The sequence below is a fragment of the Caretta caretta genome, chromosome 1, assembly GCF_965140235.1.
Source record: "Caretta caretta isolate rCarCar2 chromosome 1, rCarCar1.hap1, whole genome shotgun sequence".
Taxonomy (NCBI): Eukaryota; Metazoa; Chordata; order Testudines; family Cheloniidae; genus Caretta; species Caretta caretta.
Window position 1 is genome coordinate 233,415,078 of NC_134206.1, and position 286,583 is coordinate 233,701,660.

The 286,583-nt window shown below is 41.3% G+C and overlaps 6 protein-coding genes across 23 annotated transcripts; 3 read left to right on the top strand and 3 right to left on the bottom strand.

The window, feature by feature from the left end:
• Positions 1 to 432: 432 nt before the first annotated feature.
• On the top strand, positions 433 to 42,422 carry KRAS (KRAS proto-oncogene, GTPase). 4 transcript variants are annotated; one of them, XM_075121666.1, is made up of 7 exons: positions 457 to 570; positions 5,312 to 5,433; positions 14,927 to 15,105; positions 21,818 to 21,977; positions 30,776 to 30,891; position 32,574; positions 38,670 to 42,422. In XM_075121666.1, exons 2-7 carry the CDS (start codon positions 5,323 to 5,325, stop codon positions 38,784 to 38,786), a joined length of 684 nt encoding a protein of 227 aa, XP_074977767.1. In that variant the 5' UTR covers positions 457 to 570; positions 5,312 to 5,322; the 3' UTR covers positions 38,787 to 42,422. The 4 variants fall into 4 exon arrangements, with proteins under 4 accessions (XP_048682375.1, XP_048682367.1, XP_074977767.1 ...); XM_048826418.2 differs by lacking the exon at position 32,574 and having other exon boundaries at positions 433 to 570; positions 30,776 to 30,899; positions 38,670 to 38,763; XM_048826410.2 differs by lacking the exon at position 32,574 and having other exon boundaries at positions 434 to 574; positions 30,776 to 30,899; positions 38,670 to 38,763.
• Positions 42,423 to 47,837: 5,415 nt separating this feature from the next.
• On the bottom strand, positions 47,838 to 59,583 carry ETFRF1 (electron transfer flavoprotein regulatory factor 1). Of its 4 annotated transcripts, none has more exons than XM_048826471.2 (4): positions 59,470 to 59,550; positions 57,540 to 57,598; positions 48,242 to 48,336; positions 47,838 to 48,142 (listed from the first exon to the last, which is right to left on the bottom strand). In XM_048826471.2, the coding sequence occupies exons 3-4, from the start codon at positions 48,284 to 48,286 to the stop codon at positions 47,921 to 47,923; spliced, it is 267 nt and encodes an 88-aa protein (XP_048682428.1). In that variant the 5' UTR covers positions 48,287 to 48,336; positions 57,540 to 57,598; positions 59,470 to 59,550; the 3' UTR covers positions 47,838 to 47,920. The 4 variants fall into 4 exon arrangements, with proteins under 4 accessions (XP_048682428.1, XP_048682400.1, XP_048682411.1 ...); XM_048826443.2 differs by having other exon boundaries at positions 57,461 to 57,598; XM_048826454.2 differs by lacking the exon at positions 57,540 to 57,598 and having other exon boundaries at positions 59,470 to 59,583.
• Positions 59,520 to 101,866, top strand: DNAI7 (dynein axonemal intermediate chain 7). 10 transcript variants are annotated; one of them, XM_048826199.2, is made up of 17 exons: positions 60,190 to 60,316; positions 63,905 to 63,925; positions 69,178 to 69,268; positions 70,575 to 70,682; positions 72,391 to 72,492; positions 74,086 to 74,138; positions 74,608 to 74,745; positions 78,155 to 78,301; positions 87,391 to 87,494; positions 88,711 to 88,981; positions 92,015 to 92,120; positions 94,565 to 94,731; positions 95,693 to 95,843; positions 97,969 to 98,183; positions 98,980 to 99,147; positions 99,413 to 99,526; positions 101,436 to 101,866. In XM_048826199.2, exons 6-17 carry the CDS (start codon positions 74,106 to 74,108, stop codon positions 101,709 to 101,711), a joined length of 1,890 nt encoding a protein of 629 aa, XP_048682156.1. In that variant the 5' UTR covers positions 60,190 to 60,316; positions 63,905 to 63,925; positions 69,178 to 69,268; positions 70,575 to 70,682; positions 72,391 to 72,492; positions 74,086 to 74,105; the 3' UTR covers positions 101,712 to 101,866. The 10 variants fall into 10 exon arrangements, with proteins under 10 accessions (XP_048682164.1, XP_048682173.1, XP_048682122.1 ...); XM_048826207.2 differs by lacking the exons at positions 60,190 to 60,316; positions 63,905 to 63,925 and adding an exon at positions 59,520 to 59,602; XM_048826216.2 differs by lacking the exons at positions 60,190 to 60,316; positions 63,905 to 63,925 and adding an exon at positions 59,705 to 59,729.
• On the bottom strand, positions 101,717 to 163,117 carry IRAG2 (inositol 1,4,5-triphosphate receptor associated 2). Its single transcript, XM_048826023.2, has 38 exons — positions 162,511 to 163,117; positions 161,905 to 162,015; positions 160,782 to 160,962; positions 160,340 to 160,410; positions 160,183 to 160,261; positions 158,281 to 158,439; positions 156,116 to 156,233; positions 154,933 to 154,983; positions 151,426 to 151,503; positions 149,016 to 149,072; positions 145,549 to 145,608; positions 145,374 to 145,438; positions 145,169 to 145,271; positions 142,869 to 142,982; positions 142,017 to 142,118; positions 130,662 to 130,825; positions 128,749 to 128,863; positions 128,213 to 128,375; positions 125,914 to 125,975; positions 123,102 to 123,210; positions 121,726 to 121,873; positions 120,786 to 120,867; positions 116,076 to 116,122; positions 115,927 to 115,991; positions 115,692 to 115,808; positions 113,115 to 113,200; positions 112,209 to 112,281; positions 110,842 to 110,899; positions 110,729 to 110,756; positions 109,819 to 109,959; positions 107,859 to 107,993; positions 105,959 to 106,106; positions 104,887 to 104,930; positions 104,149 to 104,223; positions 104,010 to 104,074; positions 103,451 to 103,552; positions 103,165 to 103,272; positions 101,717 to 102,464 (listed from the first exon to the last, which is right to left on the bottom strand). Exons 1-38 carry the CDS (start codon positions 163,100 to 163,102, stop codon positions 102,221 to 102,223), a joined length of 4,320 nt encoding a protein of 1,439 aa, XP_048681980.2. The 5' UTR covers positions 163,103 to 163,117; the 3' UTR covers positions 101,717 to 102,220.
• A 15,068-nt stretch (positions 163,118 to 178,185) lies between these two features.
• On the top strand, positions 178,186 to 186,857 carry SPX (spexin hormone). Of its 3 annotated transcripts, XM_048836264.2 has the most exons (7): positions 178,186 to 178,357; positions 179,284 to 179,364; positions 179,478 to 179,535; positions 180,968 to 181,030; positions 181,917 to 182,039; positions 182,348 to 182,425; positions 185,169 to 185,253. In XM_048836264.2, exons 1-6 carry the CDS (start codon positions 178,352 to 178,354, stop codon positions 182,377 to 182,379), a joined length of 363 nt encoding a protein of 120 aa, XP_048692221.2. In that variant the 5' UTR covers positions 178,186 to 178,351; the 3' UTR covers positions 182,380 to 182,425; positions 185,169 to 185,253. The 3 variants fall into 3 exon arrangements, with proteins under 3 accessions (XP_048692221.2, XP_048692211.2, XP_048692228.2); XM_048836254.2 differs by lacking the exon at positions 182,348 to 182,425 and having other exon boundaries at positions 185,169 to 186,857; XM_048836271.2 differs by lacking the exon at positions 182,348 to 182,425 and having other exon boundaries at positions 178,193 to 178,357; positions 181,956 to 182,039; positions 185,169 to 186,857.
• Positions 186,858 to 188,241: 1,384 nt separating this feature from the next.
• Positions 188,242 to 260,022, bottom strand: GYS2 (glycogen synthase 2). The gene is made up of 16 exons (XM_048836285.2): positions 259,555 to 260,022; positions 248,133 to 248,314; positions 244,361 to 244,552; positions 243,465 to 243,650; positions 230,632 to 230,776; positions 218,124 to 218,241; positions 217,605 to 217,725; positions 213,509 to 213,615; positions 205,829 to 205,888; positions 204,677 to 204,755; positions 203,599 to 203,712; positions 199,893 to 200,019; positions 197,718 to 197,813; positions 196,177 to 196,340; positions 194,743 to 194,823; positions 188,242 to 190,546 (listed from the first exon to the last, which is right to left on the bottom strand). Exons 1-16 carry the CDS (start codon positions 259,673 to 259,675, stop codon positions 190,331 to 190,333), a joined length of 2,109 nt encoding a protein of 702 aa, XP_048692242.1. The 5' UTR covers positions 259,676 to 260,022; the 3' UTR covers positions 188,242 to 190,330.
• Positions 260,023 to 286,583: the final 26,561 nt, after the last annotated feature.

Below are 286,583 nucleotides of genomic sequence, written 5' to 3' on the forward strand. Positions count from 1 at the left end.
GTATAGGTGTCTGGCTCTGTGTGGTTTCCTATTTCAAGTATCTTTGACAGAGGGGTTTGGAAATTTTGATGAACTTTTTTTTGCTTTTCGTTCTCTTTCCGTTCTGGCTGGCCACGCTTGAGTGGAGTAGCCAAAACTTTTGAAAATTTTAAATATTGACAGAAAGTGTTCATAGAAAGCCCCCCCGCAGTGGAGCCTTCCTGGCTTGGGGTGGGGCTGCTGTGGAGCTACAGGGCTGGGCATCTGTGTGTGTGTGTGTGTGTGTGTCCCTGTAGGGCTGGGGCTGTAGCTCTGTCTGTGCTGCTTGCTGCCTCAGGAGCTGGGGGCAGTTTCCGTGGGACACTGCGGGCCTGTCAGTCTGTGGGTGGGTCGCTCCCCCCTCCTCCTCCTCCCGCTCCCTGCGGCGGAGCGCGGAGCGCATCGAGCGCATCCACTCGCTCGGCGCTCGGCTCGGCAGCCCCGGCAGCCCCAGCCCCGTCCCCCGCCATTTCAGCCCGGCACGGAGAGGCAGAGGGACGCGAGCGGCCGCGGCGGGGACGAGCAGCCGCCCCGCAGCCCGGACAGCGCCAGGCAGGTGCGGGGACCTGGCGGGGGGGTGGCGGGAACGGGCGGGCGGAGGCCGTGTGGAGCCGGGACCCCGGACCCTCCAGCGGGACCTGGGGCGGAGAGACTCGCCAGCGCCGCCGCCCTGCCCGGCCAGCGCCCCCGCCCTGCCCGGCCAGCGCCCCCGCCGCCTGGGGGAAGCGGGGACTGGGGAGTCCAGACCTGAGGGGCCGGGCTGGAGCCTCCGCCCGCATCGAGGCGCCCCAGCCGCCTGCCCCCCCCCATGTGCCCCTAGCGCCCTGCTCACCTGTGTCCCGGCCCCCGTCCGCCCCCCTGTCCCCCCTGCGCCCCCACCTGCCCCCATGCGCCGCCAGCTTACCTGTGCCCCCGACAGCCCCCCATGTCCCCACCTGCCCCCCATGTGCCCCAACTTACCTGTGTCCCCACCTGCCCCCCATGTGCCGCCAGCTTACCCGTGCCTCCGACAGCCCCCGCCCCCCTGTGCCCCCGACAGCCCCCCATGTGCCGCCAGCTTACCTGTGCCCCCGTCCCCTCACCTGCCCCCCATGCGCCGCCAGCTTACCTGTGTCCCCCCCTGCCCCCCATGTGCCGCCAGCTTACCTGTGCCTCCGACAGCCCCCGCCCCCCTGTGCCCCCGACAGCCCCCCATGTGCCGCCAGCTTACCTGTGTCCCCCCCTGCCCCCATGTGCCGCCAGCTTACCTGTGCCCCCGACAGCCCCCTGTGTCCCCACCTGCCCCCCATGGGCCCCCAGCTTACCTGGCCCCCGACAGCCCCTGTGTGTCCCCACCTGCCCCCCATGTGCCGCCAGCTTAACTATGCCCTCCTTGTGCCCTCCTGCCCACCTGTATCCCCACCTGCCTCCCATGTGCTGCCAGTTTACCTGTGCCCCCGACACCCCCTGTCCCCCCCATATGTCCCCTGCACACCTGTATCCCCGCCTGCCCCCAGCATCCTGCTTACCTGTGCTCCTGACAGGTCCTGGCCCCTGTGTGCTCCCTGCCCACTTGTATCCCCTGCTGCCCCCTGTGTGTCCTGCCTACCTATATCTTCACCAACCTCCCGTGTGCCCCAATGCCCTGCTTACCTGTGCCCCTGACAGCCCCCTGCCCACCTGTATTCCCACCTTCCCCCAGTGCCCTGCTTACCTGTGCCCGTGACAGGCCCTGCCCCCCTGTGTGCTCCCTGTCCACTTCTATTCCCTGCTGCCCCCATGTGTTGTCCTGCCCATCTGCCTCCCGTGTGCCCCTAAAGCTCTGATTACCTGCGTCCCTGACAGCTGCTGCCCACCTGCCCCCCCTTGTGTGTCCTCTGCTCTCTGTATGCCCCTAGTGTCTGGCTTACCTGCCTCCCATGTGCTCCCTGCCCACCCTTGTGCCCCCAACACCCTGCTTACCTATGCCAATGACAGTCCCTGCCCCCTTCATCCCCTTCCCCCCCAATTGCCACCAGCTTACTTGTGCCCCTGACAGCCCCCCATGAACCCCCTGCACACTTGTACCTCCTGCACCCTGTGAAGTCCCAACAGCCCCTGCCCCTGCATGCCACCAGCCCCCTGCACACCTATACCCCCTGTGCCTCCTGCCCCCTGGTTGTGCCTAGCTGCCTGTGTACCTGTGCCCCTAACAGCCCCTACCCCTGTGTACTTCCAGCCCTCATGCACACCTGTGCCCCCCATATACCCACTGTACACCTATACTCCCAACAGCTTCCATGTGCCCCCGGCCCACCTATATCCACCACAGCTAGGGTTGCCAACCCTCCAGGATTGCCCTGGAGTCTCCAGGAATTCTTTAAGTGATGAAACCTCCAGGAATACAGCCAACCAGAATTGGCAACCCTATCTACAATCCTTGCTTCCTCCACCTTTGTACACCCCGCTGTGACCCCAGCTGCCTCTGCCCGCTACACCCCCAACAGTCCCTGCTCCACATGTGCCCCCAAGAGCCATTATCCCATATCCCCCCACCTTCCCCTGCCCCCAAAGCACTATAACTTCCAAGAGTCTCTACTCTGTATGCCCCATGCCTCACCTGCCCCTACGCCTCCCTACCCTTCCCAAGAGCCCCTATCACTCTCTTATATCCCAGCCTCCTCTGCATCCTCTAGACCACAATGCTCTCTATACCCCCTGAGTACTCCAGCCTCCTCTGCACCCTATACTGCATGGGAACCTGTACCTTCTGTATATCCCAACTTCTGATCCCTACACCTGATGGCCTCTGAGGGCCTCTACTCCATCTATACCCTTATCCTCGTCTGACTTTACATCCCTGTGTCCTCCTGAGAGCCCCCAGCCAGTGGCGACAAGTTATATAGGACTGTGGTGCCCGAGCTCCAGGAATATTCAGGGCCTGGGGGCCTGTCTCCACCAATGTTTGGGGCTGGGTCTCTTCCCCCAGCGCCGCGTGCCTCCCCCGGAGCATCTCCCGGCCCTGCTTGTCACCCTATGGCGATTTAAAAGGGCCAGGGGCCCCCCAGCTGCTGCCGCCACCACCAGCACGGCTAAGGTGACTTCCTGCCCGCCCTTGCTCCACGCCACTCCTGCAAGCAGCCGGCACGTCCCTGTGGCCCCATGGGGATGTGTGTCCGTGTGCTGCCCTCGCCCTGAGCGCTGACTCTGCATCTCCCATTGACCGGGAACTGTGGCCAATGGGAGCTGCAGGGGCGGTCCCTGTGCGCAGCGGCACATGGAGCCCCCCATACCATCCTGCCTAGGATCCACTGCCAGAGGGTGTGCCGGTCGCTTTTGAGAGCTGCCTGAGGGTAAGCGTCGCACCCCTCACCCTCTCCTGCACCCCTGCCCCAGCCCAGAGCCTGCCCACAAACTCCCTCTGAGCCCGCACCTCAACCCCTTGCCCCAGCCCAGAGCCTGCACCCCAAACCTCCTCCCGCACCCAAACTCCCTCCCAGAGCCTGCACCCCACACCCCCTGCCACAGCCCAGAGCGAGCACCCCTCCCGCACCCAAACTCCCTCCCAGAGCCTTAGGTGGTGGTGTGGGGGGCAGAGGGATTTTGACCAGTTCTGGGCACCAGAAAAAATTATACAAACCTGCTGCTCCTGGCCCCAGCATCTCTGTATATCCCCTGAGAGCTCCTACACCCATCCATATCTTTAGCTTCCTGCTCCCCTACAGCCCTCTATACTCGAGACCGGGGTGGGCAAACTTGGCCACATCTGGGTATGGAAATTGTATGGCAGGCCATGAATGCTCACGGTTCCTGGCCAATGGGAGCTGCGGGGGCGGGGTAGGGGCAGTATGCGGAGCCCCTTGGCTGCTCCTACGTGTAGGAGCCAGAGGGGGGACATGCCGCTGCTTCTGGGAGCCGCAGGGAGCCCCGGCATGTGCGGAGCAGGGCAAGCCCCCAACCCTGCTCCCCGGCTGGAGCACAAGGGCCGGATTAAAACGTCTGAAGGGCCAGATGCAGTCCCCTTCCTTTCTCTGCCACTCTCTCTGTCCCATAGTTATGTCTTTTGGCTGTCCTCTCTGCCCCACCTCCCTCTTCAGGCAGATAGTGATTTTGCTGCCTCTGAGAGGAGGAGGAGGTGGTGCTGCAGGAAGGACAGGTGGCCAACGCCCTCCGCCTCTTGAGCGTGAGCCAGACACCAGCCCACACGACTGGATCCCAACAATATTATGCTGTCAAATTCCACCCCTCCCCCACAAAATAATCACCGTATGCACAAATAAATAGTGGGATTCCCAGCTCTAAGTATAAGGAATATAAAGAGCCGGAGGAGCAAAGATGTTACAGAAAATTTTGGCTGCCATGCTTTTCTGTCCTAGCCTGTCACTTTCCTCCTGACAGGCTTTGCATCTCACTCAAGAATTTACTTGCTACTATATCATTATTTGTATAACAGAATTGGCTATAATGGGCAAAGACTATTCTGGTAATTTATGACAACCATACAACAGTATATTATTGGATGTCCCTTATATAATAATAGTATACTACTCTTGCCCAGAAAAAAAATCTGTGAAGGTGAATCTGACAGGTGAGCCCTGGTGTTCAGTTTTTTTGATAATAAAATGTTTTAAAGGGTTGTGTTCATATTTTAATATTAAAACTTTATATAGTTTGCTGCTCTCTTGGTAGTATTTAGCCACTTTGTAACTTCCCAGTGAATCAGTAGTGACCCTCCATTTTTAATAATCAATTTCATTCTGAGGCTTTGCCCTTTTGTGTGCTTCATGGGTTATTTTATATTATTATAGTCATAACTCCTGATATCCAACAACTTGCTATGTCACTGCTCAAAATGGAGAGGTCTTGATGGTAGTGGCTTTGCTCTGCAGCATTTTGTTTTTTTCTAATGTGTGTTTCTGATCTGACAATGTTTACACCAATTTATCTTTAAGATTTGAGGGAACAGCATCCTAAATCTCTTACATTTTGTGAAAAGAACTGATCAGAATATCAAATAAAATATTGCATATTATAACCTATAAAAACAGATTTTTTTTGACTTTCCTGAGTTCTATGTAATGGTTTTCACAATTAAAGTTAGTTTCAGTTTGCGTTCAATAACTTGTGGCACAATACCTGCACCAAAACTTTTACAACTTTTGACACTCAGAAATAGCATCCCCTTTTCAAAAGATTTTTTGTGTGTGCGCTAGCAAGAGAATGGTTTTCCCTTTCTTTAAACACCTCAGTAAAGGAACTGGGGGATGACTTAACATGTAATTGAAACCTGACTCTCTCTCTCTCTCATGCTTAATCTTGACTTCTTTGTTACTAGGTCTGCTGAAAATGACGGAATATAAACTTGTCGTTGTTGGAGCTGGTGGTGTAGGCAAGAGTGCCTTGACAATACAGCTAATTCAGAATCATTTTGTGGATGAATATGATCCTACAATAGAGGTAAACAATTTAATTTTAATAACGTATACAAGTTCTTTTGACGAGAGAGGCAGATGTTGATTTTGTGGCTTGTATTGCTGTATTTTTCTATGAAATGTCTTTTCTATAACCTTTTGATTTGTATTTTGTTTAAATGATGCTATAATAGTGACCAATATTTATAGCTTGTTTTAAAGACATTTTAGATATCCGGCAGATATTCAAAGTGCTATTCTAAGCTCAATGGACTGTCATTCCATAGTGGTGTTACAAAATCAAAAGGTAATATCCTGAAAATATACGTTGATCACCTGAAGATTGGTTCTGGGTACTAGATCTAATTTAAAAAACCCCAGTAAACTAGGGGTGTGTGTGTGTGTGCGCGCACCCCTGCGTGTCTTAAATTGAGAGAGAAGTGTACAAAATTAGCATAGCATTTGAGACTTTTCTCATAATTCTTATAAAAGAAACTTACCTCTGAAGTTGCAAGTCTCATAACTTGAATTGATAATTAAACCGTCACATCAGAGGATTGTTTAGATGCCCAGGACTTAAAATAACAGGGCAGTTCTACATTAAAAGTTATGGTGTGTAACCAGAACTAAATGGAGAAGTTTACGGTGCCTATTGCTACTATCCATCAATAATAGTGTTAGTACTTCTAGGAACACCAATCATTCAGAATGTTAACATGTAATGTTCCCCAGAAAAGTGTAAACTTCCTAGAAGATTTGACTAATGAAATTTCTTTGTATTATAGGAAGTTTGCAAACTAGTTGCACAGGATTACCTCAACATTATGTTGTAGTCCACAGTTGTGGAAATCATTGGTGTAATGTTTTGAAGGAAACAACTGCAGTTTTTACCTACATAAACATCTTTTCACTTATCACAATAGCATTCCTCTAAAGGTTACTTTGATAAATACTTGTCTGAATGGATGTCCTAGGTACTGTTTTTGCCTGTTAGTTTGTAAGACCGTTAGGGCAGGGACCTGACAAATGGATTACATGGTCACAGCACCATAAAATAAAAATAAATCATGTAGCTGAGGTTGTAGGCAGGGAATCATTTAGAATGGCAAGTGGCACCCCAAGGAAAGCTCTTACAATTGGATGTTACATGTCTGCTTTCCTGCAACTGGATCTGCAAGGGCAGAGCCCCATTCTAATGAACAGGGTTGCTTAAATGTGCTGTTTGCACAGATCCATTTGTGGGCTCACGGCCTAAGTCAAAGAGCTCTAGCCATAAAGATATTAAGTGTTTTTGTAAACACACAGTGAGGAAGAATATAGGTTATAAATTTGCCTTGCTTTAGTAGATGATACTTGCACAATGCCAATAGCATTATTTTCACTGTTATGGTATCGTTGTCTCATTGCCACTTTGTGTTAATGTTGTTATGTTGTTGTTGCTGTAACATTCATTGATTGCTTCTCCTTGGAAGAATAAATATTACACTTGTAAAAGAGTGAAATGTTTGTTTCCATAATTACTCAGACATTTGAAATCATTAGTGTGGCTAAAGGGGGTATCTACAACACCTGTAACATTTATGTATTGTGAAAGAAGATAGTGGGGAAGGGGAAAATATTTATTGCCTGTCAGCAGATGCATTATGAATAAGTATCTCTGTAAAATTACTTTTCAATAGCATATGTAAGTATTTTTGTTCTTAGAATGTATGATCTGTGGAAGGCCTCAGACCCACATAAAATCCACTTCAGGCTGGTCTACTTTCACACTTGTACCTAAACAACTAAAACTCTTTTAGGGAACAGATTTAGTTAGATCAGTGTAAGTGTGTATGTAGACCATATAAACCTATAAATATGGGCTAATATATTGAAGCAGTTTGTTTAGTGCCATCTACTGGTCAAATATTTTATCTTCTATCCAGAATGTATTGTGGCTCATTCATTTTCTGATATTTTAATAAAATATTTATGTATTTTTCAAATGTTCTTTAGAAAAAGACCGGCCATCCAAGTGGGCTATCCCTGGAATACCCAACTAAAGCTTGAAAGTTGTTCAGGGTGGGATTTCCAAAATCTCCTATGTGATTTATGAACTCAAGAAGTCTGAACTGCTTTCAAAAAAATTTACCCTGTGGTACTAAATCACTTAGGCATTCTTGAAAATTCCATCCTAATTAAATAACGTTTTAGAACGGCTCATATTAACTTGTGTATAGAGTCCTTTCATAAAGGTATAAATAGAGAATTTTTTATCAAGTGTCTGACACAGACAAGGATCAGTTAATAGTGATTTTTTTCCCTTAAATTACATACAGTACACAAATGTGGAAAATCTCATCATTGTCGCTGACAACAGTGGAGGTGTTTGCCATTAGCACAAATCACATTGAGTTTAGGGCTTCTGAAAGACCAGTGATAACAAATTAAGTAATTAGTGTAATGGAAATAAAGGCTTTTGATGTAAATTACAGAATCTAGTTTTTAGGAAAAAATTACAACTGACTTCTGGAGTGGTTTTTGTTTTTTATTTTTTATTTATTTATTTTAAAGTTATGACTGCTACTCTGGGTTTCCGTTTCTTACTTGAGTGATGTATTTTTGTGCTGGGTCCTGGGGCATCACTGCTGTCTATTTCCCCTTCACTTGTGTGTTTACTCTAATCCACAGTGGCACTATTTGGCCTTCTCTAAATTCCAATCTGTCTCTCCCTCAGAGAGCGAGCATGTAACTCCGCTTTCGTTGCTGGTTGGAGCGTGCACAGTAAAAGGGCACTTTCTGGTTTTGCTATGGTGTTTTGGGGCAATGGTACAAGTCCGACGGACTAGGTGTGGAATTTTCTTTTAGAACACATAGAGGCAGTCATTTGAAGTTCTACATACAAGAGAATATCTTAACTTACATATGAATCTGTTGTGCCTTTTCTATGATGCATTTTAAATTCTTTTTTAAGAACTTCGTAATTTTTTCAGAAATGGTAATACAATACAATACTTATCTACTGGGTACATATAGACAGCTAGTCCACGTTACGTCTAGGCACTCACAAAACTTAACGATCTGAGATTTTTTCATAAAATGGCAAATTATAAATATGAAAACTTATTTATATCAACTTATTAATTTTACTTTTATCTAGGGGCATTTCTTCTTCCCTTCCTCGAATATTTACAGATGGGGGAGAGAGATTTCAAACTTTAAATTATTCTCTAGAATCATCTCTGTTCTTATTCCCTCTACCACCTCAAATCCTGTTTCTGGTCATGGTAGATGAGGTTTCCTTTCATTTTTGGGAGCAAGGACTTTTGCATTTGGTTGTCTTGTCTGTTGCTGGAGGGCTTAGCTCCTTCAAGCACTTCTTGTTTCTATGGTAAAGATGCAGTGCTACACTATAGTGTAGTATCCCGCTGGGGAGGGAGAGAGTTAATTTCTCATAAGGTCCAAGTCTGTAGTAGACTGCTCAATGGGAGGAGTGGAGAGTGTGCCTTTTAGATGCGAGAGTGGTCTTCAGAGTTGTCCCTGAAGAGTTGATCTGGCCAGGAGCTTAGGGTACCCATTCACCAGACTGGACTCCTTTCCGCATGCCTCCTTCACATGGAGTACATATGCAGGTGTGCTGTACATTGGGGATAGAAGGCAGTCTGACGCTACTCACTTGCCACCGATCTCCAAGTGGCTAGGCATGGACTGAAAAGCTAAAAGTCCCCTTTGGGCTCCGAGTGAAGAAGTCGTTTGGCCCTACGTGTGTCTTCTGTTTTGGAGGATGATAAGGGTTTGATCCTAAGCCTATTGAAGTTGGTTGGTCGGGGAGAGAACTCCCATTGACTTTAATGGGCTGTGGATGGGGCCCTGAGAGTGGTGGCTTTCCTACACTTGTACATGAAATTGGAAACTGATCTGATTTGAATAAACACTTTTTTTCCCAAACTTTCTACAGAAATCTAGTCAATATTAAAAGAGTTCTTATAGAAAGAGTACTGTTGGTGTAAAAGTTTTATGATGCAGGTGTATGGAATTCAGAAATCTTCATGAACAGATGAAGTAGAAAACTGTAGCTGAACCATTTGTGAGTATAACTTGTGTTTCTAACTGTCCGTGCCTTCGTTAGAAACCCCCTATTTCAGGGACTATAACGTTTACATTAAAATAATAGGTTTGTTTTTTTTAACTGGAAAAAAAATGGCCGAGCTATTTTCCTTGACATTCATTATTTAAAGTAAGAGTGCTGGTGTAGCTATGTTGGTCACATGGAAAGTGCAAACAATGCTTTTCTCAGAAATCTAAATGTGTCATGGGTACAATGCTTCAGGAAGAAATGCTAGCATTACCTTTCAGATCCTTTTATTTTCCAGTTAATATCATATCACTCTGTTCTTGTTAATACTAACCAAAACTGAAAGCTTAAGCTATTGTGCTCTATTGAGTTCTTGTTGTGAATGGGGGGGGGGGGGGGGAAAGTAGCAGAGAGCACCAGTTCTGGTTACAAGTGAAACAGACAGCTTGAAATGTAGCCAACTTTTAACAAATTATTTAATTTGAATATAAGAAACACCAGCTTTGCAAGGCAGTATCTTTTTCTTATTGGACCAACTTCTGTTGGTGGAAGGAACAAGCTTTTGAACTGCAGAGTTGTTCAGGTCTGGAAAGTTTCTTTCCCTTGACCTGAAAAAGAATTCTCTCTAGTTCAAAATCTTGTACCTTCCACCAGAAGTTGGTCCAAAGAAAGATGTTACCTTATCTACCTTCTCTTTTAAATAAGAGTGTTTTTTCTTTTTGTATAGCTCAGCTTTGCAGTTTTGCCTCCTTTGGAGAAGTAGGGAGATTTGAAGGCCCGACAGTGCACATTTGGTCATCATGAATGATGTTTTCTCATGGAGAAATAACAGAATAGAGAAAGAACTAAGGATTTTTTTTTCTTTTGATATGATCAGTAAAGTGCCAAAGGTGGGGCTTGTGCTTTATCATTAGCTTGGTGATGAAACTAATGGCAGAACGTGGCAACTCTGCCTTTCAATTTAATGGGAACTGAGCACTGGACTCTGGATGTCCTTTTAACATTCCACAACAGGAAAAAAGTGTTAAGGTTAACTTTACATTTCCTGGGGCTTGTAGGTTTGTTGCAACCTTATCAATATTTAAACAGTGTTTATGTATTTTTTTAAAGTAGATGTACTACTACTTACTTTGGCACTTAACTTTGCACTTAAGCAAAATATTTCCAAAGTGATGTGAGAGGTGAACTTTATCTTAAAGGGACACAGTCAACTTAAAGTCACATTTGTACCTGAATTATTTTATGTGGTATTGTTACAAATATCTTCTAGGATCAAGATAAGTAAGAGATGAGACTTTTTTTTCCCCAGTTCATTCACTTTGAGTATTTGGGATTTTGTGATTGTGTAGAATACTTACCTTACCTTATACAAACAGTCATTTCCCTCTCATTTGTGTTGGTTTTTCATACATCAATAGGGAAGAGAAAAAAACACTTTAAAGTGGGAAAACATATGTAAAACTGTAAAAGTTGGTAGGGGGCACCAGGAGCAGGTGTAATACCTAAAACTAGTTTAAATTATTAGAACTTAAATAATTTGTTAAAAGTTGGCTAGAATTCAAGCTGTCTGTTTCACTTGTAACCAGAACTGATGCTCTCTGTTACTTTTCCCCCCTCATTCACAAGAAGAACTCAATAGAGCACAATAGCTTAAGCTTTCAATTTTGGTTAGTATTAACAAGAACAGAGTGATATGATATTAACTGGAAAATAAAAGGATCTGAAAGGTAATGCTGGGATTTCTTCCTGAAGCATTGTACCCATGACACATTTAGATTTCTGAGAAAAGCATTGTTTGCACTTTCCATGGATATATCATGCCTCTGTTTTAGTATTCTGTAGTGATAGATATTGCTGTAAAATGCTCTATGCATATAATATTTACCGAAACATAGCAGTTTGTATACAAAAGTAATGTGCTCACTTATACTATCACTGAACCTTTAATAAACTCAGAGCTGGTAGGTAAGGTCCCCTGGAAAGGAAATCTTTCAGGGGACAGTTCAGGGGAGCTGGCAGTTTCTCAAGGAGACAATAGTAAAGGCACAGCAGCAAACTATCCCATTGCAATGGAAAGATAGGAAGAGTAGTAAGAAACCAATATGGCTCCATCAGGAGCTCTTTAATCTGAAAATCAAAAAGAAATCCTACAAAAAGTGGAAACATGGACAAATTGCTAAGAGAGTACAAAAGTATAGCACAAGTATGTAGGGACAAAATCAAAAAGGTTAAGAACGAAATGAATGACACCTAGCAAGTGACATAAAAGGTAATAGGAGGCTCTATATTTACATTTAAGAGAAAGACAAAGTAAAGTGTAAGTCCTCTACTTAGTGGGGAAGGAGAGCTAATAATTGATGTCAAGAACGCTGAGGTGTTTAATGCCTATTTTGCTTCAGTCTTCACTAAAAAGGTTAATGGTGACCAGATACTCAAGACAATATTAACAACAAGGGGGAAGGAACACAGGCCAAAATAGGGAAAGAAGATGTTAAAGAATATTTACATAAATTAGATGTATTCAGGTTAGCAGGGTCTGATTAAATTCATGGTAGGGTATTTCAGGAACTAGTTGAAGTAATCTCAGAACCATTAGCAATTATCTTCAAGAATTCATAGAGGTGGGTGAGGGCCAGGAGAATTGGAGAAGGGCAAACATGGCACCTATCTTTTAAAGGGGGACCAAAGAGGACCTGAGGAATTCTAGACCGGCCAGTTTAACTTGAATAACTAGAAAGATACTTTTCAGAGTAACAGCTGTGTTAGTCTGTATTCGCAAAAAGAAAAAGAGTACTTGTGGCACCTTAGAGACTAACCAATTTATTTGAGCATAAGCTTTCGTGAGCTACAGCTCACTCTAAGGTGACACAAGTACTTCTTTTCTTTTTAGAAAGATACTAAAACAAATTATTAAACACTCAATTTGTAAGCACTTACAGGATAATAGAGATATAAGGAATAGCCAGCATGGATTTGTCAGAACAAATTATGTCAAACCAATCTCATTTCACAGGGTTATTGGCCTAGACTGAGGATGAGGGGAAAACAGTAGACATGATATATCTTGATTTTTTTTGTAAGGCTTTTGACAGTCACACAATCCAGTTTCACATGCAAACTAGAGAAATGTGATCTAGGTGAAATTACCCTAAGATGGGAGCCCAATTGGTTGAGACAGTATTCAGAGTAATCAGTGGTTCTCTGTTAAACTGAAAGGGAGTATCTATTTGGGTCAGCCCTGGGTCCAGTACTAGTCAATGACTTGAATAATGCAATGGGAAGTATGCTTATAAAATTTGCATATGATTCTAAACTGGTAGAGGTTGCAAGCACTTTGGAAGATAAGATTAAATTCAAAATCGGAGATTTGGTCTGAAATCAACGAAGTGAAATTCAAGATAAAGAGGTGTAAAGTACTACACGTAGGAAGGAAAAATCAAATATGTAACTACAAAATGGGAATAACTAGCTAGGTGATGGCACCACTGATAAGAATCTAGGGATTATAGTGAATAACAAATTGAATATGAATTAATGTGATGCAGGTGTGAACAAGGCTAATATTCTGGGGTGTATTAACTGGAGTATCGTATGCAAGATGGAGGAGTATCATATGTCCCACTCTACTTGGCACTGGTGAGGTCTCAGCTGGAGTACTGTGTCCAGTTCTGGGCGCCACACTTTAGGAAAGATATGTATAAATTGAGAGTTCAGAGGAGAGCTACAAAAATGATGAAATGTTTAGAAAACATGACTTATGTGGAAGGGTTTAAAAAAACCTGAGCATCTTTAGCCTTGAGAAGAGAAAACTGATGGAGGACCTGATGATAATCTTCAGGTATGTTAAGGTCTGTTATAAAAAGGATGGTGCTCAGGTGTTCTTCATGTCCACTGAAGATAAGACGACAAGTGATGGATATAATATGTAGCAGTGGATAGTATCTCTGCTATAAAGGTAGTTAAATTCTGGAATAGGTTTCCAAGGAAGGCTGTGGAACCCCTGTCACTGAAGGCTTTTAAGAACAAGTTGGATAAACACCTGTAATGGATGGCCTAGGTTTACTTTTTCCTGACTTAGCACAGGGGTCTGGACTTGATGAACTCTCAAAGTACCTTCCAGACCTACTTTACTATGATTCTATGAAACTGTTTGAGACCTAGCATCAAAAACAAAGAATTGTTAGTGTATTCCAGCAGTTAGCTGTTACTTTCCAATGCCTGAATTCTGCTTGAGTCTTGTGTGCAGACATCAGGTACTGTAAATCCAGATTCTGGAAACTTTGAGTCAGCCATGCTGAAGTAGTCCTTTCTTACGTGTCATGGTAATTGTCAGAGTTCATATCTGAGTCACATTTTGTAACTTGTTTCTTTGTATTGTGAAAATGTGAAACTATGCACTGACACTAAGGCTATGGCTACACTATAGTTTAAGTCAACAAGTTATGTCACTCATGGGTGTGAATTAGCCACCCCCCAAGCGATATAACTTATGCCAATCTAAGTGCTGTTGTGGAGAGCACCACGTCAGTGGGAGAGCTTCTCCTGCTGACAGAGCTACTGCTACTTGCGGGGGCTGGAGTAATTAAGTCAACTGGAGAGCTCGCTCCTGTCGGCTTAGAGCAGTTACACTAGAGAGCTTACAGCTGCACTGATGCATCTGCGCTGCTGTAAGCTCTCTCGTGTAGCCATAGCTTACGTGTTTCAAAGTTTAGTATCAAAATGTCTTCAAAATTACTGGTTATTCTAATTTTCATGTTTCAGGCTGCTTAGTGGTAGAAAACAGACTTATTACCCCCAACACTAAGTGTTAGGCTCTTGCATCATTCTTAAATCTATTCTTCCTCCTCCATTGGTGTAAATTTAGGAATTGCAAATGTGTTTGCAAACTGTTTACATCTAGCTAGTTTGTGTGCTGCTGTCACAGTATTGGACATGGTTCATGGATGTTTCCTAAAAATATCCAGGGTGTGAAGATGAAATGCCTGATTTGATTGTTCACAAAGTGGCTAGACTTAAGGTAAATTAGATCCAGAAAAACCATGGGTTGTATATTTCTGCAACCCTGGTATTGATGAAAATGCAACCACTGAACTTCTGATCTGGGACTGTATCCAAATTGCAGTTATCTATAGGGCAAAAAAAAGAGGACTGCCACTTGCATCTGATGTTCTTTAGAAAACATTATACTTTATATGTTTAAGATTATGGAGGCAGAGTCTAGCAGCTGGAGCAGGGGAATGAAAATCTATATTCCTGGGTCTATTCTCCACTTTGCTGCTGGCTTGCTGTATAACCGTGATCATGTAACTTATCTTCTCTGTGCCTCAGTTTGCCCATCTGTAGAAAGGGGTGGGTAATACCTGACTCAGGGATATAGAGTCTTGCTTAATTTTGTAAAGCATTTTGAGATCATTTGTAAAGTGGAGTTATAGAAGGTCAAAGTCTGCCATGTTTAATTTAAAGACTTTTTTTCCTCTCTTCTCAGGATTCCTACAGGAAACAAGTAGTAATTGATGGAGAAACCTGTCTCTTGGATATTCTTGATACAGCAGGTCAAGAAGAGTACAGTGCAATGAGGGACCAATACATGAGAACAGGGGAGGGTTTCCTATGTGTATTTGCCATAAATAATACAAAATCATTTGAAGATATTCACCATTATAGGTAAGCTTTTTTTTTTTTTAAGTTAAACTATCATCCTGGTGACTCTCAAAAGAGAGAAATCAGCTTGCTCGTGCTCTTTCGTACCAAAAGATGGGTTTGTTTCCTACAGTTTAGTTAGTTGTGGAATAATAATATATTATTACTCCTGGGGAATTCTGCACCAAAAAAATTTAAAAATTCTGCATATTTTGTTTGTCAAAATGACAATAATCATTCCAGTTTCAGTAATTTTGGTAATTTACTTCAAAATACCTGTCAGCAAGTATGTCTGTAACAATACAGACAAAAAAAAGATTCTGGTACTTTTTTTTTTTTTTGACAAATAAATCCCTGACTAGGCATATTAAAACAGAACTTTGAGTAATTCATTTAAACTACAATACATAAATTTCCCACACCCCTCAGAAGCAGTGCAAAGTCTTGAGGGAGTCAAGGATAATGGAGTAGCTGAGAGGGAGGGAAGGAGCCTGAAGTGAACATGGAGGGTTGTTGGGTATGGGTGGGAGAAGTATGAAACCTTTTTTTTTTTTTTTTTTTAAGGGGAGAGGGTAGGGATTTGTAGGGAGTTGGGGATCCTCTCCCATGCAGACCCTGGCTGATCCCAAGTCTTTCCCATTCGGTCAGGCACATCTGTCCCTGCACGCCCCCCCCCCCCCCCCCCATGTCTCTGCAGCCCCATCCGCATCCCCGTGTGGCCTTTCACCCCCACTCCCATTCAGCCCCTGGCTCAATGCTGTCAATCCACTAGCTCCTGAGCCTGTCCTCCAGTCTGTTCCCCTCCCCCCCCCGCCCCTCGCCATTCTGAATCCCAGTCTGTGACTCCACAGCAGCCCCATGTGTCCCACTCTGTCTGTCCTAACCTGACTCTGTGGGCAGGATGCTGTGATGACCTTCTAGTCCTGGCGGAATTCTGTGCCACTAAATCCCCCCCCCCCCCCCCCAAAATATTTTCTGCCTGAAAAGAAAATACATTCTGCACCACTGTACGTGTGCAGAATTCATGTCTGGCACAGAATTTTTTTTTACCACACAGAAAATACATTCTGCCTGAGAAATGCTGCAGTTCTGCCTTTTGCCCACCAGAGGCCTCTGTGGTGCCAGAACAGCCAATTGTGTTCATGTTGCTGGCTATTCTGGCTCCACAGTGGCCTCTGGTTGGCAAAAGGCAGAACTGCATCACTGAGCAGACGGGGGTTCAGAATGGCGACGGGGGAGGTGGGAAAGAAACACAATTTATTTTTTCCCTGCGAAAATACATTCTATCAGACATTAGTTCTGCACGTGTGCAGTGGTGCAAAATTTCATCAGGAGTAAATATTATAAGCAGGGCTTCAAAGCTGCTATTGCAGTTTATAAGCAATTAAATATATGCTAATCAATCCTTTAGTCATTTAGCCAGAGTATTTCCAATTTTCCACTTATGCTTGGAGCATGACACAGGGTTTTGAGTAGGTAGAAGGGAGATGGCTGAAGCCTCCTGGAAGTTCAAGAAGTAGGGCAATTTTGAAAGGTAAATAAAATGTAAAACAAATACGGAAATGAGGAGATTTCAACATTAATATCCTATTGAGATGAATGGAGGTGATCTGTATCCCTTGGGCAAATCCTGCCCACTGTGAGGCCATAGCAGGCACTCTTGGAGTTAAAGTGGAGTAGTTGTGCTCTGTATGAAAAGATATGGTGATCTACATGGGCAATGCATGACCATGGCATGAACCAAAAAACCCATCTCTGTGGGGCCTTTGTCTGTCACTGTATAGCAGGACATATGGATGAAGCCTGGGGATCTGCAACTTAGGTTTTTAAAATTTGATAACCAAATTAAAGTTATGCTTTGAAAATCTTGGCCCTAGTTATCTATTATGACTTAATAGGATATGTAATATGACTTTCCTGATTATAGTGTCTATTTATGTATTAAAAACCTTTAAAAAGTTGCCTATCCCATAAATATATTACAAAAAACAACTTTTCCCATATTGATGTAAACAAAAATACATACTGCTAATATAAGGATAATTAAAATAAACACACATTAGGGTAACTATTGGTCTGTACCCTGAAGAAAAAATTAACAAATTTGGACTTTGGACCAAGAGAAGGGGAGCGGAGCACACTTCCAAAGTCAGAACCACTTCCAGAGAACACCCTGTGAGGTGCTCCCTCCCATTTATAGTGAGGATCTTCAGCTCTCATGCCTCCATCTTCCATTGATCTTAACTGTGGGAATTTGGCAGTCTCAACCAGGGTTCCCTCTAATTTTTCTCATGCATGTGCGGAATGAATTTTATGTGCACCAATATAGAGGTGATGTCTGACACATCACCTCCATATTGGTGCACATAACAAAATTCATGTGGTGGGGGTGGGGCTGAGGGGTTTGGCATGTGGGAGGGGGGCTCAGGGCTGGGGCAGAGGGTTGAGGTGAGAATGTGAGGGCTCCAGCTGGGAGTGCAGGCTCTGGGGTGGGGCCGGAGATGAGGGTTTGGGGTGCAGGCTGCCCAGTGGTTATGGTGGGGAGAGAGGACTCCCCCCAACTCTCTCTCCCCGCAGCAGCACCTGGGCTGGAGGGAGGGGTGCCTCTCCCCTGGGCTGAGTTGGAGGCAGCGGAGGGATGCCTCTCCCCTGGGCACGGCAAGTCCGAGGCAGGTCTGTGTTGGGGCTGGGGGAGGGGTGCCTCTCCCCACCACAGCCCTGAGCCCCTGTGTGGGGCTTACTAGGCATCTGTGTGGCCACACAGCTTAGAGGGAACTTAAATCTCAACCCTTTCATGACTTAATACATTATCATCACCTTGAATTCAACCTAGGAACATATTGGAAGCCGATGCAGATCACAGAGCGCTAGAGTAGTGTGCTCCCAATGTGAAAAACGGCCATGACATTCTAAGTTCACCTCTTGTACTAGATTCATTTTAAGAATTGTCTCTATTTAGTCCCATGTACAGTGCATTAAGCAACCTAATCTTGTGACTTGTATAACTAGCAAGCCCACATCAGGCGAGAGAAAAAAAATAGGGCTGTCAAGCGATTTAAAAAAATTAATAGCGCTGTTAAACAACAATAGAATACCATTTATTTTAAATATTTTTGGATGTTTACTGCATTTTCATATATATTAATTTCAGTTATAACACAGAATACAAAGTGTACAGTGCTTACTTTATATTTATTTTTCATTCCAAATATTTTCACTGTAAAAAACAAAAAAAAAATGTATTTTTCAATTCGCCTCATCCAGGTACTGTAGTGCAATCTCTTTCTTGTGAAAGTTGAACTTACAAATGTTGAATTATGTGTAATAAAAAAACAAAATCTGCATTCAAAAACAAAACCATGTAAAACTTTAGAGCCCACAAGTCCACTCAGTCCTACTTCTTGTTCAGCCAATCACTCAGACAAATAAGGTTGGTTACAATTTGCAGGAGATAATGCTGCCTGCTTCTTGTTCACAATGTCACCTGAAAGTGAGAACAGGCATTTGCATGGCACTGTTGTGGCTGGCGTTGCAAGATATTTATGTGCCAGATGCACTAAAGATTTGTATGTCCCTTCATGCTTTAACCACCAGCCCAGAGCGCTTCCTGTGTGGTTATAGCAGACTTATTTTTATTCTTGCTTTAACAGTGAAAAGAACATAGTGTTATTTTTGTCCAGGTTTCCGTATTTTGAGTTATACAGTATGGCTTTCAAACCCTTCGTACAGAGATAATGCAGGGAGCACAACTGTAATTATGTAAGAAGGCTTCTTGTTATACAACCTCTCCCCAAAGAACATTAAGGGTTGAATTCTGGCATGAGTACTGTTATGTTCACACATCAGTGAATGAGCTTGTGAACTGAGATTGACGGTTCACAGAACTAAATATCTAGTAAGATAAGAAACCATAGCTTTGTTAATTAAGGAGTAAACTTCCAGACTGTCTGGGTGGGAAACGGAAATTAAATTAGTGATTGGCATTATCTGTTGAGAGTCCTTCAGCAACATCATTGTTTTGCCAAATAGTTTTAATCCAGTATTTTAAAGATGCATTCTAACTAGTATTTGAAAGAGGGAGCCACTTACTAAAGAAAGTCTCAGAGAAAAAAGTAAACTAGTGATTTAAAGAGACAAATCTTAAAATCTCCCCCTCTAGCACAGATGTCAGCAGTACTGATTTTAATACAGGCCAGCTATTGTGGGTTTTTAATAGTATTTTATTTGTTAAAAAAGCTAAGATAGTATGTGCAAAAGGATGTCAGGCAGTATAATCAGTCAGCAAAAAAAGCTGTACAATAAAACATTGATCATAAACAATTCTTGAGAAATGTTTTCTAAATGTGGGAAGACAATAAATTAAGAGCAAGGTGGATTTGATTTAAATCACTAGTCAGGAAGACTTGATTTAATCATGGATTTCTACATAAAAGTGCATTCTTGTTGGTTGTTATAACCTTAATACATATTCTTCACAACTCAGAGATAGATGAGACCCAAACTGGGTCTCTTTTATGGCCTGCTGCCATTATAGGTTTTCCCTTCTAGTGAGAGAACGGTATGATAGCTTTCAAATCAGTGAACGCTACACTCAGAAAGACTCAAGACTTCTGGAATATGCTGCTCAAACAGTTTCACTTTTGTTTCTACTGCCTGTCCCTCCCTTCTCACATTTATCTCCAGACTTCTTCTCCTTGTCCAGATCTATACCGCCCCCAACACTCTTCTATTCATTGAACTTTTTGAAACTTTGCACGTTTAGAGAGAGGTATGGGACTGAGACTGTGCACACAAATTTGCAGAGGGACAATAGGGTTGAGGTCTGTTATTTCTCATCTCTATATATTTATTTATTTTAAAACATTTTTGCTGTTAACAAGCATTATATCTCTGAAGACGCACATCCATTTTGAGGACTGCAAAACTAAGCATCTCTGATGGTATCTTCTAGACTTAGCACAGAGTCCCATTGGGTAGATAGAAAGATTAACCTAAATAATCTATACAGAAGCCCCTGGAACCCGATAAGATTGGGTCCCTAATCCAGGAACTATTGGAACTCGTTTACAAAACTTTTCTTAAACATTACATGAATATATTGTCTCATACTATAGAATTAGAATTTATAATCCCTATTCCATGATGAGATATCCTTGAGCTATAATGTATCTTAATTAAAACTATCTTTAGATAGGTTTTTTTCTCAAAAAGCATTTTATCAAAAAAATCCAATTTAAGTTAAAAATCCAAATTAAATAAAAACATATTTTTTTTAAATCATTGATTTTTATCCACCTTGATTGAGACCCTAACGTTGTGTCTACACTTACGGCGGTATGCAGAGTACAGACTGCATGCACAGCTAGTACAGGTATAAATAGCAGTATAGACCATGGGGCATTGCTTAGGCGAGTGGAGTACAGACACCCAGAACTTTAGGATCCGTACCCTATACGGCTCTCTACGTGCCCGAGTAATGCTTCCCACGTCTACACTGCTATTGTTAGTGTAGTTTCCCACTGCTGGAGCCTTTTCCTGCCACAATGAAAGGCTTGGGCAGTGGGGAAAGATTCTGGTGGGTGGTGAGCGCTGCGTTGCACACAGGGCGGCAGGAAAGTCTTGGTGCAGGGGTGGTGCTGCAGAGAGAGGCTCTGGCAGGTGTGTTGTGGTGCAGGGCAGCGGGGAAAGTCTTGGCAGGGGAGCGGGTGGGTGCCGCTTGCAGGGTGGAGGGAAAAAACTCTGCCAGGGCAGTGGGGAAAGGCTCTGGCAGGGAGGGTCGGGTGGACGCTTTGCCTAGAGCTGCAGGGAAGGGCTCCCCGTGCCTCTCCCCGCCAGACCCTTTAACTGCCACATGTATCTACATGTCAGCATGAACGCAGCCTGCTTTTCATGGCAGCAAGTAGTTAGGTGTACCCTACGTTTCACCGCAAGTGTAGGCAAGGCCATAGAAGAGGAGCAAATCAACTATGCCTTTGATGTCAGCCTTGGAAACAAATTGCTTGCTCACATTGCCTGGCTAAGAAGAGGGGTGGGAAGGAGGGGACAGTTTCCTCATAAACCCTGCCACTGCTTACAAAAGCCATCACACCTCATTTACAGTTAAGAACCCTAGTAAACAGGATCTTGCAGCATATTTGAAGATCTTTTCCTACCAAATAATCGAGTTTTGATTCTCCTGTTTTGTTAATGTCTTCAGGTAGAGAGCTCAACTATTGTAAATTTAAGATAGACTTTTATGGCTTCACTATTGCACTATTCAACCAGACATGAGCAGGAGTTTTGGCTAAAAGGGACAAAGTCCCTATGGAATAAATCAAGAACACTATGTGAGCCTGTGTCTCATCCACACAAAGGCCCTTTATGCTGCTCTGGCAGTGTGAAAGGACACTAAAGTGGGGATAAAAGTAAAGCAGGTGTAGTATAAATGGAATCAGGACTCATGTAACTTTGGCTCTTGGAGTCCCACCACTATCAATGATAACTACGTGACCAATATTTATCTCTGTTTTTAAGTTGAAATGCTAAATCCGGGGGAAAAGGCAGTAGTATCTCCTAGTTTAACTGTTATTGAAAAGTTTCAAATAATGTACACACCAAATAAAAGGACACTATGATGTAGTGTTGATCCATTTGGAAATAATAGAAATGTCTAATTGCATTTTGTTTCCTCCCCTAAAATTCTACTGTATTAACACTACTAAAAGTATTGAAATAAAATCTCTCCGTTTTATTTTAGGGAACAAATAAAAAGAGTTAAAGATTCTGAAGATGTCCCCATGGTGCTAGTAGGAAACAAATGTGACTTACCTTCCAGAACAGTAGATACAAAACAAGCTCAGGACTTAGCACGAAGTTATGGAATTCCTTTCATTGAAACATCAGCAAAAACAAGACAGGTAAAGTTCAAAACAAAGACACACAAGCAGAATTTCTAGAATTGAATCTTGAAAGTACCAGAGCATTCAAAACTCCAGTAACTGCCAAATTTTGGTGTTAATGCGTATTTCTCTAGAGGAAAATTTGTGGTGTTTTTGCCATTCTGTGGACTCCCAGACAACTAGTACTCATTCACTGATCAATGATGCATTTCAATAGTTCAGACTTAAGGAATGAGACCCGGGCCTCTATTGCATTCAGCTACTAAGCAATAGCATATTTCTTCAAGTTTTACTTGATTTTTAATAGTTTGAGAGTGTGATTCACTAAAAAAAAAGATGTGAAGGACATGAATCACTTTCTTAGTGAAGGTATTCAGCAGTCAGACAATTAACCAAAGTTCTGGAGTTCTGAGTTCTCGTTCTTGGCTAGCAAAAAAGTGTAATTTATGCTTAGAATCAGAATAGGGCAATTGAAGGAAGGAAGCTGTCTCAAAGGGGAATGTTGTTGCACACTGCCCAGGTGGTGGATTCATTCCTACACCATGGGTAAAACTCCTTTGGAAATCCATGTATAAATTATGCATTTTACACGTCCACAGAACGTCCGGATTAATGCAAATCATGCTATTTTGCCACTACTACCCAGTTTTCTGACCATCTTTAACCTAATGGACTAACTCACACAACCTCTAAATAGTAAAATTCACTGAGAAAAAAATTCAAGAATTCTAAATTGGATGTGCAGTAATATTTGGAGCATAAACCTATGTCAGGGTAGATTCCAAAGTCATAAAACTTTAGGACTAGAGGGTAAACTAGAAGAAGTGTCTTAAGTAAGCCAAGTGGCATACAAACTGGCTGAATAAATATAGATGTTATAATGTTCCTATCTGGGAGATCCTGCATGTGTCTCATTAACAAGACACTAGGTAGGATAAAAATGGAAAAATTAGAAAATAAACAGCAAACAAATACTGCTTTGGACTATTAATTCTGTACTATCATTTAGTGTTGTAATTTTTTGTTTTACTTTCTTAAACAATTATCTTTGTTATAGAAATCTACCTCCCCTTTCCCTTTCCAAGATAGCTTTTATAGAACCCGTTGCTAACATGTTTGAAATTACTTCTTAGGAATACATTTCAAAACAGACACATAATTGCCTTTGATTTCTTTTCGTGCTTACCCGATTTTCTTTTCATGCTTGCCTGATACAAAATTGCTTGCTCAATCACCATTCAAAAGTCTGTGCAATTTTATCTTTGCTTAAAATTCAGTTTAAGAATTGTCACAAATCTATTTGGTATTTGATTTTTTTACCTCTTAATAGGAGACTTTTAAAGAGCTTATGCCCAACATTCATGTAGATTTTAAAAGGCATATACCAGCCTGATTAAACACAGATGAAGTTGCTTTTCCATTGTCACATTTGAAAATCTTGGTCAGATACTACTGATTTTTGGGTGCTTAAATTTTGAGTATCCATGTGAGATGTTTTAAAGAGGGCCTGAGCATACATCCTTGGGATAATAAGGCCTCTTTAAGGTGTCTTGAATTTGAAACACAGAAATTTAGTATCCAAAATAACTAGTCACTCAAGAAAATCTTGCCTTCTAGGAATTGAATCATTATATTTCTATTTTTGGTAAATTAAGTACCACCTTATGGAACCACAATGATGTGGTCTCAAACACACAAAATATTGTCAAAAGGGAATTGTATGAAGAACATTGTCTTCAGTTTTACCAAGATTCTACTTTTAATGATAGTGTGTGTGTGAGAGAGAGGGACATTCTCTCTCTCACAATAACTCTCTTAAAATGAGGGGTGTCAAACATATAGCCTTTGGGCCACATCTAGCCCACATGAAATATTCAGACTGTGTAGAAGTTAAGCTTTCATTTAAGAGAAATTTTTAGTCCTCGTGGTTCCAAAGACTACCTTTCAAACATGAACAGACAGTAAGTGATGCAGTGATGTCTTTTGAAGGCTGCAGAAAGCCTGAAACAATGAGGTAGAAATTTCCCACCCCCCTCTTAATCTAATCGGTGCATTTGCTCTAAAGGTCCATGATGATGCTTCAACATTAACTATTTAATTGCTAACTATTTTAGCAGATAGAATGAAGGAAGAGGCTAACTGTGAAGACCCAGGGGAGCTGGGAGTTTCTGAAGGGAAAAAATGTAGAGTGGAGAAGAGAGGGGAGAGACAAAGGGCTTGTCCATACACAGTTTTAGTTGCAGCTGCAGGTCTAAACCTTTATGGTGATATAACATTGTCCATACTAGGGGCTTGCATTAATTCTCCACTTCAGTTTTTGTTGCCAGTTTAGTTTAAGTCAGTACAAATACTATATAGAGAAGGCCAGAGAGAGAGGAGAGAGATTTTGAAAGGAGGGTGGGGAAGAGCAGGAATAAAAATGGTCATAAAGGTGTGGATATTTTTTCAAAGTGATATTGAATGTGACAATAAGGTACTTAACAAAAAATTGAAGATTTAGTTACTGCATAAAGGTCACATTCTCCATTTTTGTGCCAACTTCGCATTAAAATCAGCAGGAGTTCTGCAGTGGGATTGACTCCATAAATTATATCCCTGTTCACAGACCATAATTAAAAAAAAATTGGCCTTCTGCATCAAATAAGTCTGACTTCCATAAATAACATCACATCTTGCCCTCTGTATTTAGTTTTCTGTGTGTTTGACTTAACTCGTAGAATCAATTCAGCCTTGGCATGTGAGGAAGCAACTCCCAGTGAACTCAAAAGGAGTTGCACCTCTTTAAACTAGGGATGATTTTTGTTTTTTAAGGCTAGATTTTGCAACCGTTGCAAGTACTTTTTTACCTTTTATAGGAGATGCACAAAGAGTAACTTCAGGACTGAGCCCAAAATGTGTTTGAACCTAGGGTTGTACGTTTTCCTTCTGTGTTACTTAATTTCTCTTCCAACTCCCATAATAGTATTCGATTAAAAGGAGAAAGTGGGTGAGGGTGTATGTGTGGGTGAGAATTCCTTGAATTGTAAAACTTGCCACAAAAAGCTTGATTTATTGTGGCGAATGCACATTTTGAAAATGTTTTAATGAAGAGTTGCTATAAATGACTACTCATTTTTTTTATTTTAACTGTCTGTTGTATGAACACATAAGTCCCACATTGGTGAACTCCTCCTCATACGAGGAGTTCTATTGAAGTAAGCAGTGCTCCATTTACAGCACTCCATTTGTGCAGTTCTTACTGTCAGGTTAGGACTGTAGAAATAAAAAAAAGTAAATATAAAAAATTGTTACTTGAACCAGCCCACCATTTGCAGGTATCATGCCAAAGATCTATGTAAAATAATGGTACCTTATCTATGTATAGTATGCAGCCATTATGTGTTATTATGTGGGACTGGTAGCATGACCTATTAAGTTTGCCCCACACTTCCCTTAAGGCCCTGTTTTCAGTTGCTTGTAATTTTTCCCAACTTCAGCTATTTAGCTAAAATTTTCCATGCCTGGTGTCTGTCTCAGGCTGGTGTTTTTTTGGGGGGAAATTTCAGCCAAAGCAGTTCAGACATTTCTGAGAATAACGCTAGGGCAAAATACATTGTTTTGCTCATGTTAAAAAAAAAAAAAATCTAGTGAGCATATATTTGTAAAGCACAAAACACTCCCCTGCTTTGGAGCGGGGACTTGAAATTTGGGTGATGGTGGCCTTTGTGTCAGTGATATTTGTGGAATGGCACCTAAGACCACCTGAGTCTTGCCATTCCTTTGCTGTCAGCACATATCTGTGAAATCCACTGGCAAAAGGGGTATCTCATTCCTCTCCAGTGCTGGTCTACAAAGAAGATGACATTGTACTACTGCTAAGTGGCAGAGGTCTGTGTGGTGGATCTAAAGGTTCCAACTTTGCCTATGACCCATATAGGTGCCAGTGTATATATGCCGTATTTTTTTTTCAATTTGCTTTTTTTTTTAAAAAACCTTGGAAATAACATACAACAAAACATCCATACACTATTAAAACAATATGATTAAGGCTGCAAAGTCAAACACTCATATGTTAGGAGATTACAGAATTAAGGTTGCCTATGGAACCTTAATTTGTCCCCCTTGTGTGTATGCATTTTGAGACAGTCTTTAATTACATGATCACATATTATTTTTTTCTCAAAGGCCCCATGCCTTAGTGCACAGGATGGATGGTGGTCACTTAATGAGTAGCCGTTTAATGTTTTTTTTTTCTTCATTGTTAAATTTGTGGCCCCGGGCATTATTTGCTGTGCACGCCTGAAGACAGAATTATTCATTTTCTCATGGGCTTCTTATGGCAGTCATCACTATACCACCTGAGTGCTTCACAAATATTTATGAATTCTACAATATACCTGTAAGATGAGGGTGCATTATTTATCACCATATTACAGATGAGCAGCTGTGGCCTAGAGAGATTAAGGTCAAAAGTTCTCACTAATTCTGGGTGTTCAGTTTGCAGGGTGGGTGATTTAAATTAGTGATTCAAATCACCAATTTTAACCATGATTTAAATCTGAAAACAGGAAATCAATTAAGTAGTTGATTTTAATCTTGTTTTGCATTTGTACTTTCTGGTTATTTTTCTAAAGAAAGGTTGATGGTCATCTGTTGGTGACCATTAAAACATGTTGATTTACAACTATGTAGAGCCTTTACACCAAATTTTTTCTTTTTGTTAACCAGGAGGGATACACTGTATCTATATGTATTTATTTAAGCAGTTGTATAGCTTAACCTACACTTCCTCAAATTCTCAATTTTTACATTTTTTATTATGTTGGAAAATGGTGAATGGTTAATTTTTACTTGTGTTTTCTGTCAAGATCTACTTGGATGGACATTAAATTTTTTTAATTAAATAAAACTACCTTAAATGTGCTGAATACATAAACCTTAAAGTATTTTGCATTTAACATTGATTTATTAAACAAAGGAGGTATTATCTGTAGTTAATGAATTGAACTGATTGTTTTCAGTCATGTCCTTCAAGATTTTAAAATTAGTAGTGCTCACACCCTATCATACATTGTTTTTATTCATACATTGGGAGAGGGAAAACAAGCTTTGTTGCTTTTTCAACTCCCAGGTGATTTTTTTTAACTTTGAATGAACTAGTAATTGAACTGAATAACTGGCCTGATGAAAATAGTCTCTCTTCACCTGCAGAAGAGGCTACTGTTGTCAGAAGCTTACTTAGCACTTCAGCAAACTCTGATTCCAAGTGCTTAGTCCGTGACTTCCATCAATTCTGTGGTTCTACTTTCTTCAAAACTTTGCAGCAAACGTGTGGTTTTAATATTTTCTGTTTAGTTAAATGATTTTAATAAGTGAAGGTCTTAACCTAGGTTGTCAATTTCAAATTTAATTTTAAATAGGTTTATTTTAAATAAAAAATATCCAGTTTAAATAAAAATCCAATTTTTAGGTTTTTTTTAAATTTATTTTTAATCACCCTGAACTAGATGTTCTTTTTAAGCATTATTTACAAAAGGACAATATATGAATATACTGTAGGCATTCTGGCTTATGTTCAAATAGCCTTTTATTTTTGTAAATAGTCACATTTTAAACTAGCCATCTGACTGTGTATGAGGAGTCTTCAACAGCATTTCGAATACACTGTGCTGCAAGGTCTTGTGTGTCATGGGCCTGTCACATGTTTAAAGTAGACTACTACTATACAGACATATGTACTTCTCCATTAAAGAGTATGTAATATATTTAATTTTGTAATTGCTTAAAGAAAAGTGCTGACATACAGAAAAGGGCTGTTTTTTTTGTTTGTTTGTTTTTACTTTCTGGTGGTGCCACTTTGACCTTGAATTACCATCAATTTATTAACTTTATGAAGTGAGCCTAAAAGAGAAACAGTAATGCAAAGGTTTTTTTAAAAAAGTATTACAGTTGCTTTTTTTAAACATATCACTGTGGTGACTGACTCTTCAAATATTGTCCCTTGTGTAGATTGTCACATTAGTTAAACTAGCAACTATCTCTTGTTAAAATATGTTCTTTCTAGTATGACTCCTCTTAACTATAGTCCAAATGTTACATTCTTGGTGGCGGTAGTAGCAACTTCTTTTCTCTCTCTGTGTGTGTTTCTCGGCATCGCTAATGCAAAATCACACCTCCTGTTATTGGTGATGGGACCGTTGGAATTATGAAGTCAAATGAAGGCGCACTGTCTTATTTCTGATATCACAGCTACAGAATCAAATTTCATATTTGTTCTGCAAAACAGTAAACCCTAAGTATCTTGATTTCTACACAGCATGTGCTCTGGCACACTGCAGCTGATCACTATTTATTCTCTCTCTGTGAATAAGATGCCCCCAACCTCCCAGAAAAACATGAAAATATGAGCTTTACTTGGCTTACATTTTTTGTAAATGTTCTTCTACAAACTACTAGATTTTAAATATAAAGAATGCTCAGAGGGCCATCAGTATTTTGTGGATATGAAGTTAAGCTCCCCCTCTTCTGAAGAGGGTAGATTTTAATTTGTGAGCTTAATTTTATTTTATTTATCCATAAACAAACAAAAGTACAGTGTGTTTCATCTTCAGGATCAGATGGCTGTTGTTCAGAGAAACCTTCAGATAGCAAACTCTGACTTTTGAATGATCAATTTTAAATATGATCTCCTGTGGCATCGTATGTAGCAAATTAGAGTTAATAGCAATATCAGTAAAGATTAGATGATTTTTTTTTTGTTTGTTTCCTGGGATTTTCTGCTGATCTCAGTTGCACAGTGCATAGATATGCTTTTAGACAATTTAATAATTCTTACATAAAGGTTTTAAAATTGTAATTATAAAAATTATAGGGGCAGACTGTGTGCATTAGCCAAAGTAGATTGAGGTTGAGGTAAACTAGTGTAATGTGTTCTTCTCAACTCAAGTTCAATCTGTTTATGGAAAGCAGAGCCTACAGTCCTTGTAGCTGGATGAGCTGTGCTCAGCACAGGACCTGAGGTAGATAGGTAGAACTGCAGCTTATTGGCTCTGCCAAATTTAAAGGCTCACCCAACGTGGTTGGCTCCAAGAGAGGGTAAACAAAAAGGTTGCATATGTTTACCCAATCCTAGGGCCAGCCATTTTGGGTTCCAATGCAACTTAAAACAGTCCTATAGATTTCAGTAGATCTTTGTGTGGGCCTTTAAATTTGGCAGAGCCAGTCAACTGCAGTTCTCTGAAGTAGCCATTTAGTAACTTTTGGTTGCTGATACACCTTTCTGTCTTTCAACTGGTTAATTATCTCAAGTTTTCTCCCAGTTTTGCTTTTATTGCTGAAGAGATGGCATATTCTCCCAATGCCCTAAACACAGAGCTGTGAGAGAGAGTGAGTGGGTGCTAGAGAGTTATCTATAATGGCTGTGCTACTCAGATTGCCCTCATGATAGGGGATTCCTTTTTTGGCTGGTGTGGCCAGCTTTACAGCCTCTGTACTACCACGTTGCAAAGGTACCATAGCAATTGCCTGATCTGGCTCAGACAGTGTAGACTAGAACCACTTTTTGTGGTAACTTATGAACTTTTCATCCTACAATCTGTAACTGAACTTGCTATTTCTCTACTTTGGAGAAATAACCTATGAGCAATAATATGCATGTCATTTCTGGTGTGGTGTAAATTGTTGACTCATTATTTTAGAAACAGAACATTTAATTCAAGGCACATTATTTTAAAGGGAGACTCTATGTATTTCATCCAAATATATTTTTCTGATAAAATTAGGGCTATCAGTACTGGTACCTTGGCTGGCAAATGAGTTCCAATTTAAAAACAAAACAAAACCAATAAAACCCCAAAATAATCAACCTGTGGTCACTTTAAAAATTGAACAATACAGCATTGAGTTAAGTATTGCCCATATGAGCAAACGTTTCTTTGTATCTGTTCTTGAAATATGTAGCATAACCTTCCCTGATGTAAAGCTCTCATGTCGAGCTCTACATGAGGGCAAATCTTGCTACTTTAAAGGAGAGTAGACAGTAGCTTACGCACCCACTTGACCAAAGACTGCAAAGACCCCAAATTAGAGGTGTAGATCTGCCTGCCTAAATAACTCCAAAAGATTGGAATAGGTGACGGAGGAACCTTAAATAAAAACATGCTCCCCTCTTAGTTACCAAGCTACTGTACTTACATTGTGCATTGAAACATTCACAATCCTAATATGTTATACAACTTTATCTGAGCAATACATAATGTTGATAACTCTCTCATCCCCCACAAATTGGTGCATATCCTGTTTTGGCAAATTTCTGTCTTCCCACAAAAATGTTGAAGGGCTTTAAGCACAATGCAGCATAGTGGCTTTTCATCACCCAGATCTTACTCCTTGATTTTAAGTCTGTCTCTGACTTGTTCATGTTTTAGTTTATAATAACATTTATCAAGTCAAACTTAACTCTCTCTAAAGATGTTTTTTAAAATGCATAAATGCCAAATGTTTTCCTTACCAAAACTGGGTACAGAAATAAGTCTTAAAACTAACCTTTAAAACAAGACAGGGATAACTCCAGTGGAGAGCATCAGTTAAAGAACACTGAGCCATGGAATCTATCTGTGACAGTATAGACATGGCGCTCCTCCTTTCCTCTGATAGGCAGGCTCTCGCTTTCTGTCTGCAGACTGAATATGAACACAGCCCTTAGAATTACTTGTGCTCCATATACCTACATTTCTCAAGTAAAGCTCATACTTTCAGTGTTTTTTCTGTGATGGGTGTCCCAGTACATCATCTTTGTCAATAAAGCAGATTTTAAGGAGTTGTGTTTTACAATGCAGAGAGTGGAGGATGCTTTTTATACATTGGTGCGAGAGATTCGACAGTACAGAGTGAAAAAAATCAGCAAAGAAGAAAAGACTCCAGGGTGCGTGAAAATTAAAAAATGTCTTGTAATGTAACAGGGTAAGTTTTGTCATAGGGTAAGTTTTGCAAATTAATTTTGGGCAGAAAAGCTGATAATCAGTTTCATGTAAATTAGATATCTTATGGCTTCTCAGTCGTAATTATAGAATTTCAAAATATAATAAGTACAAAATTAATCTAACTTCTATTTTCCTTTTAACAACATTTAGTTTTGAGCTTTGGTTTTCTAGCAATAGAGTATTTTTTAAACAATACCTTAGCAGTTATTGGTCTGTTCTGTTTTGTGATTTTTGACAAATGGGTAGGAGGAGATCCATACTCTGACGTTGGGCAAACTACTTAATCTCCGTGCTTCCGTTGTCTATAAAATGGGTATCATGATATGTGCCAACTTAATGGGGAGAGTTGTGAGGAAAAATGTGTAGATTCCACAGTAGTGAAGGCCAGGGATAGATCTTCAAGTTGCTTTACAAATAGCTGATTCTCTCTCCCCAACTATCTACATTTTCAGATATAGAAACTGAAGTTAAATGCTTTGCTCAGTGTGACAGACAGATAGTATATACATAGGAATTAGAACACAGGAGTTCTTGGGTCCCAAGCCTGTCCTCAGAGCACCTGTCCTGCCTCACTTTCTGAGGTGAAATAATTCACTTTATCACTTCAGGAAATGCATCTGAATTTTTTCCTCCCCTATGTCATCAGATTTCATCAGACAAGTGATTTGGATGGGATGGGGGATGGGAGAGCGGGAAATGTCTTTGTTGTAAAAAAGAAGAGAAAAAGTTTTGTAATGAAATAAGAAAAAATACAAATGTAAGTACAATATATAGCTATATTAATCATATCATCGAACAGTGTTTAATATTTGCTGGTCTATGTTGTAAGAACTAAGAACCAAAGCAAAATGGGAAGAGAGAAAGATAACATTCAAGGCATAGCATATCATCAAGAAGTAATGGATTCAGTCTGTTTCTAGAACTGTTTCACCAGACCCTCAAAAAAGCTGTCTGTACACATTGCCATTGTATTAGTTCTGTTGCTCTGGGTGCAGATCTTGGGTTATTCCTCCTCACTCACTTGGCAGGCCGGATGATGACCACTTTCTGTCCACTCTCTAGAACCCAACCTTTGTCTTCACCAGTTTGATTCTTGTCTCACTCAGAGCAGCATGCATGAAGGCAGTGGAGTCTGACTGTTATTTGTGTCCTAAGCAGTGAAAGCTAAGGAAAAAGAAACTCCACCTCAACTGTGGCTCTTGGCAGTTGTGCTTTGCCATTGGGATCATGAGCATTTTATCTGTCTTTTCCGAGGGAGGGGCGGGGGGAACTCCACAATCTCATTGGAGTGAGTTTGTGGCTGAAGTGATGGCTATGAAAGACAAAACCAAGCTCCATAGAGGTTCTCTCCAAAATATTGGCATAATGAGACAGTGGCTGAGGGCAGTTCCTCTGGCTGTGACTGACAAAGCCAGCCCATCCAGTTCATGTACAGGGGAAAGAAGCCTTCCCTCAGATAGCCACGGACTTAGATGGAAGTAATACTTGAAGACTTCCTGAGGAAAGGGATATCAGGAAGTTCCCCATTTCCTTTTCCTCTGGCCTGTAAAGTGTTTGAATGGGTCAATGAGCCATTTCTGGCTACTAAATCTTACTGGGGGGCTTTGAACTCCTCTCGGAGTTCCTATAAAGGCTTTGAGGAAGGTTCCCTAAGGGTCAGTACTGGTCTCTTAGTAAAAGTCTCTTCATTGCTTGGCACTGTCCTTTCTCAAACACCTATAAAGGCTTTGATGGGTCACTGTTCAGAGAAGACAGTGGGGTGGGAGGAGGTATTGTTTCATATTCTCTGTGTGTATATAAAGTCTGCTGCAGTTTCCACGGTAAACATCTGATGAAGTGAGCTGTAGCTCACGAAAGCTCATGCTCAAATAAATTGGTTAGTCTCTAAGGTGCCACAAGTACTCCTTTTCTTTTTGCGAATACAGACTAACACGGCTGTTCCTCTGAAACCTGTTCAGAGAAGGGAGAAGTATCTTATGACTTAGTGTCTGAGTTGACCCCCAGCCCCTGCTAAGGAGTTACGTCTTTAAAGAGGATTGAAAATAACATGTTTGTGTGGGTTTTATTCACTTTGTTCAGGATTCCCTTCTAGTCCATCCATCAGTCTAGCAGATCATGCAGACTGATCATGCATCGCTCCTCACACCTGAATTTTTGCTAAATCTGCACAAGCCATATATGCTCCCAGAAGATTTGAGGGATAAATGGCTCTCCTCACCTAGACTGGATTCTGCAATTATGTCTTGCTCAAAAACGATGTCATTCTTTGCATTAAATTTGGAGTTTACTGCTAGAAAGTTCCATACAGATTTGTTTCCAGATGAGTTATTTGCTGGCTGTTGGAGTTACAATATGAGATTTTCTATTCTTCCCTTCTCAGGAAGATTTTAAAAATATCGATAAGGTTGGGCTGCTGCAGCATGTCTGGTGAAGAGCGCTCTCCCGTCAGCATAAAAAACTCATGTCCACGAGTGGGAGAAGTTCTTCTGTTGGTGTAACTTACGTCGTTTGGGAGGGGGTGGAATATTCACACCTCTGAGCGACATAAATTTTGCTGACATAGGCTTAGTGCCTTTAGCTGAGAATAGCCTGAATGCTGTTCCTCAGGACTCCCTTAGATATTCCACTAATGTGGTCTGCTCCTCCCCAGTGGCTCACTGGGCATTATGGATTTAGCCATGATGTGGGACAATAGCTTATCCAAGCTCTATATGGTAGCTGTTCACTTCAAACTGGTTAGACTTCCCCCCTCCCCCCTTTTTAAAAGAAACATATTCAGTTGTATTTTCCTAAGCCTTTTCTTCAGAGAGCAGTAGTCATGCCTTTGCACTTAGGATACAGGAGAGAGAGAGACTGGAGATTATTTCCTAAATATAAGCTTAGTTCTGGTATTTTGGAAAGGGGCAGCTTTCTTTTGTGCATGTACCTGGAAGTAGACCCACGCCTTCCTTCTCCACCCTAAGCAAAGATTTTGGGCTGTGTTGATCTTTTCTGTCTGTGGACTTGCTTGGGAAAGAGGCTAGAATCTCATTTTCTTTGCTTCCCACTGAGAATCTCCTCGGACTCTTGGATTTCCATTTCCATTTGTCTTGAGGGTATCATTTCTCTCTTCACTTGCTTCCCAGAATAGTAGTCTTCCCCCAGATCAGGAGAAACCTTTTGACAAATTTCTGGATGCCTAGTTCTATCCTCCCTAATGCTTAGAGTATAAATTGCCTGAGAGGCAAGCCTGTTTGGTTTGAGGAGCTCCTAGGATGCCAGCTCAGTTCAGGGAAACATGATCATTAAGTGAAAATAACTTCCACGTATATGCCCTTGAGGTGTGATCAGTCATGTTAACAATCTTAGCATTTAGAAGGCTAAGCTGGAGAAAACGTGCTCATAAATCTGATGGCACATCAGTAGCTGAATACCTGAATCATCATGGTGGCACAAATAACCCACCTGGCTAAGAGGGTGCCCTTTCTTAGAGTATGTCTACATGGCAAAATCAACATCCCCCTCCAAACCCCCCCCCCCCCCGCCCCGGAAGAGAGTCTCAGAGCCTGGCTCTACAGACTCTTACTATGGCACTAAAGTAGCTATATTGACATTTGGGCTCAGGCTTTCAAGCCCAGGTAGGGGTGGTGGGTTTCAGTCTGCACAGCTATTTTTAGTGCTGTAGCCAAAGCCCTGAGAGCCCAAATCTGTAGACCCAGGCTGAGACTTGCTGCTGTGTGGGTTATGTTTTGTTATTTTTGCTGGACAGACATACCCATATTCTCTTCTCAGTAAGACTCCACTTATTCTGGGACAGCTTAACTGTACAGCAGACCGGCTAAGCAGATCCAAGGAGAATGATCCGCAAAGACTGAAGCCTTTCAGCAGATATCCAGAACCTTGGGAAAACTCACAATAGAACTGTTTGCAACTAAATGCAACGTCAAGTGCTTTCTTTCTTGTCAACCAACCAAGCCCAGCAATGTTGGTCCAGAATACATTTGTTATTTCATGAAACTTGTCCTGGTTTATGTATTTTTCCCCTCTTGGTCATCATGGGACACTTTTAAAAAAAAATTAGGATTTTAAAAAATCATGATAGCTTGTGGAGGTTTGGTATGCCTACCTGCTGATGCTGTCCTGAAGGATAAAATTCCTTTGGTGTTATGCCATAAAGCAGGAGACGCCTACGTGCATCTGGCTGACTTTGTCTGTGACAAATGAACAAAACGTTTTAACTAATGTAAAACCTACAAAGGATACCTTACTTGAAAATGTTAGTCAGTAGCATTCTTTTACAGTTGATTGCCTATCTGAGCATAAAGTTAACTGTAAATTAGGCAGTGAGATGACACAGTGATGGTCTTATTAAAAATGCAAATATAGAAGCTTTGTTTGAACTTAATCTTTTAAGGGGTTCATTAATTATTTTCAGGATGTAAACAAAATTGTTTTATGGCCTTCCCACCCAACTCCAAAGATGTGCAAATTTGCAAGCCAATAATGATGATTGCATGGTAATTGTAGTGTATACTTCAAACATGGAAGGGGGACACAATTAGACCCTTCTTTTTGTATTATAAGTTGATTTAGGGCCTCTTTAAAAAAACAAACAAACCAAAACCAAAGTTTAGTGGTAGAATCCAGTTGATAGGAAAAGGAGCGTTTTGATATTGAGCTACTTAACAGTTAAACTACTTTGTCATTTTCTTAGTATGAATGCAGGATAGAAGCTGATATATGATCCTACACTGGGCTCTCTGATTGTGAATTAAGTTGTCTCCCTTCTGGAGTATGGCCAGTAGGAAGCCTTCCAAACACTGACTGTTTTTAATTTTAAAATAGGACTTAAGCTGAATAGAGCACTAAATGAATTTTCTCACGGTTGAACTGAATAAGGTAACTGCTGCTTAGTTGTATATCTATCAAAAACACTTCAAGACTATCATCCTTCTTGTTTTAATCATACACGGTTGTATTTTGCACATATATTTTTTAGACCAGGGTCCTGGATGATGCTGTGTGGCAGAATTCTAACAGATTTGTACATAAATCCAGCAATCCTTCCCAGTGTTGAAATCTTTAGAGATGAATATTTTGTAATACTTCTTTAAAAATCCAATGTTTCATTAAAACAGTAAGCTAAATAAAGTAAAACTATATACTGAAGGTGACTGAAGAAAAGGCAGCAATATCTAATGCCACCTTTTAAGACACAGGTTAGAGCGAGAATTCCAAAACCCAGTACACAGATTTCAGTAGGAAGCCAGAGAGGCTGTGTGATTTGTGGAAATAGTTGCATGCTCCCATATGCAATATTCTGTTAGCCAGACTTATGGGGCTCCTCCTTAGCTGTTCTTGTAATATCGTCAAGTGTATCCGTGTTGCATATGTATAACCTGAAATTTCTCAGACATTAAAGGATAGATATATGTGCAAATGCCTGATTTTAATTCATAAATTTTGCCAGCACATTTGAGGAGATCTGCTGAGAAAGTGGCTTAGTGTCACTTACTCTTTATTCGAGGAGTCTTGTGTAAAGCAGGACTTTGGATAACTTTCCCCTTCAACTCTAGGACAGTGTGCTGCAACCCAAATTTTGAAATAATGTTCCTTATCTACAGGTAACTAAAGTAAGTGTCTGGGGTTAAATGAAAGGTAAAATAAGGCTTCAAGTTAATTTTTAATTTATGGTTCTTTATTTTATTTTCACCTTTAAAAGATTCTTGAACTGAGTCTTGATACAGTGTGCCCAATTATCAGCCAGTAGGTGCTTTAAAGAGAATTTACAGCAGAACCAAAATCAGTTTAATGCAAATATTCTCTTAACTGTTTAAGATTTGATCTGCAAAACAAAGGATTCAATACTGTAAGCTGAAGTGCCATACTTAAGTCTCCCCCTAGTGTATAGGTTTTGTAATACACACTATGTAAAATTATCCTGTTTTGCAATATCTGCAGGAGGCACAGTATGAATTTCAGCCTTAACTATGAATCTCCTTACTTTCTTTGAGGTTAAGGTCCTTAATATTGTTTGAATATCACTTTTTTATGGGTTAATTTCTGTGTATTTATTTTAACAATAGTTTAAAAGAAAGTGGGTGGAATATTTTTGTGGAAGTTTCAGTGTTTTGTTACACTTTGCATTTAGCACTTTTCATCTGTGAGGATCTTAGACCCTCTACAAATATTAATGACTTCCTCTGTGAGGAAGATGGTATTCTTTACATTTTACTGATGTGGAAACTGAGGCACTGAGTGGTCATCTTGCTCCGGCTCAAGGGTGTAGTTTGTGGGAAAATGGCATGTAGAGCTCTTGATGCCAATCCAGCACTCTAACCATGAGATTATCCTTTGGCCCTTTGCAGCGAACTGTAATACATATTTTGCTTTGTTGGTTAATGGAGACTTAATACTGTAGTATGTACGTTTTAAAATTGCATATCCTGCTACAGCACCATTGTATCTTGTCTAGATACAGATTATTTCCCTAGATATAGGTTATTATGGATTCATATTGTGCCATTATTCTGACTGTCTTTCATACTTGTAAGTCAGATATTAACATTTGTCCGAGTTTTACAACAGAACAGTACTAATTCTCACTAATTAATGAGATCGTTTGATTTCTGATTTTTTAAAAAGTGAACAAACATTTAAAAAACTAGGGTACTGCACAACATAATATACTATTTTCACTTTATTTTGACCATTACAGTTTATTTTGTATTTGGAATAGTTCATAGTGTACTAGTAAATGTACTTAAGTAGGCTGAAACATCATTAGAGCACTCTGCTGTGAAAACCCTGAGAAGTAGGGAAAAATAGCCAATGTTTGTGTGAATTGGTGAAGTACAGACTGGCTAGGATTCTATTCTAGTTAACGATCCTCTCATAGAAGTATGCAGGTACTGAAGCTGTTACAATGTAGTGTAAATGCACATTTGTTTGAAGGAACTATTTGCTTTTTGAGATAGATCTCTTTAAATGGCATATCCTTCAAACTTTCCCTATAGTTAAATCAACTCAAACATATACACTTCTATATTTGAATAAAACTGTAATTAAGCACGGGTACTATTTTTAAGGGGCCCAGTCTACTCCTATTGGTATCAATGGGAGGGCTTTTTAGCTGTTGCCTTCAGTGGGAGGAGGAACTTGCAGTGTGCATGTTTGTTGCCCTTTATTTGCGGCTTGCAATTTAGGATGTAAGGGTCTACAGCTGATGATAAAGAACTTCTTTCAGCTCCAGTGGTGGTAGTCTTTGTTTTAGCTGTACGGCTTGATTTTTGGACCCACTTCTGCAGATGTGCAGGCTTATTACTCCTGGTATAGCAGTATTTTACACCCACATTGTACATGTGTAAATTCATAAAAAACAATGCAGTGGAGAATTGGGCTTCACTTTCTTGTGTAGCAAATGAAAATGTGTATATTACAAAAACAAACAAAAAAACCCCACACTAACCTGGTAACTTCCAAAAATGAAAAGGTTTCCAAAAACCAGTGAGGGTTGCTGAGTGACAACATATGTGCCTGTTGTTGTATTTATAGAACCCAAACACCTAAAAGTACAGAAATTATTAATTAAATAAATCTACAGTTTGATTATAAAAAATATGCATACTTCATCACAACACCCAATATACATATTCTTACTAAACTGCAACATTAATATGAACCTGCAATGTTCAGATGAAAACAAACACTACCCAAATGAGTACATAAATCATGTTAATTTGGTCTTATAGCCACATATGTTTCTTTTCAGGGTGTCGATGATGCCTTCTATACATTAGTTCGAGAAATCCGAAAACATAAAGAGAAGATGAGCAAAGATGGTAAAAAGAAGAAAAAGAAGACAAAGACAAAGTGTATAATTATGTAAATACAATTTATCCTTTATTCTTAAGGCATACTTAAGAAAGTGATTTTTTGTACATTACACTAAATTATTAGCATCTGATTTAGCATTACTTAATTTTCTTTCTGCTTCATGAACCTGAATGCTTGTTTTACATGACAGTGGAAGCTTTATTCCTCTTAAGTGCCAGTATTCCCTGAGTGTTGGTTCTTGAACTAGCAATGCCCGTGGAAGAAAAACAAATAAACCCTGAGAATTTTCTTAGGATTTTTTGGTGCATGCAAAGCTGCTAACTTCCTATTTTTCTTACCAATTGTGAACTTTAGTTCTGTGTGCAAACAAAATAATGAAAATGCTCCACAGGCTCTTATATCGTTACTGTGGTTTTTTATCTGGTTGGATAAAAGGACTAGTTAGCGTAAGAAATTTTTATTTCCGACTTGTTTTCTTTTATTCTAGACTGACTGCAATATTGAGAGACCAGAAGCCTTTATAGTCTTCCTATAGATTCTGCTTCTAGGCATCTAGTCTTGTAGCATTTCAGATCAACTTCAATGAATGTAAAGATATAACTTTCACAAAGTTTTTCACTGCAATTTGTCATGGTCACTCCTTAAATACTATATTTTTTCTATAAAAAAAGAAAAATTAAAAAAAGACAATAATGCACATCTGGCAATGGAAAAAGTAAAAGTTCTAATTAAATTGATTTGCTATTGTAATGCTTTTCTTAAGACTTTCACTAACTTTTTGTGTCAGGAGACCCAAGGTTAAATCCTGGCTCCACTGAAGTAACTGGCAAACTTCTTGGTTTGAACACTGGCCTGCTAAACCCAAGGTTGTGAGTTCAGTCCTTGAGGGGACCATTTAGGGATCTGGGGAAAAAATTGAGGGTTGGTCCTGCTTTGAGCAGGGGGTTGGACTAGATGACCTCCTAAGGTCCCTTCCAACTCTGATATTCTGTGATCTGTGAAAGTAGTTTCAGTAGAGTCAGGATTTCACCGTCAGTGTCACTACTAAGAAATACTGGAAAGCCTTAACAAATGAGTAATTCAGACACTTACAAAAGTTAATTCATACGTTGATTCAGAGTTTAATCCTAAGAATGAGGTCAGGACCTCTAGCTTTATAGATGTCAGAACCATTTTTTCAAGAGTGGCATTAAATATTTCCAAATGCCCATTTTGTGTATAATAGGGGAGGCATTTTAAAGTCCAGTAACCTCTTTAGATTCAGTAATGGCACTTGAATTCAGCTGCTTCATACAGATTAGTTGGAAATCCACTATGCCATAAATATGGGGATGATGGAGAATTTTCACAAACATTCAGTAGGCATAGCTGATATTATGGTTTCCAGAGCCAATGTTGTTTTGTGTTCTGCTGTGATTTTTGTGAATTACTAATTTTGTTTCACAGATTAAATGGTTGTTTAGTGGCACAAAATGTCAAGATTGTCACACATCGAAACCAGGTTTTCAGTGTTGTTGTTCCCAGAGTAATTAAGTTTTCTTGTGATTTTTCTGATTGGAGTTAATCCATTATTTTGAAGAAGCTTTTATTTGCAGTATAGCAATAGTTTGGTTAGTCTGCACCAAAGTGAGAGCCAGTTATCTAGTGTTGCCAACTCTTGTGATTTTTATCGTGAATTTAGTAAATGTGATGTCTGGAGTTGAGTTGAGTTTTTACATGAGAATCTTAGCTTGCTTTTTTCATGTGTCTAGCCCTCATAGTTGCAGGGAAGAGCTTGAAAATGTGACTCAACTGTATGCTAAATGATTGAACAGCAGAAGGCAAATAATACACAATATTGGTCTTTAAAACCTTGTGATTTGTTGGGGCCTGATTCATGAGTTTTCAATGGTCATGATAGGTAAAACTGTTATTCCCAAGTTAGCCTGAAACTTTTAAACAGAGTTTTTCACAGAGTAGGATTTTCATGTAGCAGCATACACATGTACAATATCAAAGGTACAACTACATGTGCAAGATGACCTCTTATTTCTACACAGGAAGCAGTAGTGGCCATATTTGAAGGAGAGCTGCAATGGTGGCTAGGGGTGTAATAAACATACTACCTGTATTGCTGCATGACCCTTAAATTTTGTGTGGCTGGGAAAGCATTTTTGAATTTTTTAAAAATTCTTTCCCGAGCTGCAGGATATACTTCATACATATGGCCAAAAAGCAAAAAAAAAAATACTGAAAGGTGGTGGTGGGAGAACATAATGTTACATCCTAATTTAGGACCAATAGGAAGTGGGAACAAATCCCTGTAGATGTTGTAAACAGCAAGTGTTTTATTTGCTACTTCTAAGTTTAAAACATCTTGAGGTTGAGATTTTGTTGGTTAATTGCATATTTTTAGACACTACTATCAACGTATTGGAAGAATGTAGCAGAAGTGGATAGTGTAACTTGAACAAACAGAAGAAATAAAATCTTAAGACTCATGGCTTTTTGTAACTGAGTCACACTGCATGCAAATTTAGGGCTCATCTAGACAGTTTTTATCCATTTAACTAAATTGGTAGAAAAACTGATTTTGCTAAAATTGGTGCAGCTTGCAAATGTGGATGCAATTATCAGTATAAAAGTATTTATACCAAGATAGCTTATTTTAATAAATTTAATCTTTAAACAACCAATTCATTTGAATAGATATTAAAACTGTTTAGACCAGTCTTTGTGATCTAACTTTCACAAAATACGCTCATCCTTGCCACTGTTGTGCAGTTTTGTCTTAATATTTGTAGAGACTTGGTGAGGCATGTTGAATTGCAGCTTGCACAAGTTGATCTAATAATTATTCTGTCTTTCCCTATTTGAAATGCTTTCCAAGAACATATCCAGATGCTATCTTTTTCTGATAGTGACTATTAAATGAACATGTGAATTCACTTACTACATTAATACATTAGATTTCCAATGCCTGATAGTAGCTTTATGTAAATTTTGGTAAACACCTTTTTTTTTTTTAAAAAAAAGGTCATCCGTTAACTGAAAGCTGAAATTTTACTGTTTTGATTTTTTTTTTTAACCTATACAGTGTCCTACAATCTTGGTTGGCTGAGATTATGTAAAAAAAAAAATTCACCATATAAAATGCTCTTACTGTAATAGTATTTCTCTAATAGGTAAGCTGCTACATAAACTTCCATTCTTTTGTCAGTACTATCAAGCAATACAACTGTTTCCTTCTAAGGCCATCAAGCTGTGGCTCTTTTTGTAAAGTCTACATAAAGCTACATAGGCAGTAATATTTCCTAATAATTCCACTGTCTTGTGTTTTCATGTTGAAAATACTTCTGCTTTTTCCTCTTGAGTGCCAACTTCTTACTAGAACAATTTCTTAATGTAATATGTTTACCTGGAATGTATTTTAACTATTTTTGTATAGTGTAAACTGAAACATGCACATTTTGTACATTGTGCTTATTTTGATGTGGAACATATGCAGTGTGATCCAGTTTTCCCATCATTTGGTTGCGTGACCTATGAATATTGGTCAAACCAGACTTTAAATTAAAAGAATGACCACTGTTTAAACTTTTTAATGTTTTATAGGAGTATGTGCTGTGAGGTGATCTGAAATTTGTCATTTTTTGTCAAATTGTACTGCTCCTATTTATTGTAATGTAATAAAAATAGTTATTGTGAACTTTTGTTGGTATTTAATTTATTGCTCCTTCCAATAAATGTAATGCTAATCTCTATAATTAGTTAAGTACCCCATGAACTTCATTTATTTGGCAGCCCCTCTCAATTTCTCTTGCTGTTTTGATTGCCCATCAACTTTTGTGAAAACCTCCCACCCCCCATGACTCTTTCCTTTGTGAAAGCTAGTGGCACCTTAGAGACTAACCAACTAACACGGCTGCTACTCTGAAACCTGTCATTATGCAAGGCACTGCATTTAGCCGTATGGAGTGGAAATCTATCAACTATGCTCAAATAAACTGGTCAGTCTCTAAGGTGCCACTAGTACTCCTTTTCTTTTTGCGAATACAGACTAACACGGCTGCTACTCTGAAATTTGTGAAAGCTGTAATGAATAAATTTGGGCAATACATTCTAGGACACTGGTCCAGGTCTTTGTTGCTCATGTATTACTATAAGACCCTATTTTCAGTTGTTTGTAACTTTGCCAAATAATTTGGGCTGAAATTTTCCATGCTGGGTGTCTGCTGCTGCTTATTATTTATTTAGTAACTCTAGCCAAAATGGTTCAGCTGTTTGAGAATGAAGCTAGGGAAAAGTACATTGTTTTGCCCAAGTTTAAACATTTCTAGCAACCTTTTCTCTGAACTGTATTAGTGACCCTGTGCTTTGGAGCAGGGACTAGAAATTTGGCAGAGGTGGTCTCTGCCAGAGGTGCTTGTTTTGCTACTATCCCAGTGAAAATCTGCCCAAATGTGGCCAGATTCTAAGCCTTTGGGGAAAAAAAATCACAATTCACACATGCACAGACTTGCTAGAGCTTTGTGGCTATATTCCCTGAAGATTCTGACCACACTTGGTGTGCTCCAACCAGTGGCTGGGCAGGACTTTCCCTGCAATTGGATTTCTGGGCTGTTGCTAGCTTGGCACCAGAACTGAGAGCATGAAGCCCCTTTTCTGTGCTCTCGATGTTGCCTGATTCAAATGCAGAGGGACAGAGTAGTTTTGGATTGGGATTGGGGGAGGGAAGACGGGACAGGGAATTGGAGGGGATGTGGAGGGGGAAAGACTGGGCCTGGTTGGACAAGGAGAATGGCGCTGGGGAGTGAATTGAGGGGAAGGAGGCCTGGAAGCCAGCGGACAGAAGGTAGAGTTAGCTCAGATGAAGAGCTGAGGAGTGGAGGGAGAGACTGGAACTGAACAACTCTGATGGCGATGGCGGCGGGGGTGGGGTGTGTGATGAAGATCTGGGGTGTGTGATGAAGATCCAGGGTGTGTGAGGAGAATTGGGACTTACTGAACAAAGAAAGTAGCGAAAAGGAGCCCCGGGGGAGAGGGGCAGGACACTAAGATTGGACAAGGAGTTTGGGAACCAGTTGGGACTAGCTGGGCAAGGAAACTGGGACTGAGATAAGAAGCTTGAGGAGGGGAGATTGGGAGGAGGAGTCAGAGGTGGTAAGAGACAGGGCTAGGGCAGGTTGGAGGGGACTGAACAGGAGTCAAACTTGGGGAGAATGTGCAGAAGTCTGTACCCAGTCCCCTTCACATCATGGAATGGAACTGAAGATTCCTGTCTCACCATTCGTCTATTTTCAGCAGATATCTATGAAAGCCACTCAGTCTCTCACCCCTCTGGTCTCCAGAGAGGGTGATAAGGGATCTAAATGGATCTGACCCTGCTGATGATGCATGTTTGTGTCAGTGATGCCAAGTGGTATACTTTTTTTTTTTTCAGTTTTCTAAAAAAAACCAACCCCTAGGAAATTACACACACACACCTTTATATTAAAAACATTATCAATGTAAAGTCAAACACTCAGAAATGAGGAAGTGATGGTAGAGTTCAGGTTGTATATGTATTATGATAGTCCTTAATTACATGATCACATACCACTATTTTTCCACCGGACTCGTACGCAGGATGTATCTGCTCTGGGGATGAATTAGGGTTGTGTAGTAAAAGACTAGGACCTCTGATTCTTTTGTTACAGAAGTCAGAAGGTGTGTAGTGAATGAGACAGGGGATTATAAGAAAAGAGAGGATGGCCTCATAGATGACACAGTTGAATGGTGCCCTTAATAACTGGATTCTATTTCTGTTTCTGCCACACTTACCATGTGATGCTAGTCAAGTGACTTAAAACACATTTTTCACAGGTGGTCCCTAATACTGTGTTCCTCATTTCCTGGGTGCCTGACTTGAGACCCTGGGGTCTGATCTGTAGAAGTGCTAACTCCTGCCAGCTGTAACTAAGTCAATGGGAGCTGTGCTTCAAATACATAATGTGGTACTTAATGCTAAGTAGTCCAATAATGAGTTTTAAATCCCACCCTACAAGTCTCCAACTGAGCACCTGAAATTAGTAGATACTAACAATAAGATGCAGGGCCCTTTCTTCCTGTAAGAAGATCACATGCAATGATTTCTTCACTTTCATTTTTCCTTTGTGTATTTTAATCTTGTGACTTTACTGCTTGCTTTTGAAGTTTCTGCAAAGACCTTTCTAAATGATGGGTTGAGAACTAGTAATGTTGAGGAACAGAGGAATCTGGAGTAACTGATGTGGATATTGTTCCATGAGTGTGTCTGCTTATTGAGGTGCCCTTTTTTTAGAGGTGGAATGTTTCATGGCATCACTTTCAAACATGTCCTTTCCATGTTAGCTCAACTGAATTGGCTTAACTCCCTTCTACCAAGTGTAACCTGCAAGAAAGTCTGGAATAATTCTGAGATGCAAACTGCCCCATTCAACTTGGTGAGGTATTAACTCAGATGCTCAGTGGTAATGAATTAAATATCAACGTTAATGTCATTCTTAATGTAAGAAAGAAGAGAACAGAATCACAGATCTGTGCAGCTTACTATGAGCAATGTCTCATTTTGCTGCCACAAGGGGTGGCCTGAGAGAGAGGCTGCTCCTTTCCCCTGCTAACTCAGGCTCTTCAGCCTTAACAGCTCTTATTCAAGTCCCCATGAGACCTTGTCTTCACTAAAGGGGAAAAAAATAGATGTTCATAACTCATGTTAGCTAACATGGTAAAATCTTAAAGACGATGAGGCAGGGACAAAATGGTATATTACACAATTTGTTTCAGTAACCCCAAAGTCAATCATGTAAATATTGTGGCTATACCAGCAAAGCTACTGAAGTAGTGCACTTAAATCTAATTTAAAAAGCTAGTTTCACTTTAACTCCTCTTCCTGTGATGTTAAATGGAACCGAAGAACATACCACTATTCTATGCAAAGCCAGTTAGGGCACAGGTTTGTATCAGCGATGCCGGCACAGTTTCAGGAATAGGTGACATGATTTAAGTGCTATACCAGGAGCACAGAACATGATTTCTCAGCATTGGAACAGCAAAACTTTACAAAAAATAGAATAGTATTTTTCACAGCAGACTAGAACTAGAGGGGATCACACTCTGAGTGTGAATACTTAGCCAACGTTTCTCTAAATCATCTTCCATACAGTGATATTTTTCTTAGAACTGAGAGAGGTTAAAGCCTCAGCTAACTTACCAAAAGGACTACTACACAGCCAATCTCCACTAAATTTTTTTTAAAAGTAATTGGACTTTTGAAATGGTTTTCATTTGTGGTGAATAGGAAACAATATGTAAGATTTTAATCTCAAAGGACAGAAGAAAATGATATTTAGAAATTTGGGTCAATGTTAAACACTTAACTTTTTTCATATGACATATTAGGGCTGTCAAACAATTAATCACGATTAATCACACTTAAAACAATAGAATACCATTTATTTAAATATTTTTGGGTGTTTTCTACATTTTCAAATATTGATTTCAATTACAACAATACAAACTGTACAGTGCTCACTTGTTTTTTTTACAGTGCAAGTACTTGTAATTAAAAATAGTATTTTTCAATTCACCTAATACAAGTACTGTAGTGCAAACTCTTTATCATGAAAGTTGAACTTACAAATGTAGATGTACAAAAATAAGGCATTCAAAAATAAAACAATGTAAAATTTTAGAGCCTGCAAATCCACTCAGTCCTACTTCTTGTTCAGCCAGTCGCTCAGACAAACCAGTTTATATTTATGGGAGATGCTGCTGCCTGCTTCTTGTTTACAATGTCAGCTGAAAGTGAGACCAGGCATTTTCATGGCACTATTGTAGCCAGTGTCGCAAGACATTTACATGCCAGATGCGCTAAAGATTCATATGTTCCTTCATGCTTCAACCACCATTCCCGGGTGTGACTAGTTCGGTCACAGAGACTCCCTTGTGACTGTCACCTGATGTGCTGAGACTACCTCTGAGCTTGTTTTCTGTCAGCTTGGGACCCCAGAACCCTGTCTTGTTGAACCAGACATACTGGCCAGCTGCAACACAGACCCAGGGTCTGAACCACATCCCCAAAGCTGCAGGCTTTAACTGAAAACCACTCAGCGGGTACTCCTGTCTCCAATACCCAGCTCCCAATGGGATCCAAACCCCAAATAAATCCATTTTACTCTGTTCAGTCACAAATTTAATTCATGCATTTTTTTTTTTTAAACGAGCATCATCAGCATGGAAGCATGTCTTCTGGAATGGTGGCTAAAGCATGAAGGGGCATACAAATGTTTAGCATATCTGGCACATAAATACCTTGCAATGTCTGATACAAAAGTGCCATGCAAATACCTGTTCTAACTTTCTGGTGACACTGTAAATAAGACTGCAGTATTATCTCCTGTATATGTAAACAAACTTGTTTGCTTAGCAATTGGCTGAATAAGAAGTAGGACTGAGTGGACTTGTAGACTCTGAAGTTTTACACGGTTGTGGTTTTGAGTGCAGTTATGTAAGAAAAAAATCTACATTTGTAAGTTGCACTTTCACGACAGATTGCACTACAGTAACTTGTATGAGGTGAATTGAAAAATACTATTATCATTTTTACAGTGCAAATATTTGTAATAAAAATATACATTGATTTCAATTACAACACAGAATACTATATATATATGAAAATGTAGAAAAACATCCAAAATAATAAATTTCAATTGCTATTCTATTTAACAGTGCAATTAAAAATGTGATTATCGCGATTAATTTTTGAGTTAATCGCCTGAGTTAACTGTGATTAATCGACAGCTTTTTTCATAGCCCTTATCTGATCTGCATTCAGTTTTAAATTAGTCTGTTCAGTGAAGAAAATTAAGTGAGGAACCAAATTAGGTTAAACTTTCTGTCAGAGCATTTTTGTGCATCAAGCTTCAGTTCAGGATAGATCAGAATGGTGGACAAAGCCTCTAAGCTATCAGTTTAAGATCATATCTGCATGCCACAGAACTTTATATTCAAATAATTAAAATAGCCACTTGAAATGTAGTAATGTAGCCACTGACATGGTGATCAAATATGTCCTTTGGTTTGGAAATATTTAAGTCTCATTGCCTTTAACATAACCATTCTTTTTTATTCATTCATCCCAGCCACTAATCTGTATTGTTACAAGCACAGGGTCAATAATATTACACATCACTTATTCTTATTGTCATCCTCATAGTATCGCTGTTTCATAGCCCTGTATTTTCTGAGATAATACAAGGCCTCTAGCTCTTTTATAACAAATTCTCCACGACTAATTAGTTGCTTAATTTTTTCTGGATCTTTCACATCCTTATTTTTTAGGAAAGCTGCCTTCAAACGGCTTCTAAAGTAGTCTGCTCCTTTGGGATATTCCCTTCCAAGGTACAGCAGCTTTAAAAACAAAAACAAATATTTTAGAACTTGGCACTATGTGGCAAAAATGTTTTTATCTAGTTAAGCAAAAGTACTAATGGCATTCAAGACACTTACATTTTTGTAAAGATTCAGCACTTCACCTCTTAAAGGATTGGCCATTTTTCATATTTCACTGAACATAGCCACTTAATTCTTGTGTGATTATTTACCTGAAGAATAATCAGTTTGATATTAGCCACACACTGAACTAACAAGTGACTGCACTTTAACCATTTATGGTATGATATTACTTACACTAATGCCCAAAATACCTCTTGAATTGAGTTTTCCTTAACTTTTGCTTTCCTGAATTAGCATAAGTGCACTTATAATTTAATGAAGACAGATCTTATTTTAAGCAAAGTTGCAATCAATTCTGAAAATAAATAATAATTCAATGTATAGTCCCTAGTTCTAGCTTGCTAGCTTCCAACATTAGCATTTTTTATAATTCCCTGTGTTAATATCTAATTTATATTGCAAGTAAGTGGTGTATCCTCCACCTCAATTAGACTGTTGGTCTTTCAAGTACCGTAGCCCTGTCAATTCTGAGATGAAGCAAAAAGTGGCTTGTTTTGCGTCTGGAAGTAAGATATTGTTACTATAGAAACCAAGCAATTGAGATTCAAAAGTGGAAACAACTGAGATAGAAGAACTTTTCTGCAGTGACTTCTAAGTTCTTTTATACTCTGCTTTTCCTTAGTTTCTAGTCACAGCTGATCTGGTATTTGTAATTAGAAAGTAGCTGAACATGAGGTCAGCAAGCTGTATGTTCTGAGTTTAACTCTTGTAGCAAGACTGCACTTGAATCCTGGAAAGATTTCTATGAAGAGTAGAGACCCAAGGAAAGGACAGTGTGACAGGGTCGGGCCAGATGGCTATAGGAGAGTAATAGAAGGCAGATATATTAGCCCCAGGCTAAGTAGGTCCCTTTTCCCTGGGTAAGGTAACAGGGAAGGTTCCAGAACAATCAAGAACCTTCTGGAGACAATTAAGACAGCCTGATTAGAACACCTACAGCTAAACAAGAAGCTGCTAGAATCAATTAAGGCAGGATAATCAGGGCACCTGGGTTTTAAAAAGGAGCTCACTTCAGTTTGTGGTGTGCGTGTGAGGAGCTGGGAGCAAGAACGCGGACTGTTGGAGGACTGAGGTGTACAAGCGTTATCAGACACCAGGAGGAAGGTCCTATGGTGAGGACAAAGAAGGTGTTGGGAGGAGGCCATGGGGAAGTAGCCCAGGGAGTTGTAGCTGTCGCACAGCTGTTCCAGGAGGTGCTCTAGACAGCTGCAGTCCCCAGGGCCCTGGGCTGGAACCCGGAGTAGAGGGCGGGCCCGGGTTCCCCCAAATCCTCCCAACTCCTGGTCAGACACAGGAGGAGTCGACCTGGACTGTGAATTCAGAAAAACGGCCAAGCTGAGGGCTGCTGCGAAGCTCCAAGGCAAGCAAATCCACCAATAAGCGAAAGACCCACCAAGGTACAGCAGGAACTTTGTCACAACTGGTGTCAGAAGTGGTATCTGGTGTCCACAGTGCGGCGGAAGAAGGAGGGTGTTTGGAAGGGGAAAAAAAGGAAAGAGGATCTATTTTTTTCACCACAATGGAGGAGGTAGTGTGGGCACTGATAGAAGCCACGGCTGCCCAGCAGGAGGCTACTCGTGTCCAGGCAGCCTCCCAACAGCAGGCAGTGCGCTGCAGCAAGAGACTAATCGCCTGCTGATGGATCAGGCTGCTCAAGACCGGGCTATGTGCGGGAACTGGTAAACGAGGTAAAGGCCCTTACAGAGCTGAACCGCGGCCATGATGGGACACAGATCATGCGGGCCAGCAATTGGCTGCAGAAAATGACGCAGGAAGATAATGTAGCGGCATACCTCCTGGCCTTTGAGAGGACAGCACTGCGGGAGGCTTGGCCCCGAGAACAGTGGTCTGGCATCCTTCTCCATTCCTGTGTGGGGAGGCCCAGAAGGCCTACTATGATTTGCCTGAAGAGGCTGTGGCAGACTACCCCCAGCTGAAAGCAGAGATCCTGGCCAGATCTGGGGTAACTACCACAGTGCGGGCTCAGCGATATCATGAGTGGAGGTACCAGGAAAACAAAACCTCGCAGTCCCAATAATATGACCTCATCCATCTCGCACGAAAGTGGTTACGAACTGAGACCCAGAGTCCAGAGGAGATACTAGAGGTTCTGGTCATCGACCGGTACATGAGAGGACTACCGCCAGACCTTCGCGCCTGGGTAAGCCAGAACAAACCCTCCACCTACGACGAGGTTGTCATGCTGGTAGAAAGGCGAAGGACGGCGAGGGAGCTGACCTGACCAGATAAGGAAGAAACACCCCGGGTTAAACTAGCAGCACCAAGACCTACAGCTCGGGTGACTGGGCCACCAGGAGAACCAGGTGGAAAAAGAGAGGGGCTGAAGGCCCACCTGAAGCCACAAAGAGTCGGAGCACTGAGGGGGAAAAGAATCGTGATCTTAGACTACCCAAACCAAGAGACCGGGGAATGCCTAGGGCTCCATACAGATGTTACGCCTGTGGGGAGTGGGGACACATAGCTGCACAGTGTCCCAATGCCGAGGAGCTTATGCAGTGTAACCTAGGGAACTGGGCAGACCCATGCTCCCTAATCCACCTTGTGGGGGGTCTCACTAACCCCACATATGTACACTAGACCAGTGAAGCTAAATGGGGTAGAGACCACAACACTGGTTGATTCGGGGAGTGCTATCATGCTTGTCTCGGGGAAGCTCGTGAAGCGTAGTCAGCTGCTGTGGGCTAAGCGTAAGGGGATAACATGCGTTCATGGGACAGTTGGTTATTACCCCACCATCCCAGTAAAAATCGAGATTCAGGAGAACACTACTGAGATAGCAGCAGGTGTAGTCCCTAAACTCCCATACCCAGTGCACATAGGGAGGGGCTTCCCAGGGTTTGGAGACTTACTCCCAGGAGGGGAATTAGAAAAAGGGGGAAGCCCTGAAAGTAGTGAGGCATCCACAGTAGACTGTCAACCCCCAACCTTCTCTCCACTCAGATTTGTTCTCCACTCCCAGACAGCGTAAAAGACGAAAAGGGAAAGAAGGGCAGCTAAGGCCTTGGGAACCCAAATACTGGCCCAAAGCCAGAGGGTCGCTCTCGTAGGTAGGCAGACCTGAGCAGCTGAAAAGGAGGCCACCCAGAAGGGAGAAGCACCCGAGTCTGACCCACACCCTAACGCCTCTGAACCAGTAAAGGCAACAGAGACTGGCCCCCTAGATCTCAGGCAGATTAGCCCCAGGAGAGGAAATTCTGGACAGGACCAGGCTGAAGACCCAAGGTACCACAACATTAGGAAGGAGGTGACCGAAATAGATGGGGTCCCCGTGGAAGGGAAAACCCAGCGACCAGGACCCTACTTCATAATGAAGAAGAATCTCCTATACCAGGTTGCACCAGTACAGGGGCAGACGGTACAGCAGATCCTAGTACCTCAAAAACACCAGAATGCTGTATTAAGTCTGGCCCATAGTCATCTTTTTGGGGGGCATTTGGGGGTAAAGACGACCCTGGCACAGGTCCTGCGACGATTCTTCTGGCCTGGAGTACATGAAGAAGTGCAGAGGTACTGTGCGTCCTGCCCGGAGTGTCAGCTGCACAGTCCCCGTCCTCACTTGAGGGCACCTTTAGTACCCCTTCTCATCATGGAGGTCCCCTTTGAGCGAATAGCTATGGATCTTGTGGGACCCCTGGAGAAGACAGCCCAGGGCCACCAATATATACTTGTCGTTCTGGATTATGCTACTCGCTACCCAGAAGCCGTCCCCCTGCGGAACACGGTGTCTAAAACGATAGCTAAAGAGTTGGTAGGGATCTCTGCCCGAGTGTGGCTACCAAAGGAGATACTAACAGACCAAGGTACCCCATTTATGTTGAAGCTAATGAAGGACCTCTGTACGCTGCTCCATATACATACCCTGAGAACTTCAGTCTATCATCCGCAGACCGATGGGCTGGTAGAAAGGTTTAACCGAACCCTCAAGACAATGATAAGGAAAGTGGTAAGTCGAGACGGGAAGGATTGGGACACCCTACTACTCTACCTTATGTTTGCAATCTGGGAGGTACCTCAGGCCTCAACTGGGTTTTCCCCCTTTGACTTATTATACGGACACCACCCCCGTGGCATAATAGATATTGCAAAAGAAATCTGGGAAGAGGAACCCAATGAGGGGAGAAATATAATTGACCATGTGTTGCAGATGAGAGAACGGATAGCCCGGGTCACCCCTATTGTACGGGAACATTTGGAAAAGGCGCAGGAGGCCCAGCGAACCCATTACAATCGCCAGGCAAAAGTCCGACAGTTCCAACCAGGGGATCGGGTGATGGTGTTGGTACCCATGGCAGAAAGCAAGCTTTTGGCACAATGGCATGGGCCCTATGAGGTGATTGAAACCGTGGGGAAGTAACCTACAAGGTGTGGCAGCCAGGATGCCGGAAACAAGAATAAATTTATCACATTAACTTCTTAAAGCCTTGGCACCAAGGAGAGGCGTGTGTAGTGGCCCAAGAGACCCCGATCCAGGGAAATAATATGCAGGAGCAGATCAGGATATCCACTGATCTGACACCAAACCAGAAGAAGGAGGTAACTGAGATGATCAACCGATACCAGGACTTGTTTTCAACCAAACCAGGCCAGACCACTGAAGCATATCACCACATTATCACAGACCCTGGGGCAAAGGTAACTTTAAGGCCCTATCGGGTCCCAGCAGCAAAAAGGGAGAAGATCAAGGCAGAGGTAAAAAGGATGTTGGAGCTGGGAGTCATCGAAGAGTCCCACAGTCAGTGGTCAAGCCCGATTGTGTTGGTGCCCAAACCCGATGGCACCACTAGGTTTTGTAATGATTTTCGCTGGGTGAATGAGAGATCCAAATTCGATGCATACCTCATACCCCGTATCGATGAGTTAGTTGACTGCCTGGGCAATGCCCGATTTTTGACCACCCTTGATTTAACAAAGGGATTCTGGCAGATTCCCCTTGCCAAAAATGCGAAAGAAAAGACGGCATTCTCTACACCAGAGGGTCTGTTTCAATATACTGTTCTTCCTTTTGGACTGCATGGGACACCTGCCACCTTCCAGCGTCTTATGGACAAGCTCCTACGGCCCCATACCAGTTATGCAGCGGCATACTTGGATGATTATTCACACCCCAGACTGGGAAACCCACTTAGGAAAGGTGGAAGCGTTTCTGAACATGCTAAGACAGGCTGACCTCACAGCCAACCCAGTCAAGTGTGCTATAGGGCTAGCCGAGGCTAAATACCTTGGCTACACTGTAGGAAGGGACATGGTCAAGCCCCAAATAAACAAACTAGAGGCTATCCAAAATTGGCCCCGGCCAAATCGGAAAAAGCAAGTCCGGGCATTCCTGGGTGTGGTGGGGTACTACCGATGATTTAGTCCCCATTTTGCTACCAGAGCGAGTCCCCTGACAGACCTGATAAAAGCCCGGGGTCCAGACATGGTGAAATGGACAGATGCCACAGAGAAAGCATTCATGGATCTACAGACAGCCCTCTGCAGTAACCCCGTGCTTATAGCCCCAGACTTCAACAAATAATTCATTTTACAAACAGATGCATCTGAAGTAGGATTGGGAGCTGTCCAATTGCAGATGGTCAGAGATGAAGAACACCCAAACCCAATCCAATACCTCAGCAGGAAACTCCTCCCGAGAGAGCAGAAGTATGCTGTGGTTGAAAGAGAGTGCCTAGCTGTGAAATGGGCCATGGAAACACTATGTTATTACCTTCTGGGATGACGGTTTACCCTTGTGACCGACCATGCACCCCTCCAGTGGATGCAGCGAAATAAAGAGAAGAACGCAAGGGTGACCAGATGGTTCCTGTCCCTACAACCTTTCCAATTCACCATACAACACCGGGCTGGAAGCCAAACTGGCAATGCAGATGGCTTGTCACGAGTACATTGCCTGACGTCCCAAGTTGCCCAACCCCGTAGTGTTGAGCGGGTGGGGGGGGGGGGGAGGGGAAGGGATATATGTGACAGGGTCGGGCCAGATGGCTATAGGAGAGTAACAGAAGGCAGATATATTAGCCCCAGGCTAAGTAGGTCCCTTTTACCTGGGTAAGGTAACAGGGAAGGTTCCAGAACAATCAGGAACCTTCTGGAGACTATTAAGACAGGCTGATTAGAACACCTGAAGCCAATCAAGAAGCTGCTAGAATCAATTAAGGCAGGCTAATCAGGGCACCTGGGTTTTAAAAAGGAGCTCACTTCAGTTTGTGGTGTGCGTGTGAGGAGCTGGGAGCAAGAGGCACTAGGAGCTGAGAGTGAGAACGCGGACTGTGGGAGGACTGAGGAGTACAAGCATTATCAGACACCAGGAGGAAGGTCCTATGGTGAGGATAAAGAAGGTGTTGGGAGGAGGCCATGGGGAAGTAGCCCAGGGAGTTGTTGCTGTCGCACAGCTGTTCCAGGAGGCACTCTAGACAGCTGCATTCCACAGGGCCCTGGGCTGGAACCTGGAGTAGAGGGCGGGCCTGGGTTCCCCCCAAATCTTCCCAATTCCTGGTCAGACACAGGAGGAGTCGACCTGGACTGTGAATTCAGAAAAACGGCCAAGCTGAGGGCTACTGCGAAGCTCCAAGGGGAGCAAATCCGCCAATAAGCGCAAGACCCACCAAGGTAGAGCAGGAACTTTGTCACAACAGATTTCAAGCAGTCATTTAGCAGCACTGTCATTACTAAACTTTTTCAGCAACTAGTGAGCTGTATGGGGGCAGAGCCAACACAGCCACCTTATGTGTATTCAAGAAATAAATGATTGCAGGATTCATTTTCCTATGCTTGACTTTATCCTCACACACAGACTCCATGTATTAGTTATAATATTTTATTATTAAGTAGAGGCTGGAGAATTTACCTTGTCAGGCTCAAAGTCTGTACAATTACTTTCAACCCAAAGATTTTGGAAAGTTCAGTAAAATGCCTGGGGCTCCTAGGTGTCACACTACTACTACTACTACTACTACTAATGAAGAGAGTGATTTTCACAGATAAATTTCAGAAGTTTCAAGTAATGCTTCTTTTAAAAAGTTAGTCCTCTGAGCATAAGTGCCTTTCACATGTTTAAGAATAAAAAATATTTCAAAAATATCATACTGCGTACAGTACATTTTCTCATTCTGTTTTTTGCACTATGCTCTGAGCTGTGGATGTTGAGTTACATGCTGAAGCCCAAGCCCCACATTTGGCTTGAAAGAATGTTCAGACTCAGCATCCCTTCCCACCAAGCAGGGCTTGAGAGAACTGTAGTGCGTGGTTCAGACTTAATTCAGATCCCGTAACAATATTGCTAAAGCATTTAAAAAAAAAGTCAGAATATTGCTAATGTAATAAACAGGAAAAAAAAAATATGAGAATTGAATCAGTGTACATCCTAAAAGCACTAAGTTGCCTAAACTACTTTTTTATATAATCTTTAAATTCCAAATCCTAGCACTATAAAGTTATTTATTAAATCTTGCTTCTAAACCTCTGGCTGTAACCTGACTTACAAGGCCATCTCAACTAAAGAGAAGCATCAGTGTTGACTCACTCAGGTGTTATCAGTGTTAAAACATGTGACAGCAGAATGACATTGCTATAAAGGAAGTGTTTTCACTCCTTAGCACAGGGGTGGACAAGCTTTTTGGCCCCAGGGCCACATCTAGGTGGGGAAATTGTATGCAGGGCCATGAATGTAGGGCTGGGGGTTGAGGTGCGGGAGGGGGTTGAGGTGCGGCTTGTGCAGGAAGGGGCTCAGGAGGGGTGCGGCAGGGGGCTCAACACAGGGGGCTAGGGGGCTCAGGGCAGGGAGGAGGGGTTCAGGGTGCAGGCTCTGGCCTGGCGCCATTTCCCTTGAGCGGCTCTAAAGCGGCAGCAGCACACAGCAGTGCTAAGGCAGGCCCTCTGCCTGCCCTGGCCCTGTGCTGCTCCTGGAAGTGGCCAGTATGTCTGGCAGTGGCTCCTGGGGATGGGATGGAGCAGGCAGCTCCACCATGCGCTGCTATCACCTGCGGGTACCACCCCCGAAGCTCTCATTGGCCGAGGTTCCGGCCAATGGGAGCTGTGAGGGGAGGGGGGCGGTGCCTGCAGCTGATGGCAGCACACAGAGCCCTCTGTGCCCCCCTCCCCGCTCCCCGGGGCTGCAGGGATGTGGTGCCGGCCACTTCCAGAAGCGGCGCACGGACAGGGCAGGCACGGAGCCTGCCTTAGCCCTGCTGCGCCATGGGGCTGGCAATCCCGTGGATTGGATTGAAAGCCTTGATGGGCTGGATCTGGCCAGTGGCCTGTAGTTTGCCCTCCCCTGACTTAGCACGAGACATCTAGGCTTTATTAAGCACATGCTATCCATACAAGTGCTGGGTATCTGTGCCATTAGCATAGCACTCAGTTAGCAGGTGAAGTGCCTTTAGTAGAGTAGAACCTCAGAGTTACAAACTGACCAGTTAACCACACACCTCATTTGGAACTGGAAGTACACAATAAGGCAGCAGCGGAGACCAAAGAACAAAAAAGCAAACAGTAGAGTACTGTGATAAATGCAAACTACTAAAAAAAATAAAGGGAAAACAGCATATTTCTTCTGCATAGTAATGTTTCAAAGTTCTATTAACTCAATGTTCCATTGTAAACTTTTGAAAGAACTATGAAGTATTGTTCAGAAATTATGAACATTTCAGAGTTACAAACAACCTCCACTCCCAAGGTGCTCATAACCCTGAGGTTCTACTGTACCTTTAGTAACTTGGCACTATGTGAATGTAGACAGTGTTGTGACCATGAGTAGGCCTCACTGATGTGAAGGACTGAACTGATTAGATGGGGCAATTAATATAGTAGGTCTTCCTTGAACTCCTGAACTTCTTTAAAAAGGGAATGAGTAGGAGGAGGTACTGTTTTAATAGCATCACTGCTTTAGTGTGGAAAGTCAAGGTGGGAGGCCTTCCCCTAGATCAGGGGTTCTCAAACTGGGGGTTGCAAGGTTATTACATGCGGGGTCATGAGCTGTCAATCTCCACCCTAAACCCTGCTTTGCCTTATAAAATTTATAAGATCGGGGTCCCACTCAGAGGCTTGCTATGTGGAAGGGGTCACCGGTACAAAAGTTTGAGAACCACTGCCCTAGATAAACTATTTCACAAGACATAGAAAAAAATCTTAACTAGCACAATTTGGTCTCTGTGATGGCAGTCTCTGCAGGGGGGCTAACTGACAGGGAAAATGAATTACCCTTTTCTCAACTGAGCTAGTGCCTCCATGATGAAGTTGAAGCCCATTGGTGGGGTGTTTGCACTGCTGCTGCCTCTACCTTTTCTGTGGAGAGAGGACTTCAGTCTCCTCAGCTGTCAGACACCTTTCAAAAGCAATCTAAACACCATAAAAAAACCCCAAATATTAACACTGGAGAGTGGGGAGGGGATAATATGTTGACAATTTTTATAATTAAATTATGATATAACAAGTGGGGCATGTATAAACCCACATACTTCAAGGAAGCAGTTCCACCAATACAAGGGATGACAATACCCCAGTGAGCCCATTCTGAGAGTCTCAGCTCTACCCTTTGTTTTTACTGAGGAGGTAGATAAGCGGAGTTTATGTGACTTACTCTGAAGGCCACTTTTGTATGAAAAGGGAGTCTCTGTCTAGTCCATTGCCCTGCTGGCTCATAAGAAAAGCATGGCTAGGTAGAACTGATAAACACACATAGTAAAAAAAAAAAAATTTGAGCCTCTAGCAGATCACATTTTCCAGCTTTTCTTCACAGACAAGGGCTAGAAACTCCCTTCCCCCCAAACAAAGCTGAGATTCTTACATAAACACATGCTTTCAGGAGCTGGAGCTTTAAGAAATACCTAAAAGTGTCTGCAAAAAAAAAAAAAGGAGTACTTGTGGCACCTTAGAGACTAACCAATTTATCTGAGCATGAGCTTTTGTGAGCTACAGCTCACTTCATCGGATGCATACCGCGGAAACTGCAGCAGACTTTATATACACACAGAGATCATGAAACAATACCTCCTCCCACCCGTTTCACGATCTCTGTGTGTATATAAAGTCTGCTGCAGTTTCCACGGTATGCATCCGATGAAGTGAGCTGTAGCTCACAAAAGCTCATGCTCAGATAAATTGGTTAGTCTCTAAGGTGCCACAAGTACTCCTTTTCTTTTTGCGAATACAGACTAACACGGCTGTTACTCTGAAACCTAAAAGTGTCTGAGACCGAAGATAAAAATCGCAGGAGTTGGCAACACCATGCATATCTGTCATGAGAACCTTAGGGTTGGCTATAAACTCTTGACTTGGATTATCAGCCTGGTGGTGGGAGCAGCACAGGGCTGCATGTGGGTTTGCACAGAACCCAGCACAATGGTGTTGGATATCCCCATTATCAGCAGCAATACAGTCATTTAAAGGTATGTCTACACTGCACATTAAGCCCAGGATCTCACTCAAGTTTGAGCCCACACCCCACTTCTTTCAATGCACACATCAGTCTGATTTGGGTCAGCAAATACTCAGGACCCAAACCTAAGATCCTATTCACGGGGGAAAAAGAAAAGGAGGACTTGTGGCACCTTAGAGACTAACAAATGTATTTGAGCATAAGCTTTCGTGAGCTACAGTTCAAACAAATTTGTTAGTCTCTAAGGTGCCACAAGTCCTCCTTTTCTTTTTGCGGATACAGACTAACACGGCTGCTACTCTGAAACCTATTCACAGGGGGGTGGACTCAAAGCCGAAGTCCTACTAAGCCTCCAGTCCAAGCCCTGTAAGTTTGCAGTGTGGACGCAGGTCAAGCTGCAGATCCAAGTGGGAAGGTCTGTGCAGGGCAGTATGGACGGGTTAGCTGGGGTGGAGGGACCCAGGCTGAGCAACTGAAAAGCCAGGTCCCGCCCCAGCGCGGGCTCGGGAACAGCCCAGACCCCACAGAAAGAGCCAGGTTTTCACTGCAGCCCAGACCTGCCCCGCGGGCTCACCAGCCCCACCCACTCCCTTGCCTGGCCTAGGGGGCCCCTGGCGATGATGGTGGGGGAGTTGCTCTCAGTGCAGCACCCACATGCCCCCTCCCAAGCGTGGGGCAAGCCGCTGCTCCCCTGGCCGCCCTCCCCGGGGTTAAGGCACCTGGGCGCCGGGACACAGCCATGACGTCAGGGGAGCGCCCCGCCGCACGGGCTCCACCCGGGTCTCAGAGAGCGGGGGGGCGGGGTATGGGGCGGAAAGGGGGGGATCTGTACCTCTCCACCGGCCCTGACGCAAAGCCAGCTGCGCACGCTTTACGGCACCTCCTGCCGGCCGTAAAGCGGCACCGACCCCCGCCCCGGCAGAGTGAGAAAGTCACGAGCGAGTCCCCTCCCCCGGGGTGGCCGCGTGAGTTAAGCGTGTGGACGTCTACTGCGGCTGCGCGAGGATGTAGGGGGTGGGGTGGGGTGGGGGGTTGTCAGGGAGTCGGGAGCGGCTGCGCGAGAGCTCCGCGTGGGCGGGACTAGTCGTCTAGGTAACGAAGGGGCGGGAGGGTAAACAGTGTCTCACGCCGGGCTGGGGGACGCGTCGAGATGGTGAGAGCGGGGCGGGGGGAGGGGCCGCCCCAGGAAGGGCCCGGCCATGGGGTTGTTGGGGGTGGGGGGTAAGTCGCTCCCCTCCCCCAGCCCGGGTAGGCAGCCCCCCCCCCCGGCTCCAAGTTCCTGTCCGCTCAGAGCCCCGGGGTGCGCGGGGGGCTGGGGCTCGGCCTGTCCCCTCAAGCGCTGCTGAGCGGCCTGGCGCCGCCGTAGGGTCCCTGGGCGGACGGGGTTCAGCCCCCCCTCCCCCCACGCCAGCCTCTGAGCCTTTAGCATCGCGGCTTCCGCCTCTCACCCAGCCTGGCGGGGACCCCGGCGCCTGCCCCTAGCACACCGGAGATGAACGGGACAGGGGAGGCGAGCTGGTTGCTTTCGTCTCTTGCAGGGGCGCTGGGACAATTTGCAGAGTGGGGATGCTGAGAGTCATTGAACCAAGCTGTAACCCCTGTATGCAAGGGAAGCCGCTTCAAGCCACCCAAAGCACCCCTAGCTCCAGCACCTACTATCCCTTTCCTTTACGTTGAGGGTAAGGGTTACTGGGCCAGTCGTAGGGTTAAACAGAATCAATCTGGTAAACAGGAGGGAGGTGAGTGCCCCTAATCACGGAACAGGTAGAAGGCACTAGGCAGAGAGGGCATTCAAATGTCTCCCACAAGAGGAGATTTCAGCCTTCTGCAGCCCCATCAGTTCTGCTGGGACTACCAGCAAAAGTGCCCATCAAGTACTGATCATGGTGGTGGTTTTTTGCAATGTGGACCTTTATCCTCTGAGTCTAGGAACTGGTCTGAGACCATCAAAGCATTTCACGCAGGCCAGTAAACTGGAAATCCTATTCAGTCACTGCCAATCTGGGCTTGACTTCAAAAGGTAATCTGGAGGAGACAGGCACTTTGAGCCAGATCCTCAAAAGTATTGAGGCTCCCCAAATCAATAGAAGTTAGGAGCTTATTTATCATTGAGGATCTGAGCCTTTATTCCACCCTGATTAATCCAGTTTTTTATGTTGTAGGAAATCCCTGGGATATTTTAGCATGAAACTCAGTTTGCATTCCTGTAAACTTCACCTTCACACCTTACCAAAACCGTTCCACCACAATAGACAGTTTCTTCTACTCCCCTAGAGGAGCCCTTTATTCCTTCCCTAGGTATCCATTTCTGACCATGTTTACTGCCTTGTTCTCTGGCTTTTCCACTCAACTGGCCGCTTCTACATTCCACCTCTATTTCCTGTGTAAATTTTCAAAATAATGCATTAAAAATTTAGCCAATCAATGTCCATACACGTTAATATTAACTAGCTATGTCCTACACATTGCACTGAAAATGTAACCATTTGATACATGATGCAGTGTCATGTAGGGATTGAGTGCTGAGATACTTTAGTTTCTATTCTTTGCTCTGACTTCTTCTTAGCATATGTGCAATGTGTTTCAGGTGGCATGTGACCAGGATTCATCACCAAATTTGATCTGGTTGGATCATTAGTTTTCCAGGGCTGGGCTGAGTACTGATGGGGAGTGCAACGTGAACGCTGATCCATGTAACTCCTTGTGTTACTTTTGGAAAAGTCCCTAAGTGTCTTTATACTTCAGGTTTCAGAGTAGCAGCCATGTTAGCCTGTATCCTCAAAAAGGTCGTGAATACTTGTGGCACCTTAGAGACTAACAAATTTATTTGAGCATAAGCTTTCATGGGCTACAGCCCACTTCATCAGATGCACAGAATGGAACATAAAGTAAGAAGATATATATACATACAGAGAACATGAAAAGGTGGAAATTGCCATACCAACTCTAAGAGGCTAATTAATTAAGATGAGCTATTATCAGCAGGAGAAATAAAAAAAACTTTTGTAGTGATAATCAAGATGGCCCATTTCAGACAGTTGACAAGAAGGTGTGAGGATACTGAATGTGGGGAAATAGATTCAATTTGTGTAATGACCCAGCCACTCCCAGTCTCTATTCAAGCTCAAGTTAATGGTATCTAGTTTGCAATTAATTCTAGTTCAGCAGTTTCTTGTTGGAGTCTGTTCTTGAAGCTTTTCTGTTGCAAAATTGCCACCTTTAAGTCTGTTACTGAGTGACCAGAGAGGTTGAAGCGTTCTCCTGCTGGTTTTTGAATGTTATGATGCCTGATGTCAGATTTGTGTCGATTTATTCTTTTGCGTAGAGACTGTCCGGTTTGGCCAATGTACATGGCAGAGGGGCATTGCTGGCACATGATGGCATATATCACATTGGTAGATGTGCAGGTGAATGAGCCCCTGATGGCGTGGCTGATGTGATTAGGTCTATGATGGTGTCACTTGGATAGATATGTGGACAGAGTTGGCATTGGGCTTTGTTGCAAGGATAGGTTCCTGGGTTAGTGTTTTTGTTGTGTGGTGTGTGGTTGCTGGTGAGTATTTGCTTCAGGTTGGGGGGCTGTCTGTAAGTGAGGACTGGCCTGTCTCCCAAGATCCGTGAGAGTGAGGGATCGTCTTTCAGGATAGCTTGTAGATCTTTGATGATGTTTTGGAGAGGTTTTAGTTGGGGGCTGAAGGTGATGGCTAGTGGCGTTCCGTTATTTTCTTTGTTGGGCCTGTCCTGTAGTAGGTGACTTCTGGGTACTCTTCTGGCTCTGTCAATTTGTTTTTAACTACAGGACAGGCCCAACAAAGAAAATAACAGAACTCCACTAGCTGTCACCTTCAGCCCCCAACTAAAACCTCTCCAAAGCATCATCAAGGATCTACAACCTATCCTGAAGGATGACCCATCACTCTCACAGATCTTGGGAGACAGGCCAGTCCTCGCTTACAGACAGCCCCCCAACCTGAAGCAAATACTCACCAGCAACCACACACCACACAACAAAAACACTAACCCAGGAACCTATCCTTGCAACAAAGCCCAATGCCAACTCTGTCCACATATCTATCCAAGTGACACCATCATAGACCTAATCACATCAGCCACGCCATCAGGGGCTCATTCACCTGCACATCTACCAATGTGATATATACCATCATGTGCCAGCAATGCCCCTCTGCCATGTACATTGGCCAAACCGGACAGTCTCTACGCAAAAGAATAAATCGACACAAATCTGACATCAGGCATCATAACATTCAAAAACCAGTAGGAGAACGCTTCAACCTCTCTGGTCACTCAGTAACAGACTTAAAGGTGGCAATTTTGCAACAGAAAAGCTTCAAGAACAGACTCCAACAAGAAACTGCTGAACTAGAATTAATTGCAAACTAGATACCATTAACTTGAGCTTGAATAGAGACTGGGAGTGGCTGGGTCATTACACAGATTGAATCTATTTCCCCATGTTCAGTATCCTCACACCTTCTTGTCAACTGTCTGAAATGGGCCATCTTGATTATCACTACAAAAGTTTTTTTTTTTCTCCTGCTGATAATAGCTCATCTTAATTAATTAGCCTCTTAGAGTTGGTATGGCAACTTCCACCTTTTCATGTTCTCTGTATGTATATATATCTTCTTACTTACTATATGTTCCATTCTATGTATCTAATGAAGTGGGCTATAGCTCACGAAAGCTTATGCTCAAATAAATTTGTTAGTCTCTAAGTTGCCACAAGTACTTCTGTTCTTTTTATACTTCAGTTTCTCCATGTATAAAAAAGGATCAATGATACCCACTTCTGTATAGTAATTGATAATAATTGTAAGATTATATGTACTACAAACCAGCGAAACCAGGAAGCAAGGAGTTCAGACATTTTTATCTAAAACATACAAGTCTCTGACATGCATTGACTTTTAATGGAGAAATTAGAATGGATGTGCTGCCACAACCTTAACTGTGGGATATTGCTATGAAATGTGGCGATGGTCTGTTAATACCACTAAAAACAATGAAATTGTGTAATACTGGTGGTTCTCCCTTTCCCCGTTATTAAAGCTCATTGGTTATTCCCCTCCCCCCATATTACAGTTTGTTCATATTATCTGTTATCAATGGCTAAACTTTGAAATGAAATATACTTACCTATCTGATTTTAAGAAGTGCAACTACTAAGTAAATTAATTATTCCTTATAGTTTGTTTAGGTACTGTAATCTCTGACTCTTTCTCTCTTCTTTTTCTCTGAACTTTTAGGGTCCAAAAAAGAAAACAAAGGTAGGTAGGTAGATTTGTAGATATAACAGCAAAGATACAATCTAGCTCAGACACAGTTGGTTGTACTCAGTGGTGTTCATTTACATAGCTGGAAATAACATTCTCCTCACTTAGGAAATTACAGGGTGAAATTCTATGGCTTGTGTTATAGAATCATAGAAATGTAGATCTTGAGAGGCCATCAAGTCTAGGCCCCTGCACTGAGGCAAGACCAGTTAAATCTAAACAAGTGTTTCTCCAACTTGTTCTTAACCTCCAGTGCTGGGGATTCCAGAGCCTCCCTGAGAAGCCTATTTGAGAGCTTAACTACCCTTATAATTAAAAAGTTTTTCCTAATATCTAACTTAAATCTCCTTCACTGCAGTTTAAGGCCATTACTACTTGTCCTACGTACATTGGACATGGAGAACAATTGAGCACCATCCTCTTTATCACCCCACAGCATGTTTGAAGACTGTTATCAGTCGTCGTCGTCGTCCCCCCCCCCGCCCCGTCTTTCTTTTCTCAAGACTAAACATGCACAGGTTTTTTAACCTTTCCTTTGAAGTCAGGATTTTTAAACCTTTTATCATTTTTGTAGCTCTCCTCTGGACTCTCTCCAGTTTTTCTCATCTTTCTTACAGTGTAGTGCCCAAAACTGGACACAGTACTCCAGCTAAGGTCTCACCAGAGCTGAGTAGAGAGGAACAGTTACCTCCCTTGTCTGACATATAACAACACTTCTGTTAATACACCTCAAAATATTAGCATTTTTTTTTTTTGCACCTGCACCACATTGTTGACTCATATTCAGTTTGTGATCCTCTATAACCCCCAGATCCTTTTCAGCAGTACTAGCCAACAACTCTCTTTTGTAGTTATGCATTTGATTTTTCCTTCCTCAAAGAAGGACTTTGCACTTGTCTTTATTGAATTTCACCTTGTCGCTTTTAATCTCTAATTTTATCAAGGTCATTTTTGTTTTCTAATCCTGTCTTCTGAAGTGCTTGCAATGACTCCAAACTTGGTGTCATCTGCAGATTTCATATGCATACTCTCTCCACTCCATTATCCAAATCATTAATGAAAATATTGTCTAGTACCAGACCCAGTACTGGGCTCCTATGCAGAAGGTCAGACTAGATGACTCACAGTCCCTTCTGGAGTTAGTCTGCAAAATAGTATAATGGTTTTGCAGGTTTTGGCAGGGGGCGGGGGCGAGTGGGTGGAGGGAGGAGGAGGTTAAAACATACTGTCTGGTCAAATTTGGTGCAAAAGTTAGATTTTGTAAAAACAAGCCTTTACAAAACCTGAGACAAAAATTTCCATTTTTAAAAATTCCTGTATATTTTTTAAAATTTACAAAATACAAACATGTTCTCCTGTAGCATTTGGTAGGTCACACATTGCAACACTGGACTAAAGCATGAGAATCTGAAAAGAAAATTGATTAGAATATGATTGTAAACAAGTGAAACTGACTAGTCTGTTTTCATCTTCCATGCTGAGAGATAGAGAGAAAAGTCAACAAATGACATACGGTAAAAAGTAAGTTAGATATATAAAATTATTTCAGCTTTAATATCCTAAGGCCCTCATCCTGCAGTCAAACTCATGAGCATACCTTTCATATCTGTATCTAAAGATCTCATTGTGGCAGAACTTTGCAGATGAATGCTTGAGTAACACCTGATGGGATGCACTCTTGCCTTAGTAGGTCGTAACTAAGGCTACAGTTTAGTCATGGGTATTTTTGGTAAAAGTCATGGACAGGTCACGGGCAATAAACAAAAATGCACAGCCTGTGACCTGTCCATGACTTATACTAAAAATACCTGTGATTAAATCTTAGGGGGAGGGCTGTGGCGTGTTGGGGGGCACACTGCTGGGAAGGGGACATCTGTGGGGGCCCACTGCTGGGGTGGGTGCGCTCAGGGCCAGCGGCACCACTGCCCAGAGGGCCGCAGACTACGGCTGCTCCGGCCGGCTGGTTAATGCTGCCGGGGGGCCACAGACCGAGGATGCTCCAGCTGGCCGCCCAGGGACTGCTACTGGGGGCCGCCAGAGCAGCAGCTGGTGTGACTGTCCCCGGGGCCGCTCCAGCAGTGGCTGGTGTGGCTGTTCCCCGGGTAACTGGAGCCCTGGCTCTGAAGCCAGCTGCTTGGGCAGTCCTGGGGTCAGCCACACTGGCTGCTGCAGAAGTCACAGAGGTTGCGGAAAGTCACGGAATCCATGACTTCCGCAACCTCCGTGGCAGACATGGAGCCCTAGTCATAACTACATTGTTATCAGTAGAGTTACTGTCTCTTTTTGCAGCAGTAAATTTGGCCTAATGTTTTGTTCAAGTTTCATAACAAGTCTTGTAACTAAGTTTCAGTTTATACATTTGATTTAAGTTTTCATTTGTTTTTTTGCCATACAAGGTTCAAAACATTTTGTCATTTTGGCTGGCAATACAGAACAGAATAGCTTCCCTGATATTTCTGTTAGCTGACAATACACTAATTACCTTGGAAATAACACAATTCAAAACACATCTTTTACTATTGAATGAAAAGGGTCCGCCTGGATAATCTGGAAACTCTTCATAAAAATGGTTTGTCTAAGATAATATTTACCAGAAATATCACTACTACCAAAATGGGACAAAAGTATGTAATGAGAAGCCTTGCATTATATCACACTATTTATTTACAAGAGTTTGGCCTTCTGCCTCTCTCTCCCCACCTTCCTTTTGGTTCTCGTGCACCTGATTCTTTATTGCCTTGCATTTCGTGGAGTCATTTACATCTTTCAAAATAGCTTTAAAATTTGACTGTTCTGGACTGATAGTGTTCTGGACTGATGTTACATGCACTTCCCACTCAGTCTGTATAGGTGCAAGTGGCAAGATAGTGGAGAACAGGTTCTCTGTCTCTGCCTTTACATCCTAGCTCTCACTTTTATGGTGGTGATATTCAACTCTGCATGTCAACATGTCTCCTCTGTTTCAAACAAATGAACATATGGTTTCATCTCATCTGGCTTTAGCTAAGTGTCTCAAAGACAAAGATGCATCTTTTGGTCAATCAGGAAGTACATCTTCAAATGCAGCTCAGACACCTTCCTTGACTTGGATGTTTCTTTTTGTCTGTTGTCCGTAACTTTGGATTCAAGCTTAATTCTGAACTCTTCTCCCATATCTTCTGCATCTGCAAATCCATCACTGTCGGCACAATACTGCCTTATTCTACCTCTGCTAAAATCCTTGTCCATAATAATATCATCTTTTTCTTTGACTACTGTAACTCTCTTCTCTTTGGTTTCTCCAAGTCCCAGTACTGCTGATTACAGCATTTGTGGAATACCACTGCTTATCTTCTAACACACACAAAGAAGAATGTACATGTCACAACAAACAACTCTGCTGGCTCTGTGCTGATTGTGCAATTCAGTACAATATTATCATCCTTGGATATTTTTTTTAATCTCATGGCTCATTCTCATTCTCTTCATCTCTTCTCTTGGTCTAATACTAGCCCTCTCTATTCTATCATGTTCTGGCCATTACTACATCAAGAACCACCTTCTTCTTTTCAACTTTTGCCATCTAAATCAGCCTCCCTTTATACTGCTAACTCATCAGCTCTATCTATGTTCATATATCACACATCTTCATGTATGTGTGTTCAGCACCTAGCACAGCATGGCCTTGATCCTGAGTGAGGACTCTGTTTGTAGCTTGTTTATACAATATAAATAATAAATTATAATCTTTTATGAACATCTCTCTTCTCCCTTGTAATCTCTCCCTCCTCTACTATTATTTATCTGTTAACTTTCTAATTATTATTTGGATTCTGTAAAACATTTTTGGATACATGTATGAAAAATTTATACAGAACCAAGTTGTGCATAGGGCTGTCATATGATTGCAGTCAATGAGAACCTTGTCTGAATAAACATTGAGTAAAAACTGATGTATTAACTAAATTATTAATTAACTAATACATTAACTAATGTATTGACTCATTTATTTATTATTTAATTAACTAATACATTAACTAATGGATTAACCAAAATAGCCTGTGCTCTTGATCCTCCTCATATGTATAGTTACTAGATCAAATGCTATCTAGAATTCTATTCTACATATTCTACTCTAAAGGATAGAATTTGATCTAGTAACTATACATATGAGGAGGATCAAGAGCACAGGCTATTTTAGTTAATACATTAATAGTTTAATATTTTTCCTTTTAAATCTATTTATTTGAGATGGTATTGTGTGGTGATTTTTGCTTATTCCTCACAGTATGGGTTAAATGATCCCCTTTGTGGACTCTGGCAGAAAAAAAAAAAAAGGAAAACAGGGCTCTGGGGAACCTATTTTTTGGAGGGCAGGAGAATACCAGTGGATTCTCAATTAAGTCTTCAGGCTGCTCTCAAGCTCTTAACACAAATATATGTTGCAGAGATCTTATAAGTTGAGTCACCAGTAGCAGCTGGTCCTTAATATGTAGTTAACTTCCCAATTAATTATTATGATACATAGATTTTTTTTCTAATATAGTGTATATAATGGGTCAAATTTTCCCATGTTATGTTGGTTCAAGTTGATTAAGGAGAATTTGGCCCAATATGTGTAGCTTTACTTTTCTTACTTATATGAATATTCTTATGTCAGTGGGGAAACTGGTGAAAGTTACAACAAATATATAGGTTTCAAAGTAGTAGCCATGTTAGTCTGTATCAGCAAAAAAAACCCAGGAGTACTTGTGGCACCTTAGAGACTAACAAATGTATTTGGTCATAAGCTTTCATGGGCTAACCCCTTGTTCTTTTAACAAATATATAAATTCCCTGCTTTAATCATCTCTAAATAGTGCTGTTATGTTAAAGGGCTGTTCCTGTGACTTTGTCTTGTCTGTGTATTCTTTAAATCAACATTCTTTCTGCTTGCTTTCAAAAGTGAAAAAATCTTTTGTTCTGTCATATGAGTGATATTTTAGTTTAAAACAAAAATCCAACTTTTAAATGCACTCACTTCATTAGTCTTGCTAACCACATTGCCCTGAGGATAGGGCTGGTTTAAACATTCAGCTATTTTTGTGGGTTACAAGAAAAATTTGTTTCCTTTACTGACATAATATCCTGTTCTTTTGTTATCTTTTGAACACAGATGTTGCTACGTAAAAGACTGACAATATACTTTGAAATGCTACATTAGAGAAATAAAATGTGTAAAATAAATGTTGACATTTAGTCTCCTTTAATTTATTGCCCATGTTAAGTCTGGTGGAAGTGGAGGTCAAAAGAAACTTAGCAAAGCTGAACGACTGAGATTACAGAAAGAAGAAGAAGATAGAAGATTAATAGAGGAAGGTACAGTGCATTTCACTTATAGGAAATGTGATTACACCAAATCACTAATTAAATAGGCAGAGTGCAAATTATAATCATTAATGTTATCTAAATTCTGTTTAATCTCAGTAGGATGATTTACTTGTATTTCTCTGGTCTTAAGGCTGGCTTTGATGTTTTGGAAGGCCATAAACAAGGATATTTTTTGAGACCCCACATATCCCCCTCACAATGTTCAACCTCCTTTTCTACATACTCTTTCCACTAGTTATTCCTCTCCCTGGTCCCCCACAAATGTTTGGAAAGTGTATGAGGGTGGGGGAGAGAATTACAATTTTTCTTTATCTCCCCTTCTGGTACTCCCAGCCAAATCAAGAACAAGTGGGTAGAGAGGTATGGGAACAGATATTTCCTCTTCTCCACATTTAGTAATCAGAAGGAATGAGAAGTTCAATGACTAAAACTTTGCTCAAAGTAGATCAATAGAGTACGCTGACTTTGAGCTTAACAGAGTACTGATCAGTGCATTTGGACAGCAACAGACACTCCATATTAATGTTAGGACAGTCTTTCAAAGAGGGATGAATTAAAGCATAGGCGGTATAGGCCTGTGCCTAGGGCTGCATCTCCTGTAGTCATGTAATCAGAATCTCAGCTATCATTAAAAAAAACTATTTTTTGCCCTTATGGCTGAGAAGAAAATATTGAAATGTGATTCTAGTTTAGCTTATGTAATGACACCTGTCTGAACCTACAGAGCCCTTGATACAATAACTTTGAGGCATGCGAAGTATCCCATGCATTTCATTGGGTTACTAACTCCAAGAGCTTGGGGAATCTGTCAACATTGCCTTAGCAGAGAATGATGTATATGGCAAGAGGAGATGAGCAAAGCAGGACCAGACCACCAAATCAGATATATTATAGCTACTGTAATGAGTATTGGGGGGCCTCTGGCTGCCACCTCTGCCTCTTAATGTGTAGGTGGGGAAAGGGAGGACTCCTGCTACTTCCTCTGCTGTTCCTGAGGGGGAAAAGGACTCTGTCTCTGCTTCTCTGGAATTGTAGGAGTGGCACATCTGCCCCCACAACTCCAAGGGTGGGTAAGACCATGGGGAGATCTGTGTGCGTAGGGCTGTGGATTTAGTTTATCTGGCACTACTTCCAAATGTTATGGATCGAACCCATAATGGACAATGTAGATTGAACTCTTACTATCACAAGTTATTATAGTTATTTTGAAATAAAAATTTTGATCTGCTAGCTAGTTTTTAAAATAATGTATCTGTTTTTATTAATCAGGATGTATTTGTATTGCTGATAATAGATTTCTCATTCTTCAGAGGAAGCCCGTTTACGAGCTGAACAAGAAGAAGCAGAAAGACTCGAAAAGGAGAGAATTGTGCAAGAGGAGAGGGAAAGGCTTGAAGCAAAAGTTAGTTCGCAGCCATCATAATAAACAGCTGTAGCAAACTGCAATAGTCAGTTTCTAAACTTTATGCTAAAACATTGTTGATTTGTTATGAAAATGTGGGAATTTCTCTCCATTTCCTCAGAGTAGAGGAGGGAGTAGGGGGGGCCTTCCAGTATTCTTGGATCAAAACTAATAATGAAAACTCTAGCCATACCACTGCAAAATGTAAGAGCCACAAGTTTAGTACAGTAGGGCAATGAACTGGATCAGTAGCTAAATGAGTGACTTCCAAGGAAAGCCAAAGGTGCTTAAGAAAACGATGCTAAAGACTTGGTATGTGCCACAGTGTCCTCTAAGCTAGTAGTCACACAGTGTGGTACAAAGAAGTGCTTATGTGGTAAAAGAAGATGTAAAAGCTTGGTCTTGCTTACTTCTGATAATTAAAATCCTCATGGTACTCTTTGCATGAGTAGAGATGTAACCTCTGCTCCTGTCCAAATTCCAATCTGAGTAAACAGTTCTTGTTTTTCTACAATTCCACATGTGTATTCTACTAGACATATTCATTTTCATACAGTTTAGGAGCGTAGTATTGTTTTGGGCTGTTACGAATTGTGGTATTTCATTCTAGAAATGGCTGCATTTTAGTGCAGGTGTAAAATTGTTGTATTGATATATATGCATGTATGTGATATTGTAGTGTAAAGTTTTACTGGCAGGAATTTGGGATGACTTGCTCTGAATTGTGAAACTGTAGGTGAATTATGTAAGCCAACCCAAACTGGTGCCAATAAAAACACACTACTATGTATTCTGTGTATAGCACATTTATCAGAATTTTTTTTAGAAATGTTTTAGCAAGTTTAACATTTTTTAATTGGTCTTTTTTTTTCATACCCCATCATCTGTAAAGCTGGATTGCCTTCATTGTTGTGAACCCAGTTAGCTAGAGCTCTGAGGAAAAAAAAAGCCATGAACCAATACATTTTAAAAACTTCTAAAAATTGCCCCCAACAGATTTCCATACACTAAAATGTCACAGTTTTAAGGTTTGATATCTTGGAACCTACCAAAGGCAACTGAAGTGTGTTCCATTGGAAAGCAGGAGTGGAGGGGTGCTCTTGGATCCAGTGATAATCACAGATCTCTTTAAAGCTGTTGGATGCGCCACACACTCTTCTACTAGGGTTGCCAACATTGTATTTAAAAAATAAGGGTCTGTTTTCTTAGCACCCCGCTCCACCCTTCCTCCTGATATTATTATTAATAATAATAATCAGTACTCACCTACATTCACCAGGGGTATTTCTTGCAACTGGGAATGTTGGCAGAGACTCTGTGAGTGGGGAGGCTACACCCCAGGAGTACGGACCCCTTGCCAGACAGAGCCCCTTCAGCGGAGCCTGTGCCGACAGACAGAGCCTGTGCAGGGAAAGCAGACGGGGCGGTGCTCAAGGACTGGAGTCATTTATTATGTGGCTCAGCAATTTATCACATCACCAGCACACAGAGATTCTCTATGATAAAACATTGCTAATTAACTGCAATCTCCTGGATGTAATGTGCCATAAAAATTCAAGATATTATCAATATTTGGATTATTTTTAATATTAATACTCTGTCCATCAAAATACCTAAATAAAATTGAGTTTTCTTTACTATAAAATAATTTATAAAAACTAAAATTAAACTGAATAGTAAATTCATGTACCTGATCATATACTAACAGGATCAAGAGCGGAGAGGGACTGAACTTGCAGAACTCCATTCATTAGAAGAGAACTTTTTAAGTGCAAGGCAATGGAAAGCAGATTATAGAGCACATGCTAAGGTAAACTTGCTTTCCAAAATATCCACATAGTATTCTAGAGGTTTGACAAAGAAGAGACTTTTAAATAATCTTGTGCTTCTCTCTTCTATTACAAGATCATTCCTGTATTTTCTAGTGCTTTGTTCATTCTAGTTTTAAATGAAAAACACTACATTAATCAAAAAACTTCTAAGGAGTTTGGACAGTGGGTAATATCTGCTCAGGTGAGACAGGGATGACGGAAGTCAGGATTTTGAGGTATATTGGCATAATTATAGGCAGGAAACAGCATAACACCTGAGTTATGTACTACTGCCAGATAAAAACTACATTAAAATGCAGTTTAGGCTGAGAGTATATATCAGTAATTTAGGGTAAATTACATTACAAAGATGTTACAAATATCCCTCAGATAAGCATTCTATAACCTGGAAATTCAGAGTTAATGTTTCAGTTTAAGTCTAATGTGTTAAGGGGTGGAAATACAAAGTTAAAGAATCCAAACAGTTCCATCATATAGGACATCATGCAATGCCCAGATGATTATTGTCACGTTGTTTGCATATTTATGTTTCCAGATTAGGTTAAACTGAATTTTAAAGATGCATTAGATTTTTTCCTTCCCCTTCCCATCCCTTTCTGCCGGAACTATAGGATAGAGTTAAGGTTGTTGTGTGCGCTAACTGTGCAATTTTGGGTCTTGCCATCTTTGGGGTGGTTGTTTTTTCTTTAACAAAATGGCTTTTTTACTGAAGGCAACCTGTTGCTTTAGTACCTCTAAGAACAATAGATGTTACCAATCATTATGAAGGAGGGCAATTCTTTGTGGAATTCTCCTAAGATTATTCTTCAGCCTGTGCTGAAGGAGTAACTTTCAGTTATGAAAAATGGTGATAAAATGTGACCATTAATCTTTAAAAAATCATTCAAATGTCACGTATGCCCACAGTTTCAGTTAGTTTTTAACTTTATAGGAAGTGTGAAGAATTTGCTTTATTCTGTTATGAAGAATATTCAGACCAAAGAAAAATCAAATGCTAAATGCTAAATTTCTGAAAGATCCCATTTTTAATTAATTTTAACTTGTAAACAAATTAATGGATTTACTTGTAAATTTTCAGAAAATTCATTCAATACTCAAAGAAAAAGTGTTTTAATTTTGGAGAGGATATGCTCTCTTTGTTATACATAATAAAAAGTTTGAATCCCTGCTTTAAGAGCAAAATTTAGCTCAAGCATTCTACGGAGCCAGAGCTGGCTCCTCTATAATACCTGGCTCCATTTAGTGTTCTCAATCCTCATACTTTATGATCGATCACATTTATTCAAAATTTTAAAAATAATGGAATTATTTTGTGATTCGATGCTGTTGTTAATATTTAACACTTACTAAATTTACAGATGGGATTTTCAAAAGTGCTCAGGATTGGCTCATATTTGTTCCCTCTAAAGTCAGCGGGAATTTGACCATTGACTTTTGTGGGAGTACAGCTGTGCCAATGCTTAGTGCTTTTAAAAACTCCATTTTAAGTCCTTAAGGTACTTAACAAATATTGTGTGTTGTGATGATTAATTGGATAATGAGACAGGTTTATTATGGTCCTTATTTTACAGATGCGGAAACTGAGATAGAGATGTTGAGGTCACAGAGTGAACCAAGACTGAAGGTCACACAACGAGTGACGGATGAAACCGGGTTTAGGACTCAGGCTCTATCTACACTTGGGATTGGAGATGTCATTGCTAGCTCAAGGAGACATACTTGCACTACCTGCTGTTGAGCTAGTGTGCTGAAAATAGTAGTGTAGCTGCAGTATCATGGCCAGAATATTGGGCTAGCTGCCCAAGTATGTAACCATGTGGTCAGAATGGGTTTGTATTCAGGATGACTAGCTTCTCCTGCTGCTACTGCAACTATGGTACAACTTTTGTGCACTAGCTCTATGAGAACGAGCACAAGTATCCCTCTTTCAGCTACAAGTATAGACATCTCCTTAGTTGTGTGTTTATCACTAGACCACACACGTCTCTCTCAAAATCCTCTTACTCTTGTATTGTAATTATGAAGTTTTGAGGTGTTTGTACCTAAAACTTTTGGATTTACTTTTCTTTTTTCTTTTAAAAAAATCTCTTTAGTGGGAGCATTACATGCAATGTGATGGGAGTCCTGACCCAACTGTGCCCCAAGAAATTAATACTTTCATGAGCTTGTGGCAAGAAAATAAAAATGAGGATATTGAGTTTGTGATCGAGAAAGGAAACCAAGTGCTAAATGTAAGTGTTATAATGATATTCTTAAGGTTTCTGGTTTCATAGTGGGAGCCGTGTTAGTCTGTATCAGGAAAAAGAACGAGGAGTACTTGTGGCACCTTAGAGACTAACAAATTTATTTGTTATTTATTTATTTATGCCCAAATAAATTTGTTAGTCTCTAAGGTGCCACAAGTACTCCTCGTTCTTTTTAAGGTTCTTGGTTACCAATAGCTTACAAACCGCAAAATGATAGTGTATGCCCCTTTGTTTGGTTGTTTGACTGTAATTGGTCATCACCCAAATCATCAGCAATTTTTGTGTGTTGGTCTTCCTCTGATATGCTGTCTTTACTTTCCTTCATTATACATTTTTATTAGGAAACAAGGAACATAAGACCATTGGTTCAAAAACTCTAGCATCCTGCCTTTCAGGAGTTCATATATATAATGCTTGTAGAGATGGATGCAATAAAAATTCTGGATCCATACACCCTGCCAAATTGACGAAAGTTTCATCAAGCTCCACATCTGAACGTTGCTGCTCATGCCGTATGTAGAAGCTTCAATGGAAAGGAGCCTCCGTTCTTACCATTCATCTAGTCAATCTACTATTGTTTTACATGGTATTAGCAATTCAAATTCCTTCTTAACCTTTGGAACAAACTGCTTACACTCAGAAGCATGTGATCATCTAGACCTTCATTATATCCACTCACAGTATTTGACTTTAGTCTAGATGCAATAAATCAACTGCCAAGCGCTCTCCCGTCGACTCCGGCACTCCACTGGAGTGAGAGGCGCCGGCGGAGCTGACGGGGGAGTGTCAGCAGTTGACTCACCACAGTGAAGACACCGCGGTGAGTAGATCTAAGTACGTCAACTTCAGTTACGTTATTCATGTAGCTGAAGTTGCGTAACTTAGAGATCAATTTCCCCCCCTTCCTGCCCCCCCGGGTATACCAGACCTTAGTGTGGTCAGATTGAGCTAGTATAGGACTATATGCCATACCAGAAGTTCTCTGATGGCCCCTTCATTTTCTAGAGAGTTTAAGCTTTCATTTAAAAAATTACAAATTTTCTAGCCCTGTGGTAGCAAAGAAAACTGTCCAGAAAGTGGAGCCGATATGGTGTTATCATACTGCATATACAGATTGACTTCCTGAAATGATTGTTCTAAAAGAAGCAAGAACTTCTGTATTTATGTCAATGACCAGTTCATGCTGAAGACATGATGACACTCTGAATGCTAACATTTCACCATTTACTGCTGATCATTTTAGCAGGATCATTCAGCTACTTTGGTATTATGAATGTAGTTTGAAATGGGTGGACTTGAGCTCACCACTTTTTTACTTTTGTTTTGATTCCTGGACTCCCAACTTCCTTCAGCAATGCATCTTTTAGCTAGCCTGTTGCATTTCAGGATTGGTTTCTGAAGCACTGATACTAGAAGTTTGAATATACAGCAATAGAAAGTGTGGTCTGCAGGCTCTACTGCAGTTACTGACATCTTCTGGTAATCTTAAATTACTGTGGTTATGTGTTAAATAGATTTGTTAATATTTCCCCAAAGTAGTGACAATTCTGTAGAAAGAATGAATAACTGATTGACGCAGATGATCATAATAGTACAGACAATGGGATCTAGATGCTTCTCCCCCTGTGTGCATGTAATTTCCGTTGACATTAATGGGTGTAATTTACAGATAGGGAGAGAAGAATATGAAAGATCATATAAAATAGATTTAAATTAGTTTACTGTAAACATCACACTAACAAATAGAATGTTAATGGATGACTTTGCTAATACAGCAATATCTAATAAACATTTGACATTTAATCTCAGGCAAGCATTGTAGACATCAGGATGGATGAGTGTTAGTTTGTTAGATGTGCCAAATATCATCATCTTATTGCAAGCAACTTTGTGATTGGAGCATTTATACAAATCTCGAATTTTGGTTTATCTTGTAGATTAAAAATTTTGTTGACATATTTGTTCCTATTAGGAACAAATTTTTGAAATTCAAATTTGAGATTGTTATTAGCGGAAGAGAACTTTCTCCAGAATTAAGGCTACAAAAATAGCTTTCCATTAAATTCCTGATTTTGACCAACCTCCTCCCCACACCACAGACTTTGTCAAAACACGGTATGCTTGAAATTTCTCATGTGTGTTCTTCTGTGAGAGGAGAATTTTCATTTGAATAGTCTAGAGGGGAAATGGATAAATCATTCTTGAGATATGACAGTTTAAATTAGGGGAGAATTCAGATTATAATGGACATCAGTAGGTGCTCATTATAGTTAAGGTGACAAAATAGATTTGATTATCAGCAAATGGCAATCAATAAAGCACATTCAGTCCACAAGAACAAGGAAAATTCATCTGAAGAAGCCTTAAAACTGTCAATGTTCTTCTGATGGCTGGAGTTGCATGGCATCATACTCTCACACATTCAAAACTTTCACTTACAAAAATAGCATAATTTACAAAATCAGCACCAACATCACTAATATAAAAATCTGTTTTTGGCATGATGAGATCTCTGATGTGAAAACAGGGAACTTGGAGTATATCCCAGTATTCTATTTCCAGGACACTAAGCAAATACATTTTACTTTGAGTCTCCTCTGGCCTGAGGTGTAAGAGTTTTGGTTCAGGTTCAAAACATAGATCTCCAAAATAGAATTAGAGAACTTCCAGAGAAAGATATTGCTTAAATTCATGGCTAGTCACTCCAGTAGACTTAATCAATTAGTGGAGTTGTCCTGCCAGCATCCACACATATAAAATTAAGTCTGGAATTGCTGAGACTCAGACCAGGAACTTTGTTGTCTGTAGACAGCACTGCTTTATGAGCCAACAGGAAGCCTCTTATTAGCTGTGTAGCACTTGTTTTCGATCCTACTGGTTGTCCCTGTCATAGCTGTGACACGTTTAGAAAATAATAAATATTTTTTTACGAAAACCTGGAACAAACAGACCAAATAAACAGAAATATAACTCTGTCCTAAGCAGAGTTTCTGTGCCCTGAAATTTTTCTTGCTCAAGTCAGTCCTGCACTGAATGTGGGAGGGATCCTGTGAAAAAAATAGTGTGTGATGACATAATTAAAGACTGTATCATCATATGTATGTACAAAGGGGCTAAATTAAGGTTGCACAAGCATTTCCTAATTTTGAAACCTTAATAATGTTCTTTTCACATAGTTTTTAGTTGTATAATAGAGAATTCCTGTAACCAATATTTGTATATATGCAAAAGAAGCAAGTTCAGCTCATATTTTAACAGAGAACAGGATACCTTATATATGATATCTGAAATCAGAAGAAAAGAAATCATTCTCCCATCCTACACCCCCAAAAAAGGAAATTAAACTGCTATGATTTGATCGTAAAACTAATGTGAAAAGTTTAATGTCTTTTAGTTAATTGAGAAGTTGTATTTTCTGTTATTGGACACACCGCCAAATGAGCTAAAGGAAAAGGTCATCATTCAATACCAGGAATCAATTCTGGAATTGCAGAGTCTTCTTCATCAGAAATACAATGAAGCAACAGAACGCCTACTTAAAGTAAGTAAACTTTGTATTTTAGTTGTTAGTCTTCAAATGTTATTCATGAACTATCAAGGGCAATGGGAAAGTAACAGTTTTGTACATTAGGTTAATTTGCAAAAGTGACTTTTTTTACACTGTGATACAGACTACTGTATAAACTTCTACAGCTCAAACATAATCATGTACTGGACTGATGTTTCTGAGGACCTCTCCTTCACAGTATTTGAGGTTAGAATTTTTAAATTAACCTAAGGAAGTTCAATTCAGTGGGAACTGGGTATTTCAGTGTGATTTGACACTAAGGGAATTAAGAGGTCTTTGAAAATCCTGGCCTTAACTGTCACCATGATTTAAATTAACAGTAACCATTGATTACACAAATATTTAGTGATTAAATGCAAAATATTAAGTTTTTAAAATAATCTTTGGCAGATAAACTTTTACACAAGTTTGTGTGACAGACTTTTTAAATTGAGATTTTTATCTGAATTGAAGAATATACATAAGATTAATATACATATAGGAAAAACACTGTATATATGAAATGGTGATCTACTTTGCATGCTAATTTAAACAGTTGATTCTGTAGTGGATTATGTATGTTTAGCAAGAGGATGGTGGTAGGAAAACAAATGTAGAGAGGAGAAAGAATAAGAAAAAGTGGAAGGAAGTGGTTGTATGTTTGCAACAAATTGTTAGGTAAATAGGAAATTGACTATTTAATAGGCTATGAGCTGGAATCAAGCCTCATGAATTCAGTCTTAGACATCAAATATGTTGATATTGAACCAATTTTATTTAATTCTCTTGCTCTGGCTTTGACTCAAAGTTCTTTTAACCATTCTGAGTAACTTAGACATATGCAACCTGATCCAAAACCCTATGTAAAGTAAGCAAATGTAAATCTTTTTGGCCCTTCAGGTAGACAATGTCAACAAGTTTTGTTTTCTTTTTAATATTATATATTGGTAAAATGTGCCCAGGACTGTGAAATGGGCGCATATCCAACAATACTCTCATTCTGCTCACATTGAATAGTGTTTTACTTCATGAGTAGTTCCGCGGAGGTTACTGCGCAAGGGACTATTCAGCTTAAGTAAGGGTGGGACTATCAGGCCCTACATTTGGTAATGCCTTGTTGGGTGAATTTATGCTGATGTGGGAACTTAGTTAGAATTGAAAACTTACAGGAGTACAAAATGCAAAGCAACCTTGGCCCTTTTGCAAATATATAATATTTTGTGTTACTGAATCTATGATGTTAACTTATGTCTTAACAAATAAATGCAATGTGACCCAGCTGTAATTGCTATAGTGTATTCTTTTTTCTGTGTTATGTGTTTTTTGCTTTATTAAATTTTATGGAGTTAAAAGTAACTTTAAAGTTTTTATTAAACTTTTAAAAGTTTTTTCAGAAGGCCAATTCTCCTAAAGTAAAGATAATTTAAGACACAGGACTTTGGACTCTGTTATATGGCAAACTAGATTCTACTTTTATTTCTTTCAGTCAGATAGCAAGAAATCAAATGAGTAAATCAGTAATTTAGCACAGTATGTAAAATCCAATTTAATACATTGCATTGGAGAAAATCAACCCGACTACATTTACCGAGGACATCATGCATTACATTCATGAAGCAACATTAACAAGTTAGCTGTGACTCAGTGATAGTCTGGTTTAACTATTCAAGTACTGAAATAAACAGATTTAACCTAGTAAAGGTTTTATTTTGAGCAAGGAAAACACGCTACTTAAAATTACTGATATTAGAACTAGTGAATAATTCACAATGAATACTTTTATTTGACTAATTTTACCTTTTTTATTTTTTTGTTTTGTGCATTGTCAACAAACATAATTAATCAACACAGGGTGAACTGTAATTTTTATAATCAGCTATGCAATTAGAAATTCCCTTTGAGTTAATATGAAGTATTCAATCTAAAATTTCATTTTCAAAAGTATCGTCGCTAGTCACATTCATTTCACCGCTGAAATGTTTCAGGAAAGAGACCACAAAAATGTTGCAGGCTTGCTCAAATCAAAATTCACTTTCAGATTCAAAGAAATATTTTTTCCATTATTGCTCAGCTCTGCTAACAAATTAGATTAATGATAAGCAATCATTTATTTACCATTGGTAGTTTTACATTAAATATGAAACATCTACCAATCTGGCATAGGAACTGCAGATTATTTAGAGTCAGCTATTAGTTTCAGTGTCAGGATTCAAAAGTTCAAGCTCAGCTATGGAACCTAAGTATTCTTCTTCAAGTGATTGCTTAGATCGATTCCAATTAGGTGTGCACAGTCGTCTGAAAGTTTTTCCCCTAGCAGCACCCATTGGGTCAGCTGTGGACCCCCCCGGAGTGGCACCTCCATGGCATTCAATATATGACCCTGCCGACCCAGCGCCTCCTCAGTTCCTTCTTACCACCAGTGACAGTCATTAGAACTGTGGTGACTTGCTTAGCAAGCTCTCCTCGTTTTCCCTAGCCTTTCAGTTTAGTGTAGTTCAGAGTTATTACAAGTCTAGTTAAGTTTAGTTTAAGTGGTTTTCTGTTGTTACAGCAGATAGCTATTGGGAGTGGAGGGTTTCCCATTCACCCTGACGGCATTCCACCTTGGGGACTTGAGGTATGCCTAAATCCCAAGGGTTCAAACCCTGCAAGTCTTGCAACAAAGTGTGTGGGGGAAGCATAGCAAGCAGACAAGTGCAGGATTTGTAAAGGGTTTCACCCCAGAACGAAAAAGGAGCGGGACTTTCACCTCAAGCAGCTTCTTCTGGAGGTGGCACTTAGACTGCAACCCACATCAGTGCAGCAAGACGTGGCACCAAGCTCATCGATGTACAGTGCCCCGGCAGCAGTGGTAGAAGCGGCACCACAGAAGGACTCTGGAAGAGACTCATGGCACCACCACTCCCTGGCACCGAAACTGACGAGATCAACCCGGCACCGGTCCCATTCCCTGGCGCCGAAGCAGCACCGGAAGCAGGGGAGGAGTGGATCTCTGACTCCGAGACCCACCCCTTCGGAGCCGGCCAATAGGGCACATCCCATGGAAGAGCACCCAGTGCCAAAAACTTTGGAGATGGCACCGTCGACTTCAGCCCCGCAAGGGGGACCATCGAATCCAGTGCCGTTGGACTCCCTGAGCCAGGTCACTGAGGAGATGGAACTACCATCCACCCCAGACAACATGTGGCACAGTCTCGAGGCAAACCGGCAATGCTTTGTCCCTCAAGGTCTGCAGGAATGGGGCAGAGATAATTCTGGTGGCACCAGAGTGGCCTCGACAACACTGGTATACCACGCTGCTGGAACTATGGGTGGACACCCCGATCATGTTGCCTCTCCTTCCCGACCTGGTCACTCAGGACCATGGTCATCTTCATCACCCCAACCTATAGTTCCTCCACCTCATGGCCTGGAAGCTTCATGGCTAAACTCCATGGAGCTTCTGTGCTCGGAACAGGTAAGGGAGGTCCTACTCAGCAGCAGGAAGCCCTCCACTAGAGCCACATATCTGGCAAAGTGGAAAAGATTTACTTGTTGGTGTGACCAGCATCATACACCCCCTCTTCAGGCACCTATGCCTCTCATCTTAGAGTACCTTCTGCACCTGAAACAGTAAGGCCTGGCAGCGTCATCCATGAAGGTACCTCGCTGCTATCTCGGCTTTCCACCTGGGAGTGTCTGGATGCTACATCTTTGCCAACCCTACGGTTGGTCAGTTCCTCAAGGGTCTGGAATGGCTTCATCCCCTGATTAGACAGGCTGTTCCCGCGTGAGACCTTAACCTGGTCTTCTCCAGGCTAATGGGGCCCCCATCTGAACCACTGGTGACTTGCTCCCTTCTCTATCTGTCGTGGAAGGTAGCCTTTCTGGTCACCATTACATCAGCAAGGAGGGTGTCTGAGTTAAAGGCCCTTACCCCTGACCCACCCTATACGGTTTTCCACAGGGATATGGTGCAACTCTGTCGTCACCCAGCCTGTCTTCCTATAGTTGTGTCACACTTCCACACTAGTCAAGACATTTTCCTGCCTGTTTTTTTATCCTAAGCCTCATGCCAGTAGCTGTGAGCAGAGGCTCCGCTCCCTGGATGTTCAGTGGGCACTAGCCTTCCACATCGAGCACACTAAGCTGTTCAGGCAGTTGAACCAGTTTTTTGTAGCAGTGGCAGACTGGATGAAAGGACTCCGGGTCTCATCTCAAAGGATGTCTTTCTGGATCAGGTCATGCATCTGCATGTGCTATGAGTTGGCCGAAATACCAGCCCCGGCTCTTGCAGCACACTCCACAAGGGCTCAGGCCTCATCAGCGGTGTTCCTGGCCCAGGTCCTGATACAAGCAATCTGCAGGGCAGCAACTTGGTCCTCGGTGCACACGTTCAACTCTCATTACACCATTGTCCAGCATGCCACAGATGATGCAGCTTTTGGCAGAGCGGCGCTCTAATCAGCAATTCCATAACTCCGACCCCACCGCCTAGTAAGGCTTTGGAGTCGCCTAATTGGAATCGATATGAGCAATCACTCGAAGAAGAAAAATGGTTACTCACCTTCTTGTAACTATTCTTTGAGATGTGTTGCTCTTGTTCATTCCAAACCCACCAGCCTTTCCCTCTATTGGAGTAACTGGCAAGAAGGAACTGAGGAGGCTCCGGGTCAGCAGGGTCATATATTGAGTGCCATGGAGGCGCCACTTCAGGGGGTTCCACGGTCGACTCGACAGTTGCTGCTAGGAGAAAAACTTTCTGACAACTGTGCACGTGGCATGCACATACCTCCCACAAAATAAACTCCTGTTTGCCTTGCTGATCTAAGTAGTTCCATTGACTTCAATGACACTACTCATCTGAGAAAAAGATTTCACTTTCAAGATTTTGTTACTTGGTATCATAAAGATCCAGTTCTGTTTTCCCTCTGGTCTGGTCACTGGTACTGGCAGGGATTGGTAGGCGTCACCCAAAGGTGTCTGGATTCTCTAGTTCAAATAGCTTTTTCTGATGCTGCAGGGTATTTCTGTCTCATACTGAATTATTGAGAAAGGAATTTTTAGTGAACACAGTTGAAGTTATATTAAGCCTTGCCTTTTTAAGTTTGCCTAACACATATGCCAAACTATTTTCCACATTCAGCTATCATTTGTGTAAGGTGAACTCTCACCACAATTCTCTAACATCAATTAAACACATTAAAATCTATCAAATACATTATGAGGCTAATATTAATAATTATTTATTACATTAATAAGTAGGGATTAAACTCAATGTTGAATTCATTTTCCACATCTTCTCTGGGACTCATCTTTATAGCCCTCTGGTAGTTCCTTTAATGATGTCAGTTGAAAAAATTATATTCTTCATAGCTATTTTTCTGCTTACATTTCTGTCCCTGTCCATTGCGCTGGAATAAGGGTGAAGACTAAGAATAAGGTGTTCTCCCCACTCCATTTTCAGTTTGACATGGACATCAATGGTCTCTGCAGCAGAAGTATAGTATGCAAGTGCCCGGACTTCATTACTTTTTGAGTACGGCTTTGTAGACCAGAATCCATTTGCTGTGTGTGTTAGCCTAAAGCCTGGTATCTCGATGAACAAATAATACTTCGTATCATCCCTTAAATTGTCAAGTAAACTCAAAAAGCTCCTCTTATAATCTTTCATCATCAGGATTATGTCTGTTCTGAGCAAGACGCATTTGTCTCAGCTGCTCATAGAAGGTTTTGCTTCTGATACGCTCTCATTTTTTCCCCTATAATATTTGTTGCCCTGCTAAGCTCCTCTTCCAGCCCCATTACCTTTCACTTACATATTTTGCTAATGGTTAACTGGAGATGAAGCTGTTTCTGAACTGATATTAATTAATAACCTGAAGAAGAGCTCTGTGTAAGCTCGAAAGCTTGTCTTTGTTGTCAACAGAAGTTGGTCTTTGTCTCTCTACTATCCTGGGACCAACACGGCTACAACACTGCAAACAACAATGGAAGATTTTAATTTTTGCACAACGTTATATATATTTTGAGCTTGGTTTCCTTTCACAGTGGTTCTGAGCATCTGTAGTGGTTTTATTTACTCATTGACCAAGTCTGTCTGGGTAATGAGTTGTGTATTCTTAATCTGCAACACCTCTAGCTGCTTGACTTAACTTTCTACAGTTTCTGTTTGCTTATTTCAGTCAGTAATCTGCTTCTTCTGCCATTTTAATACCTGATTTTCAAACCTGACTATTTGTTTACTTTGAACTGGCTATAATGCTTGTCCTTATCTCTGGAAATTCTGTTCTTTCATACCTTACAAATTCCTCTCACTGCTCTTTCTTCCTGGACACACACAGGGAACTTCTAAATACGGATGATCTAGTTTCAGAAAGCACTCTCCAAACTTAACCAATTATTACTACGCCCTTGGCACAGTCTTCCTACAAATGAACAAGCTGTTCATACAAACAGGGACATTTGTGTCTAACAATAAGTCACACCTAGATTTAGTGTTTTATAGAATCTTGTAGCTTATCTTGAATTATAAAAGGTCACCACTTTATACTATGCCACAATGAGATTCAGACTCTTGTGGAAGCTAGAGGTTACTTGAAAGTTGAGTTATGCAAAGTCTTAAACTTTTAGTAATTTATTATAAGGCTGATTCTCCTCCAGTAAACCCCACCTCCCCCATTAATTAGTACTGTTTAGCCAAAATAATTCAAGGCCAAGGAGTAAGAGCACTGTATATGGTAAACTAGACTCTGGTCATCATTACTGCCATCGAAACAGCAAGAAATCAGAGGAGCAAATGTAAAATACAGTTTAGTGTATAAAAACAGTTCCGTACATTTCATTGAGAAAATCAGCCAGATATCATTTACTGGAGTTGTCACACTGTACATTCAATTAAAAAGTCAGTTGTGATTATTGGTAATTTGGTTTAATAATTTGAAGTTAACAGACTTAAAAGTTAAAAGTTTCTGTTAACCAACTAAAACAAATGGTAAAAAAAAATACTTAAAATGAATCAAATTTGTTAACCAGTATTTTCTTTATAGTTATTATATGAAATTTAATGAATGTCTGTCACTTTGCAATAAGAACAACAGAGGGTGTAGTGTCAGGCTTCATCGCCAGTGACAGCGGTCAGAAGTTGTCTAAATTTCTCATTTGGAGATCAGATGTGGAAGCTATGTATTTTAATACAGGCAAGTATACTACTTAAAATGAGCATGAGGATGCAAATACTTAGTCTGTCTTAAGATTCAGCATTTGATGGATGTTGGTTGTCAGGATTCTGTGGTAAAAGATGTAGATGATTTGTATATATACAGGGAGCTGTTAACTTGTTTACTCCTTTGAACCTCAGTTTGGTTCTCTGCCAGGGTCTGGTCCCTGGTGCCATTTGGTCCAATGGTACCAACAGGAATAACTGAATTTCCAAAACTGTCTGTATAATCTTCTCTAAATTCAGATATGGCTTTCTCTAACACTGTAGTAGGGTATTTCTGCCTGGCACTGGTCTACTGAACTAGAATTCCCAGCCTGATGGGAGTTGCTCTTATGAAAGAACTTCTCAGTTCCCATCTTGGTATCCCTCATGTTACTTTCTCTCTACATGTTGCTCCTTTTGTATCTGAACACAGAATGAATGAAGACAGAACACTTCCTTGATAGTATAGTGGTCATCTTTCAGGTTACAGTTAGCTCTTCCTTTGATCTTCAACCTACAATCTTAATGGCCACAGGTCAGCTTTCACTTTATCCTTGCACTGTCTGAATATACTTATCAAAATGTGCTGCTTCTTTCTATTTCGCGCTGATATTTTAATATTTGTATATTCTGTGATGAACCGTATTTTTAAAAATTGTAGATTTTTATTATGTGTTTGTTTCTGTGAGCGACTGGATGCACAGTAGCTCTTAACAAACAGCCTTGTTATCCTGTTACTGGTTGTAAGGGTGTAATAGAATTTTGTCTTGCTCTGATATAACTTTATGAAAAGGGGTTTTCAAAAAAATAGCTGCCTCTGACATTCTTGTGAGTACGTCTGCCTTACTCCCACTTCTTGTCCTTGGTGGAGAAAGCAGATTTGTAAGCTAACACAGCTGAAGTCAAATTAACCTATCGCTTACCAGTTTGTCCCAGTGTCTCTTTACATTTTATAACTTTGGAGAATCTTCAATAAGTATAAAATGCTAGCTCTAAGGTTACTTAAATAGATTTGAAGGAAGGGGATCATTACACATAGGATGTTTTATGCATAAGCAGCAGTATAGAAAAATATGTGACGATATCTATGCGAGAAGCTGCCAAAAAGGAGGACATATTGGCGTCAAAATATACACTCCTCAGTTTTGAGAAGTTGTTAGTAGTGATGTGAAGTGCAGCCAAATACCACAATAATGGGTGCCTTATAGATACTGGATTACTATTATTTGATTTATGTAATTCTGATAGGTGTGCACAAGACTTTATCACAGCTCAAGTGTACCAGATAAAAGAGCAAAAAACAACGAGGAGTCCTTGTGGCACCTTAGAAACTAACAAATTTATTTGGGCATAAGCTTTCGTGGGCTAGAACCCACTGACTACCTGGAATTTACAGGCTAAAGGCATTGAGTGGCTGTAATACAATGCCATGCACCTAAACTAAGGATAATGTGTGGCCATTATAACTAGAGTGTATCACAGAACAAGTGGGTTTTCTGGGCCTTTTTACAGGAATGCAAGAACTGACCATTATAGTGGCAAGTCCCCACTTAGCAAGAACAAGGGGAAGACTCCGTCTTTCTAGGGCAGATAAGAAATATGTCATAAATGTGATCAGTTAATTCACTGAAGTAAGTTATACAGTAATCAATAACTTTTTAACATTTAAGCTAGTGATCACACTGAAGAAAGTTTTATAGTTTTAAATTTTGTATAGGCCGTTACAAATTATCACATGTAGATTTTACTTAATTCAGATGTTATCCTAAGAATTTATAATATTTGCTCAACTTTTTAATCGTTCTGAGTGCAAAGACAATAGCAGTTCTGTCATCAGGTTCAAGTACATCAACTCCATCCTAGTTTAATTTAGAGTAATATGCTGATTTGTTTTTTGTAGAAGGCTAATACTTACGCAGATTCTGACAGTGGAAATATGGAGGTGGCTATAAAAGATAAAAATATCACTTTCTGTATCTGGGGAAACCTCAAGAAGAATCCAAGGTACAGTACAAAAGTGACCTTATTTCAAATTAGCTCTATCTTTGTACGTCTCTATGGAATAAAGACTCAGGGCCAGTTTCTGACAACCCTTATTCATGTTGAGTAGCACTTTATTCCACAAGTGGCCCTTATCTGCCTGGAAGGAGTAGGGAGTGTGCCAGACACTGGAACTGTGGAAGACAGCTGTAAGACTGCCTTCTGAGGACTCCCTTGCAAGCCCTAGCGTAGGGGGTCTGCTGGGGGTAGGATGGCTATGTTGGGGCAGGGCTGCAGCACTCTGGAGTGTTAGGACAGCACTGCAGCCTATAGGGCAGCCTAGGGAGGCTTCTGTAACTTATGCCCCCTAGGGCTGTTGACATTATTCTGTGTGCAGCAAAGGAGTCTTGAATCAGGAGAGCATAAAAGTGGCTTGATGTTACATTAGCATCCTTCGATTGGGCACAGAATGTGCTGCACCTTTTAAAGCACAGCTCAGAATCTCACCCAGTGTTCCTAAGCAAAACATCGAGGCTTATGGGTGGAAGATTTTATAATTCTAGCCAATATCTTCTTGTATTAAAATGGGCAGAAGGAGAGTTCTCATTTGAACAGGTCTCTGTCTGCTTGGTCAGAAATGGGACCTCCAGTCATACTATGGCAGGCCAAAGATCCATGGGGAAAAAAGGCCCAAGTTCTTGGGTACCTGATTTGACACAGAATTGATCTCCTTCTGTATGCCTTCTAGCCCATTTCCTACAGTGGCACAGAGGTGATGTGCTTGTTCTCCTAGCTTGGCTCCCTTTACCTTAAGTGCCACCTCAGCTTGTTTGTGCTAACTGTGGAGAGGGACTTAATACAGACAGCAGCTGCAGTAATCTATGCAGAAATGTGCCTAATAAATTAGTCCAATTTACCTATGCGGATGCTATATAGAACTGACTCCCCTCCCTCCCCGCTCTGCCTGGCCATAATCCTTAACTGCATGCAGAGCTTAATTCCTTTAATTCTGTTATAGCTATCTTGGAGGGGCTTGTGGCAGCTCTCAGTGCTGGGTGAGCATTTGATGACCATCTAACTCATTTCTCCAGTTTTGTTCCCCAGACTGTGGCATATGGTAAAAGGTAACATAGGTGCCTGTATTACTGTGATTAATGTACTGGAATATTGAAGTGTGATGTAAAAATAAATTATACTGACTTTACTAGAGAATTCTTTTGTTTTAATTCTCTGTTTACAGATTCAAAAATCATATGTTTAGTGATGCAGAAAATGGATTTGACCTTCCAAAGACAGTGGCCACAAGTGATGTTGCTGTCCGCATCTTGCACACTCATTATGATCATATTTCCCCACTACAATGCATTCCTAAATTGCATTTAAAAGTGCAAGCCCCAGAAAGCAAACAAGAATTAACTGTGCTTTATGATATGAAAGAAGAAAAAGAAGGGGAACAAAAGAGTGGAGAAGATAGCGACTTGGTAATTGAAAAGGAATCTGATGGAAGAAAGGTAAGAAAGATGTAAAAAGTACAGCATGGACAGTGCTGTCAGTTAATGCCCAGCTGCATAGTATTACATCTTAACAGATCTTTACATGTCTCCCTTGTGCCTTAGAAAACAAAAAAAGTCCTTAAAATGTTCATTCTCCTTATAAAAGAATTCCTCCTTTTTGGAGAAGGTCTTGCAGTTGAGTTCCTTATAATTAGTAATGGGCCTACCTCAAAAGTACTAGAGATTCAGTATGGATAAACCCTGAAAAGGTAAGGGAGCAAATCCTGAGATCTTAACTCAAGTTTTATCCAGGTGAAGTTCTTCTTGAAGTTAACGGGAGTTTTCTTTGAGGAGGACAAAGTAAGAACTAAATATCTCAAGATTTGTCCTATAGTGAATTTTTAAAACACTTTTAAACTGTAGTATCTAAGCACTTAGATACAAAAACTAAAACCAGATAGAACCAAATTCTGTTATTTGCACCATATAGAATTTAGCTCCATAGGTGACAAAGCTATCCATAAGCACTGTTGCCACCACCAACTAAACAAAAAACAAGACGAAACTAAATCAGCTACATGCCATATCACATAAAATGTACGTCATGCCCTGAAGGTTACCAAACCCAAGCTCAGGCAGGCCACCAAAACTAGAACATGCCAAAGCTAGTGATTCTCAACTGGAGAATGCTCTGGGGCAGTCCTGCAGAATTCAAATCAAGGACCTGACAGCAAGAGCATCTCAGTCAATCTTAACTGCTGTAGCAGGATGTAGGGTGAGATACAAAAACACGGAACCTTTTGAGCCAATTCCACAAAGACTTTTGGGTAACCAGTCGTCTTCTACCCACTCCAGTGGCATGGGTTGTTCCTTGCAACTACCCAAAGTATCCTAAACCTTCTCCCTTCCTTGCAGTCACACCCTTCCCTGTAGTCCTTCTCATTTCTGGTTATCTTCTCAACCACCTACCTTTTGAGATTGGTTGGGTTTACCAAGACTGGCAAGCTCTGAAGCTGCACAAGGTGTGAGATGAACAAATTGCAATCTTACAAATTTGGGGGCTATGTAGCTGCACCATCCATTGTAGACCACAAGCGAGGGAAAGGCCAAATTCTTAGGAATTTGAAGTGACCATCCTCAGCTTAGGGCACAGCACACAGATTGCCACACTGGCTGGACTGCCATGAATCTTGAGAGATAGGGGAAGGAGAAAAGAAAGAACAGCAATTGGAGAGTAGAAATGACTGTTTTGATGGAACGTTGTAGTAGGAATCAAGATCTGTGACTGGTGTGGATCAGGGCATGGATAATACCAGATAAAATTGTAAGACATCACTGTAAGAGGGTCATTCAAAAATGTTAATAAGTATTAGAATGAACTGATTCTGTTTACAGAAAATTCAGTGTCCCACAAACCACACACAAGAGTCCAACAGTGTCAGGACAGTCTGAAGGGGTGCAAAGTAGGTTTTAGAATGGAATGGGTCTTTACTCTGGTGTTGTGGCTGTTTAGTCCCTGTATATTGATGGTTTTGCCACTAGAGGGCTGTCAAAATACCATCTCTATTAATCTGAATCTCTTCCAAGTAATATCCCAAAGGAATACAATGGCTTTTTTACTCTTAGTAGCTTCTATGGCCTGTAGGTTAACAGGCAGTTCTAAATTACTCTTATTCTGCTGCCCAACTTTTTAGATAAATAATTGTAAACTACCATTTTGACATCTTATTGTCATATATTTACAGCAGTGGTTCCTGGCCTTGTTGTGTCTCCCTCCACCACATTTGCTGCAAAGCAGTGCCTGAGGCAGGTCATCCCCACTCCCTGCTTCCTTTACATAGGATTGCCAATTTTGGTTGGACGTATTCCTGGAGGTTTCATCACATGATATAATCTTTAATTAAAGATTAATATTTAATTCCTGGAGAGTCCAGGACAATCCTGGAGGGTTGGCAACCCTGCTTTTACACCATGACACATCTCACCTGTCTTATTGCCTTTCTCATATATTTTTCTGGCTTTTGCTTTTCATTCCTCATTAAGCTCCCTATCTTGTTCTTTCTCCCACTCTTCTCCTCTCTCTTCCAAGTCTTGTTCCCTCTCTAGCAGTCCTCACTCTTTTCCTGTTCCCACCTCAGGGATCCGCTTCTCTCAACCCAGGTCGCTCACCTAGGATATCTCTTATAGTTCTGTTTACCCTGAGATTTTCCCTTCCCCCAATTTTTTTCTCTAGTTCTGTCCTTCTTTCTGTTGCTGCATGGTCTCTCTCTGTTCCCCTGCAGGGCAGGCATTTCATACAAGTCTGCAGGCTGCCTCTTGCCACAATTCCATCACACAGTGTGTACGGAGAAGCACTTTAATCCACCTAGCGGAGGGGAAACAAATATGCAATGAGTGCCTGGCTACTTTCCCCATTGCTATGCTTCCCAGAAGTCTGCCACAACAGGGGTGAGGGTACATCTAGGATGGAAATCCAAAACTTAAATAACTTTGTTAAAAGGGGAAACAATGAAAGGAATGAAAAGTCTCATAGCATAGTACAAACAAAAGTCATAATATCTGAGTTCTATGTTTGTTTCTATTACAGTTCCTATCTCTGGCCCTGCATTAGCTTTCTCATCAGAAAAATGAGGCTAGTAATACGTACTTCACATAGTGCTGTGAGGCTGAATTCATTAATATTTGAAAAGTGCTTTGGGATTTTTGGAGGGAAGTTGCTATAGAAATACAATTAATTATTACATGTGTTCTCTCTATTTATATATTAATATGTAAAGCTGATTACCTGACTTAGACAAAATCCAGACTGCCTGATTTTTGTACCAAAATCTGGTTTTGTCAGCTAGCAAATTAAAAAGTGTCATAATGATGCATTCTGGATATTCCTACCCTACAGCCCCATTCCTCCAGTGAGCTTCATGCACATCTCATTGCATGATGAGGACCTTACTCCTTCTCCCGAGGTTCTCATTTTCAAAGAGAAGCTACACTATTTTTAATTGTGCCTGTCTCACTGTAATCTAAAAACACGATATTTTACTTTTTAAATAGAGTGCCATCTCTTTCAAAGACAGCATTAAAATTGATCCTGATGAAAATGAGAAGCTAGAAGAGGAATCTGATAAGAAATCAGAAAATGTTAGCACCATTTCAGGAGGTACTCAGATTTTACATGGAGTATTGCAGAATTATATAAACGTCTGATTTTACTCTAGGCAAACACTGGAGCATACAAAGCTAGTGTATATAATGTAGCCCCAACACCTACATGGACAGAACAAAGATGACGTAGATATTGCTCTCATTTTATATATTTATAAAATATAATACATTACAGGTGTCTTGAGGTTCCAGCGAGGTATCTGTCTTGGCTGAATAAGGTTCTTCCCTTGTTTTTGAGTTAGGCTAAGATTGTCAGTTAATGAAGCTTATGGATAACTGGGAGCCCAGGAATAGTTCCTTACTTAGTCCCTGTATATTGATGGTTTTGCCACTAGAGGGCTGTCAAAATACCATCTCTGTTAATCTGAATCTCTTCCAAGTAATATCCCAAAGGAATACAATGGCTTTTTTACTCTTAGTAGCTTCTATGGCCTGTAGGTTAACAGGCAGTTCTAAATTACTCTTATTCTGCTGCCCAACTTTTTACATGCTTAAGTAAGGTGCTTAAATGCTTAGCTGAATCAGGGCCATAATCCCAGGAAAGAGACCAGTGCTAGTTGTAATCTTCTTTCTCATATAAATCAGCCATCAGTTTCTCCAACACTTCTAGATCCTTTAGTTTAGTAAAATCATTGATTTATTTTTTACACTTTCTTCTAAAACAAGATGACTCTGTGTTGTGCAGCATTGATTATCTGAGCTATAGAGCCTTTTAAAAGAACTTTCCTGTGGGTGCTGCCCCAGCAACCAAACTGTCAGGTTCACATCTATGGACCACACAGGTAGGTATTTCCCTTGGGATTTTTCCAAGGCGTGGATTTTAGACATTAAGCACCTTTAAAAATCCCAGCCTTAATATTAACTAAGACCTGTGCCCAGAAATGGCATAATTATTTTTATGTGTTTAAGGTCTTTTTTCTTCATTTTTTTTAGTGTGAAAATGTATGTAAAGAGCAAAGTGTCTTCTCTATCTTGAATATATTTTTACAAGTGTTAAAAAAGATCTCAATGGTTTAGCTTGGGAGAACAAGTATTTAGTTTTGTTTAGAAGAGGTTTAAATATTTTTTTTATTTAAAAAAAAAGGAAAGCCAAAGTTGTAGTTAATAGTACAGTGGATTTACTACATAGATTAGTATACTATACTATTAATAAGTATACAGAGAGCTTAAATTGTAGTATGCACACAGTATACTACAAAAACTATATATAAAATATGTGAGCATATATAGTATTCAGATAAAACTAGCAACCCTTTCCCATCCCACTCTAAAAAGACCTGGAAACACATTACACTGGATATTTTTAGTTTGTTGAGATTACCTCATTTTTAAAAAAATACAGTCTTTTATTTAGCAAGTTTTATAATACAGTTATTTTATCTTGTGTTATTGAACAGAGTTTAAGTGGATCCTCATAATAAATTGTCTTCCTTATACTATGATATCTAACATATTTTTCATGCATTTTTGAACATTGCTAGTGACCATCCAGCCACCTACATGATATTATTACAGGGTGAAAATCCTGTATTATTTTCTTTAAGTGCTTAGAACTTTTAAAAAACATTCACCATTGGAAAGTCTCTTACGAATTTTGGTAAGGAATTTCCTCTAATCCACCATTGCGGATTCTCTAAGGAATTTTGTTTCACAGATTGATCACCCTCCATCCCTTACTAGGTTAAGTATCTTCCTTTTCTAACTTCAGTTTGTGACCCCATGTCTGCCTTACATGCACTTTCCAAAACCCCTGTAGGATCTTATATAACATGGGGGCCAAGTTCTTCCTGTTAGTTATAACCAGTGCAACCTCACTGACTCCAGACCAGATTCTTCTGTCATTTACTGTTGTGAAACTCCATTGCATTTATTGAGGTTGCACAAATTATAACTAAGACCCTGATTCTGTAGGTGAATCTGCTTGAGCAGACCCATGAAGTCACTTACAGAATCAGGCCCTAGTAGTAGGAGAAATGCACCCTTCTCTTTAAAATCTCAGTCCTAAAAACATGAGAAGACGGTGCAATCATTAGGTATAGATTAGTAAATCCCGTGGTGGTCATAGGTCTATGCAGCTACAGAGTGCCTTGGTTACAAAGAACAGGAGTACTTGTGCCACCAAGTGCCCATAGCTAGCACATCAGCCACATGCCTAATTATAATTGGGGGCCCTACAGTTCTTAATTTAAGGCCCCACAAAACCTAGGTCCAGCCCTGAATAAGCCTTCTATTCATTTTTGTTGTCCGTCTAGTTTTATCCATTCCAATGAATCCTTTAAAAAATCCGTAGACCACCAGTAGGTGGCGCTGAGATGTTGCAGAGTAGAAAGCCATTTTAAGTACATTTAGACGCTGTATGCGCAAAAAGCATTTGGGATTTGAAATCTTGGTACTTTATTCAGACATTGAATTAATACATGATATTTGGTTGTTATTTAGTGCAGGTTGCACCACTGCAGGTGGCCACTGATGAAAAAGAAGAAGAGATAATTGGCGAAAATATAGTTGATTTGCACCAGTTCACACCAGTGGGTGGAGTGTACCTTATTGATGCACTGAAGCTCCCACCTCAAGCCAAACAAATCAAAGGCTGGATCATGGTGGAAGTAGGTCAAGCTCTGAAGCAAAATTGCACCCAATGAATCTCTTTTTTTAGTTCTGATCACCCTGGAAAGAGTTGCCACAATTCTGGAGATTGTCAATATAGAGTTCACACTGTATAAACAAACAGTTCTATCTTTTGAGTTTCTGTGCACTGAGATTAAAAGCCGAGTTTTCAAATCATGCTCCTCAGCTGCACCTGCAAACTTTCTTATATACCTGTGGCATCCATATAATGGGTGTGTGTGCATTCAGACAGGTATTCACACAGTCAGTTCTATTAAATGGAGGTAGCACAAACATCTGAAATCACTGCCTTTGAAAATTCTCCTAAAGATGTTGGTTAAAAGAAAAGGAAGTCCTTGCTTCATTTTATAAACAGAAGGATGGGTTAAAGCCTATGACTGTGATAATGGAGCTTTGAGTTTCGTTCCAGGCTCCGCTGCAGACTTTATGGTCCTTAGGCAGTATGCCTCAGTTTCCCCAATTGTAAAATTTGAGATCACATTTACCTGCATCACAGGATTTTTGCAATGCTGATCTCATTAATAGACATAATTTACATAAACTGCATTTAGCTCAAGTAAATATGTTCATTGGCGGACTGAGAGACATAACTCCCCATCCCTAACCCAGCACCTTCATGTAGAGCTGCAACACAGCCCCAGTGCAGGCAGTACTTGAATATCAGACATATGGGCTGGAGTAATAGCTGCCGCCCCTCTCTGTGGCTGTACAGTCTTTGTAGAAAGCCCTTTGAGAGCCTCAGATGGAAGATGCAGAAGAAGCAAAGTGTAATTTTCAAAGTTTCACAGATGTGTAGAATTATCAAATGATATATAAAGTTTTTAGCTCTTTAGACTGTATTTTAGTGAACTCTGCAGAGGACCAAAGTGGATTACAAAATTTAGTAGTCTATTGCTTTTTCTCATGACATTTTATCTTTTCTTCACCTTTCCATCAAAGTTACTTGATGTAGGATTGGAGACATATCCCTATCCTCCAGAATCAGAAGAAACTGAAGATGCCACATATCCACGTATAGGGGTGACTCTTAGGCTTCTTGACAGTGTGATATTTTTTGAGGAGCCTGTGGTTGCCAGATGGGATTCTGCAGGTACAGTCAGTCTTCAGCCAGCTGTTACACACACATGCTAAATCCAAAAACCTCTCAAGTTCAAGTCCCAGAATTCAGATCTGGATTTTAATTTTTCCAAAGTTCCTGGAGTATTTGGAACTCAGACTTTGGCAAGTCCCATTATAGAGATGAGATCCAGTTCAGATCCAGAGTTTGGATGGGCCCTTCGCTGTTCATTATCATTGATTTTTGAAAGCTTAACATTCAATTGGTGCATAATTTCGGTTAGACACAAGATCTTGTTCCTCCCTTATTCAAACAGTCTTCTGTAAATTATTTAGAAGTAAGGAAAATGTTGTATAGTGTTTCAGTCCTCATTCAAGTGATATGTCTTGGCAATTGGCTCCATTAAAAAAATCTTTCTAAAAGAGCGATAGGCTATTATCTCTGCTTTACTGTTTGGATTTACATGTTTTAGCTCCCATATAGTGTAAATATTAGAGCAAGGCAGAGAAAGTTATTTCATTTTGTGAAAGATTTCAATATTTCAGTATTTAATTTCATTCTGATTAGGAACAAAAGCCCAAAATTTCAAAATTCTCTGTGAAAGGGCATTGAATCCTAGCTCTGAGACAGTCTCCTTGGAATGCTGTCCTAGCACTGCAGATCCTGGCGTCCCTGGGTGCCAGACCCTGGAAGTCCTGGTTTCAGAATTTACCTTGTTTCTGGAGAAACTTAATCAAAATTGAACTGCGTCTGAAGAATGTTTTGATTTCAATAAATCAGTAAATTCCCATGAAAAAATGTTTTGACCAAAGTTTCCTGGTCAGTTTTAGTAAATATGTTCTTCTTCCAGTTCTTGCTAATGTCCATTCCATGTTAGGTGTGTGTGCTGGCAGCCCTCCCCCCACCTTCAGTTCCTTCTTACTGCCAGTGATGGTGGCGGAAGATCCTCTTGCTTCGACAAGCAGTTGTACCAGTGGTGCTTTTCTACTCTGCCGCTGATAGTAACAGCTCATTCAACAAGAGCACAGACATCGTCAGCAGCATTCCTGGCTCACATTCTGATCCAGGACATCTGCAGGATCGCAAACGTAGTCATCTGTCCATGCCTTCATCACCCAGCAGGCCTGAGATGACGCTGGCTTTGGGAGAGAGTTTTTGTAATCCGTGCATCCAAGAATCCTGGTCTACCTCCAGAGGCACTGTTTGTGAGTCACCTAATATGGAATGGACATGAGCAATCACTCGAAGAAAAAAAAATGGTTACTTACCTCTCATAACTGTTGTTCTTTGAGATGTGTGGCTCTTGTCCATTCCATGACTCACCCTCCTGACCCTCTGTCGGAGTTCCAGCAAGGAGAAACTGAAGGAGGGGGGAGGGACAATGGCACCTCTTAAACCGGCATATACCCACTCCACTCCAGAGGGTGCCAGAGCTGGCCCTATGGATACCACTGGGGAAAATCTTCTGGCACCAGTGCATGGGGCAAATACAAACCTAACGTGGAATGGACATGAGCAACACATCTCGAAGAACAACAGTTACGAGAGATAACTAACCGTTTTTTTCCTCAATGTGCAAACAACCAAATTACAATAGCCGGCTTGAATAGAACTAACTTACCATCAATAGTGCTGCAGTTCCTCTGTGCCATTTATTTTAGTCTCAACAGTGTAACAGTACACCATTGATGGTTATGAGAAAAATTATAGCTAGAAAATTTAATTACAGTACATAAATAGATCTTGAGCCAAATTCTACTTTCAAATCATATATATTTAAAAGGCCAAATACTGTTCTCACACCAGTGTTAATCCAAAGTAACCCAACTGGATGTCAGTAAAGTTATTCCAGATCTACATTAAAGTGGAATTTGACTCTTTATGTATTAAAGTTTGAGAATAGTGTTTATTATAAATGAGCTCCCAGACTGTTAGGTGCACCATCATCCGTGTTTTCATTTATCATTTTTAGGCTAGGGAGAAATTTTGATACCAATTGTAAGACGATCTTTCTCTTAACATCTATTGTCTGTATTACATGCCTAAGATTCTCCAGAGCTCAGCATACCACTTGACCCAAGTTCAGAATTGTGCTAACACCATCAAAAGCAGCAGCTCTAACAATTTTTTCCTTTTTTTTTATATGTATATAATGTAGGCAAACAATGGAGAACTGATGGTATCAGTGACATAAAGTACAAAATGAAAGAGAAACAAATCTCTTTTGAGATGGATGCTTTTTATACAATCACACTGCTTCAGGATGCTCACCTCAATATGCCATATCAGTCATGGGAACTGAGACCTAATGGCACAGATGAATTACTTTTCACTGTTGTTACAGCTTTTGCAGAAGTTCAAATGCAGATTAAGGTACAGTAAATCTCTTGATACATGCAACTCAACTACAGACCCTTATGGTTATTTATCAGAGCTAATTTTTGAGTCAGGCTGCCCTAGTAAGGATGAAAGCGTGAGGATAATTGTGTGTTGACCCCACCCCTCTCATCATGGAATTGGGAAGGTGCAGGGTAGGGAATAGAACTGGTGCTTTAGCCTAGGTTTTTGCCCAGAAGGGCCAGCAGGCAGCATACTGCTAACAGAGTTCTAATTAATGTATTTTGAAAGCTGCAGCTCCCCCCCATCCCATGTTAAATTCAGGACCATCGTACAAAGCACAGCTCGCCACAAATTACCCCTCTTTCCCCCTCTAGTTTATGAGTCTTAAAAGGTAGCTCTTCAATTTTAATGCTACTTGCTTGGTGTAAAATCTCCTCCTCTGATTTACATACACAAATCTACCGTCTAGTTACCCTCAAAATCTGACAGGTAACTGCCAGCTGAATTAAGAGCCACTATGGTGGCAATGTGCCGACACACTACTTATCCTAAACTCTCTAGGCTGAGAACACTCTAGAGGCAGGGGTGAACAGAGCAGATGAGGTGCTGGGCTATAGCAGACATGCATCCTTCCCAGTGCAGACAGACACCCATTTGAAGTTTTGGTCCTGGCAGCTATTGGTTGGTAGTGCTGGGGATATGGGGTGCAGGTGAATGTGTATGCATCAGAGGTATTTATAAAGTAGACATGAGAAAAAAGTAAATTATTTTTAAAAGGCCTGAAGTACAGAATATCAGTAAAAATGGTTTTTATTGCTTCATGCAACAGGGTAATCAGTGTATGCTGTCTTCAATAACTGTGGATGGGAGTGAAAAACTTTCCCACTTGACAGGAAAATGGACATCTCCAATTGACCTGACCATTGCTTTGAAAAAGGCTGGAGTGAACATTTTCCCATCAGACTACTCTTACAAGTACGTCTGCGTGAACAAGAAGGTGAGACAGCTATGACCTACTTTTTTTTTTTTTAAAGATCCAATTTTCTACCTCTAGACAACATTTTTTGGCACAAAGGTGGATCTACGCCATACAGAACCCTCAGGTACCTGGGTGAGACAGCTGCAGAGCCACCCAAAGGAGCAGGAACCAGAATCTGGCCCACTATCTTTTGCCCAGAGCTTGCCTTCAATGTGGTAGTCTAGCATAAAGTGGTGTGATTTGTTGGATCCGTGGTTTCTGATTTGTACCCTTTATGTTACAGACTCTACTAGCAGAAGTCACAACTTATCAACAGATGGCGCTGGTTGCATCTTCTTTTGCTTTCAGTTGGAGCAAGTGGAATCTGGCATCTGGTCAAGATCAAGTAGTATTTAAGGTTGCTTTTTTAGACTTAGTCCAAAATAATGTAATATATGACTAGATAAGCAACACTGAACTACAGCTAGGTCATGTTTCTGAAATGAAGAGCTTTCTCTAAGGCCTGGCCCCTGGTGAACTCACCTATACCTTTGCTAAGTAACAGTCCTTTGGCTATTGAGATTGCATCTTTTGGGGTCTTCAGTTACTCTGCTTAACAGTTCTATATGCCAGGTGACCTATAAGCTTGGTTATGAAAGTTTAGCACAGTCCAGGGCTACCTGGTCTCTCCAGCTCTATCGCTGGGTACAAAAAGGATTTTCATTCAAAGGTAGGCTGAGTCAGAGTCCTCCATTACCCATTAGATATGTGATGATTTTATTAGTTGGCCAGCTGTAACCTGAGCTTGCCTTCCCTTCAGAGCAGCCCACAGTGCTCCTCTTTTGCAGGCAGACCTCAGGTGTCAGAGTTTTAACATCCACTTCTTTCAAGGCATAGAGAAGGGAGATTCTTCCTCACTTATTTTCTGTTCCCTGCTAGGACAGAGAGGAGCTCTTTTGGCAGGTAGAGTAGATTCAGTTGCAGCCTCTGACTGCAGGTAAGATAATTAACCCCTTGCTATTATAGGTCATACATTTGCTCCCACCCCCATTTGAGAGCGGAAACTAGTAGTCATAGTCACACACACACACTTACTTCTACAGGTTAATATACAAAATGTCAAGGTTGAGTAATTTTCTTCTGTAAGACTTATGCAGTGCAAGACAACAGCTGTTAACTCCCACTTGCTAGATACTAAATGCCATTAGTAAATTTGGAGCTCTAAGGCAAATAATTTTAACAGTATTATTGAATAAATGAGTCTACAATATTCCCACCCTTTCCTTGCATTTGATGAAAGATAAATGTCACCATGGACAACTTTAATCACCACCACTTTTCAAAGAATCCTCAAGAGGAATTAGTGAATTGCTATGATTAAGGTATCTTCTGGCCAATCACCAGGAAGCTACAATGTTAATCTGTTTGAGTAACTGAGATGTTAATCCTGGAATCGGAGTTACTTGGCTCAGTGTGTTTAGAGATACTAGATGTGTAGGGACAAATAGTTACATATGCAAGATTCCTGTTGGCCTTCCTGAGGGAGCCTGGCTACCTTGAACAGGACCCTCAAAAGCCAGCAAGCTGGGTGGGGAGCCACCTAAATTAGACAATACAAAATGCAGAGGACAGGGGTATGTGCCTCAGGTAGGGTGGAAGGGACAGTCCAGTTACCACTTATAATTTACAGGCTCTCTTCTGGATTTAGGTGCCTAAACCTAGTTAGCCAGCTCTGACAAAGAATCATGGTGGCCCAATATCTAAAACCACAGTGGTTAGAGCACTCACCCAGGAGGCAGAAGACCCAGGTTTCACATCCATGCTCCTCTTTCTGGGGGTGAGGGGACAGGGGGAGAAGGGGACTTGAATCCAGGTTTCCCACCTCCTGCTGGAAGTGCTGTAACCCATGCAGTGTTGGATAAAACACCACCTTCTGCTGTTGCGTGCAGGGCCTGATCCCATAAGCACTGTAGGCATCTGAGGACATCTACCATATTAGCCCTCCTCTGACAGAACAAATGCAGGAGCTCAGACTAGACATTTCCCTAAGTCACATACTCAGCATCAGGACTTAAGTGGTGGTGCACGTGCCCACTGACATTTGGCACTATGGGGATTTTGAGGACCTACATTTTGGATTCAGGCACCTTCCTCTTTTGATCAAGACACCTAGGGCGAGATCCAAAGTTACACAAGTCTCTGCTGGAGCAGGGAATTAAGCCTGGGTCTCAGCATCCCAAGCTATCAGCTTTCCTCCCTACATTAACCGTATGTCTATCTAGAAAATGTAGTAATGTTACAGCATTTACTCTTCCATTCTGCTGTAGGTGAGTGAACACCTTAAAACCAATGCTGTTAAAGATGAAGACTGGTCCCTTTATATGTTTAATGGTCAGCGAGCACAAAGGCTCATAATCAGTGAAACTAGCGAAGCCTTCTCAGAAGATCTAGCGAACAATACTGAATTTCATTCTACGCTGTACCATCTGATCAAAGATTTTGCCAGTGAAGAAGCAATTGAAAAAGTAAAGAAAGCCAGCTGCCTATTTATTGATGCTGTATACCAACTGCTCATTGCTACTAGAGTGTTAACATACTCTTAAGCCAATATTTTAAATTAACTTTATTGAGCATCAAGAACTCAGTCAATAACATTACATTTGATGTCTCATTTCACATGCAAATCAAAACAGCTTTTTAAATGCCTAAAAATGCATTAAGAAAAAGTTTGTGAATAAAATTCGTTACTTTCTAGTAACTACACATGTAGACCCATTTATTACAAGCTTCAAAAGGAGAGACAGCTATTTTTTAAGTTGTTCTAATCTTGAACAAGATTAAGACATTTGGGAAGATAGTCTTCTGTGGTCAGAGGGGGAAGTTGTATTTCCAAATCATGCTTTAAAATGTTTTACCATTGAAAGTTAAGTATAGTCTAAAAAGCTTCAAAATAAGGGATTTAAATATACTACCTCAACTCATATTAGAAAGTTAAAGTAATTCTAGACTTGAGAGCTATGTTTACACTAGTTTATATAACACAAATTGAGTCAAAACAGGATGTCTAGGGGAGGAAAAAAAAGATTTTACAAATTAAAATACAGATTGTGTGTTATACTGGTGGTGGTCCATTGTGTTGAAGTTTAGTATGTGGCCACAGCAGTTGTTGTAGTGATGTCCAGGAACTTCCAGTTCCCACAGGGGCAGCATCTGCAGGTCTTTGGAGAGAGAGACCTGTGAGGAAGCTTGTGAGTGCAGCAAGGAGTACAATGATGGTAAGAGAAATCCAGAGAGTTTTGTTAGCCTTGGAGAAGGAAGTCTTCAGATGAGATGCCCACGATGACATGATGTTGCAACTGTGGAGAAGCCATAAACATAGGACAGACATGCTTTTCTTCAAGGTTTAAATATCATATTGTCTGACTACTAATCCAGAATATAAATTGTATGTAATGAAGACAAGTTTGCCGCTGTACTAATAGCCAGCTACACTGGCATGTTATATTCTGGGTTTACAATGCAGGCTCCAGTCAGCACTAGATGCTAAAGATGTTTTATATAAAACTCTGAAGAGGCACAAAAACTGTTTTCAAAGGCAAATATGGGATTTCTTCACACATTCCATTCGCGTTAATGGAAAGTGTGTGGCTAAATCTCTTAGTGGGCATTGCAAATATCAGCCATTTTTTCTGCAACAGAAGGGTTTAATGTATACTCCAGTGCCTTCCTCTGTAAATTTAGAATGACAGGGCTATCTGGACTAGTTAAGAACTTAGGCTTTGATCTCCGAGGGGCAGTGTTCAGGCAGAGCACCACACTGCAAGGGGTCACATCTCAAGATGAATTTGTGAGCTTGTAATACCAGAAGTTGTTCTGTTCTTGACTAGCACCAAAAGTAGAGCTTTAACCTGATAATTCGATTACTTAATGCTGCCTACTTTGAAAGGCTGACATCAATAAAAAGTCAAGATTACCACTCTGCTTCCTCTTCCCATGTCCTCCACCGGACCACTACTTCCCCTTACAGAAATTCATGTTTGCAATTGAGAAACTTACGCTGATCCTAGACTCCATTTTGATGGATTTTTCCCCCTTTCAGTAACACTTAACTTCCTTGCTTTGTCTTCTTGTATTTCTTCAACTGGTGGTTCTGCCTGTTTGGTTCTGCAAGTAAGTTTTAGAACTTAAGTTTCCTAGTAAACACTCATCAATACACAAACAGGCACATTTTTATAAATAGAGTAAGTATTCCAGTTTACAACAGCTTTGACATGCAACATGGTGTCAAGCGCAAGAAGCAAGCCCACCTTGAAGTCTTGCAGATTAAGTAATCAAGACCTACTTTGTTTCAGACTTTTCTTCCTCAGACTCTGTCCAGGAATATGTGCTAATGAATCGTCGCAGTGAAGGACGCTTCTCATTTTGTTTTGATCCCAGTCGGCCCCTGCCAAATGTACATACTTGAAAATAAGTACTTCAGCTAAAGCTTTCAGATCACAGTAAAGAAAATAACTTCAGTGCAAGATAGAGATAAACGAGCATGCTTATTTAATGTTGGGGTAGGCTATGAAGATTTTGGAAAATATTTTTCAAGTTTGACTCCCAGTTTAATATTTAAGCAGAAACTATAAGGTGCCAGATTTTCAAATTTTCGCATGTCCTTGCAGTCGAAGTCCATGGGAACGCCGAACCTCTTAAATTTGAACTTCAGGCCTCTTGATGTGGACACTTGGGTGAGAGTGTAAAAGCTGAACTTTAGGGTTTACATAGCATAGACATTTACAGCATTACTTCCAAAAGATCCTCAGTAAGCTACTCCAGTGGAACGGTTTACTACAGCCATAATGAAGTTGAAAAATTAAGGCCCATTTAAAAACAAACAAAAAATCAAGTAGCCTTACCAACTGCTTGATCGTCTGTTGAATTTGTCACTTTTTTCATTTCCATCAGTTCCATATAATTGGGCCTGTAAAAGAAGGTAAAATGCAAACTGACCAGTTTGAGAATGAAAACAGTCACCCTTTGACAACCCTTACTTACCAGCGGCAAACCACTACCAGTGTTTCCAATATTCCTGGGCAATGCTGCAATACTGACTCTTCGCAGGGATGATGGCTACACAAAGAAGAGCTATTAACAACTATTATGCATTGGTTAGATTAACCACTAGTTTTAAGCATGTTAATTGGAGGCGTAGATTTATAAAAGTTGATGTTTAGTTAGTATAAACACTAAAAAGATACATCTGGGGTTATTACTGGGTAGTACTTGAAGTATGCCTTCTTAAAAAAATAATTTTACATATTAATATGCGGGTTATTTTCCAGATTAGAAACCACATGCATGTGTATCTGCTACTGCAAATTCTGAAATTTAAAGAGGTCTTAAGTTAACCTACTGGAGCGCAAAATATAGATCCTATTGCCAAACTTGCTTTTAGATATCTCTTGGCTCAGTATGTTAAAGACCACTCTTTTGAGGGCTTCATTGTTGAGGACCCCATGAGAGCAATAGTTCTTGAACTCAAGAGGGACGGGCCTCAAAAAGAGAGATTATGGACCCACTTACAGCAGCACATTGAAATTTTAAAGTTTTTCCATTGAAATGTTAGCATATCTAATGAAGTTAGTTTGCTTTTGTGAGTTTAGGGAGTTACAGAGAGCCTAATAGATACAGCTTTCATGTGGATGTCAAGCCCCAGTGGAGTACATGTACAAGGCAGCTCTGAAGAGCACAGAGCATTCCATTTACTTTTATAAATTTCAGTGGTACTGGTACCTTGAAGTTGAGAGAACTTGGAAGCTTTTTATTTGTAGATTCATCTGTAAAGAGGAAATGGTATTGTAAGCAGATTTTTAAAGATTGCCATTGTGGAAGAGAGCCAGATGGTCTGACCATCTGCAGGTCCTATTTAAGTTTACAGCAGCTAAGCATCTCTGGGGGGGAAAAACCCAAGCAGCAAGTGTCAAAAACAAATCAGTGTTGTTGTGTCTCTAATATCCTGGGCCAAACATGGCTACAAGGTGGGTGAGTGGATCTCTCACCCACTGGTCTCTCTAAAAAGGGATTTAAAAATGGCCAACGAACAAATAAATACTGGATACAGCTAGAGACTTGTAACCATTAGCTCAAACTACCTAAGCTAGTTAACATTGCACATTACTGCATGCCCTGTGCAGGAGGGGTCACTTCTTAACTAGACCTTGTTAATGAGCCCAGAAGATCTACTTTATCTTTAGCAAGTTAAATCTGTTTTTACAGGATGGAGTACTTCTCCGTGCCAATTTTTACTCCTTCCTTCTTGGCTAAAGAGCTTCTGCAAGGATTTGTGTGCTGTGCACGTAAGACTAGGATCTTTTAAATTTAAAGAAATGTGCTCTGATTTTCAGAGCGCTGAACGCCTCCAACTTCCATTGGAGTCTCAGAAGCTTGGAGCTTCTGAACTCAGGCCACTGAAGATTGATCAGAAGTACATTAAAATGAACATCCAATTTGTAATGTACTGCATATAAGAGTCGAATTCACCAGCCTGTGTTGCACCTTCCAAAGAGGCCTGCTACTCCATGAGTGAAATGAGAGATGTTTTCAGAGATTCAGGAGGGTCTGCTTAAAAGTCTGAAGTTATAGTTGCCCTTAAATGTTTCCAATAAGCATCTAAGTGAGGACTATCAATAAGTTTTTCTGCTGCTACACATTACAGTTCGGTATCATAACTGTACAGGAGATAAAGTATTTCTATAGCACCTCCCATCCAAGGAAATCAAGCAGCTTTATAAATACAAGCTAAAGGGCTCAACTGATGGCAGTTACTTAGAAGAGAAATGAAAATATGCTTAGGTTTAACAATTACCTTGATCCCCAAAGGAATTAAAGCATCTTTCATTTTGTAGCAAGACCTGTTTCAACTCCTCAAGTTCTGCATGCTCTTTTGTATACATGCGTTTCAAGTTTTCCACATGTTGAATCATCACTTCTACTGCCTTACTGACACGGCTCTCCTAGCAAAATAAATGCAATACTCGGTGAAAAACGTTAGCTCTTCAGGACATTGAATTATGCTTGGAGTAAAACCACCCACATAATCATTCTAACTTATGGCCTTTCATATCCATCCACACAACAAATACACACTCTTGTCCGGGGTCTCAACTCACCTCACATCTTGATCACAGCAGCTTCCTTTTCTCAATCTTGCCCCACTCATTCGTTCAAAGATGAATGCAAAGATGCTGCAAAGATCATTTTCCTAGCAGACCACATCACCCCTCTGAATCCCTCCACTTGCTCCCCCTTTCTCTATCATACACAAGCTGCTGGTCTTCAGTTTCGAGGCCCTTCATGACCTATCATCTCTCATTCACTATTGAGATGTTGACTTCTGCCTCTGATTGCCCATGATGCCAGTCTCATGTTGGCCAAGACATAAGTAACATCTGTCAGGGATGATTTAGAGCAGGGGTTCTCAAACTGGGGGTCAGGGGTCACGAGGTTATTACATGAGGGGTTGCGAGCTGTCAGCCTCTACCCCAGACCCTACTTTGCCTCCAGCATTTATAATGGTGTTAAATATATTTTTAAAAGTGTTTTTAATTTACTGGGGGGGGGGGTGTCGCATCACACTCAGAGGCTAGCTGTGTGAACAGTACAATAGTTTGAGAACCTCTGGTTTCGATAATTATTCCTGCCTTGGTGCAGAGGACTAGACTAGATGACCTGTCGAGCTCCCTTCCAGTCCTACATTTCTATGATAAGTAACTTGCCTCATTTCTTAGTGGGTATGATTGGGAAGTTAAATGGATCAGTAGACTAGAGATGGAATATCTGTACTAGCTGAGATAATGGGAAAACACCCTGATACCATTTACAATGGACAAGATAAGCCTGGAATGGAAGATGAGGTAAAAAGTAGCTCAGGCATGCACACAGTATGGATAGGTACAGGAATTGGTTCCTGAAGCATAACCAAGCCAATCCCAAAGCATATGATACAATGTATAGTTAGGAATGCGTGTGTTATAATGTTGGTGGAAATGTATACCAGGAGAAGGTGTGTGTAACTTTGGGTGTGCGTACCCTATACCTAAACCCATCCCTGATGCTTTAGCTTGATCAACTCCACATAGGTTCCTTTTATTTGGCATACAGCAAAGCTAAGTGATGAATACTGGAGTTTTGGAAGCGGTCTTGAGGGGGAACCCCAATATCTCCATCCCCCACTTGTTAAGTTTTCAAGCACCTTCATGCTTTCCCCCATACTGCCCCTCATGCTTGGGAGATGCTTCGAGTAAATATCTGCAAAACACATTTTTGTCCTTCTTAAAACCTCCCCTTTTCCATGATGCCTATAAAAACTTGACAATGGATAGGCCACTGGTGTGCTGAGACCATTGCCTATCTGACTGCTATTATCTCACCTTTTCCTTGTACTTCCATCTATCTATCCAGCTGTTGTATCTTGTCTTATATTTAAATTGTAGGCTTTTGGGGATAGGGACTGCTTTTGTTTTACTTGCACAGCACCTACCACACTAGGATCTTGGTCCGTGAATAGGACTCCTAGATGTGACAGTGATACAAATGAGCATGCAGATCACCAACATAACATGCTTTTTAATAATATTGTTCCAGTAAATTGTGTACTGTATAAACTACAAGTTCAATTACAAATACTGAGTGGAATCTGTTAGAGAGATCTTTAGACTAAAGAAAGCTTCCTTACTTTACATAAAGTAGTAATTGAATCAGATTACCTGATTAATGGCTCCCAACATCTCTGCTCTACTAGCAAGTCTGGCAGCATACTGGCTAAGGAACTGCAAGCTTTCCTGCAGCTTCTTAACGATCTCCTGTGCTTGGTTATCTTCATCACACAAAGGTGCTAGAGACTGAGAAGTTCACGGGCGGAGGGGGAGAAGTGGGGAGGAAAGAAGAGGGAAATGTAACAGTGCTAATAAGTGAGATGCCAGTCTAGCGGCTTGTGGAGTGAATGTTACTCTGCAAAGGAAGCGATCACACCTAAATGGGATTCTGCTTGGGCGTACCTGTTTGCATGATCAAATAGGTTAGGGCCAGATAATCAGTTGGTGTAACTAAATTCCGCACCGCTGGAAAAAACAAAGGAGTTACGCTGATTTACACCAGCTAAGAACTGTAAGTTTGACATTCACTTTATGGTTTTATTAGCTCACTACAAGAGCACTCGGAACAGAAGAATGTCCCATTTGTTGCTTTCTAAAAAACTCTTCAGTGTCTGTAATATACACATTTAAAAATAAAAAAAGACCAAAAAAACCTCAGTGCTAAACAAAGCCATATTTGACTCTATTTATATGATCAAATCCAAAAATAAAATCCAGCAAAAACTTTACATTAAGTAAGGCTGTGTACACACTACCACTTATATCACTATAACTTGGGTCGCGCAGCAGTGAGAATAAGCCACCCCCAAATGACATAAGTTACACTGACCTAAGTGCCAGCATGGACAGCGCTACATCGGCAGGAGAGCTGCTACCATCACTCGTTGGGGGTGGATCAATTAAGCTGACGGGAGAGCTCTCTCAGCATCAGTACCGAGGAAAGCTCTCTAGTGTAGCCATAGCCTAAATGAAGTTACTATAAGCTGGGTGTGCAAGTGGTTGAAAGACTGAACTCAAAGAGTAGTTATCAGTGGTTTGCAGTCACGCTAGGAGGATGTAAAATATTTTCATTAGTTACTTGGATAACGGAGACGAGAACGTGCTTATAAAAAGTTTGTGGCTGACACCAAGCTGGGAGGGGTTGCAAGTACTTTGGAGAACAGGATTAGAATTCAGAATTACCTTGTCAAATAGGAGAATTGGTCCTGAATTTCATATTGATTTCATAGAGAAAAAGTGTAAAGTAGTACCCTTGGGAAGGAAAAGGCAAATGCACAAAGCCAAAATGGAGAATAACTGGCTAAGCAGTAATAACGCTGAAAAGGAGCTGGGTGTTATAGTGAATTAGAAATTGAATAGGAGTCAGTGTGACGCAGTTGTAAAAAAGGCAAATATTCTGGGCTGTTAACTGGGGTGTTTACGTAAGACAAGGGAGGTAATTGCCCCACTCTACTTGGCACTGGTTAGGCCTCAACAGGTGTATTGTGTTCAGTTCCAGGCACCACAATTTAGGAAAGATGGGGACAGACGGAAGAGTCCAGAGGAGAGCAACAAAAATGATTATAAAGTTTAAGAAAAACCTGACTTATTAGGAAACATTCAAAGACTGGACATATTTAGTCTTGGGGGGTCGGGGGAGCCTGGGGGGAGGGGGAGAGGAAGGGGTAAGAGAAAGAACCTGATAATATATTTGAAGGCTTAAGGGCTGTTATGAAGACAACTGATCAATTATTCGCCATGTCCTCTCAGGGAATGAGAAGTAGTAATGGGCTTAATCTGCAGCTAGGAATATTTAGGTTAGCTATTAGGAAAAAACTTTGTAACTACAAGGATAGGTAAGCACGGAACATGCTTCCAAGAGAGGTGGTGGAATCCCCATCACTGGAGGTTTTTAAGAACAGGTTAGACAGACACCTGTCGGATCAGTCTAGGTATACCTGGTTCTACCTCTGCACAGCCAACTGGACTTGAAGACCTATTTAGGTTCCTTCCAGCCCCATATTTCTATGCATTAAAATGTACTGTCAGGCCGCTCGCTCGCTCCCTCCCTCCAATCTCATCCATTGCTAACCTCCAGCAGCTTCAGCCCATTCATGATCTCCCTTTTCAAGTTTTCTTCAGCCAAATCTCGGGACCTTTCTTCAAGCCTCACTCGCTTATCCAAGGTGAACAAGTCACATTTAAAGCCCAGAGACAATCTGAGAAACTCTGCCTGTCATAGGGGAGAAAAAAAAATCATGACATAGTACTGAATAGATCAGGCATCACAGAAGTAAGAGTTACCTCAGAGAATCAATAGCTACTGCTAATGATTCCATGAATGGCAGAAGGAGGAGTTGTAGGAGAACACCCCAGTTCTGAACCTTCCCCAACAGGCTTTGAATCCAAAAAACTCAACATTTTCAACTCTACCCATATCTAGTGATAGGTAATTAGTTTACCAACAGAATAGCTACTCTCTCTCTCTCCACATCCCCATCAGTTCATCCTGTTGGGAAAGGCAACATTAAACAATTCTGCCTGGCAACATGAACAGTACTGTTAGCACATTCTGTTGGGCTGAAGCTTGTGTCTAGGCCAGAACTCTCCTTCCCCCACAAAACGACACCAGTGGAGAAAATTCAAACCCAAAAGTTTATATAATGACAAGAGTCATTTTTATAGCCTTCCTCCTCTTCCCCCTTTTCCTGCACGGCTTGAGAGTATCTTTTGATAAACAGATTTCAGCTTCATCCTCTGAAAGGATCTCCCTTCACTGCCGGCACACAGCGGGCTTCAATTGGACATGGAAGTCCAGTAACACCCCTGGCATGGATATTTACCTAAGTCAAGGATTTCATTACTTGAAGGGGAGGCAGAAAGTCAATTTTAAAACCTCTCAGAACACTGAAAAATGATTTACCTGAATTTCAGAAAGAAAGGACCATTAGAAAGAGTTCTACTAGCTGAAATATTTCAGGATACAAGTAGTCAAGACTCACCTCCATCTCCTTCTCATTAGGAGAAACACTGTGGGAGGAAAACGAATAACCACATAAGAAGAGCATAGGGCGAAGTAAACGCAAATGGGCATCAGATTACATGAGATACATACTTGTCATTTTGTTTGGTGTTGGTCATGTTAAGGCCAGTCATAGTGGGAGAAGAATTCCCTGATAATTAAAGAGACAATACACAAAATTTTAGTTGTTAGGTTGAGGAATAAACTCCCCTTAAAAAGAGGAATTTACGAAAGACTTAAAAAGTTCAGTCACAAGAGGGAAAAACTTGATTAAGACTCCTTGGGTTGAACTATTGTCTGGTAGTAGCAGCAGCAGCATGCATTAGAACTAGGTTAAAAGTCAGCAAGGCAGCTCATTAGTGTTACCTTTCAATGGCCAAGACCCCAAAAAGAGTCAGTCCTTGTTTGATTAGTTTGTGGCTTTAACCACAGAAGTCCAGATCCAGATCTGAATTTGCAGTAGTTGGATCTTCGGTTTTGGTCCCCACTACAACCTCCTCCCCACAACTTCAAGATAAGCATTAGAGAAGCCACCCCAAACTCACTATTAACAGTTCAACAAGGATCAGCACATGGGCAGGGACAGCCAAGGCTAAAGGTGAGGCACTTCTAAAAAGGGAAAGCCAGCTTGGATTCAGTAGAAACTGACACCCAGCTTTCAGATTCTTACACTGCCCAAACCTTTGATGGGGTTGAAAGAAGTTGCTTTATATCCCTGTTGGAGTAGGGGATGCAAGTATCATAGTTTGCATTAGGATATCATTGGGTGTAATAAAAGCTTGGCCTGTTTGGACACCCCTAAAGAGTGTCCAAGGGAAAATACAGCTGAATTAGACTAGTGCTGGTAGGAGGTGGATGAAGAGCATGTCTTTGTAGGATAGCATTTTGTTCCTCTCCATTTTAATACCTAATGACAAACACTTTAAAGTTTACACAACATAAAATTGACAAAGCTGCTTCCCTCTCCAAAGCCAGACTAGAATAAACACATCATACAAGGTAAAAGATTCTTCTGTAGCGGTCAGCTCTTTATATGAACAATAATCCTAGGTCTGTGTTGGCAACTGCTTGTACCCTGTGGTAGGATCCTGGAACATTTCTGTCACCATGGTATCAGAATTGACCATCATTCCCGTGATCTGCTCAGTGGTTCATCAGCTCTTCAGACCCCATTGAAAACTACAGACAACGTTTGCTTTCAGTATGAGAAAGTGTGTCCTTGTCAGAGAGGGTTTTATTTTGCATTATATGCACATTTAAGAGTTTTCCCATCATAGTTAAGCATTAAGATAGTCTGTTCCAAGTACAAGCAATAGTTCGGTTGTACAGCAAACACAAAGAAATTAGGGATAAGAATATTCAAGTATTCTGAGGTTTAAGACCAATGTGTTTTACTAGACACTAATCAAGCATGTGCTGTAATGTGTTAAGTGATGTGAATTTCAACGAGGACCATTTACCTTTTCTACCAGAAACTGTAGCAGACACTTGTTCACTCTGCTCTTTAATAGCTTCCAATTCCCCATCTGTATCCTAAAAATGGTTTGAGAGAGTAATTATACAAACTTGCCACAAATACTTGACAATAAGATCAGCTATGATGGAGGTACTCTAGTCCTACAGTGGGTTTGTGTGAACTAATCAGGTACTTTATACTGCTTTATACATCTGATGAAGTGAGCTGTAGCTCACGAAAGCTCATGCTCAAATAAATTGGTTAGTCTCTAAGGTGCCACAAGTACTCCTTTTCTTTTTGCGAATACAGACTAACACGGCTGTTCCTCTGAAACCTGTCTTTATACTGCTGCTACCACTATGTATGGAAACTAGATCTTGAATGGGTTGGAAGGCTTCCACTCCCTAAATCAGTTGGGACTTCCTCGGAGAAGGCTCAAGTTACCTTGCAAACAACTCATGAAGTGACACTATCTAGAACTTAAGCAGTCAGATTACTATGCTGAAATATGAGATAGAGAGAATTTAAAGTAGCCCAAGATGGGCAGGGAAAAAAATAAAACACAACCCACCACCAAGCCTATCCCATTTGGCCTGAACCCATGAGGGGAATCACTGGACCAGATCCTCAGCTCGTGTAAATCAGCATAACTCCTTTGGCATCCAATTGACACTAGCCAAGGAACTGGTAGTACAGTCTCTGGGAGGGGAGTCCAATCCACGGCGGTGTTTACCCCTTTCATCCTTAGTAGGTTTTCCTAGTGTGGGACTTTTCAGACATACCAAGCAATCTGTTTCTCAAGCCACCCCATCTGTCACTGCAGCATTCCCTGGCCTTCTCTTACAGCTAAAGCCAATGGGTTGCACATGTCAGCATTCCTAAAACTTTAGCAGTCTAGTCGAGCTCTTACCAGATCTAGCTTTAGTTCTTTTTCAGGTGTCGTTTTGTGATTTTCCATGCTGGGGCAAAATTCACTTTTAGTCGTTAGATCAGTACCTGAAGAGAGAGATTCCAGAAAGTGGATGTAAAGATTTCAAAGATGAACAAATGTTACCTATTAACTAGATTTCTAAAGCAGAAACCACCAGTGCTCTCTCATAAAACCCTCCATAGTAATTACCAGAAGAAAATGCAAAAAAGAAAGAGGCCTTTGAAAGCCAGCAGCTCAGAGTGCTGTAGAAAGCAGAGACAGTGATGCTATGGCACATTTATTGACTCAAAGCATCACAAGACAAAGGAGTACAGCTTTATATTGATCAGTCATGCTGGTTGCAGCTGCTCCAAGTTTGCAAGACAGTTTCTATATATTCAATTTTCCAAAACAATTGCTTTGGGCTGAATTTTTCTATGCTTTGACTATTTGAATTTCCAGGGGACGGGAGGGAAGTTAAATTAAAAAAATAAAATAAAAAAGTCAGCTTAGAGTTATAAAAAATATTTCTGCTCTCACATGAAGAGGCTAAAGGAGGTTTGGAAGTGGTGCTCTGCTTAGCATTATGGAGTGTGTGGGAGCGAGTACAACAGATGTAATTCAGTTACCACCACTTAGATGCTTGAATGTACCTTCATGTTCCGCTCCATGCGCTAGGTCTTTATTTGAAAAGCTAGAATAATGTGCAGTAGACGCTTTGGTGTCTAAAGTGAGCTGTGGTACACGGTACAGGTAGTTATTCAGCTGCAAGAAGGCAGAAGTTCAACAACTAGAGCAGATTATTAAACTCCAAAGGGTTGTGAGCTCCAGATCAAAGAGTAACAAACTGCTCAACTCCAGTCTAAGAAGCACACATCAAGTGCCACAACCGATCACCTCTGGTTTTTAGGAGGTTATATGCTCCATTGGAGAGGCTGCTGAATTTTTAAACATTCAAAAGTAGCAGCATACAGGAAGCTAGACCTAATGCAATATTAAGTTTGCACAGCCAAGCACTCAGAAGGTTAGGTAATTCCAAGAGTTCACTTCTCCTGCAATGGTAACTCTGGCTGCAAAGAATCTTTTTAAAAAAATTAACAAAACACGAGTCTATATTAGTACAAACCAAAGAAACCGGATGTGCAACACGGTCAATAGTGTGATCAAGAACTTAGCTTCTAGAATTTTCTCTTTTACAGACTTTACACTGAATTAACGCCAGTAAACAAACAAAAAAAAAGTCAGCCCTACAAAGCCTACCTTATTCTTTCAAAAAGCAATAGACGTTATGGTTGGCACTACTGAAAGCAACAGCAGAGATCCACCAATAACCTCCTGCCTCTATTTGTATTAGAAAGACATTCTGTACAAGTATAGTGATGCCTTAGATAGAAGTGGAGTGCTGACAGTTTAGCACAACATGGAAGATACAGGACAACTGGATATTGAGATTTCAAACTAGCACTTGTAGGATCTAAGCCATGGGCAGAGCTCTGCCATCCTACCCCACGCTGGCTCTGTGCCTAAGACTGTGTGCTTCCACCCAGCACACAGTCTTGATAAGCCAAGTGAAATATCTCCAGCAACGCTGTTTTCTGAAGCCAGGCTGGTCTGGTTTTCCAAGAAAGGGTTTATGAAAGGAAATTAGAAAGGAAGATTACTGGTGAAGAAACAAATACCTTAAATCTGGCATCTAAAGTTAGACACTTCAGAACCCAGCCCAAAGGAAGATGAATGTTCAGAAAAAGAAGGACATCTCTGGGGTTTATTACTAAATTAGCATATTCTAGAAGTGCGTTCTAAATCGATATTTAAAACAAGTGTTCTCTGCTATTCTGTGCAGTGCACTCTAAGTCAGCTTTTATACTCTGTATATGTATGATTTTCTTTAATTTAGGCTTGTGTGCACTCAAGGAGAAAAGTAGGGCCATTTGTTTTACTAAGGGAAGGAAATACATTCAGAAACAGAGATGAGACTAGTGTTGCTTGACATCTTAATGTGAGCTCACACTTTTCTACTTCCATACGTTTTGACAGAGCTGGTCAGATGATTAAAGATTTTGAAAAAAGTGCATTGGGGGGAAGTGTCTGAACTCTTCCCTCACACTCTCTCCACCCCCACCTCCCCACAATGTTTTGGGCCGCTCAGGTTTGACATAGCTCGACTGAGGTTTCCCCATTTCCCTTCAACGGATCAACTGGCACAGTACTTTAGAATTTTCCTCATTTGTTTATATTTTCAGAAGAGCTGAATTAAATGTAATGCTTATGAGAGGTGCCTGATTGCCAGCCCTGGAAAGAGAGGAATCACCTTTACCAACTCATTCTGCGTGCCCCTTTTTGCAGGGTCTTAAACCCTAATCCTGCAATGGCTCCTGCCCAAGCAAAGCCCTATACTTGTGCAGAGTCCCAGTGAAATCTGGAAGAAGTTGCAGACCAAAAAGTTATTATTCTGAACATAATGTAGACTTAAAATTTGTGCAAAGCTCTCTTACTCAACTTCCTCACTTCAAAAAGATATGTTGGAAGCAAGCAGTTTCCCTATCACATGATAAATCTTCAGAGCAGCTACAATACCTGATACATTATCATTCAGATCCTTCTCTTTATTTTTCTTCATTGCTATACAGGTTGATGTGTCTTCATCTTTTGCCCATGAAGCCTCAGACAATTGTGTCTCCATAGTGAGCAATTCTAGAATAGGAAGCAATAAAAGGCAGAGCCATTACTGGTAAGAAGCTGCATATACTCAAGGGCATGTTATTCAGACCTCTCAGACAAAATTCACTGTGCTTCCACTTTAAGAACTTACCAGTTGCTTTTGCGCTCTCCAAAGAAGATGCGATAGCTCTTTCTCGGGATGGTGCTGAATGGTCACTGCCAAGACAGGAAAACACTCAGACATTCATGATCTGATCGGTCTGGTTAATTTAAGAATTAAATGTACCCAGAGAGACTGACCTGGGCAAGACTGGAGTATCCGATGTTAAAGGCAAAGCATCACTCTCCTTAACAAAAGGAATGTTAGGGTTTTAGTGTGGATACTTGTAATAGGACATCACTTCTTGTGTAAAGCAAATGTATAATATTTGTCAGGTCCCAGTCTTAAACAATTCCTTTAGATGTAGCTAGATCTGGTTGAAATATGTTCGTTTCAGTAGAGAGTGGGTTATTTAAAAAAGCTGACCCGTATCCCCTGCCCACTTTTTTCCGCCATCTCTAGAGGTATAGGGTATGGTTTAATACCCGGGGGGTGGGGGGGTGTAATTATGGGTTTTGTAGTAGTAGTAATTGGGGGGGGGGGGAAAGAGATAAATCTGTTCACATCTATATTTTTGTTCCAAAAAGCTGTACTCCTGACCTTTATGCCAAAGAGCATCACACTTTAAAACCAAAAAGTGTGTCGTTTCAAAGAAATGTCACTCTGCTAGATTTCCTCCCCCACTTTAAACTGGGCCGAGACTGTGATGCAAGTCTTAAAGAGAGAAGTGACAATTTAACAAAGCCACTTGGCTTTTCCTGACATTTGTTCCCCCCACCACTTTCAAAGCTGTGCTACATGGCTCACCAAGATAATATTGGGACAGACTCCCTTCCAGAGATACAGAAAACAACACTAGAAAAAGCTCTGAAGCTGCATCAGTGTTCCTTCTAAAAGACAATGAGCATAAAGCATTTTGCTTGGGTTAAATTCTGTGCTGTTTAAGAGATTAACATTTACATTCACGTCTCCATGTTTGATTCCTACTGATAGCAACATTGTACCACACCCACCAGATCTTATGGCAGAAAGGCACTGTTTTTTTCATACTAGCTTAATGGTCATAATTTTGATTCACCATTAAGGGCCAAATTCTTTTCTCCATTCAATTTGTTGCACCTGAGTAACTGAAATCTGGCCCCAAATCTGTAGCACTTTGCTGATACACAAACTGCCTTTTAAAAAGCTTTAACTTTGAATCCAGTGTGTATTTTACATTTTATTGTAAATTTCTTGGACCACCAACACAAAGCAAACACACTTGGAGTTACTTTAGTTTAGTTCTAAGATTTTGGTTTTGAATCCCAGTTGTCAGTAGTTAATTTGGAATTTTAGGAGGTTTGCATGGCTTTTGTGGCCACTCCTCTCAGTGTGTCTAGGGAGAGGATTTGCTTTAATGTGCATGTGACAAAGACTAGTGATGCTATTGTATTGTTAACCAGAGTGACATGGAAATACATTATGCTTTCCACCAGACTCATTTTATAATAGTACATATACAACAGGCTGTCTTGTACAGAGTGGTTAGCACGGTGCGTGTGGGGGGGACAGAAGCTCTTAAAATTAAAATTGTAAGTATCTTGGAGAATAGCTAAATAGCAGTAGGTAAATAGCTTTTGTGTTCCTTTACCATCCTGTACCAGCAAAGAGCTAGATATTAAGAGGATCTATAGTGTACAAAAGATATTTGGAACGTAGGTTCCTGAGGGAAAAATTTAACTCCCCTTGAAGTGAATGAGAGACCAGCCCACTTATTCAAGGGGAGAATTCCACCCCTGTACAATATAGAAAAATCCTGTTACTATAGCATAGAAACAATGAACATTAAATGAAGGTCAAGGAGAAGTTTAATGAGCTCGCCCATGGAGGACATGCTGACTAAGAACCTGAGCAGATATTAAAAAACACAAATGGGGGGGGAAGGGTAGGGAAGGAAAGTAATCAAAGCACAGAGATAGGAGTTAGCTGGAGTTTCTCAGAGAGAGATGTGCAATATTGGTAACCTTCTCAAATTTACAAGAAAGATCTAGATGTAGGGATCTAGAAGGGAAGTGAGAAAAATATCTTTATTTATGAACTTTCTTTTTACAGAAAAAGCCTCCATAAGAATTTACCATAGAAACTTGCCATACAACCAATGTTCTGAAGGGGCAAGTGATTATGGACCTCTTGATGCTTAGGTCCCCAACCTTGTCCCTGCACTGGGCCTGTTTTTTAGAGGATGCAAGCTCAGCTGTTTCCGAAAAAAGTGAGACCCCTTTCAAAATGTGTTTAGTTGGGCAACCAAAAACTGAGTAATTTTTTTTTTAAAAGCCCCACCAGACAGCAGTAGTGTGTATGTTATTCAGTTTCCTTTCTTCCCCCCAGCCCCAACATTAGTGTAAGGATCAGTGAATAGAGTTCAGCTTGGTCAGCTGGATGTTTCCTCATGCAAATCTCTGCTATTTATATTCTTATTTGAATTGTCCCTTGGGCTTAAGGAAGCTACAATGTTTTATTTTGCTCTAGGGGCAGGAGCAGTATACTGGAATGGAAACAAAAAGATTCAAGGGGGTTTATAATGTAAATCAAGAGGGACTGACCAAAGCAAGAGACACCCCCAGGTATAATGCAGGAATAAATTCAAGCTTTCAGTGACTTTGTTACAAACCAAAGGAAAACTGAAAGCCGTTCTATACTTTTCATCCACACCTAGTTCTTTTCCTAGACTTTAAAGTGTTAAGAATGGTTGAAACTTTTGGCTCACAAAGGAAGGATTTTAAAAAAAGCCCACAATGTGGCTTTACTAACACACCTATCAGTGTATGCCAGAGATACCTGCCTTTAATAGGTTTAACAAAATCCTGAATTTCTGTAAAATCATGACACAGTTACTACCTGCTATATGTAATATATCAGTCATTCTAGCGAATCAAGGAAAGGATTTGCAATAGAGCCCAAACCAGCTCTGTTTACAAGTGTGAAAAATGCATGATCTCCTTATAATATAGATATCCCTCTATCCTCTAGGCCTACTTCTTGTAAGGAAATATTTGAGAGGGTTTGCTGTTTCACTGTCCTCCAGTCTGTGTTGTAGCAGTCTTCTGGGGTGAAGTACTCCTTGCATAAAAGTTTACAAAATCCCAAATGAACCAATATACATTTCTTTGGTATGCGTTGGAAAGCTAGTGTTCAGTTCTAAGCCCCCAGCATAGAAAGATTAGTTTGACTCACACAAGAGCTAGAGATTTAAAGCAGCCTCAAATCCCTACTCTGTCTATGCTTTGACAACACACACACACAGTAGTATAAGCATGGAGTTACTTACATTCTGAAGGGCTCACTGTAATCAACACACCTGCAGGTAACCCCAGTCTGATAAAATGCTACAGATACACTCTTCCTATTAAACATGGGCATTCAAATTTTGTCCTGCGTCATAATTTTTAGACCAGATATGGGATACCGCCCATTTGCCTTTCCTTCGGTTCAGACCTGGAATCTTGTCCCAGGGAAGAAAGAAGGATTATGACTACTGCACAAAGGGATTCCAACAGAAATGCAGAGGAACCGTACCCAGAGCTAAAAAGTGTAATTTTGGGTATAAACTGCAATTACAGAACTATACAAATATGGAGTGTGTTATGTTGCTTTAAATGTACACAACTGTGCTGGTCACAAGTGCTGTGTTGACAGCTGTGTGGAACAAAGCCCTCCAGCCAGCCAAAGCAGCAGCACAATATGGGCAGTAGCAGTGCAAGCAAGGGCTTCCTCACCTAGCCCCCACACCACCCAACCAACATAGCTCAACCCCAAGATCACACTAACAGGGTAGGAGTCACTGAGTAGCTGTGTCATTTTCTCCTTTGCTTCTCCACCAAGAGTGGGTAAGGACTATTGCAGATGTCTGGGCCACCCCACAGTGGGCAGGTCTGAAGTTACTATTTCACTATTAGTCTAGATTAGGTTGCACTTTTTTTTTCCCTACTGCTGCATCAAATGAAAGTGGCATTGTATTAGTCGGACAGGCCAGATGCATATCTCGCTCAAGTCCGGAGTTTGAAATCCTGATCCCATTGACACAGCACATTTCCAATTAACATCACAATTAGAAAGTGTGTGGTGCTGACTAGAACAGAAAGTAACATTGGCAACCAGCAATCAAGGGGAAAACCAAGGGTTTATCAAGTGTTCATCTGTCTGTTGTAACCTGTCACTTTCTGTGGGACCGAGGACCATTTATTTGGCCTTTTTCCTCAGCCTTCAGTGCTGAGTAGGCAGACACACTATCCCATTGAAATCTAGATGCAAAGCTGAACTACACTATATTGGGTAAAGTATCAATCACCTTGTTTTTCTTAAGCAAAGATGAATTTTTGGACGATCATAGTCATAACTTAACACTTTTCGCAGAAGGAAGTATACAAAAAGACAATCAAATGGGATTATTAAAATGTAAAGATGCCTGCTGGGTTTTTGTGTGTGTTTTTTTTGGTCTCCCTCCACCCGCCATATTGTTGGGAACGGATATCATTCATGCTTTACCAAGAGAGGAGTCCCTTGTTACTGAAAAATGAACATGCGTTTTAAGATTTGTACATGGAACAAAGAGGACTCTGAGCTAGAGTATGGGATTTAAATACTCCTAAACTTTGATCTGGATTCAAACATCACAGGTCAAGTACATTTCTGGAATGTTTTATTCCAATCGCAGTTGTTAAAAGAGATATACCAACTGAGACGGTCTCCCAATAGCCTGCAGAAAGAAAGGGAATTCAGCAGAAGTCCACTGACTTACCAACGGAGCAATGCTGATTTACCCAAATTGAAAAATCTGGCCCCTCATTTCTATTTTAAAGTCAGTGCATTATTGTTAGTAAATGGCTACCAAATTCAAAGGCAAGATTGCTGAAATTAAAGACAGCACTAACCTCAGCAAATAGGGAGTCCATTGTAGTAGGGGAGGCAACAAAATCTGCGTCAGTCTGGTTACCAACAGAGCGTATCTCCCACCTGGCAGCACAAATTTTATTTGCATATTGCAACAAGATCACATTTGGATGTTTTCTTTACATTAATATTACACAGAAACAAGAGTTGAAGTTCACCACGGTGTCTTTGTGGAGATTGCGGCCAATCCCCAACCACGGCAGACACATCATTAAACAAAACAAATCTAATGAAAAGGACACTGACAGATAGAGAGTAACAGAGGAGTCACAGGAGTTGCTGAGACTTGCAGTCACCTGTTTGCAATGCAAAGTTCTGCTTCCTCAGCAAGAGCCCAACCACTTCTTTTAAAAATCAGCGTCCAAAAAGGGAGAAATCAGAGATAGCCTTCAGAGGAGGAAAAATGTTATACCGCAACGGCTACAAACACTCTGGTGCTTTGATGAACCTGAATGTCATCACTTTCTAGTCACAGTTCGGAAGGGTGGTCTCGTGGATACACATTAGCCTGGGAGCTCCAGACCCTGATTTTCAGTTCAAGCTCAGCCATTAGTCTATCCTGCGTCTCAGTTTCCCCCATCTGTAGAATGGGAATACCACCTCCATGGCTCACAGGGGCATTGTAAGAATAACCTTTTTTAATGAATGTGAGGCACTCTGGTTCTACAGTGATAAGGGACATACAGATACCATGAAAGCCAGTGATAGCATTATTTGCTCACTAATTCAGAATATAGCATCTCATTCTCTTGCAGTGATGCTGTAGTATTAAGCAAGACCAGATTCTCAACGATAGCAGAAACTATACTAAAACAGCTAGAGAGTGGCTGTCTTCAGTTCCCTTCAAGAGTCTGTGGTAACACTACTTGTCCAGTCCCCCTATCCCCCGACCCCAGCCCAAACATGGTTTTGCCCTCTTACCTGTGTGTCTCTAGTGTCACGTCCAAAGTAGACCCATTTTTCAGATCCTCTCTTTCAAATATAGAGCGAGCTCTGGTTTCTGCACATGTGAGATCACAGCTTGTGCACACTCTTGGATTCAGCTGTAGGATTTCCAAGGCCAGAGCATCTGTTAAAGATACAGACATGAAATAATGAGAAGGGTGTCAACATAAAAAGTTACTAGTCAGTCAGCTGGGTAGATTTGGTCCTTTTCTATCAACAGATATATCCACACCCTCAGACACAATAAACCTGACTATAAATTTACCCCGTTTCATTCGTTTGCTACTTTCATAGGTTATTAGTAAAGGTTCAGGGAGCAGTAGAGAAGTATAAGCAGACTACAGGTGGATGGACATAAATAAGCGAGTCCATTTTTAAGGGGAGCATGACCAACAGTCCAGGGTTGGCCAGTGATCACTGACACACTCGCATTTGAGCAGTGGTGACCATTTGCCACACTGCAACACTAGCAGATAGTCTCTACCTCACACAAAACTTTCAGATTTGACAACTGTATATGGCACTTTGAACTGAAGCCGTGGTGTCATGGGGAGGTGGGAGGATGGTAATGTGTGGGAGGCAAAGCAACAGCACTTACTGTAGAAAGTAACATTATACGTTGCAGTGGAAATAAAACCTTGGTTAGAGCAACCCTGGGCTCCCATACAACAGGGACTAGTAGGGAAAGGGAGGAATTGCAGACACTGCATAAAATGACATCTCTGCAGAGTCAGCATACAGTGGCATTATGGGAAGGTGGTGACCGATTGGCTAGCTGGAAGCTTACTGACCCACATCTATGCCATGACATGGCCTGGACTCTCTGATACAAGCTAAAGCTTGGGATAAATGAAGCAGGCAAAATTGGGATGTTAAAAGCTCAGTTTTTGATGCCTGTCATAAACAACATAAACTAAACCGCCTCATCATTAGTGCTGGAGATTGATGGTACAGCCGTTTGTTTTGCGCAAGAAAAAAAAACTCTTCAGTTGCCATTTCCAATTGTTTGTGAGATGGCTCATGAACTCAGCTAGTCTTTAGATACAGCCAGGCAAATGCATCTCAGATAATTCATGGGCATCGTTTATACCAATTAAAGCCAATAGCAAATTTTCACCATAGTGATTCAGGACAGATTTATACTGAGGTGCAGGCAACAGAGACTTATAGCAAAGAATATCTGTGCTTGATAAAAGATGAACAATGGAAATTGTTCTAATCCTTTGCTATTTTAGATTTAGCACCATGTTACATTAGACAGTTTTAGGTCATCCCCCAACTACTTCTGCGCTTCAAAAGATCAGGGTACAAAAGAAGGCAAAAACCATAAAAGAGTAGCCAGCAGATCTTACCTAGCAGAGGTGTAGAATACCAGCATGAGTATCTCAAAGAGGGTGTCTGGGGAAGTCCAGTGCTCCAACCTGCTTCTTGGCCCCCAAATCTTTTGAAGGAGCAAAGGTGCTAATTGGAGAAGGGAAAGTTTATGGCAGGTTATTATTCATCAGGTTACTTACAGTAGCATCTAAGACCAGCCAAGAATGTTCCCATTGTGCTAGGCACTGTAGAGACAGAATGCTAAGCAATCCCCACCCTGAAGAGCTAACTGACAAGCCCCACATGGGGTGGGAGAAGGGGTACAATACACAAGCAGCATGGACAATGCGACAGTGGCAGACATATTAGTGCCATTTTTTTCCCAGTAGTGGGTTTAGCTCAGCAGGGATAAGCTAATTAGAAAGTGAAGTAAAAGGAAGGGGACACTGAAGGAGGAGGTGAGCGGGGCAGAATAGGGCAGAAAGAGGGTGAGAGGGGCAGGCATGGAATGAAGCTGAGCTGAAAAGAGGGTGAGAGCAAAAAACAACCTGTCAAAGGACAGAGAAAGTCCAGTGAAGACTGAATGTGTCTGGTTTGGCAGCGTCTCCAATGGCTCCTACAGGCTCTCCTCTGCAGTTCCCCTTCCCCTCCCACCAACAGACCCAGTCCCCATGGGGTGGGGGCGGGAGGAGGAGTACCACCTGCGTCCTAGGTCCCCCTCAATTGTATACGCTAACCGTTGTTCAAATGAGGCCTTTTACTGCCAAAAACAAATCAAATAATGAGTATTGGAAAGGATTTACCCAGCAGTAGCCATTCATCCACATGTGGGGGAAAGGTGTTATTTCTACATGGTTCTGAAACAAATGAAGTGTCTGTATTTTAATGATGAATGTATGTCTTCGGGCTTCAAAAACTCTAGTCTGAGTTTCCACTGAGTCTTCAGCTTCTAGTCCTTCTGAGAAGGGTCACCTATGTCTTAGAACAGTAACTTTTCAAAAAAAGCAACAAAAAAAACTATCTTCTGCCACATGTGTTTTACAGAAGCTGAAGGCAGGGACAGTCAATGGAAGATACACACCAAAAAAGTTTAACTTTGCAAAAATAACCAAACCAACCCCCTCAAAAAAACAAACAACTTTGCAGAGAGACGTCGATCAAGAAATCTGGATTTCAAAATTTCCCAGGCACAAAATGTTTACAGAGTGACAATATAAAGCAAGGCATAAAAAGAAAAAAGATGAGCCAAGAATAGGATAGCATTTATTCATTGTAAATTCTTGAAGGCTACTCTTAAAGCTGTTTAAAAAAAAGTTACCAATTTTTGGCGCAGTTCTGGTAGAATCAATGTTTTCCTCTCCCCCGTGTGAAAGGGAAAAAAAGTATAGGACCAACAAGAGCGGTCAGAATTTCTCACTATCTTCTCTTTTACTGTTTCTTGGTTTAAACTAGACAGTGGACTGTAGTCACTAGGCTCCCGATCTATGCAACTCTATTGCAATAGGAAGATCATTAGGGCAACTGGATAGGGAGAGAAAAGTATATGCTATTACTGCTTGTAGAAGCCATACTGTCGGTTGGATTAATATCCTTCTATTGGAGGGATTCTTACAGTTAAGCAATCAGAATACTACCCAATTTAACCAATTCTGCTTCTGTTTAATCTTTGCAGAAGCTTAAATTTTACTCATGCAAATTATCTGTAACTTGTCTCAGTTACCTATGTGAGTAAGCTTATGCACATGTGGATGCGTTTGCAGGATTGGGGCCTCAAGTAAAGCATTTATCTTGTTTAAAGCCTTTGGAGGGAGCACAACTTTGTCAAAATAAAGCCTGATCTATTAATACCTGAGTAAATAAGGTTATAGTAATAGGGCTGGTTGGGAATTTTCCAGTGGAAAATGTTTTGGCATTGGAAATTCCCTATTTGTTGAAAGTGTCTCCTCGATGTATTGATTTTGACCAATAGCCGTTTACAAAAAAGTGAACACGAAGCATTTTGATAACGTTAAAGAAAATTCCATTGCCACATTTTCATAATGAAATATTTTGATTTTTTATTAAAATGTTAAGTGAAAGTCAGAATGGTACATGAAATTTAGAAATGTTTTTTTCAGATCCAGAACAGATGGAAGGGATTTTGAACTCAGGATTTCCCCACAAAACAGAAAATGTTGTCCTTGCCCGACTGTTTATATAAAGTAGTGCATTTACCTTCCCTATTGCCACTGCTGGAACACTGGTGTTCTTTACTACCAAGCTGGCACAGAGTTGTCACAAACGAAGGGACATTATTAAATTTCCCTCAGACTAAGTTGGATGGAAATTGTAAAGATGAAGTGTTGCTGCTGCAATATAAACCCTTTTCTATTATCCTCTTCCTTTTACCTGCCACACATTCAGTGCTCCCATTTGCCTGCATTCCCTCCTGTTTTATAAACTGGCCTTCAGAACAGCAAAGATGCACATTGTTCAGTGTGTGGCAGTCAAACACACACAGATTTTAAACAGGGAAGATATGAAGGTAACATCCTTTTAAGCACATGACCACCACCAGTTGTTGACCATGAGTGCCGAACAACATGCTCTGTGTGGAACCATGCAGGGACAGTATCTGGCCCAGGGCGTGTGAGGAGGGGAATCTGAGGGCTACGTGCGGATCTGCCTGCACAGTTCCCTTCAGCCAGTACGTTTACACAAATTAAACACTAGGGAAAAAAGTAGCATAGTTGTTAGAAAAATGCCCCTCAGATTGGACTTCAGACAAACTGTAGATGGACATTCACCCTGGTGTCCTCTGTGCCATGAAATGCTCTCCTCCACCACCAGGTGAGATAATAGATTTCATACCTGACACAGCAATCCACAAAGTTGCCCCTTAAACAGTTTCTCTCTCAGTGTGTTAACAGTGGCTATGAAGAGACATTTACATAATCACTGAATGTTAAATTATAAAGAACCATTTTAGGTGCTCTTAGGGTTCCTTTTAACCTTGTTTTTGCCCATCATGGATGGAGTTAAATTTTAACCATCAGCTATTTGTACCTGCAATTTACATGTATTCCTGCGATTTTAAAACAGATGCATATGAGAGACCATATTCTACTGTGGGGGAGATACTGAAAACATCCGAGGCATTGCTCTAATTTTCTTTTCCTTATTTAAATACAGAAAGGGATGTGTTTTGTATCAGAGTGTTGCTGTTTTTAGAATACAACAGCACTCTGAATAACAGCTCTAAACACGGTGTCATAGGCCACCAGGTTTGGGCCTGTGATTCCAGATCATATTTGAGATTATTTTCCCCCCATGACATAGCATTTTGTTGGTTTTATTTTAGTTTCCAGTATTGCACACAGAGGCCAGAAAGTGCTCTTAAGAGCACGGAGAGTCCTTTGGTTCACTGCCTACAGCGCCTAGTGCAATAACCCCACTCCCTGCACCCCCAAACACTAGCGCAATACAAATAGAAATGAAGTGTATTTTGCTTCGTGCATCATTGCAATAATACTTCGGCAGTGGAAACTTGGTTAATTGCCTCTCGTTCCTCTTCCACGGGTTAGGATCCAGCTCTCAGTAGCAGTGTTAGCGCTCTCAGCACTAACTGCTCTAGCAATTAAACGTTATGTTATGGTACCAGAGACTCTAAACATAGGGTCAGTTCTGCCACCCTTACTCAGACCAAGTAGTACCTTCCTCAGCAAATTCCACTGATTTTTAGTACTGTAGTGGTAGCATTACTAGCAGCAGAACTACCGGTGGAGTAGTTTACTCCACGCGAGCAGAGGGGTCAAACTGGCCTTAGGGAAGAAAGCAGAAGTGATTGACCACACAAAGGGAGTATGTGTGAAGTCGTACCACTTTTAGCATCAATTCTATGTCCATACCATTGTTAAGAATGGTCTTTAGAGAGTTCCGTGTTCAACAAGAGACTCCCAAATTTTAAGACAGACTCTTCAAATGGGAAGTCAGTGTAGATCCACTGGCTTCATCTACATTGGCTGGGGAGATACCCCTCTGTTTTTAAAATGGGATTTTTTTGGCATTTGTTTTGTTCTTAGGAGTTACACTCCTGCCAGAGCCTACCAAGGAAAAGACCACACCAATTTCCATTTTTACGCCTCTTCCTTGCAGCTATCGTCATAACTAAAGGGCGAATGTGCAAATGCAGTGTGTGTGCACAAATGATAGGTCAGGTAAAATGCTCACTTAAATACGAAGGAATATACCTGCAATCTGTAAAACCATCTTGGGGAAGTTTCTGCAATAGCAAGGCGTAATATTCTTAAGGGACCAGTTTCAGCCAAGTGCTTAGGAGCATGCCTCTGCCTCAGCTCAGCATAATCTTCCCAGAGTGTGTTCTGGTTTCAAAACTAGTAAATCATTTACAATGTATTCCTGCCGCAAGCTTTTTCTTTAGAGTACATTTCCCCCATGGCAGCATGGCTCATATGTACCTGGAGCCAGACCCTCAGCTGGGGCAAACCAACAGAGCTCCACTGATTCTACAGGAACAGAGACTTTACATATCAAAGCTTTCTGGGTTATCGCTCTTAAGAAGGGGCGAATACCAGGTAAATGTATGAAGTCTCAGAAGTTTAGGAAAGAGCTTCATTTATATTTTAAAAGGAAGACACAAAGTGACATCTGCCAAAATGCGGCAGCCTCTAGGTGAAACGGTTTAAGACTGCAGCGCAATCCCATACAGAAAGGATGGGCAACGTTGGATAGAGTATCTACAGCATAGGAAGTTGAGGTAGCAGGGCAAGAGGATTAACTCCCAACACTAAGGTGGTTGCTTAGGCACAAGAACAGCATCTGCAGCTACACTGCTCCTTAACACTTAGTCCTGACTCAGAGGGAAAAGCGCCACCTACTGAGTCACCAACCCCAGGTCTTGGGGACCCTGGAATTTTGGTTGGAAGTTTCTCTTTGAAAGGCCAACGGCTCTGGACCTTGCTGAGCTCAAGTCCTGTTTGGATCATCGCACAAGGAGGAACGACTGAAGCATTCTTGAAGGAAACCGAACTTCCACAGAGTGAAGTAACACAAAGGTCACCATCTAGCGTGACTACATTTGATTCTTCCACTATCTGACTGCAGCTTAACACTTGCCAGTGCTATAAGTGAATACTATAAAAGTACTTACTTTTCTGCTCTTTATCTTTTTCCTGAAGTGTCTGGCAAGAGCTCATTAAAGCTGTATTCATAGCCTGAAGGGCTCTCTGCTCAGAAATGGCTTCCTCTAACACACTTCGCAAATATGTGGCTTCTTCCCAGGCAGAATGAAGCACCCCATCTCGATCCGTAACCTGAGCACAGAATAGAAAGAGCACAGCCCTGGCTGGCACAAAAAAGGTCTCTGCTGTTCATGCAAATGAAACTGAAATACATCTGTTCTCTCAGGAAGTGATAAGCCCCGACTGAACTTCTGCATTTTTACATTTGGGTGGACTGCGTATGGGAGCTATTTCTGAGTTTTGTTTTTTTAAGCCACCACAAATATGCAAAGTTGTCTCTTTCATCAGCAGGCTGTTGACACCACCTCCTCTGCTTTTACTTCCTCTGCAAGTCACAGTTTTGTGGTGTGGCTGTTCATTCCAACAAAGCATAGTTTCCTATTTGCTAGCAGAGGCGTATAAAGCATCGCTTTCTGGTGTGTGGAACAGCAAGTCACTCCCCTACCTGTTTGCTGGCGTCCTCCAACTGTTTGGTAGCTTCTTGGAGCTGCAAGCCAAGAACATCTGCCTGACTGACAGCTTCTTCTTTCAACTGTTTGACAGCTTCTAGCTCGTGTTGTCTGCAGGGAGCAAGAGTGCAGGACACAAGCTGTCCCTGACCATTCAGAAAAATATTCCTAGAAAGTGTGATACCCAGTCACTAAGAGAGAGACCACATGCTATTAGAAAGCTTTACAATAGTTTAACTTCCCAAACAGAAACAAGGGGTTTAGAGATTAACCCACCAAGTAAACAAGGCTGTTTGTACTCATCTGGCAGATCAGAAGAAGTGTAGGTTTTCAGCAGGTTCCTAGCCACCCAAAGCTGTGCAACTGCTATGCAAGTCCTGTCTAGATGAATTCCAATGTGGAAAAGGAGTACGTGTTTCCTGCACCAGTACCAAATACTTTAAAAAGGTATTTTAAAAAACCTATCATAGACCGTCTATTTGGCTGTTTTAGGGAAAAGTGGTAAGAGGATCCAAAGTCAAGAGCATTTGTAAAAATAGCAGAAGTTGACCCTGCAGGCAGAGTTAATGATCACTACAGTTATGCAGCTTTGATTTGTCACTTGGTGCTGTAAAGGGTGCATCAGTGAGACTTCAGCGACAACTACCAATGGAAAGTCAGCACCACACGAGTCCCTGTGACAGAAAGTGGCCGTTCAGGGACCCTTAGGCTTATTTTGCATTGCAGAACGGAGGGGCTGTATCTAAACTGACCTTGTTCCGAACGTCTTCCCTCTGTTACAGAGCCCCTGGTGGCATTACCAGCCACCCTTTTCAGCAGAGAGTGCGCCCTGAGCTGGGCACTCCACCAGCAGCTGGCCTATATTAGCACTACACCAATGGGGGGAGATTCAGAAAGACACAGGAATAGATCAGGCCAGGAGAACACTATGCTTGCTCAGCACCAGCAAACGTACGAACTCCAGGCCCTGAGAGATTAAGTGGTGTACCCAAATAGGAGCGCGTAGGAGGGGGCACATTGTACATGCCAATTCTCCCTGTATGTATGTATGTTACATTACACTAGACATTTTACACCCACCCCTGAATAGACAGGCCAGGCATATTCTTTTCCAGAGGATTTGTGCATGTGTAGGGAACAGGTTAGAAAAACTCATCTGGGTGGGAAACTTAAACAGCTGCTTTCCTGAAAGCCTGATGTGAGTTCACAGTTGTGTGCCCTTTGCTGCTGTATTTATACATCACTGTTTAAACCCACGTAGCTATTACAAATATAATGAGGATAGGAGTGTTCTTTCCTAGCCTACGTTTACCCATTTCTCCTAGAAGAAAATAATCCATTTGGAGTCCAAATTTTCCCCGACTACTAGTAAATCAAGGCAGTGTGCCACCCTGAGCTAGAAATGGGTCAGTCTGGTATAGCAGACCATTTCCAATAAGTAAGGATGTTGACAAGCCCATGTTTGATAGACCATCAACTTCATACACAGCCAACAGTTCTGCTTATTTAGTGGTTGCACCTGCAGAACATGCAGCTTTTCAACTGTTTAGTCTGTGGTCTGCCTGGTGTTTTAGAAGAGTCTCTACAAAGACAGGTTTCAGAGGAACAGCCGTGTTAGTCTGTATTCGCAAAAAGAAAAGGAGTACTTGTGGCACCTTAGAGACTAACCAATTTATCTGAGCTCATGCTCAAATAAATTGGTTAGTCTCTAAGGTGCCACAAGTACTCCTTTTCTCTACAATGATGCATTCTTACTTGGTACACAAAGGATAACTCCATGTAGGATAAAACACCTTTAAACAGATCTGCTCACAAAAGGAGCATGCAATGGGTTTTCAATTTTAAGCAGTCTCGTTCAGGAGTTTCATGTCTCATTTACACGGGGGGAGGAGGAGAGAATTAGATGTACCTGGAAGAGAGCTCTTTCCTGAAGCGAAGCTGCTCTGTTTTTATTCTCCTCAGATTTCCTGCCATTCTAACATACTCTTTATCCAAGGATTCTCTGTGTTCTTCTAAGAGATGGAGCTTTTTAATCCAGTGATTTATCTTCTCTTCTAGCACTTGCTTGAGGTCCTATTAGTTTTTAAAAGTTAAAAATGCCACATGGTTATAACAGCGTAGCATAAGGTTTACTTAACATGCCACTTAGAACTGTACAGGGTCTCTGGTCAGCAGAGACAGCCTCTCCCTATCTGCCATCCCTTAGTAGCATAATAAATGTCCAGATACTAGACTGCCAGCAGTAAGTAAACAAGGAGGATGGGTTCACACAACATTGAGTTTAACCCCACTCAGTTTTCTGAAGGGGAAAGATGGATAAGGACATGGTATAGAATAGCATAATCAGTACAGCTGCTTGAAAAGCAGCTTTTCATCTATTTTTCGAAGGAAGTAAATATTTTTGCAGAAAAACCATTTCCTTCAAAATCCTCCATTGAAATTAAAGACACTTGAAATAAATAACTGGGTCCAGACTTCAAAGAACCCAACAAGCTCTCCCCCCCGCCAACATACATAGTTCTCCCCCTGGAAAGGGGGAGGGAGACAGGAAGAACTACCAACAATTTCTTTTTGAAAAGAAAAACAAGAGTTTCTTCTATTCACAATGAAAAATTCCCATTGCAATGAAAAATGTTTTTGTAAATGGGGAGGGGGGGGGGGGGAGAGAATGGTAACAAGTGTTTTTGTTTTCTTTAAAAACTGTGGAAGATACTTACTCTTGTTAGACCAGCCCTAATAATCACCAACACAGATGCTTTCCAGAAGGTTCAGAGCATGGCATTATACACTATTTTACAATTCTTTATTTGTGGCTTCACATTAGGTGAAGAGACAGGCAGAGAGTGTGAAAGACAATGCCTTTTAGTAGCATGGGAGAAAGTAACTTCAGTGACAGCAATTGGAGTGTTTCAGGGTACAGTTTATATGAATTTCTACCAGATTTAACCATGCTAATGTGCAAGTTAATGTTGTTTACTTTGTCTGAGGCCTATCTGGTCAGCTAGCAACAACACCTTCCAAGAATGAACTCCAGATGGCAGTGAGCATGCACTGTAGATGGACAGGTACAGTGTCTGTCATGTGATTAGTAAGACTGCAGTAGAGCACTACCTGGACACTTTTTTGGAACGGTTTCTTGGCTTACAATTCCACCTTAGCTAAGCTGGGGATGAAGCTTCCTAGGTTAATGTAACTTTTACAGAGTAGAGTCAATTCTACACAATGACTAGCCTAACTGCTGGAATTTCTCATGGTACTTGAAAATTATACAACTCAGGAAGTTATTGCCCATGCTATTTACTCTCAAAGAAATGTCTGATCTTTCAGAAAGAAAGCAAGATCTTGACGAGAATTCCTTAAACAGTTTAGACACCAGCCCTGGCAATAGACTGTTATAGTCAGAGAGGTGGTACCATTAAAACCAAACAAATATTTACCTTTCCGTTCTTGGTTCAAGGACACAGCCTGGCTAATGGAGGCAGAAGAGCATATAAAGAAGAAAAAGAGGGGCATACTTCTTATATGGTAGTAAGCATTGTCTGGTTTCTCTAGTAGATTATGAGACTACTTGGGTCCCATTGCAAGGTCTTAAAACCACTATGAATAGCAACTCTTGGCTCTATTACCAGATCCATTTTGGAAGAAATATGGTCTTCCTTCTGCAACAGTAAGCACTTGTTTGCAGCAATACCTTGTAGGAGCAACCGTTGCTTATGAGCAACTTTTCCCCTGGGAACATTTTCCCTACTATGAATTGTCCACTCGGTAACAGCAGCGTAGCAGCCACATAAGAGCAACATTTGACACATCACATCCCCCACTTACTTGCATCATTTTTTGGTGTCAAAAAACACCAGACAAATCCCAAGAAGTCTCACTGAAAGAAAAAAAAAAGTACAGATTATCCAAGACAGTCAAACTCTGGGGGCTACTCAAAACCAAGTTGCAGTCAAATGGGAGCTACACAGATCGACTGTACGCAGAATGTGGAAGCAGAAGGATAAGCTTTTGGCTAAATACGAAGACGGACAGTCGAATAGCTGTTGTAAGCATGGGCATGAAGGAAAAGCCCCTGATGTCAACCAGGCTCTCTTTATATGGTTCAAGGAGAAGAGGGTACAGGGAGCGCTGCTTGCTGGACTTGCAATCAAGTGAAAAGCCCTTAAGCTCGTCTCTTCACTTGGATTGAATGATTTTAAGGCAAGTGACAATTGGTTTACCAGATGGAAGAAATACTTCAATGTTGCTTCCAAAACAAGGATCATGGCGAAAAACAGTCAGCGGACAAACCAGCAGCTGAACAATGGTAGCATGAAAAAATTCCTCACATTCTTGAAAAAGTTTTCCCCAGCTGGCATCTACAATACTTACTAAACAGGACTTTATCTGAAAGGGCTCTGTGACAGAGGACATGTAGAAAAAAATGGAAAGCTAGAAAGAGGTAAAGCTTCAAAGGACTGTGCTTGTCTGTGACAACCTGGATCAGAGTGACAAATGACCAGTGTTCATGATTGGGAAGTCAAAACTACCCAGATGCTTTCCGCATAATTTCAGTTAACTTCTCAATTACGTCAGTTCAGTGAATGCCTGGGTGACAGGGGAGTTTTCACCAACTAGCTAAAAATGGGTGATTGCCAGCTTTGCTTGTAAAGCCTTAAGATAGGCCTCGTCTTGGATGTGTGTGGAGCAGTTATCCAGTGAGTGGTTCTCACTAACGTTCAGCTTGAATTCTTACCCCCAATGCTACATCTTTGATGCAACATGTGGATCAAGGTGCGATTAAGAACACAAAGGGATATTACCAATCAAAAATTGCAAACCAGATTATTGTTGCTCTTGATGCAGATCCCACAGATGTTCAGACAGTCCTGAAAACCGTAAGTTTGCTAGACTGCATTCATCTTTCTTGTTGCCAAGGCATGGCAAGATGTAAAGCCGACGATTTCCAATGGTTTCAGGAAAGGCAAATTCGTTGTGCCAGTGCAAGACAAGGATATTGAACAGTTTGATGACCCCCTGAATGATGCTCCACTTCAAGCAAGCATAGAAAAGGAGGACATTGTAGCAGCTGTGGATTTGCTCATATTCAGAGAGATAACCGATGAAGAATTACTGAGCGCTGCAGCAAGGCCAGAGAAGAGACCTTGTGTTGATGAAACATTTCATAATCAAGAGGAAAATCGAGAGAGAAGGAGGCTGATTTTGATGAAGAAGCTCCTCTGACAAACTCTGAGGTGTTGAAGGCTTTGAACACACTCAGCACTTTCCACAGCTAGAGGGACTTGGTGACAGGGTCTACAGGTCTCTTTGGGACATTGTGACTGAGAAGATGCAGAGCAAACTAACAGTTTTTCATCCAAAATGAGTGAGATTATCCATTTCTAATTAATTTGCAAGTTGATACTCTATAAATAGAATACACGGAGGTGGAATACTACTTTAATTTGGGTAATTACATTTCAGAGTAACAGCTGTGTTAGTCTGTATTCACAAAAAGAAAAGGAGTACTTGTGGCACCTTAGAGACTAACCAATTTATTTGAGCACAAGCTTTCGTGAGCTACAGCTCACTTCATCGGATGCATACTGTGGAAAGTACAGAAGATCTTTTTATACAAACAAACCATGAAAAAATACCTCCCCCCACCCCACTCTCCTGCTGGTAATAGCTTATCTAAAGTGACCACTCTCCTTACAATGTGTATGATAATCAAGGTGGGCCATTTCCAGCACAAATCCAGGGTTTAACAAGAACGTCGGGGTGGGGGGGGGGGGAAGGAAAAAAACAAGGGGAAATAGGTGCTGTTGTCATCATGAATAGGTCGGAATATGAATAAGAGGCTGCTCGGCGGCTCTCCAACACCACTTTCTACAAGCCATTACCCTATGATCCCACTGAGGGTTACCAAAAGAAACTACAGCATTTGCTCAAGAAACTCCCTGAAAAAGCACAAGATCAAATCCGCACAGACACACCCCTGGAACCCCAACCTGGGATATTCTATCTACTACCCAAGATCCATAAACCTGGAAATCCCGGGCGCCCTATCATCTCAGGCATTGGCACCCTGACAGCAGGATTGTCTGGCTATGTAGACTCCCTCCTCAGGCCCTACACTACCAGCACTCCCAGCTACCTTCGAGACACCACTGACTTCCTGAGGAAACTACAATCCATCAGCGATCTTCCTGATAACACCATCCTGGCCACTATGGATGTAGAAGCCCTCTACACCAACATTCCACACAAAGATGGACTACAAGCCATCAAGAACACGATCCCCGATAATGTCACGTCAAACCTGGTGGCTGAACTTTGTGACTTTGTCCTTACCCATAACTATTTTACATTTGGGGACAATGTATACCTTCAAATCAGCGGCACTGCTATGGGTACCCGCATGGCCCCACAGTATGCCAACATTTTTATGGCGGACTTAGAACAACGCTTCCTCAGCTCTCGTCCCCTAACGCCCCTACTCTACTTGCGCTATTGATGACATCATCATCTGGACCCATGGAAAAGAAGCCCTTGAGGAATTCCACCATGATTTCAACAATTTCCATCCCACCATCAACTTCAGCCTGGTCCAGTCCGCACAAGAGATCCACTTCCTGGACACTACAGTGCTAATAAACGATGGTCACATAAACACCACCCTATACCGGAAACCTACTGACTGCTATTCCTACCTACATGCCTCCAGCTTTCACCCTGACCACACCACATGATCCATCGTCTACAGCCAAGCTCTGCGATACAACTGCATTTGCTCCAACCCCTCAGACAGAGACAAACACCTACAAGATCTCTATCATGCATTCTTACAACTACAATACCCACCTGCGGAAGTGAAGAAACAGATTGATAGAGCCAGAAGAGTTCCCAGAAGTCACCTACTACAGGACAGGCCTAACAAAAAAAATAACAGAACGCCACTAGCCGTCACCTTCAGCCCCCAACTAAAACCCCTCCAATGCATTATTAAGGGTCTACAACCTATCCTGAAGGATGACCCAACACTCTCACAAATCTTGGGAGACAGGCCAGTCCTCGCCTACAGACAGCCCCCCAACCTGAAGCAAATACTCACCAGCAACCACATACCACACAACAGAACCACTAACCCAGGAACCTATCCTTGCAACAAAGCCCGTTGCCAACTGTGCCCACATATCTATTCAGGGGACACCGTCACAGGGCCTAACAACATCAGCCACACTATCAGAGGGCTCGTTCACCTGCACATCCACCAATGTGATATATGCCATCATGTGCCAGCAATGCCCCTCTGCCATGTACATTGGTCAAACTGGACAGTCTCTACGTAAAAGAATAAATGGACACAAATCAGATGTCAAGAATTATAACATTCATAAACCAGTCGGAGAACACTTCAATCTCTCTGGTCACACGATTACAGACATGAAAGTTGCGATATTACAATAAAAAAAACTTCAAATCCAGACTCCAGCGAGAGACTGCCGAATTGGAATTCATTTGCAAATTGAATACAATTAACTTAGGCTTGAATAGAGACTGGGAGTGGCTAAGTCATTATGCAAGGTAACCTATTTCCCCTTGTTTATTCCTTCCCCCCCCCCCCCCAGACGTTCTTGTTAAACCCTGGATTTGTGCTGGAAATCGCCCACTTTGATTATCATACACATTGTAAGGAGAGTGATAACTTTAGATAAGCTATTACCAGCAGGAGAGTGGGGTGAGGGGAGGTATTTTTTCATGTTTTGTGTGTATAAAAAGATCTTCTACACTTTCCGCAGTATGCATCCGATGAAGTGAGCTGTAGCTCACGAAAGCTTATGCTCAAATAAATTGGTTAGTCTCTAAGGTGCCACAAATACTCCTTTTCCTTTTTGGTAATTACATTATTATTTGCTCAGCAGATGCCCTTATCCAGGGCAACTTACAGTGCATACAAAGTATTACAGTTAAGTGGGAGTACAAAAGCGTTTACTAATAAGAGCAAGAGGTTGTGTACGTTGTTGTGGTTGATGTTTATTTTTCTTAACATAAAAATAAAACTAGATACTTTTATAATCACTCAGTACCACTTTCTTGATACAGTGTAGTGGTAGGCTATGAATGCAGAATAGAACACAGGTGTAAAATATGCAGTACCTATACTAATGTAATACTGTAGCAATAATAATAAACATACCTCACATTGTTACAATTCTAGATTGTTAACATGTACTGTAGCGGTTTGAGGTATCAGAAGAAGCAGGCTGCCTTTGGTCAGATGACACTCAAAACAGCAGTAGCTGCTTAGGAGCAACATAGCGAAAAAGAGCATTGATATGTTGCTACAAATGAGCGTCTACGGTCATTCCTTTTAGGCTATCTTCCTTTTTCACCAATTGTTCATTGATAACAATGGATATAGTGGAAATGCTTTAAGAGAGGATGTAACATGTGCTCCGAGATCTGTACTGGCGGCCTGTTAGTTTCTGGGATGGAATTTATTGTGTAGAGTCTAACCTAGACAGTTTGAGATGATTGCTTGAAACCACTGCTCTTCTAAGATGTCATATCAGTGAAGCAGACAAGGTGCACCCTCTTAGCTCCCATTTGAACTGGGCTGAGGGGATAGATGGGTGTCTATCTTCCAAGAAGTTTGAACTAAACTCCCCAGCTTGGTCTGCCAAAGTCCAATATGTTAACCTCATCTCCCCCACGCGGCCCCGCTTCTTGGGTAGTTTGGGTGAGTGCAGATGGATGCACATGATAGATATCTATAGTTTTTTTTGCGTGTTACTACTATAGGTTATAATTTGAGACTATCAGGGCTGTCTCATGTTGGCATTCTTGCAACAGTTTTAAAACATACAATACTTAAATAAAGCTAGGAGCAGTGATGGACACTGACAAGTTGAAAACAAACCATCGTCTATTACTACATAGACAAGGGACAGATCTGCTAGACTAGAACCCCTTAATATCAAAGGCGACTCAGAACCAATGGCAGAAGCTGAAGTTATTTTAAAAATTGCATCTTACTTCAAATTTTAATATATTTTTAAGCAGCAATGATAAAAGGTCACTAAACAGCTTACTAAGAGATGTAGTAAATTCTCTATCATTTGGGTCTTTAAGTAAACCAGATGCCTTACTACTTGATATGATCTAGTTCAACCACAAAGTATTGGACTCTATATTGGTCCCTTTCTGTACAGAGAAAAATGCTGCAGGAATTATTGAATTAAAATTCTATGGCTTTTGCTATGCAGAAAGCTAGACTAGATGTCCACAAGTTACTCCTGTCCTTCAAGATCTAGGACATTTTACTTTGAAGTAAACATGGCAATTGTCACCTTTAGAGTACAAACTTCTCCGATCAGTTGAGTACTTAGGGGGCAAAAGAGAAGTTTTAGTAGCCTGTATCTGGTATCCTAAATAGAAGTAGAAACCTATTCCTAATTCACCACTCTGTTCCTTCTTTGATAGAGGAGTTTAGAAGAGAAAGTTTACAGAAGTTCTTCAGAGGTAAGAGAAAAGATTCCAGAACAGAACCTAGGAAGAGAAAAATACAGTGGTAACCCTGCTTTCTCCTGCTGAAGAGACAGGCTGATACAGAACATCTTCAATAATGAGGTGCTAAAGCAAGGTAATGAATTAGCTGGACCATGGTGGAGGCTACAGAAGAATGACAGCAGCATACCTAGTGCCATTTTAAAATCTTCCACAACAAGCCCTCCATCACAAATATCCAGGAAACAGCAGTAGTTTCATTTCAAAGAAACTCAGGCCAGGAAACTACTACTGTAAATTAATAAAGGGGAAACTGTATTGGGAGGAGAGTTGTGCATAGTTATCTAGCTCTGGACAGCCCTAAAAGGAGTTTAGACAAATACTAGGTTTTTCATGAGTGATCTTCTCTTCAGTATACTTCTGTAACTCCATTTGTGTTAATGGGAGTTGCAGTTATGAACATGTACTCTAACAAAATGATAACAAGTTAATGCATCAGGCAGAAACATGCAACTAGCAAATAAAGCCTGCCTGAAGAGTGACCCGATTTTTTCAGATTTCAGGAGGAAGGGGCACAGGATTAAAGTGGTTAGTAATATAGCTAACTTAATCTTTGTTCTCTGAATAAAGACTTGCAACAATTATTGTGAAAGAGCTAACCACAATTCAGTACGTTTGTTCCTGTCAGAGGTGGCTCTTGAGTAAGTCTTTGTTTCTATATTGCAATAGCTTCAATTTAAGGACCAAACAAAAGAATTAAAATCATTGTGTCATATTTCTAGGATGTCGTCTATTCAGAAGAAATAGTATAATCTATAAATATGCAGTCCACATGCGGTCTACTTTAGAAGTTTGACATGAGTCTAAAAATGTATGTAGTCCCTTGCTTGGAAAGCATCATTTCACACTCTCTTTGTTAAGTGCTGGATCATAGCAGAGGTCTGACCAGTTCTTAGTTTGGGTAAATCTCCTATGCAAGTCACAGGAAGTGACCAGCTCTGAACACCCATATCCTTAAAGAAATAGATGCCACAGAACAGATGGGCAGTGGCAGTTAGAACAAGAAGGTTTTGAGACTGATGTGGAACGTGCTTAGCTTTCTGAAAGAGAAGGATGGCAAAGTCATTACTAGAGTTGGTCAAACAACCACCAAGTTTTGTTGGAAATTGAAAAAAAAGGTAGTCTCATTTTCATTTAAATTTCCCCCCAAAATTGATAAACAAATCCTTTAAAAAATTGGGTTTTAGTAAGAACAAGGGTTTTTCTTTTTTGTTGAAAAGCCCAGAAAATTTCATAAAAGTGAAATTTTTCCATGATAATTTGTTTAATGAAAAGCTAATTTTGGATGAAAAACAAAAATACAACTCCACCCCCCCCCCCACACACACACACACAACCGCCAGTTCTAGTCATAGTCAGCCACTCATAGGTCTCAAGGGTACAGTTTCCAAAGTCTATGTTATTCTGTCTAGAGACTGTATGGCCAATATGGCGGAAGGGGGAGAGAAACAAACTGGTTTCCTCTCTAGAGTACACATGACTGAAGTTCAGTCATCCTCAGATATTTTTTCCTTTGAACCTTCCATTAACAAGCGAAGAAGTAGGTAGGTAGCCTGGATAACCCAATGCACCTGTCTCCATAAGTAGTGCTGTAAAATTTAGGGCTTGCCTACACTTAAAATGCAGGTTCTGTCAGCATAGGTACTCCACCTCCCTGGTAGGTGGCAGTTGGGTCAACGGGAAAATTCTCCCATCAACCCGAGTGCTGTCTACACCAGGGGTTAGGTCAGTTTAACTTTATTGCTCAGGGGGCCTCAGCAGTCCTTTCGAAGGAGTTTTCACTGTAAATCTTTTTAATCTTAAACTATACTGAGCTGATAACTCCCCAGATGATGTGAACAGGCACACTCTGGGTGCATTAGCTTTGGAGAGGACCCCTTTCACATGAATGCTAGAGGGACTAGGAGCACAGAAGTGTTGTTCAAGGTCTGGCGTGAGGATGTCTACTGCAGAACTGGCATGCTTTTGTGAGCAAGCAGTAGTGATACAGAAGGGAAGAGACAGTCAACTATTAAGCCTGGCCTAGACTAGAAAAATTACCTACTGCTGCAGGTTTTAACCTTAGTGTGTCATGGTCTATGTTTGCTGTTAAAATGCTATGTTTATCCCTGCTGTAACTCCATGGATTTTAGGGATCAGTTTGGCCAGCATCAGTTCACCCCTTTGACACCTATTGTGAGGAGCAAGTAATTTTTCTCCTGTAAGCAAGGCCTGGTCCGTACTAGGAAATTAGGTCAGTAGAACTACATTACTCAGAGGTGTGAAAAATCCACAGCCCAGAATAATGCAGTTAAACCGACCTAACCTTCAGTATAAACTATGCTGGGTTGATGGGAGAATTATCCTGTCAACCTAGCGACCACCTCTTGGAGGTGAAGTACTGATGCCGACAGGAGAACCTTTTCCGCAGGCGTAGGTAGAGGCTTCGCTGTGCAGCTGCAGTGTTTTTAAAACTTAGACAAGCGCTAAGTTTCCAACCGCTACAATATGGATGTCTCTTCAGGGGGAGCAGCTGCTAATAGCATCTTTGAATGAAGGAGTGAACTAACAGACAAGAATTCAAGCCCCATTGGGATGAAGATTTGAGACATTGTTTGTGGGAAATATGTGAGAGAAAGGAAGTGAAAGTGAGGCCTGTACATACTAATGGGAAAGTCAGGCATGGTAAGGAGAGTCTCATCCTCAGGCTGCCACGACCACAAAAACAAAAGCAGAAGACTATATGTAGAAGTTTGTCTTCCCAGGTGATGACACAGATTCAGAGGCAACTCAATATCTCTCCCAGGAATAGAGATCAGGTCTGATCTAAAGTTTTCCATCCAAAACTTTTGATGCAAAAAAGTTAGGTTTTCAACAACAACATGTACACCCCTCCACCTCCCAAAAAGTTCCTCATTTCTACAGAAAATTGCCTTTAAAAAAGGGGGGGGGCGCATTGGAAATCCAAAAATACCCAAAAAATTTATTTGGAAATGCTGCTGTAGTGCCTCATTTCTCTCTATAGGTTGGTTCCAAGACCAACTACCTCTCATGATACACCACCGTCAGGTACTTTCCATATTTACTACGGCAACATAGCAAGAGGGGAGAATAGTGCATCATAGGATATGGAACGTGGCCAAGGAGAACCTAGTCCATAGACAATGGTTGCATGAGATATGTAATCTGTAGTTTGGGTGAGGCACTGTGGTGACATTTCCAAATCAAAAATTTGGTTTTAAGTCAAAAGGTTTTTGGCTAATGAGTCATTTTTCTGCCACAGAAGAACACTTTCCCCATTTTCCAACCAGCTGTAATTGAGAGGTTTAAATTTCACCTGAACACACCTGAATTTTCAGTATGTTATGTGGAGTATAAACCTGAACTCCTTGTACATTACACAGCAAGTATAGAGGAAAACAGTGTTTTCCTCATGAAACCACTTAATCTACCCCTTCATTCAGGCAAGTAAATGCATAACCACAAAGAAATGAGTCTTTATAGCAATATACACCAAAGAAGAAAGGACAAATTGAGAAGAAGTAGGTATAAAATGGAGGGGTTCCATTTTTTTTTAAAACAATCTGCCCATCCTTTAATTAGAAAGCCCTTCATTGTTATCAGTTCTGTCCTCAAGCATCATTTGAAGGCTACACCAAACACCCTCCCTTAGCTTTTTTGTTTTTCAACACCACCACTTCAGAAATAATGTGGCTTGAAGAGCAGGGCTCCTTACCACAAGCTGTCTTTCACAAGTCTCCCTCAAATTCACCTCAGGATCTGCTACCCATTGCAAAGCGGTCACAACAAGTTCCTCCACTTCAGAGACTTCCTCTTGCTGGAAAAAAAAAAAAGATACATATTAGCACTTCAAATACTTAATGCTACACAGCATCACTTAAGCATGATATCAGACTAGTAACAGTACTAGAGAGAAGTTTCTCCAATAAGTGATGCATCACAAAAGTAACTGGCTGGAAGCACTGCCTCCAGATAATTGGATTCAAATAGTCGCCCAAAACTACCTCACTTCAGGTCTCAATTATGAGCCACTTTATGCACTTCAGCATGGGCTATTTAGATCTCCAGTTTACTCTTTTCCCTTCACACAGATTCTGCAGAAGGATTACACCCCTTCCCATACAGGAGGGTAGGCCAGGACAGAGCCTCATCTGTGCATGGCACAACTGAGCCAGTGCAGCAGCAGGAGGAATAATCACCAGGGAAAGGCCAGAACAGATTACTGTAGTAATGGGGAAGCAGGGGACAAATCACAATTTGGTCCAATTCAGTCCCTGAACTTCTCCTGAGACAGCACAAGTATGCGCTTCCCTTTACTCAGGTCTTATGGTAACTCCAAGGTTCAGTTCTCAAGTCAGAAAGTAAGTGTGATATGGGGAATCTGTTTGATGCATTTGTTTTAAACTAGAGAAGCCTTCCACTACAGGAAAGCAGAAGGATGCTCCTAAGAGACCAGTTCTCTATCCATTTATTAATGTGGAAACATTGACTGTGGGATGGTTTGAAAATGCTAAAAATCTGAAAGAGCCCAACATTCCTATAAATAGTTACTTATGCAATATCATACCAGTTTTTGGATGGTAACCTTAAAGTTTTCTCCTGTTTGTTCAGGCCCTTGCAGTAACAACAGCACCTCTCGGTCCAATGTTTCGTCCAAAGCCGCCCATTCAATTCCAGTGATCTATATATTTTTAAAAAGCCAAAACAGGTGTCCCTTGATATCTTTGTATTATAAAGACCAGCACCAGTGACATTTAGAACTGTCAGGAGGACTACCGCGTTGTGTTTACCAGAAGGTCAGAGTTACTGGGAATTTTAAGCTTATCAAGGCTGCAAAAATGCATCATGTCATGGAGATTTAAGAACTAGAAATGTTTTTGGAATGGCCTGAGCAAGGTAGATTCTCCTTGCCTCCACACACACACACACAGCAATGGATAGAGTATTAGGACTCCTGGAGTGACAAAAAAAATAGAAGGAGTCTAGACCCGTTTTGCACTTATTTTAATAGGACCTCACCTCTTGCTATTATCTTTTGACACAAGATGAAAATCTGAGACATAATATGGTGGCTCACTACAATGAAGGATACTGTTCAAAACTTCTCACAGGGAAATATTTCGCTTTCCCATTAGATTACTGCCTATCCAATTATTCCTCATACTTTCAAGTCCACAGAAGGGACAGTGCATTTTAACATTACTTCATAGTTCCCTGCAGTCTCTCTCTGCAAATGTCACTCTCACCCCTCAACTGGTTGGTGCACTCAGAAAATGGTAAAGTGAGCAACAGACTCACCTCACTGACTAAGCTAGAGGCAGCCAGTGCTGCGAGGAAGGCTTTTAAAAGTGTAGCTGGACAAAGACTTCATTGCACAAGCTAGTGGGATTATAGGTTTTATATGCCATGGCAATGATTCCCTTTAACACGGTTATGTACCCGTAACAGAAGTATGAGCTGTTCTTGTCTGTAACAAGACAGTGCTGTAGAATAGTAATGGTGTAAGCAAAAGGAGGACAGTACTCTAAAAAGTCAGTTCTTCTAATGCGCCTGGAGCACCAAGTCATACAGGAATGGAATTAGGACTGCACTATGCAGCACAGAAGCTATTTTTCAATAGTTCTTTCAGAGCACCAGAAAGGTAAGGGTGTTGGTAGTCAGGTATCAAACTTTTGCCACTAGGTTGGTTTGACTCCAACCCAGGTTGGCAGGAACCAGAAGTGGCTCCCTTCAGAGAGCTGTTCAGTCTGGTGCGTTGGTGTGCTTAACTGTCATGCGTCCAGCAGAGTTGGGGGACCAGCTGATTTTCCACTTCTCTGGCAACTGAAAAAACTGGGTCAAATGAAATTAGAAAACTGCAGAAAAACTTGGTGAATCAAAAAAATATCCATTTGGGGTCAAATGAAACATGTTCATCCAGAAATATTTTGTTTGGTGCATTTTTATAGGATTAGATTTACAAAACAGCTGGAGGAGGAGGAGCTGCCGCCCTCCTTACAGAAACTTCTATCCCAGTGATTAGGGTGCTCCCCTGGGATGTGGGTTCTTTTGCCTAACGTAGAAAAGGGATTTCAAGTTGGGCCTCCCATACTGCAGGACAGCGCCCTAGCCACTGGGCTATGGGGTGTTCTGGTACGAGTTTCCCTCAATCTCGCCTATTGAAGGTTTTCCACTTTTAATAATCAAATAATCATTGAAACAGGGACTTTGATCTCCCTGCTCCTAGGGGATTGCCTCAGTTACCAGGCTATGGAGTCATTTACTTTCCCTGGCCCAATGACTATTCACTGTCATTTACAAAGACAATTCATAGTCATTCAAGATAAAAAGGAATAGCCACTGGGCCTCCTTCCCTTCCTCCTGTTTTATGAATGGAATCTAAGTCCTAGGAAGAAATTCCTGGCAAAGCTATTTATTGAATTTGCGTCAAGTTTGCAAAACAGTTTTGGGTTGACAAAACTGCATTTTTGGGTAAACAAACTATTTGTGCACATTTGTTTGCCCAGCTCAAGTGTCCACATTATAAAAACCACCACAACTGACACCCACTGACAAGCTTAGCAGAGGCACCAAGATTTAAGTGAACTTAGATGCTGGACAGACTAACCGACCCCTCCCCTTCCTTCCCATTCATTCTCTGCCCATGGATATGATCCTGCTGCGTGTGATAAGCTTGTACTGCCAGTGCATTACTTGTCTGGCGATTTATGGACTTCAGACTCCAGGTCTCTCTGTCCAGATCCAAGAGTCCCACTGTGCATAACGCACAGTAGTTTTGAGTCACGAGGGTACTTCCTATACAGGTAATTATTAGTGGTGCATGCCATGTACATAATTTGAAGTGTTCGAACTTAAAAAGTTTCATACCTCTATAGATTGTTGAGCAAGTGCCAATTCACTGTGCAATGAATTTGTCCCTTCAAGGATGTTGCTGTTAAATTTGTATATCAGTGGGAAGTCTATACCATTTCTAGAAGGAAAAAAGAACAGCAAAAATTTTACATAAAAATCCACCAAGTTTTTTCACCTGAGAAAAAAGAAAGTTACTGGAACTCCCAATTCAGATACTCACGAAATCAGCTCTTGCTGCATTTGTTGCATATCATTCACCAGTTTATTTTTTTCCACCCGTAACGTCTAGAATCACACCCAAAGAGAGTTCATAAGTTTACTTGTTATACAGAATAAGAATTTATAAAAATCTGCATTTTCTCTAATGCTCCCACAAGGAAAACCCAGTGCTCTACCTCGATTACAGAGGAGTATTCCACAATGGTAGACTTCAGTTCTTGGATGTCCAAGTCTCTCTGCAAAGGTTGGGGAGAAAGAAAGAGTTAGTGGCACAGAACCTAGTGGCTAGCATGCTGAAATGAAGTAACTGGCATTACTTCAGTTACACACTGTACATGATACTCCCTTGCTTGACAAGTTAGCAAGGTATGCTGTTAGAATTTGAATTGCAACTCATGATCTTTCAGTGCTTTACAAAGGGGTCAGAGCACTGTTAGAATGGAGATACGGGTAAACCGAGGAAGGGTTTAATCACATAATTTTATACTTTGTATATTTAGTTGATTTTTCAAATATAGACAGTTGCATTTGTGAGGCAATCCTGAATAGAAAGCAAAGTTTGGAGGCCTTCCCCACCCCTTTTAGATTGCACCCTCTCTTCCCATTACTGAGATTCTTCACCGCTTGTGTATTTTGTCTGTTATTGATTTTTTTACTGCATTTTGCAGATGCAAGTAGTAGGAGGTTAAATAAAAAACACATACAAGTGATTAGAACTTTCAGGTGGTTTGGTTCTAAAACTTCTGTGCTTACAGCTGGGGGTTTTTTTCGTCTAGACTTTTTAACAAAAGATGTCAAGTAGCAGCAAACACCCCTCCCCCACAGTTACCCTATTCATATACTTTAAGAGCACTGTATAGGAACTCAGAGATGGGTCCAAAACTGAAGCTAATTACTAGCGGTAATGGTTTCAGAGTAGCAGCCGTGTTAGTCTGTATCCGTAAAAAGAAAAGGAGTACTTGTGGCACCTTTAGAAACTAACAAATTTATTTGAGCATAAGCTTTCCAGGAAAGTTTATGCTCAGATAAATTTGTTAGTTGCTAAGGTGCCACAAGTACTCCTTTTCTTTCAGCTGTAATGGAATGCTAAAATGTATTATAGTGTTTAGCCACTAGGTAGCGCTGTGTGCAAGATACCTTATTTTAAACGAACCTCAGCCATACCTGCCAAAGCATTAAAGCATCTTACAATGAACACATCTGGTGTGTATAATACGCTTGCTACGTAGCCAGTGTGCATCTGGTACATAAGTGCACGACAGCAGTCACCACTACATTAACTACCCTCCTGAAACTTTGGTGGCTTGGGTAAACTGAAACCCCAAATTTATACAGTGGCTGTTTCAGTCTTAAGGCTCTGTATGGAAGAGACAGGTTGCGTAAGGTTTGTTTTACTCTGTTCAGATCTCTACAGGTGTAGGCACAGAAAAGGCGGCTGCACAAATGCAAAATACAAATAAAATCAATAAAGGGAAGCACTCATGCGAGTGTTTCACATTTCAGGTTTAAAATGTGGAATTAGTTAAAGTGGCAACTTACTGCCAGTTTATATGGCCAAGCATGTTTCAAAGATGTATTACAGTTACATTAACAGTTCATATTCTCAGAAGGTCCGCTATAGAGCATTCCTTAAAGCAGCAGCATGAAATATTTTGGTACACTGTCCCTTTACTAAAAAGAAAAGGAGTACTTGTGGCACCTTAGAGACTAACCAATTTATTTGATGCATCCGATGAAGTGAGCTGTAGCTCACGAAAGCTTATGCTCAAATAAATTGGTTAGTCTCTAAGGTGCCACAAGTACTCCTTTTCTTTTTGCGAATACAGACTAACATGGCTGTTACTCTGAAACCTGTCCCTTTACTATTATTTTAAAACCGCAAGAGTACTTGTTAAAAAAGGTGAAATAACATGCATTGAGAACCTATGCACCAATGAGCAAAGAAAGAGAAGTTGCTGTAAAAACAAAACAAAAACAAAAAAAACCCACCTCATCTATTCTAAGTCTAAGATCACCAAAATAAAACAGAAGATGGAGATCAGCTAAACTTTCATCCTCACGTGTTTCCTGTGGCTACAGCCTGGGAGAATGGCAATGCTTAGATGTTGCTGTAGTACATTTAACTGAGAATTGGTCTTACTCCAATACCTTTTAATTTATGTTAGTGGCAATATAAAAGTGGTTTATTTTGTGAATAGTAGCTCATTCTGCAAGTGTCAATGTCTCCAAGCAAATCATAATTTTCTCTTATGTATTCTTTATCCAAAATTTACAGAATCAGTTTATGCAAGTTCCTCTGCGATCAATCACTGCAGGAGTACTCAACCCACTAGACTGCATTCAAAATCCAGTTTCTATTTGGTCAATTGACTGGGTGAACTTAACTCAGAAGAAGGACAGATTAAAGGCGGCACAGAGGCTTTGAATCTCTCGAGCTGTAAATCAGCCATTGAGAATATTTTAGAATTCTAAGTCTTTTCCATTCTAGGCAACATAAGCTTTGCCTGTGGCACCTTTCCTAAGAATTGTCTACTGCAATATTTATTGGGTAAGTTATGTTTAAGTTGGAATCTCTTGTCACATTCAGAATGTATGTGCAGTCCTTGTCATAGAAACTTTGGTGGTCAGAATGTTTTCTCAAAAAGAACAGGAGTACTTGGGGCACTTTAGAGACTAACAAATTTATTTGAGCATAAGCTTTTGTGGGCTAAAACCCACTTCATCGGATGCATGCAGTGGAAAATACAATAGGAAGGGGTGGGTGTGTGTGTGCGTGCGTACATACATCTTCCTCCTGTATTTTCCACTGCATGCATCCGATGAAGTGGGTTTTAGCCCACAAAAGCTTATGCTCAAACAAGGCTGCTGCTCTGAAACCTGTCAGAATGTTTTCTGACTCAGTGATGAAATACATGCTGACCAAGATTTTTGAAAGGCACATCGGCTTGATTTGAGAGTCCAAAAGGAGGCCCAGGCCTTAAAACTACTTTTGCATCCCCTATAACTCAAGCTGAGTTTTAAAAAGACATACCTAAGAGAAAATGTATGCTCATAGACAGAGATGCAAGTTACCACGTTTTACCCAGTGAGGAATAGCACATGGAAGATGGTTTAAATTGCAAAGTCATCTCAGCATTTTAGGATTTTTTTTAAAGTCTTTACATTTGAAGCTGAAGCGTTGGGCATGCATGTTCTTCCCACCTACTTCAAAGAATAGCCTGTCAAGTTTTTCTACCTCTTCTGGAGTCTACTGTTTTTGCTGGATATAAACAGGCCCCTATGTCTTTAGGGCCAGATTCCAATGCCCTTATTTATGTTAAAAGAAAAGGAGTACTTGTGGCACCTTAGAGACTAACCAATTTATTTGAGCATAAGCTTTCGTGAGCTACAGCTCACTTCTAAGGTGCCACAAGTACTCCTTTTCTTTTTGCGAATTCAGACTAACACGGCTGCTACTCTGAAACCCTTATTTATGTTGAGTAATATCTATTCATAGGTCCAGAGTAGTCATGGAGTAAGGTACCATCACACAGAAGGGTATTAAAATATTACAGTAAAATGGTTTCAATAGCTTTTCCCATTAGTTAAAGTGCCCATGTTCAGAAATTTAAATCAATACAGTCATGAAACAAAAGCTACTAACCTTCAATAGACTTGCATCCTTATTCACCACAGTGTTCTCATAAATGTGCACTCGCATCTGAAGGAAAGATTAGAGAAAGGCCTTTTATTGGCATGCAGATTCAAGTGCCCTGTATTACAATTTTAGCCCCACCAGCTAGTGGCAAGGGGAAAATGGCATCAAAAGCTTATATTGTGACCCAAAAATGTCTTAATGCCAACTAGCAAGGGTGTGTGTGTGTGTGTAGAGGAGTTATAAGAGTCTCATGTAAGGCAGGATCAAGTAAACCTAGACCACTCCTGACAGGTGTTCATACAACTTGTTCTTATAAACCTCCAATGATAGAGGTTCCACAACCCTCCCTTGGAAGCCTATTCCAGAGTTAAGCTATCCATAGAGTTAGAAAGTCCCCTCCTCCCTCAATATTGAACCTAGATCTCCCTTGCTACAGATTAAGCCCATTTCTTCTTGTCCTACCTTCAGTGGACTCTGAGAACAATTGATCACTGTGTCCTCTTTATAAACAGCTCTAAAACTATTTCAACACTGTTACCAGGTTCCCCCTCAGTCTTTCACAAGACAAAGATGCCCAGCTTTTTTTTTAAAGCTTTCCTCATAGGTCAGGTTTTCTAAACCTCTCATAATCTGTGTTGCTCTGGAGTCCTCTAGGAAAGATGTGGACAAATTGGAGGGAGTCCAAAGTGTGGTGCCCAGAACTGGACACAGTACTCCAGCTGAAGCCTCACCATTACTGAGTAGCATGGGACAGTTATCTGCTTCTCTTACATACAACACTCCTGTTAATATACCCCAGAATGATATTAGCCTTTCACAACTGCATCACATTGTTGACTCATATTCAATCTGTGATCCCCTATAACCTCCCAGATCCTTTTCAGTAGAACTCCCATCTAAACAGTTATACCCCATTATATAGTTGCACATTTGACCTTTTCTTCCTAAGTGAAGTACTTTGCACATGTCTTTATTGAATTTCATCATGTTGATTTCAGACCAAGTTCTCCCATTTGTCAAGGTAGTTTTGAATTATAATCCTGTCCTCCAAAGCACTAGCAACCCCTCCCAGTTTGGTGTCATATACAAATTTGTAGAATACCAGTCTCCACTCCATTATCTAAGTCATTAATGAAAATATTGAGTAGAAGCAGACGCATGACTGACCCTTGGGGGATCCCACTAGGTACTCCCCTCCAGTTTGACAATGAGCCATTGATAACTACTCTGAGTACAGTCTTTCATCCAGTTTTGCACCTACTTTATAGTAATTTAATCTAGACCACATTTCCCTAGTTTGGTTATAAGAATGTCATACGGGACTGTCAAAAGCCTTTCTAAAAATCAAGTTTTTGTGTGTGCAGCTTACCCCCATCCACTAGCTCAGTAGCCCTGTCAAAGAAGAAAATTAGATTGTTTGGCATGATTTGTTCTTGACAGACCCTGGCTGGCTATTACTTATAACCATATCATCATCTAGGTCAGCAGCTCTCAGCCTTTCCAGACCACCATACTCCCTTCAGGAGTCTGATTTGTCTTGTGTACACCCAAGTTCCACCTCACTTTAAAACGATTCGCTTACAAAATCAGACAAAAACAGACATGCCACAGCACACGGTTATTCAAAAATTGCTTACTTTCTCATTTTTACCATATAATTATCAAATATTTATATTCCAATTGATTTATTGTACTTAAGTTTCAATGTATATAATATAGAGCAGTATAAACAAGTCATTGTCTGTATGAAATTTTAGTTTGTACCAACTTCACTAGTGCTTTTTATGTAGCCTGTTGTAAAACTAGGTCGCTCTCTAGAGGAGTTGATGTACCCCCTGGAAGACCTCTGCATACCTCCCTGGGGGTATGCATACTTCTGGTTGACAGCCACTGCTCTAGGTGCTGATCTTGTAGCCAACCTGGAGCATTAAAAGTCTAAGTCATAATCTATCTAACTATTTGGCATGAACCAAGAGTCTGCAGTATTCATGTCTCAACTAAAGTTACACAAGTGCTCAGGATAAGAGGTTCATACTCTTTCCACAATATTTGTTGTGACATTTGCTTAAGCTTTAAGAGAGCTTTGAAACTCCCACAGACACATTAATTTCCCTTAGCCCATCTACACTGTGCTTTACTTTTTTTATTTCATTTCTAGCACTATGACCTTAACTAGTCTAGTACAGACAAGAATTCTTCTCAATGAAGTTGCAGTTGGAGAAAGAAGAAATAAAACGGTTAGTCAGGAAGACTTTTAGAACCCAGATAGCACCATCCATAATCCAGGCTGTTACCAGCACATTACAGCTTGTGATGGCAGACCGCGTCAGAGAGCTGTGGAACTCAGAGTAAACAGGGCTAATTTGGTGAACAGTCTCTTATCAGTGGTGATGAAGTTTAAATTTAAAGTGCTTACTTGGAGCTCAGCTGCATTTTTGGATAACTCCACAATCTTCTTCTGAAGGCCATCTGTATCCAAGGCATTCCTAATATTCTGATCAAAAGGCAAACTATTATACATAGCTAATTAGAGTTACCAAACACTATTTTGGATGAGCTAGTTAGAGATGGGTAATAAGATTTCCTCCTCAAATCACTCCTTACTGACTGGCCTCTCCAAAATACTCCAACAGGGGAGGGGAAAGAGAGAGATGGTCAATATCCCCACACCATGCAAACCCTGCCTCCCCCTTTCCCCGACCCCCGTGGCCTTAAAATGTGAACACCTACAGTTTCAACTGCATATAAACCAAACCGGCTAGCTCTGGCTGACTGCTGCCCAGCAACAGTGATCTTTCCAATGTGAGGCGCTGATGTACTCTCTCTGCTAACACAATCCGGAGTTTTGCCTTATTCAGGAAATATACTATAAACTCACCCCATTCAAGGCACTTGGATCAGGTTCCCCACAGTACCACCCCAATCACTCCTCAGAAGCTGTAGGCAGCTCTTGAAACTTGGGAAAACAGTACAGTTTGGAGCAATTCCTAGACTGCAGCCTGTGTAGCCACACCCAAGCTAGCTTTAATTTACCAACCTACAAATAGCAGCGACACCATGGCAGCATATGCCCACCTGACACTCTGAGCACATACTCAGGTGACTAACCCATGCTGAAGCTTGTGCTGCCATGGTTTCGCTATTGTTAGTACTTGCAGTAGCTACACTGAAGCTACTGTGGGTGTGTCTACACATGCTGCAATCACACATCCCCCTGCATGCCATCTTCCCCCACAGTGTTAGCCAACGCACATTAACATGCATTATGCATATAATATAATAATATTAGTTCTGGGAAATTGTATTAATATATTATGCTCTTCCCACAATTCCCATCAGCCATGCCAAGTATCCCACAACACTTTACAAAGTTGACTTTAGCATTAGGCAATAGGAAGCCTGTAAAAGCCAAGGTACATGAACAGCATGTCCTAGCACAGCTTGGGATGTACCTCTACACTCAATGGGTTTGGGATGTGGTATCTAAAATAGAGATAAGGAAAGGTACAGAGCAACCAAATAAGGAACTGGTCAGTTGGCTCTTCAGTGACAGAGTGCTTTTTAAACTTGAAATAACTGTAATGTAAATGGTTTCGGGCTGTATCTTTGAAGCACACCTTCTGCATAAGGTGAACGTACTGCAAGAGAAGAATAGCTTCCCAGAAGGATGGTAGTACGTCTTCTTTTTGTATCATTCTGTTTTGGTTTTAAGACAATAAATTTGGTTGAGTTTGCTTATTTGGTCTCTTGAACATTTCTCATAGTGAGCCACAAGTAGAGTCAATCAATTGGCTATACTATCAATCAACAGCATGGACATACTCTTGGAGGTTTGCAATTGAACTAGTGGACATTTTTAGAAGTTCTATTAATGGGCCTGGAGAAATAGCACAGAACAGAGTTCGCTGGCTCTGTGAGATATTTCGTCTTGTGGGTCATTATTCCCTATGGCATGTTCCTCTATCCCTTGGTTCTGGTGTGTATTGCTGTTGTTGTCTCACCCCCCCCCCCCATACTTTTCAGGAAATGGGATATTTTATAACAATATACTTTAATTATAATGAAATATTAACTACCTTGGTCTTGATCTTCATATTTCCCTCCAATCAGATACAACAGCAACCATTTTAAAATGAGAGTGTCACAAACAGTCACTCTACTATCCCCTGAAAACACTATTAAGCCATGATCAATCCTGGACACTACAGTGCAAATAAGTGATGGTCACATAAACACTACCCTATACCGGAAACCTACTGACCGCTATACTTACCTACATGCCTCCAGCTTCCATCCAGGGCACACCACATGATCCATTGTCTACAGCCAAGCCCTAAGATACAACTGCATTTGCTCCAATCCCTCAGACAGAGGCAAACACAAGATCTTTATCAAACATTCTTAAAACTACAATACTCACCTGGGGAAGCGAGGAAACAGATTGACAGAGAGAGACAGGTACCCAGAAGTCACCTACTACAGGACAGGTCCAACAAGAAAAACAACAGAATACCACTGGCCATCACATACAGCCCCCAGCTAAAACCTCTCCAGCACATCAATGATCTACAACCTATCCCTCACTCTCACAGACCATGAGAGACAGGCCAGTCCCCCCTTACAAACAGCCTCTGCCCCCCCCCAACCTGAAGCAAATACTCACCAGCAACTACACACCACACCCCAGAAACACTAACCCAGGAACGTATCCCTGTAACAAACCCCGTGGCCTACTCTGTCCCCATATCTACTCTAGCGACACCATCAGAGGACCAAACTACATCAGCCACACCATCAGGGCTCATTCACTTGCACATCTACTAACGTGATATATGCCATCATGTGCCAACAAAGCCCCTCTGCCATGTGCATTGGCCAAACTGGACAGTCTCTACGAAACAGAATAAATGGACACAAATCAGACATCAGGAATGGGAACATATAAAAGCCAGTAGAAGAACACTTCAATCTCCCTGGACATTCAGTAACAGATTTAAAAGTAGCCATCCTTCAACAAACGAAAAAAAAAACCCTTCAAAAACAGACTTCAAAGAGAAATTGCAGAGCTACAATTCACTTGTAAACTTAACACCATTAATTTGGGCTTTAATAGGGACTGGGAGTGGTTGGCTCACAACAAAAGCAATTTTCCCTCTCTTGGAATTGAGACCTCCTCATCAATTATTGGGGGTGGACTACATCCACCCTGACTGAATTGGCCTTGTCAGCACTGGTTCTCCACTTATAAACTCCTTTCTCTTCATGTGCCAATATATTTATGCCTATATCTGTAATTTTCACTCCATGCATCTGAAGTGGGGTTTTTTTAACCTATAAAAGCTTATGCCCAAATAAAGCTGTTAGTCTTTGAGGTGCCACCGGACTCCTCATTGTTTTTGTGGATACAGACTAACACGGCTATCCCTCTGATATCTGGATCAATTATGCAGACTTTTGGGGGTCTCTCAACACAAATAGGTCAGAGCCAGTGACAGACGTATTGATGGACAGAAGTCAGTTACTGCCTTTTAGCTGGGGTGAACGCTTCCACATAAAGCTCTTAATCCAGATCTTAGTTGAGTGATGAAATAGAAGCGCATGTTATTGGCAAGAGAGTTTAGATGGACACTATTTCAGTGTTTGGGCTATCTGGGTTGACATCCTTTGATCCTCCATAGTAGGGCACCACCACCACTCCCTCTCTCCACCAACAAACCAACCCTTGCTCTCCCTCATCTGCCGGATGAATCTGAAATGTAATGCATCTTGGAGACTCATGATTCACTATGAAGTTTCTGTTGTAGAACGTAGCCAGTGTTGCTATGTAATAGCTCAGGCTTGAAAGAATAGAAAATTTCAAGTCCTCAAATCCTCAATTTAACTAGATGAATACATGTACCTGTGAAGTTTATAAATACTGTACCTCTTCCTGAAGAGAAGAAATCTTGATGATGAGAGACTGATTCTCTTTTTCCTGGTTAAGGAGAATACAGGAAGAGTCAGCTTCGCATGTTTTAAAGGTAGTATTGTTTATAATAGTCATAGGACATCATCAAATTACTTGAGTGACCTTAGTTTCAAAGCTACTCTGCCTTGATCTGGTGAACCACTAAGTTAAGGAGCCACAAAAAAAAGTCAGATGGCTAGAATGACACTAGATGATGTTTGCATTGTTGGAATAGTGCAACATAATAATGAACGCTGTGACTAATATCAGTCTACTAAAGGATGTGGCATATGCAACATTTGCTGTATTTTCCTGTAATAAGTGTAGCAGGCATCTTCATATTGTTTTTCCCCCATATCCCCCCCACAATTCAGGGAGTGGAGTCCTTTTTTGGTTGCACAATGAAACTTTCGTAGTTCTAGTCTATATCTACGGCATCATACAGCATGGGGAGAACTTCACTGATCAGTGCTCTGCACTCAGCATTATGGGGGAATTCATACCTATGTGGAGGTCCAGAACAAGACCTGAGCACTGCTGAAGAAGGACTTAGATCTCAGGCTGGCTATCTACAGAACTCTCTCTCTCGGGGAACCAGAGAATGCCAGTCTAAATTGCAGATTCCACAAGAGCTGCATAGAACACTAGAATTACTAGAGGAACAACGACCGATTTAAAGACCTGTGTGGGTACAGATTACAGCACCCAACCTTCTGTAAATTTAGTTGTATTCAAGACCAGAGGATTTTTTAAGTGCAAACAGGGATACTTGTTAAGTATTTCTTAATTATTTACTTCACTATAAGACTTGAAATTATAAAACCTTCCATTGGAGGATCTCAAAGTGCTTTATAAACACAAACGAATTACACCTCAATGTTTTAGAAAGGTATTATTCAGATGGGATAGTGAAGTTTCTTCTCACACCAGTTTTATACTGGTATAATTCTATTGACTTCAGTGTAAGTTAGAGGAGAATCAGGCCCCACGTGTTTTGCCCAAGGTCCATACAAAAAAAAGTGTCAATAGAGCCAGGAACATGAACACAGGCATTCCTAATAGCCACTGCTGTGCCTTAAAAGGTTCCTGATTTTATAATGGTAGGCAGTTCACCCCCTCAGTACAGCTTCTTACTTTTATATATAATCAGAAGACCTACTAGCTGTTTATGCTGGGTCACAATATTGTGTCTCTTCTCTTCTGAGATGTTCAGGCTCATTTTCATTTCTTCCAGTTCCTCCTTTAATGATTTTGCTCTCATAACAGACTGCTGGACACTGCAGAAAGAAGAATCCAGCAAAGCCACAGGCATTAGATTTTTTAAAGCTTATTATGTACACAGTATTTTTGGACACAGTAAGAGCCCCCAGGGACTCATCCTCGCTGGCATGCTTTAAGGCAGACAGCAAGAATCTGCCAGTTGAGTTGGTTTAAGCTTGCACTTTGGGCTAAGGAAGGACCTTTTATGGAATTTTTCATTCCCGTCTATTTCAGCATCCCCCCTGCCATACCACCAGGGCCTCTGCTGCATCTATACCTTCATTCAGCCAAGGAATAGTCAATGGACTGCCTCTGAGCACTTACAGGCTTGCTCTTGGATCACATCTAAACTTACAACTTATAATCAAGTGTGTAACTAGTTACGAGCAGAGTCTGTTGTGTTTGTTAGTTTCCACGGTCACTAACAATGTTTTGTTCCTGCCAGAGGCCTACACTGAGAGTCATTTCCCTGTAACATTATTTTGCTATATTGATGGGATCACCTAGCTGTGCATGTGTAAGTGGTATGACCACAACCCCTTCCTGCTATCTCTATGCAAACAGGACATCCCCAAGCACATTACCAATATATGGCAGTTACCACTTTGAAGGTCTTTCAGGCTCTGTCCTCTTTGTGGAAGTACCAAAGAGAGGACCCAGACCTACAAAAATCCCAGAATTAGGCAAAGTCCCAGTCTCCAGAACTAATAAAAGCTACAAAACCTGCTCTTGACTGACAACGAACCCTAGAAAAAATTCCCTGAGCTGCCCAAACGGTTACCTCTGGGCACACATACTGCTGCCTTACTCTAGGTGTCCGGATGCCTAATCCCCGGCCCAGTATGATCCGCAAACTGAAAAAAAGACAGACAGAGGGTATCTTGTGCGCCGGTGGGGTCAGATACATTTGGCATGCGTGGAGCGTGCTTCATGGCACCCAGAATGGCCGAGAGGGGTGGTACCTTTAGCCCAACAGTTAGGATTCCCACATCTTGGGTGGGAAACCCCGGTTCAGATTCTCCACACTGCCTGATAATCAGAATCTATAGGGATATAGGGATTTGAACTGGGGTTCCCCACCTCTCAGGCCATTAGACTATGGCATATTCTGATGTTAGTCACACTATTTTTAAAGTGGAATAACTACAATTTAAAATATTAATTGGGCCAGAGAGAGCAAGAATTGCTCTCGAGTCCAGTGGTTAGGCACTCACTAAAGAGGTGAGATGACCCCTGTTCAAATCCCTTCTTCAGGCAGAGTGGGGAACTGAACCCAGGATCTTCCACATCTCAGCTAAGTATATGAACCACTGAGCTAAAGTGAAGTCCTCTTTTTCCTCCTCCTCTGCCCACGCCCATCTGGTCCGTTTTGTGTTGAGTTAGGAAGGCACCTAATTTTCTTTTGGGGGTGGGGGGGGGCCTTAGGCATCTAAGCTGCCCGACTCCAGGAAAGGGGTTCTGGATTGCAAACAGAGGAGATCAGTTCCTAACCCCATGAGAAGGGCAGGGCTTAGAACACGCCACCTTTTGCCAGCTTTTCCCATGAGCTAGCTTAGGCAGCTATCTGCCTCACGGGCTGGCATTTGGGAATTTCATTCTTTAGGTGCTTATCTCTCCCTCTTCATTGTACAGGGAGCCAATGCAGGCTTTGTGGCTCTCACGGTTCCAGTGGTTTCCCAGGCACCTAAAAGTCAGGCGTGGTGATGCTTAGCCTCACAAGGCCCACCTCCCTTTGCTGATCTGGGCCAAGCTACCTACATTCCCCCCAGAGGCATGGATAGACAGTGAGGCATCATGGGAGGGTGGGCATAAACTTCTAGGACTAACATTTAATCACAGAGCCTTTAACTACAAAGGGTCAAACCAAGAAAAACTGGAAGGGATCCCCTTTTCTTCCTCCTCCTCGACTTATCAGATCAATTAATGGGAACCACTTTTTCCAGCTATTTTCAATTTCATACACTAAACACGAGAGGTCTAGCATGGGGAGTTTTTGCACAGTTGGTCATCACTTCCAGACAGCAGGAGTTAAAAATTACTGAACTTGTGATGAAAGTGTTCCACCTTTTTGCTTGATTATTTAGATCCTCATTGTCCTCCATTAGCCTATTATTGGTTTCCTCCAATGCTTCAACTGCCATCTTTAGTTTGCTGTTCTCCTCTTGAAGTTTCTGATTCTTGAACTGAAGGTCTGCTACACAGATAATCAAGTCAGATGTCTCCCTGTATTCAAGAAAGAATGACAGGTTTCAGAGTAACAGCCGTGTTAGTCTGTACTCATAAAAAGAAAAGGAGTACTTGTGGCACCTTAGAGACTAACCAATTTGAGCATAAGCTTTCGTGAGCTACAGCTCACTTCATCAGATGCATACTGTGGAAAATACAGAAGATGTTTTTATACACACACACACACACACACACACACACACACCATGAAAACCTTTTGTAGTTATAAACACCCATTTTTTCATGATGTGTGTATAAAAACATCTTCTGTATTTTCCACAGTATGCATCCGATGAAGTGAGCTGTAGCTCACGAAAGCTTATGCTCAAATAAATTGGTTAGTCTTTAAGGTGCCACAAGTACTCCTTTTCTTTTTTCAAGAAAGAATGAATCCTAATTCCTTGTTCTTCTCAGTATGCGTCTTCCAACACAGTAAAATGTGAATAGAAGAATTGCGTTCAGGCAAGTTTTAAGTTGGTAGGCAATTGCTCTATTCTGATACTATCACAACATCACCAAATCAAGACCTTGAACCTACAAGCACACTTATGAATAACTTTACAGACATAATAATCCCATTAACGGGGCGATATTCATTGTGTAAGTGTTCACAGGATAAAAAGGTGAGAGTGTTTGATCATCACTTTTTCTCATAAGAAGTCATTGGCAACTAGTATATAATTTTAAAAATACCCCCCACCCCATTGAAAGCCTGTGGTTACCACAAGCAATATTTCAAAAAATTGATAGAAGTGAAAATTTCAAAGCTAGATACATGCCTAAACTGGAAGCTCAGAGGAGTACACAATTTTTAATGTTTTTTGTATGGCAAATTGAACACAAAATCATGAGTGATCGAGCACTATAAGTATCAAGGTGCTGTTCATCAGTGAAACCCAAAAATTAGTAAAAAACCCAACAGAACTAAGGGCTGGGCATCCTTTGAGATCAGACCCTAAACACACTACTTTTTAATATCAGACTTTGAAGGAACGAGAACAATATTCCCACCATTAGTTCTCATCAGTGAACACTAGCAAACCAAAGCTGAATTAGCAAAATTTCAGTATAGCAAATGGTAGAAGAGGAATCAGCATAAATTACAAGCAGGCACATGACCATCAGTTGATAAATTAAGCCAAGTTCTGTATAGAACTTTAACGCTGGTTTTATTCTTAACAAGGACTGTGTAACTGGGTGTTTGCAAGTCCAAAGAGGCTCTACCAACCAGAGGTTCTCAAAGTGGCGGGCACAGAATGTATCCAGGGGGGCATGTGAGAAGTTGTGTTTTTTTTTGGGGGGGGGGGAGGGGGGGGAACCAAATGCTAACTGTGCATTCAGAGCTGGGTGGCCAGAGAGTAGTGGCTATTGGATAGGTGCTCAGCTCTGAAGGGAGCACTGCTGCCAGCAGCAGCTGAGAGGTAATGGTAGCATGGTATGGTATTGCCACCCTTATTTCCCCATGGCTGCTGGCAGCAGCTCTGCCTTCAGAGCTGGGCACCCAGCCAGCAGCCACCACTCTCCTTGCAGAGCTGGGTGGCTGGAGAGTGGTAGCTGCTGGCTGGGCAGCCAGTGGGGCAGGCATAAACTACTACAGACATAAAGAAGGGGGCCTGATCAAATACGTTTAAGAACAACTGCCAGCAACAGTGCAAAGGAATGCACTTTGATCCCATCATCCATTTTTTTCAGATTAGAGAAAACACCTGTATTAGGTTTAATTGCATGACTAAAACTTACAGGTCTCCTTTGGACACATCTCCACCCAAGGCCTCTAAACTTCCTGATGTAATGTTTATCCTAGCAGGAGTCTTTTTTGCTGAAAGAGATTTTTCCAGTTTTAGTTTAAGAAAAAAAAAAGTTGAGTATTCTGGCATAAGAATGAAATATTCCACACCTGTTAGAATGCTCTCGTGCAATTTAAACACAGAATCTTCTGTATTTGTCGTCTCCTTAGTGGTATCTTCCCTGAAGCAAGTAAACCATGAGGTTACTCAAAATAGATTCACTCTAGCCTACCTACACAGTCTGTAGTTAACACTCATTCTATTAAAATACATTTAAGTCCCATACTGTACACACCCCTGATAATATATTCTTACTCCTTAAAATATAGCATGACCTTTAATTTCTTAAGCACTTTTTTTTTTTTAAATAAACTATGTAGGAAGTTGCGCGGTGAAAAGCCATCCTGTGGTCATTATCAGTTGTATGATTCCCGGATGCTAACATACACCCATCATATTAACACTGCAAACCAGACAAGTTATTCTTACTGTCTTGTTTTTATAGAAGAGATAGATTAGAAGTGAGATCAGAAGACAAAAAGATAGACTTACCATTTTCTTTTACAGTCTTCAATCCACTCTTTCATGATAGCATGGTATGTTTCCAGGTCCATTGAGATGTCCCTTTTATCAGGATCAAGCATGTTACACAGCTCTTCAAGACCACTATCTTCTGACCCCCGGCTAGTTGTATGTTTCAGATAATCAACTATCTTGGAAACGGCTACTTTTCCTTAAAAATATAATCAGTCTTTGTACCAGATTTCAAAAGTCAAGACTATTTTATATAGGCAATAAATTGTAACAATGTGATTGGAATGCATTCATAGCATGCCTGAATCTGTGCTGTAGCATGTCTAAGTGACTTGTGGTGCTCTAGACCAGCTATTGACTAGAAAAATTCTAGTGTGACCTGGAGAGGTAGAAGCCAGGAGAAAATTTAGGATTAAGAGTTCAGAGCTTTAACCCCCCCCCCCCAAAAAAAATAATTCTGAGGTGAAACCCTGATCCCACAGCAATAATTCTCTAGACAATAATGAGTTGGGATTTTAATGCACTAACACCAACGCTGCCTCCTTAAAAAAGGAAAGCACTTGATGAAAGTTAGTCTTTTATTCTGTTAGGCAATTATATCAAGAGCTAGCAGGAAAATGGCAAGTTACACCTCCCCCCCCCCCACCCCCACTACTACAACAACAACAAATAATCCATCAAAATTTCAACCAACATGAAGATTTTCCCACAAACATTGTACAAAAAAAGTATAAGTAGCTCTAGGTACAATGACAAGGCGGCAAGGGGAGACTTCTAAGAAAAGAATCCTATTACTTCACTGACACCATTAGAATTTGCATTTCCAGGACACCTTTCAGAGGATCTCAAAGTGTTTTGCAAACATTTTTTGCCTCAGATAGACAATTTCCCTTGTTTTACAGATGGAAAACACAGAGAGAGAGACTGACTAGATGACTAAATGTGCTATCCTAGGTGTTTGTGGGAAGGCCAGGACAGTACCAGAACCCCAAATGACCAGCCCTTTGATTTAGCCAGGAGACCATCCTCTCTCTATATACATATCACACACGTATTTTCTTAAGAAGAGATTTTAGTAAGACTTAACGCTTGAAATTAACAGAGCAAAAAATAGAGTAAGTGGGGGGGAAAGTTAAGACACCTCTGCGTTCTGTGTCACATGCACAGAAGATAGTGGTCAACAAGTCTTCTTCGCAGATCAAGCTTACATCATAGGTGTTGTCAGCATTATTCGCCCATGATAGTCTCCAGCCTATGGGAGATAAATACGTTATACTCCATCTAATTCTCATAGTTACCGTGACCTACTTCCAACTACATTTTTGTTTTTAACTACAGCATAATTTACATGACATTCCCAGGGGTGTTGTAACCTAAACAGCAAGCCTTTGATCATGCAGCTAACATGAGGCAGATCCCTGCATTTGCGCAGAGACCCACTGAAGTCAACAGGGTCTTCCCACGCATTATAATTTGCAGTCTTGGGAACTAAATATGGCTATGCTGTCAACTTTATACACATGGACAGAGTGTATGGAAGTAGAAGATTCTAGACTAGGTCTTTATAAAAAGAAAAAAAAAAAGGATCAGTACGCTTACTTAGACCAAATGCCCCCTCAGTGCGGTGTTTCAGGTCTTTTTAAAGAATTAAGTTCAACCCTTTGAGACAGCCATCATTATGCAACCTAATGTTTGGGGTTGGTGAAAAGAAAGCTGGATACTTTAAGTGTTCATTGGAATTGTTTACCTCTTTCACTCAAAGATAGTCTCTTCACCACTGGAGATTGGAAGGCAAAACATTCTGCCTTTTGGACCGTCGTTAAGAAAGGCAAGTTTGGACTTGATGTAAGGTAGTTATCCTCACGAGTCAAGTCTTTACATTCGACATTGGAAGCTGCAGATAGTTGACCCATACGGATGTTAGCCTCTCCACTTTTGAGAAGGGGTGGAGAACTCTCAATTTGGCCCATTGGTAGCCAGGGCTTTCTCATCTTCTCTTTATTTTTACCAACTGAATAGGTTGCATTGCCAGTGTGGAAATCAGACATGCATCGTCTGTGGCCTGCGGCCTGCGGACACGGAGAGAAAATTTTGTCACTACTGGGGCTTAGGAAATATGGCCCACTAGTCTCATGACTTTTAAAGGTCCTTTTCTTCAATATCTCCTCTAAGTTTTTCTTGATATTAGTCTGTGGGCTGTCAAAGTTCCTAGACTGAAACTTTGGGATCTGTAAAGCAGGATTAGAGACTTGGTCCATCATCTGGATAGTCTTGATCTTTCGGCAAATGCTGTCCACTGGATTATGATGACGTTTGTTAGTTACATTTTCAGAAGACATCACTGATTTCTATTTGAAAAGTATCTAAGAGAGAAAATGAACACAAAAATCAGAAATATTGTTTTAAACATTCTTTGCAGCAGTCTGTATCTAATAGGCAGTCTACACAAAACAGCAGATAGTGGTGGTCTGAAACTCTGGGATAATATTTGAGTGTTTTCTTGTAAGTCTTAATTCATCTAATTTGAAAATAATTAAAGAACTCAAGATGGTTACGGGGGCAGGGGGAGAGAAGGAAAAGAAATTCATCCCCTTTTTTAATATCAAGATTTAAAGAAGTTTGACTAACTGTATGGTTTTAAAAATAAACTAATATTTTTCTAGGTTTTTCTTTCCACAAATTGAAGTCTCATTAAAGGGTTTTTTTTTATTAGAGTTGTTTTATTTACATATTAGGGCACATTTGCCCTTTCCATATAAGCACAAGGCCAAGGGACTAAAAAGAAGAACAGTTATCCAGGAATTTACATAGACTACCTTTTATACTCTCTAGACATTATCAACTTCTGCTTTCATCCAGTAGCATGTCCAACAATTGCAGGCAAAACAACTGCAGCTGTACTAGTCTTATGACTTCTTGAACTAGTATTTATAGCAAGCTTTTAATATCAGCTTGCAACAGCAAGTTCCATGAGTTTTAAATGCAGTGTTTTCACAAAACACTTAGTTTTAAGTTTCCCACTGTTCAAAGCCACCTTGTTCTGGTACTACATGAAATGAAAGAGGGGCCCAGGATTAGCATTTTAGTGGGCCATGCCCACTCACAGACACCACGACAATTGCTACATTACTGTGCACTGAGCTAGCTTCAAGATTCTGAAGGTGTTGGAAAGAGGCTTCTTTGAAAGGACTCCACATTTAAAGGAACTCATTTAACATAAAAGTTATGTTTGCGGGAAACCGGAAATCCTTTCCTCCTAGTCTTCTGCTGCATAAAGGAAAGAAGTGCAGCTACTTATTTTTTAATTCTAGTGATCAGTTTGTAGATCTTTATAGTGATTTGTGTTTAGTGTTATTGTCAAGAGAAATAGGTTGTTCACACACACACACCTTTTTTGAGAAAGTGAAAGTTAAGACTTATCCTTTTCATGCCTAGTCTAACCAAATAAGGGGACACTGGGCTTTGCAGGGGCTAAAAAGATGACTCCAATTGGAGCATCAGATTGGACTTCTTTAGATCATTCAGTAGTCTATTTATTGCTATCCTCTCTTTTCCAGACTAAGCAGTCCTAATCCTCCCAGCTTCTATTTATAGGAAAAAACTCACCTATGCCACTATGGTCTTGTCTACCCTAGCATCTCTCCCCATCCCCCCACAGCAACTCCCCAGTGGTAGCACCAGTAGACATAAGAGTGTGGACAAGGCATCAGCCACAAACTGTGTTTTTAATCTTTAAACTATTTAGATCTGAGCCAGGTTAGATGACCAATACCACCAGTGGTGGGAGCCCTGTTTGTTAGAATACAGAGCGTCAATGAAACTGTGGTGGCAACAGCAGGAAACTTGTGTTAACAAAGACTAGCATAGATAGCCTAACGTGCCCTTCTTTGGGCAGTTCCTATTTCTTCTCTGGCTGTAGGTCTGCACTTCAAGATGGAGGTTTAAATTCCAGCTTGGGGAGACATACCTGTGCTAGCTCTGATCAAGCTAGCATGCTAACAAAATAGAACGTAGCCATGGTGACAGGTGGGGCCAACTGCAACAAACATGAATCCATGAGATGACACGAGGTGTATACTCGGAGCAGCAATCCAAACCACCAAGGCTACAATTTTAGCATACTAACTCAAGCCAAGCTAGTGCTCATAGGTCTGCTTGAGCTGGGAATCAGATCTTCAGCTTGAAGCCTACACATACCCTGACTCTCTTCCAATGTCTTCTCAGAAGCCATCCTTGCACACCACCAGCAGGTTTCTCTTATTGATTGCAAAATTCCATTTGCCTCCAAGAATTAAAGATCCTTAGTATAAGCGATAGCAATTTAGACAAGTTTAAAGTCAATGAGCATATCCACTGTTTCATAAATCAACCCAGGGTGTTATAATATTGAAGCTGTTTGAAAAGTTTAGGGTAAACCTATCATAAAAGGTTATGTTTAGGGTGAAGTTTTCCAGCATCTAAGAGAGAGGTGCAGGAACAATTTGTATAGCGGGGGTGCTGAGACCCATTGAACCAAACTGTAAACCCTGGATAAGGTAGAAATCACTTCAAGCCAGCACCACTAGCTCCAGCACCTCTGATCTAAAGAATTTAGGCTTAAAGGTACTGGCTTAACAACATTGCAGACTGAAGCCGTTTGCCCGCAGAACAGCAGATCTGTTCAACCCTTGCCTCAGACCATCTCAAAATGCAAGATTTTCAAGGAAGCCTGAACAGGTTAGGTGTCAACTCCCCTTGAAAGTCATTCTTTACTTGTTAGCCATTTTAAATACTCAAAAATATAGTGTTGTCTTAAGAGTTACAACAGCTATATAATGTTGAGTGACTTTATCCAAAGATAAGAGGCAGGAATCCTATTAAATGTACAGTAACTCCTCACTTAAAGTCGTCCTAGTTAACATTGTCACCTTGCTGATCAATTAGGGAACATGCACATTTGAAGTTGTGCGATGCTCCCTTCTAACCTTGTTTGGCAACCGCCTGCTTTATCCACTGCTTGCAGGAAGAGCAGCCCGTTGCAGCTAGCTGCTGGGGGCTTGGAACCAGGGTGTACCGGAAGCACCCCCCCCCCCCCCATCAGCTCCCCGCTCCCCTAAGTTCCCTGTGTGGCAGCTGCCCAGCAGGCTACCAATTGCTGGTAGTTCAGCTGTCTCTCCCCCCACTGCCATGTGCTGCTCCTTCCCTCTGCCTTGGAGCTGCTCCTGGGAGCCTCCTGCTTGCTGTGCAAGGGAGGGTGGAAGAGGTGGGCTAATGTCAGGGTGTCCCCCTGCTTACCCCATCTCCATAGAGCGGGGGTGGGGAGGGGCACAACACAACAGGGCTCAGGATGGAAGTAGCTTGCTGGCAGCAGCTGCTCTCAACTTGCGGATCTACTTAAAAAGGTAATGTACTTAGAGTGGGGTCAGCATACTTAAAGGGGCAATGACCGTCTCTCTCTCACACACACACACACACAGAGTGTGTGTCTGCCATGCTATCTCCCCTCCCTCCATTTGTGCTGCCTTGTAGAGTGTGAGGCGCTATAACTCATTAACAACAATGTGTTAACCCTTGAGGGCTCAGCGGAGTGCTAGTTCATCATTTAGCAGGAAGGCATTGCCTGGAAAATATCCCACCCTCTGACTCCACCATCTCAACCAAGCTTCACAATCATCACTGTGTACTGTACTAAATTGTTTGTTTAAAACTTTGTGTGTACACACACACACACGCGCGCGTGCCTTTTGTCTGGTGAAAAAAATATCCCTGGAACCTAACCCCGTTACATTAATTCTTATAAGGAAATTGGATTTACTTGAAGTCACATTTTTCAGGAATATAACTACAACATTAAACGAGGAGTTACTGTAGGTCTTGTATAGGACTGCCACTAGCTAGCTTTACCCACTTCAATTTAGTGATACCAAAAAGCTGCTTTAGAGCATATTGAAATAGATCTTATTACCAACAAGTGACACATTCAGAAGACAAACTATTCCATTTTTGCTAGGGTAGCCGATATTTTAGTGGGAAAATAATAAGTTACTGAAGCATTGTTTTCCACTACCATTAAATGGTTCAGCATTTACTGCATACATATACACAATCCTTTAGCCTTAAAAGCAACACCACATTTTAAGCCCAAAATGTTTCAGAGTGCTGACAGTCATGACTGTCAAGACATCACTTAAAACATCTTGGGAGCACGTTTTCCCCCTTCACTAAACCAGTCTGAAAACACCCCCCCAAAGTTATTTTTTAAGACTGATTAGTATAATTATTATCTTTTACACTAGCTGATATGCAACCTTTTAGCAGAATATTTCAAAAGGAACCTAAAGCTACCATGCTTTTGATGAAAAGTAATACAAATACAGCTCTTGAATCTGTACTTGATTTCAAGATGTTTACTCAAGAAACAGGATCCTGGCATTTTCCTATTGTTTTAACAAGAAGTCTTTAGAAGCTACAAACAAATCTTTCCATCTTCATACCAGGCATGATTACCCTATGTTGTCAAATATTGGCAATACACTCTTTTGTAAGGAGACAAGATTAAAAACATTAGTTATATCTAAATCACCTATTAATACTGAATTTGCAAGCAGATAAAATAAAACCAGAAGTAAAGGGATCTGACCAGTCTAATCTTGACAATGTCCTGTTAAAGTCTAATTTCATACCAGTCCCCATAGAAACCCTTTTGAATCACTCTTACTTACTATTACAGACAAAGGGAAGGAAAAATTCTACTCTGCTTCTTTTAAAACCTGAGCAGGGCAACAGAATCCATTTTAACTATCCCACAAATAAAGGCTAAGTGCGATGATTATGGCTGTTTTCTAGCAATACATTTTAATGGCTAAATACAGCAAACTCATTAGATAGAAATCAGTTTCAAAGACACACCTGCTACTGTCTGCAGTTCACTCTCAGTAGTTAATAAGTTTGATTAAGTTTGTACCATGTGTCAATTTCCCACTCTTGTGGCCCTTGCTTTACTTCCAGGTGCTTCATTCCCCTGCTAAATGAATCCATTTGACCTTCTCACTCTTTCCTACAGCATTTTACTGCCTTAGGCAGCCCTTAGTTTTGAAACAATGATGAAAAGAACAAAATAACCCACTGTAGCTTGTGATCCTCTGAAAATGGGAAATTTCTGGTTCCACCTAGGAGTCATTCTGGTTCCTACAGCTGTAAGGAACTTGGGCAGAGGATATAATTTGAGATCTGCACAACTCACCCCATAGTTTTCACCTTTCAACCAGGTGACTCTTGTTGGCAGTTTGAATAAGCCTAGAGACTGCTTGAGAAATCCTCTTGCATTTTGAGATGGTCCCTCTGAGGCAAGAGTTGAGGCACATTGGTGAGGCAGCACGGGGAAAGTTTGCTCTGCTGCTTTCTACACGGCTGTTCTGTGGGCAGAAAGTTTCAGTCAGCAGGGGTTGTTAAGCCAGCACCTTTTGTGAGCACTAAATGCACAAGTGTAACCTAACATGAACGTTACGGCCTTTCAGGTGTTTGCACTATGACTAAGCTGAAAGGGAGTGCTTTGTCGCAGGGGTTCCTAACCTTTTCTTCCCTGACGCCCTGTGCAGCTGCAATCGGCCCTGCAGCCCACTATTCACATGGAGTTGTCCAGATGGAAACAGAGAAGCACTGCCAAGTCCTGGTCCTTGGAGGAGGGGGGTTGTGTGGCCAATACTCCAGGGGGCCTGAGAGCCCTGGATCGTGGGGGATAGTGTGGCAGCTGAGAGCAGGAATGGTCGTGAGCCCTCCAGCCACCCTGGGAGCTGCCACCTCTCGAGGCTAGCCACTCCTCATCCACCACCCAGTGGCTCCACTTTGCCCTCTACTGCCTGCCAGGGGTGCTGGGCTCCTCTGGCCCGGGGCAGGGGCCATCGCCAGTAGAGGGAGGAGGCAGAACCTCTGGGTATGTCTACACAACAACTAGACGCTCACAGCTGGCCTGTGCTAGTTGACTCTGGCTCATGGGGCTCAGGTTGTGGGCCTGTTTCATTGCTGTGTAGACTTCTGGGCTCTGTCTGGGGCCCAGAGTCAAGGGCCCTGCAGGATGGGAGGTCCCCAGAGCTCAGGCAACCAGCCCAAGCCTGGAAGTCTACGCATCAGTGAAACAGCCCCACAGCCTGAGCCCTCTGAGACCGAGTCAGTTGGCATGGGCAAGCCGCAGGTTTCTCTTTGGTCTCTACACAGACCCTCTATGGTTAGTTTTAGTACTACAACAATTCTGATTGCCTCTTCCAGCCCTTTAGGTTTTTACTTATGAAGGTTCACAAATTGATCCCTGGCCAGTAAACCCACATTCAGAGCTAACCAAAATCCAGAATTTCCATCCTGCTGGAAATTCCAACATTCTGACATTTCCAAATTGGGATTAAAAACTAGAAATTTTTGCAGAATGAAATTTTGAAGGGTTTAGATTTGGAAGCATCGACATTTTTGATCAAAATGACATGTTTTTCACATTTCCAAAAGTAAAATGTTTCATATTAGTTTATTGTATTAATTTGAGACCATTCATTTCAAGCCTGTTCAATATTAAACCTGCCTCCTGAAATTGGACTTTGGAAACCTGACTCCATTGGGTCACGCTCCCTGGCTGGAGTACATCACCAGTGACCCCCGCCCCCTAAAGTCATGTGACTCTGATGATGGCTCACGCAGCTCAGTCAAAAAGAAATCCATATTATATTATAAGAGATGGACTCCTCTAGAGAACCCAGCCCACAGCAGTGTGTGCTGGTAGGAAAATGCAGTTTAATATTTTATAGAAATGATTCAAAACAAAAACTTTCAGGTCAGTTTAACACAACTAAATATTCTGATTTGGGTTGAACTAACCCAAAATGAATATTTCATTTCAGTTTTCCTGATGGAAAATCAAAATTCTTTGGCAATATTGAAATTTTCCTGTATAAAATTTTGATTTTGTAGAAACTGCATCTTCCATTGGAAACTCATTCTGAAGGAAAATACCTGACCCAGTTCTACCCTCATTCACTCTTCATAATCCAGGCATGTCTTATGGTCTGTCTACACAGCTGATTCAGGGTCATTGGGTCTATGGTCTATAAAGTAGCCCTGTAGACATTCAGGCTCAGGCTTGAGACAGAGCTCTGAGATCCCATGAAGCAGTGGGTCTCAACGCCTGGGCTCCTCTGCGAACCCAAATGTCTACACTACTACTTTTAGGCCCATAGCCCAAGCCCTGTGAGCCCCAGTAATTTGATCTCAGCTCTGAGACTCAGTGCTGCAGGTTTTTTATTGCCGTCTAGACATCCTTAGTGGCCAGGCATTTGAGGGCACACCCAAAATCACTGACAGATTCCTCTTTTTATCGTCTCTGGTTGTTGAAGGCTACTCAATTCGACTCAGGGTCTGTGGTTCACTCTAGAGATTGGAGGGCATGCTTGAAAGAGGCATATCGCTAGGGTTATCACCTGGCCGGTATCTGAGTGGCCTGGCTGGTTTTTTAATGTATTTGCCAGTTGCCAGAAAAATAATTTAGTCTGACAAGTTTTTTTTACATGGGTCTAAAGATTATTATCACAATAAACTGGGATAGCTAATGTTATAAGTTTCTGCATCCAGCTAAAGATGCTGCAGTGTTCCCACTTCCGCAGTTTTAGCGGTAACAGATCAAAACTGTTTAAACTACAGGAACTGTCTGCCCACCAACATGCAAGTGCACCATGCCAGTGTGTGAGAGAGGGTTTGAGTCATGTGGGAGCAAGGAGATGTGATATTATCAATCTTATCTCTATGTGTTATCTCTCTAGATACTGTAAGTGGCTGTTGAAGGGGGGGTATTATAGCGTTGCCCTGAGGTTGGCGATTGCAGTGGGCTTGTGTCGGGGGTGATTGCTGGGTTTTTTTGTATTTCAAAGGTGGTAACTGTACATATTGCCCTTGGATGGGTACCATGTGTCAGTCCTTCAAACACCTCCTCCGCCCTGCCTTGCAACAGCAAGCAAAGAAAATCCAGCTTGGCTGCCTCATCCCAGCCATTTATTCCAACAGCTCATTCAAAATGGTTGATCCAGGGGTCCAAGCCTTGGCCACCCCCAGAATAGGCTGAAGGTATGAAGTCAGACCTCTGACAGCACTTCCTTCTCTATTTCCCCTCTCAGGACGCAGGAGCAATGTTCCCTCTAATTTTTGACAGGCCGCGTGTGCAAAAAATTTCTTCTGTGCAAATTGTTTTGTTTCTGTGCAAATTTTTGTGCGCACGGTGTTTCGCCATGTGTGCGGAGTTTAGGATCTGTGTGCGCACGCACACGTGCACAGCTTAGGGGGAACAGTACTCAGGAGAATGCTTTTGTTATCAGAATGGCTTATTTCAACCCACCAAGTAGTCCTCTGCAATCTGCACCCTAACCTTTCTAGCCAAATTCACCAACTGGGGTGTGACCAGTGTCATTGTTACGGCTGCTCAGTGCTACAGTACACCAATCCTCGAAGGTACGAATAGTGCATCAAGTGTACTGCAACTCGGAGGCAAGCACAGACAGCCCTTCTGATGTTAGGCCCTATAGGCACGAGGCCAGGTGGGTTCCAATAATGACTCACACATGTAAGTACATGACGGGGTATTTTACTAGGGCTGGTAGAAAGGGGAAGGTACACTGGCTTAACCAGTTGCAATTTCAGGTATTATAACAGCAGTTCTTATTTGGGCCTGGGGAGGGGTGGTAAGCAATCCACTAGAGTTTTAGGGTTCCTCTGCCCTAGTACCTGGATGCCTCTTCGGTCCAGTCTCTGCTAGAGTCGAATAGCAGCCAGTAGGTGTTGAAGCCAGGGTCAGTAGTGGGGTGTCTCACTGGGGCCCCTGTGCAGGGGCTCCCTGCTTGGTCTCTGCTGCTTCTCTACAGGTTCTTCACAGACCTGACCCAGTTACAATATCCACCAGTCACAACCTTATCACACATGGTTCTCCAGCTTCCCCTGCAGCCTGCTCTGCACACTGTTCCCCAGCAGTCTTCCCACCATTCTGCTTCCCTGCTGCTTCCAGTTTCCACATGGCCACTGTTTCCCTAGAGTGAGCTTGCTTCCTAGGTCAAAGTTTTTCCTTATGGAATTTCTGCCTGCTACCCCTACTGGCCAGGGACAGGGACTGTACCTGCATGTCCCCCTAGAGGATCAAAGGTCAGAGGGGAGGGGCAGGGGATTGATGGGAAATGGTACTTTCATGCTTAGCCAATTTCTCATATTTGTAATGAGGCAAATCCTGGAACGTGGATCAAAAAGCCTGAGTAGAAAGGCTGTGCTACAAGGAAACATGGCGGAAAGAAGGAATCCCTGAGTGCTTTAATAACATTGCTGTCCCACGGGATGTCCGGCACACCTTCCCTCACCTATCACAGCTTTGGAAATATTTTACTGAAATTCCTCTACAGTGCAACACTGTGTCTTGCTTATTCACCAAGGGGCAGTTCAGACAGTGACAGTCAATGCAGCAATCAAAGAGCACTATTTTACCAACCAGCTCATCCCTGCCCACCCTCCTGCAACAGGGCCTGATCCCAAATCCTCTGAAGTTAAGGGTCTTTCTATTGTTTCCATTGCAAAGGCTTCAGTAGGTTTTGGGTCAGGTCCTTTGTTAGAAGCAGTATTGTTCCATTAAGGCCTGCTGTCTACACTTTAACTAGGTTTAAAACTAATTCAGCTGACCAGTTGGAGCCATTAGGTACACCAGGAACTGATTACAGGAGCACAAGGATCTAATTTATACCATAGCTCCAACTGATTTTAAAACTGATTAGAATTTTGGGGGATATTTACTTCATGTACACTGGGAAAGTCTCTGTAGGCTTGCCAATACTAGAGAGCTAAACCATTTGTACAGGAACAGTTTAAGCAAAATGGTTCAGTGTGCTCACCATCACACCTATTTGGTTTGAGTTTTGCCCTGAAGCCACACTATCACTTAGATAACCGTCTCGGTTGCTGGCTACCGCTCCCACAAATACCAGCTCAAATCCCAGAATCAGGGCATTCTGGAAGATTTTACCAGGCACTGTGGGAGGACTAGTGGAACTGTTTTAGGATTAGTTGAACTATTTTGTTTATTTCCTTCTGAAGAAAAGAAAGGAAAACACCCAGGGAACAAAACGACTAGGTATTAAAATGAGTTTTATTTATCTATGCATCTGGCTGTCCAGTACATTGCTTAGGGGTAGACTCCCACCAGACTAAACAAGACATATGGCTTCTACCTCAAGAACAGAACCAACCTTAACAGCACCCACTTCTATTTCAAATAGCAAATTTTTAATACTACCGTTACCACTTGGAAGGTATACAAAAGCTTTTTAAAAAGCTTCTGTTTTGGTAGAAATCTTGTAGTCTGCATGATGCAAATCAAATACATGTTTTAAAATAGACTGTGCTCTTCATTTACTGTAGACAAGAGTAAGTGTTAATAATTTTTAAAAGTGTCTAAGTAACTTAGGAGCTTAAGTTCCATTTTCAAAAGCAACTTAGGCATTTAAGAGAGTAAGTCTCATTGAAAGTCAATGGAACTTAGGCTACTAAGGCCCACATCCTCAAAGGTATTTAGCTACCAACTACCGTATCTGGGCATAAATGCCTGGGTCACTTTTGAAAATGTACTTAGGCTCCTAAGTCACTGAGACGCTTTTGAAAATTTTACCCAACATCCATATTCTTGCCTTTTTTAACAAAAATGAGTTTAAAATGAGTTTAGCAGAACAGCTAAATTGTACCCCATGGCTGTATGTTTTGTGGACCTCTCTGAATTGATATTGTTCGACAAGAATTTTGGTTAGCCTTTTCAAGATACAGTAACAAGACCCAGCTGTCCCATTTTCCTTCAGCCCTTCAGTGAAACTGAGAAGTCTGTGCCATTTGCCTCAGTTCCAGTTTAATCCACTGTTTGCAATACAATGTCAGCATCAAGCCACTTGACAACATTTCTTGTCTGGCTCCCTGGGTGAGACTGTGTGACAAATGGACTACTCAGCCAAGAGGGGCTGGCTGCACGACTAACATTTAGCATGGTCAGTATCCATCCAGGTAGTTTCTTGACAAAGACAAAAATCTTTTCTGCCAGGTTCACGGGGAGGGAAGCAAAGCTCAAATGACTCCTGGGGCTTAGGTGCTTCTGTCATTGCAAAAGCATTTCTTCGCTAGTGTGTGTTCTGTGATGTTACATGCAATCCTTTATCATTCCTGTTTAAAGAGTTTATTCTGAGCCAACGAATACCACAAAAGCACTTACATATTTCTTAGGATTTGGTGGTCAGCTGCCCTTTTCCAACTTGCAACTTCTTGAAACTTTTTGTAGCATTCTACTTCTTGCAGAGAGATTTTCCTGATATTTGGCTTAAACTTTCCCTTTACTAAAAGGAATTATTGTACCCTAGGCATATCACAATATTCCACATGAGTATCACACTGGCGCCCTAAACAAAGGGACTATTACTTCCCTGCTCTCGTATGTCGGGCCTTTATATAAGCAATACCAAGTAGCATACTGGCTTTTCTGAAGCTTGCAGTGCTGCTGCTTACGCTGTACTTGTACCTCCAGGGTGGTCATTACAGCCCCTTTCAGAAACCCTCTGGACAAAGGGAAGGATTGTCATGTAGCTAAAGCACTGGACTTGGAATCAGGCACTGATACCTCAAACAGTCAAAAAATCACAAGTCGGGCCCCCAGAAATATGGATTTACTCAAAAATCATGAGATTTTTTTTAAAATGACACATTTTTGGGTGCTTTTCTGAGTTTTTTAAACAGGGGGCGCTCTGCAAATTTTCAAGCTTTTCTCCCCAGCCACGAGGGCTAGAAACGAACTTATTTTAAAAAAGAATCAAAGCTGAGATTCTCCCAAAATTCTCCCATGACACAGGAGCTGGGGCTTTCAAAAAAAAAAACACTTAAAAATTTCATGAGACTAGTGATAAAATCATAAGAGTTGGCAACACTGCTTGTATACAGAAAATATGGTGTAGAGTAAAGATTATTATTTATTTGTATACTCTAGCACCCAGGAGCCGCAGTCATGGACCAGACCCCATTGTGCTAGTCACTGTATAAACACAGAGTAAAAAGATGGCCTCTGAGACTGTTTGCAGGCAGATCAGGGAGCACAAACAATGGGACAATACTGGTCAGCATGATAGACAGTGGTCACAGCAATAGGTGACATATGCCCTGAATTTGGCTGTGTGGCTCAGAACCCTGTGGTTAACAATCTCTCACAGATGTGTTCCTCCAAGTCTCTCAGAACTCAAGCTCAGTCACAGTCTTGGGTTTCATTATTTACAATGTCATGGTAGGCAGGTCAATGACCTTTAGAACATCTTTCAGAATAAGCATATGTTATGCTTCTTCTAATGAGGGAGTCCTGCTGCCAGAGGGAGCTTCTCTCCACCACTCAGAGTATTGATTACTTGCCAAAGCCACTTACTCATTGATGTGAATCTGCTAAGAAATGGCAGGATTAATGTCAAGCATTTGATGTGGAACTCATCAACCTGGGCTGTCAAAACAAAAAGAAAAGACACGTATCATTTTAAAGTGTTATGATCCATACCCCAATTATAGAATATTTTATTTTTCAAAGATATGTGCATATATTTGCACACACACACCTGTATGTGCCTAAATTATGTATGTAAGCACCCTAAGTGCATGCATACTGTTGTATGTTTCCTATCCTAAAATATTATTTAGTGTTGTTAAACACATGCTATATATCACTGTAGAGGTGGCTGCATTTCTGTGGACAGTATAAATATATACTATGTAAAGCATCGTGGCATGAAAGATGCTATAAAGGGAGGAAGGATGGTCTTTAGGTTAAAGCACTAAACTAGGATTTAGGAGTCCTGCGATCAATTCCCAGTTCTGCCCACAGACTTCTTGTATGACCTTAGGCAAGTCATTTGAGATAAAATTTTCAGAAGCCCTAATAATTTAGGATTGTAAGACCCATTGAAAGTGAATGGTAAGTAGGCGCCTACATCACTTAGGCACTTTTGAAAATTTTACCCTAAGTCTCACTGTGCTTCACTTCCTCATATGTAAAGTGAGGATTATAATATTCCTTACATCAAAGCGGTTTTGTGAAGTTTAAAGACTCAGTGTTAGTTAAGTACTTTGAGACTAAAAATGCTAAGTAGTAATTTATTTTGATGATGATATAGCAACAACAACAATAATAAACGTTCAACTTGTCTCCCTTTCTCCTTTTGTATGCCAGTTTTACACAAGGACTCCAGATTATACCAGCATGAGTGAGGGGAGAATCAGGCTCAGCTTTCTATACCAACAATCTTCATTGCTCCTACATCTGTTTTGTAAAATATTCACAGTTTGGCTGTCTGTATCCACAGATGAAATACTGTAGACATGAGTTTAATTTTCTACTGATTATTGCAGAATTTTAATTTTGTCTCTGCAGTATAAATGGAAGCAAAGACTGTACCGAGCCACTTTTACACCACATAAATGAATGGCTACTGCCTAGCTTTAGCATTTCTGTGTGTGTAATTGTTAAATGATATGCAACCCAGAAAGCCCCTCTTTAAGATCAGGGCTTGAACATCCAGAGGAGTGTCCCTGTTCTGTCATGGACAAGAAGATGTTGACAAGACTAGAAACTTCAACTCGTAGAAGATGCAAGTAGAATCCCTTCTGCCAGTTAAGGGTGCATGGTGACTTATCTTTTCTAAAAGATACAGATACATAGACTGCTGATGCAATTCCACCACTACCACCTTGGTTGTGTGAGGACATAACCTAAGCTGCCCCCTTATTTCTTGCACCCACAACACAACTAGGACCCCAACTCTGTACCACTGTTACCCAACCTTGCCCAGCATCTGTCATGAAGTCTGACTCTTCTACAGCCACAGCCTCATCTCCAGAGGACATAACTGCTTCCCCCTTCAGCAAAAGTGTGGCTGCTCTCCACCTACTAGTGGCATTGTGCTTAAGCATAGTACTGGCATAGGCAGCCCTTGAAGAGGGCAACCACGGCCAAAGAAGCCCAAAAGTCAGCAAAGGTAGGGACCTTAACAAAATCCATCTGCACATTGCCCACCCATGTCTCCATACGAGCACATATTTATCACAAGCTAGGAAGACTCTTTTTGCTTTGACCGCAAGCCCGGTCACCTAATAAATATGCACAGTAACAACCCTATCCATGAGAACAGCACTATTTTTACTGTTATTCTTGCCTCTTCTGTTGCTCACCTGCTCACTTGGATCTCTGGACATTCCCTTCACGAGACCCCTGTTGGGGAAGTATTGATCCCATTTTACAGATGAGGAAATGTAGGCACTGAAGTGAAGACGCTTGCCATGCAGGCAGTTGGTACTGAAGCTGGGATTAGAATGTAAGAATATTTACTCCCTTCCCTAGAGGGATAGGAATTGCCAGACTAGATCAAACCAGTGATCCATCTAGTTCAGTATCTTGTCACTGAGAGTGACCAGTATCTGATGTAGTCACTCTTTATATAAAGGGTGTATTTGTACATTGTTTATACAAGGTTGATGATGAATAGATGTTTTGACAATTGTTTACTCAAATATTATAGATTGCTATAGAATCCAATTGGCCAATAAAATGCTTATAACCATGACTTATACCATTCTATTACATCTACTAGTGTCCTTATAGTAATCTGTAACACATACCTGTCATGTATTTAATGTGCTTGTAACATTTATTAATAATTTATACAAGGACCCTTAATTTCAGGGTCTGACACTTAATTCTTCAGATTCCTGTTCTTTCATGGTTGTCTGGGTTGTTCTGTGGCTCTAACTGCTCAAGGAAGGTTTGTTCCATGAACTGGGCTTTTACTCCAGCCCCTCCATGTAGTTGTGACTGTCAAGACTGCAAAGGAAGTAAGGCTTTAATGGTTTAAAAATTCTACTTATCCTTTTGGTTTTGCTTGGCTGTGACAAAACAATAGGCAAGAGTGCGACAGAAAAAAAGAAGAGACTTATTCCTATTATGTTAGCCAGCATTAAAACTGGCTACACTGGCCATGCTGGCTTTTTTCAGTCTCTCTTGTCTCACACCTTGGCAGATTGTGACGCTTGAAAATAATTTACTAACTTTTCGGCAGGATCGCTTTTTAGTTGCCGCAATCTACGCCAACCTGATACACAATAGATAGGTTACCCAAAGCAAGAGCTCGTTATCCTTATTAATATTTGCTGCTGGCTGCAGTTATTGATCGTCCTGCATGACAGTGAGGTTTTACTGGGAAATTTGTGGGAGAAGTTTTGACGGTGATATTGATGTATTCAGAAAGTCGCCTGGCTAATGGGGTGAATCTCCATGTCTGTGGGGTCCGCCCTTCAATCATTTCCCTGACTCCCTGCAAGTCTGCAAGTCCCCCTGAGGAGGCATCAGACCTTCTACTTCTCAATCGCCAGGACTGACAAGAGGTCCCTTTAGAGTCCTCCACTCTACTGTAAAGGGGGTGGGGATTTTTACTCAGAAGACTTAAAAAGGGAACCCCAAATTGCAACCAGATCAAATCTCTTAACACACAATCCTAGCTCACCCTATCCAAGACTACTGATTTACAGGGGAACTAAGTATGAAGGTAAGTCAGAAGCTTTTGATACTTGGAAACATTTTGGTAAATAGTAGTTTCTCCTACAGTTTTAGTTGTATGTATTATTTTAGGAACAATGGGGGTGGTTTGTAAGGTTTTATTTTTAAGTTAGAAAACAAGAAAAAATGTTATGGTGATTTTCAGTGTACTGTAAACCAAGCAGATTAAGCCATTAACAGCACAACTTCTAAAACAGACAGGATCAAACAAACATCTGTGAGTCATGATAGCTGTATGCTATCACTTACTTGTCACATGCATCAATGCATGAAAAACAAGGCTTGCTTTGTGTATACAAAGTAGAGATTCAGCTTGCTTTACATAGGATTTGTGTTTGGTATATTCCTTTGCAAGTGCTGGGTCAGTGTGCAAAACCCAAGATTTTAGTATGTGTTTACAATAACATTTGTATGATCAGTCAATATCCTGGTTAATGTAAATCTGACACTAAGTTTAACAATGGTTACTTACCGAGAAAGCAGTGATCTGCCTTACTGTTTTTAAAATGCCAAGTCCCCTACATTGGAATATAGAAATATTTGCCTATCATCTCATTATCATCCAGGGTTTAGTGTAAACTGGTGATTTATATTATCTAACCTCTCTCTCTGGGTTTATAGACGGTATCCATCACCGCAGTGTCTGAGGACCTTGCATATTTGTAAAAGAAAGCATACAAAGTTTTCATGTCAATGGTAATTTACATCCATAAGGGAACTTCACATGGTCTGATATTAATATTCAACCTCTCCTTAAATTTGATGTGGCTTGGCTGTGATGTAATCAGTGGAAGAGAGGGATTTTAGAAGCAAAGGGGGTCTGGAATAACATCAGAAGATGAAGCTGAGCAGAGAGGATGCCTGAGCAGAAAGGATGCAATTTCTCATGTCCCTGTGGTTGCTTGTCCTGTGCAGGGATTACGTAGACTGACAGCTCCTGCCATGGCCCTGTTCCTTGCAGCTTCTTTCATCTCTTACTCCTGGAGTGCTCCTCAGGTAAAGTGCTTTATCTAAACGAATGTACATGCATTAATAACTCTCACAGGTGGTTGTTGTTGTTAGTGACGGGGCTGTGATAACAGGTCACTTTTCTCTCCTTTGGTGTGAAGGGTCACTTCCAAAGAAGAAACTGGACTCCTCAGGCTATGCTCTATTTAAAGGGTGCACGTAAGTCCCAAGCTATTTCAGCTTTAAGGAATGTAACGTCTCTACCAATGGATTGTTCTTTATATGCTTTATTCAACACAAGCAGAAAACTGAGGGGTAGTAAATAGCAGGGGAGGGGAGTGGAGATGGAAGCTCAAAGGATCATAGGGATGTGTTAAATGTGATCCCTTCTTACCTTGAAAGCATTGCTATTGTTTTTTGTGAAGAAAAACAATTGTAATTTTGGAACAGAAAAATGCTTAAACATTTCCAAAAGGAATGTAATTACAGGTTGGTTGTTAAATCTACTGGAAAAAATAACTTTCCCCTCTGACACTGATTTTTAAAAGACTTAACATACATTCGATATATTTAATTATTCCTTGTTCTTGCCTGTGCTTTATTAAAGCATCTCCACAAACAACAGGGTAGCAGAATTTTCTAATACAAACCTTTTGGCTTGTGCTGGGAATTCATACCACAAGAGACATCTGCTATCAAGGATGGAAAGACAGTGTTACCTATATCTTGGTAGTGCATTCTGTAAATGAATCTATTTTTGTTAGTCCAGCATTAAAGGGATAGTGCTTAATAATCAAATTTTGATCCAAATTGAAATTTTGTGGTTTAAAGAAAAAAACTAAGATCCAATGGAAATTTTACCATTTTTTTAAACAATCCAATGGAAACAGCTTTTTTAAAATAAAACAACACAACAAAATAAACATTTTGGATTGTGTTTGCCACCCAAACAATACAGCAATGAGAATCTAACAGTAAAATTTCCTATAGACAAAAAAAAATCAGTTTCACAGTCTACACTCATAGAAATGCAAAACACAAACAGCATAAATAATTTTAAAAAATAAATTAAGGGCCAAAATATTTGCTTGTGCAAATGGGAGAAAATTCACCAAAGTCAAGAAAGCTGCCTCCATTTATTCCAGCAGAGAATTTGGCCCCTGGTTTAAAAACAAACTGATATTTTTAATAATGTGTTGTAATTTTACTAATCTGTTTATTGCTATTACTGACACATTCAAAGTAATTTGTTTGAGTATCACATATTTTCTTTTAAAAAAATGACAATGTTCCTTTAAAAGCAGTTGATTTATAGGGTGTCAGGGATGTAGCACAGCAAAGGCATGTGAAAGAAGAGGCTGGTAAATTTCACCTGCAACTCCTAGAAAAAGTTAATAGAACAATGGAAAAGGCTGAAAATCATCAGCCCTTTGGAACAGAATGTAGCTCCGATAAAACATTCTGTTCTATGATTTAGATTGCGCTGAAATCAACGGATCTCAGACAGATGGAGATATATATCACTAGAAAGTTTGTATGGTTGTATAAATGTTATTATAAAACAGTTTGAAATTACTATTTTAGGGATCTCTAGTTATGGTTCACATGGGTATGGTGCTTTGTTTTCACCCCCTTTCCATTGATTTATTAGAGGGACGTCGATTCATCTCAGATGAGAGCCAGAGGAAGGACCTCTATGACAGATTGCAGCTAGGTAAGCTCATCTGGAAATGTTTTTTTTTAAAGGGAAAAACTATTATATTATTCCTTATATAATATAATATAATTAAACTATTATATTATAACCCTCATTCCCTCCCAAAAATGATGTGCATCAGAATTGATCAGGTGGATGTGAACAGCAGGTGCATAAGAAATGCAGAAAGCTTCAGTTTAACAGTAAACAAAACATTCTCTCATGGGAGGAGGAGAAAATGGGAAAAATTAAACTGAGGGAAGCTACTTTTTAATGTTTTGTTTTGTTAGAATCAAATTCAAAGGAGCAGTGAATATTAAGAGTTGAATAGCTTAATCATTTCAAAAATCTCATTGGAGAGACTAACAGCCTAAATCTCCTCTCACTAACGCCAGTTTAAATGCATCATCTTACACTAAATTATTCCTGATTTACTTGGTGTAAGCGAGAGAACAAGCAGTCCCCTTTAACTTTCTCTCTCTGTTGGCAAAAAGTAAAATAAAATAAAGGTATGTTCTTGATTACTGTAATGTGTCAAACTATGACGGTAGAGAAAACACTCATTTAGACTATATTTATGGTGCAAACTGAACCTTGCAATTAGATAACAAATGTATGCAAAAAGAGAATGTACCTTTCACGCTGTAAGGAGGCTTTAGGAAGAATAACATTTGTTTCCTTCTCTTTAAGAAGATTATGAGGTTGTTTTCTCTTAGTGACTTAATGGGCTATTTTCAGGCAGAGAATTGTATAGAAAGTGACTGAAACAGCTTACAAAAATATATATTTTTTAAAAGTGTCCCTTTTGTTCTCAACTTGTAAAGTTTAAAAAAAAGCAAGGGCAGAATGTGAAATGCAGAAATTTTGCAGACACACATTGGCTAACTGTGCTTCATTGATATAGGTTTAGATCTGAGAAAGTGTGTTGGCTTTGTCTCTCCAGAAACACGCAGCCAAAATACAAATCCTATAGCTCTGTCGGAGGCTGCGGAAATATTTCTTAACTCCTTACGGAAAGCACAAGAAGGTAAATGCATCATTTATTTTACTCTCTGCGCTTCTAAGGGGTTTATGAATACTCCATTTATTAATGCTTTAAAATTAATCTGAGAAGATCTCATTTGGCTGATTACAAGTACAAACTATGCCCTCACGTATATTGTATTAGAGGTTACAATAAGAGAGATTGGAACATATATCTGAGAACTGATGGAAGGATAAATGTTGGCTTATCCTGCTTTGCTGTTTGCTTTTCTCATTTCTGTTGGTTAATTTAGCCACCATAATTCTGGACTCACTTCTTGTTATCTTGACACTTGTTTGTTTGGGCTCTAGGGACTGTTTATAGTGACTTGACATTCCAATAGCAAACTCCTCTTTTGGGTTCCTGTTTCTGAAGAATACAGTTCACGGGTGAGATCTGTACCCCCGCCTCTGGCTCCTTTACACCGGGTACATTGGGCTGATGTGAAAAAGCCCAAAAAGCCACACCACAGGCACTGTGGATGACAGTGCTAAAGCTGCCTCCCAAGGACCCCACAATGCCCTGGCATAGGGGGTATGTTGAGGGAAAGGCTGGGGCAGGAGGTGGGGCTGCAGCACGCAGAGCTGTGGCAATACCAAGCAGTGCTGTGGTCCATAGGAAGCCCCAGGAGGCTGTGGTAACTTAGACAGGCACCCAGAGCTGTGTCAATTATGCTGGGGGTTTTGCCAGTCCCTGGAACAGCCTAGGATTGGGAAGGCACCAAGGTGGCTTAAAGTCCCCTTAGCCTCTTGTGGGCAGTGAATTCTATGCTCTGCCTCTGCAACGTTGTCTTCACTATGAAAAAAAGGTGTGCTCTTAACTAGGGAAAAACCTAGTGAGACAAGGCAGTCTGTAGTTTTTACATGTGTTAGCAAGTCAAGGTAAACCCTATAGTCTCCCATAGCCTTTTACTCAACCTGCTAACTCATTTGAACACTACAAACTGTCTTGTCTTCACTAGAATTTTGCCTCAGGTTACCTAACGTGAGTTAAGAACACACCTTCTTTACATAGTAAAAACAAGCCCATCACAGAATCTCACGCTGTATGTATGCGCTTGTACTGGGCCCAGTCCTGTCCTTTTCTGGCAAAACTCCCAATATGTTGTGCTTAATATTAAGAAAAGCGTTCAGGTCTTCTATTCTGCCTCAGGCAAAACTCCCCTCAACTTAAAAAGTCAACAAGGGTTTTGCCCGAGCAAAAATGGCAGAACCGAGTGAAAGGTCTTAATATTAAACATAGTATCTTGTACACAGTGTGCAGGCTGAAGGTGAATTTGTGAACCTAGTGAATTTGGCCTTGTGTGTTACTAATGACAGCGGGAAACCACATCAAGTTCAAGCCCTGTAAAAGAAAGTTAACTGTATTTTCCAGTTTGTTATTGTTCACAAAGAAAAAAGGAACCACAGTGTCAGCCTTATAACCAGAAAATAGGAGATACGACAGACCTGATTAAGCATGTGTGGCTGGAAATGTTAATTGCCACAACTCACCAATTCCTTATCTTTATTAAGGGCTTGCTCCTCCAAGGTGCTGAGCGCTTTGCTTGCAATCCAGCAAAGTGCTTCAGGATGTGCTTAATTAAACCATCAATAGCCTAAACAGGTCAACAGGACTTCCTTAAAGATGAGCGCATGCATATGTGTTGTGCTAGTCTAAGGCCAGAGCGCTCTACCCCCTATAGAATTGAGCCCTAAGCACTTTTCTTCTTTGCAAAGAAATCAGAAAGGAAGGTAAGACTCTTATCGTCCAATTCCCTCCTTTACAGAGAGCAAATACAAAACCTATTCATTATTTAAGCCCTCAAAATAAAAAGTGGGAATTCACTGGTGTGTAAGTTTTCTGTGGGCCCTTTGCACAAAGGTGAATGTCACCCAACGTGGATTTAATTGTGGTGGTCAACATACTTGACCATGGATCTAGTGTCACAAAAGATTGTTACAGAAACATAGCTGTCAAACACAGCGCTTATGTAACCATTTAACCTCTCATCTCCCCCCCCAAGCTTCCCCTTCTTTTCAAGAGCCAGTTCAAAATTACTTAATTTTAAATTTTCCCTGAGTTTACACTACTCCACCATACAGACGCTGGGCCAGATCTTTAGCTGGTGTAAACTTTAATAACTCAGTTGAAGTGGATAAAGTTCTGACATTTTACAAGTTGAGGATCTGGCCCCTGGTTTCTTTCTGTTCCTCCCCATTCTCCCCCTTTTAATCTAGCTCCATTCTTCTTCCTGTCCTTCATAATCTTGCTATCAGAGCTAAGTTTTACACACACACACAAACAAAAATTCTTCCCACAAAAACAACAAATTGACTTTTTTACTATAATTTTTTCATTGCCATTTGTACCAGACTTTACAGACTTTTGTTTTCATTTGGATAAGCAAAAAAATTTGAGGAAACAACTGAGGAAAGAATTTCAAGAAAATGAAAAATGGGTTAAATTCTGAAACCTATGAAATACTTAGAAATTTTAGAATTTTATGCTCCCCCCTCCCCCTTTTTTCAATCTGCTCTCATACCTGGTGTGAGAGCCTTCCCCTGCTAAATGACCCAAATCTCAACAGAAAAAAAATGTATTTTCCCCCTCCTCTATACGCCCAAACTTACTCTTCTGGTTGTTCTGATTTATTATTTAACTCTGATTACATTAACTCCTGCGTGAAGAGTCTGGTTACAGCTTTTATGAAAACCCCGTACAGAAAAACATGACCTTTTAGTGTGCTAGGGGATGACAGAGTCAGAGTGCATAGAGTAAGGCATGCATTTTCAACCTAGATGATTTTTATTTTTGATTAAAGATTAAGGAGAATGCCCAACGAAAGAACAAATACACTGCTATCTCCTTCCTAGAAATGTTGTTTCTTTTATTGTCTTTAAGATCCTCCATCCTGACATAATATATAGCCCTGGCTTCTAGCAAGCAAGCAATCATCTTGTATTTAAAAGTCCAGTAACACAGAAAACATAATCATCACTACTTACATCACAAAGCCCCCTGTTTTTCCCCAGATAGTTACATATAATAGGGGTATGTCTCAGGTTTCTCTGTCACTTTAGCAGCTGAACTTCCTGTGTTTTAAGACTTTTCCTTTCATGCAGCTCATATCTTGTCTTTATTGTCTTGCAGCTGAAGAAGAAACCAACGATCACCCTGGATACTTAACAGACAATCTATTAAACTGGTGAAATATTTCAAGTTGCATCAACATGCCTATTCATCTCCCTTGAACCCATGGTCTATGTAAGCAAAATATTCTGATTCATCTGACTCCGCCTGTGTTCTGAAGGAATAAAGCTTGGAGCCATTTTTGCATTTTGAATGCAAACTGATTAAAGGTTATTGTTCAGTACGGAAACTATTTTAAATTTGATTTCCTATCTTAAACCTCATTGCGTGCCACCCAAAATTTAAAAACCACTGGAATGTCTTAGCTTACAGGACCCAGACATCATATCGGTATTGAATTGTTTTTGATAATTTTTCCAAAACCTTCTCATGGAAAAACTTTCACCATATTCTAACCAACTCTGCACGTAAACACTTTTTAACCTATGACAGCAGCTGACTCTTTCACCACCACATTGCTGGTCCTGAAATCCACCTGCAGTGCTCTTGCAGTCTATTGATGTTCCAGTTAAATCAATGAAGTATTAGAATGCATCTAGTATATGGAGCAGCAAAGCAGGTGATTTCTGCTGGAGATATTTCATACTGTAGTGAACCATCAACAGGCTACCTATCTAGGCCTTAATCCTGCAAAATTAAAATATATGCTTATCTTTTATATACTGTGAGTAATCCCATCAAACTATTCACAGTGTATAAAGATATGCACATGTGTAATTCTTACCAGGATTGGGAGCCTTCCTAATGATCATGGGATAAATTCACCACTGTTATCAGCAGTGAATCTAGCCACAAATGGCAATAGGGAAATTGCACGAAAATATATGTAATTACACATTTTTTATGCAATTGATGTATTTACTTATTTGCTTTCTGAGCTGCAATATAGGAATTACACTTGAATTAGCTAATTGCTATTCCACACTGATCTGGACATGTTTCACATTGCTATGTAGTTATATGGTAATTACCAGAAAGTGTTCTGGAGTTATGTAAGTAAAGAATAGCCACAGGATACTTGTGTCCCAGCAACTAGGTTTCTTTTTTTTTCAAAACCATTTGCCTGTGATCTGTCTCATGATGTCAGCATTGATTAATGCCACTAATTTGCAATCAATGCAATGTTGTTTCCCACATGCCTGAAAACAACACAGCTGAAATAATGGAGGAATTAATTTCTTTGATGTGTTGATTGATACTTCTGGTAATTTAGCTAAATTTTTAATCAGTTTTGGGGGAAATTATTCGATGGACTACGACCAAATCCTGGTTTTTGAAACAGAGCTAAATCACCCAGGTGTGGGGGGTGTTAGATCACTCCATTCATTCAAAATCCCACTTACGGGCTTCAGCTGTAGCCCAAATGAAGTCAATGAGAATCTTTTTATTTACTTCAAAGGACTTTGGATGAAGTCTAATCTGAATGCCTCAGGTGTTTCTGTATTATTTTTTTGGCACGAGCTGGGGTTGTACCGTACCTTGGAGAAAAGTAGAGGGGTTATGTATCTACTGATCTGTTAGATTATCCTAACCTTCATGTGCCTGAACATTTCAGAGCTACAGAAAAACATTAGCTATATTCAAGATTAATGGACTTTTTTATGTTTTACTGTAGGTCCATGCCCACTAGCGTGGACAATTCCTTACAAATGTCATGAAAATAAATAAAAGGTCTGCCTTACTTGGAAATGAGCTGTTCTTGGAGCCTTCATGTTTTCAATATGACAGCTAACTACTGCCAAGTTTGTCAGACGCCAATTAGTGACCCAATAATGAGATGAAATCAATGGGGGCTGACCTTTGGTGAGCTGGTGTCTTAGGTGAACGCTTATTTTAAGTCCTTACTACCTTCACACGATCAAAAGGCAAAAATGTTTGGTAATATTTAAAACACATCATACTCTTGAAAACCACCTCTAACATTCAGGGCAGAATTAAAATGAGTAAGCCTAGTGGTGTGAGGCATAGATCACTTTGGCTACTGTGGGAAAGGAGACAGTATTCGTGTGAGAAAGTAGGCTGCTTGGGGCATCTAGTTATAGAAGGGAGTCAAGAGACCATGCGTGACTTTGATAAGCAGAGGACAGTGTCCTAGATAGAGGGATCTCTGCCAGATCATCAAAGGTGTTTTTTTTTTCCTTTTTACCAGCATCATCTCACTCTCCTCTGGGTGAAGCTTGAGTCAACTGGTTTTCATCCAATTGTGTAGGAAGCTGGTCAGTTGACTGCAGTGTGTGAGTTTGATAGGATTGAAACAAAGAGCTGGGTGTCATTGGGATATTTTTGGCATTTGAGCACAAGCCAACTCATTATTTTCCCCAGTGGTCTTACATACTGGGGCCATGGCTGAAAATGGGTATAGGATTTAATCTTGTGGGAATCTGCACATTGGATCATGTATGTTGCTCATTGCAACTCTGTGGGACAGATCCAGAAAGAATGAGTTAAGTTGTTTTAATGCAGTAGAGCTTGTCAGTAAATTTTTGACTTAGCATGTATGTCGGAAAATGTCGATTTGTCAAAACTAAAAGAGTTTATGGGAAAAGATCAATTTTGACAAATTTCCTGTTTAGAAAAGATTTGGGGGAAAAAAGGTTTGGGAAGAAATGTCCCTTTTCAACACTTTCAAAATGAAAGTTCCATTTTCAGGTCACAATGACATTTTTGTTTCAAAATTTAAGTTAACTTATAATAATAAAAAAATGTAAAATAAAAAGGTCAAAATCAAAATGAAACACTATGAAATGATCAGTTGACCCAATATGACATTTTTCAATGTTTTGGTTAGAAAATGTTGTCCAGATTTTGACTTTTCATGCTAGGTCAGTGTGAAAATACTTTTCAAAAATCTTGAAACTTCTTGCAAGATGGGAAACATGTTTTCTGCTCAGCTCTAGATGGTAGCTCTATTAAGTGAACAGCACATTGCCCACTTGTACCCGCTGAGAGTATGATCTGTTGTATCCTAGTGAAGCTGCATGGGTAGTTTAAGTGAGTAAAAAGAAATTACTCGAGCAGGGAATAATATTCATTATGAACAGCTTTGTGATGAAATCCAGCTGTTCTCCCCTGCCCCACCCCCATTCAGAAAGTTTTCTGAACAAAATGGGTATTTATAATATATTTGGCTTTCATCATTTTGCAACATAAGTTCTCATGAAAAATGTCATCTTATTGTTTTAGTTATTTTTCTTTTCTTCATCATCATTTCACAGGGCAGTGACTGATGTGATACACACATTTATCTTTGTGTCATAGAAACCTGGTGTTTTCTTCTAGGTGTATAATTTTAAAAAACACCTTTGTGAGTTAGGAATCTAAATCCCATTTTAACAAGTGACTTCAGAAGTAACTCCCAATGGGGCCTATATGCTTTTAAAAATCCCACTGAGGGCCTATCTCCATCTTTAAACACCTAAATACCTTTAAGAATCTGGTCCGTAGGCATTCTGGAGCCCAAGTGTCATTGTAATTCACTCCTAAGTGCCGAAGACCTAAATGTATTTAAGCACTTAGTTCCCATTGATTTAATGCCCAGGTACCTTTGAGGATCTGGGCCTAATTCTCTTTTGAAAATAGGACTTAGGCACTTTTGAAAATTATACTCACAACTTATTCCTGTAATTCATTTACCTCAGATATACCGGAGCATAGAAACTGAAGAGAACTCCACAGACAATGCTGCCTTGGCTTGCATGCTGAACTCATTTGGGTTCTATGGGACTAGGGTAAGTCAGGGCAGACTTTGACATAGCATTGCACCTTACAGGAAAGCACTACTCATTATTTCAAGTTCACTCCTCTTATTTTTTTTCGCGTTGCACCTTTCATTTGAGGGGTTTGGTCAGATATTTTAAAGGGCAACCTCCCACATTTAGTACGGAGGGTACAAGAGCTGGGCCCATTTATTTTCTCTGCATTACAATAAGAAGGGGCAGTCTTGTCTGCTGAATAGAGCTCTAGACTAGGACTCTGGAGACCCGGTTCTGTTCCCCTTTCTGTTGATGATCTGCTGTGTGGTGATTTTGAGTGAGTCAGTGCACCACTCTGTGCCTTTGTTTCCCCTCTTACAATTTGTCTACTTAGACTGTGAGCTCTTCTGGGGAAGGACTATCTCTCATTATGTGACTGCACAATGTCTAGCAAAAAAGCGCCCTGACGTCAGTTGTCTCTGGTGGTACCACAGCTAACTAATGAACACTGCTAACTCAGGTAGTTCTATAGGAGGTCATCTTGTCCTGGAAATTTCCCATTAACAGATAGAGCTAAGGTCATCACCTTTAAAATTTAGATTTTTGAAAACACTGTTATCCCATCACAATGTGGCATGTGGATTTATTCACAGAGGCAAGGAATCATTTTCAGGGATTTTATAGCTTGCTTGAGACAAATCACATTAATTTTTCTCCCCAAACTTCATCAGCAAACCTCAGTGGAGAGAGTAAAAATGCAATAAAACAGAGCATTCAAAAGAAATCGAAAAAAGTGGGCTTTTTTTGTGGCTCTAGACAACTCCACCAGATGACTTCATCTGAAAATGCAAATGCCCACGGAGTAACACCAGATAATTTTCCCCACAAGCAGCACCAAGAGATTTCTGTGCACTTCAAAAACATTCGGAAAATGATGCACATTTAGAATAGGAGAAACAGCAGAAGAAAAACAAACCATTTTCTTTTCAACATTTTTTTTTAACCCTGCCAAGGTTTTCCCAGGTAACGAGTTCTTCAAAATGTTCCAGTTCAGGGCTCAAAGGTGGTGTCTGTTTGCAAGGGGAGAGGAAGGGATGGGAGTAGGGTATTCATTTGGAATGACTATAATGGACCTGTCTTCATGGATTACAGCTAAGTTCAAATAATTACACAGACAAAAATCTGATCTACGGGACGTGCCATCTAGCTGGAGCTATCACACGGAGTTTGTCACATTCTCTAGGTTAAATAAGCTTGGAAAAATCTCGTCTTCTACCTTCAAAGTAGAGAGGAGAATTACCATTTACTTGTAAGGTAAAATATAATTAGGTTTTCAAATAGTTTAACCCAAGTAATGTCTGTTTAAGATTCCCTAACCACACTGCACTGCCCTTAACACAGAGATTGACTAGCCTACACTTGGATGCTCTTTAGTGGATGAAGTCCATGTTGCGGTGACAGCAAAGGAATTCAGTTCCTATATTCTCCATACTGCTTTTTCTTTCCTTGTGGCAGTGCTCCGAGGGAAAAAGGTGACTTTATGTTTTGCCTGTCTCTTTCGGCCTCTTTATCCTCATCGTATCTTTCATCCTCATCTTCATCCTCGCTATGATGAGGGCTGGAATGCTGAGAGACGGAAGGCGATGGTGGTACTGATGAAGGCCTGGGGTACCTGAAACCTTCCGTCTGCCAGAGACATAAGCAACAAATAAACATTACACCAGCGCAGCTAGTTTAGTTACACAGAGTGACGATAGGTCAATATATCCAGAAGGCCAAGGCAAAGCTGATGTACAAGTAGGGCCCTACCAAATTCACGGTCCATTTTGGTTAATTTCATGGTCATAAGATTTTTAAATAATAAATTTTATGATTTCAGCTATTTAAATCTGAAATTTCACAGTGTTGTAATTGTACAGGTCCTGACCCAAAAAAGGAGTTGGGGGTGGGGGGTCACAAGGTTATTGTAGGAGGTACTGCTACCCTTACTTCTGTGCTGCTGCCTGCAGAGCTAGGCCCTCAGTCAGCAGCTGCCACTCTCCCACCACTCAGCTCTGAAGGCAGCAGCATAGAAGTAAGGGTGGCCTGGCATGGCATTGCCACCCTTACTTACTGCTGCTGGCGGGGTGCTGCCTTGAGAGCTGGGCACCTGGCCAACAGCCGCTACTCTCTGGATGCTCAGCTCTGAAGACAGCACGAAAGTAAGGGTGGCAATAACGTGACACCCCCCCCCACAAGATAATCTTGTGACTGCCACCCCCCTCCCCCCCACAACTTTTTTGAGTCAGAACCCCCAATTTGAGAAATGCTAGTCTCCCCCATGAAATCTGTATAGTGTAGAGTAAAAGCACACAAAAGACCAGATTTCATGGTCTGCGACATGTTTTTCATCGCTGTGTATGTGGTAGGTCCCTGTGTATAAGGGAATGAAGGCCACACCTGCCCCATACACCAAACTTAGACTCCCTTCGGTCTATTTACTGCCTGTGTGATAGGGAGTCAAAGTTGATGCAACTTACACGGAGGAGCCATATGAAAACTAAGTGAAGTGGGATGGAGGTGTTCCCCATCTGCTGTGTAGCCTACATAAGGGCCAGGCAGAATTCTGAAGAGTGCAGGGGCTGTCCTTTTCCTTCCCCTCTGGGGTCCTGCACACCCTAGCACTCTCAGCCCTGGCCTGCAGAACCATACTGATGCAGCAGGGGGAGTAAGCTGCAGCCCGTAAGGAGTATAGCAATGGGTGCGCTCCCCTTGCTTGACAAGTAGCTCTTGGAGGCATCCTGGGGCTCTCTCTTTGCAGCAGTGCAATTTGTTTTATCCCCAGGCCATGCCTGTCAGGCATGATCTAGCCCAGGCACCTGCGAATTTTAAATAAAATTTTAACAGGAAAAGTCCATATCTTCATGGCAATACAGAGCTGCAGGTTTTAAAATGGAATGATGGGGGAAAACAAAAGAAGCATCTATAAATTAAGAGTTCTGCTCATTTTCCATCTGGTAACTCAGAATGGCCAGAACTCCCCCAAATCTACATACAGTTTGTCAAACCCTACCAAAAAAAAATAAAATTCAGTTTCAAACAGATTAAAGATCATTCAAAAAGTGAAGCCTTTGTCAGGCCTCTGCTTTCACACTTGGAGTTGTGCCTGTATTTCACTGCAAGTTCACTTTGGTTCATGCAGGTACTTTCAGGCACCCCTAAGGTACTTAGCTGCTCACATAACACTATTTGCACCCCACAAAGCAGAGTCCAGCTTTTTGAAAAGTTAACCCTTGCTGTGAAAAGTTTCGCCCTAAGAGGAATATTTTTAGTAGTTAAAAATAAGGATTGTATGCAAAATACCCTTCTCAGCTTTAAGTACAGGAACTCCTCACTTAAAGTCGTCCTGGTTAACGTTGTCACGTTGCTGATCAATGAGGGAACATGCTCGCTTAAAGTTGTGCAGTGCTCCCTTCTAAGGTTGTTTGGCTGCCGCCTGCTTTATCCACTGCTTGCAGGAAGAGCAGCCCGTTGCAGCTAGCTGGTGGAGGCTTGGAACCAGGGTGGACCAGCAGCCCCTCTACCAGCTCCCCCCTCCCTGAAGTTCCCTGTGCGGCAGCCGCCCAGCAGGCTACCAATTGCTGGCAGTTCAGCTGTCCCTCCCCCCACTGCCATGTCCTCCCCCCTCTGCCTTGGAGCTGCTCCCAGGAGCCTCCTGCTTGCTGTGCAAGGGAGGGGAGAAGGGGGGGCTAATGTCAGGGTGTCCCCCTCCCCTCTACTCCTGCCCCCCACTTACCCTATCTCCATATAGAGCAGGGTGAGGACAGGACAGGGTTCAGGACGGAGAGAGCTTGCTGGCCACAGCTGCTGTCTCAACTTGATCTTTTTAAAGGCAATGTACTTAGAATGGTGTCAGCGTACTTAAAGGGGCAATGCGCAATTCTCTCTCTCTCCTACACACAGGGTGTGTGTGTCTGTTTGCCATGCAGTCCCCCCCTCCCTCCATTCGTGCTGCCTTGTAGAGTGTGAGGCTGCATTAACAATGTGTTAACCCTTGAGGGCTCAGCCAAGTGCTAGTTCATCATTTAGCAGGAAGGCATTCCCTGGGAAATATCCCACCCTCTTCCACCCTCTAACTTCACCACCTCAACCAAGCTTCACAATCATCATTGCTGTGTACAGTATTAAATTGTTTGTTTAAAACTTATACTGTGTGTGTGTGTGTGTAAAACATACAGTTTTTTGTCTGGTGAAAATTTTTTTCCTGGAACCTAACCTCCCCTATTTACATTAATTCTTATGGGGAAATTGGATTTGCTTAACATCATTTTGCTTAAAGTCGCATTTTTCAGGAACGTAACTACAACGTTAAGTGAGGAGTTACTGTATTATAATCTGACATCTGAGACCTTATTGCCAATCTACAGAAAACTACCTTTTGAATAAGATGTGGTACAACCTTCAACTCCCCATATCTTTGGAGGAGTTCAAGGCTGGTTTTGCACACATGGCTAAATTATAACACCAAGGCCATATCATAAATCAGCTTTAAGATCTTATTGCAAATCTAGGTTTCTGAAGTCTTCTGTCATGCTCTTTAACTCTTAATAGTCTGGAAGGAGTTCTAAAATAGTATTAATCCAGCTTCCTAATATGCATGTTAATTTCAAAACACTGAATTTAACTCCCCCTGCAGCAGCTATAAAATGTAGCAAACTGCAAAACAATGAAGTAGATCAATATTCTAATTTTTTATGAGGTAATTGGTCTCAGAAGTGTCTTCTGCCTTTCCCTTTAAAATTCCCCCGCGTTTCATAAACCTTTATTATTAATAGAGATTGACTGAAATCTAAATTTTCGGTCCAAAACCAAAATACATGGTCCAAGCCCATCTATTGTGAGGTGCCAATACTAACCTTACCCCTAACCTTAACCAACTCTCATCAACTTCAAGATTCTCAAAACTTCCAGGATAAATTTTCCATTTACACTAAGTAAACTGGTTAGTGGAATTACTGGATTTACATCAGTGCAACAGTTTGAAAAATCCCTCTCAAATATCAATATGAGGGATAGAATCGAACCCCCTAACCTGAATACTCCTGAACATAGGTGCGTATGAGCTGAAATAAAACTTCAGTCTGAACTTTCCTAAATTTTTGAGTGTTCACAATTGCCAACCCAGATCCAAATCCGGATCAAGGGTTTTGGTTTGGGCCCCCAACACTAGCTGTTATTTTTAAAAAATGAATTGCCATATGAAGTGCCTTGATTAGGTTTTAAATAACCTGGCTCCTAAATTTAGAACTGAGCATAATGCCTCCCCAAATGAGGCCATATATATGCAGTATGCTACAAAAGTAGATTGAATGTGTGGCCTTTACTCCATCCTCAGCCTTCCCCTCCTGTGAACTATTCAGATTATTCCTGCCAGAAGTACAAATAATTTGCATGAGAATATGCAGAGAGGCTGGGTCAGGGCATATATGTGCATCAATTTGCAGACCCTGCTTCCTTGCCCCAGACCCTTTTCCAGAATGCCCCTTCAAAGCTCCTGTTGCAGAGGGCCTGCAAAGCACCCTTCCTATGGGTTTTATGGGGAGCAAAAATAGAAATTAGCAGTTTCTACCCAACAGGCCAGATCTTCAGCTGGCCTAAATTGGCATAGTTCCATCAAAGTTAGTGTGCACCAGCTGAGAATCTGGCCCCGTATTCTAGTTCATGGGGTTTTCTATTGGGCATCCATACACTCTATCAGAATTTGGTAAAACTTAACTGTAATAAAGTATATTGAGTTCTTTACGCTCTTAGGTTAAACCAAACACTGTTCATCTGTCCTCTCTTTTTCTCTCTCAAGACAGTAATTAAATGCAGACAAAAATCACCTATAAGGATAGACATACCTTTGGTGGAGCATTTGGTTCCATCTCAAATTTATCTGGGAAAGTTCTGCTCAGAGCCAGGTGCCTGGCATGCATGTAGTACTGCAATAGAAAACAGAGGTCTACATGTGCAAAAACCCAATGAAGACTTGGGCACATTTAGGCAGTGAGAGGGAAAGTAACACTATTGTCTTCTCAAAGAAGACACTGACAAAAGATTCATTCAATCTTTAACTGAGGCTAACCCAGTTTGGATGGCCCTTGTGAAACTCTGGACACATTGCACCGAAGTAATGATCAAATCCTGAGAGATTTATACTGGAGTAACTGGGCAGAATCTGCTTCTTTGGCTTCAGTGAAGATACTCCATTCTCACTTTTGTGAGATTAAGGACTAGGGCACCCACTTCAGCCAGTCTAGTTTTCTGGTGGGGGTGGGGTGATTCTTTTATCCTTAAAAATATAGCACAGGTTTCTTTCCTGAGTGGAAATATTTATTTATTTATTTATGCTCATGAATGTAATATTGTAACACAGTACATACAGTACACATGTTAAAACTGACTCGTCCTTCAAAAATGAAGACATTGTAAGGAGAATAGATTTGTGACTTTGACATGGTTTTGCGAATTCAAAAAACCAGTCTGACGGTTTTGCAATACTTCAAACTCCATGAGGTTTGCACAAGGGCGCACACCGAAATGACAGTTTACTGTGACAGGCTGTGATCCTGTAATAGGATCCACATGGACATAAGGTCCTCCCAGACAGATCTCAATGCAGGATAAGGCACATAGTAATTAAAGCAGTGGTACATTTTACTCATCTCTTCACCTGTGGACTTTAGAATACGGATATACCTCCCTCTGGCTAATGTGTGATATTGCATCATTCTCTGTAGTAGGCTAAGGGTGTTATTTGGCTTTCACAGCACAATCCTGGTTTGGGAATGGTGCAGAATCCCAATGGTATTTTAGGCAGGTAGGTAATAGGTGGGATTTTCAAAAATGCCCAGGTGACTTGGGAGCACAAATCTAATTGAAAGTGAATTACACTTTTGCTCTGAAATCACTTGGGTGCAACGCCCACCCAATGCCTCTCAAGGTCTAGCGATGCTGCTGCACCATCCCTGAAAATGGTATAATGCCCACTCTCCATTGTCCAGTTTGGAGAGGCTCATGTTGCCAGTGGCACTAGCCCTGTGCAGTCTTTGTGCTTGGGAGCATAAGGACCACATTGTGTTTGGCTCCTTCTTGAAACAAGCAGATCAAGGCGATTCCTCAGCTTGGGAATAAGTGGGTACTTGAGCACATGCTTAACTGTAAGTTAATAGGGAGACTTCCCTGAATTGGGGCCTTGGTGCTAATGACGACAGATTTTATCCCCAATAACCATTGTGGTGGATGTGTGTTTGGGCCAATGGCTTGTTATATACCCACTAAACACATTCATATACCCTTCCTAAATATCTCCAATCCAGTAGGTCTGAGAGCCTCTCAGTTCGATTTCTCTGGATGATCCTCTGACGCCGTGACTGCTGGCAAAATCCATACAAGAACTGAGTCAGCTGGTTACATGACTCATCAGGAGAGCGGTACCTCCTGTCAACTATGTAAATGCCTGAGGACAAAAACAAAGTCGCAGATGAACAGGTATGGAAGCGAGCTTTTGACCTTTTAAATTTCATTTCTATCTTTCTTTACACATAATCTTTTAAATATAACAGGTTGTTTTTTTAAATATAACAGGTTGTTTTTTGAGCAAGGTGTGACAAGTGTTTCCATTCTAACAGGTCATTTCAGCAACTGGTGAGAAATGCTTTTGATTTTTTACCTTTCAGGCTGAAATTTAGCAGATCTGTTCTCAGCTTAGGACAGCTTTTATTGTTTTAAAGTCTGTGCAAAAATGGTGCAAGTGCTTTTGTGTGGTAAAAAAATTCACTTTTCCATTATAAAAAAAATTGCTACCTTTTTTGAATACCTGTGGTGACTCAGTGGTGTGTGGTGGTGGTGTGAAATTTGGCAGACAAGAGATAGTCCCTATGACACAGGCTGTGTCTTCTCTGCAAAAGATGGTGTGTTTTTACATTGAGACAGCTAACTTGAGTTAGCTATCTCAATGTAAAATCCTAGTGGAGACAAGGCACAGGTAATGATTACCTCAATGTTTCTAGTCAAGGTCAACACTTTATCCAGCATCTGTGGTTGAACATGACTCACAACAATGGGTAAAACTATAGTGCTTTGTCGCCACTAGGATTTTACAGCCAGACAGCTATCTCCACGGAAATACCTATTTTTGCAGTAAAGCCATAGACACGCATGTACTTTTTGGAAGTTTGGTGAAAATTGGTTGTGATCCATGAGAGTAATAAGGATTTGCAAATAGGCCTTTGCTATTGCACATCAAATTCTGTAATGCAATGTCTTTATGATGTGCCAACATCTTGTTCTTTTTCAACCTCCTTCTTTGAAGATTCGGGGCTATGGGACAGATCTTAAGGATGTGGGCCTTGATTCTCATTTATATTAAGGCCCCATTACATCATAAAAGTGCTTTAAAAGGGCATTATTGTAAATAAGAATCTCAGTTTGGTTTAGACAAGTTATCCTCTCTCTTTCATGAACTCCACAAACCGTTGTTGCTATCCCAGTAAATCCATCATGGAGTCTTAAAGCAGAGGCAGATTTCCACTACTCCCTTAGAAAGACTAATATATAGTCTAATTGGAAGGGATTGAAGGAAGGAGATAGTTGAGTTGGAAGAAGGGCTAACGAGCTAGCTGGGTTAAAAAAAAAAACAGGACAGAGAAGAACTGGAAAGGTTTTGGAGAAACACCTAAACTTTCAATTCAAACCAAATAGCTGAACTTTGGGGTTTGTCCATCAATGATCTTTATTCAGCAAGAAGAGAAAGTGCAATATGCACAGTCACAAAACAACTGGTTAGTTGGGTTCCGAAATGGGATGAGTTTTGAAGCACTGTTAACAAGCTCACCATAAGCAGCTGGGTCAGCTACATGCTCCTGCATGAAACAGCCAAATCCAGAGAGGTTTGTGGTCACACTGGGAATGCCCATCACAGTGCATTCAGCTACCAAAAGAGACATAAAAAGAGATTTCATGTCAATGTGCTTGGCTCGGTTTCATCTTGAGTGGATAGAAACAGAAAATAGAATGATGTAAAGCCCTGTCAGTGCCAGAGCTGGTCAGAAGATCTCAATGAAAAACCATCATGATTTTTGCTGTGTGTTCTCCCCCGCCTCCACTGCCATTCAATCAGAAAAGTTCAAAGAAAGTGACATTTTGATGAGAAATGGAAATTTGTTTCCCCATTTTTTTTGCAAGCACTTATTTCTATTTTCCAGCTAGCTCCAATGAATACCCTCTGTGAGCCCAGTGTTCACATGTGGGAGCCTAAATGCAATGTCCAGACCCTTCCTTTGGCTTTGAAATTGGCACCTGCTGTGTGCACATGCTCATTTCATGTACAGATTTGCAAATCTAACTGCCCAAATGCAGGACTTCGGCCTCAGAATTAATCTCCCATATTTGTAAACTGGGTTCTGTACCTTAGGTCACAGGGAGAAAAATCATAAAAATATGATTTCAAAGCAATTCTATCTAATTATTTTTCCAATTATACAGTAGCTGCAGCGCAAATTGTGCTATAAATCATAAATATGATATCAAATTGTGTTCCCCTTTTATTACTATTAGTGATAATAAATAAATAAATAAATAATTCTTATTATGTATTGAGCACCAACAGGTTCTTCCATAAAGGAAGGCATGTTTCCTGTACAAAGCAGCATACAGTTTAAATCAGACATGTTAGATCTTTAACACTTAAAGTGCCATTAGAAAAACCTATATGACAATAGGACTGATATCAGATATAGAATTTAGGATTAGGATGAAAGTAAAAATCCATCAAGAAGGGTCTGTTTTTATTCTTGGGAGATACATATAGGTAACCCATTAGGATGAGCAGAACCACTTCCTCAAACTGAGTACCAGCCAAACTTTTCTATGTTAAGCTAATCTAAAGTCTAACATCAAAATCTTCCCCAGCTCTCACAATTTTTTTCCCCCGTATCGTGGTTTGGGCCGGGACAAGAGGAGAAAGTGCTGAAATACAGCCAGATAATTGTGACCCAGTTGGAACAGGAAACAGGAAGTATTAAGCATTGTCTGAGAAAGCTTGAGCTTGTGAGATTTCTACTCAGATTCATTGGCTAACTACAGATATGCTTCAGATAAGCACCCAAACTAAGGGAGATATTTTCAAAGGCACAAATGGAAGTTAGGCACTTAGCCCTAGATCCTCAAAGATATTTGGGCACAATGGGAGTTAGGCACCAAAATATCTTAGAGCATCTGGGCCCTAATTCCTAGGTTGAAAACCTGACTGCCACTGCGCCTTTAAATCTCTCACCTTAATCCTATGAGGCTTATCTGTTACTACTTGTAAGTTGTTGTCTTCATTTTTGCTACTTCCCTATTTGTGGTTGGCCATTTTTATAGCCTTCTTCCAAAACTCTTGATCATATGCCAGGCTGTCATGAAAATTGGTCTCTGTGAGCTCCACCGATGTCCAGTGCATGTATTGAGTCCTTGGTCTCTATTGCTACTTCTAAGTGTTCATGGTAAATACCAACAGAAATATCCAGCAGACTGTGAAAATATTATGACCAGATAGTGTAAATGTGCATCACACCATTGAAATCAATGCAGTTATGTCAAATTACACCAGCTGAGGGCATTTTGGGTTGTCTATTTTATTGCCTCATTAGTGCAATATATACTTTCCTCCAAATCTCTCTTTTTAAAGGGTGGATGCTTGATGTTACTGCATACAAAATGGATTTGTCTTCTGATGCTACAGCAGACAGAAAGTTTACATGTGATTGTGGGAAAGTCAGGGTCCAAAGCAGGGACAACGCTGGATGGTTTTCGGTCAATGGAGCAATGCCAATTTACACCAGCTAAAAATCTGATCTAAGAACTCTGCCATCAGCAGAAACTTTGTAACAGAGAGGAAACAGAGTCAAAAGCATTCTTACATCAATACAGTAGAAACTGAATGGCAAGCTACTCCATCTTTTTAAATGCCCTGAGTGGTAAAATGCATATTAAAATTCTGACAACAGTCAACCTAAAGATTGCTTACCTGGAGTATAACCCCAAGGCTCATAGTATGAGGGAAACACCCCCAAATGGCAGCCTCTGACAAAATCTTCATAGTCCATGGGTAATAATGGACTTGTTGAAGACAGGAACTCTGGGTGTAATATCACCTAGATATTCAAAACTTAAATTAGAGCCGCAAGAAAAATAAAATCAGTATTTTTAATTATATAAGAGATCAAGTAGTTAGTGCCTTCAGCTCTAGCCTAAGCCTAGAAATCTGGACATTGCCTTCTGTGTCCCTCCCTAATTCTATTTGTACAAAGCCCAGTTTGATAACATTCATAATTTTATTAAACAGTAATAAGTCACCAGGACCAGATGGTATTCACCTAAGAGTTCTGAAGGAACTCAAATGTGAAATTGCAGAACTATTAACTGTAGTCTGTAACCTATTATTTAAAACAGCTTCTATACCAAATGACTGGAGGATAGCTAATATGGCACCAATTTTTTAAAAGGGCTCCAGAGGTGATCCCGGCAATTACAGGCCGGTAAGCCAGACTTCAGTACTGGTCAAACTGTTTGAAACTTATAGTAAAGAACAAAATTGTCAGACACATAGATGAACATAATTTGTTGGGGAATAGTTAACATGGTTTTTGTAAAGGGAAATCATGCCTCACCAATCTACTAGAATTCTTTGAGGGGGGTCAACAAGCATGTGGACAAGGGGGAATCCAGTGGATTTAGTGTACTTAGATTTTCAGAAAGCCTTTGACAAGGTCCCTCACCAAAGGCTCTTACGCAAAGTAAGCTGTCATGGGATAAGAGGGAAGATCCTCGCATGGATTGGTAACTGGTTAAAAGATAGGAAACAAAGGGTAGGAATAAATGGTCAGTTTTCAGAATGGAGAGAGGTCAATAATGGTATCCCCCCAGGGATCTGTACTGGGGCCAGTCCTATTCAACGTATTCATAAATGATCTGGAAAAAGGGATAAACAGTGAGGTGGCAAAATTTGCAGATGATACAAAATTGCTCAAGATAATTAAGTGCCAAGCAGACTGTGAAGAGCTTCAAAAGGATCTCTCAAAACTGGTTGACTGGGCAACAAAATGGCAGATGAAATTCAAATGTTGATAAGTGCAAAGTAATGCACATTGGAAAACAATCTCAACTGTACATATAAAATGATGGGGTCTAAATTGGCTGTTGCCACTCAAGAAAGATCTTGGAGTCATTGTGGATAGTTCTCTGAAAACATCCACACAGTGTGCAGCGACAGTCAAAAAAGCGAACAGAATGTTGGGAATCATTAAGAAAGGGATAGATAATAAGTAATGCTACGATTTTGTCAGTTATTTTTAGGAAAAGTCATGGACAGGTCATGGGCAATAAATAAAAATTCACAGAGCCCGCAACCTGTCTGTGGCTTTTGCTTCTGTGGCTCCATGGTTTCCCGCCACCACTGTGGTGGCTGGGAGCTGTGGGGTTCATCCTCTGCTCGGGGCAGCTGGAAGATGCAGGGTGACCATATTTCCCACAGAGAAAACAGGACATCTCCAGCCACTCGCCCAAGGTGTTCCCCTTTCCCTCCACCCTGTGTGAAGCTGTCGCCTATCCCTGGAACGCTGAGGAGAGCCCCCTCAGGGGTCAGTCACCTGTCACTGGACCCTTGCAGGGGGCCCCGTTGCTGCTGTTGCCTGTTGCTGGAACCCTGCCAGGGCCCTGCTGGCTGCCAGCTGGAGTCCAGCAGTCCCTGGGGCTGAAGCAGAGAATGTCAGGGAGGTCTCTGGAAGTCACAGATTCCGTGACCTCTGTGACATAAATGTAGCCTTAATAATAAGGCAGAAAATATCGTATTGCCTCTATATAAATCCATGGTACGCCCACATCTTGAATACTGTGTGCAGATGTGGTCGCTGCATCTCAAAAAAGATATATTGGACTTGGAAAAGCTTCAGAAAAGGGCAACAAAAATTATTAGGGGTATGGAACGGCTTCCGTATGAGGGGAGATTAATAAGACTGGGACTTTTCAGCTTGAAAAGAGACGAGTAAGGGGGGTATGATAGAGGTCTATAAAATTGTGACTGGTGGGGAGAAAGTAAATAAGTGTTATTTACTCCTTCTCATAACACAAGAACTAGGGGTCACCAAATGAAATTAATAGGCAGCAGGTTTAAAAGAAACAAAAGGAAGTATTTCTTCACACAATGCACAGTCAACCTGTGGAACTCCTTGTCAGAGGATGTTATGAAGGCCAAGACTATAAGAGGGTTCAAAAAAGAACTAGATAAGTTCATGGAGGATAGGTCCATCAATGGCTATTAGCCAGAATGGACAGGAATGGTGTCCCTAGACTCTGTTTGCCAGAAGCTGGGTATGGGCGACAGGGAATGGATCATTTGATGATTACCTCTTCTGTTCATTCCCTTTGGGGCACCTGGCATTGGCCACTGTCAGAAGACAGAATACGGACTAGATGGACTTTTGGTCTGATCCAGTATGGCCACTCTTATGTTCACCCCTCTACATACATGGTACCTTTTCTTTTATAATCTCTTCATATAAACCTATTGTGGAAATATTGTTGACATCTAAAACTAATCTTCAGATGGTTCATTGGTGACATCATCCCCTCTTTTTAATAAGAAAAACAACATAATTGAATATTATGGGTTAGGGCAGGGGTGGCTAAACTGTGGCTTGTGAGCCACATATGGCTCTTTTACCACTAAAATGCAGCTTGTGAAGCCCCCACACATTTCCCCCCAGTTCTCCACTTACCAGGCTGGGGAGGGAGGGGGAAGGTGGAGAAGCTTGGGACCTCTACCTTGCAGCGGGATGGTGGAGTAGGGGAGTCCACCCTGCCCAGCAGGGAGGGGAGTCTTAGGGGTTCAGATCTGTGGGGTGTTCCTGCCGGGGCTCAGGGCTTCAGCAGGAGTGGGCCTGCAGCCCCGAACCCCATCAGGCACCTCTTCAGGCAAGCCCTGAGCCCCAGCCCCCGGTAGGTGTGCCTGGACTCTCGACTTCTGAAGATTGTCGTATGCGGCTCGGAGGGCCAGTAAGTTTGGCCATCCCTGAGTTAGGGTACGGCATTTAGCCACAACCCACAGTCGGGTGTGGTACCTAGGTACACTGCCCCAAAGGAGATCTTACAAGGAGATGCAATCCCTCTCTGAGCCACATAACACTAAAGGTGACTATGTAAGCCACATCACCCACTTTGGGAACCCTGCCCAGAAGTGTGGGCAGAAAGAGACATTTGGAGTACGGGCTCAACCTTTACTGGGCTTGCCTACCACAAATATACGGGGTTCATGTTCATTGCAAGGGTTGGAAGATGCTGTTTTCCTCTCTTTATAATATGGCCCTGTTGTTAGATTTGAGTAAACAACATATAAAGGTTTACTGGGCTGCAGGCCCATCAGGTGAAATCCCAGCCTCAAAGAAGTCAATGGAAATTTAGCCATTGATTTCAGTGGGGCCAGGATTTTAAAAATTGTGTCTAGAATGTTTTAATAACAGCTATACCACCCCAACATTAAATGCCTAACTTGAAATTCTGTGGGTAATAAGCAGGTGATGGTGTCTGTAAAAAGTGACAGGCTGTTGCTATTCAAAGAGGTATTGGGTATTTTATTCCACACATCTCTAGTAAGAATAGCTACACTTCCTCCAACAGTAACTAATTAGGATGAGGTAGTTTAATGAAATTCCATTAGGAAAAAAAAGAGATTTTACCTTAACTCTGTCTGTGCGGTTATTGAAGAGTCCAATGCGCCGGATGGTATTGAGGATCGGGTCATTGGAATCATCGATCATGTTGTGGGTGGTCACTGGAGGTAGAGACTGTCGCTACATCAGAATAAAGGCAAACTTTGACCAAGACATGAAAAACTGCTGGCAAAGAATCCATTAACAGAGTCTTAGGGTGAAATCCCAGCCCCATTGAAGTCAATGGGAGTTTTGCCATTGATTTCATGAGGACTAGGGTTTCACCCTTTGAATTTAAGGCCAGAAAGGATCATTGTGATAATTTAGTCCAACCTACTGCATAACACAGTGCCATAGGATTTTACCTGATAATTCTTTAATCTAGCCCAATAAATTCTGCTTGTAATAGACAGTATCTTTTACAAAGACACCCATTTTGATTTAAAGATTGTAAGTGATGGAGAATCACCCACACCCCAAGGTAAGGTGTTTTAATGGTTAATTATCCCCACAGTTAAAAATGGAAGAGTCCAGGAATCAAGAAGGGATGGAAATAAAGCAAGGGCTGAGATGTAGTAGGATGAGGAATTGTGAAGAATTTGAATTTACTATTAAAAGGAGAGGACCAAGGAGTTCAGGGAAATACATCAGGTGGTGGGAGTGCTCTTGTGCTACCAAAAGTAGCTAGGATGGTTTGATACTAATTCTTAAAAAGAAACACAGAGAGAATGGAAAAAACACACTGAGTTTAAAAAACTGACCCTATGAGAAACGTACATGATGGAAAATGATTCTCCAATTCATACATATCCCTGTTCACGATACATGACCCTTATATATGACCATGTTTATCTTTTCCATCCAATAACTGTGTAAGTAATAAGAAAAGGAGGACTTTTGGCACCTTAGAGACTAACAAATTTATTTGAGCATAAGCTTTCGTGAGCAACAGCTCACTTCATCGGAGCTGTAGCTCACGAAAGCTTATGCTCAAATTAATTTGTTAGTCTCTAAGGTACCACGAGTCCTCCTTTTCTTTTTGCAGATACAGACTAACACAGCTGCTACTCTGAAACCTGTGTAAGTAATGACTATTTTCTCTGACCTGAGTTGAAAAGATGGCTCTTTTCATAATGGTTACATCATCCCGGTCAAGGATCTTGTTCAAATCTGGAATTTCACCCCTGCAAAGGCAATACAGACAGGGTATATCGCCAAATGGCTTATCATTTTTTTCGGAAATTATGATTAAGAGTTTGCGTTAAAGTTACACAGAGAAGATGAAGAAACTGAAATAGAGCTGATCCAAAATTCACTGAAGTCAACAGGCATCTTTCCAGCTTCTTCAATCAGCTTTGAATCAGGTCCTTATAGAGTTTTGTCCTGTTTTCTCTATATTGTATCCACATGACTATCCTGTCCTCTTTCTCCCCTCACAGCTTTGCTGCAATTCCCCCTTAGATGTATTTGGAATATTTGAAAAAGAAAACAAGTCACAAAATCTGTCATGAACTTTTATTTCTATATTTTTGTCAAAATTTCATTTTCATTTTAAAAAAAATCCAATCAGCTCTATAGCTGAAACCAAACAGGGCAAAAAAGTGTAAAAAAAAATTGTGTCCATTTTTGATAGACATTTTATTTTTGTTGTTTTTTCTAACCCAATCTTTTGCATTTGGGATCATATAGATCTTCCAACTCAGGCTAAGCTCTCTTTGAAATCAATGAGAGTATGACCTGATAAAGGAGTACAGAGACTTTCTTCCTTTTTACTATAAGCAAAGTTTCAGCGTATCGGAGTTCCACTGTATTTTATCTACCTAAGCTACTTATATGGCCGCATTACCATAATACCCCACAATCCTTAATGTATTTATCCTCACAACACCACAGTGAGGTAGGGAAATACTACTATCCCCGTTTTTTAAATGGGGAACTGGGACAGACAAAGATAACATTTTCATAAGCACCTAAGTGACTTAGGAGCCTGCATCCCATTCATTCTCACTGAGACTTAGGTTCTTAAATGTTTAAGTCACTTTTGAAAATGTTACCCTAAGTTACTTACCAAAGTTCACACAGGAAGTCTATTGTGAAGCAGGGACTTGAACATGGATCTCCTAAATCCCTAATTACACCATTTGTTCCTATCTCTTCCCAATTCTTTTCTTATATCCATAATACACATATATAAACAACACGGGTGATACAGCTGGCTCCTCTGCAATATCAACACAAAAGTAACCTACATACTCACTTCAGTAGTGCATCGTAGAGTTTCTTTCCAAATTTTTCTTTCACACATTGTGCGGTGTCCCTAGTAAATAAATATGAAAAATGGGACATGTCAGGGGGAGGGCCAGAACACACAGTGCTCCTGCTGGTGCTCTAACTTAAGCAGGGGGACCCAGGATCAGGGGAGGCAGAAAGCAAGCTACGGCACCTTCCCCAGTTCTCAGCCATACTGACTGTGATTTCAGCACAGCTGAGGATATGACCCACAGAGATTTGCCCAAGGCCAAAAACAAAGTCAGTGGTAAAACCAGGACTAGAAATTGGTAGTGCTTGCTTCCCAATCCCTTGCTCTGACAAATAGACATCACTAATGTCTCTGATACAGAAAAACAGCACCGCAATGTCTTGGGTGGAAAAAGCAGTGAAATGCGACACTTTTCAAGGATGAGAGGTTTTAAATTTAACCTAACCGAGGGGCGAAAAGAGAGACAGAGAGAGAAGAAATAGGTTTGTTTTAAAATTCCCACCCGCAAGAGCCTTCAAAAACAAGGAATAGGACAAACTGTAGATAAGCTGCAAGCTGTTCCTCCTGATAAATTGGTTTGAAAACCAGATAACCTCTTGGCAAACCTAGGCCAAGTTGAAAACTCATAATAAATATTGTCTGGAGCAGATTTTATGTCATTTAACATTTTGTTGTAGCCTGTGGCGGATTAATGATTTTGCCGCCCCTAGGCCCTGAAATAATTGCCACCCCCCCAGGAGCTCCCGGCCCCCCCCCGCCGCAGCTCACCTCCGCCTCCTCCCGTGAGCGCGCCGCCGGGTCCTGCTTCTCCCTGCTAGTGCTTGTGCGCAAAACAGCTTTGCAAAGGAGGGGGAAAAAAGGGGGACGCGGCGCACTCAGGAGAGGATGTAGGGCCAGGGCAGGGATTTGGGGAAGGGGACCAATAGGGGCAGGGAGGGGGCAGGGCAGGGCCAGAGTTGGGGCAGGGCCGGGGGCGGAGGCCGCGAACCGGCGCCGGGGGAAGCAGCCTCTGGCTGCTAGTATAAATTTGCCGCCCCTGCAAATTTGCCACCCGAGGCCTAGGCCTTGTCGGCGTAGGTATTAATATGCCACTGGTTGTAGCCCTTTTGCACACCAGTGAAAAGCTCCTTTAAGGACAAGTTGCAGTTAGCAAATCCAGCCACTAGATGGCATTTCACAGAACATAAAGTACAGCTAAATGCACTGCACTCAAAAAACAGCAAAGGTAGTGTAAAGTCATAAAATACTTCAATGGGACTTTTCCTGCCTTTTTGCTTTTTGAGTATTAGCGATGGGCCTGAGGCAAAAAATATTATTGGAATACCCTGAACCTTGGAAAAATTGGATACCAGCTCCCAACTGTTGGTTGCCTCCTGGGTTACAGTGGCTAGACTGGTTTCAGAGTAACAGCCGTGTTAGTCTGTATTCGCAAAAAGAAAAGGAGTACTTGTGGCACCTTAGAGACTAACCAATTTATTTGAGCATGAGCTTTCGTGAGCTACAGCTCACTTCATCGGATGCATACCGTGGAAACTGCAGCAGACTTTATATACACACAGAGATCATGAAACAATACCTCTTCCCACCCCACTGTCCTGCTGGTAATAGCTTATCTAAAGTGAGCATCAGGTTGGGCCCAACCTGATGCTCACTTTAGATAAGCTATTACCAGCAGGACAGTGGGGTGGGAGGAGGTATTGTTTCATATTCTCTGTGTGTATATAAAGTCTGCTGCAGTTTCCACGGTATGCATCCGATGAAGTGAGCTGTAGCTCACGAAAGCTCATGCTCAAATAAATTGGTTAGTCTCTAAGGTGCCACAAGTACTCCTTTTCTTAGTGGCTAGACTCTATACCCCACCAACACAAAAAATGCAAGGCAAGAAGTAAGTCATTCACACCTCTTCTAATCCCCACTAAACAGCTCCCCTTGTCAGCCCCAACCACCTCCCTTCCACACGTACATATTTGCACCTTCACTCTGAATAACCAGCCACTACCTCACAACCCCTTCTATCTTTAATGGTTCTGAACAAGCTTTGTAAAGATGTTCATGGGAGTTGGGTGCATAGTTGCTCTTTTCTGCATTTGGAAATTCCCCTCTAGATGTTTGTGTGCTCTGATAGTTAGGATGTAGTGGTAGCTAACTGCAAAACCTTAACAGTGACCTCAGAAGCTTTAAGGCAAAATAACTCCCCAAACACATGGAATGTGTGACAGACAGATGTGCTGATTACAGCTGGGCAAATTATTTTTTGGCACATGGGAAATTAGCTGAAAAATGCATTTTTGGGTCACAAACTATTCATGAATTTGGACTGAATTCGGATTGAATTCAGCAAATAGTTTCATTTCTAAACAAAATTGGATTTTTTTTTTTAAAGAAAAAAGTTAAAATTGGTCGGCCATTTCAGAATTAAATGTTTTGACTTTGTTTTGAAATGTCATTTTGTTAGCAAATTTAGTTTTTTTTTTAACAAAGGTGAAACACACCCCCAAATGACCCCAAACAAATTAAAAAAAAACAAAAACAAAACAGTTTAAGTGAGAACAAAACTTTTTTTTTCTAAAAATACAGATTTTGATTGTTTAATTCTCCAAACTGAAAAATCTATGATTTACTTAGCTCTAATGCTTATCTATTGATATAAATGATATAAAAACATCTGAGGTCACTTAAAGTTGTGTGTTAAATACAAGTGTGCTGAGGCTGAGGTATGAAAAAGGAGCACTGGATTGTGTTACTGACAGTGCAGTAGGCAGGTGGAAAGGAATACAGAAGTCTTTTTCCTTAACGTACTTCCCTGTTTTTAAAATTATAGGTGGATGCGGCATACCCTGCCACAGTCTTAACTGGCAGTAAATGCAGTTTGTGTGTGCTATTAATATAGAGTTAGGGTGGTTTTGACAAATTACACTGTGCATAGTTCTGTTTGTGCTTTGTATTGGTGTGTACAACTTAGCACTTGCCTGTCCTGGTGATATTTATACGGGGTTGGCTACACCAGAGCAAATCTCCAGCATATAGATTCATAGATTCCACAGCCAGAAGGGACCACTGAGATCATCTAGTCTGACTCGCTGTATAGCACAGGCCACAGAACTTCCCTCAACTAATTCCTAGAGCAGATCTTTTAAAAATACATCCACTCTTGATTTAAAAATGGTCAGGGATGGAGAATCCACGGTGACTGTGGGTAAATGGTTCCGATGGTTAATTACTCTCACCATTAAAAAATTTACACCTTATTTCCAGTCTGAATTTGTCTAGCTTCAACTCTCAGCCATTGGATTGGGTTATATTTTTCTTTGTTAGACTGAAGAGTCCATTATTAAATATTTGTTCCCATGTAGATACTTTTAGACTGTAATCACATCACCTCTTAACCAACATGGATGTGCTGCACCAGTTTTAAACCAGGGGAAGCTGTATTGGTGCAAGCCTCGTATTACAGCAATGTAATGTGTCTGCAATGAGGATTTGCATCAGTGTAGCTACATCAGTACAAATATCCTCAGTACAGACAGGCTTGGTGTCAGACTGCCCATGCTTACTGTGAGGTATGTTTTTCTGCAGTGCAGAAAATATATAAAATGTATGTTGCTTGTGACCATTCAGAATTATACCATCTTTAGAATCACAGAATATCAGGGTTGGAAGGGACCCCAGAAGGTCATCTAGTCCAACCCCCTGCTCAAAAGCAGGACCAATTCCCAGTTAAATCATCCCAGCCAGGGCTTTGTCAAGCCTGACCTTAAAAACCTCTAAGGAAGGAGATTCTACCACCTCCCTAGGTAACGCATTCCAGTGTTTCACCACCCTCTTAGTGAAAAAGTTTTTCCTAATATCCAATCTAAACCTCCCCCACTGCAACTTGAGACCATTACTCCTCGTTCTGTCATCTGCTACCATTGAGAACAGTCTAGAGCCATCCTCTTTGGAACCCCCTTTCAGGTAGTTGAAAGCAGCTATCAAATCCCCCCTCATTCTTCTCTTCTGCAGGCTAAACAATCCCAGTCCCTCAGCCTCTCCTCATAACTCATGTGTTCCAGTCCCCTAATCATTTTTGTTGCCCTTCGCTGGACTCTCTCCAATTTATCCACATCCTTCTTGAAGTGTGGGGCCCAAAACTGGACACAGTACTCCAGATGAGGCCTCACCAATGTCGAATAGAGGGGAACGATCACGTCCCTCGATCTGCTCGCTATGCCCCTACCTATACATCCCAAAATGCCATTGGCCTTCTTGGCAATAAGGGCACACTGCTGACTCATATCCAGCTTCTCGTCCACTGTCACCCCTAGGTCCTTTTCCGCAGAACTGCTGCCTAGCCATTCGGTCCCTAGTCTGTAGCTGTGCATTGGGTTCTTCCGTCCTAAGTGCAGGACCCTGCACTTATCCTTATTGAACCTCATCAGATTTCTTTTGACCCAATCCTCCAATTTGTCTAGGTCTTTCTGTATCCTATCCCTCCCCTCCAGCGTATCTACCACTCCTCCCAGTTTAGTATCATCCGCAAATTTGCTGAGAGTGCAATCCACACCATCCTCCAGATCATTTATGAAGATATTGAACAAAACCGGCCCCAGGACCGACCCCTGGGGCACTCCACTTGATACCGGCTGCCAACTAGATATGGAGCCATTGATCACTACCCGTTGAGCCCGACAATCTAGCCAGCTTTCTACCCACCTTGTAGTGCATTCATCCAGCCCATACTTCCTTAACTTGCTGACAAGAATACTGTGGGAGACCGTGTCAAAAGAAGACAGAGTTGAAGTTTGGTTGTTGGATTTAGTGTATGGATGCTGGGTGGCATTGGTGGTCTGTGCTATACAGGAGGTCAGACTCGAGGATCTGGTGGGCCCTTCTGGCCTTAAGCTCTATGAAGTGACAACCTGGTGTTCCTGGTCATCATTATGTTTATGGCAGGATTTAGAATGACATGTTTTCTCTATTTCATTCATTTTTACTATCACTCATTGTTACTAATGTTTATTTTTCATATGTATAAATTAAATCTTTTTAAGAATGAAAACTATTAACCATTTAAATGTGGAATGGGGCTATGGGGTGTACATGGAAGAGTGGGAAGGGCATCAAGCCAGGGAAGCTGCAGGGGCATTGGGGCCAAGGGTGTAGGAAGGGAATCTGTGCCAATCTGAACAGCAGGGGTCAGAGATTCAGCAGAGAGCTCCACTGACCAGCACTGTTCTCCAGCCCCCATGCCAACATCTATGCCTTCCCCACATATTTTCCCCCTTCATGTCCATTCTACCCCTCATCCAGGCCCCACCCCTCATTCCCTGGAAGGTCTTGATCCTTCCTAGTGAGAGTCCCTGTTAGTCTGCTCACCTCTGGTCCATCAAACTGGGGTGACCTTCTGGCAAGCCACACAGGGTTAACCAGAAATGGCAGTTCTGCTTCTGAGTCAACTCAATCTGTGTGACCCCACCTCTCTGACCCTGTTTCAAAAGTGTCCTAGCCCTGAGCATGTGAGTGTGAAACATTTGGGAGTCATTGTGAATGTGTTCCCTTAGCTAGGGGAAGGCAAAAGAGTATGTCTGGCAGGAAACATTGCAAAAGGGGAGCTTTGAACAGTTTTTCTCTTACAAAAGTTAGTAAATTAAAAAAAAAATTACATAGAAAATCCAATGGCTTCCTGCAGAGTTATTGTGCTAAATTTGGAGGCTGGATTAAATCAAAGTGTGGAAAAGAGGGGGTTTATTTCTGATTTAAGTGTGAATCTCAATGCAGCCTTGACTATGGAGTTTCTTTTGCTTCCACCCTATCAGTGGGCAGAGCCAAGTCTGATTGCCACTCTTAATGTTCGGAAGAGTCTATATGTGAAGTTTGTTATTTACTCAGTCTGTAAAATGAGCTGAACCAAACCCTTGGATCTGAACCCCACTGAACATTGCGGAACGCTGGATTCTGATCTGAACTTTGCAGCATGGGGTCATTTCTAATGAATATTTGAGATGAACTGGGAGAAAACAAAGGGAGGTGCGTGAGGAAAGCTAAATAAGGCTCCACCTGGATTCATGCCACTAGCTGCCTCTGAAACTCATTCAAATAGGATAGGCTGCTTATTTCACAGCACAGGAAGATGGGGCTTTATATCCTAGATCAGCCAACTTCTATCCCCTGATTACTGCCAACCTCTTTTGGCATTTAATCTCCATGGCATCCATGATATCAGCTAGTGTTACAAGGTAATGCTGATGGCAGGTCCTTTTATCCAGCAGCTTAAGATGATGATATATGCAGTACTGCATATGATTGCTCAAAGGCTGTTTAAAGCTCGAGTATGTGGCAGCAGTGTTCTACATACTCTGATATAGCATGTCTTGAGGAACAATGCACACTGTAGGGTTTTAGCTTGCTGAGCTGAGGTAGATAGGATCAATTTATCCTGAGTTGCACTGGAAAATCAGGGACCACATACTGTAGCTACAACAGGCTCTTCCGTTCATCCCAGCCAAGCCCCAGTGTTTTCCCTTTGTATGTTTCTCTTAATTTAAACTTTGCCTTTTCATTTTTTCTGAGAAACACAAAAGAGGTCAAAATGCTTATTGTAAACATGGCTGTTTTTCACAGTGCACAAAGTGTCCTACATCTGACACTGAGAGAAATCCTGGCCTCACTGAAGTCAATGGACAAACTCACACTGGCTTCAAGGGGTTTCCAGGATTTCACTGCTACAGTGTTTCTAGGCACAGGACTGATGCTTTGGGCAAGCAGTTCTTGTGAAAAACTACAGGTACAGCTCCCAGGAAGTTTCACGTATTCTTTTAAGAGAGCAATAACCTTCCACTTAATAAAGCATAGCATCTTTGAGGCAACTGGTTTTAGAGGGATGACTAGAGAGAATGTGTGTTGGATGCCCTTGATAAAGGTATTCCTATATGAAAACTGTGGCAGATGAACAAATCTGATCTGAGTTTTCTCTTTGATTTCTCTCTAGTTCTCTATGGCAACTACTAGATCAGTTCAGTGATCCCAAGGATACTACTTCTGTTACTATTGTGCATTTCTAGAGTATGAACCATTCAAGGATCTCAAAATAATTTACTAATATTAATCAACTGAGCCACCAAACAACCCTTTGAGACATTTAATAACAATACTAGTACCCATTTCTTATATAGTACCTTTCATCCACAGATCTCAGAGTCCTTTAGAAAGGTGGGAAGTATCAACACCATTTTACAAATGGGGAAATTGAGTCAGAGAGGTTAAATGTCCAAGAGTGTTGCTAGAGATCAAAGGCAGGATGTGGTCCAAAGTGAGTATCAGGATCAGACAGAAGACCCAGGGCTTGATTCTCCACTGTCAACACCTGGTGCTGTCATTTACACCCAGATCAAGTGAGTGCAAAATGCGAACCTTCTGATTGGAATGCTAGTGTTTAAACATTCACTTTACATGGGGTAAAAATGGTGACAAGGGCAAAGCTATTGAGCATCAGGTTCCTTGTTAATAAACTAGAAAAAGGAAGGGGAAATACTTGCCCTAATTTATTATCCTTATCTCCCTCTTCCCCACAAATGGACTCAGGTTACTTACTATCTTGCATTTAGCCAGAGGAAAAGTAATGAGCCTTATTCTCCACCAAAGCCATTCACTTATCCCTTCAATTCACCATTCAAGAGCAGTAATGAGAATGGTGATTACCATAGTTGCTTTCGTACTGCCTGGCCTTTCAGTGTTTCCACATTGAAATTGTTCGTCTTTGCTGGCATGATGAAGAACACTACGACTGTAACATCACTTCTGTGAACCTAAATAGAGGAAAGAGAGGGAAAACTTGCAATGTAAACAAGAAACCATTATGCAAAAACTAACAGAGATTCCAGACAATACAGAAACCTTGTCCACACTGGGAATTAGCCATAGCAGATGGTCAGCAGAACCCATCAAATTTTAACTAGTTGTTCAAAAAGGCCCTGATCCTGCAATGAGGTCTGTGGGAGTGGACTCTGCCTTCAGTGGGGCTCTGTGTAAGTGAAGGAGTGTGCTCAAACATCACTCATTGCAGGACTGGAGCTAAAAGGGGTTACCAGGAAAGTCAAATACATTACTGAAGATCTACACTGTTATTTTTTACTCTTACCACAAAGATTTCAAAAGATGTAGATGTAAAGCCAAACTGCAAAGATAAAAATCATACACAGTATTTAAAACCATAATATTAAGTTACTGTGATAACAGCTAAGATGATTTAAACTGAAAGAATTGTTTAAAATCAAATGCAGTTTTTATCATTTGTCCCATTTCTTTGCACACTGCGTTTCAAATCAGCTCGACGGGTGTATCCCCAGCAGGTATGCAGCTAGCATAATTTTCTCCTACAGGTCTCCTAGGGCTTGTTGCAGCCAGCAGAAACTGCATGCCATGGAGAATCTGGGCCTTTGTTTATAGTTGATTTTTCTTGCTGGTTCTCTCTCCTGCCTTAGCACAATGATGTTTTTGCTTGTTTGGTTTTTGGCCTGGGGGGAGGGGGACGGGGAGAAATGCAAAGCTCCAGGGAAATATTGACATAGAATAGAAACCCATTTTTAAAAATTTTAATTTATAAGCATGTTTATTAACATTAGGGGTTGTAAAAATGTTTCATTTAATTGCAGCACATCTACATTATGAGCCTAATGTATCTGACAGCTCCCTTTATGGAGTTACTGGCACCCTCTAGAAAATTTTGAAAGCTGTTTAGAAAGAATATGTATTAGAAAAGGACATGAACCAAAACCTGGGATGCAAGCATCTTGGACTTCAGGGAAGTTTGCTTCTGTATCATGAAGACATAGTCAACAGATGTACATCCCTTGCCACTAGAATGGGCCACAGTGCTTTCTCTTGGTGTAGCTGAGGGGGGTCTGTTCCACTATCCCAATCCATTAGCCACCTAAGAGATGAACTACGTTACAGCTGCTGGAGTGGTCCCAAAAGGGCTGCTCAAATGGCTGGAGCACTGCACTACCAGCTTTTTCCTCTCTGATCCCCAGCATCCGTCCTATCTACCTGTGTACCAGAGGCATTGGGGCTGGCAAGTGGTATAAAACAAGCCGGCTTTATGCCAGATATGGTTTCTCCCATGCAGGGGGAAAGGCCTCATCAGCCCTCTTTAGGGCAGATACAAGGTCCCTTTGTGCCATGACCTTAGCTGTTAATAAAATATACATTGAAATGTTGGAGAGCAAGGATCTGTCCCAACCAAGCTTTCAAACCATCACCAAAATGGTTCTGTAAAATATTTACAAATATTTTCATCAGATGCCACATATATGTAGAGATGGGACACGCCATTTGAGAAGCATGTGAAGGGAAGCATTCCTAGATTCACAAATAGCACAGATAGCTTGCTGCTCCCAATTGGATTATCCTCAGCAATAATTGCAGACCGGATGTTCTCCATGATTCTTGTCAGCCACACTTTTTGTTAATGTCAACATTAATTAGATACAATAATAGAACTGTGCAATGCATCACCTAAGCAATTCTCTCTCCTCTTCATTATGCAAGACATTAGCTGTAAACAGCATTAGCAAACCTTAGCTGGGTGAATGCCGCTAAAACATGGCTAATGTTATATCACATTTAACCACCAGTATAAGGTGACTTGTTGTGTTGAACAGATCAAGTACTTCCATTCAGTCCACTGATTTCAATATCATAGAAACATAGGACTGGCAGGGATCTCCTGGGTCACTGAGTCCAGCCCCAGCTATTGCAGGAAACCCGCCCCGTCATAAATTAATGGATGATGGCAGTAGAGCAACTGTAGTGGAAAAGATTCTTCTGTGATCCCATGACTCTAGAAGCTTGGGCTTTAAGAAAAGCACCAAATATCACGAGATTCATGATAAAGTTCTGAGAGTTGGCAACACTGCGATGGAGTAAGATAGCAAGCATGCCTTCCAATATTTCTCTATAGTTCAAAGGAACAAAAATGAAAATCTGGTGGATACTAAGGGCGAATCACTGAACTGCTACTAAATACACTCTATACAGAGCAGAGGGCAGCACTGCAGGGGCACAGAAGCTGCAGGGGATGGAGTGACACAGGTAGGAGCACAAAGGCACAAACAGTAGCTGTATACCCCCCACGAAGTCACTGTTGGGTGACAGAGATGTTTGTCGGTCTCACAAAAGGAATCAATTTAAAAGTCAATTGGGTCTTCTATTTTTGCCAGTCTGCCGTACCTAGGGTTTATTGTTATTCTGGAAGTTTCTTTAGCATCGAGATTGTAGCATCCCAGAGATGTGGAAAGTTCTGCTTGAGCTGGCGGTGGGGACCACATTTTCCTGCTGTGCCCGGGTGAATATGCAAAGCCTCCACAGGCCTTCTAACAATAACACAGTTTCAATACAAGGGAAAGTCTTTGAGAATGAAATTAAACTACCCCCCCAACAAAAAGCCTAATGGAGTGAGGGGGCTAAACTGGAAACTAGATGAAATTCATTCCCCAGTTTGCAGGCAGGCTTAGGGGCTGGAAGAGCAATCTCTGCCCCTTGAACCCACTCTGCAGGACTTGGTGGCTACTGGATGCAGATAAGATCTCCCTTGGCCTGTTCCAACAGCTGTTCCACATGGGTCTATTGGGAGCAAGTGCAGATGGCCACAGTGAACAGAGGGTTACAGATGCTCCCCGATACAACCTTCCCTGTCACTTCAACACAGGGATTTCATGGTGTGAAGATTCTTGCATATGATCTACACACTTGGGTGAACGTCACACTGATAGAATTGAGAGAGAGAGAGAGAGAGCGTGCACACACGCGCATTTAAATTATCTGCAGCCACACTATTGTCTGCTAAGAGCAAAATAATACATTTGATTTCTGTGTGCCCTTGCCCAATAGACACAATCAGATACTTGAAGCTAAGCCCTACTTCAAAAATAGTAATAGAACCTCTGCACCAATTACTATCAAAACTCCTAGGGCCCCAGTCTCTGCTACACTAAGGTCACTTCATGCCACTCTGACAGTGTAGAGGGTCCTTAAAACCCTCCTGAGACTATCCCCTGGGCAGGGTGCCTCCTCAACTAGACAGAGATGGCATAAAGGATCTATGCTGGCCTTGCTCCCATTCATTGGTGTAGGAGGCATACTGAGGGCAGGTCAAGATAGCAAGGAGGTATAGCCAGAGCACACTGTACGACTGCTTTTCCTCGAGTTGCAAGGCCATGGGAAGTAGCGTTTAATTTACAGCAGCCCTGAGGCTGATCTGACTTAGACTGAGCCAAGCAGAACTCTGACTGCCCCAAAGTATGTGAAGCTACCTTCGCCCCTTCCTACCCAAAGCACAGAAATGGTAGTACTGAGAAATTGGTCCTTCATGCAGAGGACTCCAAGTTCCTGGGATAAACATGGTAGGAAGGAGCTGAGCAGGATGCAGCCAGAGGCACCCTTTGGATGGGCAAAGTGTGGGCACCACTGTTCCCTCTAAGCTGCGCACGCACACAGATCCTAAACCCCACGCACAAGGCGAAGCACCACGCGCACAACAATTTGCACAGAAGAAATTTTTTGCGCACATGGCCTGTCAAATATTAGAGGGAACATTGATGGGCACCCCAATTGACAGGAAAGTTTATGAAGCTAAGCAAGAAAGCCATCATATTGCTGTGGGACCAAAGACGTTATAGTAAACAAAAGCATGGTGAGATTTTTGTATGTGACCTTCACACCTGGGTGAATTTCATCTTGATAGAATTAAGTGTGTGTATAAGATATCTGCTATCTGCATTTCCAAATGCTTTCTTACCCGCAGCAGGAAGTTTAATCTGGATAAGGCCTCTAGAAACAAATCAGCTCCTTTGTTTGAATATTCGTATCTCCCAGCGATGAAGAAAAACAAGGTCCTTGCAAGGTTGAAGTCAAGATGGCTGCAACCAAGCAAACAAACACAAAATGGTTCAATAGGTGATCAAACAAAGCAGAGAGCAATTCTCTAATCAGTAAAGGTCACTGACATCAGCAGCTGCCTTCCTGACTCACAATCATCAAAAAGTTAAGGATTACCTACAGTAATTCATATTAAAGTGACCACTGAGCTCCATGTTGGGCAAGTAGCATACCTTTCACCTTATGCCTGATCCTACAAGGTACTAAACAGAATCAGAAATGAAATCTAGGATTTGTATCATAGCTCCCAGTCAGTCACTGGAATCACTAGGGAACATTCCACCTCAGATATAAAGTACTCTTTACAGTCTTCCTACTCTAGGTCCTCCAGGAAAAGGTCCATACAACCAGATGCCAGTTTTGAAAAGTAAAAGCATACCCATAGAAATGGCCTCGAACGAACTCTTGGATCCTAGCCTTGTACATGGCATGCAAATTCTGAAACTCATGCATTGCTGAAAATTTCTTAATATTCAAGCCATTTGGAGTAACAACATCTGGAAAAGCAAAGAAAAGGCAGAGACAAACATCTTCAGAGTTTGAGAAATCTTTAAGGAAAGAACCAAAATATCTTTAGTTGTCAATATGTAGAGATGTACTTAATCTTATTGCTCATGACGGGAAAATGGCATTCTCTAGTGCTACAGCTTTTCATCAGTTCAGTTCTATAAAAGCAGCAGAAGACTATAGACCAAATTCTGATCTTCGTTATACTGGTATAATTCCAACATAACTCCACAATGTTCAGTAGAGTTACTCCAGCTTTACACCTGTGTAATCAGGGGCTTTTGTCCCTAAGGCCACAAGAGGAGCCACCCTAGTATCTGTAGCATCAAAATTGCTTTGAATCATTTTTTACCTGCAGAACTGTACCTTACCATGCTGTCAATGTGGATGATTTGATGCTGGAATATCAGTGTCCTCTCAGTGTTGCAGGTGGGGAGTTCCAGGAGGTAGCCTGCCCAGCCAGGCTGTTGCTAAATGCCAGAATTTAGCCCTCTGCTGGTATGTTACATCCCCTCCCCACCCCCTTGTCTGGTTTGTCTCTATGGACTGTGAGCTCTTCAGGACCAGGACCTCCTTTTATTAGATATTTGTACATTGCATAGCATGATATTAGGATGGGGGCCTAAGGGGTCTCTGGGCACCACTGGAATACACAGAATTGAACACAATTTTTTAAAAATGTACTGTTCCTCAAAATATTTTAGGTTTGTCTTGAAAAAAAAAAAAAAAGCTATGCAATAGTAGTTTGCACTTCTGTAGTCTCCCTCCCCGCAACTGAGGATCTCAAAGTATTTTACAAATAGAGAATTCTTGGTATATACGGTTCACTCCAGTTACCACTGAAATGCAATCTCCACTGTGGAAGAATCCCATTTACTTCCATGAGAACTGCATTCAGCCCTCAGAGCACAGACAGCAGTTTAGAACAGGAAGCGAAGTGAACAGGGAGCCAGTCAGCACTGGCCCTAGACCAAATGGCGAGGAGAGTCTTCAGTGCCCCCCCATTGTTAAACTTTTGAATACCTTATTTTTATTGTATTGTAGCCCATTTCATGACTTTGATGCACAATTTGCATGCATGATTTCATCTCTATCAGAAAGAGGATACATCTGCACGCTAGAATCTGAAAATCTGTATTTATTCATGCCATGTATAAGCAAATAAAAAATAGTTTCCTCAAAGCTTAGAGAAACTTTTTAATTTTAAGAAAACCTGAAATGTGCTAACATCAGGAAACTGAACTGTGACCCAACATTGGGTGGACCAGTATTAAACAGTGCTACAGTAGGTGACAGCCTTACAATGTTAACCCTAGTCCTTTAGTTTGAAAGGTCGCTTTTCTCGCCTTTGCTCTTGTGAACTGAAGCACAGCATCAGAGAGATCCAAAGACTGGCCAATGGCATTTTCAGCTATAAAATAGCAAGCACTGTCGGTCTCTTGTGGGCCATCGTTGATTGAAGATATGTTTTAATGAGCCTGAGCTTTGAAAAGCTGTGCTCAGCACTTGTGACTGTGACCAGCAGTGTGAGCAGAATCCTCAAAGCTATCTGCATATGAGGAAAAAAAAGTGTCCTTTGGCTCTGCATCATGAATGAATTGGAGAACCTGGAGTGGAGAGTGCTTCCCATGTAGCAAAATGTGATGGATGTTGTCCAATTTGACAGAGATCTTTATCATTGATGTCTGAATATTCTCCATGTGTCAGCGGCCGGTGAAGGTCTGTACAATTGTTGAAGAATGTTTTCCTGTCTGCTGTCAGCTTACTAAGGTCATACAAAAAACCCCAGGTCTTTTTATCGTTCTTCATTTACCCAAACCTTTCTTTGATGGACACTTGAGCAGTGTCAACGAGCCAGAAAAAACCTCCCTCTTGAATTTTTCTTCCAAGCTTCCAGTTACCTCATCTCTGCAAACGGTCTCCTCTGACGAATACAAGTTTCCTTGAAGATAGGCTCAACTGCTAAAGTTTTCCACCATTTCTTTGGCAGCAGTGATGGCATCTTCAAATCCGTTGTCTCTGTAGGCCACAATGAAATCAAGGCAGCTTCTCATCAAAGTAGTAGTGGTCATGATGTCCATCAAATGAGTTTGTATTTCCTTGCTTACAACATTTACATAGAACAGGATGCTATGCCAAACCACAACTGAGACCAGAAATTTGAAGTCCGTGATCTGGTTTGCCAGGCTTTGCGGCTCATGCCGGATTCCAGCCTTGGCTTTACTCAACTGCACCATTTCCATCAGGCCGTTGTAAACCACAGTCACTTGGTACCTCACTGACCTTATGCAGCTCTCCCAGCAAGTGTCACTTAGCGACTTCACAGTCAGATTTGTAACATTGTCCATGGGGATCTTCTACTCGATCGTTGATGCTGAAAACAGGATGTATATTCTTTGCAGTTCTCCAAAAGAGAGAGATACTGAATTTAAAGAGGATGATGCTGCATCTGACACAACCACGTTGAGGGAATGGCAGCCACAAGGCAGAAAGCTCTTGGATTCAGCGCAAGGATCCTTGCCTGGACAACACTGTTTCTTCCCTTCATATTTGTGCCATGGTCATAGCCTTGGCTGCAGCAGTCGTAAAGCTTTATATTATTCTCATTTAAAACGTTCATAACCAGTTCTGTTAGGCTTTTCCAGTAGAGTCACCCACAGACCGGAAACAGATTAAATGTTCCTTTACTTGGATGCAGCCATCTTTGTCATCAACAAATCTTACTGTAAATGGCATTCATTATTAATGCAGTCCATTATTACAGCGTAGTACTTTACTTTGCCGAGCAGCATCAATATGTTTTCAACCAACCTTCCTGGTCATAAGGTCAATTAATTTGTTTTGAACTGTTTTGCTGCAGTAATGCTCCATAGCTTCTTTATGAAATACTCGATGTAGGTGCTCACGCATGACATTGTCATATTTCCCCAAGGAGCTCTACCAAATTGAGGAAATTACTGTTATGTTCAATGAACAACTTATCTGACGAGCCCCAGAAAGCCAAATTATTCTTTGCAAGAAAGAGGATAATTGAGATCAGACACTCGAACACGTTCCTCCAATGCTGGGTTTCTACATTAATAATGTGCTGATTTTCTGCATCTATGCATTTATTCCCCACTTGAGCCTGGACTCAACCTCCATCCATTAGGACTAGGCTGAAAAATGACCTGGTGACTTTTCATGTTGCTTCAAAGCATCAGCTAAATTATGCCAGTAGTTGTACCCAGAAAGCACAAGCAACAATTTGGCATTCCTGTCAAATATTTTGTAACAAAAGCAGAACACTTTGTCAGTTGATTTCAAGTAAACTAGCCAATGCCGATTCAGTTTCTCACCATTCTCAAGCACTCTTTCACAGTGTGACTTTGAGAAATGTTGCTTCTGCTCATTTACTGGAAATATCATATCCTCGATTTTGCCCATCCCATTCAGAATTGTACAATCAATATCAGTGGAGTTTAGGATCGCTGGCCATAAAGCAGGAGCTGATGTATCTATTTGTAGAGTGCAATTTTTCTCACCGCTGTTTCTGTCATCATGCGAGGCTGATTCTTCTTTATTGTTTCTCTCATTTTCATGTAAACCAGATTTTTCTGTCATTACTTTCTTTTTTCATTTTTGCCACATTCTTCATCATCACTCTTTTACACCAAAACTGAACGATTCTCCATAACTTTCCTCATATTTCCATTCCTGGTCTTCAGGTAAATCTGCTAATTCCTTAGTAATAGGACTACCATAATTTACGCTTCACTCCTCAATTTCTTCTGCACTGAGACTATTGCTACTGCCAAAGCCTGGTCTATGTTGTTCTGTTTCAGATAATTTCCCATCAGATTTGCCCCTTGCTGCAAACTAGACTGCAATTGAACTTTTCACTTCCTATACTGAGCTCCTGAAGGCTTCTTCGAGGGCATCTTTTATTTCCTATGGGGGAAAACAGACAGCATCAGGGAGAGCAAGTGTCTATGTTCTGCAGTCTTAGAAAGTCATCAAACATTAGGTGTTAAGCATGACAAAAAAGTAACAGTATTTCTTTTATATTGTTGCGTAGATAAAAGGCTCAATAGATACCTCTGGTGTCTCATTAAATATGTCCTTTATTAGTCGCTACGTATTTTAAGATTTGAAGAGTGTACAAGTACACTTTCACAATTACACACTAAAATAAGGTTCACAATATTACAGCTGGGCTCTCACTTTACTTCAGTTCATTCTTATATCGTGTTAAATGACTGGTGATGCGCCGCCCCTTATATACCCACAAGGGCATGGCTGATAACATTCTAGGAGGTCTGAGGAAAATATAGCTCTCAGAAAGTCTGGAAAGTTTCATGAGATTCTACAAAGATCCAGAACATTCTAGGAGATTAGTGAAAAACAATACGGAATACCTGAAGCATGTTACTTTAACATTCTATTTTCCCTTTTGTTGCAAACAACAAAAACAGCATCCTGAGCCTGATGACCCCCAAGCCCAGTACCCGAGGCGGTTGCCTACCCCTAGATCCACCCCTGGAGCCAGGACCTCAGGTGGTGTAATTCAGTGTAGCACTATTGACTTTAATAGAATTACGCCAATTTACACTAGCTGAGTATCTGGCCTATCATGTCTAACTACAGGGAGTCTGTAGAGATGCAAGAGGTAATTACCAGATAACCCCTCTGGCACTGGTGTTAATACCCTTTATTCTCATGAGAAGAGTCATGGGATCCCTAGTGATCATAAGTCAGGTCCTCTGTTTAATGTCTCATCTAAAAGACCCCCACCTACAGAAGCACATCAGCCATAAAATCATGCTAGTTTATTGGCTCTCACAAATAAAACTGGGTCTATTCTGCTTTCAGTACACATGGCAAACTCCCATTCACATCAATAATAATGATGGAAACCACAGATTCTTTAACAGAAACCCTATCCCCAATATGGAACTTGATGATCACAGCCATTAGGTCTCCAGGAAAAATGTTGATAATTAATCTCCCCCCAAAAATATTTATTTATTTATTTATAGCTCCATAACATGTGAAGACGCATCCAATAGATTGTAAAAATGTCTCTTATTTACTCAGGAGACCCCAGTGCCTTCTTCAGAACAGCTACGGTTCTTTTGCGCCAATACATATTTTAAAAATTGACTGAAGTGCCAGTATGTTCAGGTCCTGGTGCTTGCCTGGCATTTTCAAGATAAATGTCTTGACCATTTTAAATGATTGTCTTCAGAATGACTGTCATGTTCTACTCCAGAGGTGCCTGAATTTCTACAGTGGGTAAGTGATCCCTGTCTACTCTGTGTGCAATCTGTAAGGTGCTTGGAGATTCTGTAGGTTGAATAGCAGTACAGTATCTTAGAGTCCTTGTTAGTAGTCATAAAATGCAAATGAGTTGATCCCATAATGAATGGACCACCCAATAAATTTAAAGGTTTCAAACTGAAGGCCTTCATTTAGCGTGGTACCTGCAGGGCTAGATCAAGGCAGGGGCTTTAGGGGCTGCAGCTCAGGGCACTGGCTCAAGGCGGGCCCCGCAAAAATAAATCACAGGCAGCTATCTCCAATTCCGGGCCACTAAAAGTCCTTCTGCACGCTGCCCCCTCCCCCAGTACCATCCCCGCAGCTCCCATTGGCCGGTTTGCGGAGCTAGGAGGGGCGGCGCTTGTAGGCAGCATATGGAGACATGCTGTCTCCCGCCCCTCCCCCACCCCCCAGGGGCCACAGAGACGTGCTAGCAGCCAGCCACTACCAGGAGCAGCGTGGGGCCGCGGCATGCAGGCAGCCTGCCTGAGCCCTGCTGTGCTGCCAGCCAGGAGCCGCCTGTGGTAAGCACCTCCTGGCTAGAGCCTGCACCTCGCACCCCCTCCTGCACCCCAATCCCTTGCCCCAGCCCCCTCTTGCGCCAAACTCCCTCCCAGGAAAAAAGACTTGTATACAGGGCCCCCACAAAATCTAATAGCCCCAGTCCCACAGGAGAGTTAATCCAGCCCCAGGTACCTTTATTTGGAGAGAATCTAGACCTAGGCATTTAACACAATTCTGCTCCACCTCACCTCCAAATCCTACCCCCAACCTGCCCTCTCCTTCCTCTGATATACCTCCTGTGCTGGGGGTGGAAGTATCCGGTGTTGAGTACAGCTGTGCCATCTCCATGAGTTCTATGCCAGCAAAGCTTTCAAAAAACCAGAATTCTCAAATGGCTATTTCTGACCAGTTTCCATCCACTCTGTGTTGGAGTGTACTGGACAATCTGGATTCTACTTTGTAGCCAAATGATTTTAGTTTATTATCCAATTATTGTGTGATGTTATGATTAATCAATATGTTATATTACATATATTCATTGTATGTTGATTAGAGTTGATTTGTAGGATTATAAAAGTGTAAGATTGATCAGTATTTAGAGGAACTGTGTAATAGACATCAGTGAGAGAAGCTGAAACGTAAGAAACTGTGGGCTGCAGCCTGCAAGACTTTCGCTACTTTAGGCCTTATGATGGCATAAATCAATGACCAGAATATAACCCGAAAGATTATGGGAAAAAGAGGTACCAACTGGTAATATTGCAAAAGCCTAGCTGGGAAGATGAAATTTATATTATAAATTGCTGTAACAAATATGGTCTCCAACATGTGCCTTAATTGCAAGATAAAAGTGGTACGTCAATGTTAATGGGAACCTACGCAGCCTGTAGAATTTGGGGTCCCTTGTGTTTCTAGGCAACACAGACCAATAAGAAAGAGATGGTTGACACTTTCATGTACATGCGCAGAATGTAGGCATAGACAGAATCACAGTATAAAAAAGGGTGCCCAGAGCAGGAAAATTGAGCTTCCTATGGGAAACTCCAGCAGAAACCACTCCCGTATTGATGATCAATCCACAAGAGGGCCAACAGACTAACACCATCTAGGAGGATTGGAGTATTCTCTACAGGTATAACTGGTACATTGTACTTATCTTTAGAAATTATATATGCTGTGACATTTATAACTTCGTTGGTAATTTTAATAAAGCTACTAAAAATAGATGCTCTTGTGATTGTATGTATTATTTGCCTATGGTGTCATGTATTCCTATGAGATCTAGTTACAGAACAAACAGAGATAACTCTGTTGAACTTGAGACTCTATCGACCAGAGCCGAACCCACTGAAGTATAATTAACATTAAATAGAATAAAAGGCTACAATTTTTTTGCTAAACATTTAATAATGGCTGAACCAATTATTTTGAAAGTATGTTAAGAAACGTGCCCTTGGATTAGAAGGTAGATTCATTCAGCGAATTAGGGGTTTTTTGTTGTTGGGTTTTTTCAATGAATGAATGAACGAACATTTCCTTTCATTATTTAACCATTTTCAAAATTGGGTAAAAATAGGTCAGATTAAGAGTTATTAGGTTTCTACATGTACAGGAAGGAAACTGGCACAAATTTAGATAACAATCACAAAATATGATATTCCTTAGAGATGTCCACGAGTCACAAAGTTCAGCGTCTGAGCAATATTTTTCCAGTCTGGATCTGTGATTTTGATTCAATGATTCAGAGCTATTGTCAAGACATGAACTTTAGATCTAGACTGACATCTACATTTCCTTGCAGGATGGATCCAGATTTTTGATTCAGATCCTTCTCCAATATCCATGAAGAGACAGTTTAATAAAATTATAGACTATGATAAGAACAAAAAAGACTCAACAGTAATTTTCAGCTAATGAGAATGCAAATTTGTACATCAGAGTTGGAACAACATTTTCTCTGTGACTGAAATTTTTGAGGGAATGTTTACATGTGAGGTTCAAGTTTCTAGAAAATCTGGTTTATTGTAAATTGTTGATTTAATTTAGAGTTCTTGAAAGAGAAGCATTGATATCATTAGCTGGAACCCACATAATACAAGCAGGCATTGTGTAAACTCTTAAGAGGGCAGTCAATGAATCTCAATCTAGCACCCTCTGCTGCCAATTCTAGGCCATTCTTAGACAGTGCCAATGTTTTATATACATCTACTGAGCCACTTAGGTCACTTTCCTTCCCCGCCCCACAAAAAAGAATTAATGAAATTTATAAGGAAAATTATGATGCAACTTTAATGTTACTGGGGGTAGTAGAAATTGCCATGATTACCACACCTACCTAGCAAGAGACATAAAAGTAAATAAAAAGAGGTTCTTTAAATACATTAGAAGCAAGAGAAAGATGAAGGAAAGCATAGTTCCTCTACTTAGCAGGGAAAAAGAGCTAATAACTGATGACATCAAGAAGGCTGAGGTGTTTAATGCCTATTTTGCTTCAGTCTTCACTAAAAAAGTTAATGGTGACCAGATACCTAACACAATGAATATTAACAATGAGGGGGAAGGAACACAAGCAAAAAAGGGAACAGGGTAGAGAATATTTAGATAAATTCGATGAATTCACGTCAGCAGGGCCTGCTGAAATTCATGCTAGGATACTTAAGTAACTAGCTGAAGGAATCTTGGATCTATTAACACTTGTCTTTGAGAACTCATGTAAGATGAGTGAGGTCCCAGAGGATTGGAGAAAGGCACATACAATACCTATCCTTAAAAAAGAGAAACAAAATGGACCTGGACAATTATAGACCAATTAGCCCAAATTCGATACCTGGAAAGATACTGGGACAAATTATTAAACAATCAGTTTGTAAGCACCTACAGGATAATAGGGTTATAAGGAATAGCCAGCATGGATTTGACAAGAACAAATCATGCCAAACCAACCTAATTTCCTTCTTTTGACAGCACTACTGGCCTAGCGGATAGGGGAGAAGCAGTAGACAGGATATATCCTGATTTTGGTAGGGCTTTTAACACAGTCCCACATGACATTCTTATAAACAAACTAGGGAAGTGCAGTCTAGATTAAATTACCATAAAGTGGGTCCACAGCTAGTTGAAAGAGTAGTTATCAATGGTGCATCTTCTCAGTTTGACAGCGCATCTAGAGAGGGGTCACTCAGGGGCCTGCTACTATTAAATATTTTCATTAATGACTTGGACAATGGAGTAATTATGGATAATTATAAAATTAGCAGATGACATCAAGCTGGGAGGAATTGCAAGCATTATGGTGCACTGGATTAGAATTCAAAATGACCTTGATAAATTAAAGAATTGGTCTGAATTCAATAAGATGAAATTCAATAAAGACGAGAGCAAAGTACATCACTTAGGAAGGAAAAATCAAATGCTCAGCTACAAAATGGGGAATAACTGGCTAGGTAGTAGTACTACTGAAAAGGATCTGGGGGTTATAATGGATCACAAACTGAATATGATTCACCAATGTGATGCAGTTGTGATCAGGGCTAATATTCTGGGGTGTATTAACAAGAGAGTGTTGTCTGTAAGACATGGGAGGTAACTGTCCCACTCTACTTGACACTGGCGAGGCCTCAGCTGGAGTTCTGTGTCCAGTTCTGGGCACCACAAGTTAGGAAAGATGTTGAGGAGAGCTACAAAAATGATAAAAGATTTAGAAAAATTTAACCTATGAGGACAGGTTAAAATAGCTAGGCATGTTTAGTACTGAGAAAAGATGAGTGAGAGGGGACCTGTTAACAGTATTAAAATATGTTAAGGGAAGTTATAAAAAGGACAGTGATCAATTGTTCTACATGTACACTGAGAACAGGGTAAGAAGTAATGGACTTAATCTGCTGCAAGGGAGATTTAGGTTAGATATTAGGAAAAACTTTCTAACTATAGGTGTAGTTAAGCTCTGGAACAGGCCTCCAAGGGAGGTTGTGGAATCCCTGTCATTGGAGGTATTTAAGAACAGGTTGAACAAACACCTGTCAGATATGATCTAGGTTTACTTGGTCCTGCTTCAGTGCAGGGGGCTGGACTTGATGCCTTCTCAAGGTCCCTTCCAATCTTACATTTCTATGATTCTGTAATTGCTTATAGCTAAAGAGTTTGTTATGGAGTTGCCGTCTTGATAAACTAAGCGGCAAACACAGATTGCTATATTCTTGGTGCTCAGTTTTTGGATTCTAATTATTCCCACTTTTTTTATTTGATTTTCTGGAGTGGATAAAAAAGCTGACTCACTTCACAGATTGTTTTAGCAATAATATCCCTGGGTAGGTTTCAAGCTTAATGATCTACTGAAGGATTATTGACCTTTTTGAGCAACCATTGTCTATGTGGATTTCACAACTTTACTGATCACAAGCCCGCAATTTGTAACATTAATAGGAGGCTGAAATAGATTCAAAATGTACTTGCTTACATCCTAAGATTCAAAAACTACTAAAGTACATATGCCAGTTCACATCAAATCCCATTTATAGCCGTACCCACTCGTGTCCGTTTATAATTAAGGGCCTCTGTTAACCCTTAATTACAACCCCCTAGTTACAAGCCTTGTTACAAGGGCCTATTTAATTTCATCTGATTTCACTTCAGCATGAAACTCGACAAATCTCAACAGCTTAAAAACAAAACAAAACAAAAAAAACCAACCCACCAACAACAAAACTTAAAAAAACATAGAAGAAACCAAATCAAAATGTAAGGAGTAAAAATAAGAGTCCCACTCCTGCAAGGCCACTCTGCATGAAACACTCCCTGGCTTCAGTGCAAACTCTATTTGCACAGGGTTTGCAGGCTTGAGCCACAAAATTGTATTCGAATCAGACCAGCACAGGTTTTTTGAGCTCCTGTAACTCAAAAAGCGTAGGGCTGGATTTTCAAGAGCGACTATTAGTTTTGGATGCCTCATTTTTTGGGTGCTCAACAGGAGACGTCTTAAAGGAATCTGATTTTCAGAGGGCAGGTGCTCTGCTCTTTCTGGAAACTAGGGTCCTTAAGGGGCCCCAGAAATTAGACAACCACAAAATGCTCCTCGGTTTGAAAATCCAGATCTTGCATTTAAAATTGACAGTGCCCCTGTTGCCAGTCTCAGTAGTGAAGCAAAGACCTGAACAGGCAATGGACTGTGCACTTCTCTCCTACCCATAGGCATAATCTGTACAGGTTGGGGTTGAGAGATTAAGACAAAATGGTATTGTGGTGGTAATCAGAGGCCGCTCCCTAAGCCAGACCTATTTTATGGCCTGACCGGATTTCAGGTTTCAGGGCTATCAATCCAAAACCTTCCATGAGCATTCAGTTAAAGTAAAATTGTAAAAAGTAAATAAAGAGAGTGACATTTTTGAGATAGCTATTCTGTAATGTAGTCCAAAGCAATTTTAGTATGTTGATTTTCCAATATTAATTCCTTGGCCATTTCAAACATAATTTGCTACATAGTCTCCAAAACATTTTTGCAGTGTTTTTCTAAAGACGCATGCCCATATTTGGAGCAGCATGACTTGTCCTCACAAAGTATTTTGTTGGTACTTGCAGGACACATCTAGACAGAAGTATCGGATTGCTCACCCTCTAAGCACCAGGACATGCAATGAAATGAACTGCCTAGAATCACACTTTGGTTTTTCCTATTCACTCCTTCCTTATTTTAATAAAAGAAAGTGTATTGCCATGGGAAAGAAAATTACATTTAACACCCCCTTCTTACACCAAAGCATCTGTCCACCTATATTGCTAAAGGGTCTATCACTAGTATCTAAGTGCTGATGTAACATTATGTGGCTGGGCTTCAACCCATCAAAGCAAAGAAGCTCAGAGGTTGTGCGTGTGAAGAGTGAACACAAGAACATAAAACGGCCACACTGAGTCAGACCAAAGGTCCATCTAGCCCAGTATCCTGTCTTCTGACAGTGGCCAATGCCAGGTGCCCCAGCGGGAATGAACAGAACAGGTAATCATCAAGTGATCCATCCCCTGTTGCCCATTCCCAGCTTCTGGCAAACAGAGGCTAGGGAAACCATCCCTGCCCATCCTGGCTAATAGCCATTGATGGACCTATCCTCCATGAACTTATCTAGTTCTTTGTTGAACCCTGTTATAGTCTTGGCCCTCACACTATCCTCTGGCAAAGAGTTCCACAGGTTGACTGTGCACTGTGTGACAGTGGGGAAATGTATTACAAAATTCCCACTGATGCTTTCACTAGCTCAGCTGAACATGTGTGGGAGCACTAATATAGACAAAGCTCCTGGGGCTTAGATAAACCTGATGAAATAAAATTAACAATCCTGGTGATAAACTAGGACTCCCACAAATGCTAACCACAGTTACTCAAATGGTGCTGAACTTAATTTGTCTTTGGTTACATTTGCAGTTAAAATGTGCTCAGTACTAGTTCAGCTGACACCCATTGTCAGCTATGGCTGTTTTCCTAGGTGTAGCAAGGCCATGGCGTATGCCTCTCTCTGTCTGCCTCATCATATCAAGAGCAATTTAATCACAGTGAGAAGTTAGTATAAGGCAGCAGGTTCAAGTCTTACCGGGTTTTCTCTTAAGCATGTGTTCTGCTTCTATGGCTGTTATCTGAGAAACCGTGGTGAAAACATGGGCACAATGTACAGACGCCCGTTCCATACAGTACCGATGGTAAATCTCTCTCTCTCCTGCTTCTTTGTCTATGTCAAACTGTTGAACAACAAAAACAATACACCTGTATTATATGCTACTTCAAACAATTCACCATACATTAGATGAAAAAGTAAAGTTCCTCTTCTCTCATTTTGTTCTTTGAGACACCTGAAATTGAGTACCTCATTTCTGGTACTTTAAAATGCTGTCACACCAATTTCACCATTATTATTTACTGTCACTTGAAAGATATATTCTTCTCATTCAATTCAACTACAACTCAGGTAATTTCTAGAGATGGGCTCAAATCAAAATCCCAGATGCAAACACCCCAAGCTCTGAAATATGTCCAATTCAGATTCAAACTTTGTAGCTGGCCCTAGCTCTATACTGGACTAAACTAAAATTCCAGGTCTGAACATCCTTCAACTTTGGGGGAAGTATACAGGTATTGAAGGGTATGTGCTGTTTAGTAGAGACAGGAATAAAGGTAAAGGTGGTGGGGGTTGCAGTGTACATCAACAAAGCAGTAAACTGTAAAGAAATAGGAAGTGAGAGTATGGACAAAACAGAATCTCTGTTTGAATCAAAAACGCTTTGGGAAAGGATTGTAAAAGAGGCTCTGTTGGGATAGTGTTAGGTCTCTGCTGCTATAGACCCCAGATCTGACTGAGATATGAATAGTGATTTCTTTAAAATTAATAGAGATGAATACTTTTGGGAACTGTGTCATAATGGGAGACTAACTTCCCAGATACAGATTGGAGAAGAAATGCTACTACTAGTGGCAAGGCCCAGTTATTCCTGGCTGTGATAGAGGATAGTTTTCTTCATCAGATCATCACTGAACCAACAAGAGGCAATACAATTTTAGACTTGGCGTTAATAAGTAGTGAGGACATCATAGAAGAGCAGGTTGTAAGAAATAACCTTGGATCAAACGATCATGAATTGAGTCAGTTTAAATTAAATGGAAGGATAATCAAAACGAGGTCATCAGCTATATTTTTTAAATTTCAAAAGGGCAGGGAAATTAAGGGAATTAGTTAAAGAAATCAGCTGGACTGAAGAGTTTAAGGATTTAAATGTGGAGGAGGCTTGGAATTTCTTCAAATTAGCTACACAAAAATTATCTGAAATTTGCATCCCAAGAAAGGGGAAAAAACTTGTAGGGAAAGGCTCCAGACCTAGCTGGATGAATATCTACCTCAGAAACATTATTAGGAGTAAGCAGAGAGCCTATACAGAACGGAAAAGGTCTTAAAAAGCAAAGCAAGCTACATCATGGAGATTAGAAAATGTAGGAATAAAGTCAGAATTGCTAAAAGTCAAGCTGAATTAGATCTTGCAAAGAAATCAAAATAAATAATAAATGTTTTTCAAGTTATATAAATAAAAAGAATAAAGGAGGATGAGGTTGGGCCACCAGGCGGCATAGCTGGGAAGGAGATTACAGAAAATCTAGGTATGGCCCCAGAGCTAAATGAATACTTTGCCTCCATTTTCAATAATGATTACAATATGGAACATGGGCTTGACGGCTGTATAGCTGATGGAAATGGGTGTCTAGAAATGGAAATTATCACATCTGAGTTGGAAGAAAAATTTAAAGAGCTTAATGGGCTCAAATTGGAGGGGGACCAGATAACTTCCATTCCAGAATACTGAAAGAACTGGCACATGAGATTGCTAGTCCAGTAGCAAGGATTTTTAATAAATCTACCTATTTGGAGGTTGTACCACATGACTGGAGAATATCTAAGGTTGTGCCTATATTTAAAAAAACAAACAAAAAAAACCCCCACCATGATCCAGGAAGTTACAGACCCATTAGCCTGACCTCGGTAGCATGCAAGATTTTAGAGCAAATTGTGAAGGAAAGAATAATTAAATTCCTAGAGGTACATGGTAAAGGGCATGTAATGCAACATGGGTTTACCAAAGGTAGCTCATGCCAGACTAACTAATTTCCTTCTTTGTGAAAATAACTGATTTTTTTTAAAATAAGGGAAGTATAGTAGATCTGATACGGTGCCACATGATAAATTATTAGTTAAATTAGGGAAGGTGAGGAGCAGTATAAGCATTGTAAAGTGAATAAGGCATTGGCTAAAGGGGAGAAAGCAATGGGTTATGCTAAAGGGTGAATTATCGGACTGGAGACAGGTTACTAGTCGGGTTCATCAAGGATCGATCTTGGGAGCAACCTTATTTGGATTAATACTTTTATTAATGACCTTGGCACACAAAGTAGGAGCACGCTAATGAAATCTGCTCATGATACTAAGTTGGGAGGCATCGCTAATACAGAGGAGGATTGGAATATTACATAGGCAGAGCTGGATGACCTTGAAGACTGGAACGACAGAAATGGGATGAAATTCAATAGTCCAAAGTGCAAGGTCATGCACTTGGGGTCTAATAACAAGAATTTCTGCTACAAGATGAGGGCTCAGCAGTTGGAAGTGACAGAGGAAAAGAGAAACCTGGGCGTGTGGCTCTATCACAGAAGGACTATGAGCCACCACGTGATGTGGCTGGGAAAAGGGCAAATAAAATTCTAGGATGTATTAGATGAGGCATTTCCAGTAGAGATAGAGAAATATTAGTGCCATTGTGCAAGGCACTGGTAAGACCTCTTTTGGAATGCTGTGTACAATTCTGGTCACCCATGTTCAAGAAAGATTAATTTAAACTGGAATGAGTGCAAAGAAGAGCTACTAGGATGATAAAGGGAATGGAAGGCCTATCATGAGGAGACTGGAAGAACATAGCTTGAAAGAAGGCTGAGAGGGGGTATGAATGCTCTCTATAAATACAGGGGGGAAAATACCATGCAGGGCGAAGAGCTAGTTAAGCTATAGGACAATGCTGGCACAAGTACAAATGGATATAAACTGGCCATGAACAAATTCAGGCGGGAAATTAGAAGAAGATAACTAACCATCAGAGGGATGAGGTTCTGAAACAGCCTCTCACTAGGAGATGTGGGGACAAACAACTTAATTGATTTTAAGAAAGAGCTGGACATATTTATGAGTGCAATTGTATGATGGGGTTGCTTGTGATGGTGGGGTGCAGGCAGGGCTCAACAATACTGGGGCTCACTTCCAATTTATAGTGTATGTTCCTAAAACTCATGCTTCAGGGTTTCAGTCAGGCACTAACAGGGGTCAGGAAGGGATTTTTTTCCCCAACGTATTCTGGGAAGTTTTTTCATCTCCTTCCTCTGAAGCCTCAGAAATGGCCACAGCTGGAGTTAGGGATATTGGGCAGGGCTGTAATGTAGCCCTGAGCATTTTCTCTCTCTCAGGTTCTTGGCTGGTTAGTTCTTACACACATGCTCTGGGTCTAACTGATCACCATATGTGGGGTTGGGAAGGAATTTCCCCATGTCATTTTGGCAGTGAACTTGGGGTCGTTCACCTTCCTCTGTAGCGTGTGATGCGGGTCACTTGCCAGGATTATCTGGGTATATCTCACTGAATCATTTCCCTGCCATTGAGGGAACCTTGAGCACTGGTGCACCTACGTCCCTCCTATGCTCTGCCTAAGGCACACAGTAGTCTAGTCTAGTGGGTGTCATTTACTTAGTCCTCATTTCTGTTGTTGGATTGAGTGCGCCAGTGCTGGGTGGTTTTGGTGGGCTGTGATATACAGGAGGTCAGACTAAATTATCTTTTTGTCCCTTCTGGCCTTAAACTCGAAATCCAGATACAAACTATTCAGCTTCTCACTATCTCTAATAATTATGTTCTTTGCACCTAAATTCCCAACTGCAGTTGCAATCAGGTATGGTATTCTTTACTTTCCACCCTGAACAATTTCATCATTTTGCTGTGTACTGTTAAACACCTGAGGATTTCCAGCCAGAGGTGGCTGAATTTCAGTGGTAGATGTTGCAATTATATCTTATATGTCAGTCTGTTACATCTGCAAAGCTCTTTTAGGTTCCACCGGGATGAGACACACTATACAATAAACATAGCAATTTTAGGGACAAGAGAAATAACCTATTGCAGTTATAAGGGCTGCTGTGAGAACTGGAAAATAGAAGTGGGTGACGTTGGCTCAGTTAGCAGTACGATCTCCACAGGAGGAAATTCAGATCACTATAGAGCCAATGCTTAAGAGTTCAAATAGTCACCACTGATTTCCACTACAAAAGCCAAATCTGTCCAATGTAGTCTAAAAAAGCTTAACTCTAATTAGGTGTCAATGATTATATGGTTTACAGTTAAATTAAAATCCTATTAGTCCTAAATTATCTTTCACTGCTGGGAATACCAAGGTAACTCTCTCAAGGTTATTGGCAAGGACACTGTGTACGCTACATTTACATGTAGTTTATTAAGTGCTGAAGGCTGTTACAATGACATTAAGAATCTCACTCATGCTTCTGTTATTGCTAGGGCTGACACTTAGCACATTTTACCTTGTGAGTGTCTTAACAAGACATCCAATGCACATGGGGGATCAAACTAGTCAAGGAGTTGGAAGGAGGTTGAGGGATGGGGGAGGACTGGACTGGGACAAAAGGCTCTTGGAATGGAATCCAAAATTCCTGAGTTTCAACATCCCTCTGCTCTAAGCAAATATCAGTGAAACCCATTATCACTGGCCAAACTGGACAGTCTCTACGTAAAAGAATAAATGGACACAAATCAGCTGTCAAGAATTATAACATTCAAAAACCAGTCAGAGAACACTTCAATCTCTTTAGTCCCTCGATTACAGACCTAAAAGTGGCAAATTCTTCAACAACAACAAAAAACAACTTCAAAAACAGACTCCAACGAGAGACTGCTGAATTGGAATTAATTTGCAAACTGGATTCAATTAACTTAGGCTTGAATAAAGACTGGCAGTGGATGGGTCATTACACAAAGTAAAACTATTTCCCCCTTCCTCCTCCCCCCCCCAGGCTGTTCCTCACACGTTCTTGTCAACTGCTGGAAATGACCCACCTTGATTATCACTACAAAAGGTTCCCTCCCACCCGCTCTCCTGCTGGTATTAGCTCATCTTAGAAGTGAGCTGTAGCTCACGAAAGCTTATGCTCAAATAAATTGGTTAGTCTCTAAGGTGCCACTAGTACTCCTTTTCTTTTTGCGGATACAGACTAACACGGCTGCTACTCTGAAATTTATCAAAGTGTGTGTCCCATCCCCCTCTAGTGGCTGCTCCACATAGCAATAGTAGGTGGTCATCCTCTATCCATTATTCTGTTAGCTCAAGTAGCAGAAATCTTTGTCATGGATCTAAAAGTTCCAAACCTGCTGATGACATATATAGGTGTCAATGATTTGACAGAATGGATTAGTAACTAAAGCCAGATCTCCTGAGTCCCAGTCCAGTAACTTAACCACCCAACCAATCTTCATCTTTCACAATGCCATGATATGGGCCTTTGTCTTTATCACAGTGGTCTCAGTTCCAGCCATATATATATATATATATATATATATATATATAGGTGTCAATTATCACACAGTGTTTCTTGCAGATTCATTGCAGATTCTTCATTAATGACCTGATTCAAAAAGGCGCTGAGCACCAGTAGCTCCCAGTGACTTCAGAAGGAACTCTGGGTCAACGGCACTTCCGGAAAAAAAAAAAAAAGTGGTCTTAAGGGTGGGATTTTCTACTCTGCCTCCACTGATGATAATAGTTAATTTAGAGTAGGTGGGGAAAAACCATGAGAAAAATGTGCAGGACTTTTTCAAGTAAAAAACAAACAATCATTGACATTTTTTGATTGTCAAAAAATTTCAGCCAACTATAGAGCTGGTGAAAAGCCCCAAATATTTTATCAAAAGTGTTTTGGTTCTGTTCATCAAAAATTGAATTGCTAAAATGCTAATTAAACACCAAATTTGGGAAATTTTGACCAGCTCTAGTTAAAAAAGCTACCTTCTGACTCCAGTGACAGAGCCCGAATACTCAAATTCCATAAAAACCCTATCCAGAATATTATGTGTCATTCTTCTTCACTTTCGTTTCTTTATGCAACGCTTGAATATTGATTCCCCCCTCCTCGCTGCTATCAAATTCTTCAGCTTCTGGAAGTGGGAAAGGTTGTGTTTCTGGATGCTCTTGCATGACTTCTAGACCAAGTTCTTGAGGGGCATCAATATGGTTCTATTAGTGGGGAGGAAACGGATCTCATCATTTTTAATCACATTGTTCCTCCTCCCACAGTTCATCCTCTTTCTGTGGTTCTTCCTGCTGCAGCTTATGCTACTTACAGAGATGTTGGTTCCTGGCTTTTGACCTTACAAGGTGGAGAGAGAAATCTCATTGTCTACCTCTTAGCAGGCTTGACTGATGACTTCAGAAAATAATAGTCTTAGGTGAGTTGAAGGCTGGGTTAACTGGTACTTAAGTGATGAGACTCCTACTTCATGGCTATTGAAAGTCCCAAAGTCAAACTCCAGATGTGACCATCCCTGAAGTCTGGAGAAGTCTTGAGTTAAATCTACACATTATGACCAACCTGTCTCTATAGTTTGCCAAACAAAAATCCCCTGATCCAAACACTCCCAAACTGTAGGGAAGTTTGGACTGAGATCCAGAATCGAACTTCACAGCTGGACCCTAATGCTACAATGGGCTGAGACAAAACTCTGAATCCAGATACATGAACCTAACTTCTATTTTAGTAACATCGTTCTTTTTGCAATGATGGGGGGGGGTTTCAGTGAAAATGGCATTCCCAACTGAGAGCGTTTGTCATGTGTTCGCTGTACAAGAGCATAGCAAAAAGAGGTCATGCTCCCTAGGTCACCTTGAATTCTGAGGGAAATTGTGGGCTATGCAAAAACATCATGCACTCTGTATGGTGCCAAGCTGACAAGTGTATGATTTGAAAAAGTGAACTTGGGTATTTTGAGTCTTTTTACACGTGAATGTGAGGTGTGTGAAGAAGAGATAAGTGTGAAACAAAACCCTTAATCTGGACATCCACAGTCTGAGGATGAGGGTTTGAAATGTGTATCAGAATTTTTCAGCACTGGTCAATTGCAGTGTGAATGGCTGTGCCCCCACATCACTATTATGGCTTCCAATCTATCATCTGATACGCTGGTATAAACGCACATTCCACTGAAGCCAAAAAAGAAAAGTTACTCATGTTGCTAAGGCATGGAGCTGGAACTCAGAACATTGGTGTTCGATACCAAGCCCTGCCAAAGAGATCCTGCGTGACTTGTAGTAAGTCAGTCTTTTAGTGCCTCTGTTTTCCACCTGTAAAATGGGGATAGTAGTACTTTCCTACTTCATGTGGGTATTGTGAGGCTAAATGGATTATCAATCATTATTAAACACTAGTCGCTGTTTGTGAGCTGCTCAGATAACATCATGACGGGGACCATGTAAGTAGATAGATAGATGAATCATTTCAGTTGTTGGGTTTGGTGGGTGGGTGCTATGTTGTGTTTGTGGACTGTGATATACAGGAGATCAGACTAAATGGTCTACTGGTCCCTTCTGGCCATACACTCTATGACTCTGAATCTGCAATGTCTGCCACCAGACTGCCTCCAGTGCCAGGCTGTGGGGCTGTTACAATACTTTGTGGGAGTTTTGCTTGTAACTAAGACCGTTAACATGACTCCTGGATGTGAGAAGAAGGGAATATCAAGAAGGAGCAGGGAGGTGGTATCACCTCTGTTTGCAGCATTAGAGAGACCATTACTGGAATACAAAGATATGTTGTTGCTCAAATAGAAGTTATGGGCTGGATGCAGGAATTACTGGGAGAGGTTCTCTGGACCCTGTTATGCAGAAGATCAGGCTAAATGATCATAAGGGTCCCTTCTGGCCTTAAAAATCTGTGAAAGTGACTAGCTAAGGTCCCAGAGTAGGTCCGTGGAACAGCTGGGAATAGTCAGTGACAGAATTGGGAATGAAACCCAGGAGTCCTGATCCCCAATCCATTGCTCTAATTACTAGACCCTCATCCCTATGGAGCAGAACCTTCTTCATTTCCAACTCAGGGGAAAAGAACACAGCAGCTCTGGCATGCTGTTGAATAAAGATTAAGAGGAACTAGTCGTATATTTAAAACCCAAAATTTAACTCCTCATTTATTGGTCTCTTATGTAAATGGCAAATAGTAGAATTTTCCTTCTTCTGTAGCTTAGCCGCACTAAATAAGAATAAAAACTACACATCCTGGCTTAAGTCAGATTTGCATTAGCTGTTCTTCTAATAAAGCGGATCAACTTTGCATAACGGTGAGCTCAATGATCGTGGGATCGGCACTGCCGTAAAAAGAAATGAGAACTGGGCCTGCTATGGTGCCAACAAAAATGCCACAAGCAGGTCATTTCAACTGAGACTTTACAGTGTATTAATTATTTTGTCATTATGCCCAGCTCTGCACTACTTTGCATCTTGTAGAATTGTTTATAACTGTGCAAGCTAGGTGTAAAAAAAAAGCTACCAAATCAGAATAGTCATGTTTTACACCACTAGGCACCCATGTAAATAACTACACAAGGTCAGTCAGACAATAGTTTTTCCATATGCAGTATTTTTAAACTATAAAATCTTAAGGTGAATTTTCAGTACTTGTGAGAGGCTTAGTTGCTAGCACCGGAGACTTCTGCCAACAGACTTGATCTGTGTGTCTAGCCAGTGCTCCACAAACCCACTTTGAAAAGACCACTGCTAGTATGAGAAAGAAGTTTGGCCCTTCTGTCCATTAGCTTCTTTGCTGAAACGGTTAGTTCTGATGCAGAGCTCTGTCCCCCAGGAATTACACTGAAGCTGTCAATATATTTCAGTGAAATTACGAAAGGTGCCAGCCTATGTGAATTCCTGGAAGGGTGGGCAAACAAAACAAAAAACAAAAACAGCCCTGCCCCGCAAATAGGAGAGGGACCACAGGCAGGTGATGTGCACCTTCCTGCAGCAGCCACTCATGTTACAAAAAGAGAGGCAGAGGGCAGGACAGATTTGAACTAGTGACCTAGAAGTGAAAGGCTTATTAGCCAATTACCAATCCCCTGAGACATGTAACCCAACTGCAAGCTGGGGGAGCTGGGGGGGAGGGGCGGGGAGAAATGTGGCCAGTTACACCAGAGATGAGTTTGCCCCATTCATGGCTTTGCATTCTGAAATAAATTACAAGTTCAGCCATAGCGTGGCTGTGATGAGCAACCCTTGTTCTTTATCTCATTGGGGATATGGTGCATGCTATACAAGGCACCTGTCTGCAGAAAACAGAGAATGAAATAGCTGTTTACACATCTAGAAAATTCTCCTGAATAATACAGAATCTAAAACAAATAAAATGATTAAGTTAGATTTTTCCATTTCGATTGCCCGCATAAGCAAATGAGAACTGAAACTATACAATCATCTAATTTCATAAAGATATATGAGTCTAATCTACACTGATACAGGCAGATTCTCTCAGTCACACCATTGTAATCCAGAGTGGAATTAAATCCAACTTCAGTGGAATTACTTCACATTTACACTAGTGGACCTGAAAGCAGAATCTGGAACTGATGATGTGGCCCTAAAGGACTGGGCAATGGTCCTCTGGGGTCATTCTAGCAACCAGGGATCGCTGGAGAGCAAAGGAATGCCCGTTAAGCTCGATTTTCCTTGATCGTACCCCATACGCTGATTGGGGCCAGCTAAGGGTGGTGTAGTTGTGGCTAGGCCGGCCCTACACTGGAGAATTGCTCATGGGACTATTACAGTCTCTTTAGTCGCTGCTTTGTTTCAAGCAGCACAAACTCACAATCAGATTTCTGAATCAAAAGCCTTTGGCTCGACAGGGGAGAATCATGCACGAGGTGGGAGGCCCTCACAGTTCTAGCTCCCCTCTGCTTACAACGATGGGGAAAATGTCAGTACCTTTACACTTGGGATCACATGTTGCTTTATAAAATTCCTGATGTTAAGGTTTATTCCCAAATGTAGGGAACTTGGGCCAAATTCATCTCTGGTATACATCTATTGATATCAATGGGCTTACATCAGCCTATGCATTTGGTGTCCTTTATGTTTGTATTCATTTGTTGTACCTTGTTAAGAATACAGATATGAGGCATTTTCTCCTGCAAAAAGTACATGAGAAAGAAAGAAAAAGGCATTTTCTCCTGCAATCTGTTCCTTTGTATATTCAAATGGGAATCAGAGTGTAGCCTTGCCCTATCCCCCATGTCTTCTGAAACATGATCCTGCCTCTCTCATCATTTAACCCTTCTTCCTCACAGTACCTCTTGATTAGGGCTAAGCCAGGTTCTCTTTGGAGCTCATTAAAACCAATCCTTGTTTTTTTACATTGAGTGCTAGTACAGGTCACATGAGGCTCCCCCTCCTTCTGCAGGAGCTGAGCATGCCTCCTTGTTCCCAGGCTCTGCTAGACTGTTGCTTCACCTCTGCATTATAATATAGATATCATCTATGGTACAACATTGGTTCTTTCCCACTGGTCTCAGATACTGTGCTTGAAGCTGAAGGAAAATATGTTCCTTCCAAGAAACACTGATCAAAGGTGAGAGCTTAAATTCCATTAAAAAAAAATCCAATTGGCCTGAAACAGGAAAACTATGTGCTGTACTTTGGAAAAGGAAAAAAGTGACATGCCCTTTAAAGGTATATTGTCTCATCCAAAGGCTAAACACTAGAAAGCCCTGGAGAGTCTTTATCACTGGACAAATCACTTGTTTGACCTTAATAGTCTACTACTAAAAGACAACAGCAAGAATATCCTCTAAAGACCTGCCTATCTGTATCATTTAATGAGTGTTCGCTAGATCAGCCCCTTACGTTTCTCATCTGGCTTTTGGGCCAGGCTGACCTTTTTACAGCCAAAGACGCCCTCATTAAGACAGCTGATCTCTTAGTAAATGTTACGGCTTGTCAGGAAGAGCTTTAATGCACGGTAAGTGTCTGTGAAACAGTCGTGTAATGGCCTCGCACAATTTCCTGCATCAGTACCCTTTAAATGTCAAGCTGCCTGAAGGAATGATCTGTAGAATTCTATTAGCCTCCACCATTAAAGTATATTTGCAGAGATTAATAATAAGACTTCAGAGAGGCGATATTAATACATAAAAAGTATTCTTAGAGTTAAAAACAGACATTTCTCTATCACCATAGAAATGAATGGGATTTCAGAAGATAAATATATATCAATACAAAAATATTTATGTTGCTACTCAGAAATTCTTTGTAATGTAGAGAGCATGGCTTTGATTTGAGAACACAGGAAAGGTAGGGAATTAAAATAAAAGGTTTGCATTTTACTGTTTTCCTTTTACTGACTCATACAGCAGAAGAGCTAATCTTAAATTTAATTTTTGCAAAAAAGATTATGGTTAAAGATGCACAGTTCTCTGTATCAAGAAAGTACAGACCAGAGACTGGGACACTTCATTCATTTTTAGCATGCTATCTAGCTGCTGGCTTATTTTACAGCAATATGACAAGCGACCTGACTTGTATGAGGATATCACTGCACTTTTTAGTTCATGTTTATCTCTAAGTAGTAGTAAAGATGTTCATACAGAACAGCCACTATTTTGCAGGATACTAAATTCTGAGCTACCAGAGCTAACTAGTCTTTTAGGGTGGGATTTTTAAAAGCGCTTTGGCATGATTCATGCAGGATGAATCCGTGATGCATAAACCAATCTCAAAATCAATTTCTCTTTCTATACACATTTGTAAAGCACAGATCACACCCCGTATCTGCGGTTGCTAAACAGCAAGTATATCTGAGGACCGTAATAAAATTCTACTTATGTTTTCCATTTTGTGCTGTAATGTGATATCATGAAGTTGACAGAGAGGAACATTAAATAAAAACGATTCGACACTCTACCAAAAACTTCAAGAAAGAAATATTTTGAATAGGTCTTTTAATTAGTCAAAAAATTGAGAAAAAATTCTAGCTGCCAATAAGACTGAACCCGAAAAACTTGAGAGCGTACGGATTTCTGTTTGACTTATAAGGGAGTAGGGGCAGGTGGGAGGAAGGCAAAATGAGTCTTATAATAGGAACCCAGTTGTAACATCAACAACGCAGAGATTACTGTAATATACCATTTTTTCTACTCCCTTATCCTGGTAAAAAGTGCTGTAAACCACAGCAGCTTAAGTGTCAGCTCTAAGACTAGCCCCCAGCTACGTGGGTGCTGTAGCCACTACCTGCTCAACTGGCCAGAGGGGCTCTCAACCAACTTGCTCTATATCTCTCCATCTTAGTTGCTTCATCGGCACGTAAAGGGGGAGATTTTCAAAGGCATTGACTTTCAGGGGGAGCTGGGTACCTAACTGACCTTTGTAAATATCCTCAAACTGTTAATAATAAGGCTAAGAGCTTCTGATGGCAGTGCAATGTATTGTTATTGCCATTTATTTATTAGTTAGTGGATTGGATTGGGCTGTTGATTAACCCAGGAGTTTGAAGGTTTCTAGTTTTCCTCAGGATAGGCCTGATCCAACTGATGTCAATGGAAAGACTCCTGATTTCACTGGGTTTGGAATCAGACCCTATATACCTAAGGACAGGACTAATACAATTTATTATACTTTGAAATTGTGGCAGAGCACTTCTATGTGGGCCCACCCCATGAGAATATTCAAGAGGGAATAACTCTGCATTGGTAGAGTCAACAGGCACCAAAGCCAGAAGCTGCATGGTTTAATGAGACATTTTAGCTTCATTGAAAAGTTAGCTAGAAATGCCAGGGAGAGGAAACAGATGACAGACTCTTACCTGGTCAAGTTTGTTGTAGAAATCTATACTTGCTGCACACAGATACCTCCCGAGCAGCGTGGCATGGGTAGTAAAGACTGTGGCAACAGGAAGTTTCCTAAATCGAGAGAGGATTAGCCCAGCGCCTGCCTGCCATTCATGAAAGTGAGCAATCAAGTTGGGCTTGTCATCAAACTGGCTGGAGAGCTGAAAACAATGTTAAAGGACACTTGTGAAGTGCACTGCCTCCTGCTTATCACCCCATTCTCAGCAGCTCCCCAAGTGTCTGCTTACTTCTGAATGAAAAAATCCTACAGCATTCTACTTGACCACAGCCCTGACCAGTTGGTAGAGTTGGCTGGCTGTGAAGGGAAGTACATGCTGCACCATGTCCCCCAGTGGCACGCTCCCCCAGGGAGCTCTGAGAGAAACAATTTTCTCTTTTGCTATTTGAACCACAGTTTAAGAAAACCACGAGTCACTCAGGGTTAATTGTTTGAGGGAAGATAGAATCTGGCAACTTCAGGAAGTAAATTGCCCTTGGCTTTCTGTGTGGAGGCAAGGACAGTTTGTGAGTAAACACCTAGTTGCTGGTCATTGGTAGGGAGAGAGTGAGATCACTACAGTAAGAACTCAGAGATCCAAGAAGAAACATAGGGTAGAAATTACATTAAAGTAACACCCCATGCCAGACGTGGCTTTCCATGGAAAGAATGCAGTGGAACTGACCAATCTTTGAAATCAGAGATATGCTACAGCCATGAATTTGGATCCAGACCAGGAGTGAAATTTCTTATCGTTGGAGGGGAAGGTTTCAGATTTGTGGTTTTGGGGAGTTACTGAGATTCCAAATTTGATTTGGATTCATATCAGATCCAGGTTTGAAGCCACTATTGTTCTAGATTTTAAACCCGTACCTCTTTAAAGAACCAGGCAGTTAATGATCCAAAGATCAGTGCATCGTTGGCCTCTCTGTCACTAAAAGGGATTCCTATGTTGCATGCATCCCAGAATTCTCCTTTCCATCTGTCCAGATTCCAGGCTGCTGATCCTATGTCAAAGAGCATAACATATGGGCTGCCTTCTATCAGCCATCTTCCAAAAAATACCTGTTAATTAGAGGCAGAGGTGTTAGTAGAAAAGGCCAATTTCTCAAGGAGTGTCCTAAACTGAGCCAGCAAATTTTGCATAGAAACCAAATTTCATGTGCAGAAGCACAAGCATTTGGGAATGACGTGGGCATTCCTGTGTGCACAAGATGGATATTTGGAGTTTCTCTTGGCAATGTGTGGAGGAAAGCTAGTCCAAAACCAGGGGGGAAAAAAAATCCAAGAACAATTTGTCAAGGTTTATTTTTACTGAAATTTGAAAGATTTTAAGCCACTCTATAGTTGGTTGAAAAAATGGGAAGAGAGATGTGAAAAATCACTTTTTCTATCAAAATATTTGTCATTGTTCAAAGTGACAAAACTTTCAACCAGCGCTAGTGATGATCACGTTTACCGACTTAAATAAGAGGTGTAGGCACTTGGCAGGATTGGACCCTGGGAACCATAACTGCCCACTTCTTACACATAACCTAATGGGCATTTGAAGTGCAGTGTAAGGGTGCAAAATATCTACATCAAATTTAGGTGGCTTGCTTGAAAATCTGGACCATGGGATCCTTAGAACCTGATTTTCATTTACTCTAAGGCCTCCTCTGCACAATCAAACTTAAGTTACACTGGGATAGCTAAGGCTTTCAACCCTCACTGAGGGCACGGCTACACTGGAAACTTCAAAGCGCTGTTGCGGGAACGCTCCCATGGCAGCGCTTTGAAGTGCGAGTGTGATAATCCACCTCCACGAGGGGATTGGCTCCCAGCGCTCAGAGCCTGTCTACACTAGCGCTTTTAAAGCGCTCAGACTTGCTGCGCTCATGGGGTGATTTTTCACACCCTTGAACCAGCAAGTTAGAGCGCTATAAAATGTAAGTGTAGACAATCCCTAAGTGTGCATGCAGTTATAGTGCTATAAAGATGCATTATACCATCACAGCTATTCCTGTACAGGAAGGGGAAGAAGATATACCTGCCTAAGGCATCTTTATACTGATATAACTGGGTCCATTTTAGTTTAAAAAAGTTACCCCTCTAACCGAAACAGTTACAGCAGTACAAAAACTGTGTAGAGCAGGACTTAAAGCTTCATCGTCATTAACTTTAAAGGCTTGGCTATACTTGCAAGTTAGAGCTCATTAAATCATCCCCGGGCGCCCTAACTCCTGAGGTGTCCACACTGGCTTGGCTCTTAGAGCGCCTGGCCTCTGCAGCTGGAGCGTTCCTGGTAATCCACCTCCATGAGAAGCATAAAGCTTGCTGTGCCCTGGCTGAAATGCACGGGTGTCAGTGTGGACAACGTGTTGCATTACAGCGCTGTGATTGGCCTCTGGAAACGTCCCATAATCCCCTGATGTCAAGTGGCCACTCTTGTCATTGTTTTGAACTCAGCTGCAGATATCCCCTTTCAAAGCTCCGTTTCTGACAGCCGGCTGCTTATCTGCTCCGGGACAAAGCAACCCATTACTGTGGAATGCTGCTGCTGTGAGTGTGTGTGTGTGTGTGGGGGGGGGGGGGGAAGTCTGCTGCTGTCTGAACTTATAAGACAGCATGCTGAAATACTCTCTGCCCCTCAAAACACACTGTTCCTCCCCCCACCTACACACGCAACACACTCCCTGTCACACTCCACCCCCCCCCCTTTGAAAAGCACGCTGCAGCCACTTACATGCTGGGATAGCTACCACAATGCACTGCTCTTTGTGGCACTGCAAGAGATGCTAATGTGGCCACGCCAGTGCGCTTGCAGCTGGCAGTGTAAACACACTGCAGTGTTTTCCCTACTGTGCTCTCCGAGGGCTGGTTTAACTCCCAGCGCTCTACACCTGCAAGTGTAGCCATGCCCTAAGGCCCCATTACACCACTCGGACAGTGCAAAGGGGCCTCAAAGTGAGTCTAAATGTAATTTGTGCCTACTTTAAGACCTTACTGTAAATGAGGATCAGGCCCTTACAGTGTTATTTCATTACATAAATGCTTGAGTGCCCTGATCAGTTTGTGACACAACCGTGGAGCCTAGATGCATACATTAATGGGATACACACAAATACTGGAAACTACAATTTCATTATAAAAGACAAAAACTAAATTTGACGTAACAGGAACACATTCGTCAGTATCGTCTGTTTTGTGCTACTCCAGCAAAACAAAGAAGAGGTAAACCTAGCATAACTGGCTGGTTAAACTGGTGTTTATGGCCATTTTGCATTTCAAGAACAGGTCAAAGTATCTGACTGGAGCATAGAAGTGAATCTGGCCTAAAAGTCTGGAGTTATTGTCCATTCAAAAGAGAGTTTGCTAGATGGCAGAGACATGTCTTTGTAATCAGTAGTAGGTTCATATTTATAAACCTGGGTAAATAATTAGCTTTATGAAAAGTTACACTAAAACCTGAACATCCACTAAATTGGGAACATCACTCTGTACTACTGTCTGAGGATTACCAAATTCCTTACAAATATCAATGTGTAATAGCCTGGTTCCACTCTGAAAAATAGGCTTTGCAAAAAAATGGCATCAAGGGACTCCAAGTCTATTGACTCTTGATGCTTTCCAGGTAGGTGTGCACAGTTTACAACTCAAGAAATTATTTTCCCACAGTTGATAGCCCTGCATACTCCACCTGGAATCTGAGATGCAAACTCTCTCTCTTGGGCATCAGCACCAGTAATAAAGATTGTACAGGCCACATTAGACCTTCTCCTATTCTTGTATAACTCCCTTGTTGTCAGTGAGCTTGCACAAGTGTAACTGTTTGGAATTTAGTAAACAATTCTGCTGCTGATGCATGGAAGGAAGAGAATCTACACCACCTCTGTGAAAGGAATGAAGCATTACGGTCTCTATTTTACAGCTAGGGAAACAGACACAGAGCTACTACGAGATGTGACAGAGATCACACGGGACACGTTTATCTGAACTGGGAATTGAACTCAGATTCACCAGGTCCCAGCTTTGTACATTGACCACAAAATTCTTTTCCCTTCCCTTTTTTGGGAATAAGAATTAACGCAACACCTATGATAAGCACGATACTAAAATGAGGGGACCGCACACTATTTCCAGAGCTAAACTGGCCTTAGAAAGCAGGTTCTTGGTCAGCAGATAACTTTTTTGATCCCACTGTGGTTCAGCTATATTTAGCTTTCAAACCTACCGGAGTGCTAGACAAGTGAAACCACAGTATGGTGAAATGCTATTCCCTTTCAGAGTTTATTCAGCAGCAAGAGAAGGCCAAATGCAATATAAGAGAATTACACAACAGTTCAGTCAACTTAAGGTCAAATTATGTCTACTGAAATCTCACTGTATTTAGGGACTGGCAAAGTAAGTCATTAATCCAATTAAGTAGACTTGCAGATAAATTACTCTTAAAACATGTAATTGGATAAACTGGTTCTCTCTCAAAAATAACCTTTAATGAGTTGACTTTGCTACTCTAACGCTGAGTTAACGGTTCTGAGCCTTTCCTGTTGGGACACTGACCAGGACTACAGAGTCAAGTGGAACAGCAAGAGCATTAACCAAAATTGTAATCTCCTCAGCATCAGTTTAGTTGCCATAGGGAGCAGTGGCAGATCTCATTTACCTGACACCCTTGGCCTTTCAAGGTGTCCACTGCCTTTTTAATTGCCGGGTTCGGAGGCTCGCACACCTCTACCTGAGTCTTCACATTGTGCTCAAAGTAGGGACCAATCAGAAAATAATTTTCACCCCATTCGTCAATTGTAATTTTGGCTTTTGTCTGGATCACAGTGTAGATGCCACCAACTGTAAAAGAAAATAATAAAAGAGTATCATGTTGAGATGGGCATAAGGTACAAAATTCAGATTCAGGTTGACCTGCCTGGTGGTATAGGTCAGGTCCACCTCCAGTTTAGTTACTTTTCATATTCACAATTCTGGGTGAAATCTTGGCAACGCCCCCATTTACTTCACTAGGGCCATTAACTTCAATAGGCTCAGAATTTCATCTCCTGTATTTAAAAATGGGATGTTCTCACATCCAGTCCTCATGTGGTAATTAAATATTAATCCCATAGCACTTTGCCTAAGAGTAGGAGCGTTAGCTAAATATCCTAGCTTAAATATCAATTGAGTCATTATAGGTTACCTCCTGAAAGTTCTTCTATGAGGACATAGTATACTTTCCACCCTCAACTGTTATCATCTGTTACACAACCACTGCTTACTATTCTATTCTATTCGTTTTTTTAGGTCATGCCCACTAATGTGGAATCAGTGCATTGTGTTATTCTCATCCTTACGTCTGGCTGTCCCCTATCTGTATAAAGCATACAACAAAAATCTTGGATCTGCACATCCCTGGAAAGTTTAGATTGGGGAATTCAAACACTGGCTCAGGGCCATTCCTATATTTTCTATTGCCTAATCTAGTGGTTGCATATAGGGTATACCTAAGCTTTTTGTTTTGGCAGTTGTCATTTTTAAAGCTAATTCCTTGTGATGTGGATGCCTGCACAGGGGGAACTGAACAGACAAACCCCAATTTATTACACACAAGCCACTAGAAAGCATCAGGCAGTAATGACTTTCAGCTGCTATTGACCTGAGCTGGATTTGAAATAATGTCTTTTTCTTTAAAGGCACTGTATTTCACCACTAACACAAAGAGCCGTTAATGCTTTAATTTTTATAACATCTTCCACCGATATCAATGTCTTCAACATCTTTCACTGGTGTGTTATACATTATATACACAAACAACAAGTAAAACAGAATACCACATTTGCAAGTAAATAATTAAGTTAACAGATAACTAGAATGAAAGAACAGTGAGACAGGAGTGCAGATCTTTTTATGAGAGGGAAATCCACCAGACCAGGGACCAAGATGAACAGAAGCATAATCTTTAGATGCAGCAAAAAGAAAGGAAGGTGGAAGAACAAATAAATCAAAGTCTAGGTATAAAACTACATGCCAGAGACCCGATTCACTACTGCATCAGTCCAGTTTTACACTAGCTTAGCTCCACTGAGTTAAACTGAAGAAATTCAACAGTGAATAAAGCCCAAGGGGCATACCCAGGAACCATATTTAACATATACAAGGGAGATGAAGATCAGAGAGGTTTAAATAATTGCAACAAAATTAACCTAATAGCCACTATATGATTTGAACTGCCCCAAATGCAGAAGCCAAATGAGCTACTAGAGCTGTATTCGCAAAAAGAAAAGGAGGACTTGTGGCACCTTAGAGACTAACCAATTTATTTGAGCAGTAGCTCACGAAAGCTTATGCTCAAATAAATTGGTTAGTCTCTAAGGTGCCACAAGTACTCCTTTTCTTTTTGCGAATACAGACTAACACGGCTGTTCCTCTGAAACCTGTAGAACTGTATTGTAATGCCCCCACTGTGTCATGAATTATTTGCAAGGCTATAGATGTTATATAAGGGCCCAATGCTGTGATTCTTTCTAGATACTAAGGGCCAGATTTTAAAAGGTATTTTACAAATCTGACCCTTCATTTACCATGAACCCAGTGGAAGCTCACATTGCTCAGCACTTTGGAGGATTAGGGCCATGATTAATTAAAATGGATCAGCTGACATCTGCAGCAAACCTCTTGCCAAATCTGATTTCCCTTTGGTACTGTGGAATTTAACATTTTTAAAATTGTGCCCCTATAGAATGCTGATGTACATATAAACAAGCCTCTGGGCATGCAAATCAATTAAATGGAAATGTTCAGACTGGAAATAAGGTGTACAGTGAAGGTAATAACAGTTTTTATCAGTGAAGGTAATTAACCACTGCAACAGTTTACCAAGGGTACAGTGATTCTCTATCACTTGCAAATGTTAAATCAGCATTGGATGTTTTTCTAAAAGTTATGCTCTAGGAATTATTTTGGGGAAGTTCTGTGGCCTGGTTTATACAGGAGATCAGACTAGATGGTCACAGTGGTCCCTTCTGGCCTGGGAATCTATGAATGTATGAAAAAGTATAGATACAATTATCTAGTTTGCATTTATAAGTTTTATGTGCACACTTAAAAGTTAGCCCCTACATTAAAATCCTGTTCTTTAAAAATAGACCACCTTCTGAGGAGCGCAAACAAGAAAACATCTGAAAGACTGATGATCCATAGAGTTAAAAATAAAGCAACAACATGTTATTGTGCTTATCAGCCATAGCATTTAGGTCTTACAATAAAAACAATGCTGCTAAAATTCCATAAAATAAATATGAACCATTAAAATTGATCATAATGCAACAAAAGAAGAGTCTTTGCTCCATGTTTAAAAATGTCAGCAGCAAATCTATAGCTCAGATGGTGAAGCTACAGAAATAAAGATAAAGCCAGCCCCAGTTCTTCCCTTACAGGTCATTAGGACCAGAAACCCAAGAAGCTGGCCTGTAGTCAGCAGTCGATATGATGATTGTTTAATCTGGATCAGGATTTAGGCAGATCCTGTGTGGTGACACAGTCTGCAAGCTTAGAGAGAGAGAGAGAGTGCGCATCTGAGTAACTTGTCTAAACACAGAAGTTGCATCTTTTTAACTATACTGATATAGTTAAAGCAGTGCAAACCCCAACTGTAGATTCAGTTATACTGTTATAAATATACTTATGTTGATATCCTTATTCCTGTAAGGGAATAGGAATAAATTATACTGATCTAAGGCAACTTTATCTGTCCTCTGGTGTCCATGCCTTGTTGTGGTGGGACAGCTTGTGTGCTCTAACAACCCCCAGAGTCTGTGGCAGCGGGGGCTTTGTTCCGGACAGGTTCAACCATGGTGGATTGGTCTGTGGGGGAGGGGCCAGACAAAACTGACACCCTAGTCCTCCAGGTTGGGGGTTAGGCACAGGACTAACAACCCTGTCCCGTAAAAAAACAAAAATGTGTTAAGGAAACAGCGATGGAGAAATCGACCATTAGGGTGTGTGATGGCCTTCAGGAGTCAATGACCCATATGACTGCCAGTGGTGAAAGCCGAAAGGAGCACTTCAGTCTTCATGCCAGTGGCTTCAACACCAAGACAAAAACCAAACGTGGTTTTTGGAATGTATGGACAATGTACGAAACAGGGAAGCTAGCTCGGGTCACAGCAGAGATGAGATGCTACAGCTTACATATCCTGGGTGTGAGAGAGCGCAGATGGAAGGGATCACGAAGATTAACAGCAGCCTCTCGAGAAACTTTGCCGTATTCTGGATGGGATGATGGACAACACCATGAGGGTGTTGCCATCCTTTTGCCATCCCCAGAGTAGCAATAAGATGGACACCTGAAGGGAAGTGAAAATGAGGCCGCCTGAAAACAACATTACAAAGAGCTGTGGAAGCTGAGCTGAAAAAACCTGGGGCACAGCTGAGGAACCATTGAAAGACTTGCCAGAAACAGACAGGAGTGGAGGAGCTTTGTTGCTGTCCTAAATGCAGGAGTTGTAATGGGAACATCATGATAATGATGAGGATGAAGGCATCTTTATACCAGTTTAACTGGCTCTATTCGAGGAGTTGTACTGGTATAACTATTTAATTTAAAAGATTGTACAATGTAACCAAAATAGTTACACCAGTGCAAAACCTTTGTGTAGACTAGTTCTGAAGGAGTGACCCAACTGCCATTGACTTTAGTGGTGCAAGACCAAGCCCTGATTATCCAGCAACCTCAACAAAGAAGCTGTTTTCAGTTTACTACACCTGAGTCCTGTCTCTTCTCTGTGGCAAAGGACCCAGTCTTAGGATCAACAAGATACTTTGGGAAGCAACCACTTAAAGGTCTACAGGGAGACATTTTCAAAGGTACGAATGGCAATGATGCACCCAATGCACACTGAAAGGGGCTGCCATTTCTGCCTGTATTCCTTGAGTTTAAGGAGACAACAATAAGCAGCCAGTTAGGGAATGGAGCTGAGGGTAGGTTGCATCCTCTTGCTGCCAACTCCAATCACATTTCTGCTGATGCATTCTGCACCAGCTGCAGGTGATGGATCAACTCCTTACGGAGCCCAGTACAGAGTTTGTTGCCATAATCCCGATGCAACGTCACCAAAGTATGTATCATGGTTACCAGGTCGGTGTGCGTCATTCTTAAAATGATAAAACCGGCTTTGACCATATTAGCACGTGAAAGACAAACAAGGCTGGGAAGATGAACAAGGGGAAAAGAAGGGGGCTGATCACAGTGCGCACCTTATTCTGTGCTATGCTACATCATGTCAGTCTGATTGTAGGGCAAGTACAATTGCAATGCATTGTTTTACTACCTTTGTTACAATAAGGATTGAGAACTTTAAAATCAAAACCTTAATTTTTATTTTTTTTTTAAAATGCAGTAAATTCTGCAGAAAACTTGCCACAAAACCTGTGGAGTATCTGGCCCCAGCCATTTCAGTTGTCCCTCTGTTACCATGTGACTTGTGAAGCACAGATGTCTCTGTATACATGTGTAAGAGAACTGGGCATGGGAAGTTGGTACATGCAATTGTATGCACGAAGAAGGTGATGGACATGCCTCAAAGAAAAAAAAGACAGGAGGGGAAGAGTTGACAAGAGGCTGGAGTAATTTATTACACATGGAAATTCCAGTTTATACCCTAAAGAGACGTCACACAAAGTTTCTTTCAAAAGGCACGGTTAGCTACTTTGAATTCATTGAGACTACTGTGCAAGTAAGCAGTCCATTACTCACTCTATTGACTGCAGAATCCCGTGCAAAGTGAAAAATGGTTGGGAAAAAAAAAATCAGTCTTTAATCAGTTTCAGCATTCCAATGAGCCTGTTGATTCTTCTCTAATATGGAGTTTTAGGGTATCAAATGAAACGTAAAAGAGCATCCCATGATTTTCTTGAGACGTTTATACATGCTTCTGGCAGCAACATCTGAAATCCTATTTTCAGGGGCTGGCTTTATAAAAAACAATGAAATGAGAGATGGGCACGAATTTTGCAAAATTCGGATCTCAATCTCAAATTCCCCCAAAGTTCAAAGATGTTTAGATCTGACAGCTTTGGTCTGGCCTATTATAGAGATGGCAGGTTAGCTGCAAATTTTGGATACATGTCTGGTTTTGGATTCTGACATCCACTGAAGCTTAGTGTTATTCAGAACTAGATCTGAACTTTGCGGTTTGGGGCAGTCTCTAGTTTAAGAGGCCACATATTTTAGCCCTAAAGTTACTAGGGCATGCGTAGACTGATGTACAAAGTTCATATTTATGCCTAGCATACACTAAAATCAGCATCCCACCGTTCTACTGAAAACATTTTGTTATGCAAATTGATATTAGTCTAACAGTCCTCCCACTGACACTGGCAACATAGGGCCAAGTTTACTAGTCTATTGATGTGATACACCTCTTTGTGTTTTGATATTAACCTTCACCAAATAACAATGGGGCACAGGCTGGAATTTACTTTCTTCCTTATTTTACTCTCCCTTCTCTTCCTTTTTTCTGTTCCTTCATTTGTTTTCTTTACTTCTTTCTAAACAGCTAGTGTATCATCTGTCTGTTTCTATGCATGCTTCAGAGCAAGTCAAAAAACATGCCAAGAAAAATTTCCAAGAAACAAAAATAAAGTTTTTCCATTCAAAATTATTCAGTTTTGACCAAAAATTTTGAAATTTCATTTCAGTGGGGAAAAAACCTCTCACTTTTGTTTTTGCTGTTTTAAAAAAAAAATTCCCACCTTTTCCAAATAAAATAATAAGAGGGGAAAATAAGTGTGTGTGTTGCGGGGGGGGGGGTCCCACTAAAACAAAACAGTTTGAAATATTTTGTTTAGAAACTTTAAAAAACAAAGATGAAAAGGATTAAAACTGATTTGTAAGAAAACGTTTATTTCGTTGAAAAGACATTTTTGTGTAACAAATTTTGCTGAAAATTTGACCAGTTTTAGTTTTTCTCCCTCCAGTCTAAATTTCCCTTCTTCCTCCATGTTGTGCTCTTCCCATTCTATTTTTAAACACCTAGGAATACCTCAGATATTATAGTGGTGGGGCTCATAAATACCTAAATAAATAGGTACATCAATTACACGCACACTACGTACCCACAACTCATTCACTTGACTCCCTCACCCCAAAAAACTAATACAACTCCCATCCCCAAAGGTGAGAGGGAAGAAGGAGCTACAGAGGAACAGCTGGTGGAGGGAATGGAGCCGGAGAGATGGGAAGAAATGGTACACAGGGAAATGGAGGTAGAGACTGAAGCTGGTGTATGGACGGGGAATGAATTCTTCTCCAGGCAGCTTTGCTTTTTCAGATTAAAAGAACACTGTTCCAGGAGCACTGTAATGGGCCTGAACACTGAGCGAATGGGTTTATATTTAGGTAGTGATAAGAACTGGTCACCTGCCTAGAGTATTTTCTTTTTTTGTTGTTGAGCATTGTACCACTTTAGATCTTTCTTTGTTTAGAAGACAGACTGAATAATACAGACAATATGCAAAAAGAGAGATGCTAACATACATATTAATCAAACATCTCAATATAGTTATCAACTTCATAAAGTGACTAAAAACTCTCTCATCAAAGCAATGGAAACCTCGCTAATCCAGGCTAATGACTATGGCAAGTAACAAAATTAGTGCATAAGAGACAAATTCTCATCCTCCCTGAACAGCTTGAGCAAATTGACTTTTGCCGGGGACATACAAGGTTTAAAGGGATGAGGCAAGGACAACGAGGAACTGTGTAGCCTCTCCATGGATGCTGCTGCAGTCTTTATTAGTGGCCTATAACATCCATCTATTACACATTTCCACATGTGTACTACTGTATAAGGTGGGTGCACAACTGGTTGGGAAAGATTCCTCAGAGAGTAGTTATGAATGGTTGGTTCACAGTCAAGCTGGAAGAGCATATCAAGTGGGGTCCCACAGGGATCTGTCCTGGGTCTGGTTCTATTTAATAATTTCATAAATGATTTGGATAGTGGCTTAGAGAGTAGACTTCTAAAGTTTGTGGAGGATAGCAAGCTGGGAGGGGTTGCAAACTCTTTGGAGGACAGGATTAGAATTCAAATTGGTCATGATAAACTGGAGAAATGGTCTGAAATAAATAAGGTGAAATTGCATAAGGATAAATGCAAAGTAGGACACTTAGGAAGGAATGTCCAACTGCACAAATACAAAATGGGAAATGACTGCCTAAGGAGGAGTACTGCATAAGAGGATCTGGCCAGGGGTTATTGTTGATCAAAACTAAATGAGTCAATAATGCGATACTGTTGCAAAACAAGCAATCATTCTGGGTTATATTAACAGGAGTGTTGTAAGCAAGTAATTCTTCCACTCTACTCAGCACTGGTAAGGCCCAGCTGGAGTACTGTGTCCAGTTCCAGGCACCGCACTTCTGGAAAGATGTGGACATACTGGAGAAAGTCCAGAGGAGAGCAACAACAAATATGAATGATGAAAGAGCTAGACAACGAGACTTATGAGGAAAGATTGAAAAAATTGGGGTTGTTTAGTCTGGAGAAGAGAAGTCTGAGGGGGGACATGATAGTCTTCAAGTATGTACAGGTTGTTACAAAGAGGAGGGTAATAAATTGTTCTCCTTAACCACTGAGAACAGGATAAGTAGTAATGGGCTTAAAAAACAGAAAGGGAGATTTAAGTTAGAGACCTTAGGAAAAACTTTCTAACTGTAAGGGTAGCTAAGCATTGAAACAAATTACCTAGGGAGGTTGCAGAATCTCCTTCATTGCAGGTTTTTAAAATCAGGTAGACAAACACCTGTAATGGATGGTCTAGAAGATAACACTTAGTCCTGCCTCAGTGCAAGGGACTGAACTAAGAGGCCTATCAAGGTCTCTTCCAGTCCTACATTTCTATGATTCTATTGAGGCTTTAGACCATAGATCCATGTAGTTTGTGGCCACTCTACACAAGGCCCTGTCCTTTCCCTAGCTGGCACCAAAACCCTCCCTCTGTGCTACTGAGGAGTGAGCACAAAGTGAGCACTGCTTTACAGCATGTAAGATGCATGCTTCCATGGCCTGCCAACCTTGTTTCACTTCCGCAATAGACATGTGCAGTTCTACAGCTTTCCAAGCCAGGCACCTTCTGCAAAAGGGAGTGTTTTGCCCTTAAACAAACGAGCATAATAAAAAAGCAAGGAAGCTCATGCATTACAAGTTACATTTTGCTCACTAAGTTGGATGGGTATCCTTCATTTTAAATTATTCATGATACGACTTCAAAGGACACTAGTATATATTGTGGTTACATTTGGGTGACTAGTTCTTGCTTACATCAATATTTAGGGAAGAGCTTTGATTAATGGCCAAATTTGCACAGAGTGCTAGAAATGCTTGCTCGGCCACCCTACATGTAATATCTTTGCTTGTCTGGGAGTGAGGGTGTTAAACAGAGAAGATGAAAGACTATTGAGTGATTTCAAATAAATACAAGTGAGCTTTAACTCAGCATGAGCAGTAGCAAGGAAAAGAGATATAAAGGGGGGAGGATCAGAAAGCTCTCTTGACCGGAGACACTTTGAACATGTTCCACACTCAGAATATGGAACAATATGCCATGCTGAGATAGAAGATAGTAAAAGGCCATATATACTATCCTGTGGATGCATGGCTCCATGCCAACTAAATGGAGCCAGCAAGAAGGAACACTAGACAGGGAGGAAGTGAGGCTCCTGAGAAGTAATATACTGCCAGAGAGCTGTAAAGGGGGCTTAGCTTAAAAGAAAATGAGGCCCAAAGTAAGCCTGGCTTGTCTCAGTCTCCCCGTCTGTCAGGAAGGAACCCAGCAATATTTAAATCTTGGGGAGTGTCAATGTTACCTTGATTGATTGGTCCATCAGCCCTCATAGAGAGGGCGCCGATCACAACACGTCGTTTGTGTTGTTTTAGCCATTTCTTCAGCCACCCACTGGCCAGGTTGTCAGTGGCACCGGACACCTGATAGGCATACTGCGCCGCAGCCCAGAACCCCTGAGCCCAAGCAATCGCCAGCCTCAGCCTCCCAAGTAGCTGGGATTACAGGCACGTGCCACCATACCCGGTGGGGGTGGGGTCAATGTATTTGCCTTTTCCCCTTTGCCTAAAATTCTGTTCTTTCTTTTGCAAAGGAAGACACGATATCCTTTCCTATGTCCTAATATTTCTTAGGCCCTTTTATCTTTTCCTATGTCTCACTTTCCTATGACTCTAAAGTTCTGCTCACCCTGGCCATGGGAGACTTATAGCACCAGAGATTTCTCTAGGAGCTACTGCTGTTTATAAAAGTGAGGTCACCCTATCAGGAAACAGTATCAAAGCACATGACTTAGATGGCCCAAACACACAGGCAAAATATCCACTACTTGAAGGAGCACAAGCTCCAAAGACCTTGCAAAAAACATTTGCTCAAATATATGTATATACATAATAAATAAATAAATAATAATTAGAACAAGTACTTCAAACCAGGATGGATTAAGGGACAATTTGTAAGAAGGCTCTGATGTAAGATATAAATTGTTTGCTATGGCTAATTCAATCAGTGCTAAGGTTCAGGTTGACATAAAGTATAAAGTCATTACTTGGTGTAACTGCTAGCACATTCTGTTCAAACTTGTTGAGCTCCAAATCATTTAATTGGACTGGATTAGTAGGGTAAATCTGTGTAGCTTCACTGAGGTCAGCAGAGCTACATCAATGAGAATATGGCCCATTGTGTGCTTTGTAAATGCACAGAAAGAATTTACACTGTGGATTTAAATTATACGTTATATAGAACCCTTTGATTTAGCCAGATTTCTGCTGCCATCTACCTGCCAATTGCTTTCCATGCACATTAGTAAAAATAAGTGTTATACTTGCAGAATACTCCAGGTAGAATTCAGAGTAGCAGCCATGTTAGTCTGTATCCGCAAAAAGAAAAGGAGTACTTGTGGCACCTTAGAGACTAACAAATTTATTTGAGCATAGTTAGTCTCTAAGGTGCCACAAGTACTCCTTTTCTTTTTGCCGGTAGAATGTTAACCCTAAGACTATCGGTTCCTCTCACTTACATTTGTCTTTTAGGGTTCAGATGTTACAGATTACAATCTATTCCTCAACTAATCTTCTCTTTATTTATCCCCACAGGCAGCAAGATACACAATGTCAATCATTGACTTGTAGTAACTCATTTATGCTGCAACATTACTGCCTTTTCCCCTTTGCTGAACTCATGCTGCTTTGTTGAAGTAGGACAGCCCTATTAGCACTTTAAATCTGAAGTTACTCTGGCAGAGAGGTCATATTAGCTAGAGCAATGTGCAGAGTTCAAATATGATCCCATGCACCAACCGTGAAAGCTCTCATGCAAGGTCTGCCTTTAGACATGCTTGTAAATATTTGGCTAGATTTTTAACTGGTGTCAACTGATGCAGCCCCACTGACTTCTCGGTTCTACTCCTGATTTCAGTGGAGCTATGTCGATTTACACCAGTTGAGAATATGACCTTTCATTCTGCAAGGGAAGGCTGAAGAAAATCACTGCACTTGAATGTATTTACTGTCTTACAAATACTTATTTTCATGCTTTGCATTCACAAAGATTTTGCATCAGTTAAAAAATCAGTCTCACAGACATATACAGCACAGCAATACAAACACAGTAACAGCCATATATCTACACACAGAGATATGCACAACACTTACACACTCGCCCATGTTTTTGTGACTGGTACACAAAAGTCTGTATGTGGACAAATATACATACATGGGTTACACACTTGCATTCTGAATAAGCACACAGATATAGCACATATACAATCACACGTGCTTCCATGCTCACACATGTACACAGAATGACACACCTCTTTTGACACAATTTCCTAAACTCTCTTCCTAAATAAAACATCTAGCTGCATTTATGAAACATTCATTTCCACAGTTCCCACTTAATATTTGTATCCATTCCCTCCCCACACACACATTATATGTGTATATATATATATATATATATATATATATATACACACACACATACACACACACTACCCCAAAAACAATCATATTAACACATAAAAAGTGTGTACAGACCTTTATTGGTAACTTCCCAAGCGACTTCAAAGAGCAATAAATCCTCCACTGGCAGGTCTTCATCCTCCCACTGAGGAAGTCCATTAAGAGAGGTCACAGACAGTGATCTAACCAGAGGCATTTTGCTTCAGCGTTTAGCTCTTACAATGCAGGCTGCAACCTTTATTAAATTTATAGTTATTTTTGTTTCTCTCTTTGGTTTTGATTGGCAAAATCTGCCTGAGAGCTAGGCTTGGCAGAGCCAATTTACTCCACTAGCTGGGAGCTAATGGGTTTAAACTGTCTGACTATGAGTATTAAACTAGCTCAGTGAAATCCCATGGACTTGGTAGGCAGCTGTTAGCAGAGACAGGAATTCAAAGCTGATCCAAGCAGATCTTGGCTGTTCTGGGGGCAGGCCTCTCTCTCAAAGGGAGGCAAAAATCAGCATCAGGTTTCTCAGCCACAGCTTTCAGTATCTGCCAGACTCAGGAATAAGTGAAACTCAGCAGCACTTCCCTGAGTAAATTCCCCTAGGGAAGACCTATAAATTTGCCACCTGAGTTGAGCCCTGCCCCTTATGGCTCTCATCAAGACCCACCCCTTCATGTTACACTCACTGATCTCTGTCTATTGTGCACCTGACCAATGTGATACCTAGGCACTTTCATGGATTTGGTTTCAGGGCTTTCAAATGTAAATATTAAATATTTGTCATCACCGCGAAGAAAAGTTCTTGGAGATTTAATTAAGTTTACCAAATCTACCTCCTTCTGTTTCTTTGCTAGCCCTAGTTACCCCTAGCCCCACACTCAGGCTTCTCTCTGGCTCTGCTAGGGTACAACACAAAGTCCAATGAGGTTAATGAACTGGCTTTGGATCAGACCCCTGAGCCTGATTCAATAAAGCACTTAAACACATACTTAACTTTAACAATGTGCTTGAGTGTTTTCCTGAATACAGGTGATTTCCTGAATCAGGGCCCTAATTCCTCCACTAGAGTTTCACTCTAGATTTCTTACCTCTCAAGGGTCTCTTTTTCTGGCTTCCTTCTGGCATGGTTTTATGTAAGTTCTATAGTAATGATCTGGAAGGAGAACTCCATAAAACCTTCATTAAATTCACAGATATATTAAATGTATGGTTTAGTGGTTTAAAACAACTAGCCTCTGAGTCAAGGTTCAGGGATCTATTCCACTCTCTCCAATGGTTCACTTTGTGTCTTTGAATAAGTCATTCAATTCCTTTCTCACTCAGTTTCCCTATCTGCAATATAGGGGCGACAAATAATACCTCTCACGGGAGACAGTGAGACTAACTTCAGAATGTTTGTCCAGTATTTTGGAATATTTGCAAGTATTTAAGTACAAATTACATTCAAATAATAATGTTATTACAACTGTGATTATTTAAATAAACCAGGTGTTATTATTAATGCTTGTTTATTTATTCACTGTAAACATGTGTAGGGACAAAAAATAGTCAAAGTCTTAATAAAAAAAAGGATGTCCAATTTTTCCCCATTTCTCAGCAGGCTATGGAACTGGTCAATGTTTTTAAAAGTGAAAAATGTTGATGAAGTTTTCATCACAATTTCATAGTTCCATTAAAACGGAGGAGTAATCATGAAAATTCCCTTTTTTCTGTTTTGCAACAAGCTCTAGTGATCACAGATTTTAAAAAAAAATCCTAGAGATGTAGAATGGTTAAAGATATAGGTGTGACATCATGAAAGGAGCCTGAATCTGAGAAAGGAAGGAGCATATTCTCATGGTTACAACAGCAGACTGGGAGTCATGATCTCTGGGTTCTATTCACTATTCTGTAATCACTGAGATCTTGGGTAAGTCACTTAACCTCTCTGGGCCTCAGTTTCTTCAGCTGTATAATTGAGATAATACCTAGCCTGCAAGGATGTTGTGAGCCTTAATTCATTAATATTTGTTAAGCCCTTTGAGATCCTCAGGTGAAAGGTGTTATAAGAAGTGTAAAATATTAATATTTACTATACTTATAATATACGTATTATTCCACCTGGAGGAATAATGGAGAGCAAACCAGTTATCAGTTTGTAATGGACGCAAAACCTCAGTGTGATTCTGGGCTGGATACACTCTGCAGTACAGACCCTGCAGGGGTCAGTCCCTGTGTGTATGACAGTGGTGTGACCACACAGTGAAGTTCCAGATCCTTCCATCCCAGAAAGACGTTGGCAATCTGTAGCAGCATTAGATCCTTTTAAAAGTGACATCAGAAAACAAAAACGAAAGGAGACAATTTGCCTCCCTTACTCATGCCAAGCAGTTCCACTGCAGTCAGTGAGGCTAAGGATACAAGGATGGTCCCTTAAAAACACTCTGCCTGCATTGGTGATCCAAGTATTATTTCCTGGATAAAATATCCATTCCCCATCCCACCCCTCCCCTGCCAAAATCCATCCCTGGAGACTCGCTAGCAAAAAAAAATCCCTCAATTCTACGGTCTGACCCCTAACCTCTGATTTAACACCTCCCAGTGCACCTCCCTGTGCTTCCCCCTCCCCCAGGTGCTCATGAAATCTCCTCTAGCCGACTTCACGCGCTGGCAGCTATTCCCCACAGCAGCAGCAGTGGTTGCAGCTGAACATCCTCTATTGGCAGAAGTGTGGCAGGCGGGTCTTTCTCAGTGGTGCAAGTAGGGTGGTACAGTATGGCACGCTGTACCAGTAAGCTAAATATAGCCTGTACGCTGTACCAGAAAGACACAGGAGGAGCAGAACGTGGTTCTGCCCAGAGGCCCCACACCGGCAGCTCCTCCAGCGCAGCTGTACTGCCCCCAGCCCTACCCCCAACCCTGTCCTCCCGTGGGGCTGCTGTACAGACCCCAGACAGGTCTCAGGAGAAGCAGCTGCGTGGAAGGGCTGGGGACAGGGCTGGGGGTGGTACAGCCTCTTTGGAGGAGCTGCCAGCGTGGAGTCACCCAGCGGCCCCACGTTCTGCTCCTTTCACCGCTGCAGTTCAGAAGTCTTCAGTGCAGCAGCAGGAGGACAGAGGTCCCCCAACCCCCCCACCCACAGGTAACATGGGATGGATCATGGGGAGGGGTCAGGGAGAATGCGGCGGTCCCGGGCAGGGTGGGGAGGGGAGGTCACGTCCGCCCCTCCCGCCCCTGTTGTGTCCTTCCCATGAATGCAACGTACCAATAAAAATGAATTCTACTTGCACCACTGGTCATCCTGTGGCCTCTGACTGAGGGCTGATTGGTCAGGTGGAAGGGAGTCCCCCTGGAGGTGCACTGGGTAGTCAGTTGAGGAATGGATTTCCCTTGGTTTTGGAAGTGGGCGGGTCTCCTCTGGTTGGTGTGTGGGACTGACTGGAGCAGCAATTACCCAACTGGCTGGTGCGTGCACAGAGGTTGGTTGAGGACTCAGGGTGAGGGAGTGGCTCTCCCTAGACTCAGCGGATGGGTGTGAATGGGAGTAGGTCTCCCAACCTGGTAAGGAGGTTTGGAGGAGAGCAGCTTTCCCCTCTGTGGTGGTGGCGATGAAGAAATGGCCTCTGGTCTCCAACCTAACAGCAGCTCTTCATACTGTGGCCTGGGCAGGCAGGCAGGCAGTGTTAGGAAGAGGGACGGACTGCAGCAGCTGCCATACTTGCGCTCAGTGCAGCAGCAACTTGGTCCCTCCTCCCCGGTGAGGTGTGGGGATATGGTACTATATAGCACATCCCCCATGTGCTCCTAGAGGCTCTGTTGGGGGACAACAGGAGGGGAGTCCCATTTGTAGTAGCTGCTGCAGCAAGAGTGGATATACCCATCAATGCCACCAACCTGAGTGAATACCAACCATCCAGTCTCAGTGAGGGCTGAAACTCAGCAAAGGCCTCATCTGCTGTAGAAACAAAGCTCCTTGTTCCTTTCTGCCCGAGCCATTGGTTTATATCAAATCCCATTTTCAAGGCTATCTCTGTAAGGAAAAGGGCTAGAATCTTACTTTACAAAATAAAATAAAACCAAAATTACCCTCATGGGGCTCAAAGAGTGGGCACAATTAATAAGGAGCTCTTCTGTCAGCTCTTCAGTACAAGGCAATCGAGAAAATGTCTTTGTAGTTCATGAGTATATAACTCGTAGTAATGGGATGAAACTGAGCAAAAGGAAATTTAGGCTGAAAATTGATATCTACTAAAGTGTGTTAATCTCTCAAAAGGAAGAAGAGAGAAGCTCTTTGCCGGAGGCTTTTAAAACTAGAATGGACAAGGTACTGGAAAATACTAGACTGCAAGGTATGGATCCCAGATCTCAATATCAAATTCCCCAAAGTTTGGGGAAGTCCAGATCTGTCATTCACCACTGCGTTTCTCCAGTCTGTACCAGCAACAGAGTCACATAAGTGCAAAATGGAGTGATGCAGTAGTGAATCAGGCCCATGAACCGGTTTATTATAGAGATGGGGGAAGAGGCAAAAATTTGAACCTTAATCTGATTTTAGATTGTGACCTGTCCCAAGCCTAAAGTCAGGGCTGTTCAGATCTGAGGGTTAGCTCAGGCTCATCTCTAGAATTAGTAGTGTAGGAAATAATCCTGCACTGACAAAGGGCTGGGCAGCATGATAACCGTGTGGGCCTGGCTGATCTCACTTAAACTGGTGCAAATCCAAAGCAACTCCTTTGAAGACAAGAGGATTACCCAACTGTAGCACTGGTAAAAGTGAGAGCAGCAGAATACATATATGTTCCACCTCTCATTTATAGGATAGCAAATACCTTAAGGCCCATGCACAACTGCATGGACATATGCATTTTTAAAATTCAGGGAATAGTTCTATGGGAATAAAGGTAGGACCTCAAGGTACAGTGTCAAAAGTGTGTGCTCTGGGAGCAGATCCACACGCAAGCACAAACCAGTGCAGGGATGGAGAGGAAGCAGTTTATACTCCCCTATTCAGGTGCTGCCAGAGGCCAGTTCAATCCCCATTCCAGGCCAGGAAAGCCCTAATGTGTGCCTTTGGTGCAATGGTTCCTGAGGACCATTGCAGGAGGTATAGAGTCACCAACACAGCGTTCATGCCCACTTCTCCCCTTCTCTTGCCCGTCTCTGACATGACCATGGCCCACCCAAGAAATCCCGCCATGCTGTCATCTGTTGTGGAAGCAGCACACAGCTGACAGATTTATGGGGCACAGCTATGCTGGAGGGTAAACTTTAAATCTAGCGCTGGTTTCTCACTATATCACAGTATTGCCAACCCCAAGAGATCAAATTTCATGAGTCAGCTCCCAGAAAGTCTTGGCATTGGCTTAAAAATAATGAGATTTTAAAAAAGAATAAAAAACGTTGAGATCTTTTTATTTGCCTTCTGAACCTTTGGGGTATACTCAGGTCACTTTTCTCCAAAGCTCTGAGAGCAGAAAGAGCTGCGATTCTCATGTAATCACATGCCTCCAGGAGCTGGGGATTTTAAAAACCACCAGCAATCCTGAGACTTGCCATAAAATTATAAATTAGCAACACTGATCAGAATATGTAACACAGCCAATCATTTAACACTGTACAAGGGATGATTATTGCATATTTTGCCCATAATATCCCAGCCAGTGTATATATATACTGTATAACATACAGTCAGCAAATATTTCAAGGAATAGTCTTCACCAGAGAACTAGCAAGAAACTCTGCATAGCTCACACAACACAGACATAGGTGATGGTCGGGTGCTTGTCTTTTCTTAAAGAAATTTTGGGCCTCCTTCTCCAGTGCCTTGCACCTTGTATTGTCATTCGCCCCTCTGTAGAGGGTGTAGATCACTACTGAATCAGAATGGCAACACCTTACACCTTACATCAGCTGTGCACAGTATAAATGACTATGAAAAGTGCAAAGCAGTACAGAAGTAGGCCCTTTGTTTTTATGCTCTATATGTACCAGTAGAGGCCGCCACACACCTATTTAAATTACTAAGTAAGCAAGCCAGTAAATCAAGAAATAGCTTTATAGTGAGGAATCTGGAGGGCCTTCTCAGAAGGTACCTTTCCTTTTTGACTAAGACAGCACTCTCAGATCAAGCCAGCACATCTGATGTATCATCCACAGATCCTAACAGACTTAGTGGCATGATCCCAGCCAAAGAACTGGCATTGGTCTCATAAGAATAAATATTGTGATGTATTATTTGTATTGTAAAAAGAAAAGGAGTACTTGTGGCACCTTAGAGACTAACAAATTTATTAAGGTGCCACAAGTACTCCTTTTCTTTTTGTGAATACAGACTAACATGGCTGCTACTCTGAAACCTATTTGAATTGTGTTAGCTCTAATCTAGGCTCATGGTCCCTAGTGCCAGGCTCAATACACACACACACACACACACACACATACACACACACAAAGATGATCTTTGACCCAAAGAGCTTACATTTTTTCTCTCTCGTTATTAAAGTGAATAACTATTAAGGCAATCTGGAACCCTAATAACATGGAAAGTCACTGGGAATTTGGCACCTACCTCCCTTAGGGTCCTTTGCCTAAAGGAGTTCAAGTCTCGAACCCTAGACCAATAATTTCCTAAAATGACGACAGACAGACAAGCTGGGTGAGGTAATATCTTTTGTTGGACCAACTTTTGTTGGTCAGAGAGACAAGCTTCAGAAGAGCTCTGGGTACAGACTCGAAATCTTGTCTCTGTCACCCCAGAAGTTGGTCCAATAAAAGATATCACCTCACCCACCTTGTCTCAGTAATATCCTGGGACCAACACAGCTACAACATACAGACAGTCAATAGTAATGCCAAATATGTGCTACTTATTTACTGAAGCCTTGCTAACCCCAAACATTCAAAAATCAGGAGATTGGCTTAAAAATCACAAGACTTTAATAATAAACAATAATAATAATAATTTGGGGACTCTTTTAAATTGCCTTTTCATTTTCAATCCTATAGGGTTCACATCTTCCAGCTTTCCTCCTCAACCATAAAGGCTAGAACCTTCTTTGTTTTTTAAAGCTGAGTTACGATGTTACCCCCTGACTCCAGGGGCTGGAGCTTTATCATTGGATCAAATCACAAACATTAGAGCACTCTCCTTACATGAGCTTGGGCAAATCATGTAGCCACTCTGTACCTCAGCTTCTTCTTTTGTAAACTGGAAATAACATTCACCCATCTCTTAAAAAGCTTTGATCCTCAGATGAGAAGTGCTATATAAGAGCAAAATTTAATTGTTATTATTAGCTCATGTATATTTTATTTCATCTGTGTCTCTTCCTTTTTGTGAGGATTTGTTTACACAGCGTATTCCCAGATTCTTGCTTTCTGTTCTCAGATATCTAGAGAAAAAGAAAATGAGACCCTCCACAGTTTCAATGGTCTGGTAAGTTTAAAAAAGAAAACAATACCCAAATAAGAGGCTTGTTCTGTAAACTGGATACAGCCAACTGACTTTCCACCACTATCTTTCTGAATGCTGAATGTAAACATTAGCTCCTGGCAGGCAAGAGATACTGTTATCAGCCAAAAAGATACATGTACATCTCTGTCAAATCACCCAGGAGTCAAGACCACTTTGTAAGCCCACAATCCGCAGAGTCTTTCACAAAGCAGGTAAAAATTGCTTTGCATTAAATTACTTTGGGGAAATTGTATATGTTGCCTTTAAAGCTTTATAATGCCAGCCTGTAGATTGGTTTTAACTCTCTCCTCTGTGGGTTTGTGTAGTGGGTTGCTTTTTAAACACTCTTCTTTGAAGCGCACAGGCATCTGTCTCTTTATCATTGCATAACAGACATTTATACAAATGACAGGGGGAAAAAAAGACAAAAATAAACAACAACAACAAAACCCAAGCCCCAACCATTGCATATAAGATAGGAAGCCACGGGCTTGAGTGTCTAGATTGTGTTTTAAACCTCGTTTAAGCATTTTCTGACCCGTGTTCGAACCTAGGCTCTGGCTTTCACAGTGTAGTGCACAGACCCAAGTCAAATTAACCATATCTCAAGAGTCCCTAGTATCCCTCTCCCTGAAATGTGGCTGCTCTAGCCCTAGGAACGGGGTGCACCGTGGGGAAACTTTACTGCCAGCCTTGTGCATTACTGGGAAGCAGCTCCTTAGCAAAAGGCTTGATTGGTTCGCTCTCCATTGCAAACCCAGGAGGCTTCTCTGATAGCATGCTTGCAGACAGGAGCGGCAGAAGCTCCCTAAAAGTGCAGGGGACCACTGGTGCCCAAACCATGGCCCTGCCCCCGTGCTGCCCCTTCGCCCAAGACCCCACCCCCTGCTCGCTTCTCTCCGCCTCCCTGACCCCCCCGTTCGGCACCCCTGCTTGCAGATTGGTGAGCAGAACAGAATGGGTTAATGCTGACCTGAACTGCTGCTGTTTGCCAAGGTGGAGGGAAGGGGGCTTCTGTTTTCAAGAGAGCAATAGAGTGGATTGCAGATAGTTGGCATAGAGAGGCATAAGGAAGCATAAGGGATTGGACAATCCCATGGAATTGTGGGATATTTCCAGATGACTCCTGGGACCTGAATCAACCAGGACTGCGGCTACTCTGCAAAGCAATAAGGCTTGGACCCTGGGTCCCAGCTTGACTCGAGCTTGGACCCTCCAGCCCTGCAGGATCCTGGGACCCTGGATCCGAGCCCTGGGTCAGCACAATTGCATTGTAGACGCAGGGGGGTTAACTTTCAGCCCGGTCTCAAGCACGGGCTCACATTGCAGTGTAGACATATGCAGAGTTATAGTTCAGCCTGTGAGACTGGCTTCTTTTGTGGTCACTGAACCTTGTTGCCTCAATTTCCCACCTGCAACATGGGAATAACACTACTTACCTGGATGGTGAATAAGAATTAGTTCATGTTTACAAGATCTTTGAAGAGGAATCATATTCCATGTGCACTGACGCTGTCTGTGTGCTCTAAATGCAATGTCTACACAGCAAAGACAAACCTGCGGCTGGCCCATGCCAGCCAACTCAGGCTCGTGGAGCTCGGCCTGTGGGGCTGTTTCATTGCTGTGTCGAGCTCCGGGCTTGAGCTGGAGCCTGAGCTCTGGAACGCTGCCACCTTGCAGGGCCTTAGAGACCTGGTTCCAGCCCGAGCCCAGACGTCACACAGCAGTGAAACAGCCCCACAACCCGAGCCCTGTGAACCTGAGTCGGCTGGCATGGGCCAGCCACGGGTGCTGTGCTGTGTGAACATATCTGTAGGTTACTCCTTTGGTTTGTCTTCAGAGTTTTCAAAACATGGACAATATTTTGCACTGTCTGCTCAGGCAGAACTCTCATTTAAGTCAGGGGGAATTTTGCCTGCCTGTGTCTTGTACTAGGCCTTCCTTGAAGACCTTCTGTCCTCCACCTGAATAGCTCAACGTTTCTTATGGACATTAATGAGTTCAGGCTTTCAACAGTCCAACGGTCATTATTCTCATTTCACAGATGGGGAAACTATAGTACTACTTTGGATCCTATTTTTGTTGGTAACATTGATCCCAAAGAAATCCACCTCACCATTGAAGGTGAATAAATGTGTGTTAGGGAAGAAAAACTTTATCGAAATGTGGGGTGTGTAACTAGCAATAATGCATGGGTTTTGTTGGTTTGCTGTAAAGGTAAACAATTTCACTATCTCATGTAAGCTCATGGGAAAACAAAATAAACAGGGGTGTTTAAAATGCTCATACATATTCTGAGTCAAACCTTGCAGCAGGGACTTCTGATGTTTTGTAGCAATTATAGATATACACACAGACACACAGAGAGAGAGAGAGAGCATTGCACTGTGAAAATTAGAGCAGTAGGCGGCACTACTGACATTAACATAAGTTCTCCAGATGTTGTATTGTTTTGTTGCAGCAAAAGGATGCTTTATTCCTGTTATTAAACCATGATTCATGACAACTTCATGCAGCACACAAAACCAGAATCACAACAGAATTAGTTAATTAGGGGCTCTTCATATAGGGGAGTAGCATCTGCTTCAGACAGAGAAACACAGAGAGGAAGAGAGAAAACAAGCAGCAAAGGCAGGATCTTTAACTAAGGTGAGCTGTTAGCACTTGTGGTGTGTGGAGTGCCAAAACTAGAACCATTCTTAAGAAGCAACTGAAGGAACCTCTGAGACAAGAGTAATTCTTGAATTTTATTTGGATGTATATAGTACATTTGCCCAATTCATGTAAAAGGACTTGTTACTTAAATTGCAGATGTGAGTTACTGCTGAAATGTTGGTGGTGGTGATTATGGTTTCTAACTATTAAAAGGTAGGATTATAATGCTATAATTGCATAGACTGTTGCAGACTGTAGACATCCATTTATTTATTTTTATTCCCTTTTCTTTTTTTCCCTCTCCTTTTCCTCTCTCCTAACTTCTGTTTCCCTCTGTGCAGCCTTTTAACTTTTAGAAGTGTTCCTTTAATCAGCATGTGGGTTCCTCACCCCCCAAAGAGTTTTTGCTGCTTTATTATTATCCCTGCATATTTTTAGGTGCACATCTACTATTCTGCTGTAGAAACATGAAATAACTGTGGAGAGGAAATAAACAAAGGCAAGATTAATTTTTTTAAAATGAAAAGCAACTTTCCAGATTTAAAAGTAACGTCCCTGCTGTGGAGTTGTTTGTTTCATGCATTTTGTTTTTCAGGCATGCAAATGAAATGAGATGTCAGTTGTGGTATCTTTAATCCTTTTAGGGGGAAGCTGTTGCAAAGTTGCTTGTAGTAGAGACGGAGAGAAGGAGATAAAATCATAATTTTTCTCTACCTTAGAATCTGTATTCAAACTGTTGAGCCAATATTTTTGTGGTTGTTGTTGTTGAATCCCAAAATGGTTGACATTAAAATAAAACTTTCAAACATGCATACGAGATTTAGGAGCCTAAAACCTATTTTCTAAGGTGACTTATGTCCCACTTATTAGGAACCTAAGTCCCACTGACTTTCTGCCAAAGTGTTACGTGTTTTTGAGACATGATTGCAAGACACTTGAATTATGATAGATGAGTTTTTCCTAATAAGACTTAAAGAAATAATCACAGAGCCCTTCTATTCAGGGAGAGCTAGACACTGGCTGTTTTGAATGGATTCCCAATATAGGACCTGATCTTAAAGTCCATTGAAGTTAATGGAAAGGCTCCCATTGATATCAGTGAGCTTTGGATCAAGCTCCTAGTGGTTGGCAAGAGAAGGGATGGTTCTAAGGAAATGGGAAACACAGAGTTTTGTACTAAATATCCATTTTTCTCTCTCTCTCCCTAGCTGTGACATGACTAGGCTTTTGCTCTTTTCATTCATCATGGTGATCATTTACCAAAATGGGACTTTTGGTAAACCTGTTTATGGGGACTTAGCATCCACTCAGCTGGTTGATTTTTCAGGTATGTTTTTTCTGTTTCATCTATCCAACTAGCTATCATCTCTGCTGCTTCTGTAGGTAAAGGATCACATATTGCAAAGACCATCCTCATATTTATTGGAGATACTATGGGCTAGAATCTTGACCCCACTGTAGCTACTGACACGGAGAGTAAGGCTGGCACATTACTGGCTTAAACTGGCTAGTGGAGGATTCCTCCAGCAAGAGGGAATCCCCTAATGGTCTAGAGGCACCCCCAGATGTGTCCAGGAAGAAGGGAATTTGGTTCCAAAGAGGATGGCTCTAGACTGTTCTCAATGGTAGCAGATGACAGAACGAGGAGTAATGGTCTCAAGTTGCAGTGGGGGAGGTTTAGATTGGATATTAGGAAAAACTTTTTCACTAAGAGGGTGGTGAAACACTGGAATGTGTTACCTAGGGAGGTGGTAGAATCTCCTTCCTTAGAGGTTTTTAAGGTCAGGCTTGACAAAGCCCTGGCTGGGATGATTTAACTGGGAATTGGTCCTGCTTTGAGCAGGGGGTTGGACTAGATGACCTTCTGGGGTCCCTTCCAACCCTGATATTCTATGATTCTATGATAGGAGGTTGTATGTTCTGGCCATTTCTGGCTGCTGGAACAGGCCCCTGGGGGTCCACTGACAGGCGGATGTAAATTATAATTTATACCAAGTACAGGCACTATATATAAAATACTAATTTTAAAAATTCAAATCATCATTACATTTTAGGCTGAAACCAAAGAAATTAATAAATAACAAAGAGACTCTACTCAAAATAATGATTATTTGGGGGGGGAGGGGCGCGAGCGTGAAAAAAATTGGTTGACAACAGTCTTCCTAATACAAGCTGTAAAAATTAAAGGGAATCCATGCATCAAAAGAAATCACATCAACTCATAGGAACGTTGATGGCCAGTGTTTTTTGCAATGGATCCTATTCCTTAATGTCCTAGTCAAGCCATAGAGTCTGATTTCCACTAGCTTTCACCTTATGTCTTCATTTACCTGTGCAGAGTAGCCTATAATGCCTTCTTAAATCTATTTTTCATGCTACTCCAGCTGTGCAAAGCAGATTAAAAGCTATGCTAGCTAAGTGACCAATTGAGGAATCCCTTTGCACAGGGGAAACATCCAGCGGCAAGAACCATTGTAGGGACCATGTCAGCGGACATGAAGGAGAGGGCATTTCAGCAACTCCTGGCTACTAGATTGTCCCTTTGGTCTCATTGAATTTGGGTGCAAGTTAGGGAAGTCCAGAGGTTTGTTCTAAGATGCACCGGGAACAGGCCTGGTTTTCATTGGTCCCAAGATCAGGGGAGATGTGTATAGGTGGCATACAGCCACATTTGCCTCCCTCTTGGGTTCTGTGCCAATCACAGCTAATCCAAGGATTAGGCCCAATAAGTGTAAAATGGGTGTAAAATATTATCATTACAGTAGGCTAGCATTTTACACCCACTCTGAACAGGAGCAAATTATGCCAGAAGATCCATGGGAATGGAGAATTGCCCCATACATTTAGTAGATAGTTTCCAAGTACACTATACCTTTTAATAAACAGTTGTGTAAAAGAGAGTTTTGATCTATTTGATCTTGCCTGATAACACCGTGGGAAGTGAAGGGACAAAGGATTAATTTGCATGATTCTTTATACCTACTTTCTCCTGGTATTTGCTATTGTATTTTGCTTGTAACTTTTGGATTCAGCTGTGTTTGTGGCAGAATTTTAATCCCATTGGCCTGATTCTCCACTGCAATGAATCTTGTGGAATCGTGTATGCCAGGGTAAAGTTGCTATAAAATACTCAACAAATACGAATGCTGGTGTTGTACACACACATACTTTGCACAGGTACACGTGACTACACAGAAGCACTAAAGTAGAAACTAAGCCCTGTTTTTTTCTGGGTAGTATGTGATATTTTTGGTGTGTGTATGTAAATTTTAAATCTCAGTTTATGAATGACTGTGCTGATATCACTATGTTACTAATATATTTAAGCAGAAAGATAAAACACAATCCTTTGGCTACTCTTTTCTTATAATAAACTAGAAAAAGTAGACAATTGTACCTTTCATACTCTTTGTGATTATACATTCATATATTTGCAAAACAGTTTTCCATTCTTTGGTTTGTTATAATAAAATTCCCTTGGAACTATTTTATAAAAGGTCAATAATTATTGTTCTCTGTTGTACTTCCTAGCAGAATATTATTAACTTTTCATCAGGGTCTGATTCTTATTTTGTTGTTGCCAGGTTTTAACCCTTCCTGGAAAATTTTACACAAATTAATAACTAGTCACAATGGGTGAAATTCTCGCCCCCCGAAGTCAATGGGAATGTTGCCTCTGACTTCAATAGAACCAGGATTCCACCCAATATTTTAATCAATGATTCTGGAAATTCCAGGTGAATTTTTTTAAATTAGTTCCTGTTCGTTCCAGTGGCAACTGGGTTTTGGAACAGAGAAACAGTTCTACAGGATTATTGGCATAGGCGCCGGCTCTGTGGGTGCTCTGGGGCTGGAGCACCCATGAGGAAAAATGGTGGGTGCTGAGCAGCTTCCAGCAGCCCCGCTGATCAGCGCCTCCCCTCCCTCCCTGCGCCTCCCGCCTGTTATGATCAACTGTTTCGTGGCATGCAGGAGGCTTTGGGGGGGAGGGGGAAGTAGCGAGGATGTTGCACGCTCGGGGGAGGGGGTGGAGCAGAGGTGGGAAGGGGTGGAGTAGGGGTGGGGCCTGGGGCAGAGTCAGGGGTCGAGGACCCCCCAACACAATGGAAAGTCAGTGCCTGTGATTCTTGGGGTTAATAGTCCTCCAGTAGAAACCAGTAGAGACCAGTAGAAATCAAGAGAGATCAAAAGAAATCAGCTGAGGAATTCTGACAGAGTCTACTGCAATTTCCAGCAGGATAAACTCACTGCATGATATTGCTAAAGGAAGTGCTTGTAGGGTGTGTGCATGTGTGTGCATGAATTTTGCACACTACTTCAAGGTATTTTGGATTGCCTCTGTGGTGATGGTGGTGTGTGTTTTGCCCTAGATGCTGAATATCCAGTCAGTGACACACAAGCCAAGAGGAACTCCTATCAGATGAGCCAAGACGCCAATAGTCCCAATTCTGCAGAGCAGTCCAGCCTCTGCTATTTCATCCAGGAGAGCAAGATTGAGAGTCAGATCTCCTGCAGACTGCGATTCACCAGGAGCAAGTTTAATTTTAACCCTTTCGGACTTCGGTTTGGGAAAAGGCAACAGGGCAGCTTGGCCAGCAAAAGGGATCCAATCACTTTGAGCAGCATCAAAAAGTTACCATCCCTATTAAAGTTCAAACTAAACCAAATGGTGCCCCGGTGTGGAGACTTTGGGGAGCAGGATTGTTAAATGCACAAAATCTGTTCTAAGAATGGTGCCCAGCATTTTCAAAAGTGGTTAGTGATTTTGGTGAATTGTGCATCACCAAACCTGAGATATCAAAAGGGACCCACTTTTCAGAGGACGGGTACTCTGTACTTTCTGAAATTCAGGCCCCTATAAGGTGTCTCAAGTTGTGCACACAGAAATTGAGACATAGAAAATCACTCATTACTTTGGAAAACATAGGCCTATATAGGTATAGATACATAATTTGTCTTTTAAAACATGATTTTCCAGTTGATGTCTGATATTAGTGAGAAAAAGACAGTTGCAACTCCAGTGCAATACTGTTGTGCCTGTCTTCCCTATTGTACTATGCCACATCCACCTGCAAGACATAACTTACTATTTATTTATTTATTTATTTCGGTCAGCAAAACATTTGTATTATGTTTATATACCACTGAGGATTTTTCAGCGTTGTGACTTCAAATGTGACATCATTCCTTATCTACAAATCGTGATCACAATAAAGTGACTGAAATGCTACTGCCCTAATACTGTGTGAGTTTGCCTTTTTTTCAATTATCCCCTCTCAGGGGGATGCTGGCCCTTCTTCACTTCTATTTGAACAAAGGGGGCTTTCATTCTTCTATCTGACTGCTGGCAGGAAACTTTGAATGAGCTGCAAGTGCTTTGTGTGCCTCTTTTATCTGGCCAAGCCCAGACAGGAACAGTTACTGAGGTATACAGCCCTGTGAGCGTCACAAGCTTATCTTCATCTCTTCCTGTGGGAGTGCATCATTTTATTTCTCTGTCTGAAATAAAAGGTTTGCCCCGGCCTGCATGCCTTGAGAGAGTATTCTGCAAACCCAAATGTCTTGTGAGGAAAGAGATATTTCCACTCACTAAGCATGCCTCCTGGTACTAATTTTAAAGTAAAATAAAATATGAGATTGGTATTAAGGTCCCAGTTCAGCAAAACCTTTAAGCACATGCTGACATCCATCCCTATTTAGCAAAACACTTAAGCACGTGCTTAAACATGCCTTTAATTCACATTCAAAGGAACATAGGAATGTGCTTTAAGTTAATCATGTGCTTACCTGCTTTACTGAATAGGGATGGACTGCTGAAATGTAGCCTCTAAAGGATGATCTGAAATCAATAGAAGTAATTCAAAAGCCTTTGGATCAGGTTCTAACAGAGGTCTTTGTTTATTTTCTTTATGAATTTTATCATATTTGAAACCTTTGAGTATTTAATTTCCTCTCCCCAAAAATAATTTGGCCATTATTAAAGGATAACTGTCATCTTCGACAGTAGACAGTCACTTTCAATATGTTTATTTTGAAATAGGTTAATTAAGAAGGAGAAAATTTGCCATGGAACAAACAAAATTAAAAGATATACAACATAACTTCTATACTAACTTTTCAATCCTGCAGGCCCAAAGTTAGCACCATAGATACATATTTAGGCTCTGAAATAGAGAGGACCTGACTGTCAGAAATGCTGAGTAAACACAACTCCTAGTGAAGACAGTGGGAGGTGCTGAGTACCATGCTGTCTGGAGTGGCTCACAACTGTGAGTGCCTACCTCAGGGCAGACTGTCAGAAAGAGGGCAGACACCCCAAGCTGATGGCGTGTTCTATAATTAGATTTCACCAAGCCAGTAACAAATGTGAACTCCTGGATCGCTATATCAGTCTTACCATGGGGTCACAGACAGTCCCCTTCCAGAGGTTCACACAATAAAATTTTTGGTGGCCTCAGCATGCAGCCACCAACTCTTTCTGGTGGCTGCTCTGGAAATTTTTCCTAAAATACTTAATTAACTTTAGAAAAAACAAATACATATGCACATATACATGTCCAAATCATTGTAATTTATTCATGTAGCTTTTTTTTTTTTTTGCAGACTTAATAAAAATAATGTACAGTTGTCTCTATTCTTTACTGGACCTAAACAGAATAGAAACACAAATAAGGTGCTTTGCACATTCTTGTCTTTTTTCTTGTCATTTCTTTTTCGGATGCTTTTTTAAAAAAAACTTGCTAGCTATTAAGTCCGCTGCAAAAAGTGATATTAACAAACATATAGATATCATTTTTCACAACAGACTTACACAGCCCTGGCAAGCCTGGGGACAAATTAAACCCTGGATAGGGAGGTGGGTATGGAGGCAGTGGGGGCCAGGGGTGAGGGGGTGGTGAGCTTGGGGCCAGAGCCTGCTACTGTGTAGCCAGGGAATGAAACTCAAAGCCCCGTGGCTGGAGTCTGCCACCCACCACCCCAGGGCTGAAGCCACTCAGGGAGCTGTGGGGGGCTGGGGACCCTCCACTGGCTGCTCTCAGCCCTCCCCTTGGCAGGGGGTGGGGCCTTGGGGGAAGAGGTGGGGCATGGGTGGGGACCGGGGCCATGGAAGGGGTGGGTCCTTGTGCAACCCCCCACTTTTAGGAAGAATCCGTCACCCCTGGTAACTGCCAACAGTTAAGTTACCATACAGTTCTTCTAAGCAAGCATATTTTATTTTTAAGGTAAAAGTGCAACATTGAAAACATATTAAAAACAGCAAAATAACCTGCATGCTTGCTAATAAACTTACCAGAGATTACCTCCTCCCAGAGGGGCAGTCTTTCAAAACTCCAGCCAGTAGTGTCCCTTTGGTTTCAGGTTTATCAGAAGGAGGACAACCCATGACTCCGAGTGTCACTCATTCATCCAGGCTGGTTCTTTGAATAGATCATAAATAGGTCTATTTAGCCAGACAATAGGTCTCTGCTCAAAATGCAGCTTCAAAAGGATGGATGGGTCATTTGCATTTCCCTCCCCTGAAGTATTCCTAGGAAATCCACTTCACACATATTATCCCAAAAAGTCCTTTGAAATTCCTAGTATCCTCCAAAGAGTGTATTAATCATGTCCTTCCACCTAAATAAGTTCCATACAATCCCACAATCGTACATAACCATTTACATTTTCAATACAACACACTCCCAGACATAATTCATAAACATAATTCAGTAGGTGTAATTTAATTCCCTAATGTTTGTCCCAGGATATTACAGGATATTGTTATATCTAACACAGAATGATCAACAGCTTTGAAAAACAGGCCACTTTTGTTTAGATGCCTAAATATGGGATTTAGAAGCCTAACTTTAGACACACAGCTTTGAAAATTGTGACAATAAAAATCCATCTATCTGCTTTACCTTCTCATATAGTGCCTGTCACTATTACATAAACACTGAACAGATCATGAATTACAGAACAAGTGAAAGAAAACAATTAGTGCCAATTCAATATTACCTTTCAAAAATCACTGCTGGTGGTGATCTACTTTCATTCTCAGAATAATTCATCTGACATCATTCAAAAGCTGAATGTAAATAATTCTGCAAAATGTCAAGAGGTTTTAGGAGCATAAGGAAGAAAATATTTATGCAATATATTTATTTTGTATGCCCATTTCCCAAGACAGATTGTGCATTGTTACTTATCTCTCCATGCAAATTGCTCACATCAGACGTTGGGTACATCAGGGCTTATTGAGTACCGACCTCTATAATGGGCCATATATTGGAATATCATCTTCGGTTGATTATTATCAGGAATTTCATCCACTTGAATAGAATGGCAACTAACACAGTTATGACATCTAAATGAGGAACTTGTGTAGTGTAGTCAGTAATCCATTCAATGACTGCTTAATATGGATTTAGACAGACCCTAGATTAAATTCTATACCCACTGAAGTCAATGGACATTTTTCATTGACTTCAATAGGGCCAGGATTTCTGCCCTAGTGTAGTACAGAGGGTGCTCCTGAGCCTGAAGGCTTGAGACCCAGGGAGCAATACGTTCCCGTGTGTGTTCTATATCTTTGAATAAAGTCACCTGTATGTTTTCTACATCTGAATCCTGTCTTTTCTCCATCACAAGGGACACTACAGTTTTTTGCTATCTGAATACACTTTAACAAAGAAAGAAAAGGAGTACTTGTGGCACCTTAGAGACTAACCAATTTATTTGAGCATAGTCTCTAAGGTGCCACAAGTACTCCTTTTCTTTTTGCGAATACAGACTAACACGGCTGTTCCTCTGAAACCTGTCATTTAACAAAGAAAGAAAGTGATGGAACCCTCATTATGTTGATCATTCAAAGCTGGATTAGACAAAGTAATACATTTGAGGGAACAATCCGCTATTGGAAGTGGGTGATAGCCTACTATGGCCAAATAGGATTTTTTCCATTAGTGATTTCCCTTCAAGCTACTCTATACCTCCATGATTGTCCCTCAGCTGCAACTGGGAACAGGCACAATGATTCTATGAAAAAATATTTCCAGAAACTTACAATTTGGATGTGGATAAAGGCACTGAGACCATGAACAGACCATCTTTTCTCAAAACATGAAGAGCTGCTAAGTATTTTTAGACTATTTACTGTGGCCTATCCAGATTAAAACTCTTCACAGGACATTAAAAAAAATGAAACAAGTAAAAAACCCTCCCTCGGTTTCATAGTCCAACATATGTATATTTATCAGCATCTTAAACAGAAAGCCAAAATAAGATCCCAGGAAGAAAAAGAGCACATTTCAAAAGCAAATCACACATTTAGAAATATGTGGTAAAACCAATAAAAATGGTGGTAACTATATTGTTGCTATATTCATGCAATGCATCAATAAAAGTTTACACCAGCCAAGTGATATTCCTACCATTTGTAAACAGTGTTAACTGCTCAGGCTCATTAGTGCAACTGTTGGGGCCAGATGCTGCCAAACTTGCTGAGGTTGCATAGCACATCAGTCCACGAGCCCCACAGATTTCACCTTGAGGAAGCTGTGGCAGAACGTCCATCTGCCAATCTGTCTTGGCCAAAGGCTTGATACATTAACGTGGCGTAATGATACCTTACCAGACGTCTGCATTAAAGAGACAAAAAGATTTTGAGCAGGCAACTTAATTGACTAATGAACTGTACGTTTGATTGTTTATACATTGTTTCACTGATGTATTGAAACAATGCCTGCTTGTTCATACTAGTTTTCAAGAGTTAATGAAGGGAAAATAATGAAGGGATCAAAAACTGTTAAACACTGTTCTTCTTTCATCATTTTTTAAAGTACACATGGATTTAATGCTAGTGAAGGTCCCCTCCTTAGCCATTGAAGAGATAAGGCACTGGCAGTTATTGTCCCAGCTTCCAGGACTGCTCCACCAACATGACTCAACCCTGACTCCAGGAATGAGGGGGTAGTTTATTCCTCACATGCGTATCAGATCTTAATCTCTCTGTTGATCTCTGCCAGTTGTGGTGATGGTTTTTGTCATGTGGACTGTAACATAAGCATATGCCATTAATGTAAGGCTGTAGCATGTTTTGTGTGGGTGTAAATATTAGTGTAACTCTACAGCTAAAACTATCATGCTCCGCTGTTTTAACTTTTATTACAGGCACTATTCATTACATCTCAGTCCCACTCATATCCCTTGACTATTAAAAGGACAGTTGATTTAATATTAAATGTAGGCTCAGAACAAACAGTGGGTGATGAGTAACTAAAGTACAGCAGGATGGTATTTTACAAAGCCTGCAGATGGTTTCTCATTGTCCAGCCTTATTGTGCTTTTGTAAAATAAGAATTTTGTTTGTTTATCTCAAGGTTCTGGACACCCATGCAGAGAAATGAAACTATGTTCTCCTAGTTTACATTCCTATTGAAAATCCTCATTAAAAACAGAATCTTCCATTATCTATATCTGGGGCTGAGCATACTTTAGGGGGCCAGATCCTGGTCCAGACTCTGGTCCCTTTGTACAGTTATGCCTCTTGTACTTCTCCCTCTGTCTTTCTGTATCCATCGATTGACTCTTGTCTTCTACTTAAATTGCGAGCTCTTTAGGGCAGGAGCTGTCCTTTTTTTTCTGTGTTTGTACAGCTCTTCGTACAGTGGGCTCCTGCTCCATGATTAGGGCTCCTAAGTGCTATGTTAATACAAATAATAAACTGCAGCAAGTTGTCTCCAGCATTTCCTCAGGAGTTTTGCCTGTATTTGCCTTGCACTGTTGTAGCCATGTTGGTCCCAGGATATCAGAGCTCATCCTCTCAGGCTCTGCAGCACCTCACCACTCTCTAGCACATCAGTGAGGAAGAAGGGCACAAACGGGCCCACAGGAATGTCGTTAAAATGGTTATTTTTTTCCACTTGAATAAATGGGAGCAAAGTCCATAGAATCATATGGACTGGAGGGGACCTCGAGAGGTCATCTAGTCCAGTCCCCTGCACTCATGGTAACTAAAAGTGAAACTTCACATGGTAAAAATGATTAATACATACAGAAAAGAAAAAAAAAAGACAAAAAGACTTCAGCAGTGGTCACTTTCTGATTGTTCACAGGAGAACACAAATCTCAGCTTTTCCTAGAGCAGGTGACCCACTGCAAAATATGGGAAAGGAGGTGATGGTTGGTGTGGGTTATAAAAAATTCCACAAGCGATCATCTTCCCCCTGAAGTGTGACATTTGATTACAGTTCTTCTAGAAATTTAGCACTAGACAGAGGCACAAACTGGATCTAGTTCTTAAAGTTTGAGCTTGGGCATCACCTCTACTTATGCACAGCTACAAAGATTAATGATTATCTTACATTTTCAGTCCTCCAACCCCTGCTTTAGTCCTTTTTAGGAATTGACACACTCCTTCAGGACTTTAAAGCACAGTGTTCTGAATTTCTTTGAAGGGGAGTTGGCCCACTGCGCTAGGAAAGTGCTGTCTGCTACATACCCATAGGAGGCTTTCAAGAGAGTTTGTCGAATCCCCCTCACTGGAGGTTTTCAAGAACAGGTTGGACAAACACCTGTCAGGGATGCTCTAGGTTGACTTGGTCCTGCCTCAGTGCAGGGGCTGGACTCGACCTCTCGAGATCCATTTCAGCCCTATATTTCTATGATTCTGATTGTGAATGCAGTGTAGCTACTAAAGAACGCATGTGACTGACCTAAGTATATAACACTGGTAACACCCCAGTAATAGACTTGTGTGATGTAAGTACCTGTTTTGTACACTGTCAGTGTGTATAATCAGAGTGAATTTATTTTTCAGATACATTGTAACAGCAATGTAACTAGTTACTATAACTGTAGTTAATGTATAGGATTTTGTCCTAAGTACCTTTTGTGATATGTAGTAATTACAATATAATTAATGTATGCACATAACAGTCTCAGACTCTAGTAAATTCCCCCCTTCTCCCCCCAAAAATGGAAGGGCTTTGCAAACATCTCATAATCTATTATGTTAATTCACCCATTCCTCATTAACAATTATGAGTCAGTTCCATACTGACTTGGCCTGAATTTAAGATAGACCCCGATTTGAAGGAAGGATGGTGTAGTAGATGGATTGGAACTCGGGTGACCTGTATTCAGTTACCAGCTCAGCCATAGACTTCCTGTTCTCTTTTGGGCATGTCACTTAATCTAATCAGGGCCTAAATTTCTCCATCTGTGAAATGGGATAACATTTCAGTACTTCTGTCAGATAGGGGATAACACTTCCCTATCTGACAGAAGTACTGTGAAGAGAAAAAAAAAATCCATGAACAATTGTGATGCTCTCAAGCAGTATTGTGATGAAGGCCGTATACATACTTAGAGTGTATGAGCGGGATCAAATTGCTACAGGGAAAAAAGTCTCCAAGGGCTGTTACCAGTCTCATAGGACACCTGATCTTTCCTTATACTCACCAGTTTTAAGCAGCCCACAAAATGAGAATCAAAAATACCCCAACATAACTTCATCAGGGATGACTGAGAACAATATAAATGAAAGCAAAGCTAGAAAGGTATTGTGCAGAATTAGCTAGTTAAAGTTGCTCACAAGAAAATTGCTAATGCATGTCTTCTGCAAACAATAACAGATAGCTAATGCAATTTTACAACCCACTTGGTGACAGCTGTTTGTTTATTATTATTATTTTAGTAGAAGTCAGCAAAAGACAAAGAGAAAAACATCCCAAGTTGTGATGAAAGAAACTCCACAAAGTGCTCATTATTTGATAAGACGTCACACAAGATAAATTCGTCTGTCTAAATTGACTGTGGAGTAGGGGGCTGACAGAATCAGACAATGAGAGGCAAAATTAATCTATGAGGGTGCATGAAATCCTCCATTTACCTCTCTCTTATTGTGTTTTATGAAAGGAGCCTCTACCATTCTTTTCTTTTTGCTTTTTTCTTCTTCACTTTTTTCGCATTTGTAAATGAAGCTGGCTTTTATCTAAGTGACGAGACTTTGAAGTTAAAAAAAATAGCAGTTCTAAATAGATGCAAATTTGTGCTGGGGGAAAACCTCTCTCTCTCTCTCAAAAAAGCCACCAGTATCCAAAAATCCAAAGCTTTCAAAATGGGCCAAGCCAAAACCTTCAACACTCTGAATTGTATTTGAAACCCAGTTTGAGATCTGAATTGTGTATACTATTTTTTCCCCATACTCACTCCCTAAAACTGACAGCCTGACATGGACACAGAACCACAGAAATGTAGTGCTAAAAGGAACCTTGAGAGGATAGTTTGTCCAGCTCCTAGTGCTGAGACTGGACCAAGTAAACCTAGACAATTCCTGACCAATGTTTGTCCCACCTGTTCTTAAAAACCTCCAAAGAGGGAAGAATAGATAAAGTCAAAATGAATATTCTGCCAGGGGTATCTTTCTGGTTTCAAAATTTGTCTGTGATCAGCTCAGATTAAACCCTAGCAGGAATACAGAAGATGATGTTAGAATTTATATGGGAGAGGGAAGGGGAGGAGAGAGAGAAAGACCAAGAATGAGAGCAGATACTTTGTACAGACCCATTAAACAGGGTGGGCTAGCTGTTCTAAATATATGGTACTATCAAGCCAGCTGGCTCCAAAGTAAGTATGAACTGGTGGGTCTAACCCAGGCAACCACTGGGTCTTTATTGGGCAAGAAAATTGTGACAGTGTAAACATTGCGAGGCTACCATGAATTAATTTTCAAAAAAATCATGTCCTCCAGAAATTTACACATAATCTTTAGCAAAGGCTGCTCTATGGGTTTGAGAAAGAACTAGAGATAAGATCAGTTATTTTACCTCATCAGTGACACTCCTTGCAAATAATCCAGATCTTAACCAAAATTGCAGACCAGAGAGCTTCCAAAATTGGGAGAGCCATGGAATACACACAATTGGTCAGCTATTCAGTAAAGAAATGTTTCTATTTATTTTGAGATCAAAACTAACAGGCCCACTCTCCCCTGGTATTAGTGCTTTCAAGTTAGGCATTATGCTACTCAACTTCCTAGAAGACCTGTTTTGTACAGAAAGCTAACTTTAAGAGAAACAATGGCATTTGGTTAATCAGGAAACAAAAATATATATAATTTATATCAATTTTTGCAGACAACTTTCCTAACAAAAAATGACATGCTGGAAAAATATGTGGATATACAAATTAACTCAGAGGAGTGAGTTTGAGCTGGAAAAGAGGACCGGCAACCTCAGTGTACAGCACAATAAAAAGAAAATTTCTTTAACAGACTGTTTTAGGGGTACCTAACATCAGTCAGCTTCAAACTCTCTCTGTGTATATATATATATATATGTGTGTGTGTGTGTGTGTGTGTGTATATATACACATATTTTATTTATATAAAGATAAATGTTGGAGAAATTGTGGTGAAACAGGAGATTTTATGCATATATGGTGAACATGTCTAGTCAAAGAGTATTGGGATGCGATCCATAACCAAATATCACAAACGATTGGATATTTATTACCGAATGATACTTTGGTAATCCTGGGGATACCTAGTGGAAGTGGTCACTCAAAAAGAAATGAAGAATTGATCTCTTATCTGCTAGTGGCTATTCGGAGCCTCTCACTGAAAAAGAAAAATAGTCCAACCATTGAGGAATGGTGCAAAAATGTGGGAGGTTGTTGTTATGGAAGAATTAGCACCCAATTATGTACCCAGCAAAACAGAGGACAGATAGATATTTGGTTATCTTTTATTCACTAATCAAAGTACATTCACCTGCAAAAAAGCTAGCACACCTGTTCAATTTTTTGGAATATCAACATTTGATAGACATACCTGATCTGTTAAATGGGTACATAGAGATTTCAATCCATTTAATAAAATCACTAGACATAGGTGTTGCAATAATGGTCACTCTGCAACACCCTGTTAAAGAGAAAGAGCTGATGACTATATTCTAGTAAAATGTTTCTTTAAACCAAAACTAACTGTAGTAATGATTGTTTTTTTCTGACATCTACATGGCAAGGATTTGTAAACTTCCTAAATAAATAATTTAAAAAACCAAACCCCTTCAATGATGGGGCTTCTGCAACATCCCTTGGAAGCTTCCCATTGGCATGTAGTAGACGCCACTTTCTTAGTGCCTTGGGCCAACCTCACTACAAAGAAATTCAGAACTCAGCCTTTTAAAGCACAGTGAAGGATTGTGTCAATTGCCCCAAAACACTAAAGCAGGAGTTTAAGAAGGAGTGAAAATGTAAGTTGATCATAAATCTTTGTAGCTCTGCATAAGTAGAGACTATGCCCAAATTCAAAACTTTAGAACTAGATCCTAACTTTGTGCCTCTGTCTACTGCTAAAGTTGCACACAATGAGAGTAATCAAATGTCACGCTTCAGGGGAATTCTTTATAACCAAACACCACCTCCTTCTTTCCCATATTTAATATTTTGCATTGGGTCATCTGCTTTCTGAGCAGCTCAGATTAGTTTTCTCCTGTGAACCATCAGAGAGTGACCACTGCCAGAGATAGGACCCCGATCTTGATGTGCCAATGGTCTGTTGCAGTTTGACAAATCCTACACTAATTTTTCATTTTAAATTTTGGGGATGGTAGGAAGGCAAGTTTCATGATCAATAACCTTTATTTTGTTTTATGGTGAGACTCTTTTTAAAATTTATTTAAAGGAGTGGAGCTACAGGAGGGAGGTTGTTTGCTTACTCACATTCTAATGAATTTTCTTTCATCTCATTAAGGAAAAAAAAAATCTGAGCAGTCTCTCTTTAATGCAGAACGGAGAACAGACTTCCTGGTTTCTGAAACATGGAGTTGAGGGGAATCAAGATGGTCAGGAAATGTCCAAAAATACATTCACAGAATTCTGAGGGAGCTTGAAAAATCCTCGACTTATTCCATCCAGTACATTCCTCACTCCCACAACAGGATCTTAATTTATAGTAAAGCCTAGGCACTAGACATTTCTGAGTATTAATCAGACACCCACTTTGAGGCTCACATTTTCAAGACAGCCTACATTGTTAAACATAACCTTTAAAAGATATGACATTAAGCAGTAATTATCCAGTAGGCCCACCAGCCGCAACTTATCTGCCTGTGTGTCTACGAGGGGTAGGGGGGGTCAGTGCATACACCATCTCTTCAGCTCTGCATAGGCAGCCGCCCGCACACACACTAATACCTTATCCCATCTACACCCCCTGTCCGCACTCCCCCCCCCCACAGACTTGTCCTCTCTCCAGCACATACCATGAGTACACCCTGGGGTGAACGAATTATGCACAGGGCCAAATGTTGGCCTCCGATGCAAAACGTGGCTTTTACTGAAGTCAATAGGAGCAGTGTGCATGCCCTGAAGGGCAGAAGGTAGCTCCTACATTTAGAAAGTATTTAAATAGGAGAAGTTTGAGATGATTGTTTGCTTCTAACAGGCAAAAGTTAGAGAGGACATTCTTTTTGAATCCTGATTCCTGCAGAAAGGAGACTAGGACTGAGGAACACAGCAAAGGGAGTTAAAAGTTCTGGCTAAAGAAAAAAGTGTTTGGCTCACAATCTCTCTCTCTCTCTCACACACACACACAGTTTGAAGTGATTACGCAAAAGGAAAACTGCCAGCTGAGAGCTCAGGCCTGTCCAAGACTCAGAGAATGATCTTTCAGCTTTGTCTACCTTCACCTCCCCTCTTCCCCTCTCCCCCCAGATGCCCACCATTACTGCCATCAGTCCAGGTCCACAGGAGCAGCAACAGTTGGGATTCTAATGCAGGCAGGGTTCTCCCCACTTGCTGATGTTTTTAGACACCACGTTACCTAGCCTTGCTCAGAGCAGGTGAGCACGAGATGGCTAAAATAGCACCAGCTGCCAGCACCTTGTAGGGCTCTAGCAGTTTTGGGTAGTGCTAGTATAAAGAGATTCTCTACTTTATGCCAGGCAGAGTGGAAGGGCCCAGGATTGGGGAGTGAATAAGATCCACAAAGGTGGTTTTAAGATACTTTTGCCCCCACCAACTCTTGGGCTGAGCACCTTTG

Bases quoted from the DNA above. Each gene is read 5' to 3' on its own strand.
- KRAS (XM_075121666.1), top strand. From the start codon at position 5,323: ATGACGGAATATAAACTTGTCGTTGTTGGAGCTGGTGGTGTAGGCAAG. The intron at 5,434-14,926 runs GTAAACAATTTA...CTCTCTTCTCAG, and splicing joins AATATGATCCTACAATAGAG to GATTCCTACAGGAAACAAGT. The intron at 15,106-21,817 runs GTAAGCTTTTTT...GTTTTATTTTAG, and splicing joins GAAGATATTCACCATTATAG to GGAACAAATAAAAAGAGTTA.
- ETFRF1 (XM_048826454.2), bottom strand. From the start codon at position 48,286: ATGGCCAATCCTTTAAGAGGTGAAGTGCTGAATCTTTACAAAAAT. The intron at 48,143-48,241 runs GTAAGTGTCTTG...TTGTTTTTAAAG, and splicing joins TGCTGAATCTTTACAAAAAT to CTGCTGTACCTTGGAAGGGA.
- DNAI7 (XM_048826157.1), top strand. The intron at 69,269-70,590 runs GTACAGTGCATT...CTCATTCTTCAG, and splicing joins TAGAAGATTAATAGAGGAAG to AGGAAGCCCGTTTACGAGCT. The intron at 99,148-99,412 runs GTGAGACAGCTA...TTTATGTTACAG, and splicing joins ACGTCTGCGTGAACAAGAAG to ACTCTACTAGCAGAAGTCAC.
- IRAG2 (XM_048826023.2), bottom strand. From the start codon at position 163,102: ATGTCTTCTGAAAATGTAACTAACAAACGTCATCATAATCCAGTGGAC. The intron at 156,234-158,280 runs GTGGAACACTTT...TTCTTTCTGCAG, and splicing joins CTAAATAATCAAGCAAAAAG to TGTCCAGCAGTCTGTTATGA. The intron at 115,809-115,926 runs GTAAGTTCTTAA...TTCCTATTCTAG, and splicing joins GGAGAGCGCAAAAGCAACTG to AATTGCTCACTATGGAGACA.
- SPX (XM_048836254.2), top strand. The intron at 179,536-180,967 runs GTAAGTCCCAAG...TTGATTTATTAG, and splicing joins GCTCTATTTAAAGGGTGCAC to AGGGACGTCGATTCATCTCA. The intron at 182,040-185,168 runs GTAAATGCATCA...ATTGTCTTGCAG, and splicing joins CTTACGGAAAGCACAAGAAG to CTGAAGAAGAAACCAACGAT.
- GYS2 (XM_048836285.2), bottom strand. From the start codon at position 259,675: ATGCCTCTGGTTAGATCACTGTCTGTGACCTCTCTTAATGGACTTCCT. The intron at 213,616-217,604 runs GTAAGAAAGCAT...TCCTCTATTTAG, and splicing joins GATTAAACTTCCTGCTGCGG to GTTCACAGAAGTGATGTTAC. The intron at 200,020-203,598 runs GTAAAATCTCTT...TTGAATATCTAG, and splicing joins ACCGCACAGACAGAGTTAAG to GTGATATTACACCCAGAGTT.